This window comes from Lissotriton vulgaris, chromosome 4_1, assembly GCF_964263255.1.
Source record: "Lissotriton vulgaris chromosome 4_1, aLisVul1.2, whole genome shotgun sequence".
In the NCBI taxonomy this organism is placed as follows: Eukaryota; Metazoa; Chordata; class Amphibia; order Caudata; family Salamandridae; genus Lissotriton; species Lissotriton vulgaris.
Window position 1 is genome coordinate 322575519 of NC_141691.1, and position 288358 is coordinate 322863876.

Here is a 288358-nt window from a genome sequence, read left to right on the forward strand (position 1 = left end):
TGCCGGGAAGCGGACCCGCCCAACAGCGGTGGCTTTCAACAATTTCACAGTGCAAGTGGGGGCCTGAGAATTAAAAGCAAGGTTGAAGTTAAAACAAAATATAAATGAGATACAAAACGAGGTGGGTTTAAAATTAGCAGCAGCTCCGGTCACCAACCACGTAAAGCGCAGGTAGGGATCTGGTGTCAGCTAGTAAGAAGGAGCAACTGGTTTACCTCCCTTTTATCCACGTCTAGCGTCCTTCTGACGACTAGAACGTAGCAGCTCCCGAATGGCGCCGAAAAGCGGCACAATCTACTCGCAAGATGGCGCGAGTACACGGAATTACGCCGGGAAGCGGACCCGCCCAACAGTGGTGGCTTTCAACAATTTTACAGTGCAAGTGGGGGCTAGAGAATTAAAAGCAAGGTTGAAGTTAAAACAAAATATAAATGAGATACAAAACGAGGTGGGTTTAAAATTAGCAGCAGCTCCGGTCACCAACCACGCAAAGCGCAGGTAGGGATCTGGTGTCAGCTAGTAAGAAGGAGAAACTGGCTTACCTCCCTTTTATCCACGTCTAGCATCCTTCTGACGACTAGAACGTAGCAGCTCCCGAATGGCGCAGAAAAGCGGCACAATCTACTCGCAAGATGGCGCGTGTAAACGGAATTACGCCGGGAAGCGGACCCGCCCAACAGTGGTGGCTTTCAACAATTTTACAGTGCAAGTGGGGGCCAGAGAATTAAAAGCAAGGTTGAAGTTAAAACAAAATATAAATGAGATACAAAACGAGGTGGGTTTAAAATTAGCAGCAGCTCCGGTCACCAACCACGCAAAGCGCAAAGCGAAGGTAGGGATCTGGTGTCAGCTAGTAAGAAAACATTCTGTGTAGAACAATTTGTGAAATCTCGAAGCTTGATCTGGACATTTTCATGTTTGAATTCCTTGGTTTCAACCGTTAATTCACATGCGACACAGTTTGAACACTTATAGTGCCCCAAAATGGGAGGTAAATCCCATAAAGCCTGGATTGTTGTGTTTGTCACATATTTGCTGGTGTCAGAATGTACCAAATGGTCTCTTATGTTTTTACCCTTTTTAAAGGCAAACATCGGTGTTTCAGGACATATTTTGAGTGTGTTTAGGGTAGGCCAATGTCTTTTTATGATCTTTTGTACTTGAGTACTTAATGGACAAAACGTAGTTACACACACACTTCTTTTGATATTGTCTTTTTTTTTGTATTTTTGAATCAAGGATGTCCCAGGACACCTGTCTTATATACCTTGCCAAAAATTCATAAAGACAGCGAGAATCCGCCAGGGAGACCGATTCTGTCCGGATGTGGCTCTGTCATGGAGCCCCTTGGTCAGTATATCAATAACTTTATTAAAGAATATGTGCCAGTGTTACCAACGTATGTGAGGGACAGCACACACATGATCAACCTGATAGAAGGAATGGAGTTCAACCCGACTGAAGAATGTCTTATAACGATGGACATAAATTTGTTATACACGAACATTCCTCAACATGAGAGTATACAAGTCATCAAAAGAATTCTGGATGAGAGAACACTTCCGGCCAGAGTTCCCACGGAATTCATAATCGAATTATTACAAATTGCTCTCACAAAAAACTATTTCAGATTCAATTCTGTATACTACCAACAGTGTTCGGGTACATCGATGGGGGCTATTTTTGCCCCCAATCTGGCGAACCTATATGTAGCGGATCTAGAGGATAAATATGCCATCAACGAGAACAATCCCTTATATATGAACATAAAAAGTTGGAGACGTTACATAGATGAAATTTTCTTTATTTGGAGTGGCACAGATGAAAACTTGGACAACTTCATTACCTATCTGCACACGTGTCAATCAGCATTGACTTTCACATATCAAAAAGACAAGGAAGTGATACCATTCCTAGACTTGAAAATTAGATGTCACAATGGCCAGCTTAATGTCACTCTATACCGAAAACCGACGGATAGAAATACTTTACTGGAATATAACAGCTTCCATCCCAGGGCCTTGAAAGATGGATTGCCGTATGGCCAATTCTTGAGAATACGGCGTAATTGGTCAGAGAAAGAAGATTTTTTCAGAGAAGCTAATATATTGAGCGCTAGACTTTTGGATCGGGGATATCCATGAAGGCTAGTAAAAACATCTATGAAAAGAGCCTGGTTCAGTCCTAGGGAATGTCTCTTAAATCCAAAAAAAGACAATATCAAAAGAAGTGTGTTACGTTTTGTCCATTAAGTACTCAAGTACAAAAGATCATAAAAAGACATTGGCCTACCCTAAACACACTCAAAATATGTCCTGAAACACCGATGTTTGCCTTTAAAAAGGGTAAAAATATAAGAGACCATTTGGTACATTCTGACACCAGCAAATATGTGACAAACACAACAATCCAGGCTTTATGGGATTTACCTCCCATTTTGGGGGACTATAAGTGTTCAAACTGTGTCGCATGTGAATTAACGGTTGAAACCAAGGAATTCAAACATGGAAATGTCCAGATCAAGCTTCGAGATTTCACAAATTGTTCTACACAGAATGTTATATATTGCATATGGTGCCCATGCAATTTAATCTATATTGGCCAGACAAGTCAACCAGTAAAATCCAGTATCAGTCAAAATAGAAGCCGGATTAGGTGTGATGTAGACAACGCACCGTTGGTTGAACACTATAAGGAGAAAGGTCATTCTGCAGATGAGATCAAATGGCAAGTAATTGAGAAAGCCAGACTGCCTCCAAGAGGAGGGGATATGTCAGTTATTCTGCAGTCCTTAGAGTGTAAATGGATACACAGATGTGGCTCGATCCGTGAGGGATTGAATAATCTAGAAGAGTGGCGCAAATTCATTAGCCTTCACTGATCTAACCTTAAAATCGTACAACGTAAGATATGTCTTAATCTAGCGGCATCTGTCCTAAAGGTAACACCATAAAATTATCACTCTACTGACCTACATAAATATGTATGGAAGTGTTACACCTTGATAAGGCGATAGGTATACCACAAATCACATTGATCCCCTTTTTTATAAAAATGTGACACCATTTATCCTGTACATCATGAATAACAATGTATAAATGTATGCAATCTATATAACAGTGAGATATGTGATACCATGTATTCTAAAAAACTGATGGGTTAATATTCTGTACTAAGAACTATATTGAAGTGTGTAAATGTTTTGAGAATCCAATCAGTTGCAAGTATATTCAAGTTCAATTAGTCTTTATTTCGAATAAAAAATTCATAAAAGACAGCAAAATTATTATTTAAAAGCATTGTCACATTCCAGCATTGTACATTAGATTCCCCAATACATAAGAGATGAAAATACAGTATTATACAAACGTTAAAATTAATTACAGTTAAAAAACGGTTTGCAGATTCTTTACACGTATTAGCCACATCCAACCCAAGAATTTGGCAACACAAATTACTGATTTGGCAGTGCGTAGTTCTCGCAGTTTAAGCAGGGCTGTGTGGCAACTATCACAATTAAGTGTCATGCAAATTGGTTTCAACCATTTTAGTCTAGGCAATCGATAAGCAGGGCATGCAAAAAATATATGACCTAGACTTTCGGCCTGATCGGGACAGAAGGGGCATTTGTTGCTTGAGTTTTTTGCCCACTTCACAGTAAAGGACTTGATCGGCAAGGATCCCACCCGAAACTGATGGTACAACTTCCGATCAAGTGACTTGCATATCAGGTCCCAATAAGGTTCAAGAGATGGGGTTATCTTATGCATTAAGAACTGACCCGTTAAGTTATTGGCTGAGGATAGGGTGACCAATTCAGATTTTTTCCCAGCCCAATAAAGCTCTTTAAATTCCACTTTCGATGGGAATCTAGAACATTCGGGGTGTAGCCATAGTTCTGGGAGGCCCATAGAATACAGTATTTGTTTGACCTCCCGTAGCCATGGAATTTTCTGTGCACCCCACAATGCTCTGACCTCACCTAATTCATGGGCAAATAGACTAAGTTCTTGCGTCGTCCAGAGGCGGCGCCAAAGGGCAACAAGACGGTACTGAGCCATCTCATCCAGTGGTCTACAACCTAAATCTAAAAGCAATGGTGTGATGGGGGAAGATTGGGGGAGTCCCACTAGGTTCCGAAGAAACCTATTCTGTGCGGTGGTGAGAGCCGACAAACTTTTGTAGCCCCATATATCCGCACCATACAGGGTAGCCGCGTTCACCTTGGCCTCGTAAATTTTTAACGCCGGTGTAATTCGTTTGGTCAAGGTTTTTTTTTGCTCCTTCAGCAGGCATCCTGTAAGGCGAACAAATTTGAGGGTTAACACCTCCAATTGGGGTTTCCATGTGAGTTGATGGTCAAGAGTCAAGCCCAAGTATGACATGACTTTAACCTGTTCTATTGGAACGCCCTCTAAGGAAAATGAACTGGTGAAAGGTTTATTCTTATTAAAAATCATAAACTTAGTTTTATCAGTGTTAATCTGGAGGTCATTTAATTGGCAAAATTCAGCAAATCTATTTAGGGCAGTCTGAAGGCCGCTTCGAGTCCTTGAAAGGAGCAGGGTGTCGTCCGCGAATATTAGCATCGGATACTTTGAACCCCCCAAGGTTGGAGCATCAGTATGAGTGTCATTGAAAAATGCAACCACCCGGTTAATAAACAGGAGGAACAAAGTAGGGGCCAGCACGCAACCCTGCCGAACACCGCGTTCGACAGGGAAGCTAGTAGTCACCTGACCCTGTTTACCCCATCTTACGCGGGCAAAATTGTCCTCATGAAGGCGCCTAACCAGCTCTAGTAACTCTGGAGGAAGTCCCATGGTTCCCAGGGCATCCCAGAGTTTTGCCCTGGGAACCAGGTCAAATGCCGACCTAAGATCGACAAAAGCGGCGTAGATGACACCACCGCCCAAAAAAAACACCTTCCAGTACATCATGGTAAGGCGAAACACCTGGTCAAGGGTACTGGTGCCTGATCTGAACCCTGCCTGCATGGGGGAGAGGATGTTGTTTTGCTCAATCCACCCCTGTATTCTGGCTAGGGCCATTCGTGATACCACTTTCTGAATGGTATCGATCAGGCTAATGGGGTGATAGTTTTTCTTATAGACCGGGATTATCTCCGCCCCTTTCCAGGACTGCGGTATCCTTCCCCCTGCTGCGATGGAATTTGCCAAGGTTGTAATATAAGGGACCCACAGATCTAAATTCAGTTTAAAAAGGTCGGCTGGTACAGCATCAATACCTGGTGCTTTCCCAGACTGAATGGAACTTAGTGCGTGTTCGGTGTCTGAAATACTAAAAATAAGTCTCTCCCCATGGGAAGCTAATGTGGTCCCTGTTGGGGGCCCTTCAGCCAACTGTGGCTCATTTGGGTTAATAAATTGGGCAGAATTTTTTTTTACCCAGTCTGCAGCAGAAACATGGTTTTCAGGTGATAATGAATCTGAACCTCTGCCCCGTCTGACTATCTCCCAAAACTTATTTTGGTTAGACGACTCACAAGCTTGAAGAAGATCAAGCCAATAGGAGTCGTCCCAATCCCTTTTTGCTTCCCAGATGGTGCGTTTGTAAATCTGTCTTGCTGCTCTAATATCCGGGACATTTCTGGATTTGACCGCAGCAATAAGGATACTGTGTGTTTCTCTACATTTTTTGTTATACCAGCCTTTGGGTTGTTTTGCCTTCGGTTTCCGGCATGGCTTGGTAAGGAGTTCCTTGATGGCCGCAAAACACGCCTCATGGAGGTCACCATTTTTAGACTCAATCATTTCATTTGGGGATAGTGCCATCATCCTATCGTTGGTGTCTCGGGCCAATTCTTCTATCTGGCCGACAAGCTTGCAAGTATATATATTGCGATGTTTCATTCTGTCATCCCGTAGGTCACAATCGATTCGACATTCCAAGAGGGATGCCAAATCACACATTAAATAACTGTCATCATAGTTGTCGTATATGGAACTAATCCTATTAGTCCTGTTATAATCATATTAGTCAGTCTTAATAACAAATATCCTGAATGAGGCTTAGTTACAAAAACCGGCTAATGATAAAAATTGCACTGCGGTCAGTAGGGCTCACAATTAAAACTAAATCTTGATTCATTAATTAGAGTCCACTAGGCAAGGAACTATCACAGGCCAAAAATCTACATAATATTCTTTTAGTATCCTCTCTTCAAGAACATTTTTTATATCAGTTATAGCTTTAGTACAATCACCAAATTCATTTTGAAGTGCAAACGAACACTCATTAGCAGTCTACACTGTGGGCAGCAGAGCTCGCAATTTGAATTTTGGACACGTGGTGCTACTAACCCTGTACAACAGAGGGCACAACACATGGTGCCACTATTCCTGTTCAATACAAGCCGATCCCACTCATGGAACTGTGTCCTGAGTCCTGAATGGCAGTGACCCCAACTTCGTGGCTGTGACCACAGCACCAGACTCCCTTCACTTTTATTTGTTGTTGTTTTCTTTAAATAAAATATTTTATATGTAAATCGATACATCACTAAGATTCTTGTTTGTCTAACTGCACAGGGACACTTCCGGGTCCAAGAAGGGTCTTGGGGGTATGTTGGTAATATGGGAATAGGGTGCGTTACCTGCTGATGTGGGGAGAGGCAGCATGAAAGGGGTATTTCTCACAGAAAGAACTCCAGTATGTTTTCAGAAATGCCTTGGACAGATGCCAGCTGACGAACTGAATCACAAAATGGTTTTTCAATACTTATGTAGTGTGAGTTATGAACAGTTCGAACCCAAGCTCGCAGAGGGATATCTACAGCCCATCCGCTTGACTCACAAATACAGCTCTACGAGCTGTCCACTCCCAAAGGAACAGCAGCGTAGTATCTCGCAGAGGTACAGGCACAGTAGCATACTAGCTTGCAAAGGTAGAGAGCTGCAAGCCGACGGACTGGCTTCTAATTGCATAGCTGCGAAGTGGTGATGTTGGGCAGAGGGAGCGTGAAAGAGTTATCAGAGCTCTGGTATATTAAATTGCCCCTGAGACCTTTCTTTTATATTTTTACTCGATGCGAGAAAGCGCATTTTCTAGACCAAGACCTTTCTCCCTGCCAAATTTGCCATACTCCGTTCAGCAGTTTGACCTGTAGCCTTGTCTAAAGCTTCCTATAGAAAATCCATTCAGAAAACACGTTTTCACACCTCCCACATAGCTACCTGCCGCAGGCGTACTCGCTGTTGGTGGGCAGGTCAGTGGTCTAGTTTGCAATATGTCATGGCCACTCCCTGAGGGCAGGTTTGCACACACACCACACCCATCCGGCACATGCGTCACAGGCCACGTGACCATGCAAATATAATGGATCGACAACGTCACGTCCTTTATTGCTGGTGGTGACTGGATGGCGGATTCTCCACGGGTCTCAATCATAAAGAGCCCATAAAAAGTTGCGCAGAGGGTTAGTCGCACCCTGAGCTGTATGGCCGTCAGGGGCCTCCTACCACATGGCATGGACTTGAGTTGCACAGGGTTAGTGCCACCCGAAGCTGATGTGGCCGTCAGGGCCTACCACCACGTGGCGCGGACCTGAGTTGTACAGGGCTAGTGACACCCTAAGCTGATGTGGCCATCAGGAGCCTACCACCACGTGGCATGGACTTGAGTTGCACAGGGTTAGTCACACCCTAAGTTGTATGGCCGTCAGGAGCCTACCACCACGTGGCGCTGACTTGCGTTGCACAGGGTTAGTGCCACCCGAAGCTGATGTGGTCTCCGCCATTGATGACTCAGGACTCAGCGACATCTGTGAGATCTCTCGGGCCGCCGAGAAGCTGATGTGGTTGCATTCATGACTCAGGAATCAGCGACATGTGTGATATCTGCCGGGCCGCAGAGCTGTGACGGGCACGTAGAGTGCCCACTGGTAGACACTCCGTGGCAGCAGGTAATTATTTGGTCATGGATGCTCAGGGACGGCAGTGTCTCTTTCTCTCTCTCTCTCTCTCAATTCCCTCTCCTCATTCTTTCTTTCACTCTCTTCCTTTATTTCCTTCTATGTCTCTCACTCCCTTCTCCCTTTCTCACTCCCTTTCTTTCTTTTCTTCCCTCTCTTTTTCTCTCTGGCTTGTTTTCCTTCTCTTTTTCTGTGTCTCACTCCGTTGATATGCGCATTACACCATGGTGTTAATTTTTGGGGCAGTTATCGCAGGAATACTGGTGATTTCTGCAGTTTGCAACAGCTTCTGAATAGTCTGTTAGATTTATCTAAACTTTAATTGTATTAAAGAGCTGATAATGAAATGCAGAGTAGGCGTTCCCGTGCAATAAGACACAAAAAGCACCTTTGCGATTTATTCTAAATGCTAAAATCCTGTATTGAATTGCACTTTGGTAGTGGGCGCACTTACAGTGTACACACAAAATCAAAGAAGAAATCTCATTGTATTTATATTGATTGGGAATAGTGGGTCAAGTGCTGGATCTTGACGGCATACACTGCCCAGTCGTTTATTTTTCTGTACACGAAAAAACCACATCACAACTTTCACAACAACTGCAATGCAAAACAAATTCTGGCGATAAACCGCGTTAGCACCAGGGATTTTACACCTGCTTTCTGCTGGTGTTAAGCAGGACGACTACCTGCAGAATGAAAGGGAACACACCCAAGAGCCACACCGGAATACCCACAGGTGCCATAGAGTCAATGAGCATGATACAGGGATACTCATGAGGGCCACAAGACTCATCGCAACAACCCCAGGACAGCCAACGCCCCCCGAACCCGCATCTGAGCAAGTGTGTCTGTGTGGTCATTGTAATAGCATGATAGGCACGGGCCCTGCAACATCATATTGTGCTGTCTTCTGCAGACGTTACCATGTCACCTCAGCGTTGGCAGTGAGTCTGGACATGTAGCTACACACGCATCCTCCTGCATGCACAAGCGGCATTAGCTGGTCTGGCGTACACAGGTCAGCGCATGGATGTGCCTATCCGGCAAGAGGAATGGGGTATCACGGACATGTCCATGTGCAGGAAGTGCGGTAAGAATGTCTCTGAGTTCTGGTGTGGCCGACACAAGGGCCACAGCAGTCGATGTTGCATGCACCACCTCCAAACGACAGTGTTACGGTGTGGGTGGAATGCCTCAGTACATGCGCAAATATGCATTACAACGGAGTGCCTTAGGAGTGCACAGGATACAACAGTGCACCATACAAAGTGTGTGGTTGGAATGCCTCAGTACATGCGCAAATATGCATTACAATGGAGTGCCTTAGGAGTGCACAGGATACAACAGTGCACCATACAAAAGTGTGGGGGCTCATGGGAGGGAGGAGCAGCTGTTTGGCAACGTAATACCCAGTGAACCTGCCCATGTGCCACGTGCTGAGCATCTCATCCATGATGACCAGGGTTGCAAACATCCCACAACACCCACGACCGGCCTTTGTACACATCCTGTATGAATGCAGCTGGAGATGTTACTGTAGGGATGAAAGGTTCTTTGTCTGAGCTATCTTGCGCTAGCACATCTGCTGCTCTGAGAAGGAACTTGCAAGTGGCCAGTCCCCCCTCACAGATGCGATAATATTTGCATTCGATTTGAGAACAAGGAGTACACATCCCACACTTAAAAGTCCTTTGTCGTAGTTAGCGTGCGTGAAATGGCCTTCACACAAACTCCCACCACACCCCTGCCCTGCACTCATTGCACCAACACCCAGCTCATTGCACCATTGCACCAAGCTGTGCCATTTCATCCACAAGACTGGCACACGGCAAGCCAGTGCAGCTACAAGTAGAGCCACTGATGCAATGGCAGGGCATCCGAAATACATGGTCGACTCCATTCAAGTCCACCTATACCTTGCACGTCTGCTGCATGTCCTGGGTGCACTGTCTTTGGCAGCACTGCGGATCACTTACCGGCTGAGCTTCCGCATTGCGGACGTTACCTGCTTTCAACATCTAATGCAATGTCGCACATGCCTATCCGAGTGGTGCATGGACGTGTGCCTCTCCAACGAGTGGGTAGCTGATATGGATTACGACTGGTGTGTGCGTCCCCTGTTGGTCCATGACCAGGAGTGTCATGGTGATGCCCGTTTATGGCATGCATGGATGTTTGGAATGCATATTGGGAACTGGGCCTGGGAGATTGCACGTGTCGTAGTATGCAGTGAGCAAATTGACCCACTTCCTGATTCTGCTTTGGTGCACATTAGGTACAGTGGTTGGAGTCAGCACATCTGTCCCGGTCAGCTGATGGATTACGTCGACGACATGTCAAATATTGTGGCCAACCATCACTCATTAGAGATAGTGGCTTATGCAGCTGCACTCGCGTTCATGGATGAGTGACAATGTACCTGCAACCACGACTCGATGTGCCACATTGCACGTGTCCTGCCACATCATAGCACATTGTACATCTGGTCACATGTCCCAAAACAACAGTGGACATGTCTGCATTGGCGTTGAATCATGTCCGAGGCGCGGACAACCAAAGCTGCTAGACACTAACATGTGTTGGTGATGGATTTCCCTGAGGTGAACATGGACATTATCCCTACGTTTCTTCTTCAGGCATGCTGCTGCATTTGTCTGCATATCGTGGCACTACTCTTGGCTGTACTGACACACACTTTTTTTTATAAAGTTTACACATTTTCACTTGTCTCCAAATGTGTTGTGTCTTCATTTGTATGCCAATGTGTGTGTCACAGACTCTATGGCTGCCTGCCATACGTGATTTGCTACCCCATCCGGACTGTGGGTTTGTACTCATGTGTTCTCATGTGCTATTTCGTACTGTCGCTTATCTGCCACAGGCGAGTGAATTTGTGTCCTGTGTTCGATTGTGCAAATGTTTGTGTTTGGACAACATTGTGTTGGATGTTGCTGTACTCTGCTTCCTATGTGTGTGTGCTGCATTGTGTGTGAGATGTCCCTTCGTGTGAGCTTTTGTTCACCCTTCTCCCTTTCAGGCAGTGTGGATTTCACTTCTATGCTTGTTCAGTGGTGGGATGTTGGCGGGTTGTGTGACTTGTGACTTATGTTTCATTTTGTCCATTGTTTGTCTATAGTTGTGCTGTACTTAATTGTGCATGTGTGCCAATGTGCCCATCTCCCCCGTCCCCCCACTGCCTGTTTCGTTCTCTTCCTGGTGCTGTTGTGTCTGTAATCTTGTTGTTCCACACATAAATACATATAAAGAACAAATTAGAATAGTTCCTTAATTCTTTTAGGTTGCAAAACTTCTATCGTTTTTAAAAAGAATTCCAGATAAAGTTTTTTTTAATATTCAAGGACACATAGAAGTCAGAAGTGCAACGTATTCTATTAACACACTTTCTAGAACATTCTACAACACATGCAGGTTAAAATTTCATTTTTTTTTAAAACCTAACGCTATCTTTTTTTACAACATTTTCTCGAAAGTTTAACGTCACGTGCATGTTAAAAGTTCACAATTGATTTAAGTTTGAACAGTGCCTTCCAAATACAAGTAGCAAGTGTGGTTGAGTTGAGAAAATGTTATCCTATGATATGACCTCCACGTTTAAACTGCTTTTTTTAACCAAGCACAAAGATGCTTTTCCACAAAACGAATGTGCACCCTACTTAAAAAAAGAATACTTTTCATCTTCCAATCAGTTATTGTTTTGTATGTAAAAAAAAAAGTAGGTCCTCATCTTTAAACATATCTCTTATTCTACAAACGGACTGCATGAGCTACAGACATCTATCCATTCCTCCCAGCCATACCTTCAAAATGCTAGTGTGGATCGTAGGACATAGCTATGTTTTCTGGTGCAAGAGGTATGCAGAACCGAGACGTATTGACTTAGTCCTAGGTTTACAAAATGTGGACATTAAATGATTTGGACAGAGAGGATTGAAGTGACACCAATTGTTGCCTTTTTTTAAAACCTGTTTACATCTCCAACACCCTGACCTCATGATTGTGCACTGTGGTGGAAACGACCTAGGCACATTGACTGGGGTAGATTTGGAAATGCTAATGAAGGACACCTTTCGACAACTGATGTTGCTTTTCCCTCAAACTGTTTTTGTATATATTCCAATATATGCCACAGACAGAAGTCGAAATGGTCAAACCAATTTTGTCCTCAGATTGAAAAATCTAAGAAGAATGTCAACAAAGCTGTGTCTGCATACCTCAGAGACCATAGAAAGGGTTCGCTCTACAACAACACACTTATATGTAGGTCCAACTAATAAACACAAAGGCTCTTTTTAGAGCTGCCTCATATTCCAAATATTGTTTAGCTGAGTGACAGCTGCGATCCTGCTAGCACAGGGAGACCTGTGGGCCATCGACCAGGCTCGCAGAGGGAGAGCTGTGGCCTGTCGCCTTGGCTCGGCTCACACAGTGTGAGCTACAGGCTGTCGGCTCGCAAACGCACACCAGTGTGCTGGCTCGCAGAGGGAGAGGTCGGGTCTAACTCACAAAGGGACACCAACGAGCCAACTGCCCTCTAGCAGAGACACACCTATCACCTAACGGACTGACTCACAAATGTACAGCTAGGGACACGACGGCTCGCAGACGCACAGCTGCAAGCCGACAGACTGGTACTGTTTTATGCTTTAGGGTAGTAAAGTAGTGTTTGTGTACTATAGGGGTTCGTGCTGGACGTTACATTTTAGGGTTTAAGGTAGTGCAGTGGTTTTTGGGTCATGCTGGAGGTAGTGTTTTAGAGTTTACAACACTGCACTAATGTGTGGGTAGTGTAAGGGTTCATGCTGGGAGTACTGTTTTGGGGTTTAGGCTAGTGCTGTGGTGTTTGTATAGTGGTGGGGTAATGCTGGGAGTAGTCTTTAAGGGTTTACGGCAGTACAGTGGTGTTTGGGTAGTGTAGGGGTCATGCTGGGAGTAGCGTTTTAGGGTTTACGGTAGTGAGGTGGTGTTTGTGTAGTGTAGGGGGTCGTGCTGAAAGTAGTGTTTTAGGATTCAGGGTAGCACAATGGTGTTTGTGCAGTATGGGAAGTCATTTAGCGTGTACTGTTTTAGGATTTAGAGTAGTACAGTGGTGTTTTTGCACTGTTTGGGGGTTCATGCTAGGGGTAGCTTTTTAGGCTTTTAGGTATGTGAGTGGTGTTTGGGTAATGTAAAGATCGTGCTGCAGGTAGTCATTTAGAGTTTACGAAAATGCAGTGGTGTTTGAGTAGTGTAAGGGGTCATGCTGGGAGTAGTGTTTTAGAGTTTACGGTACTGCAGTGGTGTTTGTGTACAGGGGGTCGTGCTTAGGTAGTCTATTAGGGTTTAGGGTAGAACAGTGGTGTTTGGATAGTATAGTGGGTTGTGCTGAAAGTAGGATTTTAGGGTTTAGGTTAGTGCAGTGGTGTTTGTGTAGTGTACGGGGTGGTTCTGGGGATAGTGTTTTAAAGTTTAGGGTACTTCAGCAGTGTTTTGGTACTGTACAGATCGTGCTGGGAATTCTGTTTTAGGATTTAGGGTACTGCAGTGGTGTTTGAGTAGTGTAGGGGGTCCTGGTAGGGGTAGTGTTTTATAGTTTACGACAGTGGTGTTTGGGTAGTCTTTGAGTAGTGTAGGGGATCGTACCGAGAGCTCCGACCCGACTAACAGGCTTCTAAAGGAATACCCGCGACTTGGTGATATGATGAGAGGCAGCGTGAAAGGCATTTCTCACACAGACACAGATGCCAGTTTTGCCTCGCACAGGTAAAACTGCGGACCCGATGGCTTCTACACAGAGAGATGCGAGCTGACAGACTAAATCACAAACTGGCTCCCAACACTTTCTGGTTACAATAGTTCACAGCCAAAGAGCCACAAGCTCCTGCTCATGACCCCTCAGCCCATCAGATGTCAGAATTCTCAAATTTCGATATCTGTAAAATTTGATATTTCTCAAAAACTACTGAACATATTTACACCATTTAAACAAAAGCGTGCTTTCTGGACCATCACCTTTCTCCCTGCCAAATTTGGCATAATTCTGGTCAGCAGTTTCACCTGTAGTCTTCTGAAAAGTTTCGTATGGAAATTGCATGGAGAAAACACGTTTTAGGACCCTCTTTTTTCTCAGCCCCTTCCTACACCATTCACCCCCAAACTTTCAATATAGGATCTAATCAAAAAAAGAGAAACTTTTTGGATAATTTCATAAAGATTCATCAAACAACGCCAAAGTTACAATCACATAGAAGACTCCAGGAGGGGGGCAGCGCAACCCCCCTCCCAACATGAGTGAAGCCCTGGGGCTGCGCGGACCCCCGCAACCCCTGCTATTATTTTTAAGAAATGCCCAGGAACCTAGCCCACCAAAGGGCCTCATGAAAATAAAACTCGAGAACCCGAAACCCCAGCGCAAATTTTTGCCGATTTCTTTTTTTTTAATGATTTTTTTTGCCCTCGGGGTCCTTCTGGAACCCCCTGAGCAGACATAGTGGGTCTGGGTTTTTCTACCCTGCCCCCTTCTCTCGTTTTATACCTTTGTTTCCCAGTATTCGGGTGACTCGCTTCTACAGAGCCACAAGATGGCTGCCAACACTTCCTGGTTTGGAGTGCTAGCAGCCAATCACAGTGAAGCTCGCACACGCGACTTAGGCTCCACCCAGATATCAAAACTTTTATTTTTCTAATTTCTCACCAACTCCTGAAATGATTTACACCATTTTTAAAAAGGTTGCTTTCTGACCCAAGCACAACCTTTCTGCTAAATTTGGAGTAATTTTATTTATTTTTTTATTTATTTTATGTAGTTTGTAGAGCGCGCAGCTACCCCCGAAGGGGTGTCCCGGCGCTAAAATCCAGAGTTTACCAAGGGAAAGGGGGAGTGAAGCAGGAGGAGCAGTGGTGAGACTAAAGTCCGGAAAAGAGCCAGGTTTTAAGTTTGGCTCGGAAGATGGATTCAGAGGGACAGAATCTCAGCTCAATTGGAAGGGAGTTCCACAATTTGGCTGCAATGACACTGAACCCTCTGCCACCAGTTCTAGATAATCTAAAACGGGGAGAGATCAGGAGGCGGAGGTCATTAGATCTCAGGGATCTGGTGGAGCGGGATATCGAAACCCGTTTTTTCAAATAAGTAGGTCCGCAGTCGTTGACGGCTCGATAGGTGAGGGTGAGGACCTTAAACTGAATGCGGCTAGCTACTGGAAGCCAGTGGAGTTCCCTCCGATAAGCAGAAACAGATTGACGGTACGGGATATTACCGATCAGTCTGGCTGCAGCATTCTGGACAATCTGCAGCCGGCCTATCAGGTACTGGGGGGCACCAGCATAGAGGCTATTGGCATAGTCCAAGTGGGACGTAATGAGGGCTTGGGTGACTGTACGGCGGGAATCCAGGGGGAGATAGGAAAGGATTTTTCTGATCATGCGCAGTTTCATAAAGCAGGCGGAGGTGACTTTATTAACCTGGGTTTTGCATGACAGGGAGTCATCAAATTGGAAACCTAGATTCCGCGCCGAGTGAACGGGGGACGGGGCGGGATCAAGCGCCGTGGGCCACCACCAAGAGGAGGGGATGGAGGTTTTCTGATTGAAAAACAGAACCTCCGTTTTATCTGCATTCAATCTGAGGTGGTTCGCGGTCATCCAGACACTGATGTTATTGAAGCATTGGCGAAAATTGATGAATGCGGAGTCCGAGTGGTCCCTGAAGGAGAACACCAACTGTGTGTCGTCAGCGTAAGAGACCACCCTGACTCCGTAGGACTCCACAACGTCGGCCAAGGGGGCAAGATAGACGTTGAAGAACAGGGGGCTGAGGGCGGAGCCTTGCGGCACCCCACATGACAGAGGTTTTTTCTCAGACTTGAAGGGACGCAACAGTACCCTTTGACTTCTGGATAAGAGGAAGGACTCGATCCAGCTGAAGGCAGTGCCACCAATGCCTATCTGCTTGAGTCGGTCAAGGAGGATGGGGTGAGAGACCGTATCGAATGCTGCGGACCGGTCGAGGAGAACCAGCATGGCCTCCTCGCCCCTGTCCACGCATTCTCGAATTGTTTTGGATACTTCCAGCAGGGCCGTCTCAGTGCTGAATCCGGCTCTGAATCCGGATTGTGATCCATGCAGCAGAGAATGGTCTTCTAAGTATTCCGTGAGTTGTAGCTGCACGGCTTTTTCCAGAACTTTGGCGGGTTTAGGAAGAAGGGAGATGGGACGATAATTAGCAAAGACAGTGGGATCTGCATCTGCTTTTTTTAGAATAGGGATCACCAAGGCCTCCTTCCAGGTGGTAGGGAAGAAGCCATGGTGAAGGGAGGCATTCCAGATGGAGAGGAAGGGGCAGGCGAGTGAAGGCGCCAGTTCTCCCATGATTTTTGCGGGAACAGGATCAGAGGGGGCACCGGATTTGCAGTGAATAAGTAGTCTGATAGCCTCGTCCTGGTTAAGTTTGTTAAATGAAAGAAAGGACGGTGACTCTGGGGGACTAGTGGGAAAAGGCAAGGTGACAGGCCCTGTGGGGAAGGAGACACAGAGTTTGTTGATCTTTTCGAGACGGGCTTGCCTTTGGCGCGCCTTCGGCGCGCTGACGGCGCGCCCGCTGCGCCCGTCCGCTGCGCTTCCTAGCAATACACATCTTTTTATGTCCGTGTGAGAGGAGTCATGGGGGTGTGGCCAGCTGAGGTGGGCGTGTCCGCCGTGGCGCCTCGCCCTCAGTAATGGCGAAAGGTAGCGTTCGTTGCAGCGCTAGGAGCGCTGTTTTAGTGCACAGGGAGGTGGTATAAAAAGTACAAGGTATCACACAACACAATTTTTAAAATGAGCAGATTCACTCCCGGCTTCCGCCTCAGGAGACTCCCGGATTAAAGTGTCGCGCTTTCCAGCTGCGCGCACTTTATAGTGTCAAGAGGGGGCGTGGCCAGCTGAGGTGGGCGTGTCCGCCGTGGCGCCTCGCCCTCAGTAATGGCGAAAGGTAGCGTTCGTTGCAGCGCTAGGAGCGCTGTTTTAGTGCACAGGGAGGTGGTATAAAAAGTACAAGGTATCACACAACACAATTTTTAAAATGAGCAGATTCACTCCCGGCTTCCGCCTCAGGAGACTCCCGGATTAAAGTGTCGCGCTTTCCAGCTGCGCGCACTTTATAGTGTCAAGAGGGGGCGTGGCCAGCTGAGGTGGGCGTGTCCGCCGTGGCGCCTCGCCCTCAGTAATGGCGAAAGGTAGCGTTTGTTGCAGCGCTAGGAGCGCTGTTTTAGTGCACAGGGAGGTGGTATAAAAAGTACAAGGTATCACACAACACAATTTTTAAAATGAGCAGATTCACTCCCGGCTTCCGCCTCAGGAGACTCCCGGATTAAAGTGTCGCGCTTTCCAGCTGCCCGCACTTTATAGTGTCAAGAGGGGGCGTGGCCAGCTGAGGTGGGCGTGTCCGCCGTGGCGCCTCGCCCTCAGTAATGGCGAAAGGTAGCGTTCGTTGCAGCGCTAGGGGCGCTGTTTTAGTGCACAGGGAGGTGGTATAAAAAGTACAAGGTATCACACAACACAATTTTTAAAATGAGCAGATTCACTCCCGGCTTCCGCCTCAGGAGACTCCCGGATTAAAGTGTCGCGCTTTCCAGCTGCGCGCACTTTATAGTGTCAAGAGGGGGCGTGGCCAGCTGAGGTGGGCGTGTCCGCCGTGGCGCCTCGCCCTCAGTAATGGCGAAAGGTAGCGTTCGTTGCAGCGCTAGGAGCGCTGTTTTAGTGCACAGGGAGGTGGTATAAAAAGTACAAGGTATCACACAACACAATTTTTAAAATGAGCAGATTCATTCCCGGCTTCCGCCTCAGGAGACTCCCGGAGTAATTCCGTTCAGCAGTTCGAGCTATAGGTCGTCGCACAATTTCCTATGGAAATTAACATGGCGAAAACAACTTTTGGGCCCCCCATTATTCTCAGCCGCCGCTTGACGAATCACCCCCAAACTTTCAGGATAGGAGCTGACCTGGATAGACCTTTTTTTTTTAGTATTTCAGGATGATTCGTCAAACGTCGCCAAAGTTATTAGCAAATCAAAAAAAAAAATATATATATATATATGGACTTTGTTTATTGAGCATATATATATATATATATATGTAAAAAAGAAGGAGAGAACTCTGGGTAGTTCTCAAGTTTAGGTGGAAAGCAGCCCTTGTTAGAGCACTATCAACACCAGCGACACTCTAGATCTGCTCACCTCAAATGTCTGTTTTTCTATGAAAGTCTTTAAGCATAGGATTAGCACAGTGCCATCCACGCTGAGATAGCAAAGGACAAAGTCTTTTGATATTTCTACAGCAAAGTCTTTAAGCATAGGACTAACACAGTGCTGTCCTTGCCGAGTTGTAAAATGACAAAAGCCATTTATCACTCCAGGCACATTATTACAGCTTTGAATTGAGAGTAAGAGAGCTCTAACAGGGGCTGCTTTCCATCTAAACTTGAGAACTACCCAGAGTTCTCTACTTCTTCTTTTTTGCATAATTTATGCGTCACTCTATGCCTGATAGGGTTTTGTTTTGGGATGGATATATATATATATATATATATATATAAATATTCCCACCTGTTGGAGACGCACTCTGATATCCACTGCAGCAACCTTCATGAGGTAAAAGCCAGATTGGCGGGCGGATCCAGTTTACAGCATGCCTGTCGATTCACGTTGGACGTGCTTCGTGCTCATTGCACTCTTCAGCGGCGCAACAGTCAATTTGGCATAGAGGCCACACCGCCCACTTAAAAATATGAGCCTTCCAATGGGCGACTCGAATGAGTCTGCGTCGGTTTGTGGGTTTTGTGGTGTGAGTCTCAATGTGGAGGCATCCACAGAGGATTGACAAGCCGGATGTGCGAGTGGAGGCCCATTGGTGGGCTTGAAACATCTCAGACAGCGGCACATAACTGAAGCACACACTACAAGACCCGCAAAGCAACGCGGACTCATTCGAGTCGCCCATTGGAGGGCTCATATTTTTTATTTTTATTTTTATTGATAATAAAGTGAAAAACACAAACAAACAAGGCAATAGAAGGCAATACATCTGGATACGTGTTCAAGGGGGGGAGGGGGGAAATGGCACATTACAATTTAATACAAATCATCAGTGCAGAAAAAAAGGGGGGGGGCAGGAGGGAACAGAGTCATAATACCTTAGGATTAAACAACACTCAGATTGTCGGGTTAGGGGGAAGGAGTCACAACCGGAATAACGGTGAGAGGAGGTGTGCAAACATCACCCCGATACGAGTTCCACTGGCCACAAATTTTACCCCACTTCCTCGGTCTGCCGCGCGCCACATTCACTGTTTTCTCACGAAACATACACCAATCCATATTCTCCTTCCATGCCGAGATAGTGGGCAGTCTCTGGGACCCCACAACTGTGCTATATCTCTCTTGGCGATCATATTCCCAAGGGTCGCCCACCGAGTCTGCGCCACATCATAATCAGTCGGTTCCCAAACGTTCAGCAAACAACGCCTGGCTTCAGGCAACAGCGGGACACCCGTGACTTCCTCCATCACTGCATGCACTCGATTCCAAAACACTACTACCTCCGGGCACTCCCAGATTATGTGGAGAAAAGTACCAGTTGAGCCGCATCCACGCTTACACAACCCATCCACAGAATAACCCATACGAATCAGGCGAGGGCCAGTCACATAAATCTGATGCAGGATCTTAAGTGGCACGAGACGGAGGCGGGCTGGAATCGCGACCTCCTTGGGAGAGGATATCGCAGCTTGCCAGTCCTCATCATCCAGCTCTAGTCCATCACTAGTCCAAACCTCTCTAAGATGTACAAGTAGGTCTGTACGATCGTTGATCAGTTTCTTGTATATCAGAGAGATAGTGCTGTCCGGAACGTATCCGTCTAGCACTCGATGTTCGAGTGGGGATGATTCCGGGGTAGCAACACCGGCAGGAAGAACCTAACTCAATGCATGGCAGATTTGTACATAACGGAAGAACTCCTTGTCACTAAGTTCATATTCTACCTTCCACTCCTTGAAGGTCTTAATCCTATCTTTGGTCCAGAGATCCCCCACCTTACAAATACCAATCATATCCCATTTCTCAAAGCCTTTCATCCTCCACAAGCTGCCCAGTCTTTCTGACACGTATAGCGGAGTCGCCCGGGTCAATCGGTCCGTCCAGCCCATTGCCACACTCGCACTGCTATCTTAGTGGGTCCCGAAAGTTTCCCTACAACAGATTTGGAGTAGAGCGCCCTATTATAATCTCCACCCGGCAGCTGCCACTTATCCATCTCAAACGCAGGGTTTAGCGCGGGGCCGAACATAGCATGATTAATCGCTCCCAGCTGGGTGGGCCAGTAGTATCGCTCGATATCCGGAAGTGCGATACCGCCGTCATACCAGGGAAGCGTCAGTTTGGCGAGGGCGATACGCGAACGTCCACCCCATATCAACCTCTTCTGCAGACTCTCCACCTCCCAGAAGTAACTCGCCGGAACGACATCAAACGTGTTCTGAAGCGCATACAAAGACATCATTTTGAAAAGAGCTGCACGCCCGAGAGGGGGCAATGGCAGACCACACCAAGCCGCATCGTCAGATTTTAACCGCTGGAGCGGAGGAAGCAGATTACGCTCATATCGGACAACGGGGTCTAATGAAATAAAGACCCCCAAATATTTAAATCCCATCTGCGTCACCTGTATGGGGCAGATGCGTAGCAAAGGGGGAGTGCCCCCTGAGAGTACATAAACAAAGGACTTAGTCCAATTGATCATGATGCCAGAGTTCCTCCCGAACGAGTTCAAAACGTCAAACAATACTATCAACGACTTCCGAGGCGATGTGAGATACAGCAGGATGTCGTCTGCGTAGAGTGATATTCGATCCTCAAAATCAGGGGTCCACTGAATACCCTTAAGCAATGGTTCCCACCGCAGCCAAGCCGCCAGAGGTTCCAAGGCGAAAGCGAAAAGAAGTGGGGACAGCGGGCACCCCTGTGGCGTGCACCTCCCCAGAACAAAGAACCCGACCATTCACCACAATCTGGGCCAGCGGTTCCTCATACAGGAGTTTTACCCAGCCGATGAAGCCCGGACCGAAACCAAACTTTGCTAGAGCGGCCCAGAGGTATGGCCACTCCACTGTATCAAAGGCCATTGTAGCATCCAAAGAAACCAAGATGGCTGATTCACGCAGCGACGCCGCCTTCGCCAGGACGCCATGATGGCGCCGCAAGTTCAATGCTGTATTACAATGTGGTATGAAACCGGATTTATCCGGATGGATCAGATCACCGATCACCTTTATCAATCGGTTCGCCAACAATTTTGCCAGGATCTTGGGCTCGTTAACAGAGACAATGGTCCCTAGACAAGGAAGGATGAAAAAAATAATAAATATAGACTAGATAGTGCTATATTCCATATGTCCAGCCGGACAGTTTAATTTCTCGTGGTCAAAAATAAACAAGTAATACACAGTGTGATACAAGTGGGACACCAGCCGATGTCCTGACTAACACACTAGGGGGACAGAAAAACAAGGGAATTGTAGGCAAAGTAGGGTCATCTGAATATCATAAATCATAAGCAGAAGATCCACAACAACCACATATGCATGCACAAATTCATTATTCAACTATGCATTTAGTGCCCTAGGTCAACCCTGTGTTTGACCTAGCGCACTAAATGCATAGTATCAAAAATACGAAAAGTCATCAAACCACAGCTGCCAGTTCTGTACATTGTCCGGAAACCAGTAACCACTCCTCCTTCTTGCTCCGACGGGCCACCTTCAGCACCTCCAGAATGTTCCGAGCGATCATGCTGTGTAGACAACGTATCAAGCCAGTCACTCACTCTCTCAGGGCGGTCAAACAAGAACGTCCGATCATTGTGTTCACCGGGGGAACCTTTAGGATGGGTATAGCGATCCATAATGTTCGATTGAATAGTACCCCCTCGGTGAGTGGTTTTGGTCTTCCGTTTTTCGCTGTCGGGTTTCCCCACCATGTTAGATGTTGTGCCCCGGAGGGGCCTTTGAGACGTGGTAAAAATGGCTCCTCACGATCCACCTGCAGGAATATTCAAGTGCGAGACGTGGCAGGAGATCACACGACCAGGGACACTCGGCGGTTGGCACACGGTGAAGTTGCGGGGTCCGGCTCACGGACTGCCAGAGCGGTGTGGAGAAAGGAAAAGGCAGAAGAACCAAAAACGAAATCGAAAGTTAACTCCAGGGTCTAGAGCAGAACCCCTCAGGCCGCTGTTGTTCGATTACCACCTGGGCACCACAGTGACTCGAGGCCCGGGAAGTTCCATGGAGCAGGCCCCAAAAGTTCCAAGTATCGTAGTTTCGGTTCCCGGGGTCCAAATCGAATTTTGAAAGCAGCTATTATATCAGCTGGGTTGCATTATCAATAATCCGTCGTCTTAGTCAGGATAAAATTCAGGATAGATGCGAGAGGTGGCGAGGGTCTCGGGAGCCCTGTGCTCATGCGACCATCTTGGTTGCGCGCGAAGCTCCTCCTCCGAGGGCTGATATTTTTAAGTGGGAGGTGTGTCCTCTATGCCAAAATGGAAAAGGATGAAGGCAGAACCTACTGCAATCAGAACAAATAAATTCTGACAATGTCAATAAAAATTGAGTTGACCACAGCATAAAAAATCAAGAATGCTACTCTCTAAGATGTATTGCTAGCTCTTCATCTTGATTAAGACCTCCTGGCACCTTGGTCTGGAAATCTACAATGCATTTCGATTCCCTTTGTCTCAGTTTGAGCTCCCTGTCACCCCCTAGGATTTCTGATGATCTGTTCAAGAATGAAGAATCTCATGTCAGAGGGATTGGAGAAATGTCTCTCCTTGAAATGTCTTGCAACCGGATACTTTTCATCATTGTGAACAAGGGCTCGGTAGTGTTCAGCACCCTTTTCTTGGCTGGTAATGTAGTGCTGCCAATGTACCACAACCTGTATGGGCATGCGATGACATATATGGCAAAGATGGTGCTGCAAGTAAGGAATTGATTAATCTCCCAATTAATGCCATTGTAACTTACATTCTTGATGTGATGGCTGTTCCTGCAGGCCTTACAATGGCCGCAAGGCTAAAATCCCTTGAGGCCATGCCCAGGTCCTGTTGTGTTTGTTGTGACATCGCTATGAACCAGCATGTCACGGATGTTTCTACCTTTTCTGTAGGTGACCCTTGGTCTACTGGGAATTTCATCACCTATTACGGTATTGCATTTAAGAATGTTCCAGTTTTTTGCCAAGATCATTTGTATATTCTTCGACTCGGAATTGTAAGTTAGGATCAAACGAGGATTACACTCGTTCTTGCCCTCTCTTTCTTTATCAGCAAGTGTTAGGGACCTTGGTATCTTGTCTGCTCGTTCTTTTGCTATGCGGAGCACCCAGTTGGGATAGCCACAGGCTTTGAAACGTGACACCATTTCTTTATGTTATGTTATGTTAAAAAGTATTTGTAAAGCGCAACATTCACCAGGTAGGTTTGTTGGCGCTGGGGGGGGGGGAACGGGCTCCTGAGGATTCAGTGGCTCAGATGAGGTAGGCTTGTTGAAAGAGCCAGGTTTTTAGTAGCTTTCTGAACTGGAAAAAGGTACCGGTAGTGCGTATTGAGAGGGGAATAGAGTTCCAGAGTTGGGGGGCAAGTGTCGAGAAACGGAGGCCTCCGTGTTTTATGCGTCTGAACCTGGGAATAGTCAGTAGGGATTGGCCAGCGGATCTGAGAGTGCGGAGGGGAGTGTATTTCTTGAGCCTGTTGTGAATGAACACAGGGCGGCCATCAGACAGTGCCTTAAATGTAATACAGCTGAGCTTAAAGACACCACGCTGGCTCACGGGGAAACTATGCAGTTTCTTCAAAGAGGGTCTTACATGCTGGCAGGTGGGGAGATGCAAGATTAATCTGGCCGCCTGGTTTTGAATGAGTTGCAGGCTCTGTGTTTGATATGCCAGAATGCCCACATAGAGGGAATTGGCATAATCTAAACGAGATATTATAAGCGCTAAGATAACCAGGGTTAGCGCTTCTGAGGAAAGGAATCTTTTTATTCTTTTAATGTTCCGCAGAAGAAAGAAGCAGACCGACACTACAGAGCTGATCTGAGATTGCATTGACAGATCATTACTGATTTTTACTCCCAAACTTTTTACCGTTGGGTTGGAGACGGGCGGGGAGCCCAAACAGTGGGGCCAAAAATTGGAGCTCCATGGGTTGGAGGCACCGCCTGTCAAAATAAGCTCCGTTTTGTCGGGGTTCAATTTCAACTGGTTCCGACTCATCCAGTTGCTAATGTACGTCATGACAGACTGCAGATTGACCTCAGAGGCAGTAGTGGGTTGAATGTTAAAAATGAGTTGCAGATCATCTGCATAGTTAAAAACCAGAACATCCATGTCCTGTAGTGCACAAATCAAGAATTTCAGATACAAATTAAATAATAGGGTCGACAGGGAAGAGCCCTGGGGGACGCCACAGAGAGGTTTTCCTTTTGAAGAACAGAAGTTACCTAATCGGACTGATTGAGATCTGTCCGACAAAAAGGATTGAATCCAACTTAATGCCAGGCCCCCTATGCCAGCCCTGCTGACATGGTCGATCAAGATGTTGTGATCGACCGTGTCAAATGCAGCGGATAAGTCAAGGAGGATCAAAGCCTGGGGGGAATTTTGGTCTGCGCCAGAGCGTAACTCGTCCATGACCGTCAACATGACGGTCTCGGTCGAATGGGCAACCCTAAATCCCGCCTGGTGGGGTCCAGATAGGAGGATTCCTCAACGAAGGAGCTCATGCAAGTGGTCACATGAGCCTCCAAGATTTTTCTCAGATAGGGCAAAAGGGATATCAGGCGATAGTTACTCATCACCCGAGGATCTGCACCACGTTTCTTTAAGATAGCTAGAATCTCTGCGCTTTTGAAAGACTCCGGTACAATGCCGAGGCTGATAGAAGTGTTAAGAAGAGATAAGGGCAGGCACTAAAGGCTGACCGCAGAATATAAGGACGTGCACAGTAAAGAGGGGATCCAGATTAAATTTTGTCCATTAACTTGAGAAAAGACTCTGTAGTGATAGGAGGAAAAAAATGTACGGTGACATGCATCAATATTGCATTTTGCGATTCCTTAATTGCGAAAAATAAGGAATCGCAATTAAGGAATTGCAAAATGCAATGCATCAAGAAATTGCTTAAAAAAAAAATGTGATTTCTTAATATTCCTTAATTGCGACTCGCAAATTGCGACTCGCAATTAAGGAATACCTCCCCATTCATTCCTATGGGCCTAGAGGCCCATAGGAATGAATGGGAAGACATTCTCAATTTGTGATTAGCAATTAGCGAATCGCAAATTGAGAATGCGATTTCAAGCGTGCAGGGGTGTCCAAAGGACACCCTGTTGCACCCCTGAAATCAATCTGTGCACATATGTTGTGCACACACATGCCCTAAGGGCATGTGTGTGCACAACATGTGTGTGTGCACAACATGAACCTTTGAAAAATGCACAAAAGTGCATTTTTCAAAGTTTTCGCAAATTACCATGAGGTTCAACCTCATGGTAATTTGCTCCCCCTAATTGCGAAATCGCAATTTTTTTACGTTTTATGCATTGCATTTAAGGAATCGCAAAATGCGATTCCTTAAATGCAATTGCAATTTGAGAATTCGCAAATATTTGCGAATTCTCTAATTGCGAGGGCCTTCACCCTTCATGCATTCCAAAAGCAGATTTTGCGATCGCAAACGGCCGATTTTTGCGATTCGCACCGTTTGCGATCGCAAAATCCTTTGATGCATGTGCCTGTTAGTGCTGCTAGATTTTGACAAGATGGAACAGGTACAAAGGATTTGTTGGTTACCAGGATGCTGGCCTTTATGGTAATGATTTTATCAAAGAAATATTTGTTAAGCGAGTCACATAAAGGTTGAGAATGGACAGTTGGTACCGAGACTCTCTCAGTACCGATCAATTCCTCCACGATCGAGAAGATCTCTCGCGTTTTGTTAGTGGATTTAGGAATTTTGGCTGAGATGTACTCAGTTTTACATGATAGGATGGACGTTTTAAACTCACTCAGAAGGGACAAGTACATAGTCTTAAGTTCCGGCTTGTAGTGACTTCTCCATTTACGCTCAGCTTGTCTGAGACATAATTTAAGATCTTTTAGAGTAGATGAAAACCATTTTTGAGCATCGTGTGCTCTTTTTCAATTTGATGTTTTTCAGGGGGGCAACTATATCACAAGCCGACTCCAACCAAGTCGTAAGATTATTTGATTGGGTGAGGAGAGTGCTGTCTTCACTCGAAGGGATTGTGTTGAGTAGGATAGCTTGGAAAGACTCAGTGCAAGCTCTACTCCAGTTTCTTGCTTTCATGTGGCCGGATCTAGGAGTAGGGGTCAAAATAACATCCGATATCAGAAAAGTGATCAGACAATGGTCAGACCAAGTACAAGGCAGTATGTTAAGCTGTGTGATATCTAGATTTTGAGACCATACTTGGTCTAAGATGTGTCCCTTAATGTGAGTGGCTGCTTGAGCGTGCTGAGTGCAGTTTAGGCTCCTTAAAGAGTCTGAGAATTTGCGGGATAAGGTACTTTCATTTAGGTCACCGGGCCAGTAATTAAAGTCTCCTACAATTAGAATTCTAGAATGGTTGATCACTAATCGTGCTATCATTTACACTCTTCCTGCTATGCCAATTCGGTATTGCAGTCCCTTTTTGCCCTCAGTAGTTCACCGTAGGGGATACTCCACTTAAGGGTTTCCAGATGACTACTGAGGGCGTGCAGGATACGGTTGCTCGCGGTGGCCTTCCTGAACAGAGTGGTAGAGAGTTTGTGGTCTTTGATATCCAGCCTGACATCTAAGTACTCTGCTGTCTCTTTGCTGATGTGACTAGTGAGTTGAATATTTTTGTCATTCTCATTGCGCACTTTGATAAATTGTCTGGCCGTTTGTTCGTCACCTTTCCAGATGACGAACAAATCGTCTATGTATCTCCATCATGTGATTATATGCTACAGGTGTTCTGCACATATTGGGCTTGGGAAAATCTCCCACTCCCAGCTTCCCATAAAGAGATTCACGAAGCTGGGAGCAAAGCAAGAACCCATAGCGGTGCCAGTTACCTTTCTGTACAGGACACCATTAAATAGAAATTTTTTGTTAGTGAGGCAATATTCCATCATATTGAGCAACATCTTGCTATGCTCCCTAAATCTCAGGGGACGCTGTTCTAAAAATTGGCAGCATGCATCTAGCCCTTGCTGATGGTCGATGATGGTATACAGTGACTGGACATCCAGGGTGATCAAAGTGAAGTCCTCCTGCCACTGTATTTCTTGTATCTTGGTGAGGAAGTCTTTGGTGTCATGAATGTAACTGGGTAAGTTGTTCACCCATTCCCGTAGATAGTGGTCTACATATTTTGATACATGTTCCGCTACACTGCTCTTGGAGGACACAATTATTAGGGTCCTTATGTAATTTGGGCAGGAGGTACAAGACAGGCAACACAGGATGATCATTTTCTTTTCTTTAAAAAAAAAAAAATCTTTTTATTGTAAAAAACAGGCTCCAGAAAATAGCACGTCAGTCAGCATCGGTAGGACATAGATACATAAAAGACTCAGTGAAAGTTACATCTCATATTTAGAATTTAGCCTACATATACAGATCAAGCCCCTGGTGTACCTCCCATCACCAACAGACCGTCTCTTCACCTAGACAATAGCACCCATCACATAATATGGACAACTCATTCCCAACTCCCCTCCCCCGCCCATTCCCACCCCACTTCAGGCAACAGCACTCTGTCACGAAGCCAAACGGAAATGCGTAATCTACGGGATCACCCTCAGTGTCTAGTCAAATAACGTGGATCAGAGCCCACCATGGCCACTAACCAGGATCAGACACTTCCTGTGTATCATCTAGCTCTCCTCTATACAGCCACCATGCCGCCCAGATTTTCTCCCATTTCTTGGGCCACCCCCTGCTGTTATATATGACTCTCTAAGCTCTTTGGCACCAATCAAGGTCTCGTTCCCAGTCCTCCACTGTCGGTAAAATCTCGCTCCCCCAAAGTCTCGCTATATTCCTCTATGCGACCATGCTTGCCAGTGCCAACCAAATCTTGTCCCATTTCGGCCAGGTGGTATCACTCCAGGATGATCATTTTTAAGATATCTGTATTCCTCCCATTCCAGGATACCCAAATCCTTCCACATCGTGAGTTTATCCCAGATGCATATTATGCTCTTGTTATATATTTCCTGGGTGATGGGTTCGTAACCTCTCAACTCTTTGAGTTGTCTGTGTGCTTCTGCAATATACATCTCCCTATCTATGATGACAACATTGCCACCATTATCAGCAGGGCGGATGACAATGTTGTCATCCTCCATGAGTGACTGGAGTGCCTTCCTTTCCTTGGCGGACATATTGTTGCAGCTAGTGTAGGTTCTGCTCTTTTTGTGTCGGTAATCACAGAACGCCTTGCTAACACTGTCATGAAAAGTATTGAGTGAGTCATGGGGAAGTGGTGGAAGAAATGTAGAGTTGGGCTTGAAACGCGACGTGGAGCAGCTGTCCGTGACAAATTCCGCACCATGTAAAATCTGTGTGTCACTCTCTACCCTCATGCTGTTGTCATTGTCTCCTCTAAGTTGTCCAGTCAGTAAGGGTTCTATGCTCTGTGTGGTATTATTTTCTACTTTGCCCAAACTTTCTTGTTCTAATTGAATGATGTTGACAATACTCTCTATGTCCCATATGGTGAGGGTCTTGGTAACTGTAGGTTCAGAGGATCTGGGTCCCTTGTGCCTGTCTGCTTTTCTGAGTTTATGCCACTTCCTCAATTCTAATTTGCGAGTAAATTTAAACAGGTCAATCCTAGATTCAGCATAATTGAAAGGCATGGAGGGGCCAAAGGAAAGTCCCAAACACAAAGTCATGATTTCAGTATCATTAATCATCTTACTGGACAAATTGACGACTGTCTTGTTGGCCGTTGTTATGTCCATTAGTGGTCTCTTCTGGAGCGCGCCCTGCTGTTCCCTCTGGCGCCCCTTGCTTTGCCTCCTTTCCCATCTTTGTTTGAGTCTTTTTCCTCTGTTGCCATGTTTCCCCTTCCTCTGCCGCGACCTCGTCCTCTCTGTCCACTCACTGTGGGGGCCAGAGTGTCCTTCATCGTCCGCCTGCTCTGGCGCAGGTGACGATACTCCTCTGAAAAATTCACTTGGCGTGTGGTGTTTTCGGTGATAGATCCCCCATCCATGGATATATTTGATTCAGTTTCACTGGCACTGGAGGGGTTATTCTGATGGCTGTCCACATTATCGTTGTTTTCATTACTTAGTACATTATTTGGGGAAAAAAGGTGATCATATTTGCGACTGAAGGTGAAAATTCTTCCACACTCATAATCATTATAGTCTCGGTCCAATTTTCTTTCTTTTTGTGCTTTAATATCTTCCTCATAGCTTTTCAAGCGTTCTTTCATGTCTTTAATCAACTTTGTAGTGTTTCACCGTCAGCTGACTTCCTTATTTCTTCCATTATTTCCTGGATTTGTTTTAAAAGGAGATCTCTATCTATCCAGGCATACTTTACTAGGATTTCAAGCAACCTTCTTGAGCTAACCGCTGAGTTCTCTGACCATTCTGGCAGCATGGCCGGATTCAGGGTATCATAGGTGGGTGTAATAAAGATGCGTAGACCACTTGGAACCATTTCTTGGTCTATGTAGTTCTGTAGTGAAATGGCTTCCCACCATTTTGAAATCTTTCCTCGCTTGAGTTTCTTCAACTTGTTAATGCTCTCATTGATGGAATTGGGAGGGTTGCTCTTGGCCCCATTCACCCCTGCAGATTTTTTCTTTCTTGTAAATAATAATTGAGCTGCTGCTCTCCTTTGCATGTCCTCTTCCTCCATTTCACACAACACCCTAGGTGAAAAATGTCTTTAATGGTGGTTAGTCTGGTTGCCCCTGTCTATTGCAGGTTCTTCCTGTGCTGCAGCCTGAGTGCCCACAATTGTGGATCGAAGTTCGTTATAAAGCTTCTCTGAGGGATATCCACCTCAGTCACCACAACGCTGAAAGCCTCAAGGGTGTGGGGACTCCGCAATGGCTGATTCCCCACTACCGATAGTCTTATCTGTGCGCCGAGTGAGTCAGTGGTGCATGCCAAAAGTGCACTTGTCTCCATGTCGCTTCACCGGGTGGTCTGCCAGTGGTTTGTACAACCACCGATGCACCCCCGTTAGGGCGAACACTCAGGACCGTAGCTCACGGACTCACCTCGTAAGCGCAAACAGCTTGTATCCCGAAAATCCTCATGTCGCTGCACTGGACCTTTTGGCAATCTCCGTCTCATATGTTACCTCCAGATGCTCCTTCCGATTGCCCGGGGCCCCATGTGAAGAGCGTACACACCGGCGGAGCACGCCGGTAAACAATATTCTACAAAGTTAAAGATTGTTCGTACGCTCTCAGCAACTCAGACGCCAACCAACCAAAGTGCTTCCACATGTTTCGGCACAAAGCCTTGTTCTTGTCAAAGAAATTGTGTTCAAAGACAACTAATAAAGCATTCCAATGTGGCATTTTGGTAAACATAAACAAAGGAGTACACAGCAACACATACAGTGAATGGCCCGCTTGATGGTATTGGCGGCCATATTGTAATGGTCTATCGATCTAAGCAACACCATAATGCGTGGCCTCAGAATACCTGCAATTAATGGACACATGAGTTCATGCTCAATGGCAATACACACTATGAGTGAAAATAAACAATGCATTGCTCCCAAAGGTAACCACAATTGATTGCAAGATAAAATTCGGGCACATAAGTCTGGACATGCGTATCTGCGTATGCGTGAAAGCAAAGCTTAGCGTGTAAGCCCTGAACTACAATCTCGAGTGGGCACTCTAATGTAGTGCACTAAAGTGTGCTGTCAACACATGTATATTATTATCACATATAGCACCTCACATGGGGGATACCTGCTGGAGATCAGTCTTCATGTAAAATGCATGATCATGTTCCGCGTTATATATTGAAATGAAACAGTGCTGTCAACGCATCTGTGTTGTCACGTGTAACTTATAACATGGCGGAAGTTTGCTGGAAATCAGTCAACATGTAGAAATGGACAAAGTCTTTTGCTTAAAGACTTTGCTGTATAAATAGCAAAAGACTTTGTCCATTTCTATCTTGGCGTGGATATGCTTAAAAACTTTGAAAGTAAAACAGACATTTGAGGTGAGCAGATCTAGAGTGTCGCTGGTGTTGAGAGTGCTCTAACAGGAGCTGCTTTCCACCTAAACTTGAGAACTACCCAGAGTTCTCTCCTTCTTTTTTGCATAATTTATGCGTCACTCTATGCCTGAAAGGGTTTTGTTTTGACTTAATACTGGGTGCTCCCTTGTGTCTGGACAAAGCCATACCTCTCTGAAGAGCTCTAATTAGAGCGAAACACTTTGTCAGGGGTTGCTTTTACTCATTTCAGGTTGGCTTGAGTTGGTATTTTATCAATTCAAAGCTGTAATATTGTGCCTGGAGTGATAAATGGCTTTTGTCATTTTACAGCTCGGCAAGGACAGCACTGTACTAGTCCTATGCTTAAAGACTTTGTCCATTACTATCTCGGCGTGGATAGCACTGTGCTAATCCTATGCTTAAAAACGTTGATAGATAAACAGACATTTGAGGTGAGCAGATCTAGAGTGTCGCGGGTGTTGAGAGTGCTCTAACAGGAGCTGCTTTCCATCTAAACTTGAGAACTACCCATTGCATAATTTATGCGTCACTCTATGCCTAAAAGGGTTTTGTTTTGATTTGATATATATATATATATATATATATATATATATATATATATATATATATATATATATATATATATATATATATATATATATATATATATATATATATATATATATATATATATATATATATATATATATATATATATATATATATATATATATATATATATATATATACGGGCAAAGTAGGACATGGACCCAGATTTCATGCTCGTTACATTTTCATTTACCCAAGTGTCTGAGACGCATTTCGCAGCGCAAACGCCGCTTGTTCACTCGACAGTTTGTTAGTACTCAGGCAGCATTTTTAAAGTGACAGTGCATGAATTGGTGAATCACGTGTGTTCATTTTACTATAGAAATAGAGAAAAAACAAACCTCAAATCGACAGAACTCCCCTTAAACCGTTCTCAGATCTGAGTGTGAAAGACACAGATGGGTACTTGGCTCTCCTGAACCTGGAAGCAGAGGAAGAAAATGAGATAACCTTGGAAACAGTAATACCACAACTAGGAGCAGGAGTGAGCAAAATGAAGGCCAAGTCCAAATTCTATCCACAACTCACCCCGGGCAATAAAATTGATATTTTCCATGAGGCGGTTATAGAGGAATTATACAACATTCCAAAAATCAAATTCAAAGACGATCTAACCCAACCAGAACGAGAAGCATTGACAACCCTCATTAATGACAGGAACGTGGAAATAAAAATGGCGGATAAAGGGGGTAATGTGGTGATCTGGGATAAGGACTTATACACGGAGGAAGCGATGAATCAATTATCCAACCCCGAGTATTATGAACAATTGCCAAAAAACCCGGATGTTTCGAATCTAACAATAAAATGTATCTAGTCTCCAACTTTCTTAGTTTATTCTCCCTATCACCTCCTCGTCTATTAGGAGGGATTGCATCAATAAGATAATACGACAACCCTTTGTTATTCGATCCGTAGCATGCCTTAAAATGTCGGGCCACTGGGTAGGTGTTGTCTGTATTCGTTATGGCCCGGTAGATGCTGGAGTATTCTGACATGTGTTTGTAATTTGGTAGAGCCTACGTAGATTAATCCACATGGGCAAGTTAGCACATATACTGAATATTCAGTTTTACAATTCAACATTTTATTTATTGTGTAAGGTTTTGTCTTGAAAGGACTGAGGTATGTTTTAGTGTTGGTCCCATGTGTGCAGGCTTTGCATGTTGTGCATCTCCTAAAGCCTTTTAGATTTTGGTACCAAACTGGTTTCTTTATAATTTCAGGGTCAGATACCACCAAGCAGTCTCTCATTGAGGGAGCTCTGCTGTATGTAATGGACACCCTCTGCGGTAGCAGGGGTCCCAGTACAGGATCACTAAGCAGTAGAGGCCATTCCCCCTGAATGATCTTTTGTATTGCCTTATGTTGCTTACTGTATCCTAATATAAGGCGAAAGTTTTTGTCCTCATCACTTGCTTGAGTTTTGTACTGATCCCTGTCTTTTTTGCTAACCAGTAAAGTGTCCCTGGCTATAGTAGCTGTTTTGGCAATTGCATTGTCAACCGTTTGTCTGGAGTAGCCTCTAGCTATAAATCGTTGTTTACTCAATGCTTGAGCCTTTTGTAATTCATCTTGTGTGCTGCAAACCCTTTTTATCCTGAGCATTTCTCCATAGGTAATGCTGTTCACTAGATGGCGGGGTTGTGAGCTAGATGCATGCAACACCGAGTTTCCTGCAGTTTGTTTGCGATATAAAGTCGTTTGTAAGGTATTATTGTCAATATACACTTTAGTATCAAGGAAACTAACACAGGTGTTGCTAATGTCAGCAGTAAATCTTAAATTGAGATCATTGTTATTAAGTTTAACCAAGAACATTTCTGCTTCCTCTCTAGTTCCATGCCAAATTACAAACAGGCTGTCAATGAACCTGAGCCACAGCTTGATTTTGGTGGACATTATATCTCCATGTGTTCCACATAGGACCAGCTTCTCCCATTTGCCCGTATGCAGGCAAGCATAACTCGGGGAGAAGCTGGCCCCCATGGCTACTCCTTGTGTTTGACAATATAAAAGATGATTAAACATAAATATATTGTTGTGCAGACAAAATTGTATCATTGCCAACAGCATTTCATTATGTTGTTTGTAGATTGGCTCTCTGTCTTTCAAGAAGTATTCCACAGCTTGAAGCCAATCCTCATGTACTATACTTGTGTATAACGAAAATACATCTATTGCCATCATAGTATAGTCAGAGTTCCATTCAAAGTTCTTTATTTTATTTAGGAAATCGCTAGTATCCCTTACGTAGGATGGTAATGATTTTACGCAGTCCTGGAGGAAAAAGTCCAGATACACTGACGTTTTTTCTAGGATGCTGTTCCTAGTACTGATTATAGGACATCCTGGAGGTTTTTTATTGTCCTTATGTATTTTTGGTATGAAATATATTGTGGGTACAGTTGGGTTATCGTTTTTTAAATACTGGTACTCATTCTCACTTATTAGCTGCTTGTTGCGCAAGCCTGATAGATTTTTTTTGTAATAAGCTCGATACATTTCTTTCAGTTTACCAACGTCGTGCGTGTATAACATTGTCTATCGTTCAATTGGCTCATGGCCTCCTTCATGTAGTCATCATGTGCCCAAAGGACTATGTTTCCTCCCTTGTCACTGTTTCGGATTACGACTTCTTTGTTGTTGTTTAATTTTTTTCATCAATTGGAAATACTTGTGATCTTGATTACGATGTTTTTGAATGCTTGTGCTTGTTCCTATTTTTTTGTTTAAATTTTTGATTTTTTTAGTAATGACTTCGTGAAAAATGTCTATGGCATCACGTATCATGATAGGGCAATATTTTGATTTAGGTTTGAAATGTGTCAAACCTGCCCCTTTATTTGAAGTGTTGGTGGTCAAAGGGTTTCCAATTCCAACCAGAGCATTGTCTTGATTCCAAAGTTCCTCTAGCTCACATTCTGTGTTGGATCCTGATGGTGTTGCTGCCAAGAGAGGATCATCAGAGTCTTCACTTATAGGTTGTTTCTGTTTCATTGCGTATAATTTCTTGAGTTTTAATTTCCTTACTTTAGTCAAAGTTGTTTGGTGGACAGTATGATAACCCAAGACTTAAAGTGTTCTCTTCTTTGGTGGTTAATTTTAAGTCGGATAAATTAATCACTGTCTGCATTACTTCTTTCTCCAGTAATTTCGTTTCCGTCTTGGTTGATTTTGATTTGTGTTTTGCTGCGTTGCGTCTCTGTTTACGGTTGTTGTTTGCCCGCTTCTGTGGGTTTGTGGGCGGGTCATTGGCCTCAAAGTTGCCATTCTTTGGGCGGCTAAAATCTTCATTTCTTCCCCCGGCGATGGTCTAGACCCAGGTGGGCCGCTCGTGCTGTTCCTCAGCTCGGAATCGTCTTCGCTGTTTGATGTAAACTGATCGCTAGATGTTGTAGCAGCATCTTCATCCGTTCTCCTTTGTCGACTGCCAAATTTGCTTGCATTGCCTTGGCCTTGTTTTTGATGTGTTTTACGTACTGCATCATATTTGCGAGCAAAGGTGAAAATCTGTCCTACTTCATAATCAACTTTGTCGCGTTGAAACTTGTGAGTCTTTCTATCCTTTATTTTCTCTTCTTCTTTCTTTAACCGATTTGTCATTTCTCTCCTTAATTTGGCAATTTCGTCATCTTGACCCATAGAAGCCAGTTCTTCATTAAGGGCGTCTATTTCTGTAAATAAGCGAGCCCTATCTATGTCAGCATACTTGATCAGCAATAAGGTCAGTCTTCGTGATGAGTCTAAATTAACTTCTGCCCACTCACGCTTTAATTCAGGGTGTGGTTCTTCGTAGGTGGGTGCGGTTAAAATCCGAAGCCCCCGTGGGATTCTACCCACCTCAATATAACTTTGTAGGGACCTTGATTCCCACCACTTAGACATTTCCATTTTCATCTTCTGTTCCAATATTTTCATTTTGTATGCCACAGAGTCAGGTTTAGGTGTCGTAACAGTCTCATTTGGTTTTGAAATGGAGCTCACTGAAGGGACATCTTTAAACATCCCCGTTGCTGCCGCCTCCCTTTCCTTCACAATGTCGCTCGACATCTTGGGATTGATTAATTCATTATGGCTGCGTCCTGAGAAGCGGGTTTCTGTTGTTCTGTTTCCCGCGTTTCTTAAAACAGCCTTGCACACTCCTCCACCCCGCAATACCGATTGACACAGTACCTGTTGGTCTTGAGCCCTCGAACTCCTTGCCGTATATGCGAGCGGAAAAACTCGCAACCAGCCGGTGTCTTCGTGCTGTAGCCTTCAGGTACAAAATGGATATACTTCGGTGCTCGGGGGGGCCGCGGTATTTATTTCCTTCCTGGACTTGGAAATGTCTCCGGGTGAACCCGGAAGACGGTTCAGTTTTTCGCCGCCGGTCCGATGTCAGAGGAGGGGTCCCGTGTTGAACTGGTTTCGGAACAGCCAGTCAATTATATCTTCAAATCCTGCACAGCCGCCACGTCTTGATTCACGCGATGCGGGCAAAGTAGGACACGGACCCAGACTTCGTGCTCATTAGATTTTTATTTACCCAAGTGTCTGAGACGCGTTTCGCAGCGAACGCCGCTTGTTCACTCGACAGTTTGTTAGTACTCAGGCAGCATTTTTAAAGTGACAGTGCATGAATTGGTGAATCACGTGTGTTTATTTGACTATAGAAATAGACAAAACACTTTCTCTGTATTTCGCAACTGCGGGTTGTGCAAATTAGGCTTTCAGTTGATATACAAATATAAGTAAAATACATTTTTGTATATAAGTCAACCATTTTTGTAATCAATAAATAATCATTATTCGATTAAAAAATCCTTATATACATATATATATATATATATTACCTACTGGCGGTCGCCAGTAGGTAGTTATAGTTAGGATTGGCTACCATAGGAAATTCCGAACATTCTATTGGGAATAACTTTGGCGCCGATTGAGGGATCTGCCTGTAATTTTCCTTAAAATGGTCTCGCTGCGCTCCGCTCCTTCCCTGAAAGTCTCGGGCTGAGAAAAAAGGGGGGTCCCAAAACGTGTTTTCTCCATGTTAATTTCCATAGGACGGTCTGACAAGTCTACAGCCCGAACCGCTGAACGGAATTACGCCAAACTTGGCAAAATTGTAGGGACTGGTACGCAGATGTGCCTTTGCTATGTTTGGTGAAAATTGCTCTAGTAGTTTTTATGAAAATTAAGTTCAAAAACACATATATATCTATAGGCGCGCTGCCGGCGCTCCCCGGTGCGCGTACCGGGGAGCGCACCCGGCAAGCTACGGGAGTGCGCGAGCGAAAGCTGATTGGCTGTCGGGTGTCTGTCAACATTCTAAACAGTCCGGAGAGTCCGCCATCTTGTGTCTCGGTAGAATCGAGACACAAGAGGTGAAAAAAGAAAGGGGGATATAATTAAAAGGGGGAAGAGTAGACACCCCCTGACCCCCTAGGTTTTCTGAGGGGGGCCTAGAAGGACCATGAAGGGCTAAAAAACTTTATTTTTTTTTAATTTTCGCGGGGTGAGCGCTGGCGGCGCTTCCCGGTACGTGGACCCTGAGTGCACCACGGCGAAAAAGAGTGTAAAAAAAATTGAGAAAAAAAAATGTTGAGTGTTTAGAGGAAAGTGATGCATTGCTGGAGTGTGACAAAAAAATGATGCAACTCCAGCAATGCTTCGTTTCAAATGGGGCTGGGCCTATGTGAAAGGGCCTGCATCAGTCTTACGCCTGCTGTGAAACAGGTGCAAGATTTGGACGCAACAGCGTCATAAAAGTGACGCAGTGATATCTCTTAGATTTCACTGCGTCACCTCTACGACCCTTTCTTGCGTCAATACACCCCTTTTGTATACATTACACCTGATGTAGGTATAATGTGGCGCAGGGGTTTACAAAGTGACGCATCTACCTAGATGCGTCACTTTGTAAATATGACTCAATAAGGTGCATTTTTAACAGCACTGGTGCGTCACAAAAAGTGACGTACCGGTGGCGTAAAAGTGACACATGGCCTCATAAATGAGGCCTTCAGTCTTCTACTCATGCGTCATATTAAAAATATGATGCATTATGTCGCAAGTACTTACAGATACGTCAGTATTTCAGACGTATCTGTAACCGCAAAAGTGATGCATTGCTGGAGTGTGTCACAAAAATGATGCAACTCCAGCAATGTATCCTTTCACATGGGGAAAGTCCCATGTGAAAGGTCCTGCATCAGTCTTACGCCTGCTGTGAGGCAGGTGCAAAATAAAGACACAACAGCGTCATAAAAGTGACGCAGTGATATCTCATAGATTTCACTGCGTCACCTCTATGACCCTTTTTTTGCGTCAACCCTTTTGCATACATTACACCTGACGTAGGTATAATGTGGCGCAGGGGTTTACAAAGTGACGCATCTACCTAGATACGTCACTTTGAAAATATGACTCAATAAGGTGCATTTTTAACAGCACTGGTGCGTCACAAAAAGTGACCTACCGGTGGCATAAAAGTGACGCATGGCCTCATAAATGAGGCCTTCAGTCTTCTACTCATGCGTCATATTAAATATATGATGCATTATGTCGCAAGTACTTACGGATACGTCAGTATTTCAGACATATCTGTAAGCGCAAAAGTGATGCATTGCTGGAGTGTGTCACAAAAATGATGCAACTCCAGCAATGCATCCTTTCACATGGGGCCAGGCCCATGTGAAAGGGCCTGCATCAGTCTTACGCCTGCTGTGAAACAGGCTCAAGATTTGGACGCAACAGCGTCATAAAAGTGACGCAGTGATATCTCATAGATTTCACTGCGTCACCTCTATGACCCTTTCTTGCATCAATAAGTTCCTTTTGCATACATTACACCTGACGTAGGTATAATGTAGCGCAGGGGTTTACAAAGTGACGCATCTACCTAGATGCGTCACTTTGTAAATATGACTCAATAAGGTGCATTTTTTACAGCACTGGTGCGTCATAAAAAGTGACGCACCGGTGGCGTAAAAGTGACGCATGGCCTTATAAATGAGGCCTTCAGTCTTCTACTCTGTATTTCGGACGTATCTGTAAGCGCAAAAGTGATGCATTGCTAGAGTGTGTCACAAAAATGATGCAACTCCAGCAATGCATCTTTTCTTACCCTTCCACACCCCCGTTCCTTTTCTACATTTTCTTTGAATATCCACATTCCCCATGTTCACTCTCCTTCTCCTTACTTTCCTTCCCCACACTCACCTTCTTTCATTTGAGATGTCATCAGTGATGTCACTGACCATGTCATGAATGATGTAATATGTGACATCATCAGCAGTAGATTGCGGGCGCGCGAGTTAGTGAGTCCAACTAACTATAACGTGGCAATTTCAATGGTTTTGTATGAGTAAACTGTTCAGCTAACTATAACTGGTGTGAAAGCTACGTTTTTTTCAGTGAATTTCAATGGTTTTTTAAATGCTAATTCCTAACTATAACGATTGTGAAACCTCTGGTTTTTTCACTGAATATATATATATATATATATATATATATATATATATATATATATATATATATATATATATATTTACAATTCATGACATTTTGCCCAAAAGGGCCAAACAATGTGTAAATACTGCCCAAGTGGGCCACAATTCATCAGATCAGCAAAACATTTATGCTGATTTACCTGCTCTCGCGTACTTTATAAATTTATAAATCATGCAATTTTTCCCAAGTGGGCCAAAAAAGAATAATAGTACAATCCTGCCCCGGTGGGTCATGATTCATAAACAATGTATGCCTTTCTCATCATCAGTACATTTTACTTCACCATACAGGCACAAGAACTCAAACTTTCACATATGACACCATCCACAATAGCTTGTTTTGACTTTCTTCATTACAAGGTATTATCTCCGGCTCCTAAAAAATAGATAAAATTAATGCACTGATCATTGATGATCTGATTCATTCTTTAAAAACAAACATCATCCTTGCGAGGCAATCAGACAGGTTTCAATTTAAAAACAGCATTATAGTCTTGGGAACTATAACCCCCTCTTCAGCCTAGGTGAACTGTTAACTCTTCATCCTTGTTAATGCCCTCAGGAATCATAGCTTCGTACTTGATAATCATTCTAGATTCTAACCTTCTTAACTCACGGATCCTGTTTCCTCCTCTTTCTGAAATGGGTATCCTATCTAGGGCGCAGTATCAAAGCAAGCCAGCATTTTTGTTATGATATTCTTTTAAATTGCGGGCAATCGGATATTGTCTGTCTTCATTAGTGGTTGCCCGCATATGTTCTAATATGCGCCTCCTCACCTAATGAATTGTGCTGCCGATGTTTATCAGATCAGTACGTTTAGAGAAGGGTCAAGGTAGTCCCTATAACATTATATAAGAATCAATGATTCACCAAAGACAGATTGTTTTTAAATTAATCAAGTCAACATATTTAATTACAAAATATAGAAAAAAGGTTATACAATGCTCTTATGATTCAGATTCAGAGCATCCATTTTGAACCATATATCACCTTTAGAACATCGATTTATTATCCAAAGTAGAGCATTCGTTCAATACTCTTGTTAATCAAAGCATTAATACAGATCCATGAAACTACTTTTGATACATTTTATCGCATGTGGTATTTAGAGTGCTCCCAGTGAAAAGAAAAAGGAAGGTATTGGGGGGATGGGAGTGATTAGGTTGGTGGGGGACTGGGTAAAGGTGGTGTGACATGAACACCATCTTATATTATATACAGTTGAACCTTTACAGCCTAAATTCGGTCCATAGTTCCCTATAATCATAACACACAGGTCACGATAAATCAATTTCTTCTGTTCTTATGGCTTGAGGGTGTATGTTAGGCTATGTTTCGACCCCGAGAGATGAAGGGTTATTAGTTCCTCATTGTGGGGTCTTCATCAGGACAACAATTAGTGTGGAGCACCTGAAAAAATAACGAATTGCGTTTAATGTGCGTAGTATCATATGGTGAGTCAGGCAGTAGGTATCCAAAAATGGTACCTTCTATAGAGACGGCTGTGAATGGCCGTCCGGGGTGGGCAGCAAAGAAGCTCCTCAAATATCTGCAATGAAATGTAATCATGTGTTACATGACAGGACAATTACTGTCCTGTAAGTAGGATTATTATGAGGTGGGGGGACTTACTAGGATCGGCGACGATGGTCAGGACTAATAACTTTCCAATTTGTGAAGTATCTCTTATAGTATAGTAAGTATACGGCGTCAACAGATCATCCGTAGTGGGTTGCTAAACAGTCAACAGGATTACAGTCTAAACAAAAAGAAAAGGTGCAGGAGAAGAAAATATTAAATCTGTATCCTCTTCTAGTTCTAATGAAACACTTGGCGCTGCCTGTGGTCTAATTGCCAAATGTGTATGTCAATTCTTGCTCCTTCTTACTGCCTATGGGAGCGGGAACGAGAAGTTCGTCCCTTGTTGACGCGGCATATTGTAAACGAAACTCTACAAAAAGCTAGCCTGACATCAGCGTGTATTTGGAAAATGCGTGTAATAAAAAAAAGGAATTTTACAAAAAGCTAGCATGACCTCGGCTTGTAATAATTGGAAAGCACATGTCATAAAAAGGGAAGCCAATGGTGCACGTATCGGTACGTTATTCCAACAAAGTCTCATCAAGGATGAAGCCAGATGCAGCTAAAGGGCTAACAGCGTTTATTACTCAAAAGACAGTGTATAATAACAAAAAAGGGCATCGTGTCAAGGAGTCGTTCTGGTATTCTAAGTGTATTCAAGAAAGGGGGAATCACCAGAGCGGTCTCTTACCTCCTCCTCTCCTTCGAAGTAACTGGCAAGCTGCTGGTTTGGGTGGAACCCGTTTATGAAGAAAAGCAGCGGGCCGCATCACGCGGTGCTGCTGCTGGATGCTTGCTGGAGGCTCATCCGTAGGGCAGCCAATGGGAGCCTACTGCGCGTAGTCAGGAAGACAGATTGTCTTCTCAACGTGACGTATGGAAAGAAAACGTGTTCCAGTGAAGTAACTGTATTTAAAGTGGAAAAGAATGTTTGTCAAGATGTCTTGAAGTTTAAAGAGATGTGTGAGAATGATTCTGGTGAATCGCACAAACAAATTCCTTGTCTGAGACATAAATTCCAATGCATGTCAGGAGCTCCTCTCACAAAAAAGTGATCCAAAAAAAATTGGAACTTGGTCAGTTCGGAACTCTGTATGACAGAGTAGCTAATGTTTTCATTGAGGCGCGCTAAAAATGTAAAAGACTATGTGGTCTCTTCATTTCTGGAAACATCACCAACACCAGATATCAGATCACAACTAAACCTACCTCCTATAAAGGGACATCATAAATGTGGACGCTGTAAGGTGTGCCAGTACACCACCACTGGAACCACGTTCACACACCGTGGAAAAACACATGTCCTCACTCACTTTACTAACTGCAATAGTCAGAACGTGATTTAAGCCATAAAATGTCCATGCCAAATGATTTATGTGGGCCATACCACACAGAAGGTGAAAAACAGGATTTTGCAACATGACAGTAGGCTCAAATGTAAAGTCCAAGGCGCACCGTTAGTGGAACACTACACCAGTGCAGGACACACCCCTGAACAGCTTGAATGATGGGTCCTCGAAAAAGCCACCTTACATGCCAGGGGCGGTAATATCGCCTCATCCCTTAACTACAAAGAGTGCCGCTGGATACATACTCTAGAGGCTGTTAACCATTGTCTCAATGAACACAAGGAGACATGCTAGTACTGTGACTTTTCCAGGGCTACAGACAGAGCTGGCGGCAATAAAAGGGGAATTCAGCATTGTTTTTCAGCGGTCAAAGGAGCACTGCGTAAAGATTCAAAATGCTGCAACTAGTCAACGGAGGCTAATGTTGTGATTATTGACTTCAGTAGGAATAACTTCCCATCTATAGGAAGGTGCAACTTCTCTCTCGTTATAAAGAAATAAATCTGAACTAGGAAGGAGCATGTATTACACAAAGTGGGGTACTCTGAGATCATTTCCTGGAGGTCCCTGGCAGGGGCTCCATCCCAAGGAGGGAGCCATACAGTGGTCAGTTACAACGATAAAACGAAATAAGGCCAAATGTTCTACAGAACATATCGGCAATATTTAATACAAACTGTGGTAGGTGTATTAGAAGAATTCCTCACCTGTGCGAAGGACCAGAGTATTTTAATAATTCACCTAGGGGGAAATGACCTTCCAGGGATGGGGCGGGGGGAACTACTTCACATATTAAAGAAGGATCTCGCCAATTTAGCTGGGATCGTGGACACCACTGAAGTTGTATGGTCCGAAATAATTCCTAGGAGGGTATGGGCTGGTGCGCGCTCCCAAAACGGCATGGAGATGTCAAGGAAGAGGCTAAACAGCCTCATGGCCAAAAATGTTAAAGGGGGTAGGTTTAGGTAGCATCAGGCACACCCTGGTTAACTTGCGGCAGCCGCACTATTACAGAGCAGATGGTGTGTACCTATCAGACACGAGAACAGATGTCCTGCTACGGAATATGCTAGCAGCATTGAATGCGAGGGGCTGTTGGTAGTTCGCAAGAATGGGGCCACAGTAATTGCATGTGGGGGCCTCTCTGGCAGCGATAGCTCCCAGCGAGGCATGGCGGTACTTACAAAGCGATCCAAGAGGAATACAAAAGCAGGTTGCGAAGCGGGCACAGACCGCAAACGGGGAAGTCAGGAACCAGGGGGTCACTGGCAAGCTCCCCGAGCCCCCCCTGGGTTCAGGTGAACCGGATGTAAACAATTACGTAACAGAGGGCAGAGCCTGTGGCATGGAGGAAGTTGGGATTCCGGTTACCGGGTCACCTCGCAGAGATGGGTGGAGCAACAGTAAATCAGGTTTGACGGGCGGGAAGCACATCGGCTTGCCCAAGGTAACAAAGAGGGCACACACCAGACGCTTACCCGGAAGGAAATGTGTGGACACCAGAAGTGAAAGGTCACCCGGCCCGGTGGGAACCCAATGGTTACCCGGGAGTGAGTGGACACCGGAAGCAAAAGGGCCGTCCAGTTGGGTTAAAGCAGACGCTTACCCAAGTAGTGAGTGGAAACCGGAGGTAAAATGTTACCCGGTCGGGCTGGAAGCAGAAGCCTGCCCGGAGTGAAAGGAAAGGGTGCGTCCACAGGTGATGGGTTACCTGGGCAAAGATAGCTGCACTGAATGTAGGGCACAGTGCAGAGCAAATGGGGGTTAAGGACGGTGATAGGTCACTTTGGCGAACATAGCTGCACTGGATGTAGTGGAAAGGTAAAGGTGCCTTCAAGGGGGTTTGTTTTCTACGTATTTAGTAACTCAAATTAGTTATGGAAGGATGAATCAATAATCCTTATTATGAACCAATCCAATACTATTTAGCTTGAAATTCAATAAGGATACTTCGTTTTATCAAAACACAACATACAAACAAAGACACAAGGTGTATTAGAAAAATATAGTTTTATCAAAAATTCATTGAGATAAGTGCCTTCATATACAGATAAGTAAACAAATAAGGATTAGGACTGTGGGTACACACATAAGTAAATTACTACGTGACTCAACAGAACCTAAAAAACCACCTATCCCACGACACATTGAATAAAACAAGATAGGGATAAGATGTACGGTCGACGTTTCGGTTTCCTAAGAATCAATTGTAGAAACCATCCTCAGGACTGCTGTCAATTATGATCTGTATAGAGGTATTGTAATTCAGTGTACTCCGCACCTTCGTCACATGAAATACGTGTTGAAAGTTACACTTGGTTAAATTGAAGTGTATCTTTATTTGATTGACTGTGAGTCGTTTGATATCTTGACTCAAAATTCGAACCCAATCTATGAAGGATATACGTGAAGTCGTGTCTAATCTTCACACATATGAAACGTAAATTCAACTGGCCATAGAACGATAGTCTAGTTGAGGTGGGGTGCACTCTTTTATACAACCAATGTAGACGCAAAAAAGGTGATCGTATCACATAGGAAAGATTATTTTCAAGGCAGATATTCGCCAATCCTGTAGCAGTAATCTAATTACGGTAGCAGTGGCAGAGAGTAGCGTTTCATATGTGTGACTCTTGCATCGAATCAACCAGAAATGCTTTAAAAATTTGGCTACACCACAAACAATGGGGGGGGGGGAGTGTCCGTCATTAGGATTCGAAGGGCTACCAGATAACTACGCGTACCCATATTGCAACAAAGGGGTTTGAGCCAGAAACTCCTGGGTTTAGCATAGTCCGGACATTCAAACAGGATATGCGGAATAGATTCTGTCCTAGTGGTACAGCGGGCACAAAAAGGGGACGTGTGGGCACCTGATTTCCACTTTGACACCAGGGCCCCAACTGGAAGGGAGCCCACTCTGAATTTAAAATAGAGTGCTCTATCATCTGGAAGGGTAATTAGGTCCAGGTAAGGTTCGTAAACTACTACAACTTTTATTGTTAAGAAGGTAGCTGTAGATTTACAATGACCAGAATTTATAACTAGCTGGTCCGCAACCCAATTCCAGTATAATCTTTTCAGAACGTCTTTTGGTGGAGCCGTTCTTGATGACCAACAGTCCCCCAGCCCAAGTTCCTCGAAAAGCTTTTTGGTGTCTCTCAACCACTTAATCTTCGCCCAGCCGCCCAGGCTCATTATCTCAGCCAACCCTTCAGCATAAGATTTTAGCTCTTCACCCCTCCAAATACGTGCCCATAAGAGAAGTGGACGAAGCCGGTCTTGGTCTTTAATATTCTTACAACCTGTGTCCAACAGCACAGGCACTGTTGGAGTGCTCGGAGGGATGGCGATTAAAGATTTCAAAAGCTTGCTCTCTGCTGTTGCCAAGGAATCCAGGCAGCAATGTCCCCACAGCTCTGCCCCATACAAGGCTGATGTTACTCCCTTAGCCTTGTAAATGTCAATTGCTGGGGCAAGCGACCTCCTCGGTGATGCCCGGAATTCCCTCAGAAGGGCACCTCCTACTCTCTTGTGGTTCAAGACCATCTTGGCAATGTGAGGTGACCAGTTCATGCTGTCCGTAATCCGTATTCCAGGGTAATCAAATTCGGATTCTTTCTCCAAGGGAACAGAGTTGAGAATAGGTGGGCGGCCCAGTTTCCTTGGAGGGTTTAGAATTAAATACTTGGTTTTATCCACGTTGATTACCAAGCCCCTTGAAACACAAAAGTTCTGGAAACGAGTTAGCAACTTCTGGAGGCCTTGCGGAGTCTTGGAAATCAGGAGTGTATCGTCCGCAAAGAGTAGGGTTGAATTTCAAGCTAAATAGTATTGGATTGGTTCATAATAAGGATTATTGATTCATCCTTCCATAACTAGTTTGAGTTACTAAATACTTAGAAAACAAACCCTCTTGAAGGCACCTTTACCTTTCCATTTCAATTACCCAAGGCCTCAAGGGTATTTTCGGGTCGCTCACTTTTTGTAAAGCACTGGATGTAGGGCACAGTGTACAGTTGATGGGATAAGGACACAGGCTCGCCAGACAAAATAAAGGTGTATAAAGGATCGCTTGTAAGTTGGAAATGCCTAATAAACTGCAGCCTCAATTCTTCCATAAAACATAAACTTGTGTGGTCTGAAGTTATTGGGATTCGGGTGGTGCGTCCATGTGGGGGTGGGGTGCCTCTGCTGTGTGGCTGAAGGTCCTTTTTAAACGTCAAGCAGTTGCCGGCTGATAAGACTGGTTCAGTTAGGAAACAGATTAAGTTATGTGGTCGTCCTCCTTTCTTATGTTGTAACTGTTGTTTAGGTAAAAAGAAGCAACTGTCCTATAGGAACATTCTCCTTTCCCTCTTATTTCAATTAAGTAATATACATTGATGCCCGTGACGCATGCTGCTTTAAACAGTATGCCTTGTCACTGTAAATCGCTGTCAGCCACATTGATGTGGCCTGTGTTATAAAAATAAAATAACGAAAACAGTAAGCATCTGAAATCTGACAGGCCGGGTAAGGCAAGCTCGAACTTCAGGGTACATAAGGAGGCCCTAATCATGAGAGAGCCCTAAAAGCGTGTAGCCCTGCGCATGTGTCTACTTAGTCATGAGGCAGAAGTTTTGTCCATGTCTTCGTAAACGTTTCTGCTTGTGCTTGCTCGTTCTCATATACGGACACATTCGGTGTCCTAGATTTGCTTGATCCAAACATGGTGCGTGTATTTAAAGTATTCCTCGCCCTGGCAGTACAGCAAAAAAAATTACTGGAAAACAAGTACGAGGTTACAAAAGAATCGGGGAGGACTTGGCCGAGTTCCAGGAAAACAGACCTTGCTATTGCACAAGACACTGCTGAAATGAACAAGCTATCCTCCTGGTAGAAATGACCGGCGGGGGCAGCATTGCGAGGAGCTTTATTGTGCGGCTCCAGTGTGTGCTCTGAGCTGCTCCTGACATCCTGTTGGTGCAGCAGTGCTGGCTCCGAGGAGGCCGGCGCTACTGATTTGTGTACAGTGGAGCGCCGTCCTCGGCCCCCTCCTCCCCGCCAGCTTGCTTCAGACGTCACAGAGCCGCTTCCCTGCCAGGTCCCTGCTCCTCCAGTATCCCGGCAGCCCAGCGCCGGTCCGTCAGCGGCGCAGGACAAAGAGCTCGTGCCCAGCATCAGTCGCAGCCCCCTCAGCGGCCCGGAGGTAAGAGCCGCGGGCACTGCCGCGCGAGCCGCTTCATCTCCACCTTCCCTCCCTCCCTCCGCTGTGCGCCGGCTCTCTCTCGTTTGCTTTGTTATTGTGTGTCTACGGAAGCCTCGAAGCCTTTACACTATTTGTAAACGGTGTTCCTTACCCACACTCCCTTGACCCCCACTGCCCTGGTGACTGCCATTCTAGTTAGCACCGACCTGGGCACCTGGGTCTCTACAGACCACTTCCGTGCAGCCGGGCTTATCACCCTCTCTTCTTTATGCACAGCAAGCTCTCGGTTCCTTCTATACACCCCAGGCCACTGCGACCCCTGTAGGGCACAGACTTTGTCACTTAATCCCTTTTTGTACAGAAAGAACGGTCGCTGGCCATTCCTGTACTTCACTTGCCCTGCCTGGTGTCTTGGCGCACACCCCTGGGCACTTCGATACACATCCCTGCTGTAAGGTACACCCTGGCATGGCCAATGTCCTTCTGTCCTGAACCGCACTGGACACCTCGCCCTTTCCGCAGCACAGCCGTTATCATTAGTGCCCCTGCAGTAGCACAGCCAATGCCACTCACTTAACACTTCAGCCCGCGACGGATCTTCTGTTCACGCGTGCCGCAGACATGGGCATTGTGCCTCTCATTTATGGCACTGCTCAGATCTCTCTGCCTCCCATGCACAGCCCTGCTCACTGTCTCCTTCTGTATAAATAGAGCCCTGAACCATCAGCCCCTTGCGCAAGCACTGGACAGTCTTCCTTCATGTATCGCACAGGCCAGTCGCCCGTACAGCACGTTTTGATCTCTTTGCCCCTCCTTAACTGCACAGCTGAAGTCACGGTGTCCCTTCTCTCTAGCTTTGTAATTGCCAAAAAAAGTCTCCTGACCATTCTGTCCGTCTTCTGTACCCCGCAAACTGCCCTGGTCAGCGTGGCCCTCATGAAGGCCAGAGACGAGATTCCTCTGCCTATCTGTCCCTGTTCTGCAGAGCCCCTTGGCATGCATCACAGTTCTCTCAGTGTGCACCCTCTTTGCGTTGGAGCACAGCCAAGGCAAGTGACCACTACACCTTTATGGCCACTGTGGCACAGCACAGCCAGGTAACTTCCCAGGCCAAGCTACTCCCTTTCGCAGAGCACTGACCTGGTTACTCTGCCCTTTCTACATGCCCCCATTTCACCTTTCATTGCCTAATGCCTTGGTGTACAGCATCTCTTTTATATTGTTTACCAGGGCACACGTCCTAAAAAAACAGAAGAGGGTGGACTAACCAAGTCAGGCAATATACAAGTAGCATCATGGCGCCTGACATCGCACGTGTCTTCATAGAAAGTGGCATCATAACCCATGATCTCACCGAAAGTGACATCACAAGAAGTGACATCAGAGTTTAAGACGTCACACATATGTTTAGCGGTATATTTGAGCAGATTACAATATTTAACAAATTAGATTTTGCTTCGGGTTGTGACAAAGAAAACCAGACACAAAATCTGGGCCTCAGCTTAACCATTTATTTTTGAAAACTCTGCCAGAAAGAAATTGGCAACAAGGAGAACTGTGGCTGTAAATCTGTTCTGCTTGTTTGCAAAGCCTGCGTTTTAAAATATCTTATGCAGTTAAGGCACCTGCTGCATAGATCATTGTTTACCCAGTAAATCTCAGTGAATAATAATTGTAAAATGGCTCCGGAGGTTAATGCACTTGCTGGAGAGATCTGTTTTGTCTAGTCCCAGTTTTGAAACAAAGTAGCATAGAGGGTTAATATGTCTCCTTCAAAGCACATCTTGTGCCATGGAGATGACAGATTTGTATTTAATGTTGATGGGTAAGGGGGTTACTGCTTTTAACGCATAGATCCTTTTGTTACTTGCAGTTCATAAATTTGAATCTTTCTAATATAGCACAGTGAGCTAAGGACATGTGACTCCTACACCTTGTAACTTCCACTGGCTTATGTAAAACAACCTGCACATTGATTTAAACATGTATGATTTGTCTATGTATAATGTGTATGTGTGCTGTAAAGCGAGCTCACACCCTGGATTGGGATGTGTACAACTATAAAAGAAATATATGAAAATAGTGGTATTTAAATTATTTGTGTCAATACTGGGACGACCATCACATCTGAAAATCTTTTTTTTATTAACTCTTTTTATTAAACAGTTGTGAATCGTCATTCCAAGTTACAAAAAGAGGGCAGTGCAGCATTGTATACACAAATACAGTTGTTAATGATAGGGCATACAAATGGTATATCATGATTTTCATCTGAAATTCTTATAGTGCATGATTATGGGCCAGATGTAGGAACCCTAATACCGGTTGGTAACAGCCGAAATTACTGAATTTAGGCCGTTACCGACCGGTATTAGGCTTTTCAGATGTAGGAGGCCACATTTCAGGATTCTGTAATTTACCGAATCTGTAATTTAAGAAATCGGTAAATTACTGAATTCTTATAAAACCGATTTGGTAAATTACCGAATCTGTAATGTAGGGAGCACTCAAGTGAGTGCTTCTTACATTTAAGGATTCGTTATTTACCACCAACTATTAGTTGGTGGTAAATATCGAATTCCTTATAAAAAGCAATTTTTTGCTTTTTATTCAGTGCCATGTGCCCATAGGACATGTATGTGCGCCACATGTGGACCCATGTACTATTCAGGAGTGCAACAGGGTGTTTATGTGACACCCTGCCACCCTTGAAAGGGTTCCCCCTATTACTGGTTCGGTATTTACCGAATCGGTAATTCCCATTCATTCCTATGGGCCTCCAGGCCCATAGGAATGAATGGGAATTACTGAATTGGTATTTACCGATTTGGTAAATACCGATTCTTAATTACCGAATCATACCGATTCAGTAATTATTACCGAAAAATTATCTACATCCCATTTACCTATTCTTAAATACCGAATCGGTAAAATTCGGTATTCAAGAATAGGTAAATTGAGATTACCTACATCTGGCCCTAAGTCTTGTACCTCAACAAAGTCAATAGCATGCCTCTCAAGTGCATGTGAAGTAATTACAAGCTCTTGGTCTCTGTTTTCCCGCCATTGCATTTGCAGGTAGGTGTGAGGCTCTGGATAGCTTGAAGGCAGCATACTCAATCAAAAGAAGGCCTGCTGCCCACTTAACTTGGCCTTTGTTAGGGGCCCAGCTGGAGTCTGCACTATGAAAGCCCCTCCCCACCTAAAGGTTGCTGCTTGGAATGAAAGCAGACAACCTACAGGCAGTGCTGAATGTGTCCAGGGTCTGAAAGTTACAGTGGAACCAGTTCAGGATATTTTGGTGGGTCCCAACTTCATGGCAGGGGAGACGGCGTCCACCCTGTCAAGACAGTGGGTGGACGCCATCCATCCGCGTGTTTCCTCGACTTCCACCCTGCTGTTTTTACACACATAGTACATACAGAGCACTATACTCTGGTTCCTGAGGACTCTGCCAGTCCCCTGAAAATCATGCCATACACACCGGTAGTGGTACTGACTGTCTTTCCTGATGGCGGGTGGTGCTGCTGTGTAGTTTCTATGGGGCGGTGCCTCGGTGGCCCCTGTTCGGCTGGACTCGCAGTTCAGGCACGTGCTTGTGCCTGTGCGGTGAGAAGCGTAGACCTGACCCGCGCTGTGCGATGGGGCGATCAAAGGCAGATGTCCCGTCTGCCCGTCGAGGTTTGAACCCGATGCTCTAGAACCAGGAGGTTCACCCCAAACCTTCCGCCAATCACGAGACCCCATTCATACAGAGTAGACACAAAGCTGCAGTTGCAGTTGTTGTGTGAGGCACACAACTAACCGTAACCCGTAAAGCATACATTCACTTGCCCCTGTTGTCTGTGGTTGGACTTGCCCCTGTTTGTCTGTGGGCGCTAGACAGGCGTTCCTGGCCTGGTGCCCGCTGCGCCAACAGTAGTTCAGCTAGAATTGAAATCAGCAGCTGCTTCCGACGCCCGCAGTCATGGCCTCGGCTTGAGTCGCTGATGACGTCACCGCCAACCTGACACACATTGCACCAGTGACCGGGCTGTAAACAAGCCGCGCACGTGACTAGCCACGTGGAGGCCCTGCGCGCGCGTCACCGCCAGATTGGAATGTCAAGTCCCGGGGAAAATGAGCAAGTGCCTCGCAGCAGCTTCACAGACCTGCGATTACCCGGGGGAGGCGCCCACTGTGGTTGTGACCATGTCCCTGCGCCCGGTCACCGATCTGCGTGACACATTCCTAATGAGGCACTGCACCGCCAGTCACGAGCTCATTCCTAGACAAGCCAACAGTGCTTTGCTTACGCATTATGAGACCTTACCGTAAGGAAAGTTAATCTAGAAGTTCCAGAGTGCAACGACGTTGGGTAAAATGGCAGAAGTGTCTGAAGTTTACACGTGACACTTTTCTTTTTGGTCTCCGTGCCACTACGTAGTACTGTGTGTAGCCCTGGCGCCCGTAAGGCACTACTGACCGTAAGAGGCTGTCCCCAATAGTTGTTCGCTCTGCTATATGAATTGCTAGATGAGTTAAACTCGGTTATCAGGGGTCCTGTAATTTTATCGACTAACCCAGTACTTTCTGAGACTTAAAGTCCTGGTTGTCTTCAATTACACTGAGGTACTACATCACAGTTTCACCCGTGACACATTTGGTAACCTTATTCAGAAAGACCCTTAGACGTGCAATCTATCACAGTATACTATAACATGGGAGAGATTGAGCCTTCTACAGTACCAGTCCCACGGGCAGAGGTCGATGTGAGTGGGATCGAATAGATCTGAGTTCTTTTTCCACATTTCTTTAAAAAAATGTTTTTATTGGGTTTTCACAACACAAAGCAACATTACACCACCATATACATAAAACCAGCATAATTACTTGTGTGGTCCACAACCAAGTCGGGTGGAAGATCAAATGACTCCAACTAGCATCTTCCTTGAGACCTAAATCCTCCCATCAAGCCCCCCCCCCCACTTCCCGCTCGTCGCAGTCCCACAGCCGTGTCTCTCACGTCTCGTCTCGTCACACTGTTATTTCCGTGGAATTCACACTTTATGAAATTTCTCTGGGCACCCCCTTGCTTTGTAAACTTCCCTTTCTGCTTCCATTCCATCATATCTGTGACCCTTTGCACTTCCACACTTCTTGTTGGACATGCTCATTTCCATGCCCATGAGCGCTTGCTTCTCAACAGGGAGAACAGCAATTGCTGCCTTCCCTTAAATGCAGGAAAAACAGAATTGAATGCCTCCGACTGGTGGCTTCAGATCTAAGCAAAGCTCTGACACCCAAACAGGTAGTTAAGAACTTGGGTGTCCAATTGGACCAACCCCCACCATAAGAGCAGGTAGGTTTTGTCTATCATTGGCTTATGCTTCCACATGACGCTCCTGTTGAGGAAAGCCTTCCCATTCCTCCCACTTTCAGCGAGGAGAGTACTGGTTCAGGCACTTATCGGTGGATTGGATTTGGCAATACCCTACTAGCCTCGGCATATGAGACATTATTATCGAAACCACAAGTTTTTCAAAACACTGCGACCTGTCTCATTTGCAGTCTTCCATCTGGGGCTGCCCCCTCTCCACTTTCTTGTTCTTTAAATTGGCTGCCTGTCAGGAAAATATTTATTTTTAAAATCTGCTGTTTAACACATAACTCATTAATGGTGAAAGGCCCAAGCTACCTATATTCAAAGCACAATTACTCTCATCCAGTCAAACTTCTAAGATCCAGTGATAAAGCTCTGCTCGCTGTCCTGAGGGTCAGAAGGTCCTGAGCTGATCTGACGTCAGGTCTTTCTCATATCTAGCCCCTCTCTACTGGAATGAGTTTCCTCTTCAAATACAATTGTGCACTGATCATCTTACATTTAGAAAATTGTTCAAGACAGTGCTGTTTTAATACAGTAGTTTTCCGTTTGCCTGCGATCCGCTCTGCGCCGAGATACCTCTCCTGGGGTGATCCATGAGCGATATTAAATTAACTTATCATAACATTACAAATTAACATTTCATTTTACAACTATTTCAATAGTTCCAGACATTTTGTTATTGTAGTTCCGTGGTACTGGCTAGTCTATTCTGAGATTCACCCCACTGACGGGATGTAAAACGAAAGCATCCCCCTTTCACTGCGGAGAACATAAATCATTGTTTTAAAATAATGGGTTCTATATATGACACTTTTATAAAAAAAATACTTTGTCGAGTACATTTGTGAATGCTAATCAATTATTCCCAAGTGAGACTGAAGCCCATTTCATTGACTCGATGGAAATGTTAATTGGGTGGTTGACCTTGCCATGATGGAGACCTGTATCTGCTGGATTGTCACACTGCAGCAGAGAGCTTAGTCCACTGAGCCTCATGTATCATCTGCCTAATGCAAATTAGTGCATAGCACTATTAGTTGCTGTGTGCGGCGACTTCCTAAGAAAACTTTGGGCCCTAGTGCTTATGTTCTTACCAATTAAGCAATGACTGGTAAAGAATGAAATGTGCTCTGTACAGGTGATGGTCGTCTCACTCTGTCATCGTGGACTCTTTCCAGCCTGGGCGTTTACATTGCAGATTCTCCTAGTTGTTAGTGAAGGAGATTTCTAATTTTATTAAAGACAATGGAGGCATATATTATGTGATCTATTTTCCTGATTTATTTAAACCGCACTTCCAGAGAAAACACTACAATTTCTATAATCCTGCATTCTCGAGCAGGAAGCATTAACGGCAAAGACACCCAACAATAGAAATAAGTATGGTTGCCACAAACGTCCTATTTTCATGATGTGCTGGGATTACAGTCCATGGAGCAATCTAAATATAGGCAATAACAAAATAACATTCAGTCAGTCTTTATCCTTTAAGTTGACGCCTGATTAGTTTAAACTGGTACTGTAAATAATTAGAAGAGCTAGTAATAAAATGCTAGAAGAAAATATTAATTTATTATGGAAAAAAACTATTTATTTAGTAGTAGCACCTCGGGCTGGATTGTTCCCATGTGGAACAGGGGCAAGATTGATTTGCAAATGGCTGGGTCTGACCCGGGGTGGCGAAGTGAGCTAAAGAACGATGATGGATTCAACCCAGATCTAAAAGTGACTGGGGGTGAGTGGCTGAAAAGTTTCAGCGCTCCGTCCATCATCTCCTTGTGTATGCTAGGGTAATATATGCCTTCATTGTCTTTAATAAAATCAGGACTCACCTTCACTAGTTAATAGGAAAATCTGCAATTCTGTTACAAGTCTGGAGGCTCTATTATGCAAGTTCAAATCTTCCCCATCACACCCATTGCAGGATGCTGAATGGGATTACAATAAAACGTTTACTCGTAGAAACCCTTAACCAATCTGCTGGCCTTAGAATATCTTCCAGCCTGTCCCCAGCCAAGAAGGCTTTTGAAGTCACAGCTGCCCTCAATGGGTGTGCACCAAACTGATGTCTGCACCTGCCAAAGCCATGACCTTTTTTACCCATCTACCCAGCATGGCCGATGACAACGGAGCAACGGGTTTCCGCAGTGCTATAAATAACTGCGGAGCTGCCAACCTAGACCCTTCAGTTACCAGTAAATATAGTTGAAGACAGCTTACCTCTCACAGTGTACGGTGTAAAGGAAAAGAAGGGAACTCAATAGTGAGAATAATACTTGGGACACCTTGTAATTGTAAAGTCTACCCAAACAGGTGAACATTATTAAATAAGCCCAAGATCAAACATAGGGGAGCCCACTGCAAGTATAATCCAAATAGGTCCATCCACAGATTTAAACTTTTTTCAACATTAGTTGCACCATCATCATCCTAATATGAGTTGTTATCATAAAAATAATCAATCATTTTATCATCCAGCATATCAACTGGTCTCTTACCCTGATTGCCAGCTGTACACAATAATGGGTATTGCCAATTAGACCACAAGTCGCCCCCCTGCGCAGTTGCACCGGCACCTCATGGTTCACTCCCATGTTCCTGAAGGGATTCCATTATTATGTGCTTTATTTTTATTACTCTTTGCCCCCTTGACTGCCTTCCTCCGCTTGCTGTGGAGGATTACTGTTTCCATTTTTGACAAATAATATGTCTATAAATCCACAGGGAGCTGTATCTTCCCTAAATTAATATAATTGTGTTTTTAAGAATATTTAAAAATGCAGAGCGACACATAATTTAGATACATTTCAAACTTATTTTCACTTAGAAATAATGATACCATTCCCTCAAAATCTTAACCACATATAAACTGAAGTGAGAAACATTTCACAGCTCAAACAAAAGAAACATTACAGCAGGTAAAGAGCAAAAACGCTCCACCCACCCGTTATCAAATACAATCTCTATTACAGCTGAATCTAAAAGCCCAGACCCTGACCCAGTGTTGCTAGCACACCGCTTTAGAAAAGCCTGTTACCACAGGGAAATCAAAAAATCTAAATCTTCAAGGAGTAAACGCCCGCCTCTCCCCTTGATTGTATAAGCAAGTAATTCGTGTACCTGAAGTGAAGCAAATGAACCAGCCATGTAACAGATGCCAGGCAAATGCAAACTTTATACCTTGCGCTGCCAAACAGATACAAATATTCCCAATCAACGAAAAACAGTGTCAAAAATGTAATTAGGCTCTGCAGCAACACTCTCCCTCTAAGCAAAAAAGAGCAGAATCAAAATGAAAAAGCATTGCTGGGGACGCAGAATTACGACAGTGCAATGGGGGAGTTAAATTGGGGTACATTTACTTTTTTCTCCTATTTATGTTATAACAGGGGAAAGTATATATCTAAAATGTCGATGCTAATTTGTTGTACTTAAAATGTAGCAGATGACCTCTGGTTGGCGGGGCTCTGCATTGTATGTGCTAATTGACGCAATTAAATATGTTTATTAAAAAAAATGCAAAAGCAGGCAGACCTGACATAAACATAACTCGTAAGCAGCAAAAAATGAGGAAGTTTGTTCGGAACCGCGCCTAATGACAGTGTTGGCTGTCTTTCTTTGATGGAACGCTTCCTGCTTGAGAAGTAGGCTTGTGGGATTGTGCTGCATAAATAAAGCAGGAAAAGAGATTGCATAATGGAGCCTCATGTCTTGTAATAACATTATTTTTATCAGGTGTGATAGTCTCAGTGGGTAAACGGAAACAGAACACGACTACAGTGTTAAAATGCATTATTGTTATAGAGAAACCAAGGACTGCAAATAGTGTCCAGGATGACACAATTTGGCACCCTAACATAAGGTGACGCAGACCTTGGACAGAGTGATTAGACACAGAGAGGCATACACATGCACTCTTTTTCACTCTGGGGACTTTGGGTCACTCAATTGTACTGTAATATTTAATAACAAAGTTTCATTCAATTGAATAAATGTTTTGCAGAAAGACAATACAATATATCAACCTTGGTTTGATATGTTGGCCCCTCTCTTTCACTGTCTCAGGCTCAGCTTCAAAACTTGACAGATCTGTGTGCTGATGCACAAGCTGCGGAGTGTCTGGACTAGTAACAGCAAAGTCCTTGCCCTCAAAAATCCACCACCCAAGTCTCACCTAAGTAAAGTTAGAGGTAGTGTTTTCAGGGTGCCAATCGTCTTAATATCTAAGTTAATAGTGAACGAGGTTCACCTTACTAGTGTCCAGGCGAGACACAATGAACCTTTTTCAGATATTAGTTGAAGTGCCAGCTTGTCTCTAGGTTTTGAATTGGGGCAGATATAGCAGTGAATCCACACCCACTATGGTTTCCATCATAGCTACCTTACAGTAGGGGATTATAACTGTAAATGTAAATGTGTTTGTATTTACATAGCACACTTCTACCCTGAGGTCTCGTAGCTCTGTATTCATACCGCTGTGGAACCCTTCCTGGCTTTCCTGTGAAATGTCCACTCCTGGGCACCCCCAAGGTGAAGCCAGGCATTCAAGCGCTGCTGGGGCCGTTGTGGAGATTAAGCAAGCTATTGCCCAGAGTCACTGAGTGGGACCCATGATTAGACTAGGCACCGAGGAGAGAATTATCAGGTCCAGGGAGATTGAGTCCAAGAGCTGCCGAAGCGGGAATTGAACCCTGGTCCCTGGCCAGACCTCAGCATCAGGGTCTGCCGCTCTAACCATAGAGCCACGCTTCTCCACAGAAACTACCAGGTGCTGTCAGCATTTTCCAGTGATGGTGGTGCTGAGAGTGGGAGTGAAGGCTCAGAACCTTGTGGGGGTCTCAGAGTTGCAGATATAGGGAGCATATGAGAATGGAGGGATGGGGGTAGTGCGGGCTTACGATTAAGGTATAGGGAGAAATTCGGCAGCTCCTCAACCCAGATGATGCTGGTCTAAGGTCCTTGTTTCTGCTTCCAGGTGATATATGCTGCATACTTCCTATGGCTTCTGGGTCGTCCAGGTTCCTCGTAGTGTCATCTTTGCACAGCCTTCAATCAGCTTGACCTTATGTAAATCTTCCAGTGGCCAAGCTGCTCCTCTTCACACAAGTCAGTGATTCTCCTTCTAGATGTTGTATTCTTTGTGACCCTTGTGTTGAGAGCTTTGAAAACAGGTCACAAAAATCCACACAGGTCACAAGGGTCGTAAGGAATCAAGACTTAGCCCAGCCTGAGAGACCAAAAGTTCAGTTCCTGGCGGTGCTTCTACCAACAACTGTTGCTAAGCGTCTCGTCGATATCCAGGTGTTGTACAAGTTTGTTGCTTGGAGAGCCAAGGCAGTATTTTTCCTCTTTTGAGTGCCACAGCCGAAAGCCTTAGTCAACTAAAGATCTGCTTTTTAGAATTAACAATCCTCTCCCAATCAAGGAGCCTCTGGAACAGGGGTGCCATAGTTTCATCACAGTGAATTAGTGAAGGTGTTTTGCTGATTGAAATCAGACAGAGCCCCAACAGAAGAACCCCTGCTCACCCCCTTGATAGCTTGGCATGAGCAGACAGGCTTATCTCAGAGGCAGTGTGTTAAGCATTTGTGAATATACACAGTAATACAGTGAAAACATTGCAGATAGACACAACACAGGTTTTATAAAAATAAGTATTCTTTATATAGACTTAACACAAGACCACAAACGACAAAAATCCACAATACTATACTTAAAGTTGACTTAAAGATGATAAATGTTGCTTAGTTCAAGTTGATGATAAATGTGACACAGTTCTCATCAAAGTACCTGGATGCGTAAATGTAAATGTTTTTGTACTTGTATAGCGCACAGCTACCCGCAGTGGGTTTCCCGGCGCTTGTACAAATACCACAAGGGAACCCTTCCTGGCTTTCCCTGTGAAGTGTCCACTCCTCGGCACCCCCATGGTGCAGACCAGGCATCCCTCGCGATGTGGGGGCCGTTGTGGAGACTAAGCAAGCTATTGCCCAGAGTTGCAGCGTGGGACCCATGATCAGAATAGGCACTGAGGCGAGAATATCCGGTATGGGGAATTAATGAGCCCGAGACCCGCTAGGGCAGGAATCGAACCCTGGTCCCTGGCCAGAGCTCTGCATCGAGGTCTGCCTGCTCTAACCATTGAGCCACACTTCTCCACTTCTTCGTAACACAAAGTGAACAAAAGGCTCGCAAAAGGGGAGATGCGACAGTTCCGTGATCCGGGAGAAATTATGCGTCGTCCCTCAATGCTTGCGCAGAGTAGGGGATGAGTTGTGTTCCTTACCGGTGGGGGGTTGATGCATAGGTTCTCGGCCTGCGGGCCTGCTGCGATGCCCAAGATGGCACCTTGATGCGATGCGATGATCCGGTTGCGATGTGAGAAGATGGCGCCCTTGATGTGGAGATGACGATGCGTAGACGCCCCGGCAGCCTTGCAACGCCTCTGTACTTTGGAGCCGCGACAGGTCCTGCGACACGCTTCTCCGGTGATGCGATGGCGACTCTCTCAATGGCATCACGCTTCTCCGTTGATGCGACAGAAGGCAGCTTTCGACGAAGACACGCTTTCTGGGAGATGCGGCGGCGGCACGCTTCTCCGGCGGTGCGACGATTTCAGCTGCAGCGGCTACACGCTTCGTCTTGATGCGTCGCGCTACCAGCTCCCAGCGACACGCAGGGTTTGCAGTTAGAATTCCCAGCAAAGAAATTCAGAGGGGAGCTGGAGATGAAGTATATTGTCCCTGAGACTTCAGCAGGAGGGAAGCACAGTTCAAGCCCTTGGAGAATATTCTGTAGACGATGAAAGTCCTTAAAAAGTTCCTTCTCTTTTCCTTGGCAATGAAGCAACCACTGCAGGCCAACCCAGCAAACAGCACACTGGCAGAGTGCCAGTCAAACTCCTGCAGCTTCATTGGTTCTTCTTGGCAAAAGGTTTCTTGTTCCCAGAAGTGATACAAAGTTCTTGGGACTGGGTCCCAATAGTTATACCCCCAAATCCTTTGTTTTCTGTAGACAGAGAGGCCTCTGCCTAGTCCAAACCAGTTCCTGAGCACTTTGTTTACACGACTCCTTCCTTCCTTTCACAGTGCAAGGCAGAGACACCAGACGCCCCACAGGATGTGGAGCCATCACAAGGGAGGGAAGGCACAGCCCTGTAGCACTTTGTTGACAAGATTCCTCCTCTCCTTTCACAGTGCAGGGCAGAGACATCAGACACACCACCACGCGCCAGGACACTCTTGAGTAGCAGTGCGCACTACTAATACCTTTATAACATTACATAACACAGGAGGTTGGTTTTAACCTTCACAAGTTTTTTTGATATGTTTTGAGTTGCGCTGCTGACCAGCGCAGCCTGATCACTGTGAATCACCCGAGGGGCTTTCCTGGTGTTCAAAGAGACCATGTCACACCCTCATATTTTGGGATATGCTAGCCTGTTTGCGAGATCGCAGCCCCATTACCCTGCCCTCTACAGAGACTGTGGGGCCTAGACCGGTGAGATTGCCAGTGGGTTAGGGCATGGTGTGAATGGCCGTCCAGATTTGAGTCAGGGATGAGGCTGCCTTTCATCCTTGTAAGGTCGATGGCAGGAGTACCTGTGGCGTGTGTTACTGACGTCCCTGTCTACAACTCATTTTTTCAGGGTGTGCATGCCATACAAATCGCTCGGTGTGTACATGTTATTTAGCGTATCCCAAGGAACCCATAAGCCATGATGAAAATAATACAAGGGGCTTATTTACAAGTGACGCATGGGGTTGTAAATGTGCCCCAAAGTTGTGAACATTTCAAAGATGTTTTCTGCATCCAAATGGGGTTTGCCTTTCATGGATTATTTTTTCTACGTGCCCGAAGGTACTACCCCATAACGCGCAACAGCAACCAGAAAACTCCCTAACAATCACGTGCTTCAATATTCCGTATTAAATACAATATTCCGTATTAAATGTGCAGCTATATCGCCGATCCAATTCTGAGAGGCTAATTGCTTTCTCTGACATTCCAGTGATATACATTTCTTGAGAAGAGTAAGCAACGCCTCTTAATTTCCCTCTCGGAGATCTGGTTGGATGGGTTTGTTTCAATGGGAGAATTAAAACAAGGAGACTGCATCAACTCCAAGGGTAAACAAATTAATTTTGCGCATGCGGATGAGGCCATTTTAAACTCGGGCATTAAAAAAATAATTGGTAAGCTTCTGACCCGATTACTGGAAATAACCTTTGCGTGGCAGCATATGTCATGTGCTGAACGGAGCGCCCTCTCAGGTGTCGAATCATAGCTTACACAACAGGAATGTACCGGTCGCCTTGGTAGTCGTTTCTTAAATAAAACGGGAACTGGTAAAGCAAGTGCTCCCTGTCCAAGCATACCATGAAAGCTGCTTTCGGGGACACACCCCAGCCGTTCCTCGAGGAGAGCCCAGGCTGGGAGGGGCGTGGATGGCTCTGGGTCCATCTCGCGCATGCACAGGCGTATATGTATCCACCCACTTCTGTCACTGTAGGCTTCCTCGGCTGGGCTGGGCTGGGCCGGGCCGGGCCAGGCTGGACCTCCCGCGAAACACTTTTTTCACTTCTTTGTAGAACACCAGAGAGCCGTTCAGTCGGAAGGCTGCCACTTCGGAGGGTAACGTCCCTGTAAGCGCCCTGTTAGTATGTGAAACCTGCAGACCAGTACGCCGAGCTATGTGTGCATGTTAGCTTTCCGATCGCGCTTTCAAGTGCTCCAGTACGCCGAGCTATGTGTGTTTGTTAGCTTTCTGATCGTGCTTTCAAGTGCTCCAGTACGCCGAGCTATGTGTGTTTGTTAACTTTCCGATCGCGCTTTCAAGTGCTTTGACCATATCTTATTTCCTGCTGGCTGGTGTGTGTCAGCGGATCGCGCTTTCAAATATCCGAAACCGCCAAAGTGTCTCTGTGTGTGTGTATAACCAGACATCTCCAGACACTTATTTGGACAGACATCTCCAGACACTTATTTCCTTTCCTGAAAGTACAGGCCGTAAATCTTGCAGTTAGCAAGCGCCAGCTGGACATGATTAACAATGAAACTGAAAGTTAGAAAGTTAATGGACGGCAACAGCTCACAGTCACAGTGGATGCTAGCACTTGTTCGCGCGCGCGTCCACATTTCCAGTCCAGCCTGCAGCCTGCGCGTGCCCATCTCCTGTCTCCCTTGAGAGCCAAATCAGCAACAATAAGTCTCGCTGCGACAGCGCTTCGCACTACGTCGCAGCTGCGAGACCTAAAACCGAAAATGGCTGTAATTCACTATAAGGATATGCTACACACACCAGAGCCTATCCTACCTTATACTTACAATGCACCCTGCCCTTGGGCCTACCATAGGGGTGTCTAATGTGAAGCAAAGGGAAGGTTTAGGGACTGGCAAGTGGGTGCACTTGCCGATTCGACATGGCAGTCACAGACTGCACACAGGCCTTGCAATGGCAAGCCTGAGACACACTTTACAAGCTGCTTCTGTGGGTGGCACAACCAGTGTTGCAAGTCCACCAGCAGCATTTGATTTACAACCCCTGGGCACACATGGTGCACTGTACTAGGGTCTGACAAGTAAATCAAATAACCCAATCCTGGAATCACCAATCAGTACATCAATTTAACATATGGAGCACTTGCACTGTGGCAGTGAATGGCAGTGGCACAGTGCCCAAAGCATATAACCAGCAAAAACATATCAAAAACAGAGGAGGCAATCAGTAAAAAAATGGAAGGGAGACTCACGCCAATGATGCCAGGTCTATCACAGACTAAGGAAGAAATGTATGGATCCAGTGTTACAGTTACATGAGTACTAGGGCATGGGGCGCCAAACAGTAAAACATGAATACATTCACACATAAAAATTTAGAGACAGCTTCGACCACATACACACACTGATACGGAGAGAAGGACGCTACGCTACTGAATCAGATGAAACCAGACTCAGTCACAGACAGGCATGACTAGCTGGAGGTTATCAGGGTGTGCTGCCAGGTCTTGGTCATGTAGATAAGGAAAACACGGACATCAGGAAAGAGATACTTGTAAGTGGAGACAGAAAAGCTGGAATGTGGAGACCGATGTAGCGAAACAAGGCTTCAGTGACAGGGATATTAGATGCACTGGTAAAAGATTATTCAGACACTTAGAGAGAGAGCTGCAGAAGGCCACAGTTACTCAAGGATGCAGAGATTATCTTGCATTATAGGCTCTAGGGCTGGGGAATATGTTTCCAGGCTTGACTCCCTAGGAGACTCCCAAGTCCCAACGTAGGACGGGAAGCAAACAATTCTGCTAATAGACGTAGCGAGTGGTAAAGGAAGGCATGGTCAGTGGGACTAGAAGACACCTCTAAATGCCAAGAAGCCGGAAAATAGCTGACCTTTCACCTTACAAAAACTATGTAACACTTTTGTGAAGCTAATTAATTCACTTGTGTGCCAGTGTAGCTTAGAAATAGGCTAGCAAAACTTTAATCTAGTTCGACCAAATAGAACAAAATGAGCAACAATCCAGGATGACCCATGTTGGTGCTTGTCCCTTTCACTGTCTAGCCGTCCACCCAATCCCTTGTAGATACCCAACCAAAGTCCTTCCCACCTCTCCATTCCCACCATACTCGCCTAAACCAGTCCCCTTTGCTGTTCATAGTTCCACTAGTTCTCTGGTTCTAGCCACTGCAGTTTTTATTAGGTCTCGCCTGTCAATGCGCTTGCGCATTGAGCTTGCGAGAATATAGGGGTTTAACCAGAGCTTAAACATCGGGCGATTCCATGCTGTGCCCGTCAAATGTAAGCTCAATGCGCAAGCGCATTGACCTAAAGCGCGTGCACATGAAAGCCAGCCACCTGCCGCCAGCAGCATCCGCTCCGCCCCCTGCTGCATCAAAGGCTTTTATTACGGCCGCCAGGCTGTGTCTCTCGTTTCTCCTTCCCCCCTTCCCCCTACCCCTTTCCCCACAGCAATGCATTTCTCCTTCCCTAATTATTCACGGCCGGCCGGCTGTACTTTCACTTTTACGGCCGCCAGGCCGGGTCTCTCGTTTCTCCTCCCCCCTTCCCTTTCTTTTATTTATTCAACGTGGTTATGAATTCGTTCTACTTTTGTTGAGAATCGGCGATCCAATCAGATGAGCCAGTCCTGAAAACAGAAAATACAAATTAAATTGAGTTTAAGTGCTTTTTTTTTTAATTGCCGTGCGACGCCAATGCTTGTTGTTTTATATTTACATATCAAATATTTTAAGGGCTCAACTTGTTTGCTCTTTCATTCCGTCTGCTTCTTGTTTCATCTCACTGTCTCCCTGCCCGCGCCTCTTCGAGCCTGCCTTTCCTCCCAACCTCGCCTCACCTCTACGCTGCCTGCCTCTGACTGTCCAAGCCCACACATCCATCCCTCCAACTGGGTTTTTGTTAATGAGCGGAATCTTAGTCAGTTCTCAGCCCCTGGCGCTTTCATCTGTCACACCAGGCCTTGCTACCGCCGTTATTGAGGCGCCTTGGACACCTTCACTTTTTACCCTGCTTCGAATCCATTACCGTTTGCTCCCCCCTCTTCTGCGACCCTGTGAACCAAATATTTTAAGGGCTCAACTTGTTTGCTCTTTCATTCCGTCTGCTTCTTGTTTCATCTCACTGTCTCCCTGCCAGCGCCTCTTCGAGCCTGCCTTTCCTCCCAACCTCGCCTCACCTCTACGCTGCCTGCCTCTCACTGTCCAAGCCGCGCTCGGCTTCTCCTCATCTCATCTCCCGCTGCGCCGCCCTCATTTCCCCTCGCCTTTTCCATTCTGATACCCCACCACCATCCTTCCCTCCCTCCCTCTGTGTGCGCAGCAGTGTGCCACTGGATGCGCCGCGGCCTCTTCTGTCAACACACATCCATCCCTACCACTGGGTTTTTGTTAATGAGCTGAATCTTAGGCAGTTCTCAGCCCCTGGCGATCTCATCTGTCACACCAGGCCTTGCTATCGCCGTCATTGAGGCGCCTTGGACATCTTCACTGTGTACCCTGCTTCGAATCCATTACCGTTTGCTCCCCCCCTTCTGCGACCCTGTGAAGCCTGCGGTCTTTCCAGGCTGCATTCTTCTGGTCATGTTTATTACACGCCCCGTTCGTATGAACTCCAGTTCCGTTCATCATTGCCGCGTTTAATGGCCTCTTTCTGGACAGTTTTCACCATTTTTTACTCACTAGCAGTTCAATGTTTAAATTCAAAGCTTGCATCACACTCTGCACATCCGACAACAAATGTTAACGTAGAAAAACAAGCATTTTTTTTGTGCCTTCTTCTCCTCTGATTGTACTCGTTTTTCGTGCCTTCTGCTCCAATGATTGCACTCGTTTTCTTGCCTTCTGCTCCCCTGATTGCACTCAATTTTTTCTTGCCTTCGGCTCCACCACTCCATCCATCCATCCCCCCCACTCCATCCATCCCCCCACTCCATCCATCCATCCCCCACTCAATCCATCCATCCCCCACTCATCCATCCTTCCCCCCACTCCATCCATCCCACTCCATCCATCCATCCATCCACCCATCCCACTCCATCCATCCACCCCCCCACTCCATCCCCCCACTCCATCCATCCATCTCCCCACTCCATCCATCCATCCCTCCACTCCATCCATCCCCCCACTCCATCCATCCATCCCCCCACTCCATCCATCCATCCCCCCACTCCATCCATCCATCCCACTCCATCCATCCCCCTACTCCATCCACCCATCCATCCATCCCCCCCACTCCATCCATCCATCCCCCCACTCCATCCATCCATGCATCCCCCCACTCCATCCATCCATCCATCCCACTCCATCCATCCATCCATCCATCCCACTGACTCCATCCATCCATCCATCCCACTCCATCCATCCATCCATCCCACTCCATCCATCCACCCCACTCCATCCATCCATCCATCCATCCATCCATCCATCCATCCATCCATCCCCCCACTCCATCCATCCATCGATCCCCCACTCCATCCATCCATCCATCCATCCCCCCACTCCATCCATCCATTTCACTCCATCCATCCATCCCCCCCACTCATCCATCCATCCATCCCACTCCGTCCATCCATCCCACTCCATCCATCCATCCATCCATCCCACTCCATCCATCCATCCATCCATCCATCCCCCCCACTCCATCCATCCATCCACCCCCCCACTCCATCCATCCATCTCACTCCATCCATCCATCCATCCCCCCACTCCATCCATCCCCCACTCCATCCATCCATCCCCCCACTCCATCCATCCACCCCCCCACTCCATCCTTCCCCCACTCCATCCATCCCTCCCTGCCCCACACTCCATCCCTCCCCGCCCCACACTCCATCCCTCCTCCGCCCCACACTCCATCCCTCCCCCGCCCCACACTCCATCCCTCCCCCGCCCCACACTCCATCCCTCCCTCGCCCCACACTCCATCCCTCGCCCACACTCCATCCCTCGCCCACACTCCATCCCTCGCCCACTATGCGCCACCACAGCATCACTGAACGCCACAGCATCACTCGTCGCCGCTACAACATCATTCAGACCCACCACAGCATCAATCTGTGCAACCATTCAACAACTGATTCAAATATGTTCTCTCAATGTTTCAAACTTTATTACAAATGTCACAAAAAAAGTTAATATTTCACTTCTGTTCTTGTATTTTCATCACAATAAAATACACTAAACATAATCTTCCAAAAAGTTATTTGCAAAAGTTTAAGCTATTGCCATTATAAATTACAATAACTTTTATTTAAGTATTAAATATTGGAAAAAATACAACCCTTTGTTATTTTTAATATTAATACATCTAAGTCATGTAAGGGCGGGCATTAATCACCACGCTCAATATTGTTGAACATAGACATAGAAAACATACTTGCAAGTACTATTTCATCATTGAATAAAAGACACAGTGTCTAAAATCCGAAACGAATTCCCATATTAAAACCAATTCATATTGGCAATAAATATGTGCAAATATATCAATGTATCTAGTATAAATACTTAAAAATGTATATACATTTCATTAAGTTTTCCACGTACATCAACTAAAAAATCCTACCTGAGTGCGTTATTGTCCAAAATGGGCAACTTGATTACATCAATTTTATAAACTATGTACACCTCCCAAATGTTCAAAAATTTAAAGTGCTATTTATGTGCAAATTTCGCATTAAAGTGAAACTTGTACAATTCTAAAAACTAATGTTTTAAAAAACTACTTGGATAAAAGAGGTTTGCCTGCATATGTACTTCACAAATTGTTAATTCTTCCTGTTATATGACAGAACCCACACATTTATTATATCAGTCTTGTTTCTCCACTATGTGGTTAGTCCTATTACTACAGCCCTTTCTTCTGTTCTCCTGGAACTACAGGCAGGTGTACAGATCTTCAGTTACATTAAGACCTGCCGGGGTCTTACTATCTAATTCAAGTATATATCTTGTTTCCAGGAGTCGTAACTGTGCTTCCCAATTTCCTCCACGTTTTAAAGAAAGCACAGTATTGATCAAGAAATACTGTAGGTATTTAGGATCACTCTCATGCGTGCTCTCAAAATGACGGCAATTGGGTAAGCTTGATCCTTCCCTGTGATTGCCCTGATGTGCTTCAGTATCCGTTTGTGGGCAGGCAGTCGTGTACTCCCTACATACCGCAACGCACAAGGACACTGCAGCACATACACCGCATAGTCCCTCTTGCATGTGAGTCTCTTGTTTATAGGTACCGGTGTTTCTTTGAATAGGACCAAGTAGTGGGTTTTGTTGCAGCCATATCTACATGCTTTGCAACTAGAACACTTCTTAAACCCCTTACTTAATGCCATCCATGTACATGGTACTGTGATCTCAGGACAGTTACTCACTAATTTATTCGCCATAGATGGAAACTTTCTAAAGGTTAATTCTGGTTTTCTTGGTACTAACCCCCAATGAAAGGATCCCCTGCCACCAGATTCCAGTTCTTATAGAAAATCTTCCTTATGTTATTATGTTGTCTGTTAAAAGTCAATATGACCCTAGGCTCGATCCTGGTCTCGTCCCCTTCATTTCCTACCACTTTGGGTTTTGGGGTTAATGCTTGATCTCTCGATATCGCTCGGGACCGGGATATCGCTTTATTGAGGACCTCCTCCGAGTATCCCCTAGACAGGAATCTTATTCTGCTTTCTTCATAAGCCTTATGGCATTCCTGATCTGAGCTGCATATTCTCCTAATGCGCAGCATCTCCCCGAAGGGAATGCTGCTTATTAGGTGATGCGGATGTTGACTATCCGCATGTAATATTGTGTTGCCCGCAGGGGGCTTCCTGTGCAGCTTAGTGGCCAATCATGTGCTCTCTACATATACCTCGGTGTCCAGGAAGTAGACAGATTCAGCGTCTATTGTGGCAGTGAATTGTAAATTTAAGTTGTTATTATTCAACTCTTCCACAAAATGTTGTGCATCTTCCCTGGCTCCCCGCCAAACCATAAACGGATCATCTATATATCTAAGATAAAGGGGTTCATGATTTTGCATTGTGGCTCGATGTTGACCCATGAGGACCTGCTCCTCCCACAGTCCCATGTGCAAGCATGCGAAACTGGGGGAAAAACATGCACCCATGGCCACCCCCCTGATCTGCTGGTACACCTGATTATTAAACATGAAGAAGGTTTGTTCTAAGCAGATCTGTATCATAGATTTCAAGTATGTACACAAAATGTATTACGTACCTGTTAAACTGCATAGGTTTGGCTTGTGGGAAGATGCAAACTGTGTAAGATGTGGGGTGGCTAATGTTTATTTTCTGAATTTAGCTTGGCCTTGTGCCTCTGTTAGATGATTTTGGACCTAGGTTACAAGGACTTTTAACTGATATGGTACTTGAGCAACTGGACTGTCACCCCAGTGTATGTCTGCTGGGATTGGTCAAAGTCCAACAAATGGTCTCTGTTTCCAGATACCTAAGAGCCTTGCTAGTTTTTTCAGATAACAACCAACACACACTGGGGTCGATTGTGGAAATATGGTATTGTGTACAAAAAAGGGAGAAATGCTCCTCTTTTAGGTGTCCCCTCACTCACCAGGGTTGCCCCACGGTGACATGCTTAATCATTGGGGCCATCCCAGTCCTCTACGGGCTGGGGCGTGCTGCGACTTGCGACAGTTACGTAGGAGCACTTTATTAGACTATGTGTGGTGCATGTGTATTTGAGGAGTGGACTATGTGATGTGTGTTAAAAAATACCTGCCCAGTAGGTTTACAATAAACTTTATTCTTGCCTCTAGGTGGTAATATTAAAAACGGGGTGGAAAGATAGGCTGCCCTAAACGTAATGTGTCCAGATGTACCTATCAACTCCTATCGTCGACATGTTTCGTGCATACCCCAAGCACTTCTTCGGGACTACACAGGGACCAGCCCTGTGTTCGCCACTCCTTAACTCTTCAATGAGATATTGATGAATAAGTTTAAATTTTAAAGTTAAAGTTAAACTGCAGCAAACTATATTAAGTGCATGCAATGATACCTACGTATTTGTTCCAAAAACACGTGGTTCCTGAAAAATAAAAGACAACTTGAAAAGTCACGGGGTGAATTACCCAAAATCTTATCACACATAGTTTACAAGAAGAAAATGTGATGATTTCCTGTGATTTATAAACGGACATTTTGACCGTGGTTGTATCCATGCACAAAAACGTGTTTCATTTCGTGCATCGTAACGTGATAAAAACACCTCTCTTTGTGACACACCCAAACATTCATCTGTCATACACACTCATACATACATTTCCTGAGACCTAACTGGGCCCCATGGATTCGGAGGGGTTCGGTATCCTAGCAGCTCTGGTGAGAGAAAAACGGATTTTGTAAATATCAGAGCCTCGGGCCGATTAGCGATAGTAGACTGACCCGTGGATGGCCATCGTTTCCCCGATTTGCCTTACTTGTGCACCGGATACCTCCTACTTTTAGGCACCTACTTGTGTCCCTCCGGTCCGGATGTTATCGGACCAAGGGTTTCAGGTCTGTTTTAAAGGAAGTTCCCGATCACGGTTTGCTTACGCTTCCGTGACTACGCTCATAGGGAAACTAGAGCGTATAGTTCTGTATCCCGGCTCGCGAGTGGCGGCCATCTTGAGTGTAACGCTTCCGTACTCGTATATACAAGTGCTCTTAAATAGGATTAAACTGCAATATTTCCGCCCCAGACTTAATTTTAGGTGTTCAGGATAGTATATACTACATTATCAAACCTTTCTTTTACAAAATAATTTTTGACAAAAGTTTCTTAAAAAAGGTAATTGGACGATCAGTAAATGGATTATCTCTGCCCTTTTGATTATTGACAGTATCTTAAATCAATTCTCGAGGCTCCAGTATTAGTGACTCTCAAAAGTCAGAATAGACCATCTGTGCTCATAGGTACTGTTGGGTAGGTGATGGTACACTCTCAGGTATTGATCAATAGGTTTTTTAAAAAAACCTTTAACCTGTCTCTCAAAGCCAAAAGGTACCCTCAGTACTTCTAGGTACTCCTGGGTTGGTGATGGTATATTCATTCAATGAATTTTTCAAACATCATTAGCCTATAACCACACTAGTTTTAGTTAAGTTAGGTCTACTTCGTTGCAGGTATAGTTTTGATTTTTCAGAAAACGTTTTTCAAGTTTAGGTGAACTGCCCCCAAGGGATATCATCATTTAGTCCCACTATGTGAGAGCGGAGTCTGAACACCCAACGTTGTTCTTTTTCAAGTAATTTCTTTTCCATATCAGCATGGGGTTGTTGGATTTCCAAAACCACCCACCGCATGTCATTAGGCGTATGTCCCTTTTCTAGAAAGTGTGTAGTCATTTTTGTATTCGAGTGTTTGCACCTAAAGTTACTGCGGTGTTCCACCATCCTCGTGTTCACCTTCCTTGTTGTCATCCCTATATAGTGCAGATTGCACACACATGTGATCATGTACACGACCCCTGACGTATTGCAATTGGAAAAGGATTTCAGATTCCAGACCAGGCCCGTGTTACATGTCATCTGTTTGGTAGTATCGGTTAGGTGGCATACGCTGCAATTGGAACACGGGTGGTGATCCAATGGCAACGGATGTAAGCGTCGAATCGGACCTTCCACATTCCTTGGACGTGTATGTACCACCAAATCTTTCAGGTTTTTTCCTTTCCGGTGACTGAACATTGGTTGGGTGATGTTCAGACCTCCGCTGTTCAACGTTTTCCAATGTTTTTTTACAATTTTTGTTACTTGCTGTGAGGCTACAGTATAGGTAGTGATGCAGATAGGTCTTCTTTTCAGAGGTATCTGTAGGTGGTTCTCTAGGTTTTGACTCTAGCAGTGCATCTCTATTATTATTCGATGCTCTTTTTTTGGCTTTTGAGACAATCTTTTGTGGATATTGTCTTTGGTATAGTTTTGTACACAGTTCTTTGGCTTGCACAAAAGATTGTCTCAAAAGCATACACGTCCAAGGAATGTGGAAGGTCCGATTCGACGCTTACATCCGTTGCCATTGGGTCACCACCCGTGTCCCAATTGCAGCGTATGCTACCTAACCGATACTACCAAACAGGTGACATGTAACACGGGCCTGGTCTGGAATCTGAAATCCTTTTCCAATTGCAATACGTCAGGGGTCGTGTACATGATCACATGTGTGTGCAATCTGCACTATATAGGGATGACAACAAGGAAGGTGAACACGAGGATGGTGGAACACCGCAGTAACTTTAGGTGCAAACACTCGAATACAAAAATGACTACACACTTTCTAGAAAAGGGACATACGCCTAATGACATGCGGTGGGTGGTTTTGGAAATCCAACAACCCCATGCTGATATGGAAAAGAAATTACTTGAAAAAGAACAACGTTGGGTGTTCAGACTCCGCTCTCACATAGTGGGACTAAATGATGATATCCCTTGGGGGCAGTTCACCTAAACTTGAAAAACGTTTTCTGAAAAATCAAAACTATACCTGCAACGAAGTAGACCTAACTTAACTAAAACTAGTGTGGTTATAGGCTAATGATGTTTGAAAAATTCATTGAATGAATATACCATCACCAACCCAGGAGTACCTAGAAGTACTGAGGGTACCTTTTGGCTTTGAGAGACAGGTTTAAGGTTTTTTGAAAAAATCTATTGATCAATACCTGAGAGTGTACCATCACCTACCCAACAGTACCTATGAGCACAGATGGTCTATTCTGACTTTTGAGAGTCACTAATACTGGAGCCTCGAGAATTGATTTAAGATACTGTCAATAATCAAAAGGGCAGAGATAATCCATTTACTGATCGTCCAATTACCTTTTTTAAGAAACTTTTGTCAAAAATTATTTTGTAAAAGAAAGGTTTGATAATGTAGTATATACTATCCTGAACACCTAAAATTAAGTCTGGGGCGGAAATATTGCTGTTTAATCCTATTTAAGAGCACTTGTATATACGAGTACGGAAGCGTTACACTCAAGATGGCCGCCACTCGCGAGCCGGGATACAGAACTATACGCTCTAGTTTCCCTATGAGCGTAGTCACGGAAGCGTAAGCAAACCGTGATCGGGAACTTCCTTTAAAGCAGACCTGAAACCCTCGGTCCGATAACATCCGGACCGGAGGGACACAAGTAGGTGCCTAAAAGTAGGAGGTATCCGGTGCACAAGTAAGTCAAATCAGGGAAACGATGGCCATCCACGGGTCAGTCTACTATCGCTAATCGGCCCGAGGCTCTGATATTTACAAAATCCGTTTTTCTCTCACCAGAGCTGCTAGGATACCGAACCCCTCCGAATCCATGGGGCACAGTTAGGTCTCAGGAAATGTATGTATGAGTGTGTATGACAGATGAATGTTTGGGTGTGTCACAAAGAGAGGTGTTTTTATCATGTTACGATGCACGAAATGAAACACGTTTTTGTGCATGGATACAACCACGGTCAAAATGTCCGTTTATAAATCACAGGAAATCATCACATTTTCTTCTTGTAAACTATGTGTGATAAGATTTGGGGTAATTCACCCGTGACTTTTCAAGTTGTCTTTTATTTTTCAGGAACCACGTGTTTTTGGAACAAATACGTAGGTATCATTGCATGCACTTAATATAGTTTGCTGCAGTTTAACTTTAACTTTAAAATTTAAACTTATTCATCAATATCTCATTGAAGAGTTAAGGAGTGGCGAACACAGGGCTGGTCCCTGTGTAGTCCCGAAGAAGTGCTTGGGGTATGCACATAACATGTCGACGATAGGAGTTGATAGGTACATCTGGACACATTACGTTTAGGGCAGCCTATCTTTCCACCCCGTTTTTAATATTACCACCTAGAGGCAAGAATAAAGTTTATTGTAAACCTACTGGGCAGGTATTTTTTAACACACATCACATAGTCCACTCCTCAAATACACATGCACCACACATAGTCTAATAAAGTGCTCCTACGTAACTGTCGCAAGTCGCAGCATGCCCCAGCCCGTAGAGGACTGGGATGGCCCCAATGATTAAGCATATACCCGTGGGGCAACCCTGGTGAGTGAGGGGACACCTAAAAGAGGAGCATTTCTCCCTTTTTTGTACACAATACCATATTTCCACAATCGACCCCAGTGTGTGTTGGTTGTTATCTGAAAAAACTAGCAAGGCTCTTAGGTATCTGGAAACAGAGACCATTTGTTTAACTTAGTATTTGGAGGGCGAGCCTAGCTACAGTTCCTCTAACTCCCTTCCTTTTTTGTTGATTGGTCAAAGTCCAACATCCGATCAGTCTTAAATTTGTGGCAGTGTCTCTCTTGTTAACAAAGCAGAGGGTAACCATAAACGGGATAAATGAGCTCTACCCACTAAGAAAAATTGGCTGTTGGACCTGGCATACTGCAGAATCCAACCAGAACTGTATGCGGAAGTACTACTTCTGCCATCGAGGCCTAAAGACATTTGGGGTCTCCTCACTACATATTTACTGTCCACCTCGGATGAGTCCTAGAGAAAGATGCACTTTGGGCGATGATTGCACTATGTTGTACAATATTTTTGGTAGCACATGTAATAATGAAATACTTGTGGTGGTTTCTTAATTGTTTTTTTTTAAACTCATTTTATTTACGTTTCTAAAAAGACCATACATTACAGAAATGTCATATACTTGTACATTGTAATGTTATATTATCACATAAATGTTGTACGAGAGAGGTTTGAGATTATTTGCCTCAAGCGGTTCAAGGGGCACCCTTTCACTATGTACATAGTTCCAAACAATGTGTGCAGATATGGTTCATTTGGAGCCACCCTGCACCCTTCCAGAGCACGGCTGGTGCGTATCACCCAACCCCCACAGTCTCTCGGTGCTTACGCCATGATGTCCATATTTTCTCCCATTTTTTAGAGCCCCCCCTGCTTTTATACACCATTTCTTCTGCTTGTTGGCACCAGTTTAGGATTCTTTCACACTCTCCCAGTGACGGTGGCAAGGCCCCCCCACCTCCATGCAATGTTTCTTTTGGTGATCCCCCCTGCGAGGGCCAGCCATATGCCTGTATGCCTGGAGCAGTCAATGTCCCCATGGAGCATCAAGAGGAGCCTTTTTGCTCTCATTGGTACTGACATCCCGTACACCATTGAGATTGTTTCTGTGACTTTCTGCCAGAACCGGGCTACCTTCTGACACTCCCACAAGATGTGGAAGAAGGTCCCTTCCTGCTGGCATCCCCTTGCGCATTGTGTTGTTTGTGCCTTATCCCATTTATGTAGGAGTGTAAGGAGATAGCAGGAGCGATGGAGTATCCTGAGCTGCACCAGCCTAAATGTTGTATAGATAGAAATTTCTCTTGGGCTCTGTATTGCCTCCAGCCACTCCTCGTCCTCTATGTTCCCAAGATCGTCTACCCATGCAGCTCGCAGGGCCACCAGGGGGTCTGGTACATTGTTTATTAGTTTGCGGTATATTGTGGAGGTTGCGTTTTCGGGGACGGGGTCTATCAACAGCCAATCCTCCAACGGGCAGTGGTCGGGAACAGGAGTTCCTCACTGGATATGGCCCTGTAGGGCCTGCATCAGCCTCAAGTATTGGTATCTCTGCGTCTGGTTTAAAATGAAATGAAATGAAAAGGGTTTTATAGAGCGCAAATCTACCCGAAGGCCTCGTAGCGCTAAAATTGCTTACTTCTGGGGAGACTTACTGAGTTATGTGGAAAAAAGAAAAGTTTTAAGAGATTTACGGAATTTTAACAGATTGGGCTCATTACGGAGGGCAGGAGGTAAGGAGTTCCAGGTAGTGGCAGCATTAAGGGAGAAGGAGCGTCCGCCCCACCTGGCTCGTTTAATTTTCCGCGCTGTTGCCAGAAAAGCAGTGCTTGACCTATGGTGGTGGTAGGGAGTGGCCAAGGCGCAGATCATGGCGGGAGCATTTTTCCTCATGGCCTTATGCATAATGCACATTGCTTTGAACTTAACTCTGGCTTGAATGGGCAGCCAGTGTAAGTTTCTCAGAGCCATGGTGCCTGAGTGGCTACGGGACAGGCCCAGCAGCAGACGCGCGGCAGCGTTCTGGGTGACCTGTAGTGTTTTAAGTGTGCTACTCGGTGCACCCAGATAAAGGGCATTCCCGTAGTCCAGGCGAGACAGGATAATGGCCTGGACCAGTATCCTGCGAGCCTGGAAGGGGAGGAGAGGCAGGACTTTCCGCAACATGCGCATCAGTCCGAAGCAGGTGGCGGAAAGTGTAGTGGCTTGATGAGTAAAAGTAAGGGTGTTATCTAGCCACATACCCAAGCTTTTAATTTGCTTTTTTGGTTCAGGGGGAGAACCCATGCAAGGTGGCCAAGGTAGGATGGGGCTGGGGAGGGCTGAGTTTCCCAGAAACATAAGTTCTGTTTTATCCCCATTTAATTTGAGATGGGAGGAAGCCATCCAGTTTGTGACCGCTATCAGACAGCTACTCAAGTTCGAAAAAGTGTGGTCTGGCTGATTCAAAGCTAGCACCAGCTGAGTGTCGTCAGCGTAGGTCACAATGTCAAAGCCAAATGGACGGACGATTTCTGCCAGAGGTTGCATGTAAACATTAAAAAGCGTTGGGCTCAGGGAGGAGCCCTGAGGCACGCCTTGGTTGAGAGGCCAGGTTTTTGAGTGGACTTCACCCTCTACCACCTGGAATGTGCGATTTTCCAGGAAGGATTGAAGCCATAGAATGGCGTTGCCCGTTACTCCAAGGAGCTTTAAACGGGAGAGAAGGATGTTGCTATTCACGGTATCAAAGGCGGCACTTAAGTCTAGCAACATTATTGCTGTAGTGCCGCCTTGATCCATGTGCCTGCGTGCTAATTCAGTCACCGTCAGAAGTGCCGCTTCAGTCCCCAGTTTAGGACGGAACCCTGCCTGTGAGTCGTGAAGCAAATGGTTAGTTTCCAAATAAGACATCAGGCTGGTGTTAATATGTCTCTCAAGCAGTTTAGCCACCCAAGGGAGAAGTGAAATAGGGCGGTAATTAGTCATATTGCTAGGGTCAAGATTAGGTTTTTTCAACAAGGCTTTGACTTGCGCGCATTTCCAAATACCTGGGACTCTTCCTGAGCTGATTGACTTATTTACAATGTTTAAAATTGCTGGTCTGATGGTGTTAGCAATATTATTGCTGTAAGTCTTCGAAAGAGAGGGGGTTCCCATCCCTCCACACATATCCCAGGCACTCAATAATTATCAACTGCCAAACTCGGAAACCTGTTAACGAGGCTACCTATCTCAGGGGTCTCACACCCACAATGTAGTCCGACTGGTCAGTATCCCCTGCCAACCCAAGTATCTATTTGCCTTTCGTCAGCACGCACTACCACCCGCTTGTGTGCCGGCCATTCCGGATGTGGATTTCAGGAATACTGGAACGGCTCACTATCGCCTCCCGGTATGACGGGTCCATCTATTCTATAGGCTGGCTCGTTGGTGTCTGCATATACCCAATCATTTATAACCAACAACTGCGAGGTCCAGTAGTATAGCTTGATGTCTGGGACCGCCAAACCACCTTCGTATACTCCTTTTTGTAGTTTGTGGTGCGCTATTCTGGGAGATAAACCCTGCCACAACAACGTTCTGATCTCTTGGGCTACTCGCTTAAACACTGCCAGTGTGACTGAAAATGGGGTCATTAGAAGGATGTACAGAAGGCGCGGCAAGGCCGTCATTTTAAAAAGGGCAGCCCTGCCCATGAGGGATAACCGGAGAGTGCGGCAATGGCGCACATCGGTACTGATTCTGTCAATCTGGGGTATAAGTTTCCTCTTCAGGAACCTAAATTTCCTCTTCAGGAACCTTCTGTGGCCTCGAGTGACGTAAATACCCAGATACCTAAAACCCTCCATCTCAACTGGGGCAGCGCACCTCGCCGGTACCCTGGGTGGGGGGTCCCGATAGCGGGAAGAGCACTGATTTAGACCAATTAATGGTGTAACCGGAGTAGCTTCCAAATATGTGAAGCATTCTTGCCATAGAGTGGTACGGAGTCATCAGGTAGAGGAGTATGTTGTGAACGTGTAGAGTGAAATTTGTTCCCCCCACCCCCGGTGCCTCTATACCCCAAATCACCGGGTCTTTCCTGATCCAATGTGCCAGCGGCTCTAGTGCTAGGGCAAACAACAGCGGGGACAGGGGAAAACACTGCCAGTTGCCTCTCTGCAGCAGAAAGGGTCTTACCAGCTCTCCATTGACCCACACTCGGGTCTGATGTTCCCAGTACAGCAGTCTCACCCAGCCACAGAAGTTAGGGCTGAAGCCAACCTGCGGAGTACCATAAACAGATAGGATCATTCTATGCTGTCCAACGTCATTGACGCGTCCAATGCCATCAATGCCATTTGCTGAGCAGCGGGATCGCATGTCATGTGGAGGACCCCATACAACCTCTGTAGGTTGTGGCGAGTGCTCCTGTTAGGCATAAAGGTGAGCAAATTGTTAATGTATTTCTTTTTTTACTTGTAGTTGGAAAGATCAATAAATATATATTTTTTAAAGTGCATCTCCTACATTCGAAGGGATTGAACTGGAATAAGTCACCTCTGGAATAATATTTACCTCTACCCCCACAGTCCCGGAGTAAAAAGGGCAGCATGTCTGGCACTGACCGCAGAACGGACATGGACAGAGGTGAATGTGCTTGTCTACAGGCGCTGTTTGCTTTAGGCCATAGGGAAGAGCCTAAGTGGGCAACTAGATTGTGCACCCACATACAATGGTGCCTCTAGGTGTCCTGACAGGAGCAAAAATGACCACCAACACCAGCATGCTCTCTCTCCGTGTAAAGTGTAGTAAACTGGAGCACCCAACAGGGTGAGGGATATAGAGTATTTAAAAAGAATACAGTGCACAAGTGCCTATTTAAAAAGTAAGGTAATTTCCATAGAAAAGTTCTTGAAACAGCGATCACACAGCTCACAACATCACCCATTCCCATATTAAAAGTAAAAAATTCAGACACAAATAAGCATATGAGAAAAAAGCAGGATAGCGTATCTATTTTGTTTTAAACACGTTGCTCAGTGCTGTACTTTAAACTTTATCGGCCGTCTACAAAACAGCTTGCTTTAAATAGACCTTAGGAGAGACCCTAAGTGGACAACTAGAGTGCACCGCCACCTAGCATGACACCTCTAGGTGTCCGGGGAGGAGGAAAAACCGACGCGCTCACTCCACATAATGAGTAGTGCACTGGTGAGCGCCCAACAGGGTGAAAGATGGAGAGTGATTAAAAAGAATAAAGAGCAGCAGTGCTAAATTAAAAAGTCAGGTTATCTCAATAAAAATATACAATCAATATATACAATCAACAGAATACATTTACAGTAAACGTATCCAAAATCAAAATAATGATATTTGTAAAATATAAGAAAACAATTTTTTAGGGTCGAGGAAGTTGAGACGATACCCCCTTATACGACTATGTAGGCATATAGATGTCAGGCAACTACTCTGGGAGTTGTCAATTCTCTCGCATAAAAAAAGTCTTCTACTCTCATCTTTGCCATTTGCAGGATTAACACAAAACTCGCAAGCCTCTCAGCGAAGGCCATCCTCCAAGCAATCAAAGGCAGGTTTCTATCAACACACTCTCATGGACAACATATCTTTCCCGCTGCGGTTGGGTCACTGCAAGATAAGCTCCAGTGTAAAATCTACAGGAAAGTCTTTCACCAATAGCACACAGATACGCTTGGAATTTAGCCTACACCCAATAAGTGGTGCATAATGCTGCTTTCTTTAAAAAAATATATATCTTTATTAGTTTGCAGCTTTTCGTAGGCAGTGGAGTGAACATTACTTAAGGTGCCAAACATGCACCGAACTTTAAACATACACACCCACCTCAGGTAGTCACAGTAGTGCAATTGCGTAACATCTTCATAGAAAGAAAATTCACAAATAATGCTGCTTTCTTGAAGTACTGTTACAGCATTAGACACTCATCTACTGAAATCTTGAAACATCACTTAAGAGAAGCAATTAAAGATAACAACATCCGAAAAAATATGTGTGACAATCAGCTGCGAAGACCTAGGAGATTTGGAAATAAGCACTGAATGGTGAAAAGTTCTTTCTACATCTGCTTTAAAGTCCTTGCTAAAAACTCAGCTCACTTTAATCTTACGAGCGAAGGACTGCTGTGCTGTTGTACAGTCGATCAATACACAAGAGAAACTCATTGGACAAAACTTCTTGAAAAGCTCAATGAAGAGGGCACACCGGACCATCATTATGCGGATGTGGTTCTAGTTCTTCCCACCTTAAGAAAACATAAGACACTGGCGCACCTTCTCTCACAAATCCTATCACAAATCCTATCAGACTTTGCAGGTACCACCAGGAGACAATTCTGCACCTCCTTTGTTGCTGCCCAGGAGTCCAAGACGAGAGACAGAAGCTTGTGAAACCGATTATTTTAAAGAAATCTGTGTGTGTAGAGAATTCCTGATAAACAGTTTAAATACTGTGGACATCCTCGAATTATCTCGTTTTGTGAAGTTTCCAAGCATAACCTTTATAAAACTGAATACACACCATTGACTTCTTAATATCAAACTCCTTGCTAAAAAGCAATTTTAACCCTTGTGTTTGAATTTTTTTGCGTCACAAATAATGCTGTATTGTCACAATTGTAATTAAATGAACAATAAATGTATTACACGTGCATATACTCATGTGTGCAGAGATCACATATACCGCCATCCTGCATACAGCCAGAACACACTTATGGGCATCAATGCACACAAAGAAGACTATTATGTGCAGGAAAGACAGGTAAAAACACCACAATCAGACAGTATAGGTATGGCCCAGAAGCTGTATAGTTACTGATGTTCTCAAGCAGGTTACAGAAAACATTGAATCCCCATAACCCCCGCCACCGTTTTGCACTACAGCTTCTGTTCTATTAAGCAAAATAGGCATTAACCCCTAAACCTCCTTCCCCCTCAAGTAGTGGCGCGTTTTGCTGTACTGCTCAAACGCAACTACATTTCCACATTGGACTGCCATAGAGGAATTTCCCTTCACCATTAGATTTCCTGAACGCAGAACGGGATGCCTAAAAAAGGTACAGGAGACTAAAATAAAACGCCACAGTACAGCAAGAGATTTCTGTAGAAATTTAAAAGGCACCAAAAATCAAAATTATTATGAAATCGACTTTTCAAAAATTTTCAAATGCAGTAAACTGCACATTTGTGTGTCTGCTGCATGGTCAAGTGTGAGAGGCTACACCACTTTCAAAGAAGCTCTTAAGCCACTAACTTCACAACTTGACATCCATGAATGTAATGGAGATGGAGAGAAGAGGGACCACACCTGGCATAAGCTGATGGGCCTATTGAGAAATTCCATTTGGCACCACACCAATCACTCATAAAAGTTGGTTGGTTCCTGGTGGTGGTGGGGGGGGCGAGGTTTAGTTATCCCAGGCTCTGCTTGGCACCTAATGTGCCTGTGGCGTCTGCCCCAGCTCTGGAGCACGTAAATGACTAAGCCACACATGGAGCTCTGTAGTGCACGTCTTTAATCTTTGGCATGCAACCATTAACTGAACGCACTGCATCATAGACTTTATTGACTACGCCCAAATATCTACTAACTGATTAGGTAACTTTGTTTGGAGCCCGCCTAGGACCACAAGGGTTCTACTGCACATGATCACACAACACTACCGTTACCAACATGCCATTACACTCATTCTTAACAACATTTGACTTCTCTTTGGGCCTATGGTTTCAGAATATACAAACATGCTTCTTCCTTTTGTGATACATTAGAATGCAAAAACAGGACATTGCAACTGTATTTGTTTTATTTGGGAGTAAGCATTACTCTGCATGGTTAGTTGCAAAATTTTGAATAATTGTATCCATCTTACTCTGTGGAGTGCTGTTTGGCAGCAGAAAGGGAAATGGTAATTGTGTCTGCTTTCGTTATGTGCTTCAGAAACACCCAAACTGGGAGAAATTTTGGTCTACGGTTACTTTCCTCCGCTACGGTTTTATGGAAAGGTTGAATGGTTCAAATATGGAATAAATGTTGGATTTCGATACAGGTTATTCAGTAACCGCTGAAATTATTTTGCAGGTGGCAAAAGTAACACAAATAAGTTGTTTGCGTATTAGCTCATGAAGTTTTGTGAAATCTAGCTACTGAATGTGATTCCTGAATGAAATGTGGATGCAAGGCACACTGCTAATTTACCACACTGTTTAGTGAATACATAGGCTTTGTTTGTTGTTAACCCCTTCGAAGCTAATGACGAGCTGGGCTCGTCATGGCGCTTACCTGCCCTGCGCGGATGACAAGGCCAGCTCGTCATTTATAATTGCTATTTTGTTTTTTCAGCGCAGGACGGGAAAACGCCTAGCAGCCATGTGGTTAAAAGTGAAATATACTTCCCTCTCACTATAGCAGAGATCTGCTAGGGACCACCTAACTAACCTTATTCATTGATTTCTTACTGTCCCTTTGGTTAAGGCATTAGCAAAGGATGTCGTCCACCTCAGCCGCCTGCAGGGCTCAGGCAGTATCAGTTACTGGCTGTTCAGGGACAGCTGTGTTTGAATAAAAAGTATAGGAATTGTTTCTATGATAATTTGGTAAAGTTGTTCCCAATAGTGTGACTTCTACTCCTGGTTATGTCATATGTTGGCCTGACCTAGTTCACTATACTCATTTGACAATTACAGGATGACCCTATATCTAAGGCCATACGATGTAGAGTAAGTTGGGAACACAACCTATTCCAGTTACAACTCTGTGAAATGCCAATTCGATCAAACACCCATTATTGATTTACCCCAATACATGCGGCAATGGTCACCATACTATGTGCTAAAAATCTAGTCCTCAGAATAACTTAACTCCGCACTGATATTTAGCATAGACCAAGTACATATTGCTTCATTTTGAATAGGGTCCTCCTGTAGCTAGCGCTGAGATTGAGATACTATTTTCTTTTTTTGTTCTTTACATTATGTTGCATCTTCTTTTTCTATTTTCTTTTCATTGTACTACGTGTTGCTTCTCTATGTGTGTTGCTTCTTCCGTCGCTTCTTTCTTCCCACGCCCACACTATCATGATCTGTGTTGCCCCTCCTGCCCACTCGGTGTAAGATAAAAAAAGTCATATGACACTGCTAGCGCCTGCTGCGATATAGTAAAGATATTTCCTGAACCGTTGCACTTCTACTAACTAAAGGTAGTTTTTGCTGCTGAAGTCTTGAGTTAAAAGGTTAGCGAATAAAAATGAAAAGTCACATCAAAGCCTGTCTGCCTGAATGTGATACAGTGGAAACAGTAAAAAGGCGGGTCTTATGCACTGCATTGATTTGTATCTAAGATACCTCAGAAGCATGGGTCTAGTAATCCACATCTGCAAACGGGACAACAATTTGTGTGATTCGAGTGTGATGACGCTTAGTCAAGACATCTCATGGGGGTTGTGGTTAAAGACGAGAAAACAGGGCATTTCTTCCCAGCTGGTAGAAAGAACCAGAAAGAAGATCACAAAAGCACCTGTGCCCAACTTAACCCCTTGCATGCTGATGACGGCCCCCATCCGTCATGCACTATGGCGCTCGTGTGCTGATGACGGCTGGGGGCCGTCATAAACCCGCCCACTCGCGATTTTGCCACACAGGCGCAGAATTGCAGCAGCATGCAAAGGGGTCAAGGGCGTTGATTATCTCCACTAAAGCTTTTAACCTGCGCATAGCAGGCAGCATTAATGCCTCTCGAGCAAGTGCTGCCAAATTCTTGTTTATGGTGTAAAAACCCCCTAGGTAATATGAATATTTGGTCTAGCAGTAGAGTTAAATGCCGCTGAGGAGGACAATAATGAAATTGATGAAGTGCGAATATGAAAGTATATTCCACTAAATTCTACCACTGGTTGCTGAGATTAATTCGTTTCGACTTTTTTAAGCAGGACCGGTATGCAGTGGTGATGCACTCATTTGAGAAGGTCTCATGCCTTAAATGTGTTTTTAGTTTTCCTGATGACAGATTAATGTACATACCACCAAGCCTCTTACCTCAGCTGAACACATACTCATTTTGTTTGCCAATTAACTTTAATAAAAGTGATTCATCATAGATTCTTAACTTATCCCAAATTCGCTAAACTTGTGTTAACTGGTCCACAGTGCCACAGTTCTTTTTTATTTTTTTATTTTTTTTATTTCCAGTTGGTATAAGACAATAATACATACTAAACGGGAAAAACAAATGTTACATGTTATAATTAATAAACTTGATTTGACGTACAGCTTACATTGAAATTAGAATTTGTTTTTACATAAGAATAAAGTATAAAACCATTACCCAAAATATTTTACCGCCTAGATCCAATGTAGTCCAGAAGTTAGTAGACGGATAGAAAGGTTGGTATAAGCCGACAAAGTATAAAGCAAGACAAAAAATTCAATTCTAGCAGTGATTTTCCCTTTCTCGAAGCCTGAAAGTTCCTTTGATTACAATCATTCCAGATCCCCACTAATTTTCTCGAATTTCTTTAATGAGCGTATACCTCTTAGTTCCGCTAGATTCTTCTCCATTGTTTTAATTTCTGTAACTAAATACCACCATTCTATAGCATTTGGTGCATTGCTGTTAATCCAGGCCCTTGCCAAGATTAGTCTGGCGCTTGCAATTAGTGTCACTGCCAATAATGGGCGTGGAGGTTTAATTAAATGTACACCAAGTAGCACCATAGGCGCCGTTATAGAAGAGTTTAGGATATTTTTTGTATTTAGGATTTTTCCCACCTCCTCCCAATATTTCCCGAGCATTGGGCATGAGAACAGCATGTGTGTTAAATCCGCCGCGTAGGCCGCACATTTCGGGCATTTAGTCTTATCACCTTGGATGTTACTACTGGACCATTTCGAGATCTTTTCTGGCGTGTAATAGAGTAAATAGGCAGTTCTATATTGTTGAAGTCTGAGACTAGACGATCGAACAGAGTTGTGTATATTAGTATAAGAATCGATTATTTGTTTCCCTGTGATACTTGTCCCAAGTTTCAGGTTCCATTTATTCGCAATTGACTCTCTGTCGTCGGAACTAAAGCTTATAAAGCATTTATAAGCCAAACTAATAATTGCCTTCTCTTTCCTAGAATTAACGCAGTCCCATAAGCCCCCGCTGGATACGCTATTGATTTTATTTTTGCGTACCAAGAAGTCGTGTATTTGTATGTATTTGAATCTATGTATTTCTGACAAACCATATAGACACTTAAGGGTGGAGAAATCTAACATACCTAATGAATTATACAGATCGCCAAGACATGTTATGCCTTTCAGTTGCCATCCACGTGTTAGACCATCCCTAAATATGTCCGGCAGCCCTGGGTTATCCCATAGTTTAAACTGGGAATGGTAGATAGTGGTTTTACAATAAGTAAGAATGTCTTTCATACTCTAATTATGTCTCGCGCCGTCTTAAATTTAAATCGTTTGTAGTAGTTTGGGTCAGTTATGCGATATAGGAATTGGTTCGAGTCATTCTTTAACAATAAATGGTGGTAATAAAGTGTGTTGTCATTATTTAATAATGAGCCTAGCCGTCTGACGAATGAAGCCCAGAAATATAATTTTAGGTCTGGGACGTTAAGACCGCCTAGGTCAGTCTGATTTTTCAATAGTTTTAATGACCTCCTAGCTTTCTTATATCCCCAAATAAAGTTTCCAAATATACTATCTAGTTGCTTAAAAAAAAGCCTATTCAGTGCCAAAGGGATTGACCTAAACAGATATAAGTATTTGGGTATAATTTTCATTTTAATCAAGTGTATTCTGCCTATTAAGTTTAAAGGGAGTCAATGCCATTTTTTTAGAGTCGCCATGGTTGTTTTGATCAGCTCGTTATAATTGATGTTGTTGATTTCTTTAACATTTGATATGATTTTGACTCCAAGGTAAGTCGCGACCTTGCAGATTTCAGGGACTGGTGTCGGGGTTTAAAATTAGTTATTATTTGAGTTTTATGTGTATTTAATTTGTATCCTGATACTTTGCCGAAGTTAAGTGCTTCGAGATTGATGGCTTTTAAAGTTTCGATTATTTCAGAGGAATAAATGGCACAGTTCTATGCCTCTGGGAGTGAATCCTCCAATACTCATCATTCAAATAAATTCAGTTTTACATTAAATTTACAGATTTAAAATCATATCGCTTGAAGACCACTTGGAATTCGTTTCCAATTCTCCTGTTTGTGGGGGAACTGACAGACCCCTGCACTGAGGGCGCAGAGCTTTGCGAGGGAGTGCAACGCGTGCCAGCTCTGCTGGTCAATCTGGACCATGAGGAAGGAACACATTGATTGTGTGCTTCTTTCCTGCATGGAAGCGAGAGGAGAAGAGAAGTAAAACAGCAGGACGGGCGGGCCAGAGAGACACAGGATTTTTATCAAGCATTTGCAAAGCTAGTCGTTCTCACCTCTGTGAGAGCTTTTGGCTTTGCCTATTTCTTTTAGCCATTTTGTAGAGCAGGTTGGCTAAAAGTTATTTAAAAGAGCACTATAAGTGCTTGAATTTTTTTTTACCTTCCTGCGCCATTGTGCTTTTATTTTTTAAACCTTTTATGGCACTCTAAAAAAAATAACTTTTAGCCATGTTGCACAATAGCCCTAATTCTCTACAACATGGCTAAAAGACAGGCGAAGTCAGTAGCTCTCACATAGGCGAGACCTATTAGCTTTGACACTGCTTGTTTAAACTATAAATGCTTCAGTGACCCGTATCTTGTGGTTTAAAGTTGTGGACAGCCAATCAAATCTTCTGCTTCGTTTAAGGATCTGGAAACGCCGCATTGGGAACATGGAGAAAATGTTCCCTCATCTTATAAGATCTGCTTATTTTATGAAGTGTATTATCATTGATCTTTAGAACAGAGGATACTTTGACGATAAATAATGCTAATGTGTCTAGTAGTTCATCTCTGGTCTAAAACCCAACATTGGTTTTTGATATATCCGTGTTAAAAAAATGATACATTTTTGTACACGATTATATCAAAAACTAATGAACGATTTAACCCAGAGCACGAGAAGGGTCTGTGCTGAGTAAAGTTCTAGTTTATGACACGTTTGTATAGTGGAGAACAACAATTGTAAAATGCTTCTTTACATTTTCGCCCCCTTTACAATTTTGCACCAAGCATGGCTATCTGCTGAATGTGCTAATTGTGTGCCAAATTTAGTGCATATTCATCAAATGGCAGAAAAGATATTAGCAAACCAAAAAAGGCTTCTTTAGTAGCAAGTGCAGCTTTACCACAACTACATAGTCACTAATGCAGTCTCTGTAAAATATGTGCATGGTTTCGATTCTAGAATCCTCTTCCATTTTGTCAGAGCTTTTTCCCTATCTAAAGCAGTTCAGTATTTTGCTTCATGGCTCATCACAATGTAGTGTGTCAACTTTAGAAACTTGTTAGGTAGGGTACTCCCTATCCCTCTGGGCTCACAAACACTCTGTCATCCTTTGCAACATATTTACCGTCACTCTGGCAGCATAATGACTGCATAGTGATTGAATTTTCTCAGTGATACCAAAATAAATTCTTGTTGTCCATCTCAATTCTTCAAGTACAGAGCCCATCTGTCAACCATGTTCCTTTACTTAAAATACAGATTGGCTTGCTCGGTTCAAGCCATGAAACTTGGATCTTAGTGCCCTCCTCATGAGTCACCTGAAGAAGGTTCCGGGTATACAAGTACTATTCTGGGATACTTAAGGCTAGAGGGTCTCAGAGGATTCCTGGCAGACAGTGATTTAGATTGGCAGGTACTGTCAGGTACTGAGTAATTACACCTCTTTAATCTGAAGAGCAGAACACCAGCACTTCTCAGCACTGCTGCAATACATTTATTGAGAGTGGACTACACTTCACAAGAGGAAACAGGAACTCCAAATAGTGAGTACCAGCAATTTTTATGACCTGGCTTGACAGCGAAACTGTCACCAGACAATAATGTGTTCATCACTAATTAGGGTCTTTGGCTCCACATGTTGGGACACAGGAAGCAGAGAGGGGCCCCACTTACCCAAAGGGACAGGGAACCGCTTTCGACTCTTAGTCAAATATAAAATTCCCATTGGGTTTCTGTATCAAGACTCAAGCAAACCCCACCTTTATGTTTCCGTCTCATTCCATGCTTCACATTCATTCCAATGACATCAAGGTTCAACACCACACCTATATGTTTTTTATGTAAAAAATAATTAATCCTTTATTTGTATATCCAATCTCATCTGGTGCCAATTATTAAATGATATGTTAAGAACCCAATAGTGCAATACCAATATCACAATAGTTAAAATACATGAAACATTTTAAAATCCATCATAGTGTACTCCTTTCTGGCGGAAGGGAGGAACTCTATTCTACAATACAAGACAATTATTTGTACCAACATATAGACATAGACAAGTAGACTACAGTAGACCGTCACATGTCTTTACAGTCACTAATATTTCTGGATCATTGTTTGTGTCACAGAGTATCATCAACTCGTCAATAGCTACTGTGTTCTTCAATGTCTTCCAGATTTGGTGTTAATTATACATTGATACGTTTTTCAGTGGTTACCCTGTGTTAGAGTGCTTTCTCACACCTCATAGCAATCAGTTTCTCAAGCGTGCCCCATGGCCTTACATACTTTCACTATCTATTTTATCCCATGCATGCACAATGTAGCTGAATCAACTTTATGTCCCCTGCACAAGTGCCTTGATCTGCCTCGTGCATTAATGTATGAAATATTTACCAGTGAATAGCCTTATCCTTGGTTCGAGAAGTTGTGTTTTTGGACACTGAGTTTTGACTTTGGTTCTGTCTTAACAATGTCAACTCATTTGGTTATATTTTTGCTTTTGAAGTAATTCTTTAGTAAATGATTTAGTTTGTCAGTTATTAGTACTTTTGTATATATTTTTCTTTTTAAGTTTGAAGGTCAGCATGGCTTGAGTATTTCCCACTGGGGTGAGAACAAGGGATGTAGGGATAATGTCTTAGCTTCTTACTGTCAAGTTTCATTATCCTTAGTCATACTCTGCCTTGGCACAGTTATTATGAAACATCCTCCTGCCTGTAATTGCTGATCTTCCAGTGGGCTTGTTGAAGTGAGGAAAGATGCTGTGTAGGCTATACTTTTGTAGCCCCCATGTGGGTGGGCGAAGCTAAATTCAGAATACTTCCAGATTTTTAGGTCGAGCCTAGCGGCAGCGCGCATGCGCTGCTCGCTCTGCGAGGCATGCAGTATCAAGTAGGCTGTGTAAGCCTCAACCACTTCCCGCCCATACTTTTCATTGGCTGGTGGCATTGCCTTTGGAAAATGCTGGCTCCAATTCATTATGGGGCTTGTTAGTCCCTCCTTGTTACCGCCTTGTTGCCTTTTGTTACCGCCCATGACGACTGGACCTTTTACTTGGCTTTGTACACGGTCGGCTTTATCTAGGGGGTCAGCACTATTTTGTTTATGGGCCCTTATGGGGACAATGCTGGATGCTATTTTATTATATTTGTATCCTGAGCGCGGCTTCCACTTCTGGGACACCGTACTCTGTTTATTTATTTATTTATTTTAACGTTCATAATCAGTACGGTGCAGCTTCAAGGACACCGCGCTTGTTTTCTATTTTCTTTGCTATCACACTGAGCGTGACGCCTGCTTCAAAGACACCAGCTCAGTGTTAAAGTAAAAAAAAAAAGAAACTGAGCGCGGTGTCCTTGAAGCGGCGCCGAACTCAGTTAAAAACTTAAGCAAGCAATTGCAATGCAATTGGTCTCACATTTACACGAGTTTAAGCTATTGGCATTGTAAATGACAATGCCTTTCATTTATGTTTTAAAAAACAAAAATAATAGGCATTGTCATTTACAATGCCAATAGCTTAAACTCGCATTGCAAATGCTTGTTTTCTCCTGTCCTCAGGTGAGAACACCTTGTGTGTAATGATTGTGACAAGGACAAGCGGTGGAGGGACTGGTAGAATTGGCTTGGCCTAACCTTGCTATCCATGGTCTATGCGGTCATGGAGGCAGTAGTGAGAAGACAAACTAAATAAGGCTGAAAGAGCTGTGTTTACTGTATGTAGTTTTCACTCTCCTCGCAGCAGAAAATAGGAGGCTGTTGAGTGACAATGAGTCAACCCTATAATATTGTCATAGAATAAAAGTGTGAGATCTGAATTCCACCTCTTCTGGCATTTTGGTGAATTGACATTAACAGTAGCTTGACTAAATGGAAGAAAAATCTGCAATTAAAAATAACATGATGACCTTGAAACCCAACATTAAAACTTAATTGTGTATAGGTGTGGATGGAAACTGAGCAAGCGAAATTGTTGAATTATGTGTCACAAAATTGAAATAAATTCTTGAAATTTCGCATTACAAAACTACATGTAAGTTGGAGACAGGTTTGTGAAGACGGTTGTGCCAAGATATGTACCGCTCCATCCAGTCCAGTGCTGTTATCTTGCATTACCCCTTTAATGCTAGCTGTGCAGTGCTTAATTTGAACCGGTGGATTCCGGTGCTCGGCACTGGCACTTAATTGGCAGCACCGACACTTATGACAGTCTGCCCCATGGTGGGCTGTTTGTCTGATTTAGAGTGAGTACAACAACAGCTGTTTACTAACTGTTTACTAATTCAATCTATGTTAAAAATGACTACTACCTGCCGCCCATGCTAAATAGATAGCTTTGGGGGCCTGAAATAGACTGACTTGTCACACTTGTAGGAGTGTGATGCTTAGTTGCTGGTGTGGTACTGTCACTGTCAGCGCTGGGAGGGGCAATAGGTGGTGTAAGCTGCAGTGGCCTCCTGATGAGGGACCTGACACTTATTTTTGTTTAAAAATTAAGCACTGTAGCTATGTCTTTGCATAAAAAAGTCACTCGAGATACCAGCAATCCACATTTCATCCTAAAAGTGTCATTTTGCAACATTTCAATGAACTTTGAGACCTTTCTTGAGAAAAAAGTACTCAGTTTCGCATACCCTTTAGTTTGTGCACCAAATACACTCAATAGCATACGTCCCATGTGTGTACATCTTTGACACATCTGCAAGGAGAGAGAGCTGTGTGAAGTTACTAGCAAATGCTGCAGCCTCTACCTATCCGAATGATCCACTTTAAAAACAATATTTCATTAAAGCTAAACTTTCAAGCCGCAATCTCACAGACCCCACGGTCAAGCCCCGATGCTGCGCGTCGGTTCAATGCAGTGATTAATCCTGTAACGCGAGCGCTGCAGACTGTTCTGCCTTAATAATTACGTGCGAGAAGACAACAAAAAGTAGCACTCACGCCCCTTGACGAAACAAAGACCGCACCAAATGATCGGAAACGCTCCGCGCCCAAATTACACTGCTGTGACTGGCGAAAAATATACCTCGAAACCTAAGCATGCATCAGGAAGCAACATTCTGGAAGGCCTGTTAGCGATCGTAAGCGATGCAAGACTGGGGAAAGTGGGCTCTAGTTTCAGTAAAAGCAGCGAATGAAAATAACAGACAAGGATATGTCGGATGAAAAATTATTAATATTATTACTCTTGGGCACAACGTCATTGGAATACAATGTTAATTCTACGCACGTGTGCTATTCTTACACGCATATCAATAGCAGCCAATATTCTTTGGGGCGCCACGTCATTGATTCGCACTGGTGAAAAGCCAAAGCGTGTCCCTAACGTGCATATCTGCAGTGGCCATTACTCTTTGGGCACAATGACACGCAACACTGCATACTCTATGCAGGAGTGTTTCTTGGTGGCATAATTTGTGGAGTTAGAGAAAGGTAAAGAACTTACAAGGGAATTGTTTTGAAAAAAAACTATTGCAAACATAATTGCATCAATTCTTAATGCTAAAGCACAAAATCATATTGTTCAAATGAGTTTCCTAATAGTATACCATATGAAGCAATATATAAATAACAATTTGAAGAGGGAAAATAAATATACTTAGTTCAAGCCAGTATGCTTCAAGCAATTATTCCTCCTTCCGCTTTTGTCCCTGATCCTTCTGCATCAAAGTGTGATTGGGAGCAATGGACGGAAAGCTTTGAGGTGTGTCTTCATGCCATTGATGGGGACTTCTTCGCTCAAAAGAAAAAATGTGCAATTTTAAAACATTGTTTAGGTCAAAAAAGTCTTAAAATATTGAAGCACACTCCAAAAGAAACTGTATTAGTGGAGGTGACAATATAAATGAATATGCTTCAGCACTCAAATCATATCACACAAGATCTAAAGTAAGGAAAAATATAAGGATAGAAAAGCACAACTGCCTGGGGAAACCATGGCTATTTTTGTAGGAGGTTTAAGTATTTTTGTAGTTTTGTGTGAACAAAGAGCATTTGAAGAATGAATGAATGAATGGAGATCAGCTTGTTGAAAAAGTCAAATATAAGAAATTACAAGAAGGACTACTCACTACCCATGATTTAACATTAGGAAAAGCCATGGATATGGATCACTCAGACACACAGACAGAGCAAGGGTTCTGAATCTCTCCCTTTTCCTAATTAGGTGGAACCAGGATCCCTCCCACAACCTTATAATGCAGGAATGAATATTTGCAACCATGCCCAGTTCCCATACTTACCCTCCCATATATTCTTTCCCTCAGTTCTCATAGTGTTTCTGTACAGCAGATCCACCTCCATGGAACTGTCAATGAGGATGGTAAAGCTGCTGTGTTGTCTTCCCCATCACCATTATAGAATGATTATCAGCATGCTTACAATGCCCACACCTGTCCAGTTAGACTGCAACTCTACAGGACCTCCAGAAATAAAGCAACGTCTCCACAAAAGAACAAACGCCCTGTGAAGCACTCATGGAAAAAATTAAAAGAAACTAGATTCAACACAAGGCTACTGTGTTTTGCATTTTGGTGCTTAAGGTGTTGACTTGAATCTGCCTTAGCCTTATGGATTCTGGATCCATATGGCCTAACACTGAGTAGATACTAGAAATAAGATCACTAAAAGTCTATGCATTGAAGTTTGAAGTTGATGAAGGATGCACTTGGCGTTTTTCTGTGGTCATAAAGCGAAGGCTGCAATATTAGATCACCCTTATCAACTTTAAATTCCCTTACTGGTGCATTTATCAAACAGTCATGTCTACAGACCTTTGGAGTTTCTCTGAAATGTTTTCAAATTGCACCTTAAAGTTGAGATCTCTAAAACAAATCAGAAGATGGGAATAGAGGTTGAATGTATACGTTCCCATTTATAGAGCCACTTCACGCACATACTATCTTGTTTTTGTTAATGTTAATGTTAATGTTAATGTTATTTGGCATTTGTTAAGCGCTCGTACGCCCGGAGGCTTCATGGCGCTGTAGTAAGGAACAGGCGTGGCCATCGGTGGGTGGAGATAAGGCAGCTTAGTAATGCGCCTGAGAGAAAAGCCAGGTCTTCAGAGAGTGTCTGAAGCTGAGGATGTTATCACTATGTTTCAGATGAAGAGGGAAAGAGTTCCAGAGGACAGCTGCAAGATGGTCGAAGCAGCTGCCTCCGAGACGCTTTTTCTTGTACGGAGGGATAGTCAGAAGGGCTTTATGAGCAGACCGGAGATTACGGGGGGGGGCTATATTTTTTAAATAGGTCTCTAATGAAAATGGGTCCAATGTCGTGTAGAGATTTGAAAAGGATACACCCAGCTTTGAAGGCCACACGTTGCTCAACCGGGAGCCAGTGCAGCTGTTTCAAGCCAGGTCTGACTGATTGCCTTCTAGGAATGTTCAAGAGGAGTCTGGCTGCCTGGTTTTGAACCAGCTGGAGGCGTTTAAGCTCTCCAGTTTGGAGCCCAAGGTATAGACTGTTGGAAAAGTCCAATCTGGACAAAACCAGGGAAATAATGATCTGAGTGAGGGCAGCTTGGGAAAAGAAGCGGGCGATTTTTTTTATTTTCTTCAGCTGAAAAAAACTGGAGGAAACAACAGCTCCAACTTGTTTTTTCAGAGAGAGGTCCTCACTAATGAAAATGCCGAGGCTCTTGACCGAGGATGATTTGGATGGTGGGGCGCCAATACATGTGGGCCAGAAGCTGGGGTTCCAGCTGAGGGCGCTCTGTCCCGGCAAGACCAGTTCGGTCTTGCCTGGGTTAAGTTTGAGATGATTGCAGCTCATCCAACTCAAAATGTGGGACATGGTGTTTTGGAATTCTACCACAGAGTCCTTGGTGTTCAAAGGAAAGATGAGCTGCAGATCATCGGCGTAATTGAAAATGGTGACCTTAGCGTGCCTGAGGGAATACAAAAGAGGGCGCAGATACAAATTAAAAAGCAGGGGAGACAGCAAAGAGCCTTGAGGTACTCCACAGATGGTAGAAATGGTGGGAGCCGTAAAGGAGCCTAGTCTGACCGATTGAGTTCGGTCAGTGATAAATGAACGGATCCAGCTCAGTGCAGGGCCCCTAAGGCCTGCCTGTTCGACACGGTCGACCAAGATGGTATAGTCGACCGTGTCGAAAGCAGCAGAGAGGTCTAAAAGCACCAGGGCCTGGTGGATCCCTTCATCCGCATTCCGCCTCAGGGTATTCTGCACCGAGAGGATGACCGCCTCCGTGGAATGGCAAGGGCGGAAGCCGGCCTGATTAGGTGCAAGATATTCGATTTTTCAAGGAATGTGGAGATGCTGTCGCATACATGAGACTCCAGGAGTTTGGCGCAGTATGGCAGCAGAGATATGGGCCTGTAATTGAGTGGGTCTAATGGATTGGCTCCTGCCTTTTTTATGAGGGGAATGAGGAGGGCTTTTTTGAAGTTGTTTGGAACTTTACCCTGAGCAAGTGAACCATTCAGCATGGGAAGTAGACCCCCAGGAATGCTGGTACCCACTTCTTTCAGGATGTAAGGGGGGCAGATGTCATCAGGGGAGCCGGATTTGATCTTAGAGAGAAGTTTAGATAAGTTAGCGTTTTCAATGGGGGGGTAAGAGTCCAGGGTAACAGGGTTGGAAAAGGTGTCTTCAAATAATGTGTGTTTTGAAAATGTGATAGTTGGGTTCAGCACTAAGGGGGCGAGAGAGGGCGTTCCCATGCTTATCCCTAAGATTGAACAATATCAGCCAACCAGTTGAGCCCTCATGATATTCAAAACCTTTGACTAAATAAGCAGAAGCAGACTACAGGTCCCTGCAATGTACAAAGTTGCATATCTCATTACAGATAAAAGAAGGCCTCTTGTGTTTGAATCTCTGATAATAAATGCACAATGCTTTGAACATAAACTGTAGGACTACTGGAAGGCAATGACGATTTTTGAGGTGGTCAGAGATAAAACATCTGAGAGGATGTCTTAGGAGATGACCTAGAATAAAACTTTGGATGAGTTCATTTTGCTCTAAAAGATGTTTAGAAAGGCCAAAATTCAGAGCATGACCATAGCCAGCTCATGAAAAAATTATCACTTGGACCACAGTGTTCCAGGAGTCAAGAGGGAGAAGCTTACAACCTTGGGCAGCATCCTAATGAAATCAAAGGAAGAAGTGAGAGAATTGATCTGAAGGAATGGAAGAAATGCATGTTGTCAAACACATTTCCCAGATTTCTAATAGTTTTAGAAGGAATAGGAGCCATGCCCAGTAATGGAGGCCGTACAAAAGGGGGTGGTGATGGACGGAGCGTCTGAACCAATCAAACACTCACACCTAGTCTACAGATCTGGGTTTAATCCATCACCGTTCTTTAGCCCACTCTGCCACCCCAGTTCAGACATGGCCATATGCAAATCAGTCTGACCCTGTGCCTCATGGGAACAGTCCAGCCCGAACTGCCAAGCCATGCCTTCCCTAGACCAGAAACAAGCTTCCGAGGACCGGTTTCTGGCATTTCAGCCGTCTTCAGCCAGGCTTGCTTGAATCCAGTGGCAAAGTGAGCAAGGGATTTTTGTTATGCTCTGGTATTTTTCAGTTTCTGTCTGTGTTTAGTAGGCCATATGATCCTTCACCATGTTCGGTCAAAGGAAATAGAGGCATGCAGTTTTGGCGTCTGACGTGTATAGTTCAAGAACTATACATGTCAGATGCCTCAACTGCATTTGGCTGATACATATTGTTTTGTCTTAAGGTTGCCTCCCAATTGTGTGTTTTTAAAACTTCTGTCTATTTACGTCCCTTTCTTCAATTGTCACTAGGAATTACAGGTTGTGCTGGGATGTCTGAGATTGAAAGATGTTTTGCGAGAGACATGCTCCTACATTTCTTTAGATAAATAGGGGGTTGCAACATAAAAGCGCCTACATCAGCTGCTTTCATGTTATGTATCCTACACACACACACACATACATGAAAACAGTACTTTCTTTTGTAGATATTAGGTAATCATTTTCTCAGATAGTGAGCAATGGACAGATGTTGTTTCTGACTTAGTTCAAAGTAATGTATGGGCACAGACAATTTCTTTCTTGGAACGGTGGTTGTGTGTCACTCACAGATCATGCCAATGGGAATATGCCTAATAGAAGACAGTTGTGCAAGATGCAGTAAATACCAATGCCCACACTCTCAGTGTTAAGGTGTGTTTTTACCCCCCAGCGCATACCTCTGTCTATCATTATTTATGCAAAAACCATCTCATCTCTTTAACTTTAGCTTCTACCTGATCCATTTGTTGATTACAGAGATCAAGACGCTTTTTATTTTTTTTATTTTACAGAGTTTTATATAGTGCAAACTTGACCCGAATCTGGTATCGGAGCGCTTTACAAAGCACCAGTTGCATTACATTAGGACACATTAAATTTTCTTAGGCACACATTGCTTTCAAAACACAGGGCCAAGCTTAACCTATTTTGAATTTGTTTGCTATTGCCATTGCTATGACTAGTTGGCGTGCAAATCACAACAGCAATTATATCCACTTACAGATGCATGCATAAAATATTCATATTCCTAGCATTGCTTAATATTGATAAGTACAATTCATAAATATTTGCCGCTTCCTTGAAATGTTACCAGGATGTCTGAGGGATAGGATTAGAAAAAAAATCAATGGTAGTGCAACAGAATGAATGAATGAAAAAATGTATAAAGCACAACAACCGTCGGAGAGGGCGTTCCAGCGCTACAGTATAACAGGTAATGCAGCATGCTGCCTTCGATAGGGAGCACTTAACAACAGGGTTTCCAATTTTTTCTTAAAGTGATTCTCATTGACATTATGACGGTGAACAGAGGGAATATTATTCAAGGCCTTAGAACAGAAGTAATATGAATCAAGGCCCTAGAACAGAAGGAATATTATTCAAGGCCTTAGAACAGAAGTAATATGAATCAAGGCCCTAGAACAGAAGGAATATTATTCAAGGCCTTAGAACAGAAGGAATATTATTCAAGGCCTTAGAACAGAAGTAATATGAATCAAGGCCCTAGAAGAGAAGGAATATTTTTTAGGGCCTTAGAACAGAAGGAATATTATTCAAGGCCTTAGAACAGAAGGAATATTATTCAAGGCCTTAGAACCGAAGTAATATGAATCAAGGCCCTAGAACAGAAGGAATATTATTTAGGGCCTTAGAACAGAAGGAATATTATTCAAGGCCTTAGAACAGAAGGAATATTATTCAAGGCCTTAAAACAGAAGGAATATTATTCAAGGCCTTAGAACAGAAGGAATATTATTCAAGGCCTTAGAACAGAAGTAATATGAATCAAGGCCATAGAACAGAAGGAATATTATTTAGGGCCTTAGAACAGAAGGAATATTATTCAAGGCCTTAGGACAGAAGGAATATTATTTAGGGCCTTAGAACAGAAGGAATATTATTCAAGGGCTTAGAACAGAAGTAATATGAATCAAGACCCTAGAACAGAAGGAATATTATTTAGGACCTTAGAACAGAAGGAATATTATTCAAGGCCTTAGGACAGAAGGAATATTATGCAACGCCCTAGCCAACAGGTAGGAGAACAAATGTGTTCCCCTCCTGGCAAGTCTGATCCTGGGTCTAATAAGCAGATGGGCATCCGATGAACTCCGATTCCTGGTAGGGGTGCAATGTGCAAGCCTGTCAATGAGATATTTGGGAGCAGTATTATGAAATGATCTATGAGCAAGAACCAATGATGTAAAAAGAATATGCTTTTGTTAAGGTAACCAGTGTAGTTGTTTGAGATGATGAGCTATTTACATTCGTTGAGGTATCTTAAGAAATAGAGTTGCCACCTCATTTTGCACCATACAATTGGTGAGATGGCTGTGGGAGCCCATGGTACAAAATATTAGCATAGTCTAGCCTGGCTGTGATCAGGACATACACTCAGAATTTACTGGTCTCAAATGGTAACAAGCATTTACAATGCAACGGTCTCACCTTTGCAAAAGTTAGAGCTATTGGCATTGTACATTACAATTTTTCTATTTATGTGTTGGTTTTGAAGACAGATAAATACATGGCATTGTCATTTACAATGCCAATAGTTTAATCTCTCGTAAATGCGAGACCTATGGCATTTGCACACACACACACAGAGCCACACACACACACAGAACCACACGCACAGAGGCACAAACACACACAGAGCCCCACACACAGAACCCCACACACAGAGCCACATACACACGGTGGTGGTGGATGTGGTGGTGGTGGATGTGGTGGTGGTGGATGTGGTGGTGGTGGATGTGGTGGTGGATGTGGTGGTGGTGGATGTGGTGGTGGTGGTGGTGGATGTGGTGGTGGATGTGGTGGTGGAGGTGGTGGAGATGGTGGGGTGGATGTGGTGGTGGTGGATGTGGTGGTGGTGGATGTGGTGGATGAGGTGGTGGTGGTGGATGTGGATGTGGTGGATGAGGTGGTGGTGGATGTGGTGGATGTGGTGGTGGTGGATGTGGTGGTTGATGTGGTGGTGGATGTGGATATGGATGTGGCGGTAGATGTGGTGGATGTGGATGTGGTTGTGGATGAGGTGGTGGTGGATGTGGTGGTGGTGGGTGTGGTGGTGGTGGATGTGGTGGATGTGGTAATTGGTGTCATTCTTTCTGTTTAACCCATGTTCTAAATTCCATGGAGTGTTTTGTACTTACAGACTGAGAAAGGAGGGCTAAAAGCCTACAATGACACTTTTTATATTTACATCCAAAGAATTATGAACTGTTTAACAAAGAGTGCTACTGAATAGACACAGTTCGATTGCACAAAAAGGTATGGGGAAATGGTGCGTGATCAACCGACTACATGATCATACAGTACGTAGGAAGGGGAAAAAGCTTTACTCTTTCTTGCTGTAGCAAGGGTAATAACGAAAAGAAGGGAAATGTTACTACCTATGTAGAAATTTAAGTGGATGGAAAAGTTGTTTATCTCAAGAGATAATGAATATCAAACAATCAATGAATGTATATATATAGACTGCTGGTTACCCTTTTCGTGCTAATGGAGGCGACAGTCCTGGGTGAGTAACAACATAAGGCAACAGAAGGTTTAAAAACATGATTCTACTACAATATTCATTAGCAGCCCTGAAGTTACGTGATCATTAACATTTTAAGTTAGTTCTAGAATCAAAGCAAACCGTGGAGAGTCACAGCATGGGTCCAACTGTTCCCGCATGAACAAAACAGAAGTGCCATGCGCAAAAGAGAAGCACGATTGTAAACATTGCGATTTTCAGTAGACCTTCCCAGCAGCATGAATGTATAACTATTTCACGGACACCCGCCTTATAAGTCACATAAAAATTCCAGGCGTCTGGAGCATTGCGCCGTGGTATTCCAAGGAAAACCTAATTGCGCTTAATAGCACTACCTATTCCATCAGCCAACTTACACAGCAGATTCTGAGGCGGGAGAACATACTGAAACCCGCAGCTGAAACAGCCAAAAAAAAAAACAATCAGAGAAGGAGAGCAACGGTAACGTCATTGAGCGTCAGCTTGCTGAACACTCGTTCGCTCCAAAAACACCATCTAGAGGTATTCTCCCTGCTCCAGGAGGGGAATATAGATATTCTAGGAGTTACGGAGACATGGTTGGATGATTCTTCCGCACCCGACCTAGTGGCCGCCCTCCCACCCAACTTTGGTGCTATCTCTCATAACAGAAAAGATGGCAGAAAAGGGGGAGGAGTAGCGCTGCTATATAATAATGCCTTTAAAGCAGAAACTATCTGTGCTGAATGCATTGAGGGAGCTGACATCCTAGGCGTCAAGTTCTGCTCTCCCACAAATTGCCTCACGATAATCATCGTATATCGCCCGCCCAAAACCCCCCCAACATTTTTAGAACCTTTTTTGGGTCTGGTCCACGACCTCCGTACAAGATATGAGGGTCTTGTGGTAATGGGCGATGGGAGGAGCCCATTAGAGACATTACGTCTAAACAGCTTGAAGACGCAATGACCGCACTAGAATTAACCCAGATTGTGACAGGCCCAACACACATGAAGGGCCATACCTTGGACCTGATATGGACCTCTGTTCCTGCCCTGCGCCCAGTCACTTCATTGCCCTGCATTTGGTCAGACCATTACCTCTTACAGGGTAGCTTAGCTTTCCCGAAACAAGAAAGCATCTCAGCCGACAAATGGCGGGTAGTGAGAAGATGGAACTCCATTAATCCGGATACTTTGCTATCTACTTTACTGCAACCCTCCCACCTAAACAGACTACCTGAAGATGACCTAGAGAAGGCCAGTCAAAAGCTATCGCAAAAACTAGAATCTGCAATTGAGGTGGTAGCCCCAGCTCGTAAGATAAAAATCAGGGAAAAAGGCAAAGGCGCCCCTTGGTTCAATGACGATTTGAGACTCCTAAAACGGGCCCTGCGTCAGTGCGAGAGAGCCTGGCGGAAGGGGTATGATCTCAACTGCCAGACTCTATACAAGGAAAAGCTCGCCTTGTATAAACAAGCCATCAGAACTAGAAAAAGTGAGTTCTACGAGAGCAGAATTGCCACAGCACCTAACCCTCAGAAGGAAATCTTCCAAGTACTTACTGAACTGAGGAAAAAGAAGGAACAACCGCCTTCTTTTACGCAGGAGGACTGCCATAAATTTCAATCCTTCTTTACCTCAAAGATATCTGACCTTCTGATAGAGATCGAAAGCACCCCTAGATTCGACTGCCCGGAAACTCCGCTAACTCTCCCGCCCGCAATCACAGAGCCTTTAACCTCCCTACCCCTACTTACCAAGGACTCCCTGACAAAAGTGATGAACCAAGTTAAATCAGGCTCCCCAGCGGACCCTTGCCCCCCGCAGATATTTAAACAAGCATGGCCAGGCCTTGAGGAGGACATTTTATCGCTCCTAAATAGTTCCCTTACCTCGGGACTAGTCCCATCTACTCTTAAAGAAGCGAGACTGATCCCCCTGCTAAAAAAGGCTGGTGCCGATTCCAAGATTTTAAAGAATTACAGGCCCATATCTCAATTGCCTTTTTTAGCAAAAATACTAGAACATCATGTGCTGTCCGCCCTCTCGCACCACCTGGAGAGTAACGCACTACTCGAACCCAACCAAGCAGGGTTTAGAGCCCACAACAGCACGGAACTAGTCATGTTATCAGTACTAGATGACCTACGTCTTAAAACAGATAATAAAGATCCCTGTGCCCTGGTGCTACTCGACCTCTCCGCGGCATTCGATACGGTCAATCATGACCTTCTTTTGTCGCGGTTGGGGGAGTTTGGCATCAAGGGCACGGCCCACGCCTGGCTGACCTCGTTCCTTGGTGGACGGGTTCAGAAAGTACAACTGGATGACATGGTGTCAGAGGCTGCTAAAATCACATGCGGCGTCCCGCAGGGCTCTGCCTTGTCCCCCTTGATGTTTAACACATATCTGCAGCCCCTCATTTCATCTCTGAATCAGATGGACTGCAACATATATAATTATGCCGACGACACCCAGATCATCATTCAGATAGGCGATTCCCCTATGGCTGATCAAAAATTGAAGAATATTCTAAAATTTACAGTCAACTGGATGACGGCAAATTTTTTAAAGATCAACCCGGACAAGACGGAGGTTCTACCTATCACAACGTCATCTAGCCCCTGGTGCGACCTCCCTTGGCCATCCGAATTAGGTAACGCCCCAATACCGGCAACAGCAGTAAAAAGCCTGGGCATAATCATCGACACAAATCTCACTATGTCAGCCCAGGTCTCGGCGGTGGTGGGCACTTGTGTAGGCCTCCTGAGACAACTGCGCAAGCTAGCTCCCATCCTAAAAGCAGACACTCTCAGACGAGCAGTGTCAGCCTTAATTCTGGCCCGACTGGATTATGGCAATGCCATGTACTTCGGCATTCCGAAAAAACTCACCAAGAGACTCCAGATCGTCATGAATGACGCGGCCAGACTTATATATAATAAACCAAGAAGGACACCGGCCACCCCCCTCCTCCGGGAGCTACACTGGTTGCCAGTGAATCAACGAGCCAAGTTCAAGGGCCTATGCATTACGCAGAAAGCCTTATATGGGCAAGCCCCGAAATACATCAAAAAACGCCTTGTCCCATATGCCCCTAACAGGAACCTACGCTCAGCCAACGCCGCCCTATTGATCTGCCCTAGGATCAAACGATCCACCATCGGTGGTCGGACATTTTCCCACACAATGCCCAAAGCTTGGAACCAACTGCCTGAAAATCTGCGCAAAGAAACCAGACTCCTGCCTTTTAGGAAAGAGCTAAAAACTGTGCTCTTTCAAGAGGCATGGGGTAACATCTAGTCGGTTTTTCTTCCTGCCAGTACTCACTCGTCTGCTAAGCGCTTAGAGACCCCGGGGTGATAAGGCGCTCTACAAGTCTAAAATACAAATACAAATACAAATACATTGCTGCTAAAACTATTTACCCACACACTACAGCGATGCAAACAGGTTAGAATCAGCCAACTGTGTTGCAGTGGGTATCCCCTGGATAAAATTTCACACCATTATGCTTAATCCATGCTTTCAACTGCACACGTGATAAACATTCGCTCCCGCCTCTCTGTTCACGTGACAAAGCAGCCCGTGTAATTTGTGACAATTTTGAGGACCAAAACGACAAAATGCAGACACATCTGGTGACGAGGTGCTCGCAGGGACAAGTAAACAGAGTTCTTTATATGGGGCTATGTCATTATCGAATTTAGGAGAAATGCTTGTAACTGACGTAAAGATTGTATCAAATAAGTGAAAACGTATTTTTGACAAAACCAGAACTGTTAAAAAATGTTACTCAAATGATCCTCAGCATAAGTGACACGAGGATTCTATTCAGTCTTAAACATTGGTCGGGCCTTCTTTTTTTTTTTAATAAGCACTGTATATAATGTTTAAGATAATAAGACATTGTACTATCAAAAAAATAAGATACAAGAATACGGCGTTGCCCCACCGACCTCTTACAGGTCAAATTGTGATGATCGTTTCATCTGGGTATTCCTTGTATACTAAATAGATGGGCAATTGCCAAGGAGCCCTGACACCTGAAAATGTCAAGAACAATATATATATATATATATAACTATATGTATATATATATATGTATGTATATATATATATATATATATATATATATATATATATATATATATATATATATATATATATATATATATATATATATATATATTTAAAAGAAAACGCTGGAAATCTGGAGCGTCCCGAAGGCACTGCAGAGAGCACCAAAATAAATACAAAGCATCAGGTGCCACGATAGCCATACCAGTATTCCCATTAGTTTTTTCCCCGTTATGAGACACCAGAACATGCTATCTAGAAAGCTAAAACGTGATCGTTACCAGGCAAAAATATTATACGTTCATTAGAAGCTACCTGGGTGGCACTGGGTTATGCAAATGCACAAAAAGCACTAGAATTATGGAAGTATTTTACTCATATGTATCCTATACATTTACCTCTTACTACAAATGGCACAGGTGGCCCACCTCTTCATGCTCATTCATTAGAAATCATTTTTCTATTTGAAGGTCAGCCCTCAGGACTGGGTCTCGGAGTACTGCTGGATGCATTATCCATCTCCTTATGTGGGGAATAGCAGAGGTCGCAGGTGGCATTGCAGGGTTATCTGAAATTGTTATAGGACACATTTTGACATTTTCTATGTGGAACCCAAATGTATTGGCCTGCTGAAACAGGATCTGATCCTTCCCCTAAGACATGCACCAAAAGTCTTGGTGTTATGGTGGATTGCAACCTGACAATGAAGCCGCATATTCGGTCAGTTGTTTCTATGTGCATCCATATGCTGAAAATGATAAGGAAGTTATTGCTGATTTTACTATATTATGCAAACTGTCTATCTAAGTCTTCAGAATACTCTCATTCACAGATTATAAGTGGTTCAAGTCGAAGCAGTCTGCTTAATATACAGACTTCCTATGAACTCTTTCATCACTTCGCTATTGAAACAACTCCAGTGGTTACCAATAAAACACATAATTCAGTTAAAAACATGTTTCCTAGCTTTTAAGGCTTTAAATTGTTTTGCTCCTCGCTTTTTTGCCATCAGAATTAAGCACTACTTACCAGTGCGTGCTCTATGGCCATCCCATTCAAGCTATTTGACTATAGCAGTGCAAGCGCCATTATTGTAGAATGCACTCCTGATATACCTAGGCCAGGAAACTGGCGTAGGTATATCAGGAGTGAGGAACCTGGAGACAGAGGGTCTGATTTAGATCTTGGCGGATGGGTTACTCCCTTACAATGGTGACGGACATCCTGTCTGCCAAAATATAAATCCCATTATATCCTATGAGATTTATATTTCGGCCGACGGCATAGTTATTTAAACAAGCTTGGCACTATTAACACCTCTTTTAACTCCCATATAATTGACTGCCTAACTTTTCACTGAGCACCAAGAAACCTTTGCTGAACACGAGCTTTAGTAAGTTGTTTTAATATGAGGGTGGAAGGTATGAGTGAGCAATTTGTTGTCACTTCTGAGGTATATGTGATGTACACGAGAAAAGAAAGTACAACCCCTCTGTTCCGCATTAAGTTCTCTCCGGGGATCATGTATGTCCAAGTCCTCCATTTTTTTTAAATGTCTTTTTGAGTTTTTAGAGAAACATTACTTAGACTGTGTGGTGCAGTTCCCTTACCTATCACTTCCTGCACCTCCCACCAAGTTGGAATCACCTGTGATTATTATGTCACCTACAAATAAGGGGTGAGGGTCACTGTTCCTGAGAAAGTTGAGGAATAAGAATCTAGGTTATCAATGAGTTTATTCGCTAAGTGACCCTTCGGGGGGGACCTGTAGGGCATTGCAACACCGGTCCGACGAGGAGCATCTGCCCTATGATGAAGCATGACATGCTTTGGGATGTGTGAGGGCAACAAGAAACAGTCTTGTTGACTGTCCCGAATAAACTTATTGATAACCTAGATTCTTCTTTCTCAACTTTCTCATGAACAGTGAACACCCTTATTTGTAGAATATATACAATTGGAGTGTGGGCACTGGACCTTCATCAGCTCCTAGTCTCCCCTCTTTCTGAAAATATTATTATGTCACCTTCTGCAGAACCTACAAAAGTGTTTAAAAAGTTTACTAAACGTCCATCATTGTCCTGCACTGATGGCAAACACAGTTGCTTGTGTAATTTGTCTGTTTTGAATGTTTCTTGTTACGATCATATCCTTTCACTCCCTGCCATTTTTGCTGCTCATAGGTGGTGTAACCCCTAGTGATCAGTGGAAAGCGATGGCTAAACTGTTGAGCTTTGTCTGTGATGATGACTTGAAATCTTCGGGGTAGCGCCTATGTTTAAGGTAGTGCTCATCTTGGCATTTTAGGTGTGTTTCTTGTAAAGTTATTATGTCATAGCGTTCTTGAACCAAAGATCACCACTCTCTAACTCTCTTCCCGACACATAAATAGTCCCTCTTTTGCCATACGCATACCATCTCTTTAACCAGTCAGGGAGAGGCCTGCATTGTGATCTAGAAGTGGCCAGGCCAGTTGGGCGTAGCGACTCTGAGGTATGCCAGAAGAAGCATAGGTTGGAGAGAAGCCTTCTGTAAGTCATTCATACTAAGGAATTGCTCCTTTCAAGCTTTCATCCATGCTGACTCTTGGTAGCTTCAAGGTTTAGTCCCATTTATCTAAATCCGAAATTAATGGTACATCCAGGCTCTGAAACACAAGCAGTACCCAGACTTGCACTTTATTGCAGGTCTTCGGTAAGACAGGCTCACTCACCACTGTGCATTGACTAAAGCCTACATTTTATGGAAAGGTAGCAGTGTGTGCTTTCATTGCCTTTGGAACTCTCATTGATCACTTAATCCACATACTCCTGCATTTCCTTTTGTAATTGTAAGGTGAGTAATGACGGGATGAATGGGGACATAAGAAAATAGAGCAAACTTAAATCTGCAGTGCGAATGTAGAGGTGTGGCAACATTACAGTAGTGTCCAAATGGGCTTCATGAGCTCTCCCCCTCAAAAGCTGAAGAGATGCCTCCCGTCTCTAAACCCCCCATTGTGCATTTACATTTTCACGATGTGCTGCTAATGTGCCTTCTTGCCTTACATTGGACATACCTCTAGCTACTTGTTATATGTTTATTTGTGGTGGCCTGCGAGCTGCAGGGTATGCGGAGAGGTTCCTGAGATAGCCTGGGCATTTCTTTCTCGAAATATTTCCATAAGCTGCTCTGGTTATCAGTAGCTGGGCAAATGAGGGTGGGTATTCCAGGATTAGCTTTTGTTTATCTCCTCAGGATAGATGCAGAGATTGTTGCTTCACATTTATGTTTTGCACTTTTTCATGGAAAATGGTTGTAGGGAGTCATTGTGAACTGGCCAGCAAGTAGTCCGATGATCTCCCTGGAGCTGTCATCAGGCTAGAAGAAGAAGTGGAATAGTGTTCATCTACGGAGAGAGCATATTCTCTTATTCCAGACTTTGTCTGATCAGCCTTCGGTGAGGGCGCCAATTTAAAGGTACCCTACACTTAGGTCTGTATATTTGTGATCTCAAGTGATGGATGGGATTGGCCATCTCTGTGATGCAGTCTTCCCTGCTGGTGTACTCACAGAGGTGATAAAAATGCATCTTTCTGTAACTTGTGGAAAAGAACTAGATGGAATGCCTCAGTCACTGGCTGGATATTCCACTTCATATGATGCCTGTACAAACTTGCAATAGGGGCATGTTGGACATAGTTGGACAAGTCACACCTCTGCTCAAGAAACCCACAGCTGACCCCTCTGATCTCAACAATTACCGTCCCATTACCAATATTCCCACTCTCGCCAAACTGTTGGAAAAATGCGCACAACTACAATTGACTAAACACATTGAACATTTTGATCTCCTCAACCCTCACCAGTCAGGCTTCCGAGCAGGACACAGTACAGAAACTGCTATGACTCACATAATTGACGACACACTTCAAATGCTAGACCAAAACGACACATGCCTCCTCATCCTTCTTGATCTCTCTTCAGCATTCGACACCGTTAAACATGAGAATTTACTAGAACTACTAAACACAAGAATGGGTTTATCTGGAACTGTTCTCAAGTGGTTTACTTCCTTTCTTCACAACAGGTCGCAGAAATTCAAGAGCAACAACCTGATGTCCTCGCCAATACCTGTAACGCTAGGAGACCCCCAAGGATCCTCTCTATCCCCAACACTGTTCAATCTAGTTATGGAACCTCTGACCACCGTACTACAAGCATCCAATGTACACTTTCACATGTACGCCGATGACACCCAACTTTATCTCAAATTACAATCCCCCAAAGACATCCTGCTCCTGAACTCAACGATCAGAGGCACCCAATCCTGGCTCGCCGATAATCATCTCAAACTCAATGCCCTGAAAACAGAGTTCCTTCTGATCTCACCTACAGCGAAGATCTCCACCACTCAAATTTGGCTTAAACACCTAACTGCAACCAATATCCAACCCACCATCGTGGAATCAGCAAAATCTTTAGGCATAACACTCGACACCAATCTCAACATGCAGCAACATATCAGCAAGGCAACAAAGGGAGCGAACTTCCAAATCAATACTCTGAGGAAACTTAAACCCTTCCTCCCAGCCAAAGACTTCCAAACCGCAGTGCAAGCACTAGTCATCCCTCAAATAGAATACGGCAGCACCGCCTTCTGCGGACTTCCCCTAACTACAACCGCACCCCTAAGAGCTTCTCTAAACGCTGCAGCGAGACTCATCACTGGGTCAAAAAAGCACTCCCATATTACCCCTGACTTGAAATCCCTGAACTGGCTGCCCTTTGAAGCCAGAATACATCTGAAAATCGCCTGCATGACACACAAGGCGGTTCACCTAAACTCACCCGGCTACCTCGCTCAGAAGCTGACAATCTCTGGCGGAGCTAGAAACACCAGAGGCACAAACAATCTTCTGCTGAAACCTCGAAGATTCCGGAAGGAAAAAACATATAAATGCTCCTTCTCAGGAATGGCGCCTAGGATCTGGAATTCACTCCCTCCCGAAACCAGGCTTATCTCTTCCACTACTCTCTTTAAAAATGAAGTAAAAGCTATCCTCATGGCTAAATACACTTGAACTATTATCTCGAACTCTGTTAATACTCTGCATCGACCTATACTACATGTTTGACCCCTCTGATTATTTGTATTATTATTTTTATTACTCACATGACTGGCTTTGCAGCCACTTATTTGTACTGTTTGATCTATTGATTTATCTGTCTGACTATGCTACCTCATGTACCCATTCTATGTAAAGCGCTCTGATATCTGCAAAGATCTTGTTCGCGCTATATAAAACTTTCAAAATAAATAAATAAAATGTAGGTCCGAGCATGGTATCTATGCCCGATTTACACAAAAAAGATAAGCATGAATGGAATAAATGTAAATGGAACTCTGGGAGTCAATTGCATTCCTGAAAATCTGGCATTGATCCCGTGCTCGTGCACTTACATTGGACATCCTTGCGCCTGCCCTACTTGATCCTAGCGTGGAAAGGGTGGCAAGTAAATGTTGGAAAAAGTAGTGGCTCGGGCATGGACTGCGGGCTGGATTCTGTTGGTAAATTGAAGGGGACTCCATTGAAAGGATAATGTTAACTAACTCTTATACTGCAGTTACAACATATAGGGGAATAGTGACAGCACTGCTTTAAATGAGTGCGGTAAGTCTAGTGCTAAAATGTGTGGTAAGTATGCTCAAGTACAGCGTCATTGTTGCAGCATATCTCAGCACACATTTTAGCACTGTGCTGTGGTAGGTTGCACTTCCAAACAATATTAACAAGTACAAAATATGATGCCACTGGCAAAGCACTTACTCTTTTAGTACTTCCTGTTTTATTGAGATTGGAAAGCGTTCAGTAATTGCTTTGGAGTGGTGGTTTACTTATGTGGTATTCTAGTCCATTAGGTGTTATTGGAATTTTTTTTATTTAGAAGATGTACCGCATGGGATATTATATCGTATGGGCAAGCCATAACATATCTGGCATTGCAGCATACGTTTTAACATAGCTTTCTTGCTTCCTTGTATATGTCCAGGATTATTGTTTTAAAATATACTTTTGGGGAAAATATTATCAGTGCGGTTGTTTGCGCTATGAATAATAGGATTTGCCGAATTATTTGCAGCCAGGAGGTTATGTTTGTTAAACTACTGTTGTGTAAGTTTGCACATGATAAATGCACTTTAATGGGGCTATGATTTCTTGGTTATTACTCTCTGTTTTGATAGGTCCGGCATACAGTTCTTGTGTTTGTATTTAACTAGATTTAATATTTGTACTACTGTTTTTTATCCGTTTGCGATGTTTGTATTTTGATGATTTTAAATAATCAAATAATAAATACGCAGCTCAGCCACTCTGGATTTGAGCAGCAGGTCTAGAAGAAAGGAGAATGAAAACATCCACACTCCCATCTGCCCCTCTCTCTAGCAGCAAGTCACATTGCCTGAGAAATTCACCGGTGGCTGGAAGAGGGCTGTAAAGACACCTGGGTGATGGAGGTGAGGGGTTTTCGAAGAGCGGATGTTTTATTATAGGAAGTTCAGGAGTGAATTGGGCCTGGATTGGGAGGAGAGTAGCGAGTTCCACTGGAGGAAGAGTGTGGAAAAACAATGGCAGCTTGCCTTCCTTCTTCGTTGCTTGTTGTTTTTTTGACTAGGGAGAGACAAACATGCTTTACATTAATTTTTGTGCTTAGAAGCGTGACATGAGCATGGTCAAGGTCTGTACATTTTCCTGTGCCAACGATTACAGAAATTCCACCACCTGCAGAAATGTCTGTAGTCGAGACACAGAGGGGAAAGGAAGCGAGTGTTTCGGGGAAGTGAGCACTTCATCTTTGGTGAACTCTCACAAATTTACATTACTGTGGATATTGACAAACATTTTCAGTGCCTTTCTCACTCTTCAGTTCAGAAGATATATATGGCTTAGCCCGCACTGCACGCAATCTAAAAATTTAATTATTCTATAAACTATCTAGTCTATAACAAACCTGACACACTTGTTGACCAGAATTCTGAAATCCACACATTCAAGAAAAGAGCAGAAGGCAGTCAAGTCAGTCTTGTGAATTGAAAAGCAGATGAAAAGTAGTACACAAGCAAATAACATTGTTTTTGACAGGTTATGTTTGCAATTATGGCTCAGTCGATACTGGCAATGGGTGCCTTTTGTGAGTGATGATGCATAGACTCACATCGGGTAATCAGAGGCTTCATCAGGTCATTCATTCATTCCCAACCATGCCATATATTGAGCTACAGCGAATATTTCTTAAATGCATCGTTTTAAATCGTAGTGTAGTAATTTCATGTTCCTTGATACTGCAAAGCAAATAATGTAATTTGTTAATGTAGAAACACGTGTGATCTGTGCAAATAACACATTAGCACATCAGTAGCATTCATGAAATAATGGTTGTTCACCCATATAAATGGACGTGTGTCTTCAGCCTGGAGACTAACAACGAAAAGCAAATGTTAAAAAAGTATGATACTATGTGAAATCATTGCTTCATTATGAAGAAATGAATTTGAAAAAAATGTAAGCAAAGGTAAATAAAAAAATTATTTTGCACAATAATAAAGACATTTAATTTTTTTTTTAACGATGTCAGCATGGGAGGTTTAGAGTTAAATTTAGGTGTAAGATACAATACACAGTACAATATAATAGAATTTATAGAGCGTGCGGCTGCCGCCAAAGAGGCGACCCGGCACTTGCGGTTGTACCGTGTACTGAGGATTGAGCCAAACCCAATGCGGGGCGCCTAGTTATCGAACAGGTATGTTTTAAGGAGTTTACGGGAGACTGATTTCTGAGGGCACGAAACGGGCAGCAGAAGACATAGAGTTCCAAACTTTAACGGTTAAGTGGGAAAAAAAGGTGGCCGCCTCTTCTTGCCTTACTAATCCTTGGGACATATATAAGTTTTTGTCCATTTGTGCGGAGTGCTCTCTTCTGCTGATAGAGAAGTAGTCTTGTTCTCAAAAAGCCATGGCCTTTATGTTAGCATGCTCTGTAGGTAAGTGTTAGGACTTTGACTAACTATGGGCAGCCAATGAAGATTGCACAGGGAAGCTGTAACTGAAGCACGAGCAGGTAACTTCAGAATCAGCTGGGCCGCCACATTCTGAATCATCTGCAAGCGGTGAAGCAGGTAGAATGGTAAATCTAAATATAGGCTATTCGCATACTCTAGTTTGGACGTTACTAGAGCATGAATGACATATTTACTGCTCTCCTCTGAAATGAAGTGAATCATCTTCCTAACCAATTTCAGTGTGAAAAAACATCTGATCGAAACAGATCTAAACTGAGGTTCAAAGGATAGATTGGGGTCAAATTTGACCCCAAGATTTCTTACCACTGGTGCAGGAGAAGGAGTGGAGCTAAGCTCCGCAGGCACCAGTTGGGTGGCATCTGGATGCCGGGCAGTGCCAAAAGAAAGAATCTCTGTTTTATCAGAGTTTAATTTGAGGCAGCTTGCATTCATTCATTTGCAAACAGCCACCAGGCATCCCTTGAATGCAACCAATGCACCCACCTCCGTCTCATTGAATGAGAGCATCAACTGCGTGTCGTCCTCATAAGAAATAATCCTTATGCCCGAGCCTCCACTAGCTTAGCTAAAGGGGCTAAGTAAATATTAAAAAGCTTTGGGCCTAGGGCAGAGCCCTCAGGTACCCCACAATCAAGTGGTTAAGCTGTGGATGTGAAGGGAGGGAGAAAGACCCTTTGTGCATGGTCCTCCATGTAAGACTTCAACCAAGCCCAAGCAGGAGCTTGGATGCCCATATCACAAAATCTGTCCAGGAGAGTAGAGAGGGAGACCATATCCAAGGCCGCTGACAAATCAAGAAGAACAACCTTTGCTACCAAACCTTGATCAAGGTTGACCATAATGAATTCAGCAACTTCCAAAAGAGCAGATTCCGTGCTATGGCCTGCACAGAATTCTGACTGAGTATCGTGGCACAGGTTATTAATTTGCAAGCTGCTGGAGATTTGTTGATTGAGCCACTTCTCTAACATTTTAGCAGCGGCGGGAAGCAGGGAGATAGTCTGAAAATTGCTATGTATCTTGGGGTCAGCATTAGCTTTCTTCAGGAGAGGAAATAGCATAGCCTGCTTCCAAGATAAGGTGAAGACTTGCTTGAGGCATGTTTTGGAGTTATGTTAACATTTTGAGTTGTGTTTGTTGGGAAATTTTGGTAAGGGCACGTGTTGGGCTTGGTTAATTTTGAGGTTTTGATAAGGAGCATGGGTTGGGTTAGGTTTGAGGTTTTGTAAGGGGAATGGGATAGAGTTAAGTTTGAGATTTTGGTAAGGGGTTTGGTTTAGGGTTGGGGCCAGGGTTATGGCGAGAGATAAAGGCGCAGGTCACTGAGTATCTTGGGGTTAGGGCTATGTTAAGAGATAGGGTTTCAGATGAGGTGACGGTAAGTGTACATCTTGGGGGGTCGGAGTTAGGGTAGTTGTCAGGGATTTTCTTCATTCTGGCATACTTCCGAATTGTTTCTATATACGGGTGACTATAATATACAATGCATTTTTCTTCATAATCACGTCATTATAAATGTACTTTCCATTCTTCACATACATCCAAATAGGTCAGCTGAAAAAAATCTTTTATTATACTTTTGCGCGCATGAAGAAAAAGTATCCTAAAAAGTAATTCTTCTTTTGCAGAACTGCCAAAATGCTCTGAAGCTTTTTATTGAAGCACGTGTTGAGACAAGAGGATTCCAGATAAGAAGCTGTGAACAAAGAAGAGCGGAGTCTGTGCCAATGCAGCAACACAGAAGGCAACCAGAGCTAGTGGAAGGAAACCTTCCTGTGTTTGTTTTTCCGACAGAACTTATATTCTATGCAGATGACCAGTCAACGCACAAGCAGGTCTTGACGTTGTACAACCCCTATGAGTTTGCCTTAAAATTTAAAGGTCAGTATATATTTTTGGCTGTCAATCGAACAGCACTACGTGTTATGCTGTGTGCTGTTAAAGTGGCACTTTTTTAATGTGTTTATATTAGGAAATATTCTCTTAAAATTGTGTCTAGACATTATGAATTGATGTTAAGCAAGCTTGAAACGGTTTACGCATTGTGAGCTTATGCTGACAAAAATGCAGAGCTTGAGAGTGACTTCACACATTGCGCCAAGCACTCTGTTCGTAGACTTTTACTCACAGACCTCAGGCACCCTGGGCTCCCTGGGTGTCAGAGGAATAGTATGGCAACTATCTCACTAAAGGGTACCCTGAGATGAAACCTGGGAGCTTAATTCCAAGAGTGGAACTTGCATTCTCACATGGAGTAATGTACCAACAGCAAAAGTAAACAGAGGAGAGTACCACAAATCAAGATGTATATATATAAGAAAAACGACTAAGTCTCATAAAGTCACCTAGAAGCAGATATGAAAGGTGAAGAAGCAATGCTTTGCATACTTTTTTCCCCTGGAGTGCGGAGAGATATGGAGGCTGCCACCACCACTGCCAAAAAGGGTGAGAGCACCACATTATGTGAGTAATAAAGTCCGTTGAAATTAATTCTGTCTATTGGAGGAAGACTTCACTGCATTTTGGCTATATGGATAAGATCTTTCATCAGTGTGTATGGTGTAGTGGATGTGTGAGCTTTTAGTGACGTCACAGTGTTTGGGCAGTCACTGATAGTGAGATATGAGTAGTGAGGTTTGTGTGTGAATGTTTGTGTGTGTGTGCGTGTGCATAAGCAGGATAATGTGGCTTAGTTAGGGTTAGCCTTCCATTTACATTGTACTGAACATGCTCTGCTTAATTATATCCATATTCATTTTCACATTCTACAGCCTGATAATATGAATGTACTGTTGTGCTGGTGAGAGTACCAGGAGGACGGGGCAGAAGCACCCCGTTAGTCTGGGCTCCGCTGGATAATTGTTGAACTTAATTCTGTGTCTGGAAGGAGTTCTTTACTTCAGAAAGAGGGTGAGGTTAGAAAAGTTGAGGTCTGAGATTGAACAAGAACCCGAGAGACAGGAAGAGCCACACGTGGACATGCTAAATACAGAGGAAGAGGCACTCTGGGTGAATAGGGTCAGTAGGCTTGAAGGCCAACCCAGGCATCTCAGATCATCTTAATCTCCATGCACATTAACATTAGAGTCACCCAGGACATCACAGGGTACTGTGGGGCCAAACTGGAGGAGAATATCCCATGCTGTGACCACTCTGAATGAAAGCATTCTGGTTAAACAGATTTGTAAATGTTTCTGATAGAGCCTGCAGGTTATAGCACACATCCCGGCCTCTGGAACAGGTTTTTCGATGCGTTTTTCTCCTTAGGGCATGAGCCCCAGGCCACCTACTTCCTTTTATAGACCACCACTCCTCTTCAGTATTTGTTGCCCACTCGTTCTTTTACTTTCTCCTTCTCCAATGTTCATGCCCTTGCTAGTACACGCCAACATAGGGACCTAACAGAGAGGAAAGGGAGCAACCTTGCTGATGCGTCCCTCCATGGGCCCCCAAGTCTTCTAAAGTTGGTGATTGTTGACCATTGCCTTTTCTACCTACCTGGCGTCCGCAATTGTGACCCTACCCATGCCAAAGACATGTAAGTTAGTAGCATCCCGAAGAATCAGTTGTTATGGATTGTGGTGCACTATAGTTCCTTTTGCAAATGCTGTCTTTAACATTCAAGCTAGAATACCATTTTAATCTATTACAGCCACATATGTTCCATTTGGTCCAGGGGCCTGCTCGCATTCCCATTCTCAGATATGCAGCTGAATCCAGTGTAGGCCATGTATCATCATCAGTTTGTGGTGTCTGCACAGTCTTGAGAAACAGCTTATTCAGGTTCAGCTGGTGAGGGAGAGTAGTAAGGTTGCCATTAGTAGTACTTGAAAATCTTCCTTATGGGGATTGAGTAATTTATCATCAACCCAGCCTCAAAGTGTAGACTCAGTTGTTGAGGCCTGTCTTTTACTGTCTGCATACCTTAGAAGTAGGAAGTAGATCTTTGCAACCATTACCTGCATAGCCACTGGCTGGAACATCCTATCTTGGTTCTGCATTTAAATCAGAAAAGGCAGTTGTCTTATGATGTACCACAAATGATCACAAGTGAGGGCTTCAGATTGTAACGAATAACCTTAATACTACAGCGAGAAGCATCCATAGGGCAAAACATAATTTGGCCTTGGGAATCCAATATCCCTTGCACCAGACATAGATGGAAGAAGCCACTTTTAGGGGGGCTCCAGATGAAGACTTTGGTCCCGACATCACCCTGGGATTCATGAACTGTTTTTTATTACCTATTAAGTAAACTTAACATAGTTGCTTTTCAAATCCACTGCAATGTTGCTCCATTCCATGGTACTTTGTGGAAATGCCTGTTGAGCCATGTAAATCCTCTGCACAGGTTAGTACCATAACATTTAAAGATAGATTCATTCCTACTCATCCTTCTTTAGTATGAATAATTCCCAGCCTCTTCTGGTACCCTTCCTCGACGGCACTTTGTCCGTGTACGATTTCAAATTCCGGCCAAATTCCGGCCAACTATCGTTTGGTCTTCACTTAGCATTACATAGTTCACAAATGTTTTCCCACTTTTTATTGCAGTACATCTATTCCCTAAATCATTAGTTGTGTCTGGTGCCGCCATTGCTAGTGCATGAGTCACATTGTATTGTATTGTAATTGCATTTATATAGCACTTACTACCCTTGAAGAGGCGTCAAAGTGTTTTTTAAGCGAGGAGCACTCTACTCCGGAACCCATAAAGGAATAGTGTTGAGTTAGTAAAGTGAAATATGAAAGCAATTTGAGTGGACATGATGCTGAGCTGAGCTGCTCATAATTGAACTGTTCCAGAGTCAGCCACATTGGCTGTTACGTGACATCTCTCCATCTTGGCTCTTGACGCTGAGGTAGGGGCCATTTCACCAATATGCAATTGTCTATATGAAAAACCACCACTATGGTGTGCCCAATAAGGATGAATTAGTGCTTCTTGTTGAGAGGCCAGTTTTAAAAAGGCTGGGGAAATATGTCCTGTCAAAATATCACAGATATGTTAATCAGGGGCAGCATGGAAGCGGGCAAAGAAAACAAGCTTTGTCAAAGCTAATAGGTCACACCTGTGAAAGGCCGCAGACAAATATTTGGGTTTGTCAACGCTTGTTGCTGGTACTGAATGGCATAGGCAAAAAACTAAAAAAAAAAAAGAAAAAAATGTTGTTGCTGATGCTGCACCGCATTGGCAAAATGAAAAAAACAATGACTGCATGTGAGCGAACGTCATGCTCACAGCTCAATGACTATGTGAGCATTCGTCATGATGCATGCCCACATATCCATCATGGGGCCTATTTTTTTATTTTTGATTTATTGTTTCAAGATGGCAAATGTACAATCTTAAAATGGTAAATGCACAAAGCACTTTTCAGAGAAAGGAGCAGCACAATAGCAAATTGCATCTGCTGGGACCGACCAAAAATTAAAAAAGTAAATAAAAAAAACAGGAAACAAGGGCGTGGGGAATAAAAAACCCTGCACAGCAGCATTAATAAGGGTGGGAGGACAAACGAGATGCCAAGAGGTGTCTAAAGAGGCTTGGTGGGGGGGCGTGGCCACAATGGCGGCGGAGTAGGACGTGGATCCGAGTCCCTCCGGCACCACAAGCCCTAAAGCATTGTCTAGCACCCCCTTGGGACCCTCTGCCAGCGGGAATTGTTCCCCCCCGGCCGCCTCCTTGGTCGGCGGTGAGTTTTGCTTCGCCTGACGGCAACGTAGCTGAGCTGCGCCGGAGGCGAGACCCGCGGCGCGCCGGACTCGGGAGCTGTGTCGGGCTCCAACGGCGGGTGTGAGCGGAGTGTGGGCGACAGGGCACCTGTGAGGCTACCGGCGAAGGGGGGAACGGAGACGGAGCCCTCATTGAGCCTCGCGTAGCAGAGGAGGTCATGAGGAGTCGGGCCATTGGCGACGCTGGCTGCCCGCCGCGGAGCGGCGCGGAGAGTGGATGCCCAGAGCAGTGCACTGAGGCCCGGCGGGGCTGCCTACGAGAGGCTGGGGCTTCGGGGCCTGTGCGGGCCCGACGCCGGGGAGCTGCTGCGGCGCCAGCTGCCTGTGTCTCATTGTCGGATAGGAGGGCCCCCTGGAAAGTGCCTTTGGTGCCGGTGGGGCTGGCCCCGGAGAAGGGAGAGAGGAGTAGCCCCGGCGTAACAGAAGGGAGTGCCTGGAGAACTCGGCGAGGGAGCACCGGATGGCTTGCTTGCTGCCCGCTGGATTGGCCCCGGAGGTGAGAGGGCGGTAATATGGCTGCATGGTAGCTGCGAGGGCTCCCTGAGAAGCTTTTTGCGGCCTACTGAGACTCCGCGTGGCATCCTGCCCTAAGCGGTAAGGGCCCCATTCAGACTTACCTTGTCCTGCGAGCTCTCCCCTCCCTGTGAAGGACTACCTGGTTCCCCCCTGGGCCTGTGAGACTTCTAGGACCAAGATCGGAGCGAAGCCTGGGTGACCGAAGGTGGTCCTAGCCGAACACGTTGACATCGGGCCTGGCTGTGAGAACCACGTGATGACCTCGCCGGCCTTGAGGGGTGGACAGTGGAAGGCGGATTTCCGGAGGTCGACCATGGCCACCGCCAGGACGAAGAAGGACAAAGAAAAATTGGGCAAGGACGGAGCATCGAAGAGCTCCGGGGCAGCTGTGTCCCCAGTGGCTGACAAGTCCCTGGGCCGGAGTCAAGCGGAGGAACCCGCGACTAAGGCCTTTATGTTGGCGCTTTTTGCGGCTATCAAAGAGGACATTGTGGGGCTGCGTAACCAGCTTGCAGCGGATTTGAGAGAGGTCCGGAGGGATGTGGACGAGGTGGGGGAACGCGTGGCTACTCTGGAAGAGCACGATCTGGAGACGGGGGGCGACATACACCACCTCCAGCAAGACGTTATCAGGCTCACCAAGCAAAACCTCGACCTCCAGGCACATGCAGAGGATTTGGAGAACCGTTCCTGCCGCAACAATATCCGGATCAGAGCGGTGCCGTGGAAGGGCGAGGGATCGGACCTTGTTGAGTATGTCGAGGCCCTTTTTCAGCAGATCCTACAGGACGAGGAACCTAAAGACATTCGAATGGACAGAGTGCATCGTGTGGGCCTACCCAAGGGAGCGAAAGCGCCACCCCCAGACATCCTTGTATGCGTGCACGATTTTCAGTTGAAAGAACGCATCCTCAAGATGGCGCGCGATGCTGTTCCCCTGCAGTGCATACCCCGGTGCTTTATCAAGATCTGGCGGCCTCCACATTGCAGAAGCGCAGGGACTTCCGCACGGTCACTTCGTTTCTACGAGACCGCAGTGTGGCCTACATGTGGGGCCATCCTTTTCGACTAATCTTTCGCTGGCAGAATAAATTGGTCCAGGTGCGGTCACTCGAGGTGGCCATGGACCTCCTGGGTATTGAACGCACGGACGCGGAGTCGACGAATGGTGGAGACTCTCGCAGGCGGAGACGACGCTCGGCGGATTGGCAGAAAATGGGCCGCACTGCTCCCAAGAAAGGCCCTGACACCTCGACACGTCTTCATGAGAGGGACGCAGCTGTGGCTTCTGTGGCCCAGGTTACGGAGGCCGCTCAGGAGCCTGTCCCGGAGGTGCCGCGAGTCCCGAGAGGGTACATAGATGGCGTCGGAGGGTGAGTTACGTATCCGGGAAATGAAGACTGTAGATTGGTCCCTATTCCCCTTGCCTATGTGGCCTGAACTACGGACTTGCGTACTTAATCCTGTTCTTTGTTGCCTTAATTTTGTTTTGTTGAGAGGGGGTTCGGAATGTGTGTGGGGGAAGGGGGGGAGTGAGTGATGGGGGGGACTCCGCACCAGGCATTTGCCATTTGTCCTTAAAGATGCATTCCTGCTCATTCCACCTGCACTGGTGGGGGTGTGTTCTGGATGTTTGCGGGTGTTGGGCTCGGCCCTGAACCTGGCCTGGAGCGCTTGTGATGCAGCTCATGCTCGAATGCGATGGCTAGGGAGTTGAAGGTGGTGAGCCTTAATGTACGAGGCCTAAACAACCCGGTGAAGCGCTCTGCTGTACTATCCTTACTTGAACAGTCCACGGGTGACTTCTGCCTCCTACAGGAGACGCACCTCCTGCTTAAGGACGAGCGCCGGATGCGAGACAGGAGATTTCCCCTCCAACTGAGGTCATCTGGCCCGGCTAAGAAAAACGGAGTAGCCCTCCTCTTTAGTGCCCGGCTGCCCTGTAAGGTCCGGGCACATTTGGTGGATATTCGGGGGAGGTTTCTGGCAGTGCGGGTGCAGTGGGGGGACACGACTTTTACTGTTGGGTCCATGTACGCACCAAACACATGGCAAGAGTCCATTCTGCGCACAGCGTTAGCCCAGGCCCTGGCCACCCCTGACGCCTTCATCTTGGTGGGGGGTGATTTCAATCTAGTAATGGAGGATTCTATGGATAGGTCGGCGAATAGATCACACAGCTCAGGGTTCTGGTCAACGGAAGGGAAGCAGTGGTTGGTGGATGGAGGACTGCACGATGTGTGGCGAATACATCACCCCCAGGTGCACGATTACACATATTACTCTGCGGCACACCAGACATATGCGCGTCTTGACCACTTTTTAGCTTCCTCTGCCCTGTTGCCCCACCTTCATGGTGCTGATATTGCTCCCCGATCCCTCTCAGACCACGCACCCTTGTCGGTCCTCCTCAATCTTGGCGGCGCTCGCATTACGTCTGCTGGCTGGCGACTGCGAGACTCCATGCTCTGCGCGGACTCTGTTGTCAATAAGATCAGGGTCACTATCACACACTACTTCACTGAGAACCCCGTCGGGGACACTGCGATCGCATCTGTTTGGGAGGCGTTGAAGCTGGTGGTCAGGGGCGACTTCATTGCGTTGGCGGCCACTTACTCCAAGCTCAGAAGGGACAAGAGGGAGGAGTTGGAGAGGGAGGTCCGGGGTTTGGAGACCATACATAAACGCACTGGGGCCCGCAGAGTTTGGAGAGAGCTTGAGACTAAGAGGCGCATGTTGAAACACCCGGATCGCGACAGGGCGGAATACGCATTGTTGCGCTTGCGTCACAAGTTCTATATAAGCGGAGACAAAGGGGGTAAAATGCTCGCGCATCGCTTGTGGGCTCAGGCCCAGTCGCGAGCCATTGCCGCCATCCGGGCCCGCCACTCGGTGTCATGCGTTACGGACACTGAAATCGCAGCTGCCTTCCGCCACTTTTACCAGTCCTTGTACACTGGGGAGGGTTCATCACCTGCCGAGTGTGACCGGTACATCGCAGAGGCTGGCGTCACCCCTCTGTTGGAGAGCGCGGTCGAAGAGCTGGACTCTGAGATACGGGTGGAGGAGGGTCATTTCCGCCATCTCTCGACTAAAATTGGCTAAATCCCCTGGGCCTGATGGCTTCTCAGCACTGTTCTATAAAACTTTTTGCCGGGAACTGGCCCCGTTCCTGACCCGCTTGTTCAACTCATTCCTTGAGACGGGGTCGGTCACACCCTCGATGTCGGACGCTGCCATAACTGTCATACTCAAGCCTGACAAAGATGCTGAGGATTGTAGTTCCTACCGGCCAATCTCCCTCCTGAACATTGACGCCAAGCTCTTCGCGGGCATCCTCGCGTCGAGACTCAACCCCCTTATGGATGGTGTGGTGGAGCCGGATCAGTCAGGCTTCGTTCCTACCCGCCAGGGCAGCGACAACTCCAAGAGGTTGCTGCACTTGTTAGATGGAGTCCGCCGCGCATAGACCCAGGCCCTCTTGCTATCCATCGACGTAGAGAAGGCCTTTGATAGGGTTGAGTGGGGATTCCTCTTTCGAATACTGCGGGCTTATGGCCTCAAGGGCAACTTCTTGCGCTGGATCCAGGCCCTATATGCCTCTCCAAAAGCGGCCGTTAGGGTCAATGACTGCAGATCGGCGCCATTCTCTATCACTAGAGGACGCGGCAGGGGTGCCCCCTCTCGCCGCTCCTGTTCGCGTTTTACATGGAGCCCTTTGCTCAGCGTGTCAGATTCCACCCAGACATCGCGGGCCTTCAATTCGGCGCTGATGAACACAAACTAAGCCTATACGTGGATGATGTTATCCTAGCGCTACGGAACCGTGCTACTTCCCTGCGCTGCCTCACGACGGAGATCCGGGCTTTTCAGAACGCGGCCGGTTTTAAGGTTAACTTCACAAAATCAGAAATTCTTAATGTCTCCATCCCGCCGGAGGAGGTCTCTGACCTGCAGCGGGATTTTGAGTTTCGCTGGGCGCCATCAGACATCACGTACCTGGGCATTCGCCTTGCACCAACCATTTCCTGGACGCTCTCCCTGAACTATACTAACCTTGTGTAACAGACTACCAAATCTATTGCTGCATGGTCGCGCCTTAACTTGTCGTGGTTCGGCAGGCTTGCAGCCATCAAAATGACTCTTTTGCCCAGGATATTGTACGTTTTCCAAATGCTGCCTCTTGCGCTGCCGAGGGGGATATTGAAAAAACTCCAGGGCGTATTGAACAGATTCTTCTGGGACAATAAGCGGCCTCGTGCGCCCTTCGCGACGACCACACTCCCCAAAGCCGCGGGCGGCTTGGGTTTCCCTCATCTTGTGGCCTACTTTCAGGCCGCTTGTCTTCGCTTCGTGGTCGAATGGAACAGACCGGAGTCAAGTAAGCACTGGCTTTTCATGGACCAGACTGTGGCAGGGTGTAACATTTGGCGGGAGCTCTGGTTACCTCGCAAGGACAGGGCGTTGGGACTGTACTCCTCACCAGTGACGTCACCAACACTTATAGCCTGGGACCAGCTGGCAACTCGTAAAGGGTGGACTACCTTTCCCTCGCCCATGACACCGATAGTGGACAATCCCGCCTTCCCTCCTGGCCTTGCTTCTCCGGTCTTCCATCGCTGGCGGGAGAGGAACTGCAAGAGGGTGGGCATGCTTTTTGATTTAGAGGGACTTGTCCCCTTCGCGGAGCTTAGGGCTGAGCATTCCCTAACTGATGTATCAGATGGCTTCGCCTATGCGCAAGTAACTCATTGGGTGTCCAGTCCGGCTAATATGGCTCTGATGTCACGCCCCCTCACGGCATTTGAACAATGGCTTATGCGTAAAAAGAATGATCGGCGTCTCATCTCTGAAATTTATGCCATGATCTTACGAGACGCGCACCGGCCCCGCACAAAGGCACAGGTACGTTGGGAGGTGGAGTTGGGATGGCCGCTTTCGCAGAAGGAGTGGGAACAGGTATTCTATTGCGCACACCACACGACAGTCAACATCGCGGGTTCGGAATCGGCGTATAAGCTTGCGACTTACTGGTACTTCACCCCGCCTCGCGTTGCATCTTGGGATAAGGCTAAGTCTAGTCTTTGCTGGAGGGGATGCGGCATGCCGGGCACCCTTCTGCACTTGTTGCGGCTCTGCCCTAAACTGGAACGATATTGGGCAACGGTTCTTGATGAGCTAGATGCGGCGTTCCGGATCACACTACCCAGACTGCCCGAGCATACACTGCTAGGCCTCCCACACCCGGCTTGCTACCCTCTTCGCACTCCACTAGGGCGACAAATAGCACTGGGTTTGTTGACTGCGCGACAGGTCCTGCTAGCGCGCTGGGGCTCCCCGGACGTCCCAGATACACGTGATTGGTTGTTGCGTCTGTGGCATGTTTTGGCGATGGAACGGCTTACCCTGAATGTAGATGGTAGAGGATCTGAGTACGCCACCCTATGGGCTCCGTTTCTGAGTCTTCTATCTAAGGAGTTCAGAGAAATTACGTGCCCAAAGTACTTGCAGGTCCTACAACCTATTCCTTTGGATCCAAGAGGTGCCATCCCAGAGACCTGAACTCCTGGCTTCTGGGTTGGATCTGGTTGTGTTGGAACGTTGTGTGTGAGATACGAGGGTTGGCTGATGGTAGGTGCGGAGTAGGGAGGGAGGATGGGGGGTCGTGGGGGGGTTTGCTAAGGGAGGTAGGTGGGAGGGGAGGTGGGGAGTCTGCCTCTGGTTCTTCTTTCTTTGTTTCTATCTATGTTCTTCTTTTTGAAAATTGCGGACTTTGCTACGCCAGTGAGGACTGCTCACGGACTTTACTGCGCAGGACTGCCCTCCGGGTTGTAGGTCCGGATGCTGTGTTTAACTATTGCCTGTTTACGCCCTGCCGGCGATTCGATGTAGGCAGCTGGGCTGTGTATGGAATTTTCCGCACAATAAAACGTTTGATTCTAAAGAGGCTTGGTGGTACAGTGAAAGCAACAGATGAGCTGGAGTTTGGGGGTGAGCAACACAGGAATTTGGGTGGTGGGGGATGTGAGTGGGAAGCACCAAAGACGGCATAGGCAAGAAAATCCAAGTAATCCCATGGAAATCTCAAAGAAAACATCAAGTTACCTGGATGTAAGCTGTGGAAGGATACAACTTATCTAATTAGAGGATTAGTAAAGAGATATGGTCCAGGGGTGGGACAAACATAGGAGGAGGAAGGAAAAACATTGAAAAGAAACAACCAAATGAAAATGTTAAGAAAGCAAACTAATGATAAGCAATGGGCTGCAGTGGCGGCTGGCACAGATTGGCGTGGCATGGCAGGGGAGGGGCCAAGGGGTGAAAAATAAAATATACTTACCTCTTCACGGCTGCAGTCTCTCTTCTGTTGTCTTTCCTCTGCTTCTCTTCCTGATGAGTCCCGAAAGCAAGAAGCAAATAGGCTCGCCTAAGCTAATCACAATGCTGCTGTCACCAGCATTACAGCAGTGTTGTGATTGTTCTGAGCTCCGTGGTTCAGCGTTCAGACATGGAGTGGGAGCCTGTGCATGTTCTCCATCCAGGCTGTGCAATACAACCATGTGGAGAACATGCTAAGAGCGCATGACTGTTTGGCCTCTCCAGATGGCCGGCTAAAACGTCATGTGCACATCATGAAGGGCTCATCATTCCTCCCTCTACTCTGGACTGGCCAGCCCCACCCCGACCCGCACCCGGAAATGAGCCACTATGGAAAAATAAAACAGTGGGGTGATGCTGCTCTACCTTAGCAGATGAACCGCTGCTAATGGGCTGACCCAAAGACCACTCTTAAGTATTGGTATTGCACACGGTAAGCCTTTTGAGAACAGACTGTTACAGCTGCCTGTTGGCGAGACCTAAAAGAAAAGCTCCTTTACCAAAAAAGCAACTGCTGTATAAAATGTCATTATTGCATAATGGCTGAGCGACAGAAAGTGGAACCTTGAACATTTTGCCTCATTTTCAGGATCTTGTTGGAGAAAACTATTGCATGTTACCTTCGTGTGGCAGAGGAATGCTTTACCAGTTCAACTTTTGCACATTCATGGGCAAGCAGCTTGCCGCGTGTGGCGGCAAGAGTCCGCAGAGTTAGCCCCACCTGAAAGATGTGGAGTATCAAGTCATGAGGAATTTAGAAGCAACATCGTATTGAGGTCAACGGGGTCTGCCATTGCCCATTTCAAAGCCAGAATCCACCAGTACTGAGTTGGCCGCAGTTATTACAGACAAACCCAAAATACATCTCACCATGGAGGGCATGAACTGTGAAACAGTGAAAGCATTAATAAAAGGGCCCTCTGATACAACTGAAAGAGCAGTGAGGCTCACCCTTTGAGCTTCAAAAGGGGGAGAGGGACTTAGGAGGGTGTGATGATTGCCAAATGAAACCCCATCTTAAAAGCGGCTGCATCAGTTAAATTAGAAAGTATCAGAATTTTCAATTTCTCTTCTTTTATCAGTCACACAGTGGCTGGAAGTAGAGATTTGGAAAGAGCTAGTGAGGTGATTGATCCCTGCAACAGTCATATTCCATTAAACAAAGTGTTTAGGTCGAGAGACTCACGAGGAGAGGACCTAGATGTTAATAAAGGTGATGCAGGAAGAGAATTTGTGAGAGGATAGAAAAAGAAGACGAAACCAGTCATCAAGTGGAAGAGGATCATCAGCTGTGGAATTTCCCTAACTTGTGTGAGTTTGGGATGTTGTGCCTTATGTTCCCCCTGACAATGTAAAAGTTCAGTTTTCTTCCTTTGTATTCCTTTCTAGGTGTAGGAAATCGTGACATTTAAAGCTGGATTAAAAATATACATTGGAATCTTTTTGCATACTTTGCTACACATTGTCATGTGCGTTGCTCAATATAAAGATAACTTTTACTAATGGGTTAAAGAGGCCAAGTCGATATGTTATCAGCACGATTGGTATGACATGATATGCATTTTCATTTATTAATATTAAAGCGTTTTGGTATTTGGTCTTCAAAGGTGCACGTGACTTGCCACATTATCAGTAAACCTTATTGGGTATTTAAAATAGAGAATCTATGTTGCTCAAGTAATTCTGTATATTGGAAGCTCGATGTGTACCAGCTATTTTTTTTTAAAGTGCATCTACTAGTAAAGATAAACTTATATGTAGCGTAAACTTACCTCGATGGTCCCAAAGGTGGTGGAGTGTCTAGCTTTGGTTGAAGAAGTAGATCTACTGAGATTTCCTGTGTTCCCCGAGTCTCTCAGAAGGCATTGAGAATTCAAATACCTCACTAGAAAAAGAATTGAAAAACTGGGAGGGGTATGAGAAGGCATGGGGGCACTTGCTGTGGAAATCTGGTATGCACTGACATTTGTTTGCAGTCTGATGTGCCTCCCTTGCTTCAAGCGGTGGATGATGGAAGTTCTACATAAGTAACATATAAGCCAAGAGGTCAGTGCACAAGAGTTTCCACATGTGCATTGGTATAGAGAAGAGTTCACCACAATCAGAAGGAGTAACTTACCCTGATCCAGGGCGGTGTTGGAAGTATTGAAATCAGATGTTGACCAGAATACCTATTTATAGCAACAGATGGGTGGAAGTTCAAACAACTTATGAACAAGATAAAGTTACACGTCTTGAAGGCAAAGGTGAACTGCAAAGAGAGGGAGGAAAACATCAAAGGTGAATGAATGCAAGGATGAATGTATGAAGTGAGCGAAATGTTGCCAGGGGAGGAGATGTGCTGTACTGTTAAATACTCATCGTACTACTGTTGACTCGGATGTGACCCTCTAATCCAGGAACTTCCCTGACCTCTGGTGATTTACAGTCTACTGGTTCCTCAGACACCAGTGCCTATTCTCCAGTCCCTTTCCTGTCAGAACTGCCTGATTTGATCACTGAAGAAAGGAGTGATCAGGTACTGTTGTACCTGCATACTGTGGGTCTGAGCAGGTCAAATACTGCATACCTGTCTCCTTGAAATCTCTTAGTATTTCAAAAATGTTTTTAATATAATTGTTTGAGGAGATTCTACAGGAATGTGTTTTAGGTACTACCTAGATGGGCAGCCATATGATACCTATTATTTTCACAAACGAGTGTCATCAATCCCTAGTCAACTATCGAGTTAGGGCACTACTCGATCCTGAGATAACTACTTTTGCTTCATTTCTGTTCATATATATATATAAATGCTTGGAATCTGATAGCGGCTTCTAGCCGCAGATTCCTTACCTTAGAATCATCCCAAGGCTTCAGACTGGATCTGGGCATTTTTCTTGATCAGTATCCCTGCGTGTTGTGACATGCGATATTCCACTCCATGAGGCATCATCCACGCCGGAAGTGGTGTGCGCTGTGGCTAAATAGCCACCACCCCAGATTGCTGATGTCAATTCTTTTCTTTCTGTGCCAGTCAGCACTGATCTGGTCATTTTTTGACTGACCTATTTTGATTTTTTGTTACCTTGTTTTTGAGATCTTCTGTTGTGGCAGGTATGTCCACTAGAAAGGCTGGCTTCAAGCCCTGCGGCACCGCTGGTGCCTGGAGCACAACCATAATACGAATACCTGTGTAAACTGCACCGCAGCCTGGAGCGGTCCCTCAAGCTCCTTGCCACTTGACGTGTGACGCCGTGTTGGTCTTGAAACTGGTCGAGAGGAAGGTTCTGGGATCGGTCGTGGGGCCATGGTTCATCGTCAAAATCGTCCTGGCATTTGGGCAAGTCCTGCAAGCAAACAAAAGTAAGAAGTCAAAGAGGACTTCAGTATCACCCCGTCCACCAAGGTCATCCAACAACACGAGGAAGCGTCGTCATTCAAGGCCTGGCTCCACAGATGAGCATGGGCAAGCTCCGCACCTCCCCAAGTTTCCTGGAGCCGGAGCGAACTTCTTGAATTTTATGAGGCCATGCACCTCATATTTGGCCGGCCCATCCCCGCTGGCCCTGCAGGGTTAGAAGTGGCCCCTATTTGTTGCCCACTAGCCGGTCCGCCCCGACACCAGTTGAGCCCCTTGGATCCACAGATGGATCTGGACCTGCGACGGTTGCACCACTTTGACCTTCCCCAACACCTTTCCCGATGTGGACGCTCCTGGCGCCGCCACCCCATCCCTGACCCCAACACGGAGCCAGAGAGGCTATACCTTGAAGACCAGAGCCTGAGCCCTATTCCTACAGGCTAGAACTTGGGGAAGATTGGGAAGGGACACTGGAACTTCAGCAATACCAGCACCTAGAACTCAAAATAGACTGTGTGAGGACTTGGTAGACACCAGTAGACTGGACACCTCCCAGATGCTGGCATGGTCTCTCCTACTGAAGCAATGGAGGAGGGAGTTTCTTTTGCAATGGTGATGAAAAGGACAGCCGAGGTCCTGGTTCACAGCCTTCCCTTAGTGGTAGTGACGACTAATGTCTTGACAGAGGTGCTTCAGACAGAAATGACCTCCTCGGAACCACTTCTGCCTATTAATGAAGCCCTTACGGATGTCCTTCATGGGACGTGGTGAACAAGACAATTGCCCGTCACCATCGCCCCACCACAGGGGACCCTAATTTCCTCATGCAGCATCCTCCTCAAGACAACTAGGTGGTCCAAGCCACCACTTCCCTTGTAAACCCTGGTACATTCTCTACCACTCCACCTGACAGGGAATCCAAGAGGCTGGACACCTTAGGAAAAAGAATGTTTTCTTCCACCAGCCTGGCAATGCATTCCATGAACACCATGTCCCTTTTAGGCCATTAATCCCATGCACTTTGGGATTTGTTTGTGCAGGTGCTGCCCGGTGATTCTCTCCCAAGCTATGGCAGACGAAAGAGATGCAGCCAAGTTCACAATCAGATGTCGACTGGATACGACTAACTCGCTAGGCAGAGCAGTTTCTTCATCAGTGGCTTTACAGTGCCACTCTTGCTGAGAGCAACTGATTTTTCAGGGGATCTCCAAGCCTCGCTTATAGACATGCCCTTTGATGGCTCCCGTCTCTTCGGAGACAAGGCAGACTCAGCGCTGAAGCGCTTCAAGGATAGCAGAGCTACGGCCAGGTCCTGAGCCTTTCCATGGCCCCTCGTCAACTTCAGTCTGCCTTTCACTCCTTTTCTTGGCCACGGAAGGGGCTTCCAGCCACGTCCTTACCCACCCAGCCAACATGGCATGCAAGTTCCCCAGTCTCTGTGTGGCCGATGATGCAGCACTCCCAGTCCCCGTATGTCGGGCAGCCAGAGGGAGGGCCAGTCCGCAAGGAAGTGGTAGCAGTCTTGCCCAAGGAAGCCATAGAGAGGATGCTGATGCCAGAAGTAGGTCGTGATTGCTGTTCCTGCTACTGTCTGGTGCCCAAAATGATGGGGGCGTTTGTCCTGTCCAAGACCTATACCCTCTCAATTTCCTCCTCATGCTCACTCACGTCCTGTCTGCCATGGACCCAGGAGACCCTGGAGATGGTAGAGTATTTCCAGATTTCCATCCTGCCTGTCCACAGATGTTACCTGCGGTTCACACGGGCGGCTCCTCCACTAAGTCAGAGGAGCATTGCCCCACTGCTCTTAGAGCAGTGAAAAGGGTAAAAATAAAATGATAATAACGTTATTAAAATGTTATTTTTGTTGCTGCGGGGCTGGGTTAGTGCGGTTTGTGCACACTAAATGCGCATGACTGCTTGGCCCGCCCGCTTGGGCTGGCCAAGCAGTCTTACGCACTTTGCATATTCCCCACAAGGCTGTAATGCACAGCCTGGTGGGGAACATGCACAGTTTCCCTGTGCCCGTCTGAGTCCCGAACTACGGCGCTCAGACCAATCACAACGCTGCATTGCAGCATTGCGATTGGCCTAGAGGAGCTTGTATGCTCCCTGCTTCTTCCAGACTGGAGTCACGAAGAGAAGAGAGGCGGAGACAATGAGGAGAGATGACAGAAAATGTGTGTTTAAAAAATATCTTTCAAATATGTTACCCCCCCCCCTCCCTCCCCCCCCCACCTCCGTTCCCTAACAGCCACCAATGGTGGTTCACTGTGGGCCAACAACACTTTCAGTTTGAAGTGCTCCATTTTGGCCTTACCAGAGCCCCTCAGGTTTCACCAAGGTGGTGGGGGTGGTTGCCACTCATCTGCGAATACCAGTCTTTCCCTATCTTGACGACTAGCTGTTGAAGGCGGGCTCGCCCCAGGCGGTCATCTCCTACCTCCAGACTATAGTGGACTTTCTGCACTTGATGGGGTTCACTATCAAAGTGCCGAAGTTACACCAAACTCCCCCTCAGACGCTCCCTTTCATTGGAGCTCTTCTGGACACAGTCCTGAAAGGCGGTTCCAGAATATTCAGGCTATGAAACTGATGTTTCAGACTCTATCCTTAATTTAGGTGCATCCCTCCTGGCATGGGGCGGTCATCTGGGAGAGGTGAAGATCAGAGGCCTCTGGTCTCCGACGGAATCTGGGCTCCACATCAACCTACTGGATATTCATGCGATCAAGTTGTCAAGCTGCACCAGTACAGCCAACATGTGTTTTGCTGCTATTCTACTTACCCCTTCTTCAGGGCTCGTTGTTAGAGCTTGCCTTTTCGAGCTGCATACTATGAAACACATTTTGTACCTGTCTTCTTACCCACATAAGTTGCAAATTCTGAATGCTTTTATTTCTGCATGCTTGGATTATTGAAGTTCCGTCTACCCAGTCTACCCAGACCTTTCTGGTCATCTGATTCGCAAGCTGCAGCTTATTCAGAACTATGCTACTAGACTTGCACTAGGGTTTAAAGCTAAGAGATCACATTTCCCCAGCTTTAGTCACCATGCACTGGCATCTACTGAAAGTACATACTACATTTAAATCCTTGTGCTTTGATCATAAAATGATATTCACTGCAAGCCTTTCTCCGTTGCTCTGGCACCTCAGCTGGTACAACCATTGGTAGTAGTCGAGCTATGGGGCCACATGTAAAACCGTCAGGTTTTGCAACTTGCAAATAGCGATTTTTAGGGACTTGCAAAACCTGATGACCCTTACACTGTTCACGATTTCCAAATGGGTTGCAAGAGACCTGCCTCATTAATATTCACGAGGCAGGTTGCAGTTTGCGACCCATGGGGAATGTCTGGCACTCACAGGTATGGTGGCCTGCTGGGGTCAGCAAACCAACATGTCTCTGTCTGCTATTTGAAATAAAGCTGTTTTTTTTGTGAAATGAAGCCCATTTTCCTTAAAGGACAACGGAATGCATTTCAAAAATACAAATGCAAAGCTTCTGTTAATTTTTTTACAGTGGGCAGTGGTCTGTCGGACAACTGCCTGCTCTGAAAAAATGTTGGTGCCCCCATTCACAAAGGGCGAGGGGTCCCTTGAGGACGCCTTTCCGTTTGCGAATGGCTTACCACCAAATGTGAAATTGGTGCTAATATGCTAATTTTTTGCGTGCGCATTCCGTCGCAAAACATTCATACATACCAGTGCGACTCGCTATTAGGAAGGGACACCCTTTTATACGCCTCTTCCAAGTAACGACTTGCGAACCCTATTTTGCGAGTCAGTAATAGGTTACCGAATCGTAAAATAACGTTGGTACATAGGAAAATGCATTGTACTGATCGCAAATGGCCCGAAGGGCTCTTTACAACTGGTAAAACGCGTTGTACATCTGTTCCCTAGTGGCTAATTTCTTCTTGCGATCCCCATCTATTGGTGTAAAATATTTGGCGGCCATGGTTTTTCAATGGACGCAGTGATTAAATGCCTTTCCATCTTCAGGACGAGGATAACCTTCGTAAATCAAAGGCCTAGCTTCTCCCCTACCTGATTAAAAAAAATCTAATCCTCCTAATTGTGAGATGCTTTCTGTTATCTAAGGCCCTCAGTGTACCCAAAGAATCAAAATAGTTGTTTTAAGAAAGTCTTTCATGGACTTGGAGTGTTTGTTGCTCTACTGCAACTTTTTTTTAACTAAGTTCCAATGAAAAGTATATCTTGGATCTATTAGAAATTATCTTTTGAGTTCGATTGTATGTAATTAAAAAAGTTGATCATTGGGGTTTAAAAAAATAGGTTGGGTTGTTACTCTCACAATAATATCTGTTGTCACTGTGGTGCATTATCAATGAACAACGTTCAAGACGTTTTGCCTTAATTTGGGCGTTAGATGTGGCGTCTAGTGGAAGCCAATAATGTGAATACCAGATTCTAAAGCTGGTTATTTATTGATCTATTCGTAGCAACAGAGGGACACAAAAGTTGTTTCCCACTGTTGCTACATCATAAAGGAAATTAGACTGCTCTTTCTGGCCTCCCAGTAAACCTATTTGCTTAGCACTGGCTCCACTCTGATAGAGAGCAGAGAGCACCGCTTTGTAGGTGTGGCCCAGAGGGGGACAGGGGTGGGTGGCAAGGAGCCAGGTATGTTTTCTTTTTCATTTAGGACAAGGAGGAGAAGTTATCCTACGTATGGCTTCTCTATTACTCTTCTGACCTGCATAGCAGTTGAAAGTAGGTGTGGATGATTTTGGGGACCATAAATAACAAAATTATAGATAGGCATATATAGATGGAATAACAGCAATATTGTTCACCTTGTGCTTCAGAGTGACATTAAGCTTTGCTTTCATTGTCCATTTGATGTCACTCAGAATCTTTTGGCGAAAAAGAGCCCCGTATTCACTATTACACTTGCATAATTCTATATGCGATCACATGCAGCGGGCGGGGGATGGGGGGATCTGCCAAGCATACCAAGGGATTAACATTATTGCTCCCTTTTTGGAAAAACGCTAGACATTTTCGAGCATGTCAAATTGAAGGCAAATGCTTCGTGGCTCAGTCTTTAAAAAAATACAGATTTGTGGACTGTCAAAGTAGCCTTTATGTGGTGTTTACGAGGAGCATGTAATTATTGTTTTATACAATTGTTAATATTATTCTCAATGTAGTTTTTTGATATGAAGTTTAAATCTCTTTTTATGAAAGAGTAAGAGTGTGATGACATTTATACATGTATGTACGTTTGCATTCATTTTGTTCCTACTGCATGTGTAAATGATTTATGTGCGCCTACATATAATAAATAAATGCAAAGCCGCATTTCCGACAGGCTTTTAGACGTCCTCTCATCTGATGGATTTAATTGATAGTGTATTCATCACCATAAACGCATCCTAGAGCGGGTGAAAAAGATTATCAATTGGTTAACAATCCCATGTTTTGAGAGGAATAGAGCTTGTGGAATAGTCCTCTCCTGTTATCAAGGAGGTTCAATATCATCACACTACATGCTAGTGTTCTATAGATCGAAGAATGTGTAGCCAGAATAGATAAGGTCTTGTATTCCCCGAAGAACCATGAAAAATTCCGGGATTTGAATTTACTTACTTTTTCTTTGCACCCCAATATATGCATAATGAGTTGTCTACAAATATAAGAGGCAAGGACGCGGGCTTGATAATGTGATGGATTTAACAGTTATTGATTTCCATCAGCAAATCCTCTTTATCTGTTTTATTACCTTTATAAACTAGGTTTTAGATACTACATGCACATGCAGCAATGTCTGAAGCTCAATCTGCATTAGCCATAACCGTATGTATGTATTGGTATTTATGTAGCACAAACCTAACAAGGAAGAATTGTGGGGGGGGGGGGGTGAGGGGGTGTACATAACTTGGGAGAAAATCTACAAGATTGTGTATATCTAGTGGGAATTATATTAATACATTTTATACATCTCACATTTTTTAGGCACAGGGAGATGAACTGGTTAGCCCAGACTCACAGGATGTGGATTTAATTTCCATGGCCAGGATTCGAATTCTGAATATGGGTCCCCAGGTTCCCAAGTCAGCAGCTCTAGTTGCTAGACCAATTCTCTCTAATCTCAGCTGTTATGTGGATGTCCAATTACGCCTTTTCTAATAATTGAGGCCAATACCTTATGTTGTTAGGCATCCTTTGCATAAATAATTCAAGGTCCCTGATGAATTCCAATGATACCTTCGACAGATGCCATCCACTGATCGTCAGACGGCACAATTCACACAGGTCTATTTCAATGAGCTCTTTATGTCCTATGCGTTCCCTAGAAATTTGACGATTTCCGGTGAATCGATCCTTAAGAATGCCTAGCTTAAAGCTCTTTCTTATGTCTGAATATTCCCATATACAAGAAGATGAAAATCTCTACACAGATTTTTCCACCATCCCTGACATATATTTAAAGTCCGCTCCCTAGGCTGCTGTCTTGTGCTGAACATCAGGCTTTTCATTACAGTTTGCCTAACCACTAATAAAATCATCCTTTGCTGCCATGTTTACTTCCAAACCTACCTTGCCTTAATTTAATTATATGAAAAGTGCACAAAGCCAAAAATGGAATCAGATCTTGTTACAGTTTTCCATAGACCCATGGGCCTCACAGTCCAGAGACCCCAAATCATTTGGGCAGGCAGTAAATGCCCCCTTTTTTACTAAAAAAGATATAGCGAGAATTGAAATATCCATAGATGAGAAAACATGGATAGATTTGTTCTCTAATGTCTACAAGAATACAGAAGGGACTATATCAAATGAGGTTGTGGTAAATGGTCATCCTTTAGTTGACCGTCATTGCCCGATAGCCATGGAGATTTCTCTCGAGGAAGTACAACTTGCAATAAATGCCAGCAGAAACATTATCCCTAATGATATATATAAAATGAATGTTGAACTATGGGCCCCACTTTGCACACGGGTTCTTGAAGCCTGCTGTGCTAAAGGTTTCATTAAAACATGGTCCGAATCGGTTATAATACCGATATATAAAAAGGGGGATAGGGAGAGCCCAGCTAACTATAGACCTATATCCCTATTAGACTCCCTCATGAAAATTGCAGGTAGAGTGGTACTAAACAAAATGCAAATGTGGGCTGAGGAGCATGGTGTATTAAGCCCTGTTCAGTATGGTTTTCGTGAGGGAATGGGTACTGTGGAGCAGGTCCTAAACTTTGTAATGTTGCAGGAGAAATATACCCGGGCCAAGGAAGGCCAACTGTACACAATTTTTGTTGACCTTTCAGCCGCCTTTGATTGCGTAGAGGATGCCAAGCTGTGGCAAATACTAGATGAAATGAATGTAGAGCCTGCCATTGTGCTTTTCCTCCGGCAGCTCTATTCAGGGGCAACAGCTAAAGTGAGACACGGGATGAGGGGGGAGTGTATGGGGTCCTTCTGCATAGAGAAGGGGGTGAGACAAGGCTGCGTGCTGGCCCCCTTTCTTTTCTCCCTATATACGAACAACTTGGAGGAGGTATTGGGGCCAGTACAATCGATTCCCCGAGATATGGTAAAAAACGATTGTCTCCCTTCTCTATGCGGATGACGCGGTATTGAAGGCCAGAACCAAGGTGGGTGCCCAGAAGGCTCTACTAAAGTATGTAGAATTTATGGAAGCTAGGGGCCTTAGAATTAATGCTAAAAAGTCATTTGTGATGCTCTGTGGTAAAGTTTGCGCCTCTTGTAAGCACCTCAAAGTGACAGGACTTAAAATTGAACATACTAAAACCTTTCCCTACCTGGGGGTACTAATCGATTGCTCGGGCTCATGGGGCCCTGAGGTTAAGAACAGGACTCTATCCTTCAAACCATCTACTGCGGCACTGATGCACTTTGCGACTAAACTAGGCAAAAGACCCCCTGAAATCATGTTAAACATCTATGTGGCCAAATGCAGAAGCATTGCTTTATACGGGGCAGGAATCTGGGGGTACCAGGATACATCTTCCCTGCAATTAGAAGAAAATAAATTTTTTAGATACTTGCTAGCTCTTCCCCAGGGCATGCCTGTTTTTAATTGTCATGCAGAACTAGGCATGGACTACATTTCAGATTTGATCAAACTGCAACCTATCTTGCTCTGGCGGAGAGTATGGGCATCAAAAGCCCTTGGCCTAAACCAGGGTATTATTAGGGATGTCATGGGCTTGGACAATGCTAAGCGCATTCGTTGGCTTGAGTATGTCAGGAAAACGCTAACTGACCTGCAAAGGCCAGAGTTATTCAGTAACCCGGAACTGATCCGTGCAGTTCCAAAGAAAGTACTAAAAAGGCTATGCATGGATCATTTTGTCTTGTTAAGATGTTCAGCGGAGCTCATAAAGAAAACAGTAACCCAACATCAACTGTCATTGACCTGCTACGCAATACAACCTTATCTGACCCTCTGTGCTGTAGGCTTTGATCGTTTTATTTTGACCAGGTTTAGGTTTGATTTATTTCACAGTTTGGTTACATTTCCAACTAAAAACGATTGTTTGAGAATCCTAGATTTATGTCCATGTGATAATATATCAACGCAATCTACTTTTCACGTGGTGTTATTTTGCAAACTGTATGAGAAGGAACGTAGTAGATGGATCAAGCAATATCTGATATATGGAGCGTGGCGGCAATGCAGGCCTGCGTACCTTAGTCTACAACAGTTGGGAAATGTTACATGTACCATGGTTATGACGGGCTTTTTAAAAAGTGTTCTGAGGAAACGCAACTCAATGATTAGCTAATTTCGAAATATAACAGATTAATTACATGTTGATTTAATACTTTTTTTGTGTATATATATGTATTGTTGCTTTTATGATTTTATACTTGAAAATCGAATAAAGCTAATCTGAATCTGAATCTGAATCCATAGACCCCAAAAGAGCGCCTCCCTACGCATCCTGAGGTGATATTAATACAACCTCCCACTTCAGCGTTCTAACATTTTCCTAATTTTATTTTGAAATTACTTCAAAAGGTATTACTTGTATTCTGTATAACTCAACCTCAAGATAGTCTTCAGTTAATAAATGTTATACTTAAATACATACTGTGATTTATGTTATCTCCGTGCACACCTCGATTTCTCTATAATGTTTAATTACAGTTCCTTTTGGCGCAGTCCTTGACGCACTGTGTCTCTCAGTGCCTTTATATGCAATGTAATAGTGTGATAGTGCTACCACAAAGGACGCGCTCCTTTAAGGTGAAACTGGATGGTTTCTTCACTCTCTATTGATAGGAGTACTCAAAAAATCATCAGAAGATTGGCTTTGATGTGGATGAGCGCTTTTTATTGAAACATTTTATGTCATCCTTTCCAAAATATTCAAAATTATAGCTTCAAAACATCAATTCTTAGGTGCGTTCCGTTATTTCCAATGCATTTCGGGTCAAACAAGTAACCCTTCATCAGGGTTGTTTTTTGTTGGTTGTGAAATATTTTGAGTCTGTCATGCTTCTGACTGTTCAAAAAACACCGCTTTTAAAACCTCGGGTGTGTCCCCAGATCCAGGAGGGAGATGCAGCATGCGGAATTACACTCTTCCAGGGGCGGGACTTAATTGTAAGAAGAGTGTAATTCCGCCTGCTGCATCTCCCTCCTGGATCTGGGGACACACCCGAGGTTTTAAAAGCGGTGTTTTTTGAACAGTCAGAAGCATGACAGACTCAAAATATTTCACAACCAACAAAAAATAACCCTGATGAAGGGTTACTTGTTTGACCCGAAATGCATTGGGAAAAAACGGAACGCACCTAAGAATTGATGTTTTGAACCTATAATTTTGAATATTTTGGAAAGGATGACATAAAATGTTTCAATAAAAAGCGCTCATCCACATCAAAGTCAATCTACTGATGATTTTTTGAATACTCCTATCAATAGAGCGTGAAGAAACCATCCAGTTTCACGTTAAAGGAGCCCGTCCTTTGTGGTAGCACTATCACACTATTACAATACTTAAATACATAAACATGCTGGCAGTAGGCGCAATTGCTAATTGTGTGGTTGATGTATCCAAAGAAATATGCAAAGGTAGGTCGACAAAGAAGGCTGCGAGAAGGCAGCAGCAGATGAGCACAAATCATCATATGTACGCTTTTTGTCGGAAAGCAGTTGGTACCTGGTGCTGTCGGTCTTAGCACTGGGGAACCGGGTTCGAGTCTCCGCAACGACACTCAAAATCCTGTGATTCTGGGCAAATCAGCTAATCTCCTCGTGCCTAACAAAAATGTATGTGTATCTCTGTATGGTGCTCATGTGAAGCGCTCGGATACTAACATTCGATCAAGCTTGCGCTATACAAAACTCCCCAAAACAAACTGATAAACGATTTGCCTGTTGTCAGATTTCCAGATGTTATATTGAAAAATAGTTGTATTCGCCTTTTATACTGTCTTCAGTTTAACGACCAAGGGTCGCACTGTTTGCATTGACACGTTTTAGAATATTTCACTCTTAGTTTGTGTGGTATTAAAGAAGATGGTTTTCTCTCTTTTTCAGTTCTCTGCACGGCTCCAAATAAGTATGTTGTTGTGGATGCTGCGGGCGCAGTCAAGCCTCAGTGTTGTGTGGACATGTAAGTAGTTATTACTGTTTTTAACCCTGATAAGTTTTTTTAGCAGTTACATTAATTTCTCTGACGTTGATACCCCTTTTAAAAACAAGCATTGGCAAAGCCAACAGGTTTCACCTATGCGAGACCTATTGGCGTTGTCAATGTTTTTCTGGGATGTTACACAGCAGCGCAGGCTGCTGTGCAACATGTCTCAAAGTTTGTCTGTTGCATCATATGGGGCAGGAGTTTGGGGTTAGCACAAAAGCCATCACCTTCAGGTCCTGGGAAAACAATTCATAAAAAGGCTATTGATGACCCCAAATAGCGCTCCTACACTCTTTTGCCATCGTGAGTTGGGGCTAGAATTTTTAGAGGATCGCTTAGCTGTTTCCCCTCTTTTTTATGGGCAAAAATTTGGCTGTCTGAGGAGTTAATATTCTCAAGGGAGAATATCAAAGATTGTGTTAATCTAGATAGTGCAATGTCGATTGCTTGGCTCCAATTTGCAAGAGATAAGTTCTGTGAGATAGGTCTGGGGCACTACTTTGACAATCCTGCTAGTATCTATACAAATGCGAAAGTCATCATAAAAGAGGCGCATTACTCAAAATACCAAGAACTGTTAAAAAAACGAAAACAGGGGTCAGTACAGGGAAGCTGAAAAAGGAAGAAGGGAACGAACAAAGAAGAAAGAAAAATGTGTGGGAACAGTACCTGGCGTGACTGTAACAGCAAGGAAGGGAGTCCGTACAGTGGATGCTGCCAGACAGAGTCTTCTGCATCTATTAACCCATAATATGGCCCTGCCATCTGTGCCCTGGAGGCCAACTACCGGTCCTCTGGTGACTGTGCAGCGTATTTTAGACCCTACCCTGGAAGATGATGTCCTTTATGGTGTTCTCCTCCTCGTCCTTGAGGTATGTTTTCAAATTCTCTTGTATGGTGTCTTATCCCGAAACCTGACAGTACCCCACTATGAAATATCCCCCTCCACTTGGGCCTAGGTTTTTTGGGAGACTTTCTATGATATTGTCTTATTAATCTCAGGAAATAGATAATGGCTGCTGGTTCCCAGGAGGTATCAGATACATCATATCCTTTCCTCGGTATGAGCTATTGTAGTTGTCTTCAATGGTATCATCAATCTAGTAGTTCCTATACTTTTTACCAAGATGTTCCATCCACGTATGCGCAGGGGGGGGCAGCCGAAGTAGAGGAAACGCTCTTTAGGACTCTTGATATATGGAATGCAGGTTGTATCCTCCAGTAATCTGACAGCCTTAGTTGTAGGGCACACTACCTTATTATTTCGATACTATCGAACATTTCCATGAATTCTGGTGCAAACCTAGGATGGTGCCCCTGAATGGGAAGGTCATTGGGAGATAATCAAACCTTCTCACCTGTATTAAACACTGATCGTGCACTGCTTTGTCTATCTGCAAACCTCATATACTGAGCTTGTGAGTTTCGTAGATAGGCTAATGCTGAATCTTGGCTCTTAAGTATGTCTTTGACTAGCGATTTTACAGAAGGAACTGTGGTAGAGGAAAGGGTAAGTGGGTAAGCGTGGAGATTGAACCCTGGGATACAGAAACCAGGGGGTATCGCAAAGAGATGTGCAAGGTGTTATTGTAAGAAAATGCCACAATAGGAATCCATTGCTTCACTGTTCTGAATGATTTATTAAAACAAATCTTAAGTAATGTTCAGGTGTTTGATCCAGTCTTTTCATCTGTCTGTCTTGCCGAGGATGGTAGCTAGTGGACATGAAATGTACTCTTCCAGTTTTTTTTGGTAATGTTCTTTAAAATCTAACTATAGATGTAAACATTTGTCTTTGGAAAGTCCATGTAATCTGACAATTTCTTTGAGGACAAGTGCTGCAAGTGCGGGGCTGTGGGAACATTTTCTAACTGAATAAAATGTCCCCTCTTAATGAGATAGTCAGTTACCACTAACAACACAGTCTTTCCTTCTGAAGGGGAAAATGGGTTATAAAGTCCATCGAGATATGTGACCAGGGTTGCTGAGGTGTAGGCAAGGGGAACAACAATCCCACTGTTTTTTTCAAGAAGCCCTGACGTGTGCACAGATGACACATTGTTTTACAAAATTCTCAGTTCTCCTCCCATTTTAGGCCACAAAAATTGATGGATGTAAGAAAGTGGCTCTATATATACTGGACCAAAGTAAGGTACAGTGTGTATAGAGTCCCCAGTCTCCAGAGGTATAACAGAGGTTAAAGTCAAATATGACCTTACTCTCTAAAGTGGTAGCTTGGTCGAGCAGTAAGGCAGTATCAGAGGACATTGTAAAGCATTTGTTGTACACACTCAGTCAGCAAAAGGTTTCACACACTCAAGAACTGAACTCTAGGTCAATTGTTTTATATCAAAATATATAGTTGTTTTATTTTAGAACCAACAGGTATCAAAATATACTTTTATCAATATGAGTGACTTTAGGTAATTACTTTGCAAAAAGGCAATAGACTTTGCAAGAACAATAGCTACAGTGGTTGCAATAGGCAACACAATCTCAAACACAATTTAACATTGCGCTCATTGGGTTTTTCTACATAAAAGCAATTGATTACTTTAAGAATTACTTTTCTAACCACAGGACTGGATCCTAGATTCAGTCCTGGGACATAACCTGTAAACAGTTAAGTAAAAGCGTTTTGGTTACAGTTGTGATTTTTAAAGAATATAAATGTGTTTTCAAAGTTGACACTTAGAAACTTTTCAGTGAAAACCCACCAATGTTATCCTATGGCAGGAAATTCAAGTCACAGGTAATATACGTTCACGTTACTTTTGTAACCCAGTATTGGACTCCTAAATTCAGCAGTGGGATCTCTACCTAAGTCAGGTAAGTAATTACGGTTTCGTAGTTGGTACGATTTTTAAGGAATATTTCCAGTTTGCAAAAATTGACCCTTAGAAGAAATTTCAAAGAAAAACAATCAATGGATTCCTATGGAAGAAAATTCAAGTTACTGGTAAGTACAGTTAGAATTACTTTTGCGGTTCAGAACTGGGCTAAAAGGTAGAGTACTGGTTTCTCTCCTGATCACAGGTGAGTAGTTCGGAATTTGTTTTTCGGCTGAGTAAATGAATATGTTAAAGGTTAAAAACTCCACACTTAGCAGAAATTACAAGTGAAAACCAGTCAATGTTAACCTATGGAAGGAAAGTGAGTTATCGGTTTTTAGTTAAGTACTCAACTGTTAGAGTTAAGGTTCTGGGCATAGACTCAGGTGTCTCCCAGGGTCGGAAACGTACAGGTGTTACACCCTCAGCGGCACAGGGGCAGCTAGGTGCAGAGAGAGTAGGCCCGATGCAATACAATGGAGGGTAGTGGGCCTTTGGTTGGTGGCTGCAAGCAGGCAGGCCACGCGCCTGTGGGAGCTGAGCTCCTGGTCACTCACTCAGGGCAAGTGGGGAAGTAGAGTAGGGTAGTAGTTACACTTCCAGCGGCACTCGGGTGGCTGGGTGCAGGGTGCTTTTGAGCCGTCGGGCGCTCTATGTTATCAATGGGAAAGTTAAAAAGTGAACAAAGGCTGCAGGCTCAGGGATGGAGATTCTTCAGGTGCGACTACCACTTGGAGAGATAAGTTGGGATCTTGGATAAGAGGTAGGTACCCCAAAGGAGGGTACAGGGGGCCGTGGGGCACCGAGTGCAGGGGTGTTTTTTGGCGTCGGGAAATCTTACCCTCAGCTGGTCACAGTTGGAGGGGTCCCTGGTTGTGAGGCTGCAGGCGTCGTCTGGGTCGTTGAGAAGGGTCTTTGGGCACTGGACTTCGGGTCCCAGTTGCCGGGGGGACGTCCTCGTGGTCTTGGATCACTCAGGCACAGGCAGAGCTTGGCAGGTGCAGAGTTGGCTGGATTTGTGGTTCCTGTTTGATTTATATTTTAAAAGTCAAAATAATGTTGTTTAAAATGATTTCTTGCGGGGTGTTACTTTATGTCTCTGACACCGTTATTTTCTATGGTGTATTTTGCGTCACTGGTAACCATGTGTGTTGCTTGACTTACTGTAAGGCTGGACTGAAGTACATTTGCTACTGTTTTTTCATCTTTAGGGCGGTAGTAACTTTAGAAGTGTTTGTGAATAGCAATTTTCCTTACTTTTTAATGGATGGGTGTTTGTAATAGCCCATCCCTCCTTAAATCCCATCCTTACTTTTCCCTAAACCCTTCCCATTTTGTAGCAGATATTTTACATTTTCCACCATCCCTCTATTCCCTCCCACATTTGATACTAAGTAGCAAACTATATGTGTGGATATCTCCCATACAGAAGATAGGAAAGGTGGAGTGCAGAGTCTCACGGAATTGCATTTGGTATTACTGTAGTACTACCTTATGTATTACAAAATGCAGTTTGTGAGTTGTAATATGTGACTAGAATGTATTATATATTTGTTGTGTGGCATTTTGTTATGGTGATGATGTGCTCTGTTGTTTTTTTGCTGCTCTCTTGCAATGTGACATTGTTTTGTGATATGGTTTTTGTGCTGTGTTCTGTTTTGACTGTTTTGGTGTGTTGTGCCTTGTATGTTGTGTTATTTTCTGTTGTTTATATTAGATATGCCAACAAATGCTGCTACATTTCCACCCAAAGTAGCACATGTCTTCTAAATTTCCTGTAACAAGCAACCGTTAACTACTGTCTAAGATTATAAAATTGTGCTTCTCCAGCTCATCAAATGTTTACGGCACCGGTCAGCCCAAAACTGTGGCAGAGACATGTCTTAAATTTGCCCTTGCAAGGTTCACTTTATGGTATACAGCCCCAGAACTTTTCATACCACCACATTTTTGTGCTTCCGACAGCTATACTCCCAGCTGTTACTTAAAATTCTGACAGATCTTCGGGTCCCTCTTCTTAGAAGTGCAAAGATAGAAGAAATGTCTTCTGTTACTTCTTCAACCAGTTTTTCTTCAGATACCATCTTTGAAGAATTTGGTGTTTCATTTTGGAGATGTTCTTCAAGTAGGATAATTTTGCCACTGAAGTTTGGTGATTTTATTATGAGAAATGTGTAATATATATATTTGGATTTCATTACCAACCAAACAGGCAAAGTCCCACCTGAGCCCCAGGAAGAGACTTCCATTCATGCCTTTCTCCCACCGTTGTGAATCTGGGAATTTCAGATTATGATCCTGATGTTTTGGGACCAGTCCTTGGTCTTGTTGAGGATGGCTCTGATGCCAAATCCCAGGTCACAGTGGAACCTCAAGTCCCAGTGGGCAGAGCACCAGGAATGCCTCTCAGGCTCTATCCTATTCTCGCAAAAGAGGACTCATGTTCTTCTGTGATAGCAGACAAACATCAGCCCGACCTGAAGCAGGCCACTCTCCCTGCTGCACTAAGAGTTAACAGTGGTGACAGAAGCTTGAATGCTGGATTGAAGTGCCATTTGGATGTGATAGAGATTTGAGGCTTCTAGTTGGTGACAGAGAACAGGCTTTTTGTCTGTCGTCTGGAAATTCAGACTATCTGTCTGGCCATTAAAGCTTTCCATTAAAGGCAGGCTAGTACACGTCCTCAAGGACAACACAGCTACCTTGTGATACTGCAGCAAGCACAGCTGAGTGGGGTCCTGGATCGTATGACAGGAGGTGCTACCCCTTGGAAGGTGGCTGGACCAGTAGAACATCTTCTTAGTCACCAACCACCTGGCAGAGACTGTGAATGCATGAGCGGACAAACTTCTGGAGAGGCATCGCCTGGTGGGCCACAAGTGACCTCTTCATTCTGAGATGATAGAGGATGTCTTCGAGCAGTGGTGTACCCCTGGCTAGATCTATTCACCACCATAAAAACGTGTAATTTTATCAAATCTACATGCCGGATTTTTCCCCAAGGGACTTGTCTGTAGATGCATTCTGGCTGGAATTAAAAGAATAGATAGCATTTCAACAGCTAGCTCTCCTGCTCCGACTTCTGAGAAAGATCAAGAAATACGGGGCCACAGTCATTCTCATCGCCATGGACAGGGCTAGGAGAATGTGGTAGCAAGAGATCTGGGCCTAGGTATTTGACCTCCGATAAAAGCGTCCTCTTCAGGATGCCCTCCTGTCTCATCCATAGGGCAAGGCTGAGTCTCCACAACATATACCTCCATTTGTGGGGATTGAGTAGTGACAGATAAATGGATTTTTCTTGCCAACCTAGGTGGTATATAGTCATTTTTGCTGTCAGATACCCTTCCACAAAGTCGATCTGCGCTGAGCACTTGAACAAATTTGTTGCCTTGTGTGATGCCTGAAATACTGACCACTTGCAAGCTAGACTTTCCGGTGTTGCTTGTTCTTCTGTTGGCCCAGAATGACCTTGAGGAGGGCACAGTGAATCAATCAATCAATCAATCAGGGTTTGTAAAGCGCAGCTACTCACCCGCAAGGGTCTCAAGGTGCTGGGGAGTGGGGGAGGGGCGGCTCCGATGAGTGCTGGGGTCATCCGAAGAGCCAGGTATTGAGGTCCTTCCTGAACTGGAGCAGTGTAGGGGCTTGCTAAAGGTGGAGGGGGAGGTAGAAGAAGGACTTTCTTCCCGTTCTGGTCTTGTAGATGCGTGGGATTGTGGCCAGAGAGAGGTCAGCTGATCGGAGGTGTGTCTCTTGGGTGCGTGGAAGGAGAGGCGGTTGTTGAGGTATGCTGTTCCGATGTTTTGGAGAGCCTTGTATGAGTGAGTGAGGAGCTTGAAGGTTATTCTTCGTTGGATGGGGAGCCAGTGGAGATCAAAGAGGTGTAGGATGATGTGGTTACGATGGGGGATGTCTAGGGTCAGTCTGGCTGCAGTATTCTGGACGGTCTGGAGTTTGCGAAGTATTTTGTATTTGTATTTGTATTTTCATTTATAGAGCGCAATTATCACCAACTGGTCTCTAAGCGCTGTCAGAAGAAAGAGACATGGACTAGCCTACAGGCACAAAGGGGCAGATATTAACACGAACCCCAGGCCTCTTGGCAGAGAACTGTTTTCAACTTCTTCCTGAAAGGAAGAAGGGCGTGCTCTTTACGTACTATCTCTGGTAGTTTGTTCCACAAAGGGGGGATGGCAATGGAGAAGGCTCTACCCCCTTTAGTGACAAGCCTGAAACGATTTTAAACTATAGGGGTTACGTCCGTTTCGGGGGCCCGGTAGGACTTGCAATATTTTTTCAAAAAGGATTACCTGGCCACCAGTTTTGGAACTGCTAGTTACTCATGCAGATTTGGAAATACAACACATCACGTCATTGCATTTTACTTTCACAGTTGTATTAATTCAACTTAATTTCAAACATCCTTTCATTTTTTTGAAGCATGAAAAGAATACACATTTCATTCATTTATACATTCCTCATGAATAAATGTTAATAAACACATAAAAAACTGGACAATTCAAAAACTTAAAAATGACGACAATAAATTCAAATCTAACGATTAATTCAAACAATTACACCAGTCGGTGATTCAAACAATGCCTGTAGGCGCTATGACATTGAGTATTGTTCAGTTCGTTAAGCGCTTCAAACAGGGACAACTTTCTCTGGAAGTGATATGCTCTCGGGTATATTTCATGTAGTGCCACCCTCTGTAGAGCTTCAATTAATGTGGATCCCTCGCAGGCTAAATATTAGCGTGCCGACGCGTTTCCAATCCCCCTGTGCCTCAGGGAATTATCATCAGGGCTTAGACCACAGTGTAATCTTATCTTCTTTGCTGAAATTCAATCTCCTAATAGTATCCTCTTAGACACTGGAGTCTTCGTGTTTACTTGCGATGACTCCCGCCTTGTATCCTTATTTGCGATTTAAATTGAGCCAAAATACTTCATTGAGGGCTTTACATTCCACCTTGTGAATGTTGTAATCCTTTTTCAGGGGATTTCTGGCTCTTCTTAACAGGTTATGACTTCCTGATGGAAATTTAGGAGATATTCTTCAAGCTCCACTTGGCAAATAGCATTTATCTACAAACATTCATCCTAAAACGATGACACTTCAATAACCAGGCCTCTGAGGACCGAGCGCCCGAGTCGGAGTGTAGAGTACAAGGCGATCTTAAACATACCGGGGGCTTGACCATAAATGGCCTTGTGCGTAATGCAGAGGCCCTTGAACTTGGCTCTCTGCTTTACTCGAAGCCAATGCAGGTGTTGGAGGAGAGGGGTGGCATGGGCTCCTCTAGGCAATTTAAAAATCAACCTGGCCGAATTGTTCATTGTAACCTGAAGTCTGGCAAATAGCTTCTCTGGAAGGCCAATGTAAAGGGCATTACCATAGTCAAGGCGGGAAATTATCATCGCCGACACGATCAGTCTGAGAGCAGAGAAGCTCAAGAGGGGGGCGAGCTTGCGAAGCTGTCTCATCAGGCCGGCACAGGCTCCCATTACTTCGGACACCTGTTGAGTCATGGACAGGTCAACGCTTATCTTAATTCCAAGGCTCTTCATGACCGAGGCCGGAACTGGGTCAGCACCCAGTTCCTGAGGCCAGAAGAAGTGGCTCCACGGGTTGGAGACAGTGGTAATAGCCAAAACCTCCGTCTTGCCTGGATTAATTTTTAGAGAATTGGCTTTCATCCAGTTGGTGATAAATTTAAGAATATTCTGTGTCTTAACATGGGAAACTGAGGAATTGTCGATCTGGATGATAAGTTGGGTATCATCCGCATAATTATAGATCTGGCAGTCCATGGTGTTTGACGCGCTTATCAGGGGCTGCAGGTAGGCATTAAAAAGAAGAGGGGACAAAGCCTTTCCCTGCGGGACTCCACAAGAGAGACTACCCGAAACAGACATGTGAGATGCCCACTGTACTGGGTCCGGCCGCTAAGAAAAGATGTGAACCATTTAAATACAGTGCCCTGGACTCCAAGATCATATATCCGCGACAGTAGAAGCTTGTGGTTAACAGTGTCAAATGCCGCGGATAGATCCAGTAGAACCAGGGCACACGGCCTCTTTTTGTCAACTTGGAGCCTAAGATCATCCAGCACTGCAAGCATAACCATTTCAGTACTGTGATGGGCCCTGAAGCCCACATGGTTATGCTGCAGGAGATTATTTATTTCAAGATGGTGAGAGAGAGATTTCAGCATGTGTTGCTCCAACACCTTTGCCAAGAAAGGAATTTGGGAAATAGGTCTAACATTTTTTAAGTTCTTCACATCCGCTCCAGGCTTCTTCAGAAGTGGAGTGACCCATGCTTCTTTGAAGTTAACAGGAACAGTTCCATGTACCAGGGATTGGTTCAGAAGTGACAGCACCTCATCCTCAATCCGGGGAAGCGCCATCTTGAAAATAGTAGGTGGACATGGATCTTCCGGAGAGCCAGACCTAACCCGTCCTATTAGGTGGGACAGAGAGTCAGCAGTCAAAGTCGGGAAGACAGTGAGTGGTGTCCCAAAAGGTTTCTTTTTGAATATCCTGAGCTGAAGGGATCCTAGATTCAAAGAATTCCGCTTTCCTAGTAGTTTCTTGTTGATTCCAGCATAGAGAGTGTTGCCGTAGTCCAGTCTGTTACTGATGAGGGCGTGCGTGACCATTTTTCTGGATCTGGATGGGATCCACCTGAATGTTTTTGGGAGTATGTGGAGGGTGTTGAAGCAGGCCGAGGATACGGCATTGATCTAATGCAGGGGTCTCCAAACCGGTCCTGGAGGGCCGGATCCATGCCAGATTTTTAAAATTACTACATGTATCTCAATGGGGATATCCCAAAAATCTGGCATGGACATCCCTCCAGGACCGGTTTGGAGACCCCTGATCTAATGGTTCATGGTGAGCCATGAGTTAAGTATGATGCAGAGGGCTTGTGCATGGTCCGTTGGGTTGGGGGGGGGTTTTGAGGGCAGGGAGGAACCAGGTATCGTCCCATGTGGAGGGGTGGGGCCAAGGATGAGGACTTCTCTTTTCTCAGAGTTGAGTTTCAAGCAGCTCACCCTCATCCAGGTGGTGACGGCTTTCATACCTTCTTGGAAGTTTTGCCTGGTGATGTTGGGTTCTTTGGTGAGGGAGACGATGAGCTGGGTGTAGTTGGTGTATGAGATGATATTGAGCCCGTGGTTTCCGACGATGGTTGTGAGGGGGGCCATGTAGATGTTGAAGAAGATGGGGCTGAGGGAGGATCCCTGGGGCACTCCACATGTGGTCTCTGTTGGTTCTGAGAGGTAGGGCGGGAGTCTGATTAGCTGAGTTCTGCCTGTGACAAATGAGCATATCAAGTCATGGGCCTTTCCGCGGATGCCGGCATTGTGGTGTCTCGTAGCTCGTGTAAAGTGAGAGACAGTGTCCAAGGCAGCTGAGATATCCAGGAGGATAAGGGCTGCCATTTGGCCCTGGCCAAGGAGGGGAGCGGATGTCGTCGGTGGCAGCGAGTAGGGCAGTCTCAGTGCTGTGGTTGCTGTGTAATCTGTATTGGGATATGTCCAGGACGTTGTTGGCTTCGGTGAACTTTGCTAGCTGGATGAAAAGTTATATATCTGTGTTTACCTGACTAACCTTCCTTCTTTAAGTCACCAGTTGTGATGTGTTTTATAAAACGTTTGACTCACGTTTCCCTCCCAAACCATTTGTTGTGCCTCAGTAGGATCTGAACTTGGTGGTGACGTTTCATGAATGCATGCCCTTCGAGTCTATGCACAGCTGTACTTTAAAGTTCATAACATTAAATACTGTCTTCCTCAACACTATTATGTCATCATGCTGTGTAAATGAACTACAGGTGCTTTCGGTCCATCTGCCTTACGCCATCTTCTTTCCAGAAAAACTGGTACTGAGGACAAGGGTGGCCAAATGTTTCACATTGGCAATCAGTTATTGTGCCAGTTTTTTTGGCAACAACTTACCCCTCAAAGGTGGATGAGATACTCCATAGTCTTGACCCTAACAGGGCCCTGAGCTTTTACATTGACTGCACAAAAGGCCATTGCGTGAAAGATCAGCTCTTTATGAGTTTCTCTATGGCAAAGAAAGGAAATGTGGTGCATAAGAGGACTCTGTCGAGATGGATAGTTCTCTGTATTAAAATCTGCTATGCATTGACCCAGAAGCAGCCCATTCCACCAGCTCCAAAGCTACTACAATAGCTTCAGAATGACGGGCGCCTCTTCTGGACGGTGCATACTTTCACGAAATACTACTGCCTTGACAGTCAAGTGTGACAGGAAGGCCTCTTTACCTTATTGTTTCTGCAGGAACGGTTTGGCCTGAGGCCTTTTCTCAACCCTCCATCTGAGATATTGATATGGTATCTATTATAAAGGTGAGGAATCTTTGGTGAGAAATATCCCCCAAAAGAACAAGATACTTACCTTTTGGTAACACTCTTTCTGGTGGATATTCTTTCTAATCTTAAATGGCCTTCTACCGCCCTGTTCTGTGGGGTGGCCTGTTTCTCAACTTAGGAATCAGCACATTGTGTCAGGCAATTTGTTCTACACTCCGTGTCTAAGGGCACAGAAGGAGAAAGATACAAGAACCGGATGTCAGCACTCAGGGGTGGCCTTATATGTGGCTCTGCTCTGTCACTTCCAGGCTGGTACAGAATAATCACAGAGGCACATGGTGCCACCTGCCTCACACAAGAGCACTGTTCAAGAATTCTTCTGATCCAGTCTGGTGCCTGGGAATATTCTAAAGATTAGGAATCGTTGGTTAGATAGAGTATCCAACAGGATAAGCATCACCGAAGGTAAGTAACTTGTTCAACTGCGTGAGTCGTAACCTGGTCTTAATTGACACCTGTCAGGGTTTTCTCAGTGCATCTTCTTATTCTGAATTGTCCAACCCACTCTCATCAGTTTCCCATGGTATAAGCAGATGTCACAGTAGATCTGGTGTGTTGTTTAAGAGTGTTTTATTACTGTAGAGATAGCCAATGCTGTATTTCCAACACAAGAGTATATATATTGATATCGCCACCAAATGCATTGCAAAGCGGTATGAATTTAAAGTATTTCAATTTGTGTAGTTCAAAGTTGGCCTTCAACTATTCAAAATTATACAATCTTGGTCCCATAATGCATATATTTTTTAGACACCTAAAGGGCCCACTATGTAAAACCTTTTAGTTTACTGAGTCCCTTAATACAATCAGTTTTTTCCCAGCGACGTTTCACCTGTGAATTTGCCACTCCATCATCATGGTGCCTCAGTGCGACATTCTTATGACTGGTCTGGTATCTCACAACATCTTGGGAGGCCTTCTAACTTCATACAAATAATTTGTCTTCTTACCTATCACCAACCTACCACAAATGAGAGAGACTCGCCAGGTGGGTCATTTAATGAGAACAATACATCAGAATTGAAGATGCTGATCCACACCTAAACAGCCCTACACAACCAAGGACCAGCATATATCAACCACCGCCTGAACTTCATAGCTCCCTGCATCTGCCAAAGCAACAGTGGAGGATGCTCCTTCTCCTACCTCGCTGAGAAGTCCTAGAATGAACTCCCCTTTCACCTCAGGACCTTATTCTCTCTGCTGCATTTCAGGAAAGGAGTGATGAACTGGCTGTTCAACTTAACCTTCCCCCTAACCCTATCCACGCTCTATAAGTCCTGTTTGATTGATTGATTGATTAATTTATTGATTGATAGGGATTTGAGTTTGATGTCAATTTGTAGTCGGACCAAATGTAGATTTCTGAGAGTTGCAGTGATGTGATCCAATTTACTTTCTCCAGTGATGAGGGTGGGCTGCAGCTTGGATGTCATCTGTAAGTGTAAAAATTGTTATGTATCTGAGGACAGTGAACTGATCTTTGCCTTCATGAATGTGAAAGAGAATGTGAAAGAGAACAAGGGCGTGTAGGGTTTCTTCCAAAAAAGGTAAATATAGATTTTTTTACACCTAACTCCACATCTATGTAACTTGATGATATTTATATATCTTCAAGGTATGTATATGTGGAGTTAGGAATAGGAAATATACATTTCCTCTATAAGCACTTACCTTTCGATATTTTGTTCTTCTATATTTTGTCCACGGTATTCTTATATGACAATATTTCTATGTTCGATATTCAGTATTACAATCATTCAACTTGTTTCACTTTCATTCGATGAGCTTATGTGCACAGTCTCTAACTACATATTTCCCTTTTAGTGTAATTCGTCATAAAGATGTGCGTACCTGCCACTATGGTGTGATCGACAAATTCCGCCTCCAGGTTTCTGAACAAAGTCAAAGGAAGGCTTTGGGACGTAAAGAGGTAATTGCAACACTTCTCCCGTCCACAAAGGAGCAACAGCAAAAGGATGAAGAAGATAAAAGATTAAAAGAACATTTAGCTGAAAGCATATTTTTTGAGCAGGCTTCATGTCAATCAGGTATTTAATTTTAACCATACTGCAAACTTTTGTGAATAACTTTTTTGAATAATACATATTTTTATGGCATTGTTAAGATTCTGCCTTTGTAGTAATCTGCAGTCACAGTGATCCGACCAACTCCCTAGCTTCGTTCTGGGCATTTGAACTTGTCTGATAGTGCTTTGCTTAGTGGGACCAGTATGACATTGATAATTTGGGCATGAGAAGGCATGATGGTTTAGTTCAAGCATTCTCAATACCTACTCACAAACAGTGTTTTACACAATAGTGGGTCATGCACCACCCTTTAAAATGGGTTGCTTATAGTATCATCAGCTTATCGTTACCCAGCTCTAAGTAGGCAGAATCTGCCACGAGAGGCTTTAGAGATTTGGGTCTCTTATCCCAAACTAATGATCTAAAAACAACAAGATGGGATTGGGTGGAGCAAAAGGCTTGTCCCTAGAAGCTCTTAAGTCGAAAGTATCTGAGGAGGTGGTTGTGTTGACTAGACTTTCTAAAAAAGAAGACTAGAGAAACTGAATATTTTGCATGAGGTACTTTACACTCAAACTAGGAAAACCTTGAGCAAAATGAAACAAGCATTTGCAATGCAATAGGTCTCGCATTACTGAAAGTTTGAGCTGTAGGCGTTGCTAATAGTAATGCAACGCCAATAGTCTAAACTTACAGTAATGCGACACATACAGGTGCTTCAGCATGCTGTGGTGGGAGGAGCAAGAGGTCTGAAGGTGCCGCTAACCGCAATCTTATAATTTCAGCGACCCTGCTTCTAGCTATAAATTCAGAACGACAAGTTTCCTCAACAATGCAGCCACATTCTGCCCTGCTGTCTCTTTCATCACGTCCAACCATACTTCTAATAGAGCTGTGCAGTAGCCATTAAGCGACATGGGGGCTACATGAAAACAATAGAAAGCAGGAACAAAACAGTGACACACAACTGAGAGCAGAAATATTTGACAAATTAATTATAAAGCAAAGTCACGGTGCACTTAGAGACACTTAAAATCTGGATTGAGATTATTGTCTAATAAACAATAAAGGGGGAAACAAGGCTGGCGGGGCATAACTGTTGAGAAAACTTCCTGATCAAAGCAAGAAAGGAATTTGTGACGGTCTTACTTACATATTTCCGAAATTCATGCGACTTTCCAGGTAGGATAATTGCTACTGTCGAGCCGTAGTATTGGTTGTACAGAATTCACAAGCTTTGCCTGGCACCCCCTTTGTCGTTGAAGTGTACCAGCCGTGCGTGTTTACTACAGCATGAGGGATGATGTTAAGCTTCAGTGTGAGCACTGGCCGTGGGTAGGTGGAGGCACAGACGGGGCTGTGGAGATCAGGACGTCTGGGAATGTGAGACGCGGCGGGGGTCTAGAACTACAGGGAAAGTGCCCAGCACTTTCTGACAGAAGGGCTAGTCCGCGGGCAGAGGTCGGGAGGTGACTGACCTCATACCAGCCTTCAGAGAGATGAGTCGTAGGAGCACGACTGCGTCTGAAAGGCAGTCGAGAAGTGACATCGGAGCCCACCTACCCTCCCCACAATAATAATAACAAGAAAGTGTGGCTACATAAGAAACTGACACACAGAATTATTCAGACACCAGTCACTTTTTACACCGTCTACCAGCATACTTCTGGTGAATGTGCTCTCATTTCTTGACTTCACTCAAACAATCACTAATAAAATAACTTGAAGTGACAAATGATTACAGGCATTAACCACTATCGAAGGCCCTAACACGTGAACAACGAGACCTATTGCATTTTCAATACTGGTCATATTTGTCATGTGATGTATTTTTCTCTTTTTTGTACGAATGCTCAACTGTATCTTTTATGGATGTGTTTCACCCAAATAAATATATATATATCGCCAGGAGGTAGTTATAGTTAGGATTATTTTCAATGCAAAATCTCAACATTCTATTGGTAATAACTTTGGCGTCAGTTGAGGAATCTGCCTGAAAATTTCCTCAAATTTGCCTCGCGGCGCTCCGGTCCTTCCCTGAAAGTTTGGGGGGGATTCGTCAAGCGGGGGCCGAGATAAAAGGGGGGGGGTCCCAAAACGTGTTTTCCCCATGTTAATTTCCATAGGGCGGTCGACCTCACTTTTAGCCCGAACGGCTGAATGGATTTCCACCAAACTTGGCAGAATTGTAGGGACTGGTAGCCCGATGTGCCTTTGCTATGTCTCAAGATATGTGCTCCAGTGGTTTTTGAGTAATTTAGGTTAAAAAAATATATATATCTATGGCCGCGCACCGGGGAGCGCACCGGGCGCGCTATGCGACTGGCGCGCGGAAAGCTGATTGGCTCTCGGTTGTCTGTAAACATTCGAAACAGTCCGGAGCGGCAGCCATCTTGTGTCTCTGTAAGATCGAGACACAAGAGGTGGCAAAAACAAAGGGGGAAATGACCATATGGGGGCAGAGTAGACCCCCCCTGACCCCCTAGGTTTGATGTGGAGGCTATAAAAGGGCTCCGCGGCAGAAAAAATAAAAAAAAGCATGGGGAAAACCCAGTTTATTCACTGCGTCACCTCTACGACCCTTTCTTGAGTCAATACGCCCCTTTTGCATACATTACACCTGACGTAGGTATAATGTGGCGCAGGGGTTTGCAAAGTGACGCATCTACCTAGATGTGTCACTTTGTAAATATAACTCAATAAGGTGCATGTTTTACGCTGCTGATGCGTCACAAAAAGTGACGTACTGGTGGCGTAAAAGTACAAAGTGACGCATCTACCTAGATGCGTCACTTTGTAAATATGACTCAATGAGGTGCATTTTTAACAGCACTGGTGCGTCACAAAAAGTGACGTACCGGTGGCGTAAAAGTGACGCATGGCCTTATAAATGAGGCCTTCAGATTTCTACTTATGCGTCATATTAAATATATGACGTATTATGTCGCAAGTACTTACAGATACGTCAGTATTTCAGACGTATCTGTAAGCGCAAAAGTGATGCAGTGCTGGAGTGTGTCACAAAAATGATGCAACTCCAGCAATGCATCCTTTCACATGGGGCCAGGCCCATGTGAAAGGGCCTGCATCAGTCTTACGCCTGCTGTGAAACAGGCGCAAGATTTGGACGCAACAGCGTCATAAAAGTCACGCAGTGATATCTCATAGATTTCACTGCGTCACCTCTACGACCCTTTCTTGCGTCAATACGTCCCTTTTCCATACATTACACCTGACGTAGGTATAATGTGGCACAGGGGTTTACAAAGTGACGCATCTACCTAGATGCGTCACTTTGTAAATATGACTCAATAAGGTGCATTTTTTACAGCACTGGTGCGTCACAAAAAGTGACGTACTGGTGGCGTAAAAGTGACGCATGGCCTCATAAATGAGGCCTTCAGTCTTCTACTCATGCGTCATATTAAATATATGACGCATTATGTCGCAAGTACTTACAGATACGTCAGTATTTTAGATGTATCTGTAAGCGCAAAAGTGATGCATTGCTGGAGTGCGTTACAAAAATGATGCAATTCCAGCAATGCATCCTTTCACATGGGGCCAGGCCCATGTGAAAGGGCCTGTATCAGTCTTACGCCTGATGTGAAACAGGCACAAGATTTGGACGCAACAGCGTCATAAAAGTGACGCAGAGATATCTCATAGATTTCACTGCGTCAGCTCTACGACCCTTTCTTGCGTCAATACATCCCTTTTGCATACATTACACCTGAAGTAGGTATAATGTGGCGCAGGGGTTTACAAAGTGACGCATCTACCTAGATGCGTCACTTTGTAAATATGACTCAATAAGATGCATTTTTAACAGCACTGGTGCGTCACAAAAGGTGACGTACCGGTGACGTATTATGTCGCAAGTACTTACAGATACGTCAGTATTTCAGATGTATCTGTAAGCGCAAAAGTGATGCATTGCTGGAGTGCGTCACAAAAATGATGCAACTCCAGCAATGCATATTTTCTTACCCTTCCACACCCCTGTTCCTTTTCTACATTTTCTTTGAATATCTACATTCCCCATGTTCACTCTACTTCGCCTTACTTTCCTTCCCAACACTCACCTTCTTTCAGTCCGCCTACTTCACTTCCTTTCTCCTCTCATACCTTTCTGTTCTTTCTTACTCATTTTCCTTTCCTTTATCAATGCACTCCACTTCACTTACTCTTTTTCATTTTTTTAACAATATAGATCTTTGATGAGAATTGGAGGTAGTTCTGAAAATAACTTTTTTTTTCTTCTTTTTTCTTTTTTTAGAACAAAAACAAAAACAGGGAATGGAAACTGCTCAACAGGAGCAAAAAAAAAAAAAAAAAAAATTAGGGCTGGGAACAGCAGCGATGGTTCTCCAATGATCGAACCATGAACAGAACACTTTGCTCCTCAAAGCAAAGTAGCTGATCACAGTATCTGATTTTAAGGACGCTTTTGTTAAATGCAGGCTTAATGTTCGGAACCAGCTCTTGTGATCTCCCCCTCACCGATGTTGTTGGTCCTCCGGTTGATGTAGAGGCCCCATCACTGGGAACCTCTTGTGCCAGAGCCCTGACACTTTCCCGGGCAAAATTCTGGGGGTGCCTCCTCTTCACATGGCGAATCATTGTGGAGTTCCCAAAAGAATATTTTTTAGTGGGGTCACCCCGTGGCAGGACTGTGTGACAGATCCTGCACTCCACTTTTGGAGCATTTACCTTCTTCTGGTCATCAGGTATGGAAAAAAAATTCCAGATGAAATGTTCTTTGACCTTCGGCTGAGGAGGCTCTTCATCAATGAAATCATTGGAGTCATCTTCACTGCTGGATGGTCTGGCAGCCATGATAATCCAAGATATCCAACAAAGAACCGAGAGCAAAAAGGCAGGTCTTTCAGTCACAAAAGTGAAAGAAGAAGTGAAGGAAATGGGTGGGGATTTCATTCTTTGTAAAATAAACTGTTAGCAACCAATGAAAAGTGTTATTTTAAGGTCACATGACTTGACGCCCTTACGCTGCGCGCACCGAAGCGCTTCCGGGGGCGCTAACGTGGCGCAAACGTAGGCGCTTACGGGGGCGCAAACGCGGCGCGAACGAAGGGGCTTCCGGGGGCGCTTACGCGGCGCGCCTAAGTGACGTTTTGATAGTTTCACGGAAATGCAAAATCATTTTCATTTCCTTATTAAAAAAAAATGCTTTTATATGTATGGTACTAAATGTCTTGCGTTATTATTTACTTTTCATTCATATTTTTTTTCGCAAACGCAAGTAGCACTCTGGGTGCGCTTTCCGGAGAGCTTACCGGTGCGCGCACCCTGAGCGCCCCGGGAAAAAATTATAAATTTTTTTTTTTTAAATATTATTATAAAAAATAAAAAATAATAATTAATACTTACACAAAACAGCAAATTTATAAAAAAATCGTAGGTTAGAAACTCGATATAGAAAGGAATTCGCTTTTAAAAAACCTTTGAAATTCACTGAAAAAACTATAGGTTTCACACCAGTTATGGTTAGGAATTAGCATTTAAAAAACCTATTAAATTCACTGAAAAAAACATAGGTTTCACACCAGTTATAGTTAGCTGGACATTTTACTGACATAAAACCATTGAAATTCCATGTTATAGTTAGTTGCACTCACTATAACTTGCGCGCCTGCAATGCACTGCTGATGACGTCACATATTACATCACTCATGACATGGTCAGTGACATCACTCATGACATCACTGTTGACACCATCCAGCGAATGTGTGTCTTTCTGAAAAATAAATATGTTTTATATATGTATTTGTAAAGGTCGATGGAAGAATAAATGTTTAAATAAGTGTGTAAATGGATGTTTTTTAAATAGAAAATTGATTGGTTAACTGGCTTATTAAGTGTATCTTAGTGAATAGTAATAGGAGGCATGGGAAGAATAGAGGGGAGGAGAGAGTAAAGAGTGAAGAAGAGAAGAACCGTCATCTACGGGTTTGTTTGATCGAGGTTCATCCTTAATGGCAACTAGCCCTCTATAATGGTATCCCAACTTAAAGTTGCTGAATACCTAGCTAGCATTTAAGAGGGGGCTTCTATTCAGGTGCTATGAAGCCTTCAGTTTATAATGTAATCAGTACATTCATAAACCAAACACTATGTTGGGAGCTATATTGAAGATAGTGGAGTGGTTGAGGGCTGATAATGGTGGGTATAGGCCTTCTGCCTCAACATTTCCATGCGTGTCTTTCTATCTCTCCCTTTTTAAGTCAGAACTATCTACCCCCAAGCTCATCTGCCACAATTAGGAGCATTTGGGACACAAAATGAGATCTCAGCAGATTCCAGCCTAGAACAAAACTCTAGCGACATCAGCAGAGTTGAAGGTGGACCCTGCTTGTGAAAGTGCTGATTTAGAGCTTGGCTGGTGGATTTTCCATTTGTCACTGTAGCGGAATGAGATCTTCCACCAGACTCGCAATGGAAAATCCTACACATGTAAAGTTTTTCATTGTGGCCGTCTCTCCATCGAATTAATATTCTTTGGAGGGAATTCTGACAGAATTTCTTTCATTGCCCTTTGGTGGGATGGGGGAAGTTCTGGCGCCAAATATGGACACTGAAAGTATCCCCCCAAACTGAGGTTACATCATATGTGCCCAGTTACGGAGCACGGTGTTTGCGCCTCCCATTATGTCATGGACACCGTGTTTACATTTTATTGATCGTCTACCATTATGCCAGGTGCTCTGTCATGGAGATAAGTCTAGCATAATTGTTGGTGGATTTTCTACTCTAAAAGGACGGCTGATCCGCCATCATTTATGGAGGAATTCATCCTGAATTGTATCTAGCCGACGACGGAATTGTAGGAGTCATCACTACCAAAACCTGGAGAGTGCTCTAAAAAAGTGTGCATCCACCACGGGATGTTCAGAGCTCTTTGGTAAATTCTCTAAATTGAGAAATAAGTGTGAAAATGCAGCTTATTTAAACATGGTGACCAGAAAGAATAAAACCTTTTCAAAACGCTTGTCATGCAAAATAACAGAGACAGTTTCAGGAAACTCATGACAAACAAAGGAGACTTAAAAGGGTCTGCAAGGGCTAAACTAGAGCTGGGGAATAGACAGATTCCTTGGCCCCAGTTATCCATTTTGCTGTCATTTAATATTTACTCATTGCTGCTTTTTGTTGAGTGTGGACCAGACCGACTGGGTATTTCCGTTTTAAACATCTCCAAGAACATGATTTAGAGTGTGACGGATGGGTTACTCGGTCTTAAATATGATGGATATCATGCCACCTTGTTACTAGGGCATTATATCCTATGACACATAGAACCCGACTGCCACATTCTGATCAGGCCCCAAGTCTTTGACACAGTTGTCAATAATATTGAGGTGTATGACAGGTGTGGTGTTGTGCAGTTGAGTCAGTGCAGCTTAAATAAATGTAAGCCATTTCAGCTCATGAAAGAGTTAAAAATCAATGTTAATTCTTACGGATAAATATATAGTTCTGTGCCACGCCTCCAATAGCTTGCACGGATGTAACAAATAATTAACGTAAACTTGCCATACCTCAATAATGCACAAATATGCTACAGGCCATATGTAAAAAAAAATGAAATGCAAATACTTTCAAATTAAAAACAAATATAAGTAATGCGTGATTTCTGTTGAAACTCTACGCATATGAATACTGTAACGTGTAAGCACAGCCCCCATAGACAAGTAATGATAAGAACCCTGTGCTAAAGATTTTATTCATCCTTTAATTGTAAAGATTGTAAATATAAGTGTGTTTTTTCAATTCTAGGCACAATTTTAACTGGTGGTGCAATAATAGCTCACTTAGGCTTTCTATTGTGTCAATTGAAAATAGAGTGAAAATATTGAAGACATTTTACATAAAGATGTATCTATGAGATCTAACATCACAGTTTACTTAGGTTATAAAACTACTTACAGTGGTAAATAAGTCCACATAAAGTATGATATGTACCTGCAGCCCTTATTGTCTAATGCCACATATCTCATGGTACATTCACAGTGTACAAACTGAATGTACAAATGAGCTGAAGCTCCTACCTGGAAGGGGTGTGATGGAAATACGACCGAACCTATAAAAGGTATTTAGCTTGCTATATAAGTCTGTGTTTTCGTGTTAGTGTAGTAGCTTTTAGTTCACTCATCATTCATCAGGGAGGAAGGGTTTCAGCTCTTTCATGAAGTGTAGAATTGCAAAACGTCTGCTGCTCATTTCAAGCCTGGAGGCTGCGAAAAACACGTATTAGGAGAACATTCTGAGGAGGACACTACTAGAAACTGGTCTAAGCTCCTTCCTATCAAGAATACCAACTGTAATAACGTTTTTGCCACTTAACTTGCATTATTGCCGTGCACAGCTCCCGTGTAAATGCTTAGACGCATTAAGTCATTTAGAGACCCTAAGCACTTAAAGGATTTTGGTGCCCCCATATATATCTAATTTAAAATATAAACAATAATAAACCTTAAAATGACATTTTATTTGTCGAAATGAAACAAAACCTACAGTAAGATTTATAAAAAAACGGTTTATTTTTGTATGCTTCCACTTTATATATATTTAAGTTATCTCCTACTTTTTCTAAATGTACCATTTGCAGTTGTGCATCATATGTCCATGGTAAATCCAGCAGTGGGAAAATTCTAGGGTGCCCCTGTAGCTTGTTGTGAAGACACGCCATTGGAAGGTGATCACAGGCAGAGTTGTTTAATAAACACGAAGGAGCCCAGAAGGTATATTAGAATACAAAGAGTATAAAGGAGATTCCCCTCACATCAAGAAATCAGAAGGGGGTCAGCAGAACAGTTTGTTGGATGGATAGAGGCAATGCTTCACTGGTGTTTGCTCTTGAGTAAAATTAAGTCTGTCCTCATTGCAGGGATTCTTCATTCACACGCGAGGGTGATCTGCCTTGGTTGGGATTATGTTCAATTTGATGGTTGATTTGGTTTATTTTTAGTAAATTGTTTAGCAAATATTTAATTTTTCCATAGATTGGTTTTAGTGTGGTTTTCTAGGCGTCTACTTCCTTTATCACCCTGGATTTTAGGTGTCTTGGTTTGGCAGCTATGATAGTTCTCCTTGAAGGGGCCATTTGGTGAATAACATCTTAATAGATATCCGTACCCTACCAGACATCATCAAACAAAGCACCATTCTAGATTGTCTATCACTGGTTATTGTTTGAGATTCTAGGCTAGTTAAACCGTGTTTTGTCTGCATTGGCTTGCCCATTTAACTGATTTGAGGAGTGTAAGTGCTTGCCTTTTGACAGTATTCACAACAGCCTTTTTCACGCTACTAAAAATTATTTTGCTCCATGAAAGTTGATTACCACAGAACTATCAGAGGCTGTGAGTTTTTCCCTTTGAGGCTAAAAGTGGCTAATCATTACCATCTTGTTTATTGCCCCCATTAATTTCAATTGATTGATTGTCTTGTTTTACAGGAATGTCTGAGAGTTGATGCTCATTTTAATTCAGTTGTTGGCTAAACCAGGCTTTAATTTTCTTTCCAGGAAGTCCTTATGCTAGCCTTTAACGCTTTGGCCCATCCTTTGTGCCCAGTTTTCCTGATTCATTAACTAGTGACAGCAAAGGGTAAATTATGGTATTAAGATTACATTTATGAGTCTCCAGGTTTTGATTCTCGATTAAGTCAATGTGGGAATAACAAATAATCTTTGTATTTATATGCCATATACGTCTGATAGCAATTATTTTACATAATGTTTTAAGATACAAAATAAAGATGTTGTTAGAATCTGTACTTTATCTGTATTCTATTTATTGCTAATACGTACACTTTCTATCTTTGTTTGCTCCCTTTTTCTATAACTGTTTATACTTTATGGAAGACTCTCTCTCAGGAAAGAATCAAAAGAACAAAAGTGGGAGCAGGGAATTTAGAAAGAGAAAGGGTAGAAGAGAAGAAGAAGAGAAAAGGAAGGAAGGAACAAAGTAAGAAAATTATATTGTTGGATGAAAAGGGATGAATGAGAGGGTCAATGCTTACAGTCCAAGGAGAGTGTTGCGCTCTAGTCAGGCTGGGCTGTTAACAGTACCCCGCTTTAAAAAGAAGCGGAGAGGAGGCTCCTCCTTTACCGTGCTGACTACAAGTATGTGGAATCAATTGCCGAGCAGCTGAAATTAATGAAAGAGGAAGCAAGTTTTAAAAAAGCATTGAAAACATACCTCTTCAGCCTTTTGGGTACGGGTTTACTGGCTGAAGTCTGCTCTTCTGTGTGTGCCATTGATGCTGAGAACCGGGACACTCCTGGAGTAGCCGCTCGCTATGTAAATTATTTTCATTCATTCGTAAGTGAGTTGGACACTGAGAACGTCACACAATGCCTATTAGGATTGACTGCAGGGATAAGACTTAATGAACCTTATAACCAAATATTTTATTTTATTCATTGCAAATATTTACTTTTGTGTAGTGCAGTTATACATTTTAATATTTCCCTAAGCTTACTTGAGTTTGCTGGTTCTGTTTCTAGTTTCTGTTACATAGAGACGTAACCATTGACAAGCAGTATGAACTGGTGGGCAGAATTTACCTGCCTGTTGTAAAGGCATATGTAGTTTCCAGCAGTCTTTGCTATCACATTACAGTCCCACCTCTATGAATCCATTGAGTCGCTTAATCTTGGACGTCGACTCATAAAACCGCCAGGGCTAGTGGAAGTGATATCATCAACCCTTTCACTGCCACTGAAAACACATGGTTGACACTTCACCCCAACACTGTTTCCCCAAATAAGTCTCCTATTTGCTGTTGAGGAACTCTGGAAATGGCAGAAGGAGGACTGCAGAAAGTCTTGAGGTCTCAACGAACACTCTCATGCTTTCTCTATGACCCTCTGGGTCCAGGCATAGCAAAGACGGTGTCAAAGGATAAGGCGGGAGTATCTCTTGCTTACGCTAACTTAAGTCCATGTTTTTAAGGTGTTGATTTGATAAACGTTACACTCAAAGTTTTTTGTACACAACAGTTGGATACCATATTTTGCAAAGTAATATATGTTCGAGATGGTTTTAATCATCACAGGTTTGCCTTGGTAGTTGCTGGAAATTACTTTAAAACCACAAAAACAGTGCCATGAAATGTGTTGGTTTTAGATGGTGCAATATAATTAATTTAAACTTACAAAAAGTACAAATCAACTACTTTAACTCAACGATAAACAGGTTACTGAAGGAAAGATTGTTAACCGGGAGGAAAGCAGGGTCGTTCTCGATGGCAATAGTCAGAAAACTTTGATAAATTTAAACAGTTCAGTGCTTAAAAAATGAAAGTGTGATTCTGTAAGGAATTATGAGCTTACGCTTTGAGCTATATCAGCAACGTCTCTTAGAGAAAATGCAGGTAAAGTCAGTCACATCCAATTGCCATACCAATTATAAATAGGACACATTAATTATTAAAACAACACCAAAGCAAAAATACTTGTTCATGAAATTAAAATAAAACGGCTAAATAGAGGAGGAGCTTAGCGCGCATCCAAGATGGTTGCGTGAGCACAGGGCTCCCCGGACCCTCGCCACCCTTTGCAATCTATTCTGATGATATCCTGAATTCTTGGACGGATTCTTTGAGATGAACCTCGAGTGAGTCGATAACTCTTTTCAGAATTTAAATCGGACTTGGGCAACCGAAACTACATCGATCTGAACTTTTTGGGCACACCTTTAGGCGAGCCGGGGACTGGGCGACTTGTGGATCCGGGACGAAGTTGAACAACAACGGAAGTGGGGTCTCCTTTGTAGCCCTATCACGACCATTTAATGCAAGCACTGCTTTAACATAACAGCCTTTTGGATCACTTTGTGACTTTGTCTTGGCCGTACGAGCCAGCTTTTGTGGTCTGTTGGTGCCCGGCCTGCCGGCGGCCATTTTCACCAGGTCTCACCGGCCCCTCCGGGGCGCATCTTCCAACATGGCTGGCAGGAGCTATGCTGAGAAGCGGAAGACAAAGACACCTCTTCGTGCGGGACCGGTCCAGACAAACGTTATGGTCCGATACACTCAGTCCAAAGGATCCCCCGGACTCTCCAGTCGTACCCCAGAGGACGCCAAAGAGGACCCGTCCGCTCCTGTTGATCTGTCCCTGCAGGACATTATGGGCGCCATCTCCAACATGAAGGAGACCATCGGCCAGCAATATGAGGCTCTGGCTCGTAAAATCGACACGGTCGCCATTCATGTCACCTTGATCAGGGCCGACCTGTCCAAGACCAATGAGAAAGTGAAGTAATTGGACCTGAAGACTTCCAGCCTCACGGCTGATGTGTCAGAACTCCAAACAGAACTTGGCAATCTGAAATCGGCCAATGACTTGATGTCCCACCGGCTGGAGGAGTTTAAGAACAGGGCGCGATGCAACAACATTCGCGTCATAGGTGTTCCAGAAAATCCCGAGACTCACTCGGTGGATCTCCTGGTCGAGGATCTCATCCTAAACCATCTTTCCCCCTCTGGACTCAGCAAGTTTTTCGCAGTGGAGCGTGCACATCGTGTGCCGGGTGGTAAGCCCAAGCCGGGCGCAAAACCTTTCCACTTCAGAGACCGGGATGCGATCCTGCAGGCATCGAGAGTGCACGGCCCGGTAAAATTTGAGAACTCCTCTGTCAATTTTTTCCCAGACTTCACTCAACTTGGCCAGAGGCAAAGGATGGGTTTTCAGGGGGTTAAACGACGTCTTCGGGACCTGGGACTGAAGTACGCGATGCTTTTCCCTACTAGGCTTCGAGTGGAGTATGAGGAGCGGACCTTCTTTTTCGATCGACCAGACAATGTGAGTGACTGGTTGGCTTCCCTGCCTGGCCGAGGCGATCGGACGGAGCACCCTGGCGGTGCCGAGGGTGGTGAGCCTACACAGAAGTGTCTTTTCGGTCCTTGACCTCCGAACATTGGACATTTCTCAGCTGGGTTCTATTTCTTTTTATAGTATGTTTCATTGTTGTCCGCATCTGGGTGGCGGGTGGTGATGGGCCTCTTTCCTCCTCCGGGGTCTTTTTGTAGAATGGGGTTGTTAGGGCGACAGGCACACTGCATGTTGGGGTGGCTTCTTAGTCCACTGCAGGGGTGCAGGGAGGGGGGAGTTGTAACGGGTGTTGGTTGGGGGGTGGGATGGAGTGTTTGTGTGTATGCTTTTCTCTCTCAAGGCGGCATATGGGTTTTTTCTTTGCTTTAGGTGTCCTGCTCTTTGTGGGGTGACTTATGCATCACTTGCGGGGATGGGGGGTAGTGGGTTGAGGTTGGTATCATGGAACGTCAATGGATTGGGGGGTCGTATAAAATGGGGTGTTGTGCTGCAATATTTGCGTCGTTTGTCTCCTCATGTGGTACTCTGGCGGGAGACGCATTTGGTGGGAAATATGTGTCATGCTATGAGTAGGTGGGGTTACCGATTGTTTGCGCACTCGGGGTTCACCACTGGCTCCAGAGGGGTTGGTATTTTGATCCGGTCTTCTCTCCCTATAGAGATTGATAATGTTATCCTTGATGACAGAGGGCGCTACGCCGCCCTCACTGGTAGGTGGGAGGGTAAGACTCTTTCATTGGTTACTGTATACGTTCCCCCGGGTCTCCAGACCTCTACTTTCTCGGATGTTGGCCGGATGATGCTGGAGCTCCCTGACAGTCTTCTCCTCATGGGTGGGGATTTTAATTCTGTGCTTTCAGTCGGTTTGGATTGCCACCCTCCCAGGGATCTTCCCACTTCCTAATCTTGGCTCTGTGGGTTCATAGACACCTTTGGTCTGGTGGACTGCTGGAGGTTAATGCATCTGACGCAATGTCAATACACCTTTCACTCCGGGGCTCATGGGAGTCTATCCAGGCTTGATTACATCCTTATGCCTGCTGTCCAGTCTTCCTACGTTAGGGAGATCAGACACTTGGCCCGAGGCATTTCAGATCATTCTCCTTTGTGGCTTAGTTTTGATGCGGGGATTCACGCTGCGGGGCGGATCACCCCTATCAATCCATGGTACTTGTGCAACCTTAAGACCCGTAGCAGCCTGATAAAGCCCCTAGATCACTACTTCCTGGAAAATGAGGGGTCCGTTTTGTCCTCTGTGTCTCTGTGGGAAGCCTTCAAAACTGTCATTCGTGGACAGGCCCTATCTTTAATAGTTGAGACCAAGAAGGCTAGAAATGAGGAGGTTGTGAGTCTGGAGGCCGAAATACTGGAGTTGGAGGCTGATCTAGACTTAGGCGTCACCCGGGAGAGACTCCACGCCCTTAGTTTGAAGCAGTTTGATTATAAATCCCTTGTTACAGATGCGGCCAAGACAATGTACAGGGAACCGCAGGGTAGATTGTATGATGTTGGGGATAAGGCGGGTAAATTGATCGCCTGGCTTGACAAAAAGGAAAGAGCGAATCGTGTGGTCCCTGTGATTCAGACTTCGGATGGTGTGTGCGTGACTGACCCTGGTGAGATTGTGGAGTGTTTTGCCGATTATTTTCATGTGGTCTACTCCCTGGTGTCCGACAGAGACGAAGATGACTCTCGTTTGCTGCTGAGGGACATTGCACTGCCCTGTCTGTCTGAGGAGGATCGAGAGCGCATGGAGGCCCCGTTGTCGGTCGATGAGATTGCTACCGCAATCCGTTCTCCCCGTTCTGGCAAGGCTATGGGCCCTAACGGCCTGCCAATCGAACTGTACAAACTGCGCCCGGACAAAGTCGCGCCTTATCTTCGCGCAATGTTTAGGGAGTCACGTGAGCTTGGGACCCTCCCTTGTGACCAGCGTCTGGCTACCATAGTTGTAATTCCTAAGGAGGGCAAGCCTTGTGATCGCTGTGCGTCGTATAGGCCTATTTCCCTATTGAATGCCGAGCCGAAGATTCTTGCCAAGGTTCTCGCTAATCGTTTACTCACTGTAATTTGTGACCTGATTCACCCGGATCAATCCGGTTTCATTCCGCACCGGAACACTGCTCTTAATTTGCTGCGCCTACACTCGCTAGGGCGGAGTCTCTTCCGGAGCCGGCCATCTTGGCTTCCTTGGACGCCACGATGGCCTTTGACACGATTGAATGGCCATATTTTTGGGCCACACTGGCGAAGTTTGGTTTTGGCGCGGAATTTATCAGTTGGGTTAGACTTTTATATTCGGATCCGTTTGCTCAGGTCGTCGTTAATGGCAGAGTGTCCTAGTCCTTTGCTCTCGGGAGGGGTACTAGGCAGGGATGCCCGCTGTCTCCCTTGCTCTTTGCTCTTGCTCTAGAACCGTTTGCAGCCTGGCTCCGATGGGAGCCGTCGATAAAGGGCATTCAGTGGACCCTCGATTTTGAAGATCGTGTCTCGTTGTACGCTGACGATATCCTCCTGTACCTCACCTCCCCTCGTAAATCCCTTAACGTCCTGTTCGACGTTCTCACTTCTTTCGGTAAGAACTCCGGCTTGATTATTAATTGGTCCAAATCGTGTGTGTATGTCATCTCGGGCGACCTTCCCCCCTTACCGAGTAGGTTTCCCATTCAAATCTCGCAAGCAGACTTCAAGTACTTGGGAGTCTTTATATTGTCAGACCCAGTTGCCCGCTACGAGCATAATCTCCTTCCTCCTCTCCGACGATTAAAGTTGGACGTGGCTCGGTGGCGTAGATTGCCGTTGTCGCCACTCGGTCGAGCGGCACTTTTTAAAATGATGTCTCTGCCTCGATTTCTCTACGCACTTTAAAATTCTTTTGACGTTATTCCGGCGGCCTACTTTCGGGAAGTGGAAGGTTTGCAGAGGAGTCTCGTTAGGGACGGTCGTGCACTCATCGCTCTTGCAAAACTAACTCACCCCTGGTATGACGGGGGCATCGCGCTCCCGGACATCAGGAGGTATTACTGGGCCTCCCAGTTGTCCGCAATCAACCATGCCACGTATGCACCCGGTCCGACTCCTGCTTTCGAGATGGGCAAATATCAGTTGCCCGGTGGTAACTTCAATAGAGCGCTCTACTCTCGGATGGCGGGGAGGAACCTAACGGGACCCACTAAGATTGCGGTGCATGTGTGGAAAAATGCCAATGCGGCCATGGGATGGAAGGATCGATTGACGCGAGCGACCCCTTTGTATGCTCCTGAACAATTGGGATGCCTCTGGACAACGAAGGGTTTTGAGAACTGGGATATGATTGGTATTATCAGAGTGGGTGATCTCTAGGTGAAAGGCGCGGTGAAGACCTTCGCGATGCTTCAAAGTGAGTACGAATTGGGGGATCGGGAGTTCTTCAGGTATGTGCAGGTTCGCCACGCTTTGCTGTGTCTTCACAGCTGGTGTTATGGTACCTCAATCTTCCCCACTCGAGGACCGTATACTTGATGGTCATCTGCCCGATAGTACGATCTCCTTGATCTATAAGAAACTAATTAACAATCGGGCAGATCTCCTTGTGCGTCTCAGAGAGGTCTGGACCGGAGACGGGTTGGAGTTGGATGACGAGGACTGGCAGTCCGCCTTATCCTCCCCTAAAGAGGTCGCCATTCCTGCCCGTCTCCGTCTCGTCCAGCTTAAAATTCTTCACCGTGTGTATGTTACGGGTCCTCGTTTGGTTGCAATGGGTTTTTCCTTGGATGGGTTGTGTAAGCCCGGATGTGGAATGAGCGCCACCTTTCTCCACATCCTCTGGGAGTGTCGGGAGGTGGAGGCGTATTGGCAGCGGGTGCATGCGGTCATGGAATGTGTCACCGGGGTCGCTCTGCTGCCTGAGGCTCGTAGATGTTTGTTGAATGTGTGGGAGCCGAATGATTACAACGTTGCTCAGGCCCGGTGGGCGTCACTGGGGAACATGATCGCAAAAAGATATATTGCGCAGTTGTGGGGTTCCCCACGGCCCCCCACCGTGTCGGTATGGAAGGAGAATATGGACTGGTGCATGTTTAGAGAGAAGACGGTATATTTGGCTAGGGGCAAGCCTAGGGCGTGGAGTAAAATTTGTGGTCAATGGAACGCCTACCGAGGGAACATCTGCACACCCCCCTTCGAAGACGCTCCGGACATTCCACTTTCCCCCTGATCCTGAGGTTCCTGAAACGATTTACTCCTTTTTCCTATTGTCCGACTTCCCCACTGCCTCCCCCCTGATCATCTTTCATGCCCTCCTGATTCGTCATTCGGTACTGTAGGTCCCCCCCATCGAAGCTCGACATTGTCTAGAATGCCCTTCGCCTTGAGTTTTGGTTCCTTTGTTTTCCTTTCTGTTCTGTTTCTAAAAATTTAAAAATATCTATATCCTGCCTACATCCTGTGTTGCCGAAAAGGTATCCTGTACTATGCTGGACCATTAGAGAGCGGTCGCTGATTTGTGAGTTTATACAATTGTTTCACGTGTTCTAGCGGCCGGCGCTTGTGGTTGTAGGCCCATACTTGTAATGAAATTTTTTGCACAATAAAGTTTTTCCAAAAAAAAAAATGGCTAAATATAGCCATTGAAATAAATTTGGGCAAAAACCCAATGTAAGTAGTAGAGCAGTATAAAAAAGTGATCACTGATGCGCTAGTCTTGCAGCAAAAAAGAAAAACAGAAAACAGTAACCTTTTAGCACTCTAACAGGCTGGGAGAGTGGGGACCGAGTTATCTTTTTGGCTGATGCGCATTTCCTCCTGTGAAATGACGTTGCAGGCTTCCTCAGTTATACAGATTGTCAGAACTTGTGAGACTGGAGCGGCCCCCTGCAGTGCCCCCTACTGCTTTCAGAAAGGAGGTGTCTCCAGTGCCCCAGATTCCTTTACATTTTGTGGTGGCTATCCCACACAAATGATTAACTAGAGGGAAAGTCCATCAGAGTCTCAGCTGCAGTCAGTCTACTAGCTCTCACCCTTCAGGCCACAGCAAAGCTTAGTATCTACTCCTCAAGGTCACCTTGGCTCAAAAACCTTTTAAATGGGAAAGACACATGAAGGGTGCTCCGAGCAGTCCACACAGTCATGTATCGGCACAGCCTGACCACCCCAAAGCAACACAGCAAGTATACTCCTTACTGGACCTGGAATTGGGAATTGGCAGGATCATTTCTGGGAAGAGAGTCCAGTGCAAATTAAGAGATAGGGGTAGGAGCACAAGCCAACCACTAGCCAGCCTGAGCAGCGTCAACAGTGAGGTTGTTCCGTCTCCTTTCTTCTAAACATTCCTTGCAAGTTGTCTTCTTCCTTCCCAAGGTCCCAGCAGTGTTCTTTCTTTCGGGCGGTTCAGCTTATCTTATAGTAGAACATAGCAGTGGTTGATTTGAGACACTGAGCTATCCTCCCTCCCCGGTTTTCAGCAATTCCCTTGCTTTATAGCCAGATCGATCCCAGAAACCTTTAGTCCTCTACCCTCGCCCCCTTTCTATCTCAATGGGATCCTTATTTTGTCTGCAAAGCTCTCTCTCTTTATGTCCAAATCTATGGCATTAAGGGAAGGCCAACTATAGTCACTGAAAGTGGGGTCTTGGCTGCATAAACTGGCCAGATAACTCCCAGTCCACAAGGGAAAGATTAACAGCCTTTTTAGAAATGATATTTGAGGCATGGCTATGGCAGATCTAAGTCTGCCAATGAATTAGAATGGCGCTCTGTAGTACTGTGTTGCAAAGATGCAGTTGCTTTGTGATTCTTTGACCGAAATACACAATTTAGAAATGTCTGGCCAATGTGTCAATTGAAAGCTTTTTTTGGGTGTGTTTATTGCTGAAACTCGCAGGCCTCTTACATGTCAAGATTACAGACAGACATGTTGACCCTGCAGTGTTACAAAGCTGCTTGCAAGTATGTGATGATGTTTGTAAAATCCCACATGTAGGTGGTGTAAAGCCACACTGAATCCCACATGGGGCATTTGACACTTATGAAACAACAAAAGAGGGGACTACCGGTCAACAAACATCGAGACACGAGAGATTGGATAGAAAATCGTAGGACACAAAGCAATACAAATTCAGCCTCACTGTGTTGAGAAGAATCCCATCAGCCCACCACACTGGAGGAGCATCGTCGTCTGGGAATAAACATAGTTAAACAAATTAGTGCAGTCCACTGTTTCAGTGCTAGTTGGGGATCGGAGACTACTGGGTTGTTAAATATTATCTCCCTAGGACCCTCTTTTGTAAATATGTGTTTTGGCATTTGACACTTATGCCATTTGCAGACATTGGGGCTGTTTAGAGTTGCACAGTACTCGGGGCATGGTGACATTGCCACCCCTTTTTACTGTTATGGTGCATTAAACCTGCACCAGTACCTTGGAATTATAGGTTAAATCCCCTGCAATGGGAACTGTAGCATGGCTGCTGCTTCAGCCAAAGCTTCTGGCCATTTTTAAGGCCCGAATTAGCAGCCGGAATAATAAAAAAGGTTCTGGTTCTACCACAGCCAGTAAAACTGGTGGAGTGGAATTCCAGAGGATAATTCTGCTCCACCCGACTCGTAATCAGCCCTAGCTGAACTTTGTGGCCTTAGCTAAAAGTCAAACAATTTAAGTGGTGTCTACCAATTAAACACCATGTTTCATGGGTGAAGCACGTGTAGTGTGAGAGTGTCCCTATATCCAGAGTCAGAATATGCCAGCCATCTAAATCCATATGCGCAATAAAATCTACAGGGAATATGCAAAAAAGTCAAATTTTCCTTCAGCAAAATTAAAGTAGCCCTTAGCTGGGTGACTCTCGTCAAATGTACCTTATTCCATCTAAAGCAGCATTCAAAGATAAGGTATCCGATATCACCATTCTATATATCAGGTTACACTACAATCTTAGTACACACCATGACCCATTCAGAAGATCGTATTACAATATGTCCCTCCCTTTTAAACCTAGAAAAAAATAAAAACAAATGTGAAATTTAAAATACTTTTTTTAAAATCATTTAAAAAACATTTATTATACAATATCAAGATCAGTGCTATAGCAGTAACAAAAATATATAATTTGAGAGAATAAAATTCTTCCACCATAGCCATACTGATGAATGTTTGTTGTACCATACACGTTGCATAAGACATATGCCCAAGATGCAAATAGGGGAGGTGGATTTCCTCGACATTCGCCTCACCCTCTGCTTTCTCTTTGGTGTCAGAAATCTCACCTGATATCACATAATGGAGGAAGACCGGTCTTTTAACATGACCGCTACTAATGTCACAGACAGGCCATTGAGAATCACCTCCATGAATGTGAATGGACTGACCTATTATGGGAAAATATTACTCTACCTTAAAACTAAAACATCTGACATCACGCTATCTCAAGAGAGACACGTCTCCCTGTGGTTGAATCCTCAAAACTAGAAAGGGACTGGGCGAGATCTGTGATCAGTAGCAGCCGTACTGTGCACGCTCAAGGTAACCTTCGCAGTATGCTCCAAAATGCAGAGTTGCTGGATTGATCAAGAAGCCACTACCCAATAAAATTCGTAAATGGCTGGGTCCCAAGCAACAATATGTTTTTGTGAAGCTTCGTACTCTGGACAAGAAGATTGTCGTAGGAGCTGTTTATGCACCTATTGTCCATAGGCAACCCTTCTTCTCAAAATTCTATAGGTTATGTATGGATTTTAGTGCTTCCAAACTAGTGGATGGGTTCTGAAGCATAGCCATGGAGCCCCTCATAGATAATTGCCCGCCTTATAGGAGCAACAGAAATTGAAAAACTTGTATTACATGACCTGATCAAAGATTACAGGCTACTTGACCTGTGGTGCCTTTTCTGTCTGACTGACAGGAACTATACTTTCCTTTCCTGTGCCCATAGCACATCCCTCCAAATTGACTAATTCCTAATCCAGGTCTCCCTGCTCCAAGATGTGTCAGACTGTGCAATATTAGCAAGTGGGATCAGAAACCATTCTCTTATGTCAGTGAATCGATCAGGATTTGGAAAGCGCAGCAAATCATCTGTGAGGCAGCAGCGACTGGCATTTACCGGGAGGGGGAACAGGTGCTCGCACGCTTAAAATAATATATTTTAAAAAAATTACAATTTACCTGAACTTGGCGACGTCCGCGCTCCTGAGCTCTTCTTTCCACACAGGAACAGGAAGCAGCAACTCCCTCGGCCAATGCTAGGGTTGCTCTCACTAGAATGAGAGCAGCCCTAGGATTGGTGGGAGCTGCCTCACAAAGCGCCCCACAGCGCTCTGGAGGTTTTGGTTTTCTCAACATAGCTTTCTTAAAACAGCTGGGTTAGAGATGTTTGAAGTGTGCATGTGCAGCTGGCTGGCGCAAGACGTCTGGCCAGAAAGACATGCACACTTTAAACAGTGCCATACCAACCCATCCTCCTCCCTGCTGAGTGACATACTTGTGCCACTCAGCAGGAACCCGCCCCCGTCCTGATGCTAGGCTCGGGACAGGGGGATGAACAATAAAGTCGTAATTAATTACCATTTTATATTTCATCTTTGGGTCGATTTTTTAATGGGGCGATGCTCCTCTGCTCACATGGAAGAGTCGTCCCTGCGGTGAGGGTCTTGAGGCGCTGGCGATGTAGCTTGTTCACACTATTCCCAATCTCATGGCATATGAAAGCTAATAAATATACAACACCTGATGAAATAAACACTCTTAGATCACACATCATGGGACCGTATAGCCTTGTGTAAGAAATCGTTGGCTATGCACAGATTCCAAGGGCTGCAGCAAGGTTACTGTGTGGTGTCAAATCATGTGTGACGCTGCCATGTTGAATTTGAAGTGAAATGGCATGGAGTATTAGATAATGATTCTTACATAACAATATAACATAAGCTCCTCCAAACCCGAAATCACACAAACATCCTTTAACTCGTTCTTTACATTGGCAGCAGAGTGGGCTTTAATCAAGCTAGAGTGAGAGGAGCACAGTTAAGACAATGGGAGACTATGGCAGCTGTTCGTGATTGAAAGGGTGGGTGCTCACAAACCCAGTAGACATAGCAGAGGCCTTTGCCTAATATTATGAATTTGACTAGCTGGGCACCTCAAGTGCTCAGGAAGACTTTGCTTGTCACCTATTACTACCCATAGTCACTGATGATGGTAGGACGCTATTAGAAGGAAATAGAGGAGGAGGAAGAAAGAGAGGCAACCATCTCAGACCTGCCCATCTATAAATCCCTGGGGAGGATGGCTTCCTTGGAGAATTTGCTTCCCTGGAGAATTTTATAACATGAGGAAAACACTCCTGGCTCCATTACTTTTTCCTTCCTCCAAGGAGGCAAAAGTAACAGAAACTATGAGACCACTCTTTAATAAAGCCATCCTATTTCTCATTTCAAATTAAGGTAGGGACCTTCTGGAGTGTTCAACTAGTGCCTCATTTACCTGATGTGGATGTGAATAGATTGGCTAAAAGTTTGCCTAAAAGACTGCTTAGGATGAGTCCTTCCCTGGTACACTCCTCTTAGGTAGACTTTTAAACTTGTTGATAATCAAGAAACCATCAGAGACCTTATTGCACCTCCTTTGACAGATGATGGACCTAAAGTCGAAGATTAGGGCAACCTCTCAATGTAAAGGAGGACTTTGACTGCAGTGAGTGGAGGAATTGTTTCAGAAATCAGAAAACGGTCTAGCGCTGGACAATATTTTATATTCAGACTGCAATGGCAGTAAGTGTTAACCGTGGAGTCTGCCTATGTAGTGATGGGTACAACAGTGTCCACTGTCTCCTCCTTTTCTTTCTGGCACAACTTCTACTGCTCTTAGACTTACAGAAGAGATAATGTGCCTTATGATACACCACTAATGTCTGCATTACTGAGTAATTTGCTATTCACCCTGGTATATCTAATAAACTTGTTTATGCAGATATGGGGCTATAAGCTACATTGAGGAAAGTACAAAACATTACCTATGCCCTGCATTACTACAACGATCAGCAACAAGAGTTTGCGTTTAAATGGGTCCCTGAAAGAAACACATTTGGATTTACAGGGCCTGGATGGGTTGTTGAATGACAATCCGACTCCATTGTTTGCCCAAACAAAGTCTGATTTTCAACACTGGTCCAATCTCAGCCTTTTGATGTGGGGAAGCATGCAGAACACTACATTGAACATAACACATTGATACTACTACATCTTCAGAATGCTACACCTGAAGATACACAAGGACACACTGAGACATGTTGATTCGGACAACAATTCTTTAAGAACGAAAAAATCCTAGATTGAAATACTCTAAAGTATGGGCTCATACGACCTCACATTGAGTCCCAATACCTGCCTGGTCCTATCATTTCTGGCTTATTTTCTGCCAAGGTAGACTTGGAATGGCATTTACTGGGGGGCTTAGAGGGTATGTTGCTACTTTATTTACCAGTCCCCTCTGTGACTGTTGTAGCTAACCTGCTGATTAGAGTTATTTGATGGAATGGAAGGAGATGCACAGGTTTCTGGAAACAAACTCTCACCTCCACTGCTCACCCTTAAATGGTGGAATGCAGAGCTACTGGTTGGTAACAAACCTTTAGTATGGAAAGACTGGGTGTATACCCTTTTCTCGGAGTAAAAACACAAACTCATTCAATCTCTATTGCACCACACCTACCTATGGCTATATAACCAACTGACAAATTGTCCAAAGCACCAGCTAGAGATGTTGAACAGTCCAAATCCTTTATTCTTCAATACCTTCATATATACAGTCATCAGAGGTGAGTAGTCTCCGACGCCCAGTGTCTACATCAATGAGTTGTATCCTACGTCTATTGAGCACCTGACAAGGCTCTGTGGCAACAACAATAAACAATGGATAGACACCCAAAGAGTGGTCAGCACTGTTATTGTCATACAACATATCTGTGAGAAGCTAGACTCGAGTTTCTTCAATTTAAGATCCTATGTAACTGGTACTGGTCTCCTTGGAGATCACACAAGGGAGGCCTCCTCAATAATTCAGTTTGTTGAACTTGCAGCCAAGGAACATTGATCTATTGAATATCCGAATGAATTATTTAACTATAAGGTTATAGACGCATGCATTGTAGTGGTATTTGGACCAAACTCTCTGCCACAAGACTCCTCAATATCCCTCCATCTGTACATTTAGCATATCCATGTTACCGGTCACATTGTTGGTTTAATGTACCACACCCATTGATGTTTAGCAACATCTCTGTGAAAATCCAAAATATCTATAATGCAACATCAGAGACAGCCCTCTGTTCCCACAGTATATAACTGGCTTGCTAAACAGGGGAAAAGTGCCTACTGCGAATGCGTTGTATATAAGATCAAGGGCAAGTTGGAGTTATTTGAACGCATATGGGGCCAGTTATTCTGCATATTGCTAAGTCCTAAAGAAGTACCACCAACAAACTTGACGCTGTCCTTGGCAGGTCCCTCTACACAAGTACTCGCACACTTGGAATTCAAATGCTTCCCGAAAGGGCTCCATGCAAGGGAAACCTGAATGCTATTGAATCATTCACCTCTTATCAAACATCCTACTGAGAGTCTCATGCAGCGGGCGGTAGGACGATCCTGGTTCTCATGCAGCTTTTAGTCACCCCTCAAGTATTCTCAAACCAATGCATGCAAGGACCACCTCATGTACACGTGATATTCCATCTTCATACAGCTGACTTGCAAGCTTATCACGAGGGTTGTACTACACAATTTAGATGAAGTGTGCAATGTGTTTACCCAACCATCCTTCCCAGGTTCTACACCTCTGTCTTCCCTCCCTATTCCCCCCCCCCTTTTTAATTTGAGTTGAGCGTGAATTGATCACCCCCAAGTGGATCCAGGTGCTGGGAGATTAAGTGAGCCATTGCCCTGAGTCACATGATGCTGAACTGAGCTGCCACTGGCACCGGGGATTGAACCGTGAGCCCACCGCCTCGGAGCCAGCTTCTCTGGCCGCTGCACCACACCTCTCTGATGCAGCTGCAGTGTCTACCACAGATTGACATTTCCAAATCAGTGCTAATATTGTCTTTGTTTATTGCACTATGGGCTGGGAGATACTGCTGATATGGGATGTAAAACTGTGTAATGTTTATGGCGGGGATGAGCTGCATTGAACAGATATTATTTATTTTCCTTACACAAATAAAGAAAACATTGTTTCAACACTAAATTAAAAGAAGCAAAGATACATGGAGCACTTGCATCACTGAACAGAAACACCAGAACATACTTGACTACTGTTGGATATGAATACCCCTGTATTACCAAAAGTAATCAAGAAGTGCAACCTCCAGAGGAAACGTGAGGACCACAATACTGACTTGAATGATGCATACATATTTGGAACAAATGACTTTGGCGATTCATATTTGTTTATGATGATTTATAAACCCTTCTATTCATAAAAGGACATTAGCATTGATACAAATATAATAATGGTCTGAGTTACAAATGATGACATCTACTGTGCCTGAAGTTTTTTTAAAGGTATGCAAAGATTTTAAAATACGTTGAGGTGAAGAAAAATGAGAAGGCACAGTTCACCCTATTCATCATCTACTATGTGCCGTCAGCGGTATTGGGGATAGCCATTTTGGTACTATACCCTTATAGACCATTATAGTTCATACAGTTAATATGCTCCATAGCTACTCAATTTCCCAACATTTTATTACCAAGAATAGACTAGTGTGTGAGTGGTAATTTTAATTGCCAACTACCAGCTTTCATGTTCTTAAGAAGGCGTCTTATAGTGCAGACTACTAAGGCATAGGCATTTGCTTGTTTATGCTCTATAGGTATTGTTGCAGTTATCATTGGGTTCATGGTTTCAAGAGATACATTTGTAGTTTTCTTGATCTATTTATATTTGGATTTAGGTTGATTTAGTAGAGAGTCTTTCCGGATGGTGAAAGAGAGATGAACTGCAGAGTTATCAGTCACTTTGAATATGGTCATCTACAGTTACACGGTTTGCATAGCAATATTCAGGTCTGTCGCTTCCCAGATTAGTGCCTTCTCTCAAGACGTGTGACTTGCTCACAGAAAAGCCGAAGTAAGTTGCACCTAAATTAGGAGTAAATATGCAAGATAGAGGAGTAAATGTGCAAAATGTCTTTATTGAAGAAAATTTGTGCCATGTGCCCTAAGATGAAAAACAACAGTATCTAGATGCTGTGTCATGCTTCCCCTTATTCATAGTTTCCTGGTGCTCAAGTTTGTTTTGATTCATGACTCTGTATTTTGAAATGTGTTTTCATGCAGTCATTTCAAAGGAATCACTTTCCTATTTGGACTTTGGAGGGGTTAGATTTATGTTCCCACTCCAGCGTAAGCAAAAGGAGGAAAAGTGATGGAATTAGAAACGGTTAGATATACCATTTCAATTCCTAATGATTAAAAATTCATTTAGATACCTAACATCATAAAAATATTAAAATAAATTACCAATACAAATATATGCATTATAAATAAATAAATAGAATTAATTTAAAATAAAGAAAATAAGCAATACCAAAATAATTTAACAAATATAAAATGAATTAAATAGATCTAAGATAAATGCACTTCTCTCCCTACCACCCAAAAAACACCAACCAAAAATAGCTTGAAATAAATGCAAATGAAAATCAATAACTTTAAAATAGTAATTCTTGTTATTCGGTTTATAAAAAAACATACATACAATAACCCGGAGCAGTAAGCTACCAAACATCTAGCACATTATGCCAAAAGGCAATAAACCCTCAGATGGAAATGTATGTAACTGCGCCTGTGTGGTTGGTGCAGGCCAGGCTTTCCAATTGTTGCAGGTTTATGCCCGATAAAATTCATTTTTAAAAGTTTATTATTAAAGAATAAGCAAAAAAATACAACAAATAATGAATATAATAAATAATCAGTGATATAATTTACATAATTAAATACCAATTAAATATTTAGTAAACATAAAAAAATTATTTGCACAAACAAAAAATAATAACTTTCCACCTTTCCATCTTTCCCAACACAACAACTCCTTCTGAATTATAAATGAGTAACTAAGCCATAGAAAATGTAAATTACACATTAAAAAATAAAAAAACATTCAAATAATAAAAATGGGAATAAGTAAAGTAAATACTTTATATAATTAAAAAATTAATATTTATTAAACAAGAAAACGTGATAAAAAATGCTCCCCGATCGCCTGCCACCCGCTACGTCTGTAGCCCTGTGACATGGAGAGACACTCATAAAGTCCTTGGCTAGAGGGACGCCTAACAAAGGAAATTCCACTTTGATGCCGGACCATGCTGCTGCAGGTTTCCAACCTACAGGGACTCTAATCATGGGGCATGATTGGCATTTTCAAGCTGGGGTATATTATGGTAGGCAATACGAAGAAATCCTTTTTAAACCTCTGAACACAATTTGACCTATACTGCAATTGTGTACATACTTACAGCTCTGACTCTTTCTTACACCTTATATGGCAGGGCTTCGCAAGATAACATAGTAAGGCCGTTGGAGGCCAAGATCCTACTGAATACACTGTCCAAACACATACATTTCCCAAGTGTACCGATCACTGGTGATGCATTCACTAGACAATTTAGCTAATTTACAAGAGGCCTGGAAGAGTGACTTGGGAATAATCTCTGAGGAAGACTCACCACATGAATTGGCCATTGACTTCCAGGTTAGACTTATTCAATGGAAATTCCTCTTTAGGGTGTACCACACACAAGACTGTGGAAAATGAGGGCCATCGCCTTTCCCTGTTGTTTACGCTGCAGAAAAGGGAGACTTTTCCACACAGTTTGGGGATGCACCAACTTGAAACCATTTTAGGAGGGAGTGATATAGAACCTGGGACATGTGTTGGGCTGGACTCTACCCAAAGACACAAAATTGGCACTAATCTATATCATGGAGGAGATAGACACAGAAAGATATAAGGCTGCGCTGCTGTGGCTGATAGTGGCAAAAATGGACATAGCCAGAGCCTGGAAAACTGAGGAACTCCCATCACTAGAGAAAAGCAATTCTGTACTAGTCTGGTACATGTCATTGGAGGCTAGAGGGTGCCTGTAAAAACACTACAAATTTTTGGCTGGGTGTTTCCAACTCACGGGTACCACCCTTCAGAGCCATGTAGACTCACACCAGATCCTGGATGTAGCTATTCAGAACAACACAACCTAGGGGCGATAGGGAGGCAGGGGGACTAATGTGTAGTACAGTTGTCTTCCCCTGTGTGGTAGGGTCGCGGAGGGTAACATTTTGAACAATGATTAACTGTATTTCATTACCTTATGCTATTTCTGCTGCTTAGTGCTTCTTTTTCCTATTTCTTTTTCTGTTTCTTCATCATAACATTTGTTGTCTGAAAATAAGAAAATCAATAAAGTATTGTATTAAAAAATGATTAAATAAACAATAGTTTATGATCTATGTAACTTCCCACCTTGTTTCTCTATAAACTCAGCAAACTGCTACTAAATAAAAAAATACCAACTGCATAAAAAAATACACAAAACCTACAAACGTTATAAAAAAACTGTTTTTAGAATAACACCTAAAATGAATGTAATAAATAATATATAATAAATTGATCTTAAAAACTGTAATAAAGTAATCAATATTATATGCAACAGTGTTTTGGAAAACAATATTATAAACATTTAAAAAATATATTGTTACTGTCTATAGTGGGTTCCTCAATATTTTTGACCATAATATATTTTTGACAGGATATACTTGCAACTAGATATTTTTAAACAATACTCTTGTGTTTAACCTGCAAATGTATGCAGTGAAATCTCACTGCACGGTTTTAACTTCTTTAAAGAGGTCAACAGGATGTGGCATGAACATGGAGCAAGAGCCAAAAATACACTCTGCCTTCTCTTTTCAAAAACGGTGGAGAGATTAAATGCAAATCAATGTATCTGTTGTTAAGTCTAAGTTAGCGCTTTAATATGGTGTGAAATTTCACTTTTTTAAAGTTTCACCTGCACAGCACTTGCGCTGTGTTTGTAGAATCTATTGTTTTTAATATAAATCTTAAAAGGGGCTTACATCCCGCCCTTTTCATTGGTTTGTGTGCTTGCCTCTTACTTTTTCTCCATTTCTATTGCCTGTAGCATGCTATTTCCTGTTATTCCTCATATATTTCTCATCAGTATCCCATGGCCCAAGTACTGGTTTCAGGCCAGATGTAGGTAATCCCAGTTTACCGACTCTTAAATACCGAATCATACCGATTCGGTATTTAAGAACAGGTAAATGGGACGTAGGTAATTTTTCTCTAAAAATTACAGAATCGGTAAGTTTCGGTAATTACCTGGGGGCCCATAGGAATGAATGTCAATTACCGAATCGGTAAATACCGATTCGGTAAAAGGAGGAAACATTAAAGGGTGGCAGGGTGTCACTTTGACACCCTGTTGCACCCCACAATTGGGTATGGGTGCACATGTTGCAGACATACATGCCCTAAGGGCATGTATGTCTGCAACATGGCACTGCGGGAAAAGCAAAAAAAATGCTTTTTCAAAGGTTTTCATTATTTACCACCAACTTCTAGTTGGTGGTAAATAACGAATCCTTAACTGAGGAATGCACTAACTTAAGTGCTCACTACATCCTGGATTTGGTAATTTACAGAATCGGTATGTTAAGAATTTGGTATTTTACCGAATCCTTAAATTACCAATTCGGTAAAATACAGAATCCTACAAAAAATGCCACCTACATCTGAAAAGCCCAATACCGGTCGGTAACAGCTGAAATTCGGTCATTTCGGCTGTTATCGACCTGTATTGGGCGACCTACATCTGGCTGTATATCTGCTTTTGTGGAACATTTTGTTATGTTTTACCTGCACAGTGCTTGCTATGTGCTTGTTAACAAAATCTTCCCATGGCTGCACGCATTTCAAGTGTGCTTGTCGGGTGCGTTAAGTGTCACATGACCATTTTCACTGGGGCCCCCACTGTTGCAGCAGTTCCTCGCCCGTCAGGAGATAGAGGTGGTTTTTAAATTGCAATTCCAATTTTAGCACAAACTCGGCACAAACATATTGGAGCGCTTTGATTTAATTTGTGCGACAACCCGTAAGCAACGCTTAAGGAAGCAGAGTGATCCATCAGCTTTATTTGCTCAGCCCACATTTGCGCGACAACCGCAATGCTTTGGGAATACAAGGAAACTAGTAAAGGGTACTTGGCAGGACAGCCTGTGACTAGGGTCGGAACTTTACTCAATGGCACTATCCGGAGACAACCCTATTCCAAACTGCATCACTACTGGCTGTCTCCATTACCACTCCGCACCACTCCTGCTTCCTAAACCCTTTTACATCCCACACAGAATCAGAAGTCATCAGAGAGAACCCCTCGCTCCAAATGGTCAAACGCCTACTCTGACTCCCGTAAGCGACAGCTCGGGCAACAGTTACACCCCATAGAAGCCAATCATTGACTTTACAGCCAATGACCACCTCGGAATTCTAAGCGATGGACTAGCTGTGGCTGAGGTACAGACAATACTCCAATCTTAGACTAAATGTGTTCCGCCTTGCAATTGGCTGTTTGTGACCCAGAAGTTCTGCAAGGAAAAAAGTCGTCTGTGTGGAAACATTTTTACAATGACGGAGCAAGTGAGTTTAAACCCCAAGGGACAGGGATGTGCTAGAGGATGTCTGTGGATGGTAGGAGTTTTTAACATTTCTGTGTCAAATGTTTGGATTGGGGATGATTTATGAAGCCCTAAAATTATTTAGCACCCACTTTTCATCTTGAGAGATACTTTTCATGAATTTAATTCTTGGCTATATAACGTTTTTTGTAGCACAAACCATGCTATGTCGATATCAATTCACTTTTCATTTGGCACACTCCCACTTTCTTTTGCTTCTAAACCTCCTCAGCCCCTCCGCTTTCCTTTTATTTCTAACTCAGCCCCTGTTTCTCACCCCCCCTCTCCCGCTCACAATTGTTTTCCCACCCTCCTCCCTCGTGTCCTAACGCACGCCCGAGCGGTGTTTTTTTACATGTTGCACTGCATCACTGGCTGCTGTGCAACATGGCTAAAGGAAAATCAAATCAAATATGCAATGAGGGGGTCAGTGCTGGCAGCATCATAGTGCTTTTAATAATTTTTTCTTTAAGCCATGTTGCACAGCAGCTTGCACTGCTCTGCAACATGTAAAACATATTGACAAATAGATTTTGCATAGGCGAAACCTATTGGCTTCGCCAGTTCTTGTTTTTTAATGAGATGTTTAGTTTACATTGTGGAAAATGTATTTCCTGAAAGAACCTCCATTAACCTCTTCGACGCTAATGACGGAACCGCTCCGTCATCAGCCGCGGTGGCGCTGTGCCGATGACGGAGCGGTTCCGTCATGGCCTGCCCGACGCGCATGCGCGGCGCGGATTCCATTGAGCGGGCGGGGCCATGACGGAACCGCTCCGTCATCAGCACAGCTCACCTGAGGCTGGTGACGGAGCGGTTCCGACACCAGCGTGTGAGGGCCGCGCTGCCCCCCCCCGCCCTTAGCGCTGCGGCGGAATAGCCGCTGCAGCAAAGGTGTTAATCTTTGGTCCTAGATTCATTGGGGATTTTTTACTAGGGGATGTCATCACATCATATTGCTCACATTTAGTTTGCATCTTATTCAAATGTATGCTACTTTTTTGGGTCATTCGGTGATAAAAGGCTGATTTGAAAGGGCTGTTCGGTGAATGGAGTCACAGTAGATCTTAAAACCCCAACAGAAGTCATTAAGCAAAGCAACATTCTGAAATCGTTAGTGTTGAGGAATGTTAGTCTCTTAGCGATGCAGAAAAAAAGTAAAGAGACCTGTGTGTTTTCTCTTCACTGGATGACCATTTAAAGATATGTGTAAGCAGTTGATAAGGCTCTCCAACCATGCTTATCCAGCAACAAAATCTTGCACCACAGCTCCTCGAAAAAGGCATTGCAAACCTACCTGGAAATGAACCATAACTAAATAAACAAATAAACATAACCTCACAAGACAATGTTGTTATTTGTCTATAATGGAAACATTGAAAAAACATGGTAGAGCACCCCCCCCCCCCTCCCACCCCCCAAAGATACAGTGCTACGAGGCCATGGTACTGGCAAACTGTTTTACTCAACCATCAATGACGTGGTATAATATATAATGGTTTTGCCTCCATCACCTTTCAAAATGTATAGTTTGTATAAGAAATGTTTTTAAGTGATAACGTTTTGAAGGAAAACATAATGGGGCCTAGTAACAGACCTGCTTGGCTCTGAGTTATTTGCAGAGCTGTGACGTTTGCTAGCAGGCCACAGCTTGTCTAGTTCGCATGCATTCAACATTTTTTTCTCATAGGCTAAAAAACAAAAAAAACGAATGTGCCTTTAACATCTGTGGTAAAATGGAGTTAGTGTATTTTGCGCTTGCTCGTTGGCAGTCTCGGCTGCAGTTACCGACTCCCTCACTACCCATCCACTGTAAGCCACACTCCACCTCTAGACTCCATGATTCATTCATGATTTAAGGCCTGAATACAGGTCTGGCGGTGCAGGAGCGGCCCACCACACCAGCACTGCCAAACCCGGGTGCCCACCACAATGACTGATTACGAGTTTCCTTGTGTCTGGCGGTGCCTCTGAAAATGGGCACTGCAATGTGAATTGCCAAAAAAGTTCCTGCATGGTATGGACTGTGCGGGAACTGGGGTGCATGCACACTGGGGGGGTAGGGCCACACGTTTTAACTATCTGCATGCATTCCCATGCAAATGGACAACAGGGAATCCTGTAGGGCCCCTTTTGTTTCAGGACTGCCCCTTCTTTTCATGGAGGACAGACCTCCATGACACCACCGGCGATACTGAAACTCTTAATGTGCATGGCAGTGCCACCTCGGCACCACCAGCATACTACTGAAAGCCCTGGCTGTCATGAATGATGGTTCTGTGGAGGATGCAGCGGTGCAATAGCTGTCTGACCGCGCAACTTGTAATGGGGCGGCCTGGCCCCCTGAGTCTGGCATTCCCCTGACTGCCAGACTCGTAATGAGGCCTTTAGTATGGTGACTTTTCACTTTTATGAGTTGTGTAGGACAGCAGCCTATACCCTCAGCTCAGGAAGCATGTTATTATGTTAAGCTGGTAAATTACTTCTGTAAAGTTCCAGTCGAGTATCATTTTTTTATATTTTTGCAGATAACAGAACCTCCTCGTCAGGACCCAGTTTACTGACAGTCTTCCTGGGAATGGTGTGTATTGCAGCCTTGATGTTGCCTACCTTGGGGGAAATGGAATCCATAGTACCGCTCTACCTCCATTTAAGTGTGAATCAAAAATTGGTTGCTGCTTATGTTCTAGGTAAGTTCACTTTATCAATAATTCATTGGCTATGGTTTTCCTAAGCAAAGTCCAGAAAAGCTCGAATTAGCTCAGTGACTTAAGGCATCCGCTGCTGAAACCTGTTTATAACCGGCAGGTCACAGGTTCCAGTGCTGACTGTGTTGAGACAGCCTTTGATTTACCCTCAGAAGGATAAGACAAGTACCAATGAGTTAAGGAAGAGCAACCCTTTTCTTTAACAGCACTGAGAAACTGCAATGCTGTAGCAGCAAATCCCATATAAATCATCATCATCATCATCGTCATTATTGCTATTCGTCAGTTATGGACTCGATATTTATTTGTTTAAACCCACTTTAATTGACATATGATATATTAGGTCTACCAAACATAGGAATAATAGACTGTTTAACAACACCCCAGCCCATAGCACAGGCATCTCAGTGTCGTTGTATACATTTTATTATAAACACGTAAACCTTTGGTGGGTGTACGCTACCTACAAGGGCAACTACTCTTGCTGGATGGCCCAGCCTACATTCATGCCACTTCTGTCCCTGACTTATCTTTTCTTTATCAGCTCATTACAGGAGTAAGAAGCTGCTTCTGCCCACTGTAATGACATTTGAGAAAGGTAATTTCAGCACGTTGCTCTGCCAGATACAATATATCTTGTTCCAGTGTTAGCTACCGTAGTGGATTATATATATGAAATTATTTCAGCCCTAGAATGTTACCCCTTTACGTCCAGATATTAAAAAGAGGGGCACACCGTACAAACTACCCTATAGCGTTGTGAACTTTTTGCAATATTTGGGCTCCTGCTTTTTGAATTCAGCATGGATTTTATGTTCCCGTTTACTGATAATCAGATGTTAGGGTAGATTTAGAGGAAGACAGCTGAGGGCGTTTTTTAATGAAAGTTAAAACTGGCGACGGAGAATGACACTGCATTTTAACTGCTGTAAAGTCAGCTTGAAAGGTCCCGGTCACCCAGCAACGTAAAATAGCACCCCAACCCCTGAGGGTTGTGTGCCACGAATGACAACGTAACACAGCAGAGGCCTGCAGCAACTGCTACTCTAGATACGTGTTTACTAAACAGTTGTAACCAATCACATCTACATAGCTTCCAACTGCAGAGCGTGAAGTCTATCTGGACTCTCTGTGGCCTAAACCTGTTTCACCTACAGGACTCCCTACGCACTCGGGTACTCAGCTTTTCAACCTCTAAAGATTGAAAAGGCTCTCGAGCCTGTGACCTGCAGGTTATGCACGGGTCTCAAAGCAAACACTGAATTTACAGCGTTCGCCACCTGTTAAGTAATCACTGTACATTAACTGCCTGTCGCAATGTGTTGGTGTATTTCAACTGCTGGTCTGGGTATTCTCAGGACGTCTGGCCCTTGGCATCATTTTAGAATAATATATTGTAGGACACTTCTGTCCAAAGTTACTTTTTTTTATAATGTATTTATTGAAGATTGCGTAGTAAAACACAGCAGGTACATTACATCGACATATGTATGTACGAAAAAGCAAACATTGTGGGCTCTGCTGCTGCACCTTATGGAAGGATAAGAGTTTTGTAAACAACTAGTAAAACACGCTACCATCAGTACAAATATGAGGCAAATCTGTCAATCTCAGCATTCTTGTACAAAGTTAGGTACATTCTGATAAAGAAACATCACATGGAGTCAATACACAAAGTTGTGGATAAATCATATACCCCTACATATAGACACAAGTGAGTATTTATCATATCTTCTGTCAATGTTTGGCTTGAGCGGAGTGCACCATTTTCTTAGGCCTATCGCAGCACAGTATAGTGCCATTGTGTTATAAAAGTACTACAATTGCACAGATACTAGTACAGCGCTCTGGAACTACGCTATCAGGCCATCGAGCTCAGAGGGGGGGGGGGGGGGGGGGGGGGACTCCGCTCTGTTCCGTGACCATTGCAAGAATGGCTCCCAGATATCCTGTGGCAGCGAGGCAGTCGGCATCAGATCCCAATATGCACCCAGCTGCGTGTGGCCATATGCCACATCCGACAGCCAGTCCGCAAATTTAGGCAGGGTTCTACGTCCCCATTTCATAGCCACTTGATGTTTAGCATATAACAACAATAAAGCATGCAATTTCCGACTTTTGGGTTCCGTGTTCGCCACCCACCCTAGGATACCGAGGAGCGGGGAAGAACCATCTGCTCTATTCAGAATTTGATTTATGGCTACAAAGATTTCTGACCAGTACTCAGACAGAGCTGAACTGTTCCTAGCCACATGCATAAAGGAAGCTCCCTCTGCCCCACATCTCCAGCATTTATCATCTTCTCTAATACCCATGCGGTGAAGAGCTAGTGGGGTGCGGTAGAACCTGTGAAGAAACTTAAAGTGGATAAGTCGAAGTTTGTACTTTGGGGAGAGTTCCAACAGCTGTCTACAACAGAATGACCACTGGTCGTCAGTCAAGGGCGTCTTAAGTTCTTCGTTCTACAACTGCAGAGATTTAGGCACCACAATAGGGAACTGCTCCTGCATGGAGTTGTATAAGTGTGATACCAGTTTCTTCCGGGATGCCCTCGCTAGTATGTTTTGGAGTGCATTTAGGTGTGGCGGCTCCTCTAGGAACTGGTCCCACATCGCTTTGCATGCAGGTTTAAGTTTGTGATATGTGAATGTATCCCCAAAAGAAAGGCTGGCTCTCTTCCGCGATCTGCAGATCCAGAAACATACCCTCTGGGTATAAATCCGCAAATGTGTGCAGCTTAGATCCAGCGATGGACACATCTCCTCCGCCTTCTTCCAGGCAGGGGAGCATGGGGTTCTGTTTGAGGGGGATCGCAGGTGCGTATAACAGGGGTAGGTCAGCTCGCCTCTGCAGCTCACGCCATGCCCAGCGAAGCATATTTGCCTTAGTCAATATCCCTTATTGGCCTGGGAGTTTTGCAATATAAGGCAACACTTAAGGGCAGCGGAGCCACCGTGTCCAGCTCAACCGCCACATGTGGTTGGTAAGGTGTGGGATAGGCCGAGAAGTGCAGATATTGGGCCTGTGCGCACAGCACGTATGATTGCATGTCTGGAGCACCCATGCCCCCCTGTCTCAGCGGCAGTGTTAACAATGCCCATGAGAGTCTAGCCTGGCTCCCAGCCCACACCAGGGACAGTAAATGAGAGCGTATACAAGTGACAAGTGAAAAAACATTGCGTCAGTGGGATGGGGATGTTTGCGAACAGATAGAGGAATTTGGGCAAGACAATCATTTTCGCAAGTGCAATTCTACCAGCCAGAGATAAAGGGAGTTTCGACCATATTGCCACCTTACTTTCAAGCCAGGACACCGCCCTTCCAAAATTTAGAGTCCAGAGGTCTTGGAGATTTTGGCTGATCTAAATGCCTAGGTCAGCTTCCCACTGCAGAGGATAGTCAGAGTGCACTTCGGAAGTATTGTCGGTCAGTGGAAACATTACCGGCTTAGACCAATTTATAGCAACACCTGACAGCCCCCCAAATTTAACAAATTCCCTCAATAGTGGTTTCAGGTTTTCAGCTGGGTTATGCACATACAGAGTGACGTCGTCAGCGTATAGCGAGATCAGCAAGCTTCGGGAGCTGAATCTTATACCTCTGGCGGTATGATGTTGCCTAATTCTGGCTGCTAATGGCTCCATGGCGATTGTGAATAATAAAGGAGACAAGGGGCACCCCTGTCTGCTACCTCTGGAAATTGTGAACGGGTCTGATATCATGCCATTTACCCTCACCCTAGCCTTGGGAGCAGTGTAGAGTAGGCGAATTTGATTTATGAACAACGCGCTGAATCCCATACGCTCCAGTATAGTAAAGAGATATCGCCATTCAAGAGAGTTGAATGCCTTTGTGGCATCTAAAAATATCACTGCAGCTTGTACATCTGGATGCAAATAATGCAATACCGAGAATACAGTTCTCAGGTTGTGTGTGGTTGCACGGCCAGGTATGAAACCTGATTGGTCCGGGAGGGCCACCATTGGGAGCAAAGGTTGTAGACGATCTGCTATTATTTTCGCATAAATTTTCACGTCCACATTAATCAGTGACAAGGGTCTGTATGAATCCAGGTATTGGCCGTCTTTATCTGGTTTCAGCAGTATTATGACAAGGGCTTCCCTCATAGATTCAGGCAGCGTTCCCACCTCTAAAGCCTCAGCAAACACCTCATGTAGCCGCGGGGCAAGCTCATCCACATAAGTTTTATAGAATGCTGCCGTAAGGCCATCTGGCACTGGAGCTTTATTTAGCGGGAGAGCTTTGATAGTTCTGGCGATATCCTGGACCATCACGGGGTGGTCCATATATTGCCTATGTGCGCTGTTAAACCATACAAGCGCTATGGACTCTAGATAAGACGCGAGAGCGTCCTGCAGCGCAGCATGCGTGGACTTATACAAGTTGGAATAGTATGTAGTGAACGCCTGTAGTATCTCATTTTGCCCCATCGTCATGACCCCTGCGGTGTCAAAAATGGTATGCACGTGTGTGGGAGGTGCAGAGAAGTTGATCATTCTGGCTAGGGTTCGACTGGGCCTGTCACCTTCACCATATCTTCGTGCCTCAGCCTGTTTGCCTAAGAATTTCAGCTCGCGCTGGGCTTCCTCTGTGAAGTCCAGTAGTTTAGCTTTAATTTTTGAGGCTGTGTCTGGTGTAGGGTCAGCACAGAAAGATTGTTCAAGTATCTTGAGCTCCCTCTCTAACCCAGCTATGGTGTTTCTGATGGCCTTCAAACCCCCGCCTTGCATGCTATGCATTGACCCCTTATGACCACTTTAAAGGCGTCCCATAGAACTGCTTCAGTGGTGACGGAACCTTCATTGTTAGCAAAATAGTCTTTTATGTCTTGTCTTATCTCTTCAGTGAAGGCTGTATCTTGAAGCGCATGTGGCGGGAGGCGCCAGGTGAAAGCCCTCGTGGGGGCCCCAGGAATTTCTAGTTCTAGAAGGCAGGGGGCATGATCAGAGAGGGAGCAGGCCAAAATACCAACATCAACAGTCCAGGTGGCCACATCTTGAGATACCAGCCAAAAGTCCAATCTAGACCAGGCAGCGTGGTGTGCGGAAATACATGTTCCTAATCTAGTGTGTGCGTTTCGGGATCTCCATATATCTATTATAGAGCCTTCATTGATTATGTCTCTCAATGCCTGGCTGGCGTGTGGATGTAATTGCCTGGATGAGCCCTTTCTATCTAATGAATCATCTATGACCACGTTAAAGTCACCTCCCCAGATAATCGTAGGGCAGTCTAGATTCGTTATCTGCGTCCACACCTCCCTGAAGAACTCTGGGTTGTCCACGTTCGGCCCATAGACAGCCGCCAATATCACATTTTTGGCAAATAGGGTTCCATGCACCACCACATACCTGCCATCTTTATCACTTGTCACCGTGTGCTCTTTCCAGTCAATACATCTGCGCACAAGTATAGCTACTCCCCTGGCATAATTAGAAAATATAGCTGAGTATGTGGAGCCCCATCTTGTATGTTTGAGCCTGGGTGAGGCCGTGGAATTAATGTGCGTTTCTTGTAAGAAACAGATGTCAATGTTGTGCCTAAGTAAATAGCTGTGCATCAATCTAGACTTTCTGCCATCGCTCAAGCCTCTTATGTTCCATGTTAGAACCTTTGTCACACCCATTGCCTTTCGTCCAAAGTAGTGAATGTACATTCTGATTGACCCATATTAGAACACTGTACATCAAAACGAATAAGCTTGTCCATGTAGCACTGACAACTCACCAAACATCCCCGTCCCCAGACCACCCTCCTCCCACACCAACCCCCCAATTAGGTTGTGTCAAACCCCCCCCTAACACGCCAAAGGCGTTAGAACAGTAGAACTTTTGAATTGCGGGAGACAGCCCTCGGAGGCGCAGCATCTTGAGCGTACACCCCTGTTTTCAAAGGGTGGCTGCACTATTGTAAGATGTTTATCTAGTCTGAGGATCGAATCCACGTCCAGGCAGCAAGGTCAAAAGACAACTGAAATACCACGCAGTATGAGTCAGATATAGAATCAGTTCACAACTCAAAATCCGGACAGCATTTTCAACACGATGCATATCAATAAGAGCAGATTAGCATGCTTAGTATGTCCACTTTAGTAGTACCAGCGAGGGGTGAACCTTACCCAGAGGTAACAGCATATTAGGGCAATTAGACTTCAATCATTGTCACTCAGTGGACTACCCCCTCAACCTCAGTTTGAGCCTTCCTCTTGGACCTGGGCCCACTCACGTGTTTCGCAAATTTGACGGCAGATCTGGCATCGAGGAAGTGGTGTGTTGTGCCTTCGTGCATTACCTTTAGTTATGCCGGGTACAAGAGGGAGTATGGGATCTCAGCCTGGAGCAGCGGCCTCTTGGCTGGCAAAAACTCTTTGCGGGCCGCTTGCACCAGTGGCGTGAAATCCGAATAGAAAGAAATGTTGTTCCTTTTATGCGTTATCTTTCCCTTCTCCCTTGCCAAACGCAATATTAAGTCTCTGTCCTGGTAGTTGAGCAGTTTCACTAGAATCGGTCTTGGCGGGGCCCCAACAAGTGGTTTCTTCCCCATCGTTCTGTGCGGCCTCTCCACGGTGAACACCGGAGAGAGGCTCGGGTCAAAAATGTCATGTAGTAGTTCTGTAATGAAGACTTCCATTTTCCCCATCGCTGTGGTCTCCGGAATCCACGTGACCCGAATATTACATCTCCAAGAGCGCGCTTCCAAATCGTCCACTTTGGCGCACAACGTCTCGATTTTATTTTCCATGTTGATAATGTGCGTTTTGGTCTCCTGCTGGAACTTACTGCACTCCGTGTGTCGATTTTCAAGGTTGTCTAGCCGTGTTTCGTGTGTGGCAACCTGGGATCGTACATTGTCTAATTGGGCCGTCATGGCATCCGCTTGGTGTCTATACTTTTGAGGCTCGAGCGTACCTCAAGCATGAGTGCGGTGACATCTATTTCTGGAGGAGCCTCTTGTGACGGCCCTCCTAAAGCCATGAGGTCTTGTTCTGCTTGTTTGGACTGTCTTTTTTGTTCAAATGTGAGCTTTGGCTGGCGGGGGTCACCCTTACCCATGATGCGGTAACCAGGTTAGTCCTTACCCACAGCTACTGAGCCTGCAGCGAGTCTGACCTCTCGGTATCTTATGGCCTTGGGATCGTAGAGTGGGCACAGCGCAATGGGGGTATCACAAGTCAGGCAGATACCTCTTTTTACCCTCTGGTGGTGCTTTTCTGTGTGCACGAGGTCGTCGATCAGGGAGTTATGCAGGACAGCGTCACAGCCACAGGAAATCCCATGATGTCGTGTAGCGGCCGGGCTTCGAAGGATGAATGCTACTGTGCGCAGGACGTCACCAAGGCCATGGGCACTCAGCAGGTGTATCAATGGCAGCTCGCTTTGGCGAAAATCAGGTCATAGGCCTGACCTGGTGCACGTGTTGTACTGTAGAATCCAGCTTCTCAAAGATACATTAAATCAGATTTGTATGTTAGAGTCGGGAGTCACCCCCACTGTGCCAGGGCAGAGGTGGTCGCCGTCTGTAGCGCTAATATTCAGTCGCTGTGTCAGCCCGATCAGGCGTAGCGCACATGCCCTCCAGCTCCCATGCGCACAATTTAGGCCGCAGTATTACCTTATGTTGTGGGTTTACCGTGCACAGCCACTATCCCTCCTGTCCGGTATTAGGTCGTTCTTGCACTTGACATATGCGCCCAAGGTTCAATATCTTTATTCCGGCCGCACTCGCGGCGAGTCAGCCCAATCCAAGAATGCGGCCCACCACACTGCCGATTCATCCAGGCAGGCCGTTAATTCAAGAAAGGGATATGTAATCCCACATTAAGGATATTTGCACGGAAGTAGCCTTCAGCAGAAGCAGTGTCCTTACCCCACCTCCGTACGTGTGGGCTCTTTGCTGTTTCTCGTCTTCCCGCCTCATGAGCTGCTAGGCCTGTGCATCCCCGGCCTCGATTTATGCCAGGCACCCAGGCCTGTCCTCCAGCGCCTCTGGACCCCAACACGACCTTGCCTCGGTCCAGGTAGCCGGAGCCTGTGGATGCAGTATCATTCGTGCCAGGACTCCAAAAATTAGGTCGATTGTGCCCCAGACCATGCGAAGCCAGTGGAAACCGAAATCGGGCATGTGTTATCCGAAACAACTAGGATTATTGCAGGATTTGTAAAGCAGCCGGCGGAGCTCGCTAGTTAGGCGGCCATTTCGCTGCTCGTTCGTCCACGCCCCCGTCCAAAGTTACTTTTAATCATGGCTGTTGGTGACTACCCAGTGGATTAATGATTTACTAAAAAAAGGGGGAATTCAGAAAGAATGAAGAACGAGTTAAAACTGAGAAAGATGTGTACATAGCACACAGTAACACCACGTTCTTCATATTTGTATTCACACCTGCAGATCAAGTTGTCCTACACTTGAAAATGATCTATGAGTGCGAACACACTATTCCTCACTTTCAAGGCATCCATTAGTGCAAGCAAGTTATTCCACATCTGCAAATTACCCACTGGAGCTACGTTATTACCACACACTTACAAATCATCCATCAGAGCAAACAAGTAATCCTAAAACCACCAGGTAACAACAGTTCAGCAGCAAAACTCTTAGCGCTAGAACCTGCAGCCTGGACTATCACTCCATCAGCATCACAGGAAAGATCCATTAACTCTCAAATCTGCACGAGTTGTTGTATGTGTATGACGGGTACAGACTTATGGTTCATACACATGTGAGAACTTCCTTTCTTCATATCAACACTGGTGAACTAACAACTTATAAAGATCAGTTGAATATGTAAAAACTCAATAAAAATAAAAAAATCTGCACGTTGTCAACATAAAACTGGAATGATAGCATAAAAGTAGAAAGATAGTCCAACATGTGAGTTACCTTTGGTACATACGACAGTGTGATCTTCAGCAAATATTACCCTGTAAGGAGAGAGTCCCATGGCTACTTGAATATCATCACACACCCCTATAGAACTTTGGATATTATTTTGTTTCCGCGTGAACTGCTTTCTCTGGGGTCCCTGTGACCTAGAGGATGCATTCGCCGACACATGTCCTTAGTGCAATTGATCATGGTCAAAATGTGATAAAAGCGCCAGCATCTGTCTGAGACTTAAAACTGCCCCTGGTGTCTGCTTCTTCACTCTGCTGAAGCACTATGAGAACCGAACTCTATCCATCAGGGAGCAACTGAGAGGGCAGGTTGGGTGGGTCACAGGAGAGAGAACCATTCCATTTCTTACTCAACATCAACCACACAGTCTCAGGTTTTCCCCTTCTTACCTCGGAAGAGGGACATCAGGGGCTAATGTTGGAGCACTGATGGGAAATACCATGAGACTAGAACTGAATGTGAAATGTAAAATATCTAAACCAGCTTCCACACCATTGTCCATAGAAAACTCTGAACGGTATTCTGAATAATGGCGTGGTTCCTCCAGCGGAAAGACATCTCCGTTCTTGATGGTTTGTCATACGGTATTCGACAAGATTTTTACTAATTTTTATATTTTGTGTCTTTCAGGTCTTATCACAATGGTGATCCTTCGAACATGAACACACGTTTAAGCTTGAAACCAGATCCCCCTTCCTCGTACTCACATTATCATGAATGTGGACTGCCTTTTATTCATGTGTGTCTCAACAATATGCTCCAGAATAACTTAACAATGGTTAAATACTTGCACAAGTGTAATATATATTTTAACTGTATGTGTGAATGTGATTGAAAGAGTGCAAGCATATCATTCGACGATAGCGTTGCAGATGGAGAAGAAGCTCCGTCTAGTGGTATTTGTGAAACGGATCTGAAGAATACGTGTTTTGTATTGCACAAATGAAAAACTTTTATTAAAACATTGGTCATTTTACACTTTTTTTGTGATTGCGTTTTACATATTTAAATCTAATTCATTGAGCTTTACAGTCACACTCAAAACTACACTGGCTAAGTGCTCAAAGTTCCTGCATTTGTTACTAAACATATCTTTATATTCGATGCTACGCTCACCCACTTTTCCATATCACTAGTGGTTCTGCATTAATAATGATGAGAGAAGTTTCCAGTGCCTTATTTGTGATGTTCTATTCCCTGATATATGTGAGGTGTAAAGACTTACAGTTACAAATCAGATGGCTGCCTTCCAATCAGAAGCCTAGCCTTAAAATACCACGTTTTATGTTTCCTTTATCTTTTCCTTACATGAGTGAACCTTGTTGGACTTTTGGATTCGTGTAACAAACTTGGCCAGGCCTCTCTTTCACTCTGTGGAGGCCTTTCACTTGAATTCTCTCACTTTGAACATAGGGGGGCATATTTACAAGCCCCTTGTGCCGCCAGCGTGTCACTTTTTGTGACGCACCAGCGGTGCAGTTTGTTGCCCCATATTTACAAGGCCACGTAAAGCCACCTTGTGTGGCTTTTCGTGGCCTTGTAAATACGGCCCTTTATCACGCATCACGTTGCGTGAAAGGGGTGTGCCATGGGTGTTGCTGTGGGTGTTCCCAAGGAATACCCCTGGATTCTGCCACATTTCCAGATTCACGAGAAATCGTAAACTTGTAAATGCGTCAGAATAGGCGTACGGAGGCGCAACAAGGAGAACTTTTTTAATTTCTCCTCATTTCTTTCCTCTCTCTATGCGTGCTGCATTCTGCAGCGCACATAGAAAGAGGAAAACACCTCTTGTGATTGTTTTTGTAGAGGAAGATGTTCGTTCCTGCACAAAAACAATCATCCCCACAGCGCAGGCACCCAAGCACCCTGGTGCAAGGGTGTCTGCGTCAGCGCATGGCAGCCAGTTGTGCACCAGCACAAGGGAGAGCAAAGGGATCCGTCATATTTCTGTAGATAATACGCATCTGATTGCTTCCAAAGTAACGCTGCCCAGCGCAGCCAAATAGCTTCCGTCACCGCGCTGAGTTACTTTGTTGTAGATAAAGCCCAGCATTTCTTGGCAGCCACAAGTAATGAAAGCCATTTAGTGTCTAGTCAAAAGCATTGCACTTTTTTAAGGACACGGGAGTCCTGAGAAATCAGTCTTTGTGTTCCTTTTCTACCCCCTCACTCCTACCCAGAGTATTGATATCAAGAGGCCATCATGTACATTGACTGGCTGTAACTGGCAAGTGTGCTCTACTTTGTTTATCTCTAGTGGTGGTTCATCCCAGTACACAAAGGACACTATTGCCGTATAGTTTATCTTCAAGGTTCTCTTTTTGCTATGAGAACTCTTTGATGCAAAATGATTGGATCTGGAGACTGTATCCGAGGGTATGCGACTCACTTCAATAGTAACAATCCCCAGAACCCCTGTTTTCTTGTTGCAAAACCAATCAGCCAGACTTCAGGAAACCACCAGCATTTCTGCTGAAGAACGCGTGTTGGTCGTATGTCACTATATCTTGGTGAGAAACATTGACCTACAAAGATGTTGCATCCACTATACAAATGTAATGTTAAGATAGGTATACGAAGGGAAGTATAGATTTTTTTATTCTACTCGATGATATGTAGTTGTCAATATGTTAAATTTCAGTATGGTTGTAGGTTGATATTTTGACCATAATAAAAATCTGCTCCACCCGTGTCTTGGATATCTCGTGACTCACTGCACCAGCAATCAATCCCCGCAGCTCCCCAAAAGAAATGTGACATTAGCTAATTAGGCAAATGGGAGATTGCAAACAAGAAAACAAGTGGAGGAATACCCAACTTCAGGAGGCCCTCACCAAATTAAAACTCTACATTCTCCAAGCAAAAGTAGCATCATCCCAGCAATGTCATGAATGAATTCTTCATGGGAAAAATCAATAAAATCTGATATCTGATTGACAACACCAAACACCATCCAATTCATTCCACAATGCAGAAATGGATACTTCAACGCTATCATATTGGCATGCCTCACGGACATTCTAAATGCCCTGAAAGTCACCAGGTAAAAATACATCATCATTCCTTTTGCAATTGTTACATCTCTTTCTTGAGAAGCCCTTACACCCCTTTTCATCACAGGTAATACTACATAAGGCTTCTTCCTCAAAATACGTCCTCGTGATACTGAAAAAACTAAACCTCAACCATGTCAAGTTCACTAATTACCATCACATTACACATACCCTTGCCAGAAAATTTTAGAAATATCTATCATCATCCAACATCATGAAAATGTAAACACCTGGGTCCTTCTTCACATTTATGACCCCAGCTTCAGACTGTGCTCTAATCTGTCTATGGAGCCTTTGTGTAGTACTCTTAGTTGCCCATGGCATCAAACTCCACCTCTCTGCCAACGATACCCAGCTCTCCATTAAAATATCCCCAAAGAACAGCATCAACGATCTAAGAGATTCCCTGTTCTTCACCCAAGCCTTTATGTCGAGTGCCTAGCTGAAATTTGAACCCCATCAAGACTGAGTTCCCCCTCATTGTTAACAGCCCCAAAGAAGTACAATCCGTGAGTGACCATCCAGTATGAACCTGGGTGCATTCACTTCACAGATGACACTAAGGCGGCTGAAGGTTTCCCGACCGATATCCAAGGTTTAAACTCCTACAGCCCCTTTCACAATGAGGACAGTCAGAGTTTAAACTGGCTGCTCAAACCGACTGGCTTTCGACAGGCTCAAGGAGCCCGTTGGCCAGGTGTAAACCTCACATAATCCCTTACAGACGGTGTTTCCGCAGTCGGGATTATGATGTCGATTTCCGACAGGCTTTCCATGTCGAGCTTTCCGACATGGAAAGCCTGTCAAAAAGCAACTTGGGGGACCCCTAGCAGGGACCCCTTCCCCCTGCGCCCTCCAGTTGTTGGCCTGGGGGCACCTATGGTACCCTCTGTAAATCCCTGCACCATGTGACACCCAAAAGACACCTCTGCTCAGCTCGCCCTGGCCACTGTCCCACAAATCCATAAGACCAGAACCGGAGGAAAGTCCTCCTTCCTCACTGCCAAGATCTGGAACACCCCACCCCTCCACCTCAGACTATCTCCCACGCTACCCCAGTTCAAAAAGGAAAGATCTCAAGACCTAGCTCTTTGAATTACCCGAGCACTTAGACAGATCGTACCCCGCTCCCACCAGCTTCTTAAGACCCTCACGGGTGAGTAGTTGCGCTTTACGAACCCTTAATTGATTGTTGTACTAAGTGTTACTGGTGGTTCCTCCTGGTCATCCGCATTCCACTAGTAGTGAGGTCCAAGGAAGGCTACTCTAAGCTTCAAGTGCTCCTTGGCCTCTGTGGGCAATACTAGAGGTAGCCGTGGGGGGATGTTAGCAGCGCACCGCGGGGGGGAACTTTGACCCAACCACTGGCGCCACCACCAACCAGCGTGAGGTGTGTAGTGCTGAGATAAAGGCAAGCACCGCCCTGTTTAGTGTCAGGGCAGCGCGCTTAATTTCCTGGGGGGCGATAGCCGTTTCCCTCTGCGGTGTGCAAAATAGTAGCACCGTAGGGATCGGCACGCAGAGCACAGTGCAGGTTACGGCCTCCCATCTTAAAGTTTTCCCTTCAATCCTCTGCAGAACGCAGCTTGGTTGGATTGCGAGGGGGCTGGTCCGGCCAACAATCATGGCAGTGCCTGCAATACAGGGTTGCTTGCGGTCGGTCGGGCGGCAGCTCTCTGGTTGGCCCCTTAAGTACTGGTCGGCCTTACTGTTAGGGGGCCGTTGATAGAGGCTCAATTTGTGCAGACCAGGCCGCAACCCACATCTCCTGGAACTGCTGTCTCAACTTGGGCTGGGATCCATCTCCTGCATGATAATGACGTCTAGTCACTGAGGCAAGCCCAGGTCTCGGTGTACAGCAGCCAAGCAGCGGCAGCCTTTCAGGTCGCTACATCCAATTTCAGTGTTCCTTGCACAAAAGAGAACAGTGCCTTCAGGTCACGGTGATGTCAGGTACATGACAGGGATCGCCCGTGCCCTTGATGGCTGACAGACATCAGGATGGCTGTGGATAACTGGGGTGTCTTGACGGAGCCTCACTAGAGTGCTTTGGCCATCTTGACTCTGCTAGCCATGCCCCCCAAAGCCATGTCCTCTCATATCTCCATACCCACGGTCTTCACGGTCCCCATCCACAGCCAGTCGTTATTGACTCTGACCAGGAGTGCCCATTCAAACTCATGGACTCTTAAAATGAGCAGTTTGCATCTGGGGAGGGAGATGACCTCTGGGAAGACTACCAGGTCGACCTTCCACATAACTCAGGCCTGGACCCATCCCCCGTTAAGGCTTCCTCAATGGATTATAATACTGCATACCCATTGGTAATAAAGAGGTCTGTACAGCATAGCCTCATAATGTTAAAATACATATATTGAAGGAGGAGGATGACTTTCTCATCGAGACCCTCTCTAAGACAGATAGATCCGCCCAGTACCCGATGAAAGTCAGGTTTGTCACCCGGCGAGTAGGAAAAAAATTTAATGGCATTAACAGATGACTGTATAGATTAAGGACTGTGTCCTGCCTGGCTCACTGGTGGCCCACATGATGAAAAAACGTACCTCAGCACAGACAACTGGATATGCTCCTCTTCTGGAGAAGGAGAGTAAAAGGTTAGATGCAGTAGGGAAGAGTGTTGTGGTGGGGGCCGCAGCACATTGGAGAACAGCAAAGTATGTTGGCTTACTTCCAGATACGACAACCCCCATTGAGAGGAAGTGAGGACCCACAGACCCATCAGAAAAAAGACCAAGAACTGGCAGTTGAAGGAAATGTGATCTCCAGTGCCAACATTAGATACTCATTGAATGCTGCGGATTCTGCCTTGAGCGAGGTTAACACAAGTATCATCTTCCATCACTATGCTTTGCTATGAATTTCTGGCTTCCAGCCAAAGGTTTAGCAACATCTGTTAAATGGAGAGCATCTTTTCAGCCCGCAGATCAATAGCATGTTAGAAAAGATAAGAAAGGGCACTAAAACAGCCAAATCTATTGATACCCTACTGACTTCTACTGCTAGGTCTGCCTTACAAATTTCTGTGCCAAAGGGGGTGCACAAACACATACATCCCCAACATGACGGCCCTAGATCTGAAGGACGCCTGTTTTCAGTTTTTCATTCCACCACGGGTATCTCAGCTTTTTGGTAAGCGGATAAGACTACCAATTCTGTGTCACTGCGCCTTCAAGGGTATTTGCAAAGTGTCTAGCAGTGCTCACAGCACATTTGCGCAGAAACCCAATTGTATCTAAACAAATGGGTGATCAAGAGCAGCAGCATAGAGCAATGCCTAGGACACACTCAGACAGTAGTGTCTTTGGTACAAAATCTAAGGTTCATCATCATGCCATGGATATACTCAAATGGCCCAGCACCCTATCTTATTGTCATAAATTCGTGCTAATAATATGTTCTATATGGTTTAAACAGAATAGATGAGGAATGTATCACATCAGTAAAATATAGTCTCCAAAACCATCAGAATGTCCACAATTTGAATTAATAAATCTTCCTTTATTGATGACTACATTTCTAGAACATTTGAACTTTCAGGCAAACTGTTTCCTTCTCTAGGAACTTCTTCGGGGCAGAAAGTCTCCTTCTTATCAAATAAAATGCATTTTCTAATGATCCATGTACACGTCATATCCCATATAGAGGCATAGTCACCACAGGTCTTGTTCATTAATAAGGCCTACGAGATGTGATGTACTGAGCATTCAGAGCTACAGTAATGTTTTTTAATTTTATTGAAAAAGGCGCCAGTCTCACTTATCATCAATGCCCAAAAAAATTGCCTTCAGTTCCATCTAATCCAGCTCTTTTTTAAGGTCAATCCTGAACACTGTCACGGGAAAATCCTACACCAACGAAAGAGAGCGTTATGGCATTTCAAAAGCGGCAGCCTCTTTTTCAATAAGAACATCTTCTTACTGTGCAGACAGTGATGAGATTGTTGAGGATGACCATCTGAAATGGTCTTACTTTGAAAAACCATCCCCTCTCTTACTGCGAATACATCTTCTAGGTTGATCATACTGGTTGCAGTGCTTTGCGTTAGTTTGCTGGAGTGTATAACATGCTGCCTTGACAGATGCATTGAGCCTTGAAGTTGTGATGCATTTCTTCTGATGTGAGTAGCTGTAGTAGAGTCCTGCAGATTCACATTTCCCCATGGGGAACCTGTGAGTAATCCATCGGCTGTTGGTTCAAGGCAAGCTGGGGCTGAAAAGCCGACAGACACGATAGTAGTGGTGAGTCTGCAAATCCACCCAGCCAAAAAAAAGTGTGCACTATTTTTAGTGTTTGCTTCAAAATTCTGCAATGATGGGACGCACGTCATTCCTTTTTTGTTTCCATCACTACCATTTAATACTTGTATTTATCGTACCATTTGCTGTAACAGGCTTTCTGTGTAACCTGGTAACATGACAAACTTAGGTTGTTACTGATGCACCTGCTTATCTTCCATAAATTAAGTACCTCAAGTGTAGGCTAACATTTTCCTGTGACAGAGTAGGCTTCATGAAAGTTAATGAAGTTCCCGGGCACAGCCTAGGAAAAATATCAGCTCTGGAAGCAAATTCTCACCTCTTCAAGGGAGTTTTTCAGCTGCCAGGTGACAGTCGGGCTCATGCAAATGATTATCCAGGGGCTGTAGGCAGAGAGAAGGTAGCACTCTTCAAGTGCCTTTTCCACAAATCAGACTTCACCAGTGAATTGGGCTTGTAATAAATATTTTAAAAATTCAAAGAGTGAAATTTGTAGTTGCTTCCTAGCTGGAGATAACAACATTAAACGGAATATTGTATCCAACTATTTTCCTGTAGAACAGTTAACCTTGCTAAATGAAAATAGCTTTTAGGGCGTTTTTACTGTACAGACATCTTTAATATTAACCTTTTACATGTCCTACTTTTAAATTTCATGTACCCTTTATCAGCATTGAGGCCTACTTAGGGGTGACTTATTAAAATGTAAGCCAGTCAGGCTTCACATGCCAGGCTTAAAGTTATGTTTACTCTGTCACTGTAAAGGGCAGAATGGGTGCTGCAGTCATCCTGTGACATTTAACTTACATGCCCTGGGTACCCCACTATACCATGTACTAAGAACCTATAGGTAAGCTAAATCAGCCGACTGAGGGAGCACAGGTACTTTACCACTGGGAGGGTAAAACACACAGGGTTCGACAGCCAGAAAAAACAGTCAATGCAAACATCTGAGGGTACACCTCGCACAAGATGGTCATTACCCTATGTACACTATACCTTTAGAATCTTTCCAGCTCCCAAGTTTTTCGCAGTAGTTTTCACTATTCTCATGGGGCTTAATTCAACACAGCACAGGAGCTCAATAACCAGTTTCTGTACTAGTAGCGGAACGGAACTTGTAACAGCTGACTCGTTTGACAAATTGAGATTGCTATGGAAATCAGATTATGGTAATTTTGAGGAAATGGTTTTGCTTCATATATTGTCGGCCTTTGATACCATTATTCACCAGATTCTGTTTTTTGAACTAGGTGATCTCCGTATCAAAAATGCAGCGGTAGCCTGGTTTCAGTAGTTGTAGGACTCCAGATTCCATTGAGTTCTATTACTTCCATACTCCTACTCTCGCAGACCTCTCCTCTCTGGAGGTCCATGTGGATCAATCTTTCTCCACTTTTAATTAATCAGTATGTTGTTCCATTGGCACACTTAAATTAATCATTTGTATTTACATCATTTATGTATGCTGACAACATACAGATACTACAGAAAGGGAAAACATGATCTAGATATGTCTGTCTAGACCTGCAAATGCTTTAAACTGCTATGAATGTGTCATAATAAACTTAAATTGAATGGTGACAAGACTGAATTAGGTATTCTACGTTCTCACATACAGCCAAAGCATTTATCAATATGGCTGCAATATTTTGGTGGGGGTCCGCCTACTCCAGCAGATTGTGTGAAAAAGCTATGGAAAAGTAGATTGCAAACTTTGTATGACACCTCAAAGTAGCACAGTGTTTTTTCTTATTTGTTCTACCTGAGACATCTTTGGCATGGCCTTGAAATATTTACTCTAAAATATTGCTTGACCAAAAGGTTGTGGTAAAAATATTGAAGGTAATTTTATTGTTTCTTTCTAATAATATCAATGTTAAAAATATTGTCTACTAAAATATTGTGAAACACACAAGATCATGGACGGAATGTTGCACAATGGCAAAACATTCACCCCAGTCACAGATCTGGGTTTAATCCATCGTTATTTTGTTTACCAAGCCCCCCAGTTCAGACATGGCCATATGCAAATCAGTCTTGACCCTGTGCCTCATGGGAACAGTCCAGCCCGAACTGCCAAGTCATGTCTTCCCTGGACCGGAATCAAGCATCCTAGGACCGGTTTCTGGCTATCAGCCGTCATCAGCCTGGATAGCTTGACTCCAGTGGCGTAGTGAGCAAGGGACCCACGTCTGGGCACACCCTTCCAACATAGGGTGAACAGCAAAACACACAAGATGATGGACGGAATGTTGCACAATGGCAAAACATTCACCCCCAGTCACAGATCTGGGTTTAATCCATCGTTATTTTGCTCACCAAGCCACCCCAGTTCAGACATGGCCATATGCAAATCAGCCTTAACCCCTTCGATGCTCATGACGGAACGGTTCCGTCATGAGCATCGGTTGAGCTGTGCTCATGACGGAACCGTTCCGTCATGACCACACCCATTTCCATTAGGGGTCAGCACCGGGCGGTAAATCGTACCGCACCGATGTGGTTAACCCTGTGCCTCATGGGAACAGTCCAGCCCGAACTGCCAAGTCATTTCTTCCCTGGACCGGAATCAAGCATCCTAGGAGCGTTTTCTGGCTATCAGCCGTCTTCTACCAGGATACCTTGACTCCAGTGGCGTAGTGAGCAAGGGACCCACGTCTGGGCACACCCTTCCAACATAGGGTGAACAGCAAAACACACAAGATGATGGACGGAATGTTGCACAATGGCAAAACATTCACCCCCAGTCACAGATCTGAGTTTAATCCATCGTTATTTTGCTCACCAAGCCACCCCAGTTCAGACATGGCCATATGCAAATCAGCCTTAACCCCTTCGATGCTCATGACGGAACGGTTCCGTCATGAGCATCGGTTGAGCTGTGCTCATGACGGAACCGTTCCGTCATGACCACACCCATTTCCATTAGGGGTCAGCACCGGGCGGTAAATCGTACCGCACCGATGTGGTTAACCCTGTGCCTCATGGGAACAGTCCAGCCCGAACTGCCAAGTCATGTCTTCCCTGGACCGGAATCAAGCATCCTAGGACCGGTTTCTGGCTATCAGCCGTCATCAGCCTGGATAGCTTGACTCCAGTGGCGTAGTGAGCAAGGGACCCACGTCTGGGCACACCCTTCCAACATAGGGTGAACAGCAAAACACACAAGATGATGGACGGAATGTTGCACAATGGCAAAACATTCACCCCCAGTCACAGATCTGGGTTTAATCCATCGTTATTTTGCTCACCAAGCCACCCCAGTTCAGACATGGCCATATGCAAATCAGCCTTAACCCCTTCGATGCTCATGACGGAACGGTTCCGTCATGAGCATCGGTTGAGCTGTGCTCATGACGGAACCGTTCCGTCATGACCACACCCATTTCCATTAGGGGTCAGCACCGGGCGGTAAATCGTACCGCACCGATGTGGTTAACCCTGTGCCTCATGGGAACAGTCCAGCCCGAACTGCCAAGCCATTTCTTCCCTGGACCGGAATCAAGCATCCTAGGAGCGGTTTCTGGCTATCAGCCGTCTTCTACCAGGATACCTTGACTCCAGTGGCGTAGTGAGCAAGGGACCCACGTCTGGGCATACCCTTCCCACATAGGGTGAACACCAAAACACACAAGATGACGGATGGAATGTTGCACAATGGCAAAACATTCACCCCCAGTCACAGATCTGGGTTTAATCCATCGTTATTTTGATCACCAAGCCACCCCAGTTCAGGCATGGCCATATGCAAATCAGTCTTGACCCTGTGCCTCATGGGAACAGTCCAGCCCGAACTCCCAAGCCATGTCTTCCCTCGACCGGAATCAAGCATCCTAGGACCGGTTTCTGGCTATCAGCCGTTTTCAGCCAGGATAGCTTGACTCCAGTGGTGTAGTGAGCAAGGAACCCACGTCTGGGCATACCCTTCCCACATAGGGTGAACAGCAAAACACACAAGATGATGGACGGAATGTTGCACAATGGCAAAACATTCACCCCCAGTCACTGATCTGGGTGTAATCCATCGTTATTTTGCTCACTAAGCCACCCCAGTTCAGGCATGGCCATATGCAAATCAGTCTTGACCCTGTGCCTCATGGGAACAGTCCAGCTCGAACTGCCAAGTCATGTCTTCCCTGGACCAGAATCAAGCATCCTAGGACCGGTTCCTGGCTATCAGCCGTCTTCAGCCAGGATAGCTTGACTCCAGTGGCGTAGTGAGCAAGGGACCCACGTCTGGGCATAACCTTCCCAAATAGGGTGAACGGCAAAACACACAAGATGATGGACGGAATGTTGCACAATGGCAAAACATTCACCCCAGTCACAGATCTGGGTTTAATCCATCGTTATTTTGCTCACCAAGCCACCCCATTTAAAATATTGTGCCACATAAATATTTTTGTTATATTTTTGTATAAAGCACAATGCAATAGTTCACCTGTAAACATGAGTGTTTATGTCTATCTCCATTTTCAGTATCAACCATTGCACTATGCATATAATGCCCCAAAAGAAAATACAGAACAACATGGAAAGAATCACATAACCTCAATAAATACACAATATCAAGCTGCGTAGTAATTTGAATCAATCTATCACTACTTGTATAGCGTGGCTTATCACCCGTTAGGGTATCCAGGCACTAGGCTGTGGGTCTCAGTCGAAAAGCCAGGTCTTCAGTCCCTTCCTGAAACTTGTCACCGAGAGTGTGATTCGAAGGTGCAGGGGAAGGGCATTCCAGGATTTGGCGGCAAGGTGGGAGAAGGAGTGTCCACTGGTGCGACAGCGGTGGATGCGCAGTGTCTGTGTGAGGGCGAGGTGAGTGGAGCAGAGGTTTCTGGTTGTTTGATATAGGTTCAGGTGGTGGTTCATGTATGCCGGTCCTCGGCCATGGAGGGCTTAGTTAGGCGTGGGTGAGAAGCTTTGTATGTATAACAAATAGGTATTTTTAAGGCTAAGAAGAGTACAACAGGACTTTTAAGATGTTGTCTTCAGTATAATCTATAGTTCATGCACATATCTTTTAATACTTAGCAGTCATAGAGATTTGCGGCTCGCAATTGTACCCTGCAGGTGTAGGGCGGGTGAGCCCTTTGAGAGAAACAATGGTTCCCATATAGCTATGATGTTTCTCCACAAATAAGGAAGCAAATCTGTTAACTTCTCCATTGCTAGGGTATTCCATAACCGGAAGTGCCAGCGGGCAATAGGTGGTGGCCCCGTCTTTTTACCAAAGGGCTGCCAGAATCAACTTAGCTTGTCCAAGATACATAAGTATCTGGTCAGATTTCGTCTGGTCCTTTAAGTGGTGGAACATAAGCCTAATACTATACAGGAATTGGGGTATCTCAATATTGCTGGTATCACTGCCAAAAGCACCTTGATGTGAGTGCAGTCCCACTATATGTGTTTAAAGTCTCCTTGTATGACACATTCTCTTCAACATGGTAAACTTTTGTGACAACAACATCTTTGTGACTGTTCAAAGATACCAATCACACAGTACTTAATACTGTGTTCCTCTGCCACATACACAACTGTGTGCATTTTCAGAGATGTCTTGCCAAAGCGGGTCTCATCATTTACTATCTATCTCTTTCTCTGTTACTTTACCTAATATTTTTTATATGGCTGGATCTTCAGTGATGTGGCCTGCAGATGAATATAATAAAGTGTGGTTATCCTTCCCTTGGTCTCGCTGGCCAAGATCACAAACTTTTCTACGGGTGAAAGGTCTCTGTGGCAGCAGCTTTATTAGTAGGATGCATAATCTGCCCCTTGGTCTCTTTGGCCAAGATCACAAACTTTCTAGTGGTGAAATTCCCTCTGTGGTAGCTGCTTTGGAGGGGTGGATGAGCCAGTGTCCTAGGTTGAGTATAGTGGTACCTCTCCTGTTCACTAGCATAGAGCTTCCATTTAAAGGACCTAAAAGATAATATGTCTTGATGATCGAATGGATCTGAAGCTGAGAATATCTCCCATTTTTCTGTTATCAAAACGGGCAGTGAAAAAGGTTGGTTTAAAGGCTGGATTATTATGGATGAGGATATGGGGGAAGGGGAAGATATTCTCTTATGAATGTCTTGTAATGTTGTCCCATATCTCTCGTAATACGTGTGAGTGTACTCAAATATGCATTTAGGGACCTATGTTCGCTGTGATTCCAAATCATATCCCATGTAGTTCTAGCCACCACTGTCCTATCCATGTGTATCCAATGTTTAGCTGTGCCTCTAAAGCACTAGTCTGCAATGACTCTAAGTTGGGCTGTCTTATAATACAATAAAAAGGCAAATTTTCCAGCTTGTTTAGACAATCGCATGATCTTGTTTCCAATTTAAACTCTGAAAATAGTTATTTAGGGATCATAAGCGGGAGTGCTTGAAACAAGTAGAATATCCATAACAAAAACATTCATTTTTAGTACATTAGCTCTTCTTGCTCATTATAAATAAAGCAGGGGCCAATTATGGAAGCCTTCATATCTTCATGTAATAATAGTTGCGAGAAGTTAGCATATGTAGGTCCTTGTGGTTCGGTGTAATATTAATACCAAGATATTTGATAGATTTATTAGACCACTTCAACGAAGTCTAAGAAGCTAGGGTGGCTGTGTTCACTGGAGGTAGAGTAAGATTTACATTTTTTGAATTATTGATGTTTTTCTTAAATCCTACCTTGGCATACAATTAGTTTAGAAGAACATACAGTTGTGCAAGGAAGTTAGCAGGTGATGTTAATGAGAGCAAGATATCTACCGCAAACTAGGATTTTATGGTCTTCTTGAGAGAAAGGAACACTCTTTATCCTTGCTTCAGCTCTGATCTCAGCTGCAAACTTTTGATGCTGAGCACAAATAATAATGCTGAGAGAGAACATCCCTGATTGGAGAGTGATAGCAAGCCATAACCATTTTAAATAAAAGTTGTACCAAAACTGAAACATTCTAGGGCCTTCATCAGGAGTCTTCAGTTTAACCACTAAAAGGCTTTTTCTGCATCCAATGACGCTAAAAATGCTGATATGAATTTCTTTTTAGTCTCTTTAATCAACTGAACTATTCTTCTAATATGATGTGTTTGTAATCCCTGCAAGAATCCGGACTGGTCAATCACAATGAGTATTGGGAGATGGGATTCTAGTCTAGTACCTAATATCTTTGCATATAACTTTGCGGCCAAACTTAGTAGTGCAATGGGCATAGAAGGCATGCTTCGTTGATCATTCCTCTGCTTCAGAATGAGTGATATATAAGCTTTAGACAAGGATGGGGTTCCCATTCAGTTGTGTCTGATTTTGCTAAAAAGAGATGTTAGATAGGCAGACACTTTTCTCAAGATGGTCCTAGAGAAATGTGCAGTGTACCCATCAGGCCCTGGTGCTTTGCTGGGCTTAAGTGATATAGTGGCTTCAAACATTTCTGCTTCCAAGACTAGAGCTTTAAGGGTCCCTATTTGCTCAAGGGTAAGCTTCAGAATTGTGGCTGAGTGAAAGTGTTCTTGTTGCTGCCTATCATTTGTGGGATCCTGTGCGTAAAGTGTAGCCTGGAGTTCCTCAAATTCTTCTGCTCTTCTATTTTCTGTCGCTGCTCTCTAGCCCAGTGCAAGAGCGATATCTCCAATATCGCTGCATATCATCTTATGCGTCAGCTGCCTGACTATGTGAGTACGTATCAATTTTTTTTAAACAATCTTTATTGGTTTTTTAAACAAGGCATAAAGAAAAGGTGTAGACAGTAGAGTATAATGGGAGCTTAGCTCATATGCAAATAAAAGCAAAGCTAATTGGTTCCACAAGTAAGTACAGTGAGGATCAAGCAGTGTACAACATGTGTTTGCGGATATGTAGCAGAGATTATTGAACGTACACAATAAAAGGGAGAGTATATAATCTCGGATAATGGGGGAAGGGGAGCGTGGGGTAGAAGTGCAGCAGAACCTATTGACAGAGCGACCTGAAGCATGAATGCATTGGCCATGGGGGCAGGGCTAAGTAATGTAGATGGTGTAGCATAACCCGTTATGGATGAGCAAAGATGAGACAGGGCACAACAGATATTGTTTGGTATGGTTGAAGCGCAGTAGCCGCTACAGGGGAAGTTCATCGTTTCTGGTGTGGAGCAAAACTTCTGAGAGAAGGGCTGCCCAGTGAGAGGAGTTGTTTGCAAAGACCCCAGACCTCCTCATAGCGGAGGGCGTCTTCCACCTCCGCACCCCATTTACGGACTGCGCCAAACCGGGCAGCCATAGAAGGGGTCAACAAAGAACGCCAGACAAGATCAATGTGGTATGCAGCATAGTCTGAAATCACGATGTCTAAGTAATCTGAGTGATGTAATAGGGGGTTAATAAAGTCGAACATAGGAAACTATCTAGGCGCACATGAAGCATGTGGGGTACAGAGTAAAACATGTGAACTTTAGAAGTGGGATTGAGTGTCCGCAAAGCGTCCACTAGGGCTCAGTGTTTATTTATTTATTTATTTTGAAACTTATAAAGCGCGCAGCTACCCCCGACAAGGGTGTCCCAGCGCTACGGACTAGGAGCAGCAAGAATATCTAGTGAGGCTATAGGTTAGAGAACAACCAGGTTTTTAAAATGCGCCAAAACAGAGATTCAGATTCAGTCAACCGTAGGCACAGTGGCAGGCTATTCCATAATTTAGCAGTAACAACTGCAAAAGCTATGCCCCCCATTCTGGAACGACGGAAACGGGGAGGGCGGAGGAGGCGAAGATGATTCGATCTGAGAGCTCGATAGGACTGAACAAGCTTGAGCCGGGATCTAAGATAAGCAGGCCCTTGGCTCTTTAGCGCCCTGAAAGCCAGGACCAAGGATTTAAACTGGATGCGGGTAGTCACAGGCAACCAGTGTAATTTCAGCAGATGAGGGGCTATTGAGTGACGATACATATCAAGTCTTCCTGCAGCATTCTGCACAATCTGCAGACGTTTGATCAGATAGGCTGGACCCTAGAGCAGCTGGCGTGAGGACATCAGTGCTGCGCGCGTCCACTGCGCGTAGGGAATGACATTTCCCTTCAGTAGCAGCGTCCGATCGTGCAGTTGCACCATTTGTGCATGTGGGGGGAACCAGGAAAGGGTGGATGCGATCTGTCTAGGTGTAGGTTAAAGCACAGTAATAACCTCTGCCAAGGATACAGGGAGTTGACGTTTTTTGGGCAAGGACAGAGGAGAGGGCATCCCAGAAATCCCCCAGACCAGTGTTGGGTGCATAAATGCTACCAAAGAGCAGGGGGTGGCCGTCGAGGTACCCCTCCATATGAACATATCTTCTTCAGTATTTACAAATGGTAGTGGTGGTTTAGTTGGTAGCACATCTATTCTCTCTGCATTAAGTCTACAAATACAAGTATTGGTGCCCCTCAAGGTTCCGCTAACTGCACCCCACTACCTAAGGTGCCAAAACCCTGTTGCCCTTTTGGACCCAGTGAAAATGTGAAATAGAGATATGGCAACCTCGGCACTCTAGTACAATTATAGTATCAATTCATATGGTTATTTAGCAAATTCAAAGTACCAGCAGGACATTGATTCTGTTCTGGCTATAACAATTTATTATGAATACATCACAGGAGTTTTCTTAAATCACAAATTTAAAGTTAAAACACAGTAGCAACATGGTTAGGAATAGACAGCTTGATGTGACAATCCTCCTTTTTAAGCGTTGAACTGGCAGCCCAATTTATTATGAATATATCACGAGAGTTTTCTTAAATCACAAATTTAAAGTTAAAACACAGTAGCAATATGGTTAGGAATAGACAGCTTGATGTGACAATACTCCTTTTTAAGCGTTGAACAGGCAGCCGACACGTGCAATGAATTATGAATGTGCATTGCAATTATACCCACACAGTATTTATTCTGGGTATACATATACATGTCAAATACTAGTTGCACTCATCCTAGTTAATAATCTCACAGTATGGGGATTATGCCTCATTAGTAGAGTTGTTATTTCGGAGGGCCATTCATCAGGGGAGTACTGGCTCTGTATTGTTATTGGCCTAGTGACTACTTTGCTTTCTCATCAGGATGCAGGACGACTCTACTTTCTTTTATGCTTAGGCTCTTCAGGTAGGCCTTTGCTGCGACATTGGCACGATGATTCCTTCCTGAGAGATTGCGGGATGGGCGTGGACTGGGTCCCTGGACCTGTTGTCCACCCTGGTCCATGTGGGGGCGTTCCAGCCCCGCAGGGAGACCTAGCAATGGTTTCTGTATTGTGTTCTTGTTCACTTTTGTTTTTGTTCTTGTAGGGATTTTGGGGGGGAGAGGGGGGAGGGACGTGGTGGTGGCTTTTTAATGACAGTTGAGGGTGCTTCTGCTCCATATGACGGTAAAGTAGATCAACACTCATGCGGCTGTGCGGTTGGGCGGGGGGCGCGGAGTGGGGGTGGGGTGAGGTTGACGGAGTCCTTAGAGAGCAGTACCTTGTTCCCATGACTCAATGCTGATAACCTTTGGCACTTGGAATGTCAAAGGTCTCAATGTGGACTTGGGGAACGTGCGGACCGGAATAACAGGCGGGGAGGCCGAATATAGTGAGCTATGTCTGTGGTATTTATTCAACAGATGAAGGGAAATACAAAGTCACAATGCAGATCGGGATGGTGGACGGCTGATGACCCGGCTCGGTGAGGTGGATTCTGGATCAAGTGCTGCCTTCCGCTTTCTCCAGTAGTCTCCTCGGTATGGTACTGGGGCTCCACGGAGGCTTGAAGAAAGGGAGAGAAGCGTAAGGGCTTTAGTCCGAGCAACACAGTCGTACTGCTTCCACCCACACCCGGGCGTGAGAGGGTATGAAAGAGGACAGTGAGGGAGGGACGGTAAGGGGAGTGGGAGATGCCAGGAAGAGATGGGGAGGAAGAGAGGTGCCAAGTGCTGGGCAGTGATCGGGCTCTATACAGTGTGCGTGAAATAAGGTGTCTTGGTGCTCGTGAATCCTATGATATTTACAACTCTATATATACAACTCTATATACAGGGGCACTGAGAAAGGGTGACGTGTACTCACGTGCCCCGCCGCAACTCTCGTCCGAGTTGCGGCCGCTCTCCAGCCTCCTCCTGAGGACGCCACCAGTCCTCCGTCCAGATGTCCTCGTCCTCTTCCTCGCTCCGGTCTAGCCGTGCTGCGCCGCTCTCTGTCGGGGGTTCGTCGCTCTCCGCTGCCTCCTGCCACGAGTCGGTTGCTCCGAACGTCTTTCCTTTCTCCTCGGGGCTTTTTCTATCTTCCGGCGGGTTGACAGCCGGACCACTTCCGGGGGCAGGGGCGGGTACTTCCGGGTTGATAGAGGTCGTCCTGTTTCCGCTTCCGGGATCGCTGGCGAGTGTTTCCGGTTCTCCGTGTTCAGGGCTCGGCACCTGCAGGGGACGAGAAAGAGAGGGTGTCCTGGGTGACCGGGACGTTAACCGACCGAGCGTGGGTGACAGGACTCCCACGCTCGGACACCGCTGTAAAGAGGTAGGGGCAGCCTCCGTTCCACACTCAATTCCCCCCAGAAACGTCAGAAAATATGGAAGTATATTATCGATCATCATTTGGACATAGTGGCCCTTCAAGAGACTCACTTAGCCAGGGCTGAGGATACACGCTTAAACACAAACACTACCCGCTCATTTATAAGTCCTCAGCTCCCATGAAACACAGAGGGGTGGCACTTATGTTCAGATCTACTATACAATTTCAGCCGCTAGGGGTACACAGCGATAGAGATGGCCGCTGGGTTATGGTTAAGGGGCGACTGAAGGGGAGGGTGTGTACTGTTGTAGCGCTATACACCCTTAATTCTGGACAGACTGGCTTCCTGCACAAGCTGCTTGGGAAACTAACGGATTTCGCTGAGGGGCCTATGTTTCTTATGAGGGATTTTAATTTGGTATGGCAGACAGACCTGGATAGCACACACAACGCTCTGAAATGGGCTCCTTCGCCATTGACACACAACAGCGTATTCAGGACCTGGGCTTGCTGGACACCTGGCGTGCTCTCTATCCTCAAACTCGGGATTATACCTTCTTTTCTCATGTCCACCGTACCTACTCCCAAATAGATTACATTTTTGCCAGCCAATCCTTACAGGGGGCCTTCCGAGAGGCCAAGATCTTCTCCTTGTCAGTCTCAGATCATAGCCTATACTCTATCTGTCTCAATTGGTATGGGAGCGCCCCGACTTCCCCTAGATGGTACTTTCCAGCGTCGCTGGCTCAGTATAAGGACTCCTGTACCAAACTCCGCGAGGCCATTAAATAATTTTTTGCTTTTAATCAGCCGGAGGACACTTCAGAATACACCACTTGGGACTCATTTAAGGCTGTGCTGCGAGGTAAATGTATCGCTCTCAATACGGCCCTAAACAGACAGCGTACTAGGGAGAGGGAATAACTAGAAACAGAACTGTCTGCCCTTGAACATCCCCATAAACTTAACCTCACTAGACAAACTCTGAGCAACCTAATGGCGGTCAGAGGTAAACTCCGGGCTATTTACACCTATAGGGCAGAGTTCACACTTCTTAAACTAAGTCATCTGTCCTATACACAGGACAAAAAAATTGGGAGACACCTCGCCAGGCAATTAAAAGATAAGCGGGAGAGGGAGTATATAGGGGGCATTCGAGGACCTTCCGGAGACGTCACTCATAGAGATGAGGATAAGGCAGAGCTTTTCGGTTCCTTTTACAAAACTCTGTACTCTGGGGAATCCCTGGACTCGGATAAGCAGCAAGAATTTCTTCGAACGTTGCCCCTGCTTCAGGGCTCCTCTGAATGGTACGAGATGCTCATTGCCCCAATCACCCTGGATGAGGTTACCTCCACTATTAAGGCTCTGAAAACCTCATAAAGCACCTGACACTGATGGGTACACCGCTATTTTTTTCAAGACATTCTCCTCTGATATTGGCCCCCACCTTGTAAGGCTTTTTAATAAAATGGCTGAGGACGGAGAGACCTCCGGTTCCATGTCCAAAGCTGTGATCTCAGTGATACCTAAACCAGGGAAGGACACCCTCCGCTGCGTCTCCTATAGGCCTATTGCCCTTCTGAACCTAGACGCAAAACTGTATTCCTCTATTCTCGCCAAGAGATTGAATGATCTCATGCCGGCCCTCATTCATCCGGACCAATCTGGATTCATTAATGGTCGCCAGACACATGACAATACCTGCTGCATTATTCACTTGATAGAAAAGGCTAACAGATACAGGATTCCGGTGGTTCTAATTGGGTTGGATGCCAAAAAGGCGTTTGACCGGGTCGATTGGGTATTTCTATTCCACACAATTACAGCATTTGGTTTTTCACCCCAATTTCTGAATATGATCCAGGCCAACTATCAACAACCCCGCTCTAGGGTGTCGGTTAATGGGGTGCAATCCTCCTCCTTTGCTCACTCTAGAGGCACTAGACAGGGATGCCCTCTATCTCCCCTGCTTTTTGCTCTCAGTATTGAACCATTAGCACTAGCGGTCAGAGCGAATCCTGGGATTCAGGGCCTGCCCTTTACGGGAGAATCGCATAAGATCTCCCTATTCGCGGATGACATCCTCCTGTCCCTTTCCGACCCAGCCGCATCTCTTCCACAACTGCAACTGGAACTTGAACGCTTCGAAACGGTAGCGGGCTTCAAAATTAATTTAGATAATTCTTACATACTCAATCCCACCCTTCCGCAGACGGAGGTCCTTCGACTCCAGTCCCTTACACCCTTACCTTGGGCCACTTCCTCCATTCAATACCTTGGAATCCAGCTGACAGCAACAGAAGGGAAATTGTGTTCGGACAACTTTCCCCCCATTCTCACCAGCATCCAAACAGAGCTTACGAGATGGAAGCCTCTCTTTTTGTCTTGGCTGGGTCGAATACTTGCAGTAAAAATGACTCTTCTTCCTAAACTTCTATATTTATTCCAGGCCCTACCCATAGAATTAAAGGGGGACTTCTTTAGGCGGGTGAAAGCTATGATCCTGCGCTTTATTTGGCAAGGGGGGGCGTGCCCGTTTCTCCTTTTCCCTGTTGCGCCGCTCCCATCGGGAGGGAGGAGTAGGTCTCCTGGATATTCAATTATACTATACAGCGGTGCAACAAGTGTTGGTTGAATGGTCACAGAAGGAATCCAAAAAGCACTGGCTGCATATGGATCGCAGTGTGGCTGGAAGGACCATTTGGGATTTAATTTGGCGACCCGAATGTGATAGACCTAAAAACGTCTACATTAGCACTCCCACACGCACCACCTTACAGGTAGGGGATTCCATAGCAGGGGATGATAGGTGGACTACTTTTCCCTCCCCTTTTACACCACTCCATTTTAACACGGCATTCCCCCCGGCCCTACAAGAGGGGCCCTTTGACACTTGGAGAGAGGGAGGAGGCCTTGCTTTGACTCATCTCTACCACAATTTTGACCCCCTTACTTTAGATAATTGCAAGAGAGATTATGGAATTGGGGATACGGAATGATATCACTACACCCAGTTACTGCATTGGGCACTTACCACTCAGGTGCGTGAGGCAGTCACTAGCCCCCTCACAAAATTTGAAGCCTTTCTCACCAAGACTTCCTCCATGAAGGGAGTAATTTCGTTCCTATACAAATTCCTTCTCACCCCACACTCTCTCCCCGCCTGAGGTATATGTCCACGTGGGAGGGGCTAATTCAGCGAGATATTACGGATGAGGAATGGACACATTTGTGGTCTGACATCTTTAAATTTAACAAATCCACAGATCTCCGGGAGGCCCATTTGAAGACTATGATGGATTGGTACTTACAGTCCTCCTAGCTTAAACAGATCTTTCCCAACACTTCAGACAGATGCTGGCGGGGGTGTGGTTTACTTGGGGAATTTCAGCACATATGGTGGGACTGCCAAACTATTCGACCCTTCTGGGAGGAAATTGTGACACATATAAAAGACATGCTAGGATACCCCATCCCCACATCTATGGCGGGGGTTCTTCTGGCCCTCCGAGATCCATCTTTAGAGCATCAGACCAGAGCGGATAAAAGGATAATGTGGCTTTGCGTTGGAGCGGTTAAGACTACTTTAGCAGAAGAGGGAGGAGGCACCGTCCATCTCTCTCTGGCATTCCCGTCTCTGGAGACTGCTCAGCCTAGAGCGCATGTTAGATATTTTTAGAGATGATTATGAGATTTTTCAGTACAAGTGGGGCCTGCTGGTCTCTTTTCTCTCATGAGGTCTCCCATCGGCCGTCTGCCCGTCTATGGTTAGGGCTCTTCATCTCTTTCAACTTTGAGTAGGTCATCTGTAGTGGGCTAGTATATTAGCTTGTGTAATGCCGCCACCATAGTAGGGGAGGGGGGGTGGTAATTAGGGGGGGGGGGGTTAGTTTGTTCATTTGTTGTGGTTCATTTACTTTCTATTGATTTCCCTGAGGGGGAGGGTCATGTTAAGCCAATTCTCTGCTGTGGGTTCCGGCCTACAAGTGGGGATTGTCAGAAAAGATTCCCCTTTGGGTGAACTTTTAAACTAACTTTAGTTTTGGAGACACACAATCACAATCGATACAAATATCACAACTCAGGAGCAGCAAATGATGTAACTGATACAGTCATACAAAAAAATTTACATTTTATTTTGATATATTAAAAACAAGGTTAAAAAACAGATTTTAAAAAAACAATATACAATATATAATGGGACAATACATAAGGAATATAATTCCTAATTCATAAGAGGAAAATACAATAGTCCTAAATACTATATAGGATCACACTCCAAAATGTATAGTTAATCACTTTGAAAAGATTTCTTTGTCCAATGACTTAATGTATTTCCACCCAGCAAAGCATCGACGCGTTTCGGTTATGGCAAATATTGATTCAAAGCCAAAAAACCTTCCTCAGGAGAAGACAATAGAATCCCACTATAACCATGTATCTTTAGTAAAATAAACACAGTGTTGGTGCTGCTGTTTTGTTCAGCTAACTTCAGCTACCATCTGGTGCCTCTCTTTTTTTACTAACAGTGCGCGTAGAAATACATTGCACTGTTTCACCAGCGATGTTAAAGTTACGTCGTTCGTCTTGAGCGTATTCAACGTATTCAGTCCTATCTGTAGCTAGACCGTCTGCAGTCTGCTAGTGACAATAACGAACGGTCCGATGGGGTTTTGGCTCCTCGTGCCGCTATCATGAGGAGCAAGAACCCCATCAGACCGCTTCTCCCCTGCGAAGGATAATGTACGGATTTTGTTTTAGATTACTTGTTGGAAACTCAATAAAAATATCTTTGACAATAATCTCACAGTAAGACATTTCGTTATAATTTCTCCAGCCACATCAAAATATGTAAGGGTTTCAAAACCTCATGAATATTATGTTGTGGGATACTTTAAATATGCAATATCCCACTCCCATTAGTATGATTAATTACTCTGAATATCTTTGAGTGCTGACTACATATGATTATAAGGCACTCCTAAATTATCTCAGATGAGCTCAAGATTAGACTTCCTCCTTAGTGAATAGGGTTTAGTGTCAAAAAGCATGGGTGGTTGCATAAAACACCCATGTACCACCCATTTAACACCTTCTTGACGCTAAGTAATGCAAAGCAGCATTTCACGCCGCTTTGCGCTACTTTTATTTGTAAACAAAACAATATTACCAATTAGCATTGGATTGTAAATCCCAAAACAGGGTTAGCGCTGAGGTTGCGTTAAAAAGTAACGCTAACCTGGCGCTAAACCTTATAGAGAATCGGGCCGTTCCTGTCTTGTCTTTTACCCATCTTGTGTCTTACTGAGGGTCCGGCGTATGTGCCATCTCCACGGTGTCTTGTTTATCTGCTGCCTCCCCCAGCCCCCGAGGCAATTTTCTCCTCATAAGTAGTCTCAGCTCTCTCTCCTTGGAAGTGTAGTCCTGAAAATAAAGGTTCTGTTTACTTTTCGAAGCAGCAACACTGTTTAATTCACCTTCACGTTTCAGAACTTTATTAGATTATTCACAATAACCATAAAAGCATACAAAATATATACAATATACATTCCTCGCAATATGTTCTCATACAAATTTACTACTAATTTCAGGTTGGATAAAACAAATACTAAAAACCGATACTAGAACAGGTGCCGCTCGTGTTGGTTAAAAAACCGCTTAATTAATTAGAAGGGTCACCTTTACCTTCTGGCTACAAAGTTGCACTGACGGAGGATTGCAGAAGCACCAGCGCGTCACAGCAGCGCTTCAACCAACATCTTGCCGCACCCGCTCCGCGGGTGCCGCTTCGCTGTGTGTGGCGGGGCTGAAACAGCGCGGAGAGGAGTCCGGGTTCACCGAGGCTGACAGGCGGTACTGGGCGTGTGCAACCAGCGGGGCTGCGAGCGTGCGGGGACTTCAATACCCAGAAGTCCCTGCAAGACCGTTCCGGTCTGCTCTCCCTGCCGGCCCGCCCCCCGCCCCCCTGAGACTTGAAAAGGGTGTTCCAGCGGCCAAGCGAGTGGGTCACCTTTACCTTCTGGCTACAAAGTTGCACTGACGGAGGATTGCAGAAGCACCAGCGCGTCACAGCAGCGCTTCAACCAACATCTTACCGCACCCGCTCCGCGGGTGCCGCTTCGCTGTGTGTGGCGGGGCTGAAACAGCGCGGAGAGGAGTCCGGGTTCACCGAGGCTGACAGGCGGTACTGGGCGTGTGCAACCAGCGGGGCTGCGAGCGTGCGGGGACTTCAATACCCAGAAGTCCCTACAAGACCGTTCCGGTCCGCTCTGCCTGCCGGCCCGCCCCCCGCCCTCCACGCCCCTATTTAAGTTCCGTTAATTCCCGCAGCGCGGGACGCAGCGTGGGCGAAGACGGGGCAAAGACAGGGCCGTTTCAGGCCGTTACAGACCGAATAAGACCGGACCGGGCCATCCCCCTTGGTTGTGGTTCATCCAAACCATAGTACAATTTCCTTTACGTCAGGGCTACATCCCCAACCTCAAATACGTCTGTTCGAGCCACACGAAGCAAAACCACAAAAAGTGGCAAAAAGGCCACTGGGACACTTGATGATTTTATCACAAGGACTAGCCTGTCCATCGACAACGCACAGAGTTTCTTTAGAGCTGGAGTCTGCTAGGAAATTGTCTATAGAACTGGCACTAAAAAAGAAATCTTCCTTGGGCCATATTGCTACCTCCAAAACACCGGAGCGCGTTACTGGCCCTGTCCCCATTATCGCCTTGGCTGAAATACACTCTATTAATGAGGGGGCAGCTTCCGTTGATACTACAGAAGTAAGTAGCAAACACCTATCTGATAGCATAGTTCCAGAAAACACCTTACCCTCTGAACTCCCAATTGAGTCCAATCAGGAGGCTAAAGTACTGGGGGGAATTGGCCCAAGTGATACTCATGACAATGCTAAGCCACCACCCAAACGCAAACGTAAAAACCTTTCCGTCTATGCTAGAAAGAAGGCCAAGGTAGCATCAAACCAAACACTTTCGGGGGGTCTTGAACAGCCAACCATTAGCACAACTACTGGGACTGACCCTATTCCCTCTAACAACCAATGTAGCACGGATAATACAGAGTCTTCTAACTTGGCACAAAGTACGGATACACTAATAGAAGAGGGCGAGAATATCCCTACATCTAGATATTCTACACAAGGGGATAGGGAAGAATTTTTGAAAATAGTGTGGGAAACGCTTAAAGTATTGCTGAGGCCGTTAGAAGTTAGGTTAGCCGGTATAGAAAATCAATTACTCGAAGTAGAGAAGAGGGTTATAACATTAGCAAGTATAAGCCTTAATGGCAATGAGGCGCCCATACATGCTCAAACTTTGCCATCGGCTGTTACCCCAAATACCAACCCATTTAGTGTTCTAAAACAAAAAGAAGGGGTAGCCAAAAATAAAAATTCTAACTTGAAAGTTACCACCCAAACAGCACCAACTTCTATACTCTTGAAGGGGCCACCGGCAAATACAACCACACCTCTGCATCCTGGGGCTGCTCAAAGTAACAAATCGCAGCCAGTAAATGCCTCCACCACTAATCCTATGGCCACTAATTCCTCTGCCTCCCAGAAGTCTGTGGAGACAACTAGACCCCACCAGGGCCCCAATAGATCCATGCATGATAGGTCCCAAGCGCATAGAACTGACCCACATAACCACCAGACAGCTCATCCCAAAAATAACTTCAGGGGAGGATATATCGATTTGCCACCAGATGCTAGCCCATTTGTCATTGTCCTCACTGGTGTCCCCGAATTACAAAATCATAATGAAGAGAACTTTGCTTCACTAAAAAACAAGGTGATTTATTGGTTAAACACAAATAAACCGATTCCAAATCACATGAGAAGCAAAATTCTGATGGTACGCAGGGTGCCATGGGTTGGCCAAATGACAAAGTCAGTACCGGGTGATTGTATAGTTGTCTCCTTTGAAGAACCGCATAGTGCGGAACAAATCTGTGCTTGGAAATCGTATGGAGATACATTCCCTATCATAGCTAGACCCCTTTCTTTTTTTTACCCTCCTCCGAGAATTCCAAAGTATGGCCCTGGTTGGAACACTCCTAACTTGTTTCATGGCTACGCACCAAATACAGCCAGACAAGCTGAGCTCAATGCGTGGTCTGGGGTCCCAACATTCAATAGGTTCAGCTGTTTGGACGCAGTGGACTGACTCAAAACCATGCCTAACTGTATTCCTATGTTATATGACCTGTTCTGCACATTGGGAGTGGGGCTAGATCTCCAAAGATCAGGAATAACTATTTCACATAGCCAAAACAGCTCTGAAGGCAATTCAGTATGTACCAGCATGCTGAAAGAACGTCATGGTGAAATTCTTAATTGTACAATAGGGGCAGTGGTATCCAATACAGAGAATCAAATAAATAATACACATTTAAATATCGTTGCTCCTTTGTCGGCCCCAGTAGTGCCTACTGTTAACTGTAACCATTCTGATAAAGCACTAATTCCTAAACTGACGTTTTTATCTTGGAATATTGCTGGGGTTGGAAAAAATTTGAAGGACCCTGATTGGGCGGATTATATTGATTCTGGTGAAATCTGCCTATTGCAGGAAACATGGGCCATGGATACCCCACATAGGATGGGCTTTAGAACCTTTGACAAAGTGGCAACGCAATCAGAGAGGGGAAGACCAGCTGGGGGTCTAATTATTTGGATTAAAATTACATTAACTGTAAAGGCCGAAAGTATAGACATAGGAACTCCTGATATCCTAGCCTTAAAGATCACTACTGTAATGGGGCATCAATATTACATTATTAATATTTACAATAGACCTATAGGTCGTTCCAGAGTTTCACCCACGCTGGAAATTTTGGATTCTTTCCTAAAAACAGTAGTTGGTGATGTCCCAGTAATTTTGGGGGGTGACCTGAATTGTAATTTCGAGCCGATACATGGCATTACTGAAGCCCTCGAGGATGAAGACTATGCCTATAATATTCCCCAGCTCGAGACTGCCAAACACGTCAAGTGCACTACCCTAGCAGTCCAACTTCTAAGGATAACAGTTGACCACGGTTTGCGAGCCTGCAATGGTCGCTTTCCTTCTGACCTATCCAAACAGCCAACCTTTGTAAAATCTGAAAGTAGGCTTGATTTTATTCTTGTATCAATGAGCATTTGGCACTTTATGATGGACTTTAGAGTATCTAACAGGGTTGAGAGTGACCATTTTCCCCTGGAACTCCATATTGAAGCACATATGTTCAGTGACTCTATGCCCAATGAAGCTGCAGATGCACCATGTGAAAATGTACATATCAATAACAACAGACGTGCTCTAAAATGGCCGCACCTGCTATCAGATGGCAAAACCCTTGCAGCTGTTTATTCTCTCTTTGATTCGATCTTTGGCCCCATAGCTGGCTATCCTCTCCTAACTGAGAACTATGCGCATTTTGTTGAATTGCACAAAACCTTCTTTGACAAGCTCAAGATTCACATGTCTAAAATGCCAAAGAAGCATCAGCAAAATATAAGGATGGGTTGCCATGGGAAGCTTTGGTTTGATCGTTCGTGTAAGATGGCCAAAAGGAAACTTCTGACTGCAATCAAAGAGGGTTCTAAACTGGATGTCAAACTTGCAAGGGAAGAATACAAGCACGTCATAAAGGATTCCAAAAAAGCCTGGGAAGAGCTTCTGTGGGCAGACATGTTGGCTGCTGCCAAAGCAAACGACAATGTTGGCTTTTGGAGGTTGGTTGCCAATGGGGGGCATGCAGGAAGAGCAGTTAAGGACACTTTCTTGGATGAATTAACATGGGTAAACCACTTCACATCCCTGTATAAACAATATGACAGTGCTGTTGTTGAGGACTCATGGTCACCCCCACCTCCTGAATGCCTTGATTTTACATTGGAAGAAACAATGAAGGCAATTAACGAACTAAAAAGCAGTAAAGCCCCTGGTCCGGATAAAATACCTGGTGACCTTTACAAACATGCAATCGAAGTTTGGGCTCCTTATATTAATTGCTTATTTAATGTTTTATCTATTGATTGTTCGTTTCCTGAAAGCTGGCGTGCAGCAGAAGTGGTACTAATTTTTAAAAAGGGTAGCAAGTCTGATCCCTCTAATTATAGACCCATTAGCTTAATGGACACCCTGCAGAAACTCTATGCCAAGCATCTATTATTTGGAATGAATGATTGGCTGGAGGAGTCACAGATATTTACTAAATTTCAGGCAGGCTTTAGGTCTAAGACCAGTACACTAGACCAGGTCTTCAGATTCTGTTGTATATACTGGAAGTATGTACATATTAGGAAAGGTCATTTGTATGTAGCATTTGTCGACGTTAGAGCTGCATTTGATCTTGTTCCTAGAAATCTGCTCTGGAGTTCCTTGAAAAAAGCCGGGATGCCAGGGTGTCTGTTAAGCCAGATAATTGAGTTACATGCTAGAAACCATGCCAACATTAGATGGGGACCAAATGGCGAATTGTCTCGTGACATTCCAATCGAGCGCGGCGTTCGTCAGGGTTGTGTCCTGGCCCCCACTCTATTTTCTATATTTGTTAATGATATTCCTGAATATTTAAATGCCTGTAACAACGATTCACCCCAGCTAAATGGAGAGAGAGTACCTGCGTTGCTCTTCGCAGATGATACCATCCTTATATCTCAGACCAAGAGGGGCCTCCAGATACTCTTAAACTCATTTAGTGGCTACTGTGAAAAAAAAGGCCTGGAAATAAATACTAACAAAACTAAATGTATAGCATTAAACCCTAGCAGACCAGATAGAGGGATCCTGACTCTGAATGGACAAACTCTTGGAGTCGTTGACAACTTTTCTTACTTGGGGGTGGCAATCGACTCAAAGTTAACATGGAAGGCCCAAATTGAGAAGAGTAGGGTGGTATATGCTCAAAATGTCAAACCTATAATGAGTAAATTGAATGCTAGTATAAGTAAGAGTGCAACACCTGCTCTTGAACTCTTCAAATTCAAAATCCAATCTGCCTCTCTATACGGGGCTGAAATATGGGTTCCCTGGGCCAGAGAGTGCTTCCAAGGATTGGATAACAAATTTATGAGATCTGTTGTAAGGGTTCCTACTAGCACCCCCCTAATCCCCCTCCAACTTGACCTAAATTTTAAACGCACTGATCACTTTACAATTTTAAGACCCTTGATGTTCTGGATCAGAGTTTGGTCCACCCCAGAATTGGGAGTGGAGAGGTGTGGCTCACTGGTTAGAGGCGGCAGACCCGAGTGCAGAGAACGGCCCGGGTCCAGGGTTCGATTCCCGACGCGGCAGGGTCTTGGACCAGGATCAGCGGACTGATAATTCTCGCATCGGTGCCTACTCCGACCAGGGAGCACACTCGGCAACTCTGGGCATTAGCTTGCCTCATCTCCACAACGGCCCCACACAAACGCCGGGGATGCCTGGTTTCACCTTGGAGACCCCCAGGAGGGACTATCTCACAGGGAAAGCCAGGACGGGTTCCCCAGCGGTCTATAGCGCTACGAGGCCTCCGGGTAGCAGTGCGCTTTACAAGACACAACAATTTACAACAATTTACAATTTACAATTGTTGGACTATAGGAATAGTCTTCAAGAGGTACTAAACCTCGACACTTTTAACTCCATTCTATGGTTTGGGCATATACAAAAATGGTTTAAACTGTTGGGGTTGTACTCTTTTTGGGAACACCCTGAGAACCTGCCACCATCTGCAAAAACCATGGTGAAGAGAGTTTTTTGGTCCTATATGAATAACAAGGTTGTACACAAGAGTAGAACTGGGACCCTAACTAAAGAATTCCTATTGTTTAAAGATGAACCTTGTTTTGAAACATTTCTGGACGAGGTTGAGCCTCCTGTGGCCAAGACCCTCTACCTGAAATTCAGATACGGGAATCTTATGTTATCTTCTAATCTAGAACGATGGACAAAGAAAAATGTGGCATGTACAATTGACAATAACAGAATATGTCCTATGTGCTCTGCCTCCTGTTTGTTTTTTTTTTTTTTTAAATTATATTTTTATTGCAGAGTTATGAACCACAGGATAACAGTGAACAGCCAGCACACTCGTGGCCCCCCCCGTCCAATGACAATTCACAGTGGTACACAGCCATTTAGCCCGCATCCCGGAGGCCGGGCGGCATATCACTTCGCTCGAAAGGAACACAACACAGTGTACGTCCCATTGGGACCCTGGCGACAGATCGTTTTGCGTATCTGCTTTTACCCCCCCGCCCGCAACAACATTCCCGTCAGCCATCTCCGTGCAGGTAATGTGATCGCCCCTGTCGGGGCCTACTCTAGGCTATGCGGCCTACTTACCAGGCCGTTCCACCCATTCAGTCGATCCACCACTCAATGCCCCCTGTCCCAGTAGGTCCTAGGTCTCAGCCCGCAACCCTCCAATGGCTTCCGGCCCTCCCCAACCCCCCCACAACTGACCCCCCCAACTCCCCCCCCCCCCCCCGGGCAACTGCTAAGGTGCGCGTATCGCTCCGCTGAACTGGATGGGTCCAATACAGTGCGTGGTTCCGTATTCTTGTATATGCCCCGTGGTGTCCAGCGGATCAGTTCTCGCCGTCTTCATCCTCAACCAAAGCATCACGCAAAGCCTGTACCACTAACTCCCATGCACGCGCCGCATCCAATACCTTCTCATTCCCCAACTTTACCGCTTGCTTCATCCGGAGCACGCTCTCACAGTCAGACCACCGCAGCAACTCATTCTTCCATCTACGCAGTGAGGGACCGCCCCTAGACTTCCAGTGCCATGATATTTCCCTCTGTGCCAATATCAGAGCCAGATCTATGAATTTGCTTGTCACCTTGGTGCGCTTAGTATGCGGGAACCAAAGCAACAGGCACGCTGCCATGTCGAATTCTACCTCCCTGTCGGTCACTTCATTCAGAAGTTCCCCTACCTCTGCCCAATAGGTTCCCAGTTGTGGACACCCCCAAAACAAGTGGTCCATATCCGCCCCTGGGGACGAGCACCGGGGGCAACAGGCATCCAGCACCCGAAAGTACCGTTGCAATTTCTCTGGGGTCAAGTAGGCCCTATGAAGCACATAGAAATGGACCTGCTGAAAGCGGGCGTTCCTGGTGCCCTTCCACGTGCGTCGCAGGATGTGGCCCCCTGCCGTATCCGGTATGGGCCGACCAACACTCGCCTCCCATTTAGCTTTGAGCCCATGGAGCGGTTCCAGCCCTTCTGTCAGCATCCTATTATGGAGGCATGTCACAGCTTTAAATGTGCCAGCCGCCATCTCCACATACTGGCACGCCATGGTCGTCTTGGGCTCCAGGAGCCCCTCTCTCCAATGCTTTTGTATGGCCGCCACCACCGCCGCGTGCAGGAGGAAGCCCCCCTCAGGCAGGCCAAACTGGTCCCGGAGCACGTCAAACGGCGCCAGAGCCCCATCTATGTACAGATCACCCACCACCTGCAACCCCGCCTCTTCCCAACCCAACAACGGGGACCAATCTCCTCCGTGCGGCAAAGCCGTCAGCATCCCGATCGGAATCTCCGGGGCGTAAGGCCTTGATGCCCGCGCTCTCCGAAGGCTCCTTTGCCAGCACAGCCGGAGCGTCCGCTCCTCCATGGAGAGGGCCCGCAGCTCGAGCTGTTGCTGCATGACGATGTACGACAGCACGTGGCGCTGTATCCCCCGATCCCGGTCGTCCTCCGGCCCCCGGAACACCCTGGCCACGTTCTGCGTAAGGACCTGCAGCTGCGCCGCTAGGTAGTACAGTTCTAGGTCGGGCACAGCCATGCCCCCTTCCATCTTGGGGCGAAGTAACGTGCTCAAGGCTATTCTGCGACGGCCATGCCCCCAGAGAAAGCCAGTAATCATAGACCGCAGTTCCCTAAACACCCCCTGAGGAATCCAGACAGGTAGCGTTCGGAAATAGTAAAGGAAGCGGGGGAGCGCCACCATTTTCAGCAGTGCTATCCTGCCCAGGACTGTCAGCGGGAGGGTCGACCAGAAAGACAGGCTGCCCCGCAGTGATCGAACACAACGGCCTATGTTACCCTCCAAAAGGTCAGCAGCCGAGTGGTAGATGCGGACACCCAAGTAGGTGATGCAAGAGGGTTCCCATGCCACACCCAAGTCGCTGTCGGGGGCCGGCGATCCCGCCCTCAGCGGGAACACGCAGGTCTTCGCCCAGTTGACCTTAAGGCCCGAAAGCCGGCCGAATTCGGACAGCAGAGCCATCGCTCCAACCAGGGCCCCCGAGGTATCAGCCAGATACAGGAGCAGGTCATCCGCATAAAGCGAAATATGATGCCGCTGTCCATCACCCTCTATACCCGAGTATCGGTCGCCCGACCTCGCATGGACCGCCAAGGGTTCCATCGCCAGGGCAAACAACAGAGGGGAGAGAGAGCACCCCTGTCGCGTTCCCCTGCTCACCGGGTACGCCGCTGAGACCAGACCGCCCAAACGAACTCTCGCCGTCGCTGAATTATACAAGACCCTCGTCCACCTTCGAAACCCGTCACCCATGCCAAACCTCTCCAGCACTCCATCCAAGAAGGGCCATTCCAAGCTATCGAAGGCCTTCTCGATATCCACGGACAGAACCGCCGGCGCTCCTTCCCCACCCAAGATGGCGTCCATTATTCCCACCAGGCGGCGAATATTCATCGCCGTGCTCCTCGTGGGTATAAACCCGGCCTGATCCCTGTGTACCAGGCCCGTCATGTGCGGAGCCAGTCTAGTGGCGAGGATGCGACTCAGGATCTTATAGTCCACCGTCAACATGGACAGCGGGCGATAAGACCTCACGTCCGCGGCATCCCGGCCAGGCTTGAGGAGCGGCACTATCAAGGCCTCCCGCATGGAGCCAGGCAAGGCCCCCTTCTCGAAGGCTTCCGTGTACACCACCAGCAGCCTGGGCGCCAGAACGTCCACATAGTGCTGATAGAACTCGATCGGCAGTCCGTCCACCCCGGGCGTCTTGTTACGGGCCATATGTTTGATAGCCATTCGGATTTCCGTAAGCGTGATGGGGCTACCCAGGTCCCTCGCGTCCTCCTCATCAAGGACCGGAAGCGGCCTCTCCCCCAAGTACTCCACGATGTCCTGCATCCCTACTTCCAACTGACTCCGGTACAAGTCCTCATAATAACCCCTGAAGCGGTCCAGTACAGCCGCCTGGGAGTACACCAACTCACCTTGCACATTAGTGATGCTGAGGATCGGGCAACCCCTAAGCTCCGGGTTCGCTAGTCTGGCCAAGAGGGTTCCCACCTTGTCCTTTTCCGCGTGTGCCCTGATAATGTACTGCCTATGATCATAACATCTCAAGCGTTCCGTCCCAGCAGCCACCACTTCCTTCGCCTCCAATAACTGGGCCTGTAAACCAGGCCTGGTCGGCCTGCGGCGTTCCAGGTCCCTCAAAGTGTCTTCCGCTTTCATGAGATCATTCAGCACAGTCGTTCGAGCATTCGAGAACCTGCCCAGGCACACCCCTCTCACCACCACTTTCATTGCATCCCATTCAACAGACCTACTCGCTGCCGTGCCCTCATTCACACCAAAATAACTAACAATGCCCTGCCGGACCGCATCCTCAAACACAGAGTCCTCCAGCGTCTCCGGCCGAAGCCGCCATGTTGGTATCACTGAGCGCTCCCTCTGCCACTGAATGTGCACCAATAGGGGGTTATGATCGGATATAGTCCTAGCTAGGTATTCCGCATGGGTAATCAATGGGGATAGGGCGCTCCCGCAAAGCACCGAATCGATCCTGACATGCAGATCATGGAGAGCGGAATAAAAGGAGTAATCCCTGGTTCCCCTGTGCCTCTCCCTCCAGACATCCAGCAACCCCCACCGTTCTTGCCAGTCCTTCCTGTGCGCGGCCAGCCTGCGCACAGGAGAGTCCACTAGGGGGGGATGGGACCTATCCAGAGCCACATCCGTAATCGAGTTGAAATCCCCTCCTAGCACTATCGGACCCGCCAGGAAAGAGGCCAAGGACCCCGAGAGGCTATCAAAGTACCGGCCTTGGTCAGTGTTCGGTGCATAAACACAACAGAATACCACATCGCGTCCATATAACCTCCCCTCCACCGCTACAAACCTGCCCTCCGGATCCACCACCTGGTTCAGCACTTGAAAGGGTATCCCCGCCCTCACCCAGATCAAAACCCCCCTGGCGTACGCCGAATAGGTGGTGCCAAAGACCTGGCCCCGCCATCTTTTTTGCAGGGCAGCGCACTCTTTTTTGGTGAGATGGGTTTCCTGGAGCATAGCTATCTGAATCCCCCTGCGTACCAGGAATGCATGCACTTTGTGACGTTTTACCATAGTCCGCAACCCCCGGACATTCCACGTTAGGCACTTCAGATTAGGTAATGTCCCCATTCCAGTCCCGTGCAGACCGAATCAAAAGACAACGGTCAATGTCCCCCCCAATGCAGTTGCCCCCCCCCAAACAGCCCCAAAACTGAAACATGCCCCAAACCCCACACCCCAGGACAGAGCACACGAACCCGATGGCCGCCCCCATCCAAACCTTAACCCAACTTCTCGCACACTTATCCTGTGGTCTCCACCACAGTCGGCCTTAAGGGCCTAGGGGGGTGAGTCGCCGCCGACCCCAGCAAGCGGAGCCCGCGTCCCGCTCATCATCCCCACCAAGTCACTCAGCTCCCCCACCCGGCAACCCGCCTTCCAGCGACAGGATATCATCCTACCATGAAGTCCCGATCTAATCCCAAGTCTATCTCAGCCGCAGATGATATCATCCGAAGTCTGTGGGGTAACATCTGGCCCCTTCTGGCTCTCCGCCTCCGAAAGTTCCCCTCCTGTTCTGCTGCCTTCCCCACCCGAGTCCGTTTCGGTCCGTACACTGTTCTGCTGTGACCCTGTTATGGCCGCCGTCGCTGCAAGGGCATCCCTCTTCTCCGCCGCCATTTGAGCCTCCCGTTTCTCCCGCTGGCGCCTGTTGCGGGACCTGATGCGCTGCGATTGCCGCACCCGGGGCTGCTTGGGCTGGTCCCGCCGACTTTGGTGCGTTCTGTCCGTCCCCGCTCTGTACAACTCTAGCCATTGCCAGACCTCATCCGGAGTCTGGAAAAAGTGTGTGGTGCCATCCATGATAATCCGCAGCTTGGCCGGGTAGAGCAAGGAGTACTGGATGCCTTCCTCCCTGAGCTCCTTCTTTACAGCGAGGAACGAGGCCCTGTCCTTCTGGACCGCCTGTGTATAGTCCGGAAAAATCGTCACCTTGCTGTTCTCCACCTCATAAGGGCCCGACATCCTGGCCCGCTGGATGAGGAGATCTCGGTCCTTGTAGTGGAGGAGCCGTACCACCATCGGTCGGGGGGGGCGGCCAAGCCCCGGAGGGCGAGCGGGCACCCGGTGAGCGCGCTCCAAAGTGAAAAATGGAGTAAGCCCCTCCGGCGCCACCACAGTGCGGAACCAGTTCTCCATGTAGGCCACCGCGTCCTCCCCCTCAATCCGTTCCGGCAGGCCTACTACCCGCACGTTGTTCCGCCTATTACGGCCTTCGGCATCCTCCGCCCTCCGCTCCAAAGTGTCCAGTCGAGCCAGTATGTCTGTGATCCTGTGCTCAGCGGTCACCACCGAAGGCTTCAGGTCCAGCAACAGTTGATCATGGTCCTTGACCCGATCCGCCAGCTTCGCGTGATCCGCGCGTAGCAGCCCCAGGCCCGTGGCCACTTGGGCAATGTCATTGTGGAGCGCCTCCTTCGTGGAGGTGATCGCCTCAAGGATGGCATCCAAGCGCCGGTTCAGCCGCTGTTCCTGGTCAGGCTCCGGGGAGGAACTTCCATTCAGTGGGGTCGACGTTGCCGAGTCCCCCTCGCGGCTCCCGGGCATCGATCCTCCGATCGCCGCCATGTTAGGGCACTGCGTCACAGATCCGGTCGTCCGTCCTGCTGGCACGGCCGTGGGTCCGCCCCGGTCTCCAGTCACCAGACAGTACTACGTCCCCACCGACGGTCCCAGGAGCAATGGCCAGGTGGATGGGCTCCGTTCCGTCACCCCCCTGCAGCCTGCGGGGGGGAGGATGAGTCTTAGGGCGGTGGCCAGCGAGGGTCCCCGAGCTCCTGGGTGGATCGGGTCAGCGTCCCCTGATCTCAGTGCACAGCACCGCCAATTCTAGTGCTTCGGGCAGCCGAGTGCCGGATCTCTTGCCACTCGGTGACAACTTGGCTCAGGGCTGGAGTTCGGGACCGTCCGACCTCCTCGCCGCCATCTTCTTCTCACCCTCGGCAACACCTAGGCCGCCTCTTCTCTCGATCTTCTCAGGGCCCGCAGTCCCCCAGCGATTCTCCGATTATGCCCAGCTGTCCCCTCACACTTCAGAGGGCAGGAACGTCGTTTTCGGGTCGCCTAGGGTCCCAAAAACAGGAGAATTAGCGGGATTCCGCGCGGAGCTGCGAGCTCACGCCGCCATCCCGATCCCTCTGCCTCCTGTTTGGAGAATGAAATTCACATGCTTTTTGTATGCAATGCTTACATAAAAGCACGGAAAAAATGGCTAAAACCTATGTGTGCTCTCCTAGGAACTAGAAGTTGTCATACTGCATATAGGATTGTTAAAACGAATACTGCCCAGTTCATTGTGTTTAGTATTAGCAGATTTTTAACTTCAGTTTTCTTTATTCGGAAAAAATTGGGTCAAATGCTCTGAGTAAATGTGTCAGATTCTCCAAGGAGGTATACCCTGTTGTGCACTTCTGTTGCTAAACTGAATCATGCTAAAATGAACTTTTTTACTGTTAAAACGTTTATAAGGAGATTGTTGATTGGTGACCCTTCTTAGTAAAAACGCTTTTGTACGTTTTTTTTTATGAACTGAAAACTGGAATTTAATTTGTTTTGTTTTATGTATGTATATGTATGTGTCTTTTATGGCTATCTTGCCGAAATAAAGATTTAAAAAAAAAAAAAAAAAAATTAGAAGACCATACTTTTCCTAGCGGCCATTGATTTTAAGATAAACGTGGCTGTGAAAAAACAAATATATCAGGGTCCTCTGGGGAAAATAACAAACTCATTGCTGATTTTATCGTTGTAACAGCCTTTTTTTTAATAGGGTTCCAGATATGCAATGGTAATGGGCAGAAAGAGATCACAAATCAGTAAAAAATGTGTAGTACTCTGTTTGGTAACCCTGTCACAGGGACAGGGTGCGGAGGGATGGTATTTCATACGCGGAAAAGCCACCAGAAGGTGGACAATTCCCAGTTGTAATCTGGTTAGGACAAACCGATGGGATGGCCTGGTAACTATTCTCAGATAATTTTGAAAACCAGATGTAGATATGTTGGAGGAATAAAATTGTGAGGTAACTATCAACATATTACCATTTCTCCGCACTTGTGCTTTCTTGCCCATGTGACGACTCTTTAACTCTTTCTTAGGGAAGTCAAATAAACATTTGGGGTCTGCCTGGACATCTAAATTGAAAACATCCTTAGCTGTTGTCATTACATAATCAATCCATGGGATCGTTGAACATTTATCTAGGCGGAGACAATCACTGATAATACTCCTAGTGAAGCCAGTTTCTTCTTTTGACCAAATTGCTCTCCACACCAACAAAGGTCTTAAACTTATCAGGTCAGATAAATACTCCAGTCACAATTCCCGGTGCTTTATCTCAGTTGAGGCCGATTTAAGAAGGCATAACAATTTTTTGATAAAACAATTCTCTTCTACCTGTAGGTCCACATGGCGACAATACCCCCAAACACCGGATCCATATAATGCAATTGAAACACATCTGCACCTGTAAATGTGCAGCATATCGTGGATACGATGGTCCCCAAGTTTTGTTGCAAATTTAAAAAACACCATGGATACTCTTAGACATTTTAGCTTTAACATTAGTTACCTCTTGAGACCACATACCGTTGCAGCTAAACGTTATACCCAAATAGCAGAAGTTTTTCACAATTTCAATTTTCTTACCATCTATATAAAAAGGTCTCATCTTCCTCATTTTCATCCCACACTGCATAATAAAAGTTTTTGTAGTATTCATTTTCAACTTCCTGCCCTTAATAAATCCCGCAAACTTGTCCATTAGCCTCTGCAAACCGCGGGGGGTTCTGGATATAAGCACCGAATCATCAGCGTAAAGCAAGACGGGGTAGCCAGCCCATCTACTTGTGGGGCATCAGAGTTAACCTCCTTAAGTTCAGTATCAATAGCATTAATAAAAAGGGAGAAAAGGAGTGGTGCGAGAACGCACCCTTGTCTAATACCCAGGTTTACCTAATGCTATCCGTACATACTCCCCCTTGTCCATATCTTATGCGGGCAGATAACTTTATATATATTCTTGCCAAGAAATAAATGAATTAGACAGGAGCGCCTTGTTCCAATAGGGTTGACCATAGCAGTGCGTGGTCGACAAGATCAAACGCGCTGCTAAGATCCGCAAAGCATAGAAAGAGTGATCCCTGCTTTGCGCGTGTGTACTTCCCTATTAGAAGCATGGGTGGTTGCATAAAACACCCATGTACCACCCATTTAACACCTTCTTGACGCAAAGTAATGCTAAGCAGCATTTCACGATGCTTTGCGTTACTTTTATTTGTAAACAAAACGATATTACCAATTAGCATTGGATTGTAAATCCCAAAACAGGTTTAGCGCTGAGGTTGCGTTGAAAAAGTAACGCTAACCTGGCGCTAAATGTTATAGAGAATCAGGCCGTTCCTGTCTTGCCTTTTACCCATCTTCTGTCTTACTGAGGGTCCGGCGTATGTGCCATCTCCACGGTGTCTTGTTTATCTGCTGCCTCCCCCAGCCCCCGAGGCAGATTTCACCTCATAAATAGTCTCAGCTCTCTCTCCTTGGAAGTGTAGGCCTGAAAAGAAAGGTTCTGTTTACTTTTCGAAGCAGCAACACTGTTTAATTAAAAAACATAGTTATATCAACAATTAAAGTGAAAAACATTGAGTAATGTCTGCACGTCATGTTCTTCTAAGGTTGTTCTTGACGCATCTTGAGGTAGATAGATGTGGTAGTGGATTTTGTTCAGCTGTCTTTAAAAAGTTTATACTTCACATTAATTCTTTCAAATTTGTGACCACACTACAGTAAGCTGACAGCGTACTTTGTTAACTATTAAACTACAGAGTAATATTTTAGAACTCGGGGATTAAAATATCCTGCTTCTCAGCCCCTATGTGGGTGATGACTAACCTTTGTAAATCATACTGCTAACTGCTAACAGGCTGTTCTAGAATAGGATAACCTCTGGCAGCCAAAATGTTGTTTTTCCCAAACAAGGAAGACAAACAGGCGCATTTTAACGTTATTCCGAGGAAGGAGTCAGTTGGACTTTCTGGGAACTGGAAAGATGACGTCAGAGAGAGGGCCACTGTTCAGTCACTAAAAAAGAGGACTGGCCACCCTAAAGGGCTCTCTAAAATAAATACAAGGTGGTTTGGCAATATGGGCGCCCAGAAGGTTGGACGCTCCCGGGCACACAGGTAGCGGTCCACTGCTGTTGAACTAGCCGAAGAAGGTTCACAAAGATTCAACTTTGGATAGTTTGCCAATGTGACTCGTCGGAGAAATCTGAGATTGCTAAAGATGACGCAATAGTGTCAGAGGTGATATTTCAGGAAATAGTCTTGCAACAGAATGAGGATCAATTAAACCTGCTGTGGTAGGAAATGTGGGAAGCCAAGATACAGTACCTTTCTGAAATTAGCCCGGGATAAAATGGTGGCTTGGACCGCAGACTGTTCAGAGGAAGAAGAGGTATACATTTTCGAATGATCCTGATGTAGAATTGACAGTTTGCATCTGCTATATAAAGGTGAGCGAATTGTCAAAGTCAAGCTCGAGATTTCTTGAAAATTTAGATGGCATTGGCGCTATACCCAGCTCTAGGGGCCCATGAGAGTGGAGACCAGCAGAAAGGGGGACCACCATCAAACGACATTGGGCTTGTTTCCATTTAATTAAAGCGCATAGGCCTTCATCCAAGCAACAACCATGGAACGGCTTGCAGACCACCCATTTCGATTTTGAATGAGTGCACTCTGGGGTCCAACTGAGTATGACAATAGGGAGAACTCGAAACTGCAGATTAAAAAAGCAAGAGGGTTGAGCTAGGGATTGTAAAGCCTGGGCCTTAGGGATGACCTCTGAGGAACTCTATAAATCAGTGTTTTAGGAGGAGAGTAATATGGGAGAAGGAAGACACCTGAGTGTGACTGGCTAGAAGAAAGAGAACTAGGATAAGGCTTTATCCCGAATAAAGGGAGTCCAGATGATGTAAAAAAAATGGGATGAGAGACAGTTTCCAATGCAGCATTCAACCCAGTAGGAAAAGTGCCACAAAGCCACCTCTGTCTAAAATCATTCCGTGGTCCTGTTCCATAGCTAAGAGGGATACCACCATTCTGTGTAGCGGGCGAAAACCATTTTGTGCGTAGTTCATAACATTATTGCTGCCTATTGGCTTCATTTTCTAAGATTTTAGCTAACAGAGAAAGTAGAGGGAAGGACCTAAAATTGTGGACACCTGACGGTCAGCAGTTGCAAGGACAGTGTGCAGAGGCCTTTGACAAACAGGAATTGCATAGTGAGCACAGGGTCGAAGCCTCGATGGTGTCCATCCCTCTACCAAAAATATAGGCGGAGCACTGATCCATAGGAGAGCCCAATTTGACAGAAAGGGCATAAGAGATGTGGCTTCAAGAGAGAAAGGGCTAAAATTCGATATAATCAAAATTGGATTATCAACAGTGAGTGATGGACTTAGAGTATTCAAGTCAGATGTCTAGGAGACTTTCAAAATAAGAAGAAAGAAACTTGCAAAGAATATCAAAATGCTGTGTAGAAGACAATGTGAGGAGAATACATTCTCACAATCTTAAATAAGTCTTGTGGAAAGTCCCAGCGTCAGCAATAGTGGAGAGGTATCAGAAGGGTGACAGAATGAGCAAGTTTTCTTAAGCAGTTTTTTTTGTCCTTTAATTTCAGATGATCTTTCTTCTTCTCTCCATCGTCATTCAAGCAATTTGCAGCATTGTTTGGTTTTTGCTTACTCTTTTGTTTATCAGGGTGCATTAGGAGACGTCCATAAAACGGAAAGCTATTGGGGACCAATATTACCCAAGGCAATCATGATCTAGCTATTATGATGAATAACATAGAGACTAATGTCTGGAGGCTTGCGGAATCGATTCGTGAACACTCTGCAACCGATCTGGAGCACTTGCGGAACCGGTGGGAGGTGGACTTGACCTGTCAATACACACCTAAAGAATGGACCATGATGCTAGAAAGCCCCAGACAGATCCCCAGGAATGCTAGGTTCTGCGTGATCCAGTTCTACATAGTCACAGGGCATACCTATCCCCAGACAAAATTAAGAGGTATTTTCATAGAGCAGATACATGTTGTCCACGTTGTAATCTGACAGATGCCAGACTTTTACATATTCTATGGTCATGACCCAATTTACACAACTATTGGACATGGGTGACACAGCTTTTGTCCACAAGCACAGGTAGGACACTCCCAAACATGTGGGAAGCCTGTATTACAGGGATATGATTTTTAAACCTGGGGCTGGTGGTGGCCAAGAGGCTTATCACAAGCCACTGGAAAACTGAAGACTCGCCAACACTGAAAGCTTGCTCTCATTTCCATGTTGAATTGGGCCAAAGCTGAGGGTGCTTCCCTGCAAAGGGAGGATACCCTTGGACTCCACAAATACCTTATTTTGACTGCCTGGAATGTAATCCTAACGACACTCCAACTAGAATTAGCCTTGGAGTATCCCACCGCCAACCCTAACGCTGACTGATCTGACCCAGACGCAGGCCGACATTACAGCCATCATATAGTGTGGTCTGGAGTGCGCAGCACGTATTACTCATCTTAGACTTCAGTTCAGGACCATGTCAATAGGCCCAACCAACTTAAGCTGCTGAAATGTGACGGCAGTCTCTGTAATGCGCCGCCTCTCTTCACCTTAGCCCACCCCATTCCCTCCCCCGCATAAGTTGTTACAAGTTTTGGAATGATGTACATGGCTATTTGATCACTAACCTTGGCAATACAGCATAGCCGTAAGGAGTCAATAGCATAGGCTGCTTCAAATAAGTACATATGCAGGTGGGCACCTCATGTATGTATGTAAATTGCTCTGGTATCGCTACAGGGTATATTCTATACGTGAGCTCCTTTTAATGCAAGACTTAATGCTGTACAGACATACATTTACACATTTATTATCTGATAGTAAGCACATGTACCACCTTAATTAATACGTTTTTCTTTTGAATGTAATGTATGCTTTTGTAATAAACATGTAAGCTTGTAATATGCATAATCTACCTTAAAAACTTAATAAACAGATCAAACAAAAAAAATAGAGACTAATGTCTAGTCTGATCACAAGCAGCGTTGGCGACATACTCAAAGTCGAACTGAATTTTGGTTTAAGTAACCTTGGATCAAACTTTGAGTGCTGGAACTATGGGTACGAGTAGGTGTTAACCCGATTGCAAGGTTGAATTTATTTATTTATTTATTTATTTATTTAAATTTCTTGTATCGCGTTGGACTCGACCCCGTAAGGGGTATCTCCGCACTTTGTTCGCCGTGGATAACAGACTTCAGTGCTTCTGCGGGAAAGCTATAGAGGGATTATATTTCTTGGAACAGAAGTGTTTTTTAAGGTTTTCCTAAAGGAGAGGTGGTTGGTGATTTGTCTAAGACTAATGGGAAGTTTGTTCCACAGAGTCGGTCCTATAAGTGATAGGGCACGACCCCCTTGTCTGGTCTTCTTAATTAATGGAGTTTCCAGTAGAAGTTGGTTGCTAGATCGTAGAAGACGATCCGGTTTGTATAAATGAAATTTTTGAGCAAGATATTTGGGGCCATCTCCAAAGAGGCATTTGTGCACTGTACAACAAATTTTAAATTTAATACGTTGCTGTATTGGTAGCCAATGGAGCTCCCTCAAGAGGGATTTAGACGGAGTTCTTGTGGGGGCATTAAGAATTAATCTAGCCGCCGTGTTTTGGACCACCTGCAATCGGTTCAATGCATCCTCATTAGCTGATATTAAAAGGCTGTTGCAGTAATCTAACCGACTTATCACCAAGGCCTGTACAAGGGTCTTTCTGTGGATGTCAGGTAGAAGAGGGAAGACTCGCCTCAACAGACCAATTGTTCGAAAACATGCTCCTGTAATAAAATTTGCATGCTCTTTTAGGGTTAGATTCTGGTCAAGCTTCACTCCCAGGTTTTTGACTGACGGCTTTGGGCAGGGTACAGGTCCTAGATCTAAGGGCCATCAGTCGGGAGACCAGAGTATACTGGCTTTACCAAAAAGCATTACCTCGGTCTTCCCGACATTGCACTGGAGGCAGTTGGAAGCCATCCAGTTGGCACTTCTCTCATGCCCTCGGCAAAGTTGTTCTTAACGTCAGAAGTAAGAGAGTGGAAAGGAAAGAGGAGTTGGGTGTCATCGGCGTATGACACCAGTGTGAACCCATACTCTCTCACAATCTCAGCGAGGGGGGCCACGTACACATTAAATAATGTTGGGCTTAGGCATGAGCCCTGTGGCACCCCCTGAATGAGCACCCTAGAGGTGGAGCGATAGGGGCCCAAGCTGACAGATTGTGAGCGGCCGGAGAGGAAGCTCTCTAGCCAGGACAGTGCCACACCTCCAATACCCATCTTCCGCAAACGACCAAGAAGAATGTCATGAGACACAGTATCAAAGGCGGCAGACAGGTCTAACAGCATCAGAATCATCAAGCCTCCTCTATCCTGTGACATCTTGATGTTATCGGTCACGGAGAGGAGTGCAGATTCGGTGCTGTAGTTGGGCCTGAACCCAGATTGTGTAGGGTCGCCTCTATCAAACTGGAAACATGGATGTTTACATGCTTCTCGGCCAGTTTGCTCAGGAAAGGCAGCAAGGAGATGGGACGGAGGTTGGAAAGTTCTGTCCATGGCAGTGCCGAGTTTTTCCGTATGGGATTCACAACTGCCTCCTTCCATTGTTGAGGAAGTTGCTCCTCTTTAAAGGAGAGGTTCGGAATCTTATGAATCATTGGACAAAGTGTCTTGCTCAGTGTGGCAGTCAATTTGGCTGGGATCAGATCTAGGGGAGAGCCCGTTTTCATATTATTTATTAGTGGCAGAATATCACTATGGCTGGCTTCAGGAAAAGCAAGTAGGGTGTCCCCTTGTGTCTCAAGAGCTCAAGGTGGATTGTACTGGGGGCCTCAGTGTCCTTAGGGCATTTAGCTGAGGTAATTTTCTTGTAAATGGTTTCAATTTTGTCCTAAAAAAATAGGGCGATATTATTACACAAAATTTGGGAAAATTCATCTGGACTTTCACATGCCAATGGTTTTGTAAAGGACTGCAAGATTTTATACAGCTCTCTAGTAGAGTTGCCAGCTTCAGCTAATTGTGATGTAAGACTATTCTTTCTTGCTTTCTTGATGTTTTTATAGTAGATGGACATGGCCTTTAGATAGTTTGCCTTACTATCGCTGGTGTGGGCTTTTCTCCAGAGTTTTTCCAATTTCCTACACCCTTGTTTTTCTGATTTTAGCGGTTCGGTATACCATATCTCTCTCTTGACCACTGGGGGATGTTTAGTTATTTTTTGTGGGGCCAGAATGTTAATTGTATCCAGGAGGGCAGCATTGAGTTTGGACAGAGCTGACTCGGCATCGTCTGAGTCTAGTATTACTGGCTCTTTCCAGACTTTCTCGAATGCATCCGAAGTAATCTTATGCCAAGGTCTTCGCTTGATAGTCAGGGCAATAGGAGGTTTATTAGGTTTATCCAAGCCCATGAAAGAAAATTCTAACATGCTATGGTCTGACCGGTTTACAAGTTTAGGGGGGTGGCAATGTAACATAGAAAAGTTAGCGAAAATGAAATCCAGAGTATGGCCACCTCTGTGAGTGGGTCCACAATTCTGTAAGTTAAGACCTAAGAGGGCAAGATCGGCCAATAGAGTCTTTGTTTCAGAGTGTTCCAGGATATCTACATGAAAATTAAAGTCTCCAAGTAAGATGAAGTTCTCTCTGGCTTTCATGTGTTGTGCTAGCAGTTCTGTTAAGGACAGAATAAAGCCAGCATTGGGTCCAGGGGGGCGGTACACCAGGGCACCTTTCCAGTGTTCCTTAGGTCCTATCTTGATTTTAAAAATCATAACTTCCATTGAAGATTGACTGATCTGCTCTATTACAGATATTTTAAGATTTTCTTTATATATAATGGCGATTCCACCACCAATTTTATCAGGACGGTCCTGTCTTAAGATTTTATATCCCATCGGGATCCCCAGAGTGATAGACGGGGTGGTGTGTGGCTTTAACCATGTTTCCGTTAGGAAGCAAACCTCTGGTGTGAGACTATTGATAAGGTCCCATATCTCGGAGTGGTGTTTCGGCAATGATCGAACGTTGAGGAGAAAGCTTTTCCAGCCTTTCCCCACTGGTATGTTTTCCCTAATGCACCCGGTGATGATAGTTGTTGGTGTTGCCTGAAACCTACATGTAGCACAGGAAAAGGGCCCCTCGGGACATGGCCAGTAATCGCGGACACAACTCTGTACCCCCTGAGGTTGTAGATGTTAGATCCCCAACCGGCCCAAACACTGCAGGGACGTAGCATGCACCAGTCCCCTTCTCCTGCCCACTGGACACCCACAGGAACCACACTGTGGGTGCACCTATGGACCAGAAAAGAGGGTGGCTATGTGGAGAAGACACCAAGTCTGCCACCCTTGACAGCACCAGGACACTGCTCCCACGATCTTTGCGCTTCTGCACCTGCAGCACAAGTAGGGAAAAACAACACGTTGTACATACACTGGGCACTACTGATATTAACCCCCAATGACCATGCCTTGTCCACCAGTTCCCCTCTCACCTGTGTATTATGCAGGATTGGCCTTGCAAAGATGCTGTGTAACATGAAGAAACAAACGTGGTAAGGATCGGACTGCTGTAAAAACTATAGCAGTATCAATGTGGGAGCATGGGGCTTGACACTGGCGCTGTAAAAGTTAACTGGGGAAAAAGGTCAGGGAAGGCAAGCAACCACTACCAAAAAAACCCCGTTTGGGGACTTCATAAATCCGAAGGGGCAGAGACAAGGGAAACCTCCGTGCGCTTTCCAAACAGCGCTTGTGTTTACTCTGAACCGCCGCGGAGTGACCCGAAACGTCACTTCCGCAAACAAGGAGGCGGATAGCGCTGAGGAGGGGACGCGCTACGGTGTAGCGGCGGTTCTCAGCACTACCGCGATACGCTGGCAGGCTCGCTAGAGCGACCGGGAGCCCCCGGTTCACTCAATCAGCAAAAACCGGAACGCAAACTAAACCCCCCAGTGATTAAAAGAGAAAAGAAAGGGAAAAAGGGAGGGATTACCAGGATACCTCTAAATACCTAACAGAAAAGAGAAAAGACAGGGAAGGGACGGGAACGAGGTAAAAAACAGGAATGACCCTTCTCACGAGCCCGTGAGAGGGTACAGCTCAGCAAACAAGGGAAAGGACCACAGAGAGGAAAAATCAGCTCTGCAGCCTCCAGCATCCAACAACCAGGAAGGGAATCCAAACACTGGCAATATCGAGCAATGAGCTAAAGGTAGGACTGACTATTTATCTCCCTACCCCTGGTCACATGATAGCAAGGCATGGCCATTGAAACAGGACTAGCTCGATTCCTAACAGTACCCCCCCCCCCGACAATCCTCCCCACCGGTCTGGGCTTTGAGGGGTGCGATCTATGGAATACACGAACCAACCGCGGGCGTGAACCTCCCCAGCAGGCTCCCAGGATCTGTCATCTTTCGTGTACCCCTTCCAATCCACTAGATAGTACAAACGTCCCCTGACGCGCTTTGAATCAAGGATAGCCTGGACCTCATATTCCTCCAGTCCGTCAATCATGACCGCAGGGGGGGGTGGTAGCACCTGATCAGTTGGCACATAGGGTTTAAGCAGTGAGGTGTGGAAAACAGGGTGCACCCTGTACTCCTGTGGTAACTCAAGCTTCATAGCCACCGGATTGATAATATGGAGGATGGGATAAGGCCCCACAAACCTGGGCTGCAGTTTACGTGGACCCTGTAACCTCAAGTTGCGGGAAGACAGCCACACTAGATCCCCTATTTTGTATGTAGGCGCAGGGACTCAGTGCTTATCTGCTTGTAACTTCATAGCCTCCTTTGCCTCCAAGAGACTAGTTCGCGCCAAAGTCCAGACTTCCCCCAATTGCCTACATATACTGTCAATGGCTGGCACGCGACCCGTGGGTTGTATCGCCATAGCCCTTGGATGGTACCCCAGGGAACAGAAAAAAGGGGACATGCCCAAGGCGGAGTGCACACTGTTGTTATAGGCAAACTCCGCGATGGGCAATGCAGTGACCCAATCGCACGACAAGGACGTTATCAGACACCGTAAGTATTGCTCCATCGTCTGATTGGTGCGCTCAGTCTGACCGTCAGACTGGGGGTGGTATGCTGAAGAGAGACAGATCTTGGTCTTAAGCACCTGACATAACTCAGTCCAGAAGTGTGAAACGAACTGGGCCCCCCTATCAGATACAATCACCTCCGGTAGCCCATGCAAACGCACAATGGAGGACATGAACACCACTGCCATCTCCTTTGCGGTAGGAATCTTGGGAAACGGGATAAAGTGGGCCATCTTGGTAAATAAGTCTACCACCACTAATACAGTAGTAAGACCTGTGACCGTAGGTAGATCGGTTACGAAATCCATGCTCAAGGAATGCCATGGACCAGGTGGTACTGCCAAAGGCTGTAAAAGTCCTGAGGGCTTGCAATGCGAGGGCTTGTTCGTTACACACACTGGGCACGCACTTACATAACCCTGAACATCTCTTGACATGGACTCCCACCAAAACCACCTCATGCACAGGTCCTTCGTCTTTCGTATACCCGGGTGAGCTGCCAAGGTTGAAGAATGACACCACTCCAACACCTCATCCCTTAGCTCAGGGGGAATAAACAACTTGCCCTCCTTGTACAACAGACCATCCTTCATCTCAATTTGTGGCAGGGATAACCAAGGGGCCAGGTCCAAGTGACTTAACTGGTCTTTCACTACAGCAGGGAAGTTTTCCAGTGTCAATGCCCCTACGATTCTCTCCGGATCTATCATGGTTCTACTGGCACTCAAAGATTCTTCTTCCTTCTTATCCACATGTATTCTAGAGAGCGCATCAGATTTCACTTGTTGGGCTGCAGGTCGATATGTTATAACGAAATCGAATTCATTGAAAAACAAAACCCATCTCATCTGACGCGGTGTTAATGCCCTTGCAGAACGAAAGAATTCTAGATTCTTGTGATCGGTGTAGATGGTGATTACATGGCGAGCACCCCATAAGTAATGGCCCCATTCTTCAAACGCTAGTTTGACCGCCAGCCGTTCTCTCTCTGCCACCGTATAATTGCATTCTGCTGGCAATAGAGTCTTGGAAAAGAACGCAATGGGATGCATATGGCCAGTGGCTTCGTCTCTCTGCGACAAAACACCTCCTACCGCACACAAAGACGCATCTGTTTCAACAAAATACGGCAGGGCAGGATCAGGATGCACCAATACAGGGGCAGACACAAACTGTTTCAACAACATCCGGAAAGCCTCCTGAGTCTCACCAGTCCAAACAAAAGGAGCGCCCTTTCTCAAGAGGCGAGTCATTGGGGCCACTATCTCTGAGAAATGGAGAATAAATCGCCGATAAAAGTTAGCGAAACCTAGAAGCATCTGAATTTGTTTTACATTCGTCGGCACTGGCCAGGACACTATAGCCTGAATCTTCTTTGGATCCATACGAATGCCTGACGCAGAAATAACAAATCCCAAGAACTCCACTTCAGAAGCCCCAAACTGACATTTCTCTAACTTGGCGTACAAATGATGTTCCTGTAATGTCCTTAACACCTGTCTCACATGCTCTGTGTGATCAAGACCTTTTTCCGAATAAATGAGGATGTCATCCAAATACACTATAACGGTTTGGTCCAGATATTTACCAAGTACTTCATTTATGAAGAACTGAAACGCCGCGGGCGCGTTGCATAGACCAAACGGCATCACAGTGTATTCGAACAATCCGTACTTTGTCTTAAAAGCCGTCTTCCACTCATCCCCTGGCCGGACTCTGATAAGATGATATGCGCCCCGCAAGTCCAGTTTAGTGAATACTGTAGCCTTGCGGAGTTGGTCCAGCAACACGGAGATGAGCGGAAGAGGGTAACGATTTTTAACCGTTGCGGAATTCAAGGTGCGGTAGTCCACACAGGCCCTCAAGGACCCCTCTTTTTTGGGTATAAAAAAGATGGCCGATGACACGGGCGAAGAAGAAGGGCGTATGTACCCCAATGACAACATCTCATCTATATAGGTCTTCAGATGAGCCTCTTCTGGTTCAGATAATGCATAAACCCGACTACATGGCAATGGGGCCCCCGGTATGAGGTCGATCTTACAATCGTATGATCTGTGGGGAGGGAGTCCTTGGGCACACTCTTTGTCAAACACCTCCTCATAGGCCGCATACTGTGGAGGGATTCTACACGTCTCGGTAGCCGCACAGGACAAAGGGTTAATCTGCTCCGCCGCCACTACATAACAGTTCTTTAAGCAGTGTACCGAATCTAGGGTGACCAGTCTCTGTACCCAGTCAATTCTGGGGTTGTGCGTTTGTAACCACGGGACCCCCAGAACTAAGCCAAACGAGGGGGCATCAATCAAATCGAAAACCACGGACTCCACATGCCCATTGTCACACACTAAACCCAAGGGCTCGGTCTGTCTGGTGATACACCCCGAAGTCAACTCGGTTCCATCAATGGCCCTTACTGGTTCCGGTTGTTCCTTTAGGTGACAAGGAACCTTCAATTTATCCGCCATTGATATATCCATGAAATTCCCGGTGGCCCCGGAATCAAGCAACACCGACACCGGGACACGGCTCTGCGCGGATATCAATAGCTGCGCATTAATCACAAAATGCCTAGGGGCCTGATCAATCGCCCCCACCACTTCATATTGTAATGTCTTTTCCTTCTCCAATATCCTTTCTATTTGTATACATGCCACCTTTTTCCCAAACCCTGCTCCAGAAGGTTTCACGGGGCAATCACGAGCAAAATGCCCCCCTTGTCCGCAATACAAGCACAAATTTTTCTCTCTCCTTCTCTTCTTTTCCTCTGATGTCAAAGGGCCTCTTACACCACCTATCTCCATAGGCTCGGGTGTGGTTTTACTCTCGCCTCCCGTCTTTACCTCTGGTCTCACATAACCACCTCTTGAGTACTGAAATCTGCTACGCTCACCTCGCCGTTCTGTCACCCTATGGTTAAGCTTCACTACCAAGTCTATGAATGCCGCACAGTCTTCTGGAGGATCCACCACTTGAGACACTATGTCCTTCAATTCTTCATTTAACCCTTGATAGAAAAGGGACGTCCTCTTTTCAGTCGGCCAATGCGTCTCGGAGACCAAGCGATTGAAGTTGGCGATATAAGACAACAAGTCCTGCCTGCCCTGCGCAGTTTCAACAGCTCGGCGTCACTGGCCTGCATGAACGCATGTTTGGCAAATAGACTATGCATTAAGACTTTAAACGCCTGGTAGTTGTACAACACCCGGTCGTTATTTTCCACTAACGGGATTGCCCATTGGGCCGCGTTACCAGCCAGATATGACAATATAAAAGCGATTTTAGCGGAGTCGTCAGGAAAGGCGTTAGTTCTGCACATAAAGTGCAGTTGACACTGGTTCATGAAGGTGCCAAATTTGTCACTGTCTCCTGTGAATCTCTCAGGGGGGGCCAAGGGCACTGCCACAGGAGTAGAGACTGTTACCGCTATCGGTGAACCTCCGCTAGCTGTACTGGATCCCGCTCCTCCAGTATACTGGAAGGTAGCTGGCTGAATCACTGGAGTAGTGCCCCTCTGCTGTGACTGTTCTCGGGCTCTTACGGCTACTAACTCCTGCTTCAGCCCTACATTCTCCTGCTGCAACTCTTGCACCTGAGCCTGCAGGGTATGAACAGCTCCCATTATATCCTGCATCGAGGGGCCCCCCGTACCTCCCCCCATGGGATTCCCATCTTCATCCATGCTAGTCCGGGCAGTGTTATATTAACGTGGGCTCGATATTCTGTTAGATCCCCAACCGGCCCAAACACTGCAGGGACGTAGCATGCACCAGTCCCCTTCTCCTGCCCACTGGACACCCACAGGAACAACACTGTGGGTGCACCTATGGACCAGAAAAGAGGGTGGCTATATGAAGAAGACACCAAGTCTGCCACCCTTGACAGCACCAGGACACTGCTCCCACGATCTTTGCGCTTCTGCACCTGCAGCACAAGTAGGGAAAAACAACACATTGTACATACACTGGGCACTACTGATATTAACCCCCAATGACCATGCCTTGTCCACCAGTTCCCCTCTCACCTGTGTATTATGCAGGATTGGCCTCGCAAAGATGCTGTGTAACATGAAGAAACAAACGTGGTAAGGATCGGACTGCTGTAAAAACTATAGCAGTATCAATGTGGGAGCATGGGGCTTGACACTGGCGCTGTAAAAGTTAACCGGGGAAAAAGGTCAGGGAAGGCAAGCAACCACTACCAAAAAAACCCCGTTTGGGGACTTCATAAATCCGAAGGGGCAGAGACAAGGGAAACCTCCGTGCGCTTTCCAAACAGCGCTTGTGTTTACTCTGAACCGCCGCGGAGTGACCCGAAACGTCACTTCCGCAAACAAGGAGGCGGATAGCGCTGAGGAGGGGACGCGCTACGGTGTAGCGGCGGTTCTCAGCACTACCGCGATACGCTGGCAGGCTCGCTAGAGCGACCGGGAGCCCCCGGTTCACTCAATCAGCAAAAACCGGAACGCAAACTAAACCCCCCAGTGATTAAAAGAGAAAAGAAAGGGAAAAAGGGAGGGATTACCAGGATACCTCTAAATACCTAACAGAAAAGAGAAAGGACAGGGAAGGGACGGGAACGAGGTAAAAAACAGGAATGACCCTTCTCACGAGCCCGTGAGAGGGTACAGCTCAGCAAACAAGGGAAAGGACCACAGAGAGGAAAAATCAGCTCTGCAGCCTCCAGCATCCAACAACCAGGAAGGGAATCCAAACACTGGCAATATCGAGCAATGAGCTAAAGGTAGGACTGACTATTTATCTCCCTACCCCTGGTCACATGATAGCAAGGCATGGCCATTGAAACAGGACTAGCTCGATTCCTAACAGTAGATCTAATAATGTTTGAGTGGTGTACCTGAACCGGGAGCCTTTTGGATGTTCCATATTAAAAAGGGCAGAGTAATTGAAAGGAAAGCTGAAATTATCTGTTCATTCAAAAGTGAAAGGGTTTGCTGGGAAAATCAAATTGCTAGGTATAAAGAAAAGACCTACTAAATATGCTGTGAATTTTTCCTCGTATTTTAGTACCAGCTTAATGTTCTCTTCTCAGAAAATGCCATCTATGGCAGTGGCTATACTGAACATGAAGGTGTCATTTTAAGCAGCACATAGCAATAACGTATGTTTGGCAGTCCTCAAACCACAGTTAAGGGGTTCCAAAAACAAACCAACTGGACTGGTAAGCTTCACAAAAGCAACAAAACCAACATTTAATCTGAAGTTGAGAGAGGTATGACCCAGGTTGACTTCCCGAAGGGCTCATTTGCCCTGTACACATAGGGTGTGCAGACCTTTTCCTTTGTTCGTGGCAAATGCACCAGAATCCTTCCCTTGGTATGACTGACTTTGATGGCTGTAAGAAATTGGGTTGCTGGTTGATGGAGTAAATCCTATATCAAGCAGAAACCACAAATGTTGTCAGGGTGAAGTCACAAGCAAACCCCAAATTAACCTGTGCTCAACCACCTGGTAGTTTGGCACAGAACAGTCAGGCTTAACTTAGAGGCAATGTGTAAAGGAAATTTAAGAAAAACTAGCCTTAGATATCATGCTTCTGTTAGACCTGCCTCCCAACTTTCAACTGGTGGGACAAATGTTAGACCTGGTATCCTTGGCAAGATTTCCCCCCTAACATTTTGCCTTCACACCTCCTGCTGGCTTTAGGATTCTGCAAACCTTACCACTGCTAACCAGTACGCTAAAGGGTCTGTGCCTTCTCCTTAAAACAAGGTTGAATCGGCTTCTACCAAATTTGCATACTTAATTTACTAATTTAGTCCTAGTAAAGTTGAACTAGCTGTGCCAAGGAATATAACTTAAATGCTATTAGTGAGCCTGCAGCACTGATTGTACCACCCACATAAGTAGCACTTTATACATGACTCAGGCCTGCAATTGAAGTCTGTGTGCACAGTTTTTAAATTGGCATTTCGATCTTGCAAAATAAACCTTTTGCCAGGTCCAAACCTTCCTTTTTAACACCCATAAACCAGAGTGCAATGCTTTTAAAAAGTAGGACATATACCTTTATGTTTTACATGTCCTGGTAGTAAAAACCTCTTAATTTTGTTTTTCACTATTGCAAGGCCTACCTCTCCCTTAGGATAACATTGGAGTTATCTTATTACATTTAATAATCTGTAACTTCCAAATGAGAACAGGTAACTCATTCATGTTTGGTGTCTCTGGAACTGTAATGAAACATTCTAACTTATGGTACAGTCGGATTTTAGATTACAATTTTGAAAATGCCAGTTTTAGAAAGTTGATATTTTCCTACCTTAGGCATTTGGGGCCCGATGTAGGTAAACTCCACTTTACCACTTCTTAAATACCGAATCATACCGATTCGGTATTTAAGAAGTGGTAAATTGGAGGGGGGGAAATGTAGGTAATCCAGATGTTTTGATTACCGATTCGGTAAAAATCGGTATTTACCGATTCGGTAATTACCGAATCGGTAATGCCCATTGCTTCCTATGGGCTTTGAAGCCCATAGGAATCAATGGGCATTACCGATTCGGTATTTTCCGAATCGGTAAATACCGAATCCATCAAGGGTGCAGGGGGTGTCACTTTGACACCCTCTGGCACCCCCAATACAGGCGTGGGTGCCATGTGGCAGGCAGACATGCCCTAAGGGCATGTCTGCCTGTCACATGGCATAGGTGTGCATGCACACATGTGCATGCACACCGGAATCGGTATTTTACCATGAGGTTTTATTTCATGGTAAAATACCGATTCTGTAAGGCCTCTGGGACTCAGAAGAGTCCCATCTACATATGTAAAATACCGAATCGGTATGAATACCGATTCGGTATTTTACAGATTCTGTAACTTTACCGATTCGGTAAATATACCGAATCGGTAAACAAGGTCCCCCTACATCTCATTGACCCATTTACCGGTCGGTAACGGCCGAAATCGGCCGTTACCGACCGGTAAAGGCCACCTACATCGGGCCCTTGGAGCCTGCAGCCTGTCTCTGGGTCACATGACTGGGTTTAATTGACAGTTGGGCTTTATGTATTCCTCCTAGACAGTCACACACAATAGCGAGCTTAGGTGTGCCTGGATGGGCGATCACTGGCAGAATGGGCGGGAGGAGGCTGTGTCCTGCCTCCACACAAAGGGCTGCATACCCCCTGTATTTAGTCTGGAGCCAGGGTAAGGAAGATAGGGCACGAGTGCACTTCAAAGGCATGCCTTTAGAAGCTTCTCCCACTTCAAAGGCAGAACTGGGTATAAATGATGGCCCTCAGACACCAACCCATCAGTACCCTTCTGGGCCTATGGACTCTGGCAGGAAGAAGGACTGCTGTGCTGTTGAAAGGACTGCCACTCTGCTGGACGACTGCTCTGATGGACTGCTGCCCTGTTGAACCCATGACCCCAAAGTGACTCCAAGAGCTAGTTTGTTGGCCTTCTGACTTGAGCCTCAGGACAGAAAGCTCAAACAAACTTAACCCCAGCACCTGAACGGACTCTGTTATCTGTGAGTCTAAATTTGCAAGAGGTGTCACTCCAGCCATGGATCCTTGGAAGTAGGCCTAAGGTGATTGTAAGCCTCAGAGAATCCAGGTCAACTGACGTATCTACTCTGCTGCATGGCACAACCCCAGTCAGATCCAAAGCATCACCCCCACCATGTGGGTCTCCTCCCTCGCAAAGACACTTATTGAAACAGCCATCGAGTGATGCAAAATCGGCACAGGCTCTCGTCTATGGCAGCCTCGGCAACAATGCCAGACCTCACATCACAGCCTTACTGCATCTCGGAACACTGCACCGCTTCATCTATTCGAAGCATCTTCGACACTGACCATCGAAACGCTTTGTAAATCATGATTTAAGGTACTTTGTTCAGAGGGCCTAACTGGGTCCCTGTTTCCGGCCTATGCTCCATTGTGGTCGACCTGAACTTGTGACTGTGTCCCGACCTGGCGTGAACAGATATCCAAAGTGGGCACTTTATGCTTTTTGGTGCTATTTTAATTGAAATCTTTAACATTTCATATCTCTGGTTCTACTAATTGGATTTTTGTTGTTTTGGTCTTGTGTCATTTATTAAAAATGACTCTATTTTTCTAATCTGGGATGGGATCCTTTTCATATAGTGTTTTTACTTTATTATTATTTGAAGTGTTGCACAAATACTTTACACATTGCCTCTTAGTTAAGCCTGACTGCTTTGTGCCAAGCTACCAGAGGGTTGAAAACAGGTTAATTTAGGCTTGGCTTTTGCCTCACCATGACAAAGATTTTGATTGCTGCTTGACCAGGTCTCACACCCCAGTCAACCAACAACCAAATTTCCTACAATGGTGATCAGCGGGCAGGATTTGGACTTATGTTTGTGCAGTGCCATACAGAAATTTTGGGTTACACTACCATCCCATATAAATAATTTGAGAGAATTTGAGTTGTAAACTTCTCTTTGACTGGCCTTTTTGTTTTTTCCAAATACGCTCTCTCTGAGTGTTGTGCCTAGAACTACACCGGCAAGGGTGGAATTTGAGCTAGCCAACAAGGATGCCTACACTTTGGCCTAGCTCAAGGAGTTCTGCAAGGAGGTGGGACTTCCAGCAAAGTGCACCACCAGGACGGTGGAACTTTAAAAGGCGCAGAGGGCCTGGGTGGCAGTCCACCAGTCATTGGTTGTAGCAACTGAAGGGCATGATGAGATGGAAAGGCATGGACAGACCTGCCTGAGGTACAGTATTCAGCTGAGGGTATGACGTGACCCCTGAGTTGAAACTCCCAGTCAGAGCAGAAAGCAGTGTGTCTTTTTGAAGCCTGTCCCCAGAGGAGCTGGTGGAAGTGGAAACTGGAGAGGGAGTTCAGGCTGCAGATGGCAAGGTGAAAATAGAGGAGAAGCAACTGGCTATGATGGTAGAACAGAAGAAACTGGTCATGGAGGTGAAGCAAAATAAACTGGTCATGGAGGCAGAGGAAAGAAAGATGGCTCACAAGAGGAGACTTAGAGAGCTAATCAAGCAGAGTCCAGCAATATTGGTGGCAGCATTCCTACAGTGTTCTCTTCAGATAAGAGCATCCATATTCTCAGACGTCTGGTGCATGACTTTGTTGTGGGGATGACATTGACAATTTTTTTTAAGCTTATGAGGTGGCTTTGCAGCTGCATAGGATCCCTGAGGAGGATTGTGGGGCTTGCCAGTGTAAACATATTCCTAGCAAGGAAATGGACACCCTACTGGCCCTAGAGAAGGGGGACAAGTTAAGTTATCCCCTTACAAATGAAACCCTTGTGAAGAAATAAGGCCTCACCCCTGAGAAGTACAGGCAGAAGGTTAGGCAAAGCTAACAGTCCTGGATGGATTTTGTGGATTCCTTGTGCAAGGCTCTGGATGGCTGAGTGAATGGAAGTAGGCATTACCAGAGGGTGTACAATTTGATTGTCAGAGAGCTCATGTTCAGTCTTTATTTTGCAGATCTGCACGAACACCTTATTGATAGTTAGCTCACTGACCTCAGGGAGTGTGCTAAGTAGTCAGATCACTGGCTCAGCACCAAGCTCCGCATGAAAGTATCAGGGGGATCACCGCGAGGGTCAGCAGGGTCCTCACCAGAAGAAGGCGGGGGAGACAAACATAAAAACAAGGAGTTCTCTAAAGCTTTCCAAACTAGAACCAAGTCAGGACTCTCAATCCCCACTTGAAGAGAAAAAAGAAGTGTTTCCCTAATAATAGGTTCTCAGGGAGTCAGGGAGTAACAACCTTTACAAAGCAGTCATTACATCGCACTACCTTTACAACACAGTCATTAAAATGCAACTCCTTTACATTGCATGCCATTACAACGCAGCCATTACAATGCATGTCAGTACAACGCATGTCATTACAACGCATGTCATTACAATGCATGCCATTACAATGCAATATAAGGTAAGTACTGGGGAATAGTAATTTTTACCCCTACACTATCCACCATTTACCCTACTGTTGCACTCACTGGAGTGGGACTAGTAGTTTTTACCCCTACACTATCCAACATTTACCCTACTGTTCCACTCACTGGAGTGGGAATAGTAAATTTTACCCTTACACTATCCAACACTTACCCTACTTTACCCCTAAAAGTAATATGCATTGTATTGGTATGCGTTGTAGTGGAATGCGCTGTAAAGGTAGTTTCTAAAAATGCGTTGTGATGGCATGAGATTTGAAACCATGCATTGTAAAGGATGTTGCGTTGTAAAAAATGTGTTGTAAAGGCATGCATTGTAAATGTTTGCATTGTAACATCATACATTCTTCTCAGGGAAAGCACTCCCTAAGTGCTTTGAGTGTCAACACGATGGGTACCACAAGGGGGATGCCAAGTGCCCCAAGTGGAGACAGTCCTCCACTGGTGGGCAGACACTGGGATTGGTAAGTTTAGCGTTTAGGAAGGAGATTGCCACATATAGTATGGGGGATAGTGTAGAGCTTAACCTAGTGTCCCTGGCTGATGGAGAGATGGTGCAGAGAGCTCACATGCCTAGTTACACTAGGAAATGCAGGCAAAGGGTTGCCATCTATGGGCAGAGGGTGGGAGTTCTTAGAGACACTGGAGAATTCATGACAACTGTCAGATGTCATTTGGTGACCTCAGAGCAGGTAGTCCCTAATGCATTCCACCAGGTTATTGCAGCCGAAAACCATAAGAGTCACACCCAGGGGCTCTGTTTCCCTTTGTATGGGGGGGTCTCAGATTCCTTGAGGGTAGCTGTGAATCCATCCATGCCTGTTGATTGTCTGTTTGGTAATGAATTAGAGCACACCATCTGGAAGGAGGTGGATCTCAGGTCGCATTTGGAGATTTTAGGGTTGCCTGAGTGGGAGTGCTATGGGTACCCATGAGGGTAGTCAGGAGGACCTGGAGCCGGGAAGAGTGGCTCAGGTGCTTGCCAAAAAGAGCAAGGGCAAGGGACGTGTGAAACCTGCAACTGACAAACCTACCAGAGCTGACCAACTGGCAAAAGAAAAGGCGTCTCACCAGGGAGGAGTTCTGCAAGACACAGATGGAGTGCCCTACTTTTGAGGGCCTATGGCAGCAGGCCAAGGCCCAGGCAGCTGGCGACACCTCTGGTGATCACCTAATTAACTGGGAGAATGGCCTCCTGTATAGCGAGCCTAAGGCTCCTGAGCCTGGTGCAACCCAAGTGTTGGTGTTCCCCCAGTGCTTAAGGGCTTTACTACTGGACCTGACTAATGATGTACCCCAGACAGTTCATCTAAGGCAGAACAAGATCTTTGAAAGGCTCGTCACCCAGTTTTACTGGCCCTGGATGAGGATGGCCTCATAAGCGTTCTGTAGGTCATGTCCTACCTGCTAGGCTAGTGGCGAGTCAGGAGGGAAGCACAAGGCTCCCCTGCAGCAATTACCTGTCATTACCACTCCCTTTGAATGTGGTGGCATTAACATTGTTGGGTCTATGGACCCCAAGCCAGCCTTTGGCCACAGGTTCATTTTGGACTTGTTGGACCTTGCCACCCAGTACCTGGAAGGTATACCCCTGAGATCAGTGACTGCAACTACAGTGGCCAGGGCACTGATGGGTATTTTTATCTGTGTGGGTTTCCCCAAGGAGGTTGCATCTGAAGTCCTTGTGGAAGGAGTGTGGTGTAACCTATAAATTCTCCACTCATTACCACCCCCAAACGAATGGGCTTGTTGAGAGGTTCAGGAAACCCCATAAAGGCATGATCTTGGGCCTGTCAGAGTCCTTGAGGTGGAAGAGGGACGTCCTCCTGCCATGTCTTTTGTTTGACTATAGAAAGTTAACACAGAAGGGGGTTGGCTTCAGCCCCTTAAAACGTTTGTGCGGGCACCCTGTGAGTGGATCTCTTTGTCTGGTGAAGGAGGCTTCGGAGCAAACTCCCAGGAAGGCCACTCAGGGTCTGGTCAGCTACATGCTGGCCCTACGTACCCAGATGAAGTGCTTCTGCGAGAAAGCAAAGAGAATCTAGAAGCCAGCCTGGAGTTCATGAAACGATGCTATGACCAGAAGGTCAGTTTGGTTGAGTTTCAGGCTGAACAAAAAGTCTGGGTTATGCAGACTGTGGAACCACGGCCCTGAAAGACCACTGTTCTGGTCCCTCTGAGGTAAAATAGTTCAAGGGAGAGGTCACCTACCTGGTGGGCCTCAAGACTCCCAGGGACCCTTTAAGGATTCTGGGCATCAATCGCTTCAAATTCTACTTCAAGGAGTCCAAGGTAACCATGCTCTCAGAAAATGCCATCTATGGGAGTGGCTATACTGAACATGAGGGTGTGTCATTTTAAGCAGCACATAGCAATAAGGCGTGTTTGGCACTCCACAAACCACATTTAAGGGGTTCCAAAAACAAACCACGGACAATGCAATGGAGGAGGAGAATGGACATCTCCCTGAGCTTCTTTCTTCCAAGCAGCAGGACTGGTCAGTTTAGTGTGGCAGCCTCTCCCCTACCCTGATCCTAGATCAGCAGAAAGCCTGCCACTAGTTGGTAGGACAGTTTGCCTCACTCTTTTCCCTTACCCCAGGACTCACTACATCGTGTACTCATGTTATTGATAATGGGGACAGCATGCATGTGAAAAGTAAAATATACAGGCTGTCTAGCAAGGTGAAAGCCAGCATAATAAAGGAAGTCTTCAAAATGTTGGAGTTAGGGGTAATTGAGTCCTCAAATTGACTTTTACCCAGCCCAGTGGTACTGCTCCTCTAGGTACCACTCTAGAACTTAGGTTCTGTGTGTATTACCGAAGGCTCAATGCCGCCAGCAAGACTCACTCACACCCCATCCCCTGAGCTGATGAGTTTATAGATCAGTTGGGATCTGCCGAAGAGGCTGAAATGCCAGAAACCGGTCCCCGGTAGCTTGTCTCCTTTCTGGTAAAGAATTGGCTTGGTAGTTTAGTCTGCCCTGTTCCCATGATGCACTGGGCCAGGGACAGACTGATTTGCATATAGCCAGGTTCTGAGCTGGGATGGGGCAGTGAGATAAATAACGGTGATGGATCAAGCCCTGATCTTTGGACTGGGTAAGAGTGGTCTGCTCAATTCAGACACTCTGTTCATCACCACCCCCTTTTGTAAATCGATTTTGGCCACTATAGGTGTGGCAGGGTATACTCAGACATGAGTCCCTTTCTCACTGCTCCATCAGGATTCAAGCAAGCCGGGCCGAAGAGGCTGAAATGCCAGAAACCGGTCCCCGGTAGCTTGTCTCCTTTCTGGTAAAGAATTGGCTTGGTAGTTTAGTCTGCCCTGTTCCCATGATGCACTGGGCCAGGGACAGACTGATTTGCATATAGCCAGGTTCTGAGCTGGGATGGGGCAGTGAGATAAATAACGGTGATGGATCAAGCCCTGATCTTTGGACTGGGTAAGAGTGGTCTGCTCAATTCAGACACTCTGTTCATCACCACCCCCTTTTGTAAATCGATTTTGGCCACTATAGGTGTGGCAGGGTATACTCAGACATGAGTCCCTTTCTCACTGCTCCATCAGGATTCAAGCAAGCCGGGCCGAAGAGGCTGAAATGCCAGAAACCGGTCCCCGGTAGCTTGTCTCCTTTCTGGTAAAGAATTGGCTTGGTAGTTTAGTCTGCCCTGTTTCCATGACGCACTGGGCCAGGGACAGACTGATTTGCATATAGCCAGGTTCTGAGCTGGGATGGGGCAGTGAGATAAATAACGGTGATGGATCAAGCCCTGATCTTTGGACTGGGTAAGAGTGGTCTGCTCAATTCAGACACTCTGTTCATCACCACCCCCTTTTGTAAATCGATTTTGGCCACTATAGGTGTGGCAGGGTATACTCAGACATGAGTCCCTTTCTCACTGCTCCATCAGGATTCAAGCAAGCCGGGCCGAAGAGGCTGAAATGCCAGAAACCGGTCCCCGGTAGCTTGTCTCCTTTCTGGTAAAGAATTGGCTTGGTAGTTTAGTCTGCCCTGTTCCCATGATGCACTGGGCCAGGGACAGACTGATTTGCATATAGCCAGGTTCTGAGCTGGGATGGGGCAGTGAGATAAATAACAGTGATGGATCAAGCCCTGATCTTTGGACTGGGTAAGAGTGGTCTGCTCAATTCAGACACTCTGTTCATCACCACCCCCTTTTGTAAATCGATTGATAATGGGGACAGCATGCATGTGAAGAGTAAAATATACAGGCTGTCTAGCAAGGTGAAAGCCAGCATAATAAAGGAAGTCTTCAAAATGTTGGAGTTAGGGGTAATTGAGTCCTCAAATTGACTTTTACCCAGCCCAGTGGTACTGCTCCTCTAGGTACCACTCTAGAACTTAGGTTCTGTGTGTATTACCGAAGGCTCAATGCCGCCAGCAAGACTCACTCACACCCCATCCCCTGAGCTGATGAGTTTATAGATCAGTTGGGATCTGCCAAGTTTCTCTGCACGTTTGATTTAACGTCTGGGTACCAGCAGATTGCCTTCACCAAGGCGGCCAAAAATGAGGTCTGCATTATTTATCCCAGAATGGCAACTCCAATTCCAGGTAATGCCCTTTGGGTTGAAGAACAACCCTGACACCTTCTGGAGGTTGATCACCCAGGTCCTAGCTGGTTTGGAGAACTTTAATGTCACCTACCTAGATGGCTTTGCAGTCTTCATTTCTAGCTGAGAGGACCAACTGCGCCACCTTAAGGAAGTACTTCAGGCTCTGCAAAAGGCAGGCCTGACTACCAAACCCAATAACTGCCAGATAGGGCAGGGTTTGGTAGTCTACTTGGGTCACCAAGTGGCTTGGGAACCACCCAAGATGCAGACAGAGGTGAGAGCCGCCTTAGGCCTCACCGGTTATTACAAAATATGTGTCAAGGGGTATAGCACCATTGTTGCCCCCCTTACAGAGCTTACTTCTAAGAAGCAACCCAGACAGATGATCTGGGCAGAGGCATGCCAGAACCCTTTTGACACCCTGAAGGAAGGCATGTGTATAGTACCTGTGCTTAACCCTGACTTCTCCAAGGAATTAATTGTACAGACAGACGCCTCAGAGCATGGCAGAAGGGCTGTGCTCTTTTAGTTGAATGAAGAGGGCCTGGTTCAACCTGTAGCCTTTATTAGTAGGAAGTTACATCCCTGAGAGCAGAGGCGAAATGGAATAAAAAGGGAAGCCTTTGCAGTTTTCTGGGCACTGAAGAAGCTGAGACCATACCTGTTTGGTACTCACTTCCGGGTTCAGATAGACCTCAGAAGGCTAATGCAGACAAGGGGTGAGAATCCCAAATGGTTGAGGTAGTCCATCTGCCTACAAAGAATGGACTTAATGGTGGAACACCATCCTGGAATAGACCACACCAATGTTGGTGGTCTCTCCAGTTTTTTTCCGACCAAGGGGTAGGGTAGTTCTCCCTACTTTCAGCTGCTGTGGTTATCCCCCTAACATTATGGCTTCAGACCTCCTGTTTTACGGACTTCATTTTGGTTGGCTATATGATACTGCACACGTTACCACTGCTAACCAGTGCTAAAGTACTTGTACCCTCTTCTTAAAACATGGTAGAATTAGTTTACACCCAATTGGCATATATATATTTTTATTTTTTTATTTTTTGGAACCTTTATTGCACAGTATCAGCAAACAAATACGGGCCCACAACCATCCGGCCGGCCTCGACATCTTTGAAGCAAGTTGGCAAGCTATACAGCAACTCAGTAGCACCTTAATACAAAATAGCAATCAGCTTGGGTTACACTGGATAGTATCGCACTACTGAGGAACAGGAGAATTTCAGGTTCATTTTTAAAAAAAATTCTTTTTTAAAGTATATTATAAAGTATAGAAACTAGGAAGGATCAGAGTCCATACAATCCACCGAGGACACGAGCGGGCAACTTTTACCAGAAAAGTCCAACAAGCAGAAGAACTTAATCGAAATGGCGGCAAAGTAATAATACAAAAGGAGAAGCAATCACTTGCATGCCAGCCGCTACCCCCACACCGAACCACCCTACTGACCCAAAGACGAACAGAAAAAGGAAGGAGTATAAGAATAAGAGAAAAATATAAGGCCCATAGAAACTAAAACGGACAAAATAAACCCCCCCCCCCACCCACCACCCTACACGCATGCAGAGGCTACGGCCTACCCCCCCCCCCTAGCAGTGTGCCTGTCGCCCAAAAAAGAGTACCCGAAATACAGATGTAGAAAGAAAAGGAAGAAAGAAGAGGAATCATATATAACCGGAGGAGGGCCATACTTATATGCTCAAAACAACCATCATGTACATTTCCGGCCGCCCATCCCCAGACCCCGTAACCGATATAAGACCAATGTTCAAATCACCCGTCTATCCTTCATCGTCCCAGCAGTGCGAGCAACAACAATCCAAAAAAGAGGGGAGACATCCTCAACCTTGCCCCCTGCGATCCGATATAGCGACGTAGTCCAGCTGCACAGTAGCCATCTTGGATGAGGTAAGCGAACAAGGTGACCACAACAGAGTAGGATGCTGTCCACAAAAGTCTATCCGACACATAGCCATGTGTTTAGCAACGGTACAAGAAAAAGCAACGCATAGCAGCGATCCTCCAAGGTCGGCTGGCCAAAGCAGTAGCATCCGCGCCAGGATAAGACAGGGAGTCACGCCAGTAGTCCCCAAAGAAGTCGCCGGACATGGCGCCCGGAGACGATTCCCCAGCCAGTTCACAAATCCACTAACACCAGACCTCTCCAAAACCATTTCAGTCCGCACCTCAGCAGTAACAGGATCCTGCACCTCCAACGCCTCCGTGCACACCTGGGCTGAAAATTCACAGTAGTCAGGTACAGGATGCGGCGCAGTGCCCCGCACTCGAGGGCAATCACAGCCAGTCGAGGGTGCGTAAGACAAAATGGCATCCAGTCGGTCCCCCAGATCCCGGGTAGCAGTACGTAGGGCAGCTCGCAGAGTACCTAGAGCGCCCAGAATATCGCCAATCATCATTGGTGCCTCAGGGAGAAAGGATGCAGCAGTTCCCTATACACGGGGCTCACAGGCGTGTAACAGTCCTTGAAGCTGTCCGCCAGCACCTCTTGCAAATGGCCGGTCACCCCGCCGGCACTCCTCGTAACACAGCCAGTCCGGGGGCACAAGGGCAGCACACTCCATTCCTACACCCCACACGGTGTCAAAGTGGTGTGGACAGTCGTCCGTACATTCAGCAGCAGCCCGGGGTCGTCACTTTCAAGTGCCGAATGCTCGATCTCTAAAATGGCACCTACCACGGCACTCGGGGAGACAAAGTAGCGAGCAGAGCCGTCTACGGGCTGGGGAGACGATACAATGTATCTCTCACAGCTGCGGTTAACAACTTGCAGGTTAGCGGAGCAAAATAGGATCTCCGCAGCGGAGAACACAGTGCGGCAGCTGCGTTCCACCGGCCGGCTCCGCCCCGTCTGCAATGGCCGCTGTTGTTGTCCCAATTGGCATATTTAATTTACTTGTAAGTCCCTAGAAAAGGGACACTACCTGTGCCACTGCAGCACTCATTTAAATATCTCAGGCCTGACATTGCAGTCTGTGTGTGCAGTTTTATACTGCCATTTTGACCCGGCAAAATAAACCTTTGGCAGGCCCAAACCTTCCTTTTAATACACATAAGCCACCCTATGGTAGGCCCTGGACAGCCCAGAGGCCAGGGTGCAATGTATTTAAAAAGTAAGATTTGTACCTTTAAGTTTTACATGTCCTGGTAGTGAAAAACTCTTAAATTCGTTTTTCACTACTGCAAGGTCTACCTCAACCATAGGAAAACATTAGAGTTACTTTGTTACTTTTAGTAAGCTGTAACCTCCAAATGGGAACAGGTAACTCATTCATGTGTGATGTCTTTTGAAATGTAATTAAAAATCCTAACTTATGGTGAGGTAGGATTTTAGATTTCAATTTTGAACATGTCACCTTAGAATGTTCTAATACACAAAAGAGCGATCCAGTATTTCCTTGTGGACTAGGGTAACTGTAATGAGGAAGATAAAAGTCTCAACAAGAGTGTCACTTGAAAGCAATGTTGCTAAGGCAATTGTCATTAGTTGGTGTGGTGATGCCTACGAGTGACATCTCAAAATGTTTTACTATTATTTGATATATAGAACATGGTTTAAAAAGAAAGAAATCAATCGCATAGGCAGATGTACATGTTTTCAAATTTGTATTAGAAAAAAGCACATATGGAAAAATGTACATGGGTTTTAAACAAATAAAATCTCAACATTTCCGGGCCTATTACAATGCACTCCAAGTTTTCTAAAGTTTTTCTTTTTACATATGCAGCGTACTTGCCACCCACTTTCATACATACAACCAGAGAATGTTTATCTTTTGAAAGAAACAAGACCCTTATAGGTGTTATAAAATGTCCACAAGAAAGATGGCTTACACGACGACGTTTAACATCCATTAGACCATCTTCAGGACAATTTTGTTTATATTAAGATGATGAACCTCCCAATAAACATGAAAAGGGACAGAATTATAATACAATGATCGCATTGATTTGTGTCTTCAAGCATACACCTGGAATGAACCAGCAGCAGAGTTAAGAGTACTGCTCGTGAATACGTGAGGATATAAACCATCACCATGTTAACAAACCATCAGAACCGATATATCTACTATGAATTGTTCTATTGTTTTTTTTTTAAAACAAATTTTATTCAAAGATTGCATACATTTCGCAGAGCTCTGGACCCCAGAGATATCTGCAGGTCAAATATGCCACAACAATTAGATTGCAATCCATTTTTCTTATAGGAAACAAGCAAGTACAAACAAAGCAAGATTAGCCCCCTCCCCACCAGCACCTCCCCTCCCCTCCCCCCGAAACTCCCCCCTCCCGGATCCCACCCATCCCCGTCGCATGGTCTCCATCCCACATCTCCTGTTCCTTATGCACACAACCAACAGAGTGCAAGCACCTGCCATCATAGCCCCTTCATACTTCCACCGGAAGGTCCTGTTCCACCGGAGGTTCAAGCCACAGGCCTCTAAAGTCAGCCCAGCGATTCCAAATTTTAAAATGCTTTCTTGGACATTCCCGGGCAACAAAAATTGGCTGTTCCATACCCATACAGAAAACGAGCCCTCTCTTCCATGCCACCACAGAGGGGGCCGCGTATCCTTCCATGCTCTGGCCACGTCCCTTTTGGCCAGTGTGAGACCCAGCAGTAGTAAATGTCTCTTATAAATATTACCCCCTACCCCATCCATTACATGCAGTAGACCCAGCTGCGGCGTACGGGGGAGCTCCCACCCCAGGACCTCCAACATACAATCCCACACCCCCTTCCAGAACCTATCTAGTGAGTTACAACGAATTGTTCTATTGTTGATGGATGTTGGTTCCCAACATGCCAAATAAATGGAACAAGGTTAAAAAACAAATCATGAATAGAACATGTGTTTGCCACGTTGGTGTACCAATGTTGTAAACAGAGAAGCATGTTAAAAACCATAGCAAAAAAGATGTATTATGATAGCTGTGATGTGGGATGTCAACAGTTATTTGACATGCATCAAGACATAATTCTGGTGCGCTTTTACTTTGAGACCAAAGGTAGATGATAGTCTAGAATGTATGGCATGAAATGTACAGTAAATCCGGTCCAGGGAACTGAATGTTCAACAATCGCTGTAGAAGTGAAAGCATGAATTAGGATTTAAATGGTAATATAAGGACCTTCAGATGTTTATAACCCGTAGGAGTGGGGCACCTACATTGTAAATGGTGTCCCAGGAGGACATGATCAGCTCAAAATGGGGAGCGTGAAGCAAGCGCTTTCCCTTGTTGGCACCTTCGCCTACCTCACTTTTCCAAAGTTGACATTTTCATGCATTAGCCATTTGGTGTCTGCAGTCTGTCTCAGGGTCACTGGCAGTTGGGCTTTGTGTATTCCTCCTAGAAAGCAACACACAACAGGGAGCTTAGATGTGCCTGGATGTGCCATCACTGCCTGAATGGAAGGGAAGAGCTGGGCACAGCCCCCCTTGCACTTGAATAGGCTGTGTTCTGCCTCCACACAGGGCTGCATGCCCCGTGTAGCTAGTCTGGAGCCAGGGCAAGGTATGCAGGGCACCTGTGCACTTCAAAGGCATGCCTCAAGAAGCCTCTGTGGATCCAGCGTAACCGATGTATTTTTCTCTGCTGCGTGGCGCAATCCCAAGCAGAACCAATGCATCACCCCCACTGCCTAGGTCTCTTCCCTGCAGTGAGCCCCATCTCATTGCATACCGTCACCTCATCGGAAACGCCTCTGAACGATGCAACCTTCGCACAGGCACTTGCATCCCCCATCAATGGCAGCCTTGATGTCTCCAAACTTCGTATCGCAACCTTGCAGCTCCTCGGAATCATCGCCCCAACTGCACAATGCATCCTCAACACTGGACTTCACATCACATGCCCTCATCAAAGTGATCTTTGACGACGATGCAGGAACTCACATCACAGCCTTACCGCATTGGAACCAACTCATCACTTTGGCTGCACACGCTTCTTCGACGTGGACCCTCTCAATGCCCTGCAAACCATGATTTAAGGCCCTTGTTCAGTGGGCCTGACAGGGTGCATGCAGCTGGCCTGACCTCCATCACGGCTGGCATGAACTTGTGACTTTATCCCTGTCTGGCACGATCAGTATCCACAGTTGGCACTTTCTGCTTTTGGTGCAATTTTCACTGAGATCTTTAGAATTGCATTCCTCTAGTTCTACTAATTGGATTTTAGTCATTTTGGTCTTGTTTTATTAATTAAAAAATACTCTTTATTTTTCTAATCTGGTGTGGAGTCCTTTTTGTTTATTTTCACTTTATTGCTGTTTAAAGCGTTGCACAAATACTTTACACATCGCCTCTAAGTTAAGCATGACTGCTCTGTGCCAAGCTACCAGAGTGTTGAGCACAGGTTAATTTAGGGTTGGCTTGTGCCTCACCCTGCCATGGATTGTAGTTACTGATTGACTGGGGCTCTCACCCTAGTCAACCAACAACCCAGTTGCTTACAGCATCTATGCAACAAACTCCTGGAGCTTTCTTTGAATAAAATAATTGAACATGGAAGGATACATTTGAAACTAATTGGAAGAGCCTTTGTAAGAAAGAGAAACTCAATTAAATCAATCAGGCCAGCAAGGCTTAAGTGCTCAAGGACAGCAAGCACTAGCTACAGAAAAAAGCCTATAATCTGATCAGCATTTATTGATACCGGTGCCTGGAATGAGCAGAGGAAAAAAAGGCAACAACTGGTAGGCCTGTCCAATATAGGCCGGAAATAAACAGCTAGAACAAAGGTCAAGAACTGTCCAGAGACAAAGAAACGTTACATTGCCTCAAGGGGAAAAAAAGTACAGAGTTCAGGAACTAGAGAACAGAGGAAGAATGCAGAGGATATGGTACACATGTGAACCAATCCCAAAAGGTCTAGATGCCTCTACTTCATGTTTGAGATATTGCATGAGCTTGGAGAAAATGAGAATATGATGTACTAGTAATGTACTTTCAAATTTATCTATCTACGTGTGATGGCATGAAACAAATACTGAGTCTATAAAGCACCTTCGCCAAAGCGTTGTATGGCCAAGTCAAAATTGTAATTTGAAAATGTATTTATATGGTGCGTATGACCCCTAATGAGGCATTGAAGAGATTTATGCAAGGGGGTAGCAAGCTCCTCCGGAATCCAAGATTAGTAATTAGTAGGCTAGTACATTTTTTTGTTTTGCTTTTTCTTGTGCATTAGTTGTGTTAGGATTGTGCTCTTAATTTCGTTTATATTTAGTTGAGTGTGGTAGGGAAAGAGTGAACGGAGTAGATTCGAAAAGGGGAAGTAGTGAGTTGTTTTGTAAGTAATGGGTGTGTGTGCGTGTTAGTTGGATGGCATGGTTTAAAAGGGGGGTGAACATTGAGAAGGGTGTTAGTGATGTCAAAGTAGTCAGAGGATTGGGATGAGTTAGAGGAAGAAGGGATAGGACGGATAGATTTTTTTAATGAAAGCAAACTATAAATAAGTTATACATACACACATATATACACATGATGCTTGATAAAGTTGTCTTTGATTGATCAAACCCCTTTACATAAATACCTATATGTACATAGAAGTCTGCTGTCCATATTTATCACGTGGTACATTTTTATGGTTTGGAATAACTGCAATTAACTTAAATATCTATAATATACACATGGCACTTATTGTAGCTATTAGTAACAGACGCAGCCCTCTATATATGCACGTAGGTGTGCATAGAAGCAGCAATTTTGACATGACCTGATATACACATGTATCCTGTGGTGTAATATATTATTATTCCTTTTATGAAATGTCCTGCTTATAATAGGGGGCATAGTTCAGGATTTACTGATGTGTACTTGTATGAAGACAGCTTTTTTTCATATTGTCATCAGTATAGTTTGTCGTGTCTGAGTATATAGTTGTGGTACATTCTTGAGTTGTGAGTATAGTCGTCATGTGGGGAAGAGCCACCTTTAACTAATTTTCTGAAGTGGAGATGGCTGTGTAGATCTTATGTTTGCAGGTAGGGAAGTCCATATTTTGGCTGCTTGAACAGAGAAAATGTTTTCATCCGTGTTGATTTTCTTGTATGTAGAAATTATGAGGCGAGGAGCATAGGTTTCTTTGTTGTATGTGTTTGTTGATTTTCTTCCTGATAAAGAATGTCCCTTTACTATGTATTCCTTGGTGTGTGACCCAAAGAAGCATGAAGGAGGATTTTTTGGGAACTGGTAACCAGAATAGAGCCCATAAGACAGGAGAGATGTGTGCTTGTGGCTTTACAGGTAAGAGGGTTCTAGAGGCAGCGTTCTGAATTCTTTGTAGTCTTCTCATAGTTGACAAAGTTAAGCCATGATACAGACTATTAGCGCAGTACAATTTTGATAGGACAAGAGGGATGGTAGCTTGAACTCCTAATATGAGGTGTGACAATACTTGGACAGCAAGAAAAACAGCTAATGGAAAGAGATGAAAGGATATTGCCTTTGATGAGAGAGCGGACGGCATAAAAGATAGTGTCAGGTGGCAGCACACATGAGGAGGGGGAAAAGTATATGTGTTTCAGAGACATATGTAAAGAACATTACCATGAAGTAGTCAGTAAGGGTCAAGAGATACATGTGGAAACTGAAAGGCAGAGCAAGGAATACAAGTGAAAGCAAACAAAGTAAAAAAAAGACAAAAGACTGAGTGGCAAGATCATGGATAAATTAAAGATGATCTCTAATAAAAGAGAGAGGGACCCTCTACCAAAGGGATGGGGTACCAACTATTGACTTTGTCAAATAAGAAATTCCCTCTGGCCACATAAATCAAGACAACATAAATGACAACCAACAATACAGGCAAACTAAATAGTGCAGTAGAAACCGAAACTATGAAACAACAAATAAATCTCCAAATGTATAAATTTATTAAAATATGATTAAAAACTAAACAAATAGTAATGGTAAAATCAAGGGAACACAGTCAATATAGGGAACAGAAAATCTTCACAGTTAATCACACAAGTTCCTAAAGTATAAAAGAAGGAAGAACTCAATAAGGTTATATTCAGCAACAGTCAGAATAGTCCTTAGTTGGTAATATGAGTTCTCTCCCCCAATTCTCAACGCGTTTCGACGGACCAAAGCAATTGTAGCCGTCTTCTTCAGGAAGTTTATTAGCTGTATTCCCCAGAGTTACTATGATTAAAAGTTAAAAGAGAAACAAGTCTCATTATTTAAATATAAAACTAATACACAAAAATTCATACATAAGGCTTAATTCATCTGATACCCAATAGTTTTTTTGAAAGTTCTCACTACTGCACCAAACTATATGACACCATTCATTGAAAATCACATTAAGAACATTACATCACATATAAAGAGACATATCATTGCTGTTCCTCCATTCTTTTAAGTTCCTCGCTTCTTTTAAAAAAAATATATATATTACTCACATATGCCCTTTTTACAAACCACATAGTTGTTGGAGTTTTTTAACCATACAGTGGTCATAGCATATATATATTACTCACATATGCCCTTTTTACAAACCACATAGTTGTTGGAGTTTTTTAACACTACAGTAGTCATAGCAGAGTAGACATTCACATTAATGACCTAGGTACTCTCTGTTGCCATATTTAACAGAATACATTGCAAATGGTGATTGTGGTTCCAAAAATTGGTTTAAGTTGTTTTTCCTGTGATAAATATTCACTAGTTTTTTTAGGTAATACCCCCAACAAGACCTTACTCGTAATAGTACTAACCTTTTCAAGGGGTGTCGTTCACTCCTGATGGTTAAAAAGGGGAAAGTTCTCTCTTTACAATGCCGTATGTACGTGCAAAAACTGAAAGAAATTTATCAAAATCTGCATTTTAGGGAGCATAAATATACTGTTATCTCTCTCTAAGGATGACTAGCCAATGTGCCCGCTCCCTCGATAAATGCTCATAGAGTTAGAGCTAGACAGACCAAACAATCTACTGGTTCTGTCACAAATACAATTAATTTAGAGGGTTCCTAAGTCAGATACTCACATGTGATAGTTAATATAATCCTCTTAGTGATCCGCGCTCACTTTCAATCGAGCGAATACCAAGGGTCTGTTCTTCCTAATAGATGTTAAAGATAGAACCAGTGTGTCACCATTTCGGTTCTTTTATACTAAGCATGAAACCAAAAAGTACTCGATTTATTACTTACATAAAAGAAGTCTAGCACTCTTTTGATCACGCGGTAGAAGGGTTGTTAAATTTAAAATCTTCCAGGAACAGAAGGAAATACTGCAGATAAAGCAGAACGGGACACGTTCAGTTCCCATGCTTCCTTCACGTTGGGCATACAATTTTAAAGGCAAGCTAATACTTACATACGATAATCTTAGCGCCAACTCAACTGAACTGGGGCTGCCTCCGTCTCCCAAACAGTGGTGGCTATTGCTTCTGCAATAATTAAAAAGCCAAGACAACGCTTTAGTATACGGGTATGGAATTAATAGTTAAGTGGGCTAAACAAGGAACCTACAATACGCGCTACCACATACCTTAAGGAATGAAACTCCGAACTTCCCGCGTGTCTTCTCCGTACAAAGCTTTCCTGTAATTGACACGGCAAGTGTATACGCCGTTTAAATACTTTCACCTGGCGTCTCGATGCGGAAGTAGAAGTTCGACCCCAGGAGTTTAAGCATGGACATAGAAAGAGGCTACCGATACTCTGTAGGGGCTTACCGAAAAATGCTCGCCTCAGTTACGAAAAGAGTATTTGACATGGATCGACGTTAATGGCACAATAGGCGTTAAAGCTGCCCCGTTTCAATGTATCCTTTCGAAATGTCACTTTTGTTTTTATTAAAGGGGCCGCGCCTGCGCATTCGCGCGTCCCTTGTTTACATTCACACGCAAGTATGTGTGTACTGGCTACTACCCTATCGATATTCTAAGCCAATACCCGAAGTTACAAGATAGGTGTACAAGCCAGCCAAGGTGCCTACTCACTCTCCCAAACTTACGTCGGCACAAAAATATGTATATATAATATATGAAATAATATATAACGTCTCTGTAGCCAGTTGATGGGCTACAGGGGTGTTGATCCCATTACTAGTTAACAAATATGCCCATATTATATGTGCACATCTAGCAGCCCGGTGATTCTCCGCTTGCCCTTAGTGCCAAATACTAGATATCAATATGCTAAATAGGCGCAGAATTATGGTATCTTATGGTTCTTAATGTGCATTATAGAACCAAGGTAATATCCTATCAACTGAATATGATTTTAATGTTACATGCAACAGGTACTACTCTACATAAGTCCATAGGTGAGTACCCTCAGTCCAGATTCTTGGACTGCAAAGTCGATTAACAGAAAATAAAACATCAATAAGTCAATAAAGACAGGACCCCTATAGTCACCCAATTAGCCTATCCCATTCTTCCCGGGAATTTAGTCCATTTCTTACCGTGTCAAAGTAAGAAATGTACCACTGTTCTCTTTGTTTACGTTTGCTTGTGATGTTCCCACCTCTCTTTCCAATTTTCACTCTTTCCAAGATAAACCATTTGAAATCACATTCACCATGATTATTTTCAACAAAATGTGAGACAATTGGGGCAGTCATCTTTTTAGTCCTAATAGCAGATCTATGTTCCTGCAGTCTAGTCCTAGCTTCTCTACCTGTTTCGCCAACATAAAAGAGCTCACAGGGACATTTAAGTATGTAGATAATGTTTTTACTCTTGCAATTGTTGTGGGTCTTGCATCTGATTGTTTTATTGTTGCAGGAGATTTCAGTGGCTGTCATACACTGATCACATATGTTGCAACTACCACACCGAGAGGTACCGACAACAATGGTGTTGTCAAGTGTTCTTTGGTTTTCTCTTCCCTCGTCTTTATAGGTGTGGACTAAAAGATCTCGCAAGTTTTTATTCTTTTTGAAGGCAAAAAGAGGTTTGTCCAATGCAGTTTCTTCCTCATGGTTAAGAATGTGCCAATGTTTATTGACCACATTCTTGATCTGGTTGCTGAGATGGGAAAACTTTGTCGCAAAAACAATTCTATTTACAGGGGTTTTCTGAGTGTCAGATTTCTTGATTAAGGCTTCACGGTCATAAAACCTAGCCCTCTTCAGAGAGTTAGATAAGAGTTTTTTAGGGTAGCCTCGATCACGAAACTTATTCTTCAGAACCGCAGCGTGCTTATAGTAGTCGTTCACATCTGAGCAATTCCTCCTAAGCCGGAGGAATTGACTAAAGGGAATACTTTCCCTCTGTGATTTGGGATGGAAGCTTGAAAAATGGAGGAGCGTGTTCTTCGCCATGGGTTTTGTAAATAGCTCCACTGCTAATGTACCTTCCACATTCTTGATAGTGATATCTAAGAAGTCAACCTTAGTTGTACTATATGTAGAGGTGAACCGCAAGTTCGGGTCACCCAGGTTGATCCACAGGAGGAATTCTTCCAGCACCGCCGTGGTCCCTTCCCATATGAAAAAAATGTCATCGATGTAGCGGTACCAGCCCGCTACATTCTCAAAAAAGGGTGCCATTTCGTTATAAATATGTTTGCTTTCAAAGCTACCTACATAGAGACAGGCCAGACTCGGGGCACATGTGGCCCCCATGCTGGTCCCTTTCAATTGTTTAAAATATTCATTTTTGAACAAAAAAACATTATTGGTTAAGATTAGTCGGACGCAGTCCACTAGGAATTCTTTGTTAGCCCCATTCAGATCTTGATGAGATAACAATTCATCAATGACTTCAATTGTGTCATCCTGGGGGATGTTCGTGTAAAGAGACTCAATGTCTAGTGTGACCAGACACTGAGTCTCTTCACAGAAGGGCAGTCCTTCTACCAGGGAGATAATATGTGCGGAGTCTCTCACATATGATCTTAGTTGACAAACAATTGGCCTCAGGAAGTAATCCACATATTTACTAATAGGTTCTAGCAGGGAGTTTATGCTGCTAACGATGGGCCGCATAGGCGGATCTGATTTATGCTTATGAACCTTAGGTAGGCCATATATAGCTGGAGTTTTAGGTTCGGTATTATTTAAGAATTTAAATTCCTCTACGCTAATATAGCCCTCATCTCTTGCATTGTTTAGTAACTGTAGACATTCTCTAGAAATTTCTAACAGGCATGAAACATTTGTAGGAGCATAATGCTCCTTCACCTCAAGCATCTTCCTGATTCTCTTTTCGTAGTCAGGAGTATCGAAGATGACAACTCCCCCGCCTTTATCGGCTGGTTTCACCGTTATTGAGTTGTCATTTTTAAGTCTGTCTAATGCCTCCTTTTCAGCCTTAGACGTGTTATATGAGGGTATTTTCTTTTCTTTGTCAAGAATTTTAAAGACTCCACTTTCTACTGCTATCTCGAAGGCTTCAATGTTCTTTCCTACCATCCCTATGGTTGGTGTAAAGGTGGATTTGGGTTTGAATCCCGTGATGTTCTCAGTGGCTCTACTCTCTCTATTCTCAAAGAAGCGCCTCAGTCTTATCTTTCTAAAGAAGGCCTTCAAGTCTTTCTCTAATTGGAATCTGTCTATAGTGGTAGTTGGAACAAAGCTAAAGCCTTTACTTAGAATGTTGAGTTCTATGTTACTCAATTCCCTGCTAGACAAATTTATTACTGGTAGTTTGCAGGTCTCCAGTATTGCTTGTTCCGTGTGCTCATGTATTCCTGCTGTTGAGGTGCTCGGTTGTATTGGGAGTTGTTCCGGTTGAATTGTCCTCGTCCCTGTCCTTGATTCCCATTGAACTGTCCTCGCCCTCGGTTCCCATTGAATCTCTGGGTTCTACTTGGGCGGGATTCTAAAAAATCTTCCTGTTCTCGGACATTTCTACCGGTTTCATTAGTATTAGCATCCTCCTCCTCACTACCGGAACCTGAAGTTTCCGAAAATGTAACTCGTCTATTGCCACCTCTGGAGTAGGTCTGGTAAGTGTATGGTCTATCCCAGTTTCCATCATTCTTAGTTTGATAATAATTTTCTCTGAGAAAGGGATAAACATTCTCCACAGAGAAGCGTTCTATGTCTTTTTTCAGTTTGTTTGTCTTTTTATTTATCAAATATTCACTATATCCCTCAACATCTCTATTAATCTCCGCTAGTTTCTTTTTTGCTTCCTCTAGCGCTGGACACCCTTTTAGCTCAGTCTCTAGTTTTTCTATCTCTTCCTGCTCCAATATGATAAGTCCTTGGGCAGTTTCTATGATGAGGAGCATCCAATCTCTACTACACCTGTTAGAGATCAGTGTCCATGTTTCTAAAAACTTCTTGTTCTCTGTGAATAGACCAGGTTCATTGCGTAACTGTAAGCCGATGGGAATAATCCCCGATTTTACATATTCGGCTAGAAAATCCGCATGTGCTTCAGTGCGGATTAGCTTTTTTTTGAGGTTTAGTAATTTACCCCAATTTTCGCCTTTGCCTGATACTAAGGTGATTTTATTTCCTCTTTTTGTGCTCATGATCCTGTGTAGTTGGTCATCACTAAACCCAAAGGTCTTAATTTGATCTATCACACTAGTAATAATATATACAAATGAAGTCTTATAGACACAAAGCTCTCCAATCCACCAGGGACTGTGCACTAGATCTCTAATAAAAGAGAGAGGGACCCTCTACCAAAGGGATGGGGTACCAACTATTGACTTTGTCAAATAAGAAATTCCCTCTGGCCACATAAATCAAGACAACATAAATGACAACCAACAATACAGGCAAACTAAATAGTGCAGTAGAAACCGAAACTATGAAACAACAAATAAATCTCCAAATGTATAAATTTATTAAAATATGATTAAAAACTAAACAAATAGTAATGGTAAAATCAAGGGAACACAGTCAATATAGGGAACAGAAAATCTTCACAGTTAATCACACAAGTTCCTAAAGTATAAAAGAAGGAAGAACTCAATAAGGTTATATTCAGCAACAGTCAGAATAGTAGTCATAGCAGAGTAGACATTCACAATAATGACCTAGGTACTCTCTGTTGCCATATTTAACAGAATACATTGCAAATGGTGATTGTGGTTCCAAAAATTGGGTTAAGTTGTTTTTCCTGTGATAAATATTCACTAGTTTTTTTAGGTAATACCCCCAACAAGACCTTACTCGTAATAGTACTAACCTTTTCAAGGGGTGTCGTTCACTCCTGATGGTTAAAAAGGGGAAAGTTCTCTCTTTACAATGCCGTATGTACGTGCAAAAACTGAAAGAAATGTATCAAAATCTGCATTTTAGGGAGCATAAATATACTGTTATCTCTCTCTAAGGATGACTAGCCAATGTGCCCGCTCCCTCGATAAATGCTCATAGAGTTAGAGCTAGACAGACCAAACAATCTACTGGTTCTGTCACAAATACAATTAATTTAGAGGGTTCCTAAGTCAGATACTCACATGTGATAGTTAATATAATCCTCTTAGTGATCCGCGCTCACTTTCAATCGAGCGAATACCAAGGGAAAAGGTTAGTACTATTACGAGTAAGGTCTTGTTGGGGGTATTACCTAAAAAAACTAGTGAATATTTATCACAGGAAAAACAACTTAAACCAATTTTTGGAACCACAATCACCATTTGCAATGTATTCTGTTAAATATGGCAACAGAGAGTACCTAGGTCATTAATGTGAATGTCTACTCTGCTATGACTACTGTAGTGTTAAAAAACTCCAACAACTATGTGGTTTGTAAAAAGGGCATATGTGAGTAATATATATATGCTATGACCACTGTATGGTTAAAAAACTCCAACAACTATGTGGTTTGTAAAAAGGGCATATGTGAGTAATATATATATTTTTTAAAAAAGAAGCGAGGAACTTAAAAGAATGGAGGAACAGCAATGATATGTCTCTTTATATGTGATGTAATGTTCTTAATGTGATTTTCAATGAATGGTGTCATATAGGTTGGTGCAGTAGTGAGAACTTTCAAAAAAACTATTGGGTATCAGATGAATTAAGCCTTATGTATGAATTTTTGTGTATTAGTTTTATATTTAAATAATGAGACTTGTTTCTCTTTTAACTTTTAATCATAGTAACTCTGGGGAATACAGCTAATAAACTTCCTGAAGAAGACGGCTACAATTGCTTTGGTCCGTCGAAACGCGTTGAGAATTGGGGGAGAGAACTCATATTACCAACTAAGGACTATTCTGACTGTTGCTGAATATAACCTTATTGAGTTCTTCCTTCTTTTATACTTTAGGAACTTGTGTGATTAACTGTGAAGATTTTCTGTTCCCTATATTGACTGTGTTCCCTTGATTTTACCATTACTATTTGTTTAGTTTTTAATCATATTTTAATAAATTTATACATTTGGAGATTTATTTGTTGTTTCATAGTTTCGGTTTCTACTGCACTATTTAGTTTGCCTGTATTGTTGGTTGTCATTTATGTTGTCTTGATTTATGTGGCCAGAGGGAATTTCGTAAATTAAAGATGATGCAGAGCAATTGATCAAGAATCTAAGGGGCATATTTACAATCTCTATCGTCACTATAACGACACTTGTCAGGATTTTGTAGTGGCGATAGGGGCTTCGCCTCATTTACAAGGCAGCGTTAAGTCATTTAACGTGGCTTAATGCTGCCTTATAAATAAGGCACTCTTCACACTATACTTAGTGCGAAAGGGGAGGGCAATGGGTGTTGCGGTGGGCGTTTCACCACAACACTCCTTGATTTGGATGCTGCCCCCTATTTACAAGGGTGGCGTAAAAAGGAGGCAGTACCAAAATTAAGACCAGGGAAAACCTGGCCTTAACCTGGTGAAACGAGAAGAAATGTTTAATTTCTCCTATTTTTTGCAGTTTCCATGTGTGCTGCGTTGTGCAGGATGCCTAGAAACAACAAAAACGCAATTGATTGTTTATGTGCATGAAGGTGTCCCTTCCTGCACATAAACAATCCTTTTTGAAAAATTACGTTTTGCAACTTCTATGTGTGCTGCTTAATGCAGCACACATAGAAGTTACAAAACACCATTTAAAGATTGTTTATGTGCAGGAAGGGAGACCTTCTTGCACATAAACAATCTTACCCTCAACGCAGACACCCTTGCACTATGCTGCAAGGGTGTCTACGTTGGCGCTAGGCTGCTAAATTTAGCACCAGCGAAAGAAGAAACGAAGGGCCTGCACCATAATCTTGTAAATATGGTGCAGCCCTGCGTTTCAGTAGTGGCGGAGTGAGGCGTTAAGCCAGGAAGGCTAACACCGCACTCCGACCAATTCTTAGTAAATATGCACCTAAGAGTGAAATTGAAGCCAATAGAGATAAGAAAGTAGGTGCATGGCTGTACCTCAGTCAATGAGATTCTGTGGGTGGGGCAGAGAGAATCTCATATTTGTCAACTTCGAAAGCAATAGGCTGCAGGGTTGAGAGCAGAGATGAATAAGATCCGGGACGTACTGTTTCCCTGAGGAACAGGGTCAGTTCATATTTGCATTGGGTGGGTCTCTTTCTAGAGTGGCACAGTGGGTAATAAACAATGGGTTGGAAAGCTACCCCAAGTGATTCCCAGTGTTTAGACTATTTGCAAGCATTCATCCAATCACCTTTTGGGTAATTTATTGCCTGTAATATGCCTCTAGAAAATTGAGTGGCGTACCTATCCAAGCCTACTACTGCCAATGCTTGTGAATTCCAAAAAGTAGTACATTTGCACACAGTCTAAGAGTACTTTTATGGGTGCAGAATGCAGATTTACTACTTTTTGGTAAACCAGTTACTATATATATTTAAGATCCAAGTCCAAAAAATGAACAGGTTAAAACCTATTAGTAAAATGAAACAATGAGAAAAACCAACACAGACGTAGGAGACCCACCTCAGGGGCTCCAGACTCAACTACAAAACTAAGAATGCATTTGAGGGGTGTCACATCCCAAACACCCACGCTGATGCTACGCCCCTGCCTGTGCCATCTGGCTCTGGTAGGTCACCATGGGAACTCATGACTACGGTCATATACATATGAACAGTCTCCGTCCTAGGATCACTTATTGTAATTGAATTTTCACTGCACAAACTCTTGTTTATCTCTGCTACAAGAAGCCTTGATGGTAGATTTGACAAATTGGTGCACCTGCTCAGGGCTTCATTTTTCTAATCCATGCCTTTTACAAATCATTTTATCAAGTGACTGATGGCCCATGTACTAAGCCTGAGTCGCAAATAGAGGAGGGCACACTAAGCTCTAAGAGTTTGTGCACGAGTCAAGCCATGAAAACGCTTGGCATGTATATCATACAACAAACATAATGTAAAAATATGATATCATGACGTCAACAGTTTAAAAAGTGTATTTCTTTACATGCCGAAGCATTTTACCATAGTGCGTCAGATTATATAATTCCGGAGACAGACATTTATTAAAAGTGATCATTTAAAAAAAACATTCCTGGCTCGCCCCCAACAACAAGGCTATTGGTAAACTAAGAGGCAAGTCGGTAGTCATGTAAACCCAAAGGGCCAGATGTAGGAGCCCTAATACCGGTCGGAAACGGCCGATTTCGGCCGTTTCCGACCGGTATTAGGGTTTTCAGATGTAGGGGGCTGAAAAATACAGAATCGGTATATTTACCGATTCGGTAAAATTACCGAATCGGTAAATATACCGATTCTGTAATTACAAATGTAGGTGGCACAGTTTACAGTGCCACAGGCCCTTAAGAGTCTGTATTTTACCACACAATCCTATTGTGTGGTAAAATACCGAATTCAGGTGTGCATGCACATCTGTGCATGCACACCTGTGCAATGTGACACACAGACATGCCCTTAGGGCATGTATGTGTGCCACATTGCACACAAGCCTGTACTTGGGGTGCTAGAGGGTGTCAAAGTGACACCCCCTGCACCCTTGCAGGATTCGGTATTTACCGATTCTGTAAATACAGAATCGGTATTTTCCATTGATTCCTATGGGCTTCAAAGCCCATAGGATTCAATGGGAAATACCGATTCTGTATTTACAGAATCGGTAAATAACGAATTTTACAGATTCGGTAATTCAGAGTTTAAAATTACCTACATCTGCCCCCTTCCCATTTACAGACTCTTAAATACCGAATCGGTAAAATTCGGTATTTAAGAGTCTGTAAATGGGAATTACCTACATCTAGCCCTAAATGTGGCCTAGATGGGGCAACATTATAGCCTATTGAATCAAACATAAGAGATGCTTCAACAGCGCACATTCTAAATCAAGTATTGAAAAGTGTGCTAATTGTTTTATAATTAAGTAAAGGAAGTTCTCACAATTTGGACAAGCAGAGGAATCAGTATTGATTTCAGGTTATCTGGTTTCACATTTTGAAATTCAGCCACCAGCCTCTGTCTGTCTCTTGCATTTAAATTAAAGGTTACTGTTTTGTTTTTCATTCTTGGCTCAGGATGAAATAAACCGACATAGAGATAGCATACCCGACTCAAGGCCACCAGACCCGACTATCAAACCTAGAATGCATTTATTTGGGGCAGTGGCACACTTCAAAACCCCCCTGAAGCCAACCCCCTACGAAGGGAAGTTAAGAAAAGGGCAATTACGGAAAGACAAGGCAGAAGTTGAATTGAATAATATAACAAGCATTTACAATGCAATGGTTTCGCCTTTGGAAAAGTTAGAGCTATTGGCATTGCTCATGACATTTCTTTTTTTTGTTTTACTTATAAATAAATGGCATTGTTATTTACATTGCCAACAGCTTTCACAGCCCACACAGCTCTCACAGCCCACACAGCTCTCTCAGCCCACACAGTTCTCACAGCCCACACAGCCCACACAGCTCTTACGGCCCACACAGCTCTCACGGCCCACACAGCTCTCACGGCCCACACAGCTCTCACAGCCCACACAGCTCTCACAGCCCACACAGCCCTCACAGCCCACACAGCTCTCACAGCCCATACAGCTCTCACAGCCCACACAGCTCTCACAGCCCACACAGCTCTCACAGCCCACACAGCTCTCACAGCTCACACAGCTCTCACAGCTCTCACAGCCCACACAGCCCACACAGCTCTCACAGCCCACACTATGCTGCTGTCTCTAAGAGAAGCACTTCCCAAATTCAAAACAGATCTCAGTTTCAGAGATTCATTCCCCAAATGCAACTACAGACATGTGCTTTCCCAAGGAAATATACTGCAAAAATAAAACAAGCATTTACAAGTGGGGCCGGAGACACGGACAGCGGGAGGGGGGGGCGGGAACGGGCACACGGACAGCGGGAGGGGGGGGCGGGAACGGGCACACGGACAGCGGGAGGGGGGGACGGGAACGGGCACAGGCACAATCAAAAGGCAGAAGGCAAGAAAAAACAAAACAAAGTTGTATCTGGTATTTTGGTGCAGGCTTGCCATTCTTCATGAAATCTGATAAAGCCCAGATCAAAAGTGAAACAACATGGGATCAAACATAAAAGTGAATAGGTCACCTAGCTAAAATAGGTAAAGAACAGAACTGCAGGGCCACAAGTATAAATGTGGAGGCAACTGAATAGACAGTTGCGAGACATTCTTAGGATCAAGACACTTATGAGTAATGACGGGTTGTAAGTTTCAGACTGTCTGTGAGACATTACAGCTGAGTTTGAAAACTACGCCTTGTTGGCAAAGCTGCGTGTCTAGCCTGGGGCTCCTGTCACTCTGGGGACAGAGGGCACCGGTGCCATGCGGGGTGCACGGGCAGGAGGAGGGGCTGGGCTCACCTGGAGGGCGCCGCCGCCTCCTGGGGTAGAAGCCATGTTGGTTTACTCCCGGCGGAGCTCGGATGTCCCGGGGCTCTGGGGCTCCCTCCTGGCAGTGCGGGTGAGCGCTTCCGGTTGTCCGACGGTCCCTCGCTGGCTACAACGCCCGGTCCCCGCAGCTCCTGGGGCAGTGCTCGCACCCACCTCCTCCGCGACCTGTGATCACGGATCGCGTTGCAGGGCGGGGTCGGTCAGGTGAAGGAAGCCGGGCAGAGCCAGAGCCCTGCAGCAGCTGGAGGTGGATTCCTGCACATCTGCTGAGGCCTGTTTTCGGACCAGGCTGTAAACGTATTCAATGCTGGGGATGGTCGAGTTACTGTTCAGCTGGTCAAAGCCTTTTTTAACCGAAACGAAACTGCCGAAAGGCCATTTGGGGTTTCCAGTTCATTTGCTATAAATCCGTGGAAGGGACCTTAAACATTAAATATGACCGGGAACCCCAATGAACGCTAAGCCGGACTGTCACAGGCCTAGCGGTGGCAGTCGCCATTCTGAGGAGCGGCTGCAGGAAATGGACGGCGGTACACAGCTGAATCATTCATTTCAAAATGGAGAGAGGAATCCCTTGATCGGGCCTCGCCGCCAGTCTTGTTTAAGTGAATCGACACAGGGCTTTCTAGAAGATCGACTGCACGTAAATGTTTAAAAGCTTGACATCAGCCGACGAGGCCTCGTGAAAGTAATAGCCTCGCACAGCGCCGTAGGGGGGAGCATGGGAAGATGCCTGCAAACCCCAGGGAGAAAAAAGTTATTAATTCCGCCCGCTGTCTGGGGCGCGCTGCTCGTCTGTCAGACTGGGGTACAGGATGAGCGACCGGGAAGAGCAGCCGAGTGACAGACGGCGGGGCTTCCAGAAACAGACAGCCCCTCTCTTTCAACAGCCTTTTTTTTGCTGTTTTTTTTGGCGCGAACTAGAACATAAGGTATTGTGTGCTTTACGAGTACCATTTCCATTACTCAAGGACGCAGGTTAAGTGATTTGCCCTGAATCACATTATGTTGACTCGAACCTGAAGCCGAGGCTCGGCAGAGCCGGGCATTAGTCCAGGGCGTCAGAACGGATGGTGGCAGCGTGGGTATATACCCCACCCCCCCTTCCGATTTTGGAGTGTGGGTAATATAGGAGATAATGCCCTGGCACACTCCATCATTTTGAAATAGACACTGGAAATTAAACAGACACACGGACAGCGGGAGGGGGGCGGGAAAGGAACGGACATCGGGAGGGGGGCGGGAAAGACGCGGGAGGGGGGGCGGGAAAGACACGGACAGCGGGGGTGGGGGGGGCGGGAAAGACACGGACAGCGGGAGGGTGGGGGGGGAATGCACTCACCTGGACTTCTTCCGGCGGCAGTGGTCAGCATGAAATGAGAAAAACTGCTTTGACCTCTGGTGCAATAATCTAGCAGATTTATTTAACGGGTATTACCGTTTACAAAACACCCCGATATGTACTGCGTGGGAAATGGAGGCCGTGGTTACTAACTACAAACCAGGAACAACTGCCAAACCGGGAAGGAGACACCTCACACTGTGGCAAAACAACATTTAAGTGGATCCCTCCGTTTCCGATAACCTCCTGGCGCGGAAGATACCGCAGCCGGGACATTGCGATGAGCAACAGGTGCCATGGCAAAACGCCAAATGATGACTTTGGATGCAAAAGTTAGTTATAAAGTCGTCTTCAAATTATTTCTACATTTCAGAAATGCAATGAGATCCCGCGACATCATCCGCCTGCCACCTATCAATTATGTACTCAAAATAGGTAAATAAACAGAGCAGGGCGACAGACATTGGTACTGCATGCAGACAGCCGTGCGAAAGCAACAATGAACACACAGTCTATCTAGTGTATAAGTACTGAACGACCGATTCCGACCCCTCACATCGGCAGGAACTAGCGCTCACTAATCTGGAGGTGCTTCGGTCTTAAAGTGCCAATGCAAACCATCTATGCGCGCATATAGACGTGCATAACGTGAACCCAGCTAGTAAGTAATGGATAGCTGTAAGCCGTGGAAGGGCCGGGCGGATCAGGGACGAGCACAAGGTGGAAGGGGGTAGGTGGATGGCGTTCTCTTTACGTAAAACGCAAGGAGTCAACGTTCTTATCTAACGTTGAAGCTTCCAATCCCCTTATTTCAAAAGAGCCGCGCTGCCCCGTCATTCATAAAAAGACATGAAGAACGGTGGTACCCAGCACCCGACAACGTCCTCATGAACATGAACACGCTCGCTTGCTGGTAAGCGGCACAGGGCCAACCCGGTGGGTGTCTGATGCCGCCGCCCTTCAAATCACCTCCGGCTACATACCCCCCCTCCACTCCCCCCACAGAATAAGTGTCTAAAAGATTTCCATATGCCATGGAGCTGGACATTTGGATGTGTTTGGTTTGCCATTCAGGTTTAAATAATCAATGTTAATTTCACCCACCCCCTTCGCACCAGACGCCAACAGCGTCACAGCTCACTGTGTAAATCAGAAACTGCTATTGATAGGACAGGAGAGCTCCCTCCCCCTGTGCAGGGAGGGGGAGGCTGTAGGTGCTAGGGAAGAGGGCAGGGAACCGTCAACACGCAGCCACTAAATGTGAAAACAAGCAGCAGAAACGTGGCGGGCAGGCACACGGACAGCGGGAGGGGGGCGGGAAAGGAACGGACAGCGGGAGGAGGGGGCAGGAAAGGAACGGACAGCGGGAGGGGGGACAGGAAAGGAACCACTCACCTGGACTTCCTCGGCCGGCGGTCGGCCGCCAAATGGCCCAAACAAACCTCGACGAGCCAAAAAAAAAAGCCCTGCCCACCACCGCATGACGTGGCCAAAAGAGAAAAATTCTCGGGAACGCCCCCGAATCTGGTCCGGCCTTGACGGACAGATCCGGCACCCAATGGCTAGCCTCCATTTATGGAGCTAGCCAATGGGAGCTGGGGGACATTCCTGAAGTCCTTATTGTAATCAATAGATTACGCCTGCGCCGAAAAGCTGCACAGAGCGCAGCCTTCGGCAGGCGAAACCCAAAAATGAGTGGAGAGAGGCAAGGAAGAAGGCAGGGAGGGAGATCGACAAGGAGTGAAGAGCAGTAATCAAGCTGAGTAAGAGGGTTGAGCGTCTGATCTTGGCTGCATGATAGATAAGTAAATACCAAAATGTACACAAATTATAAAGCTGAAAATAACACGAGGAAATTGAAAACCTGAGTAGAGAAAAGTGGAGTTGAAGATAACCTCGAAGTTACATGGATAAATGATAACTGGGTAAGGGGAGATGGAACTAGGAGGACAGGGCAGGAAAGGAAAGAATTGTAGTTTTTGAAACAGTAAGACGAAGAGAGTGAATGACATCCAAGTTTGAAGGAATGATGGACTGTGGTAACTGTAGTGTTCTGCAAAGGACACAGTCTAGTTGTTCTAGCCCTGTACTACACTGATCACCCACCCACCACAGACGTCACTGGGTCAGGTGACGCTGCTAACAAAAGGGGCCGAGCGCACGTGCTCGGGGCCATAGTTGTACTATCTAACTGGTGTCTGCGTCAGTCCTTTACTACACCATGTGGGCCTAAGGCCCTACCACCACATTGGCGACGAGGCGGTAACGCAATGCCACGCGTGCCGAAGCTGAACAATCCCCGGGAAAAAGAAAGAAAGTGCCCATGTGCAGGGCACCCCTCTGGGGAAGCGGCGCCGGCCGCCGAGAGGCCCACGGGGCGTGTGCTGTGCCCCGGGCCTGAAGATCCATGAGGAGGTGTCCGGGAGTCCACCCCGCACCTCTGTGCCCAGAGTGAGCCTCCCTGCGCGAGGCGAGAGTGGAGCGGACCGACCGGAGCCCACCCGCGTCGGCCGCGACTGAGCCCCTGCCTGGGGCGAAGAGAGAGCCGTGCGGAGCCTACCCGCATCGACCGCAACACAGTGACCCACCGGTGCCGAGCGGACCGCCCAGTGCCCACCTGCGACGGCCGCGAAGCAGAGACCCCCACCGGAGAGGTGCGCCGGCCGGACGGAGCCCACCCGTCACGACCGCGGCAGAGCATCAAGCCAGCCAGCCGAAGGTGAGCGGAGGGGGCCGCGCCAGCCTAGAGCGACCCCCGTGACCCTATCATAAGCGGTGCCCACCCGCATGGCCGTGGGGCCCTGCCGAGCGCCGACAATAAACTGTGCAAATAAGCAAGGCCAGCGGAGCCCACCCGCGGCCTGCCTGCAGCGCCCCTTCCCCCGCCGCATGTGTGAAGTGCGGCGGAGGGGTGAAAGACTGTGCCGGAAAGCGCCCGCAGCGTGAGGGGAGCTGCCAGGCGCTTAACAACCGAAGCGGAGCCCACCCGCATGTCCAGCGCGCCTCGCCGGGCGTGAGTGTGCCCCCAATGAACTTCAAATAAAGCACGACTCGCGGAGCCCACCCGCGGCCTGCCTGCTGCGTCCCCCGCCGCGTGTGTCCAGCGCGGCGGCGAGGGAATAAACTGTACGTGTTAGCAGGACCAGCGGAGCCCACCCGCGGCCTGCCTGCGATGCCTCCTGTCCCCCGATGCGAGGGTGATTGAACATTTGGTTAGAGCTCACCCGCGGCCTGCCTCAAGCGCCCCTCCCCCCCGTCCCGGAGAGAGGACAGACAAAGCACCGCAAAGCCGCCCGCACACGCAGTGACAGTGTGCACACACACCCCCCTCCGGCAGCGTGTGGATCAAGAAGCTGCTGCAGGGAGGGGGGAGAGCAACAGGAACAACCAGCGCTGCCGAGTTCAAATGTGCCCCCCCCCCCGGGATATCAAATGCTAGTGCCGGTGCACCCGGCAAGAATCAGAACAAGAGACAGCAAACCCAAACTGGAGCCTGTGCCTTTCTCCCCCACAAGAGGAATACTGTTAAAAAGTAAAACTTACCGGCAAAGAGGTGGCGTCCAGTCCCTGAGGCCAGCTACCAGCAGCTCCAGCCCACAGTAAGCCCCGGGAGTAGCAGATACCAGAGAGTGCACAGCCTGGGAGGAAAGCAGCATTACTGCCACCCAGTGGCCAAAAGGAAAAGCGCACCTGCAATAACAAGGAACTGCAACAAGCATTGCACAAAGCAGTCACCCTAGGACTGTACCTATGCACAGTGTCAAGAGCCACCAGCATTCTGCCACAGAAGCAATCTCAGGCTGCGGCGACCCACAGCAAGAGAATCAAGGCACCTCCACTGAAGCACAGTAGTGCACCAAGAAAACAGACGCACAAAGTAACTGCGCAACAGCACAAGGAGAATCTACTTACAAGCAGCAAGCAAGTGCGCCACAGCGCAGGTGACACCCACACACACCAGCAAAGAGTCAGCAGCTGCCACGTCCAGCGCAACGTGGGAAGAGGCACGAACGCATCACTAAGCATCCAAGCACTGGAAGAACGTCCAGGAAAACGACTGCCGAGATCAGACAACAGAGAGGGCCGCGACACCTTGTGGCCACAGGTGTTCACCGCAGCATCAACTACTCCCGCCAACGATCCAAAGCAGCAAGTGCCTGACGACAGCTAAAGCAGCAAGTGCCTGACGACAGCCAAAACAGCAAGTGCCTGACGACAGCCAAAGCAGCAAGTGCCTGGCGACAGCCAAAGCAGCAAGTACCCAACGACTCGCAACATGCGTCCAAGAACCCTGAACAGTAAGCGCGCATAACGCGCCACATGGCGCAAGAGCTCCACACCCGCACGACAGGACCGCGTAGCACTGCGCCGGAACGTGCCAGGAGCGCCAGGAATCAGGAGCGCCAGAGTGACGCTGCACAGCGACACGCCAACGCCACGGAACAGCGCACAAAGGTCCCCAAGAAAGACAGCGACATCTCGCAGCAACCAGAACGCCATCGTCAGCACACATGGCGGCATGCACCAGAGATGCAACAGGAGTGGTGACGCAACCCTCCTCCGCGTAGACAAAGCGTGCCAACGCCAAATCACCGTGACGGTGAACAGCGACCACCAAGCAAATAGCACAGCATGACAACTCATGCCCAAGCTGAAAGCCGAACACCCAGTCTGGTCGCCAAGGAAAGAAAAACAACAACAGAGAAGATCGCGACAAACGGTCCAGTCAGAGAAGAGAAGAACACCATGCCAGAGAGATATGCCCAGACCAGAATGAAACAGGTGGAGTGCACGCCGCCTGGGGAAGACTGGTCGGGAAGGCCAATGACAGCAAGAGGACCAGACCACGTCGCAAGAAGGAACATGGAAAGGAAGGGCGCGATGCCAGAAAGAAAAGGAAGGAGGAACAGTAGAGCCAAAGGAACCCGACGAGACAGGAGGGTCATGATGGAATTGACCAAAGAAGGGTATCCTGATTGAAGACAACAGAAGTGATCAAGTACCAGGAAGATACGACGACAGGTCTAGTCACCAAGTAAGGGGAAGACAGTGTCCTACCACATGGACAAGACCAAGGGGACGACATGTAGAGGGCCCGCTACATGGAGAAGCCTGGTTAGCACGAGCAAGCAAGAAAGAAGACTTGACCGCGTCGAGGAAGAGAATGAAGAGGAAGAATGGAGTAACACAACATCACTCCACAGAAGAAGAGAGAGAACAACAGTCAGCACACAGGAACATCGGTGCTGTCCAAGGAGCATTGCAACAGTCAGCACACACGAACATCGGTGCTGTCCGAAGACCATCGCAACATCCGTGTGGATCCCAGTAATCCCGACAACTCGCACCTGAGGAGACCAACCATCGAAGAACCGCATGGGTGCCCCGTGAACCTGAAGCTTGCCAAAGCAGAGCATACCCGAGCACTAGACAATCAACCCTTGTGGACTACACAAGACTCGACTGTGGCCATGTCCGAAGTTCCGCAGCGACCCGCACAGCCCACGCGATCTAGTGGCAGTCCAGGGGACAAGGGCCTCGGCCGCATGTCCTGTGAGAGAGGAATCCGGATGGGAGAGGTGCAGCAGCGGCAGCTCCACGACAGGCAACAGGAAGCATGAAGGCCCCAGGTAAACACCTGGCACCGAGAAACGGTCTGGCGAAAACACTGAACTCATGTCCCAACGGCAAGAACATCCTGGCGGATTATTATTATTATTATTATTGCATTTATTGAGCGCACAGCTACCCGGAGGTTTCCCGGCGCTTGCCTTGGGAACCCGTCCTGGCTTTTCCCTGTGAGATAGCCCCAACAGGGCATCCCCAAGGTGAAAGCCAGGCATCCCGCCGCAGGGGGGCCGTTGTGGAGATTAAGCAAGCTTAATGCCCAGAGTTGCAGAGTGAGAACCCATGATTAGAGCAGGCACCGAAGCGAGAATTATCGAGTCCGTGGACATTTGAGCTCAAGACCCTGCCGCGTCGGGAATTGAACCCTGGTCCCGGGTCTGACCTCAGCTTCCGGGTCTGCCTGCTCTACACCGTGAGCCACACTTCTCCACTCGTGAGCCACACTTCTCCGCGGATGACATCAACACCCCCGAGGACATCATGAAAGACTTGGCGGTGAGTCCGTTGGGAGTTCCTCAGCGACGCCTTTGCGCAGCTCATGCGAAGCCCCGCACGGTCCACCCGGTCCCATCGTGTCCGGCAAGAGGGTCCTCCCAGCGTCTCTAGTGAGAGAAGAGTCCAAGCAGGAGAGGCCAATCTTCAAGGCTCCAGTGAGAGAGGAGTCCGGCTAGACAGGCAAGTCGGAAGTTACTTGGCCGGCAGGAGGTGTGAAAGCATCAAGATCAGCAAATCCAAAGAAAGACCTCTCGTGCCGCAGTCATCTCCATCAACCAACAAGCGTTGTCATCCACTGGACTAGGAACACCTGCGAGACCCCTCAAGGGTCAAACCATATTCTGCTCCAGACAACCCCAAGTGTTGAACAATATACATAAGTGCAGCAAGACAAGGATGATCTGAAGTACACCGCTGAGGTGAAGCTCATCTGACTGACTTTGTAACCCAGGAACAGTCTTCAACATTCTCCCAGCCGATAGTCTGAAGAAAACCTGTTGGGGATGTAATTTGGTATTATTCTAGTTTCTTGCAGGTTGGACATTTTGTTTTCTTTACCCTGAACTTTGGGAGGGATGTAGTGTTCTGCAAAGGACACAGTCTAGTTGTTCTAGCCCTGTACTACACTGATCACCCACCCACCACAGACGTCACTGGGTCCGGTGACGCTGCTAATAAAAGGGGCCGAGCGCACGTGCTCGGGGCCATAGTTGTACTATCTAACTGGTGTCTGCGTCAGTCCTTTACTACACCATGTGGGCCTAAGGCCCTACCACCACAGTAACGTTATAGAGTGAAGAATCATAGAGGAAATAGAAAGAAAAAAATGCAAAACGTTTGGTGAACACTTAATTATTTATTTTCTCAAAACTCTAAAAGCAGCTGGAATTTACACAACCTTATCGCCGCTGGATTATGCTCCCATATTTAATTTAGAGTGTCTCTGTCTAGATCAGTGGTTCTTAACCTGTGGTGCGGAGTTCACAGAAGCCTACTCCGTGAATATACATCAAGAAGAAAATGTACAACCGAACATTTTGAAACGTTCTGTAATATGAAAGAATCTGAAATTCGAGGCTAAATATTAAGTAAGTATCCTTCGATTGATTCGTAAGAGTAGTGCAACTGCATGAAACAGAATATAGTATGAACGGTGGGTGGCCTCGACTGAATTTAGAAAAGTTCAAACCCTCCTACCAAAATTAGGGAAAAAATTATATTTGTGATTTAAATAAAGTATATAATCATTTGTGTATTTGTTTGATGAATGTTTGTTTCTGTATATGTTGTGTATTGTTTTGTAATTCAAAGCATCGACAATGCTTTCGCTAATGACTCAGTGGGGGCCTCGGATTCTATTGATTCAGAGGGGGTCCCCAGGTTCCAGTAATGATTGAGTGGGGGTCCACAAAGGTCAAAAGGTTAAGAATCACTGATCTATATTGTAGGCACAGATTCTTTGGGAGTCAGGAAGAACCAAAGATATTGCCCCTCCAAGAGGAGGTTATTTTATTTTGGAAGATTTCGGCTACAGGAGACTGAGTTGTTGTTTGGCGAATGTAATCACTCGCCCTACTGCCTTATAAAGACTTCGTTGGATTCGCAAGCTGGTTGCCCTGTTTAAAACGTTTCACATGAGCCAACTTAATTCCTGTTCTCCACCCTTCTCTCCATGGCAACCACGTTGTTGTCACCAGTATCATCATGCTGCTTCCATCCCTCTGAGTCACTTGTTAGTGACTGGTTGTTTTGTATGTAAATTCCATTCCATTTCCCAACATTGCAGGGTGGCACATCCTTTGCTGTCTAACAAGGGTTTTGACATGTCCTGTAATTACAAATGAGCCACAGGATACCCAAGCAATGACGAGGATGACAGGGACAGAAATTACTCACCACGTACTTCATGGTCCAATATTATAAGAATTCTAACTATATCATTAAATGCAGCAATAAACAAAATGACAACAATGTTCATGTGGTTTACGTTTTCTTGTTTGTGGAGCAGGTTTTAAATTAAAATAGGTCTAAATGTACATCTTTCCAGTGCTTCCGCAGTACAATATGACTTCAATACCCGAACCTGTAGTGATCTGTCAATGCCCTGTAGATGGCTCTTGTTCCCCTAGAGAAATATAAAAAAGTTAACTTCAGAAAATACAGCTGTGTGCAGGGGGAGGCGATACTGAGTGTTTGTTGCTAATGGTAATGCTAATAGAAACAGGAGCTTTTCCCTGTAGGTGGCATGCAGGGAACAAAGCCTGCTTCTAAAGAGGATGAGCTGAGCCTTGGGAAGCTGGTACCCAGCTGACAAAGGAGGTGTAGGGCCTCTGCGCATGCGGAACCAGCTACGTTTACTATCAGATAAGTGTAGGGCACCTTTGCTTGTCGTTCTACTTGCGACAATAAGGGTGGGCACTTACTTGTAATAGGCAAGTCTAGAATCCCTAAGGTAGAATGGAGATATATACAATGCATCGTTCCCACACATACACCCCTCTATATAGTCTTTGGCGCCATGGAACCGCACTCTACAAGAATGCAGTAGGACTTGCACAGTTATCTATGTTCCACATGCAACTTAATCAGATACAAAGGAGGCACATCAGCCATCTTGCTGGCTACATGAATTATTAACATATTTGCACAGTAGGTGTCAAGTTCATCCAGTCAGGTGACCACAGTGATCAGTTGTACACTGTACATCACTCCTGCCACGTTCAGCCTACTCCTAATGATTCTATGACATACGTTAATGGGGATGCACTCCATTTGATTCACTAATACTGTGGCAATAGTTTACTACTCTCCCTTCGAGCAACCAGACAAGCTAAATCTTTGAGCTCATGCAGGACTGTCCGGTAATAATCGGGATCTCCCCTGAGCAAGCACTCTACTGTTGAAGAGTCTGGGTTTCCTCATCTACCATCATCTCCAGTGGGTTCCCTGAGAATGCAAAGATGGGTAATAGATCAGAGGCCCCTGGGCAATGTGCTTGGAAGTGGCTAGTCAGCTCAGTGCTAGCCAATTCAAACCTTGGGCACTCAAGGACGTGTCTTCCTGAGGGCAGCATCCCCTGCTCTTCATAACCGTGCCCACAGGGCCAGAGCCCAGCGCCACAAAACCTGCCCGCTCGGCAGCGCCCACACACCCAAGTCCTAGAGCATTCTCATCTCAAGCATTTACTGCCACCAGCTGATTCTCTAACGAATGTATGACAATACAACGCGATCATTTAGAACGCGGTACATTACATCGCTGTTTTTACAACGCAAGTCATTACAACGACTTGCGCTGGAGGGCGCTGGACTTAGGAATAGTGTGATTTACTATTTCAACTCCAGTCTACGTACAAATGGGAAGGTGTTGGAATAGTAAATCACACTATTCCTTAGTCTAGAGCGCCCTCCAGTGCAAGTCATTGTAAAAACAGCGATGTAAATGTATTGCGGTGTTTTGACCGCGTTGTAAAGGTTGTTTTCCGTCCCTAACAGTGACCCTCCAGATCGCACCAACAATAAAGGCAGGCTCTGCCACAACTTATACTACACACATGCCCAACAGTCCTCTAGGCACACTACTCTGGTACCTCCAGAAGGGCACTCAGACATTCACTTACAGGGTCCATTTTGGCAGCAAAGCCGACAGTGAACCGCACAATCTTACCCTGTGTGGGAGAAGTCCCTAGGAAGCCCCATACAATGGGTGCTTTTAAAACCAGCAGCAGGGTCTTTCGGCCATTCCACTACTGTACTGGGTAGGCTTTCTCAGAGGTGACCTTGGAAGGGAGGGATCCTGAAATCACATAGATGTAGATTAGAGATGCTGGTGGGTTGGGTGCAAAGTTGGAGGGATAAGATGAAGCACAAACTTTGCGCAAATAAATACAGGCATAGACGGTTAACACAAAGACACATTTTCATTAGCCCTTAGATGAGCTCAGTCCAAAGGTCAGTGGCACTTGAGCCACATTTTCGTGCAAAAATAAATTCGTAAAAGTGTGAATTCAATGATAACATAGCAGACTTCAGTCGGTTGTGGAGATAACCAAGACATTCGATCCCAAGGAGAAAGAGACCGAAACATTGGTAGCAAGAGTACATTTCTTTATACAGTGGCATGACATAATAACGAGGCGGCAGCGAAAAGCGAAGACTGAGATGGCTATGTAAACTAGGGCTGTGGACAACATTACAAAAAAGAGAACACAGTTGTGGTGACCGTGGTGGCAATTCAACTCTCACTTACAATTAAAACAAGCATTTGCAATGC

The 288358-nt window shown here is 45.2% G+C and overlaps 1 protein-coding gene across 1 annotated transcript; it reads left to right on the plus strand.

Annotated features, from left to right (window-relative positions):
* The first annotated feature begins 47182 nt into the window (after window positions 1-47182).
* On the plus strand, window positions 47183-193998 carry MOSPD1 (motile sperm domain containing 1). The gene is made up of 6 exons (XM_086918676.1): window positions 47183-47462; window positions 112548-112800; window positions 137435-137510; window positions 150605-150828; window positions 183925-184086; window positions 193651-193998. Exons 2-6 carry the CDS (start codon window positions 112647-112649, stop codon window positions 193680-193682), a joined length of 648 nt encoding a protein of 215 aa, XP_086774802.1. The 5' UTR covers window positions 47183-47462; window positions 112548-112646; the 3' UTR covers window positions 193683-193998.
* The last annotated feature ends 94360 nt before the right edge of the window (window positions 193999-288358 follow it).

Coding starts and splice junctions, on each gene's coding strand:
- MOSPD1 (XM_086918676.1), top strand. CDS start 112,647: ATGCAGCAACACAGAAGGCAACCAGAGCTAGTGGAAGGAAACCTTCCT. Junction 112,801..137,434: donor GTTTGCCTTAAAATTTAAAG/GTCAGTATATAT, acceptor TCTCTTTTTCAG/TTCTCTGCACGGCTCCAAAT. Junction 184,087..193,650: donor GGTTGCTGCTTATGTTCTAG/GTAAGTTCACTT, acceptor TGTGTCTTTCAG/GTCTTATCACAATGGTGATC.